At 36.1% G+C, this 288358-nt stretch overlaps 1 protein-coding gene across 2 annotated transcripts; it reads left to right on the top strand.

The window, feature by feature from the left end:
* The first annotated feature begins 69020 nt into the window (after nucleotides 1–69020).
* ALCAM (activated leukocyte cell adhesion molecule) lies at nucleotides 69021–262274 on the top strand. 2 transcript variants are annotated; one of them, XM_068546818.1, is made up of 16 exons: nucleotides 69022–69790; nucleotides 203073–203173; nucleotides 207036–207255; nucleotides 214430–214494; nucleotides 215714–215801; nucleotides 216258–216440; nucleotides 221355–221482; nucleotides 222972–223104; nucleotides 227016–227128; nucleotides 229229–229364; nucleotides 229472–229605; nucleotides 232094–232226; nucleotides 234108–234146; nucleotides 234801–234918; nucleotides 258168–258283; nucleotides 259832–262274. In XM_068546818.1, the coding sequence occupies exons 1-15, from the start codon at nucleotides 69718–69720 to the stop codon at nucleotides 258253–258255; spliced, it is 1752 nt and encodes a 583-aa protein (XP_068402919.1). In that variant the 5' UTR covers nucleotides 69022–69717; the 3' UTR covers nucleotides 258256–258283; nucleotides 259832–262274. The 2 variants fall into 2 exon arrangements, with proteins under 2 accessions (XP_068402920.1, XP_068402919.1); XM_068546819.1 differs by lacking the exon at nucleotides 234108–234146 and having other exon boundaries at nucleotides 69021–69790.
* The last annotated feature ends 26084 nt before the right edge of the window (nucleotides 262275–288358 follow it).

Here is a 288358-nt window from a genome sequence, read left to right as displayed (position 1 = left end):
CTAGTTGCAGCGAGCGGGGGCTATTCTTCATTGCAGTGCAGGAGCTTCTCACTGCAGTGGCTTCTCTTGTTGCAGAGCATGGGCTCTAGGCGCACGGGCTCAGTAGTTGTGGTGCATGGGCTTAGTTGCTCCACGGCATGTGGGATCTTCCCGGACCAGGGATCGAACCTGTGTCCCCTGCACTGGCAGGTGAATTCTTAACCACTGCACCATCAGGGAAGGCCTCTCATAATTTTTTTTCTTTTCTGATTTTTTTAATAAAGAGGGAAAACCTCATAAGTTGCTTAAGGGAATTTTCTGGAATATATTCCTGCTAGTGACCAAAAAAAAAAAAAAAGATTCCAACTTCTGGCACATACCTGTTTTATGAAAATAAAATTTCTAGAATTAAGATGTCCTGATTGATTCATTTTGGTAACTTTCATGGAATGGAGTTTTTTCTCTGCTATATTTGTATGTATTTTCTCATATTCAGCCACGTACTCGTGTGAAAATTTGAAGAATTTTTCTACTAAAATTTTTCTGCTTGTAGAGCCTGGAAACAAACATGACTGAAGTCACTGAAATTAGAGATACATTTTAGAGGGAGTCAATGAAATATATTGCTTGTGGGGAGAAAATTTATTAGTGTTTCGCCTTAACTCTTTCCAAAGAACCCGTAAAAATTTACAAGAAACAAATAAAAAGAGCAGTAAAAGGAGGAAACTGAGAAATAAGTTAACTTATTAAGTAAGTTAGTAAGTTATCTTGACTTCATAGCATACTTTATTTAGTCCTACGGCCATTTCAAAATGGAATATAAGAGGCATATGATAGCATTGAGACTAAATCACAATGATGTGATTGTGAATAAACATCAAGAATGGCTGAGCACTTCCTAGAAACATTGTTAATGACATTATACACACTTAGCCTTTCAGTCTCCAAGCATATAATAGAAAATGGAAAGCAACTGAGGAAATGTCTACACAGTGCCAAATATAATAACTAAAAAATTAATATCTGGATACTTTGAAATAACCAAATAGTAGCCAACATAGAGACAGAGACAAAATTCTGCACGCTTGACTTAATAAACATTTACAAAATTATACAATTGAGGAACATCATCTTGTTTATTTGTTTTATTGGAAATGACCTTATATTTACACAGAAATTCTGCATTTAAAGATGAGAAACGTGAGAGTCAGAGATGTTAGGTTAGCAACATATCTAGCTGTTATCTATCTACCTAGCCAGCTCCCTAAATGGGTTACAGGACTCACCATGTGCATGGGATCAAAACAAACCAATTACTCAGAAAAAGAATTTTTTTTTTTTGGTATTTGGACCAGTCAGGAAAATCTCCTAGGCATCTTCATCAAGTAAGAGGTAATACCAAGAAGCTTAGAGAGGGTAAGTGATTTGCCTAAGGTCACACAGCCAGTAAAAATGCTATGCCCAATGTTGTTCACTGTTGATAAAAAGTATGGGTAGAGCCTTCAAGAGTTTAACAAGATTAGAATATGAAATCTTTGGACTGTGTCAGTGAATAGGTGAAAATTACAATAGGTGAATCAAAGATTACTCTTTTTGTGAACTCTGAAGATAATTACAGATAACTACAAATAAAGCCTATATATTTAACGTGGCCCAGTGGCTTAAAAATTATTTTAAACAGTTTGAAGGGAAGTCTTATTTTATTCAGCTGAAAAAGTGTCCATAGACAAATATTAAAGTATAAGAAAAAACCTGAGAATTGAAACGTTTCCTCGCTTTATCCCATGGTGCTTCATACCTGCACCACAAAGGGATAATATTTTTCAACTAAACAGTCAAACTCCTCAACACATAACTTGGCTTTTGGGTTAAATTTCAATTGTGTATATAATAGAATTCTATGAATTCTATATAATTCCTCAAGGGTATTATGAATAACTTCTATGTGCCAAGTTTTGTGCTAGAGACGATCATATTGGGAGAAAATGTAAGCTATGATGGTACTGCTGTATATTTACCTGCTCTGGACCATTTTGAATGAATTTATCAGAATTCTGTGGCAAGAAATGAAAAAAACAAATCATAGCTGACAGGAGTAAAACATGTCTGAACTTTGATTGATTAGACTCACAGTCATACACAAGAGAGGCTTTCCTTCAATGTTCACTATGAGAACATTAATAAAAACATAACACAAGAATGGGCAGCTCTACACTGCTGCCAAAATATAAAGAGAACGTAGGAAATTCTTCTATAGGTATTGCCAACCATCGTTACTCATCTTTTCCTTCCAGAGCAAGCGTTACATTTACATCCACTTCTTGGTGTTTGGCAATATTCTTTGTAGTTTACATGTATTCTTTGAAAGACCTGGATTCATATTTGGTGGGACAAATCTTGCACGTACTATCTAAGTCCGGTGATTTAGACTTCTTGTGATTCTCTTCCTCCTCCACTGCATGCCTTCATTTTCTACCCAGTGCCTTCTAGGGCAGTGCTTATCAAACTTTAGTGTGCATCAGAATCCCCAGGAAAGTTTGTCGAGACAAAGACTTCAGAACCGTACTCAGAAATTCTGATTCATTAGGTCTGGGCGAAGGGTTAAGAATTTGCATTTTCTACAGGTGATATTGATGCTGTCCGTCACCCAAGGATACCTTGAGTGGTACAGACCAACAGCACCACCATCACCTCAAAGTTTGTTAGAAATGCAGACTCTTGGGCCCCACTACAGATCTATGGAATGCTTTCCTCAAACAACACCATGAGGTGAGTTTACACACCCATGCGGTGAAATCTGTCATTATTAGAGAGAGTCTTGGGTCCTTGTGGTAGTTCTCAAAATTAGTCATAATACTTGTAGTTCCTCCTCTAAGAGGTAGAGTTTATTTCCTCACTTCTTGATCTGAGCTGGACACATGATTGGCTTGAATCCATAGAATGTGCTAGAACTGGCACTGTGAAAATTACAAACCAAGGCCTCAAGAAGCCTTGCAACTTCCCTTGCTGTTCTAGGGACTTCTTCCATTGGTACCATGCAAAGAAGCTGAAGTCAAAGTCTGCAGGATGTTGTGGAACATGTGCCCCACTCTTGTCTCAATCAACTAAGAGTCAACTTGCAGAAGCAGAGCTAGTTGACTGGCAGCTGACTTCAGATACATGAGTGAATCCAGCCAAAAGCAACAGAAGAACCACCCAGCTGAATCTACCCTATAAAGCTAAGCCACAAAATATAAGCTAAATAAAGGGTTGTTGATTTTTCCAGTAAAATTTGAAGTGGTTTGTAGTAGAAAAAAAGATACTGATATATGCTTCTTTTTAGCAATGCCCATTGAGACCTATAAAAACTAATTAAAAGAGAATTACGATAGAAGAAGATCTGAGATTTCTCCTGTCTTTTAACTGCTTGGCTCTATCTTTTTCCACTAGACCAGAAATAATCATTGACAATAGATCAAAGACCAAATAGTAATTCTTCTAACAAATAAAACAAATAAATAGCAACCAAAAGAAACCTACTTCTTACTTCTATAGATCACATAAAGGAAAAATACTGATCTTTGAATATGTTCCTGAAGGATATAGAAGAATTAGTTTGGTTATTTCCAGAAATCCAAGTCAGTGACCCAGAGAGAACCTCAGGAATAGCCGACATACAAGCATTTACAGCCTCTATTTCCCTGGTTCTCTTCAGTACCAAAAGCTTGTGAGGTCTCATTCATATATTCAGATTGGTTTGGGAAATTTAGCTTCAGGGCTGGACATGTTTCTCCTATAAGATATTACTAAGTTTAAAAGATACCAATTTTTCTCAAATTCCTTATATTATCAAAATTATCACCACCATTCTAACATATTTTTTAAATTAGAAAAGCTAATGTTTGAGTTAATTTAATAATATAAACAAGTGGAAATAAATTAAAATTTTTTAAACAATATTAATGATCGAAAGTTAACCAAAGAAAATTTTACAAATGATCTAAAGCTACTAAAATTAAATCAATGTAAAACTTGCATAAGAATACACAGATTGATGATTAAAAAATAAGACTGAAACTAGACCTTATTTTATGAGAACTGAACATATGAAAAAGGATACATCATAAATCAGTAAATTCTATAACATGTTAAAAATATTATAAAGCTATACTTATAAGACGATGTAGTATTGATGCTTGAGTAGACAGAACAATGGAAAAAAAATATAGTTCAGAACAAGACCCAATTTAGTATATGTTAAATGAAGCTGATATTTTACATAGGTGAATAAAAGATGACTTGGTCATTAAGCAGTGTTTGGACAACTGGGTAGACATCTGAAAAAATTTAAGTTATTGTCTGTCCTGTCTTACACATCAAATATGTTCAGATGACCAAAGTTTAAATCTTAAAAGATAAAGGTTAAGTATATAAGAAAAAACTGGAATAATCCTTTTTTTATTGTTTAATTGGAAAAGATTATAAAGTATGACAATAAAATCAGAAACCATTTAATTAAAAATATATAATAAGCTGCACAAAAGAACACAAGATATCTGCTTAGCTAAACATAGCATAAATAAAATTCAAAGGGAAAAAGAACAACCCTTGAAATATATTAAAAAGAAATTTTCTTACAGAAAAAGAAATAAAATGGCTCTTAAATATATGTAAAGATGTTAAAATCTCATTCATAATAAAATAAATGAAACAAGATATTCATTTTGTCTTGTCAGGTAAGCAAAGATCTAAAAGTATTATTACTTAGTGGGTATAAGGAAACATGAGAAGGTAAACTGGTATAACCTCACAGATGGCAATTTGAAAATATCAAAACTACAATCCATACACTCTTTTACTCAAAGTTTCAATTTGTGTCCTGATTTTTTTTTTCCTGAGGACACAAATCGATAAATAGAAAATGAATACAAGTGGGCAATTCATTGAAAAAGGAAATCCAGTTGAGTAAATAATGTGTGAAAAATTCACCTGCATTTAAAACAAAAAAATGAAAATTAAGGCAGTAATATAATAGTTTATCCTATCAAATTAGCAAAGATTTTTAAAATGTGAGTTATCAATGTCAGTGGATTTGAAATCAGACTAACCCTAAAACACTGTTGTTACATATATTTTTAAAGAAAATGGTTAGGCAATGTATAATAACCTTTGAAAAATAAATTTCCCTTCTTGAAATCTCTACTCAGCAAATGAACTAATAGTTCAAAAAGGATTTTTACAAACAGATATTCACAGTAATTTTATTTATATTATCAAACAACTAGAAACAACCAAATAACTGTTAGATAAAACACATGCCTTTTCAGGTAGAGTGAGGATTTGAGGTTCATTAGGGAAGAATTAACTCAATTGTTCTCTATCAAATTGCTTTATTCCAAAAGCAGAGGATACGAAACTCAGAAACCCAAGTCCATTGCATGTAACCTTGGGTCAGAAAAATTTTAAAGAAGACTGGATGTAGCCCAACCGATTACCTCAATATTAAACAACTCCTAATTTTCAACAGTTTTTGTTGATAATTTTTTATCACTTCCTGACCTGGCCAAGAGTTCCTGACCTGTTTAAGAAGTTAGGAGTTAGTATCTCAATTATGAGATGTATGTTCACTGGAATATAGTGCAGACGCTACGCATTATGTTTTCAAAGAGGTAACAATATGGGAAAATGTGACATCAACAAAAGCAACTTCTAAAAAAAGAAAAACACTAAAAAAGAGATTAGCAATCGCTACCTGTGGGTGGCAAGGATTATAATTTACCATATAGATAACTTTTCAAAATGTATACATTATTTTTACAGTGAAATCTGTTTTATTTTCAAAGTTTACTGTGAAAGTTTTGAATAACAACAAAGGATTAGCCAATTAAAACAATGTCGGCAAGACTGTAAAAGAAGTAAGGAAAGTTGTTGATAATGGTTCTGCATTACAATCTTAGCTTTTCCTCTTGACTTTCCACCATTCTCCCTGTGCTTTAAAAGGACGCATTCTTCCACTCCTTTACTCCTTCCTCCCTTTGCCTTGCACATCATTCCCTCCACAACCCTCTACCATTGCCAGTTGGTTTCCATTGTTGATAAGTTAATTCTGTGGTTTTAGTTTCCCTTACTTTTTCCAAGTCATAACCAGCTATCAGTTTCTTGATTCTAATGTCAGTCAATCTTGCATTCATTTTCAAGAATATACTCTCAAGAAATATTTTCATGGATAGTAAACATTGTGAGTAATGGGATGTATTTTATTTATAAAAGTTTTATCCTTCCATACACTGTGTCTGATTGTGGAATTCTTATAAGGAGGATATCGGCCCTATAGTGTCACCCTCAATAGCACTTCACTTTTCTCTCATAGGCTCCATCTCTTAGGCACTTTCACCTATGGTATGGGAGATTTCTGGAGTTTAACTTCCAGATCATCACTTTGGCCATTAGCCCTAACCAGTCTATTGTTTCATCTGTTCATTAATTTACTTTTCATTTTAGTGCTCAGATTTTTTAAATTTTAAAGACCTCTGCATTATTTTCTGCTCCTTTTTCATAGTAGTCTTTTGTAGTTGTACTTGTGAAATATACTATAGTATTAGTTCTAATTCTTAAATCTCTCAAATTATTCTAAGTTTTCTCCTGCCTCCTCCAGAAATAGCTGTTTATCCTGAACACTCTTATTCATGCTATAACTATTCCTCAAGTGTTTGTTCATATTGCTGCATTAAGGACGATTAATGAACCTTGGAAATGACTGTTTACACCTCCAATGCTTTAGATTATTATGTTTCCTCAATTGTTTTCCACACTGGCTCTATTTTTTTGTCTTCCAAGATTCCCTCAAGATTTCTACTCTCCTCTGGCTTCCTTTCCTGTCTTTCAACAGTTTGGGTTTTATTCTTCTTCTTAATTTATATATTTCCTCCCATTTCAATGGGACTTTGAAGGGAGATGAAATACATGAATGTTCTCAATCTTGTATCTTTATAATTCTATGTACGTTTCTTAAGTTACTTACCATATTCTGTTCTGTACTGAGTTTATGCACGTGTGTGTGATTTAGCACATTGTAAGTTCCCTGACCCTTCTTACTCATTATACATTAATCACAACATCCAACATAATACTGATTAAAAAGTTTCTACTAACTAAACACTAATTGCCAGGTTCTCCATTCCATCTCTAAAATATTTCTATGTTTGATTCTTTCATCTTCATTACAATCTTCAAACTTTGATCACCTTTTTCTTAAAACATTTAAACAGCCTCCAGCTGGTCCTATCTTTTCTAATCTCTCCTGTCTCCAGTCCCTCTTATATACTGCTGCCAAGGTTAGTCTTCCTGAAACTCAGCCCTGATTATATTATTTCTCTCCAAAATCTCCATGGACTATGATATTAATTCTAAAAATTTAGCCTAACATCCAGTGTTCTCCATCATCTAAGTCAACAAAGTTTCCCAACTTAATTTGTTAAGATTGCCCTATAGCTTGCCTTGCTAACAAAGTACTTTCTTCTTATTAAACATCCCCCCAATCTGCCATGCCCATTTTCACATTCCAAATCCTGCCCAGCTTTCAAGTGGAATTCAAATGCCATCACCTCCACAAAACTTTTTCTCATCCCTCCAGTAATCTTTCCTTCCTCTAAACTTACACAACTCATCAGTATTACTGTTATAAAATTTTTTTCTTTATTCTTTAAATGTATATGTCTTATAGCTACTCCCAGAAAACATGCTTCTTATAAACAAAATCTGAGTCTGAGTCATTATTTGACCTATCATATCAACTAACACAAGAACTTGTATGGTTAAAAAATAATTTTTCATAAAAAATAACAACAAAGTATCAATTTCCCACATTAATAAAAGGAATAGCTCATCTACAAATTACTAAAATTCAGGTAATCCAAGCTTTATTAATCACTGGCCTCCAAATCATTCACTATTCACCTTTAATAAACTATGCATATTAGAAGCAAAAGGAGTAAAACCCTAGAAGGGAAATTAGAGAAGCTAATTTATGAAGTGATCTCCTTTTGAATAACAAAATAAAAAGCACCTCTGTTTACACATAGTAGACTCCTAGATGACACAGTCTCTCATTATTCACACCAGATATATCTCTGGTTATTTGTATGTGGGGTTTTTTTCTCCTCACAAATACAAGCAATCAAAATGTACAATATAAAATGAAATTTCAGTCATTGAAATTATCAAAGAAATATACTATGAAAGCTTCAGCAAAATCCCTAACACATACAACTCAATAATTGTTGACTATGAATAGAAATTCTTGGGTGGTTTTCTTCACTTTGAAAGAAAACAACATATTTTTAAAAACCCACATGTTTGCACCAATGATAAAGATTAATGTTATTAGATTCCACTAGCAATGGGTTCTTGTTGCCATCTGTCCAGGTCAGTATGGGGACACAGGAGACTTCTGGACTCACCTCCTCCCATGGATAAACTGAATCTACAGCTAGCCATGGGACAATTCCCTCAGAAAACAAATCTAGACACTAGCTGAGTGACTCCTCATTGTGTGAACAAGAAAATATCCACATCACTCACATCAAAATGGGTAGGAAAGGCTGAGATACACTATTACCATAAATCCACCCCTGGCACAGCACCAACTCTCAGCTTCTCCCTGAGGAGAAAAGAGTTTGAATCCTATATCCAGTGCCCCAACTTGTAAGACTCCTTCCTAAGGGACAGGTCCCCAAAACAACTAGCTCTAAAAGCCAGTGGTGCTTGCATCCATGAGAACCACAAGATTACATAGCAAACAAATAAACAGTTCTTAAAAGGCTCACAGGGACTTGCAGGGGCTAGTCTCCCACCCTCTTCCCCAGGGCTCAGTGCAGAGGAAGCAGACAGAAATACACATCTCCCAGGCTTTCCCTAAAAAATGTTTATTTTCATACTTAAAGTATGAAAGCTGCTGCCTGAGCATCAAGCTTCTAATATAGCACACGTCTAGGGATAGACTGTGATCCAATCCAGAAAACAGGGAAGCCTCTTCACACCTCCTCTGCCCTCTCGCTCTATCCTGCTCCAAGTCACCAGTATACCCCCCATGAAACAAGTTTTACGTAAGTCTAGGACCCCAGATTTTGTGACTGCTACCCAAGGGACAGACCCCTGGATCACCTGGCCTCATAGTCAAAAAGGGCTTGCATGCACAATTTCCACAGGTCTGTAACAAAAAAGAAGCTATTATTAATGGGTACAGAAGAATCCCTCCCTGCCCATGGCTATATAGTAGGCCCAGTGCAGAGAGCCAGGAAAAAAAATCTCACCTCCCAGTTTCTCCACTTACTTTAAATGTAAATGGACTGAATTCTCTAATCAAAAGACATACAGTGGCTCCATGGTTAATAAAACAAGATCCAGTTATGTGCTCCCTACAAGAGACTCACTTCAGCTTTAAGGACATGAAAGTGAAGGGATAAAAAATATATCCCATGCAAATGGGAACCAAAAGAAAGCAGAGGAAGTTATACTTATGTCAGATAAAATAGCCTTTAACCCTAAGGCTGTAAAAAGAAACAAAGAAAGTCATTACGTAATAATAAGGGGGTCAATCCAACAAGAGGATATACCATTTGCAAATATTTATATATCCATGTAGAAGCACTTAATACATAAAGCAAATATGAACAGACCTGAAGGTAGCCACAGACAGAAATATAATAATAGTAAGGGACTTCATTATCCTATTTTTAACAATAGATACATCATCCAGACAGAAAATCAACAGGGAAACACTGAACTTAAACTACACGTAAGACCAAATGGACTTAACAGACATTTCATTCAAAAGAAGCAGAATACACAGTCTTCTCAAGCACATATGGAACATTCTCCTGAATAGACCATATGTTAGGCCACAGGACAAGTCAATAAATTTAAGAAAATTTAAATTGTATCAAGCATCTTTTTTGAGCACAACAGTATGAAACTAGAAGTCAATTACAAGGATAAAATAAAAATTCACAAAAAGTGAGGATTAAACAATATGCCCCTGAATAACCAATCAGCCAAAGAAAAAAATCAAAAGAGAAATCAAAAATTATCTTGAGACAAATGAAAATGGAACTACAACATACCAAAAATTGTAGAATGCCACAAAAGTAGTTCTAAGAGGGAAGTTTATAGCAATAAATATCTACACTGAGAAAAAGAAAGATCTCAACTTGACAACCTAACTTCACATGTCAAGAAAATAGTGAAAGAAAAACAAACTTAGCCCAAAGTTAGTAAAGAAAGGAAATAACAAAAAGCAAAGTGAAAGTAAATGAAAAAGAAACTAAAAAGACAATAGAAAGTATCAAGAAAACTAAGAGTTGATTTTTAAAAGATAAATAAATAAACTTTTAGTTGACTCACCAAGAAAAAAAGAGGAGTCAAATAAATAAAATTAGAAATAAAAGAGATATTACAACTGATACCACAGAAATACAAAGGATCAAAAGAGATTACTATGAACATTTATATACCAACAAATTGTAAAACCTAAAAGAAATGGATACATTTCTAGGACATACAAGCTATTGATATCAAGACTGAATCATGAAGAAAGAGAAAATCAGAATGAACCAATTACTAACAAGGAGATTGAATCAGTAATCAAAAAATTCCAACAAAAAAAAAAATCCAGGACCAGATGGTTTCACTGGTGAATTATACCAAATATTTCAAAAAGATTTAACACCAATCCTTCCCAAGTCTTCCATAAATACAAGAAGAGGAATCACTTCAAAGCTCATTTTATGAGACCAGCATTACAATTATCTGATACCAAAACCAGACAAGGACACTACAAGAAAAGAAAATTACAGAGCAATATATCTGATGAGTGTATATGCAAAATCCTCAACAAAATATTAGCAAACTAAATTCGACATTAAAAGAATCATACACCATGATCAAGTAGAATTTACTCCTGGGATGTAAGGATGGTTCGATATCTAAAACAGCAATGTGATACATCACATTACCAAAATGAAGAATAAAAATATGATCATCTCAATAGATGCAGAAAAAACATGACAAAATGCAACATCCATTCATGATAAAAACTTGCAACAAACTGAGTATAGAGGGAATGTACCACAACATAATAAAGGTCTGTTATGACAAGCCCATGGCTAACATCATACGCCATGGTGAAAAACTGAAAGCTTTTCTTCTAAGATCAGGAACATAACAATGATGTCCACTCCCGCCACTTTTATTCAACACAGCACTGGAAGTCCCAGCCAGAGCAGTTAAGGCAAGAAAAAGAAATAAAAGCCATCAGAATCAGAAAAGAATAAGTAAAACTGTTTCTACTTGCAGTTGACATGATATTATATATAGGAAACCCTAAATACTAGTACTAAAAAAAAATTATGGTAAAGTTAAGGATACAAGATCAACATACAAAAATCAACTGCATTTCTATACTCTAACAATAACTATCAAAAAGAGAAATTAAGAAAACAATCCAATTTATAATAGCATTAAGAAGAATAGAAAACTGAAGAACAAATTTAACCAAGGAGGTAAAAGACCTATACACTAAAATTATAAGGCATTAATAAAAGAAACTGAAGAAAACACAAATAAATGGAAAGCTATTCCATTTGCTCATAGATTGGAAGAATTCATATTGTTAAAATGTCCATACAACCCAAAGTGATCTACAGATTGTATACAATCCTCCAATGGCATTTTTATAGAAATAGAAAAAATAATCCTAAAATTTGTATGGAACCACAAAAGACCCCAAATAGCTAAAACAAGCTTGATAAGGAAGAACAAACCTGGAGGCATTATACTTCCTAATTTCAAACTATATAAGAAAGCTATATATAACAAAGCTATATAACAAAACAGTATGACATTGTCATAAAAGCAGACACTTTAGTCAGTGGAACAGAATAGAGAGCCAAGAAATAAACCTATGCATATATGGTCAATTAATTTACAACAATGGAGCCAAAAATATACAATGGGGAAGCAATAGTCTCTTCAATAAATTGTGCTGGGAAAACTGGACAGTGACCCAAAATAATGAAACTGGACCTCTATCTGACACCATACATAAAAATTGACTCAAAATGGATCAAACACTTAAACTGAAGAACCTGAAACCATAAAACTTCTAGAAGAAAACATAGGGATAAGCTTCTTAACATCAGTCTTGGAAATGAGTTTTTGGATTAAACACCAAAAGCAAAAATAAGCAAGTGTGACTACATCAAACTAAAATCTTCTGCACAGCAAAGGAAACCATCAACAAAAGGAAAAGGAAGCCTGCTGAATGTGAGAAAATATTTACAAGGCATACATGTGATAAGGAGTTAATATCTAAAATATATGAAGTACTCACACAACTCAACAGCCAAAAAATGAACAATATGATTTAAAAATGGGCAGAGGACCTGAATAAACATTTTTCCAAAGCAGATATACAAATTGCCAACAGTTACATGAAAATATACTCAATATCACTAACCATCAGGGAAATGCAAATCAAAACCACAACGAGATATTAGTTCATACCTGTTAGAGTGTATCATCAAAAAGAAAAGAGATAACAAGTGGTGGTGAGGATGTGGAGAAAAGGGAAGCCTTGTACACTGTTGGTGTAAATGTAAGTGGGTACAGTTGCTCTGGAAAAACTGTATGAAGTTTCCTCAAAAAATTAAGAAGAGAACTACCATATGATCCAGCAATTCTACATTTGGGTATGTATCTGAAATAAAATCATTATCTTGAAAAGATATCTTCACTCCCACGTTCACTGCAGCTTTGTTTACAATAGTCATGCACGGAAACAACCTAAGTTATAGTGGACAGATGAATGGATGAAAAAAATGTGGTCTACACATATATGAAATGTTATTCAGCTATAAAAGAGAAGGAAATCCTGCCATTTGTGACAACATGGATGAACCTTGGGGGCATTACACTACGTGAAATAAGTTAAACAGAGAAAGACAAATACTGCATGATCTCACTTATATGTGGAATCTAAAAAAACTGAACTCATGGAAATAGATTGTTAGCTGCCAGCAGTGGGGTTGCATGGGGTGGGGGAAATGGGTGAAGGTCTTAAAGGATACAAACTTTCAGTTATAAGATGAAAAAGTTCTGGAGATGTAATGTGCAGCATGGTGACTATAGTTAACAATACTGAATGGTACACTTGAAAGTTGCTAAGAAAAGAGATCTTAAAGTTCTCACCACAAAGGAAAAAAGTTAAGTATGTGATGTGATGAATGTGTTAATCTTATTGTCATAATTATTTCACAATTATCAAATCATAACTTGTACATCTGAAAATTACACTATGTTATATGTCAATTACATCTTAATAAAGCTGGAGAAAAAAGACAATTTTAAGATAAAACACAGACTGAGAGAAAATGTAAGCAAAACCCATATCTAAAAAAAATTCTTTATATATTCTTCATATAAATCCTTTATCAGAAGAAAAATAAGTTAACAATGGGCAAAATACTTGAAAAGACATCATATCAAAGAACATATAGGTAGATGGCAAGTGGGTACATATAAAGAAGCCCAAAACCTTCAGTCGCTAGGAAAAGAAATATTAAAACTCCAGTGAGATAACACTACCCACCTACCAGAATGGATAAAATTTAAAAGACTGAAAATGCTAAGTGCTGGTGAAGATGTAAAGCAACAGGAACTCTCACATATTGTTGCCAGAATGCAACATGGTGCAGTCATTTTGGAAAAGTTTAACAGTTTCTTATGAAACTGTAAATACACTTACCACATGACCCAGCAATCAAACTGCTGGGTGTTCACCAAGATAAATAAAAACAGAGGTCCGGGGCTTCCCTGGTGGCGCAGTGGTTGAGAATCTGCCTGCCAATGCAGGGGACATGGGTTCGAGCCCTGGTCTGGGAAGATCCCATATGCCGCAGAGCAACTAGGCCCGTGAGCCACAATTACTGAGCCTGCGCGTCTGGAGCCTGTGCTCCGCAACAAGAGAGGCTACGATAGTGAAAGGCCCACGCACCGCGATGAAGAGTGGCCCCCACTTGCCGCAACTAGAGAAAGCCCTCGCACAGAAACGAAGACCCAACACAGCCATAAATAAATAAATAAATAAATAAATAAATAAGACAAAAAAAAAAGAGGTCCACACAAAGACCGTATGAGAATGTTTGTAGCACTATTTATAATAGCCAAAAGAAGAAACAACCCAACTGCTGAATGGATAAGCAAATTGCAGTACATCTGAACAATGGAATACTACTCAGCAATAAAAAGTTAACAAACTAACGATACACGCAATAACGTGAATGAATATCTAAAGCTTTATCTAAGTTAATAAGCCAAACTCTGAAGGCTACATACCATATGATTGCTTTTAAATGGCATTCTAGTCTGGAAAAGGCAAAACTGTGGAGAGAGTTATCAGACTAGAGATTACCAGCGGCTGAGAGTGGAGGGAAGGAGTGGATATGAAGGGACAGGAGAAGCTTTTGAGAGATTAATGAAAAGTTTCTATATCCTGACTGTTGTATTAGCAGGCTAGGGCTGCCATAAAAAATACCACAGACTGGGTAGCTTAAACAGCAGAAATTTATTTTCTCACAGATCTGGAGGCGGGAAGTCCAAAATCCAGATGCTGGCAGCGGTGGTGTCCTCTGAGGCCACTTTCCTTAGTTTACAAATGGCCACTCTCTTGCTGCCTCTTCACATGGTCTTTTCTCTGTGCAGGGACATCTTTGGTCTTCCTTTGTGTATCTAAATTTTGTCTTCTTATAAAAATACTAGTCATACTGGATTAGGGCCCACCCATATGACCTCATTTAACCTTAATTACCTCTTTAAACGCCCAATCTCCAAATACAGTCACCATTCTGAGGTCCTGGGGAATAGGGTTTCAACATATGAATTGTGGAGGCACACTTCACCCATAACAACTGTGGTGGAAGTTTTACAACTATACACTTGTTACAACTCATCAAATGTATATAATTGTGTAACTGCCATAACTATACAATACAGTTGTGCAAAATGATGTAATTTTTTTGTCTTTTATAGTTTATGCTATTTGACATGTTGTTTTTATTTTCATTTAGTTCAAAATATCTCCTAATCAACTGCATATCATTGTGTACACTTAAAGGATGAATTTTATTGTATATAAATACAATACTAACAACTCAATACTTAGCTTTTTAAAAAGAAGAGAAAATGGGTACTATATTTCTTGTAGTTTTTGTATTTATACAAATGTAAAAATAGCACATTGATGCAAATTTCTAAGGAAATTATAAAATGTAGTATTAACAATTTAAGATTTTCCTTTAGAAAATCTTGAGGAGGACTTTAGTAACTTTACATAATTAATGGCATTTTCCTAAGGTCATTTTATTTTATGAAAAGAAAATAGATAATGAATTGTAACCTATTGCCATGTGTTTACATTTATCTTTTAGCAGTACAGCTATTGAAAACGCAACTGTTGAAAAACCACTGGAAGCCTGTACAACTACATTATGTATTCCAAGGTCAGCTCATTCACCCAGAAGGTTGTTAAATATGAAAAATGCCAGTGATCATTAACCGATACCAGTTGTAATTTTTCAAATGCCTAATGATTATACCATCTTAGAAATGACCATGTTGAAAATATAAAAGTAACCTTCTACTAAAGTTTCTAGGAAAGAAATTCAATGCCTCTATTATTCTCCCATTTGTATTTGGGAAAGTTTTGGCAAATCTCTGCTAGGAACATCTGGGAGGACACAAAAGATGATATGGGTTTCTAAGAACAAGCTAGACCACCTGGCTTGTCAAATGTCAGCATATGAGGGTGGGGAGGACTGCTATTTTGATTTTTTGGAGGTCATGCTATGTGGGATTAGCAGTAGACACCTCTATCATACAACATCGCTGTATGTCTAAGTTTAAACTCATCCTCACAGTTGTACAAACAACTTAAAAGTGCAAATAAATGATGTAACTTCCCCACGTGGAAACTGTTGCTAAAAACTAGTATTGTCATTAAAGTACCAAACAACATAAAGCAGGACTAAACATCAGTTACAACATTTGCCAAGAGCCATTATTTTAGGATCTACAAATAAAATGATACCACTGGCAACTTCTTCAGAATGGATTTTCAATCATAGCATTTTATGATGATGAAAAAAACTTTTTTTTTTTCAATTTGACAGGTTGATGGTGGTGTTACCATCAGAAAACTGCTTTCACTGAGTAAGTATATGTCCGGATTGAACACTACTACTGACAGGAGAGATTTTCAACAGATGCTCATAGTTTCACAGTATATTTCCTGGGAAAATACATTCAAATTCTGGTCTACAAAAGGTATAGGAGAAATATCTAAGACATCCAGCTGTTTACCACCTTGTAGTGAACTGCTGGACTCCAGCCTACACTCAACAAACTAACTTGTGAAGTAGTTCATTATAGCCACACAATTTAGTAATGATCTAAGAAGGAAATATGTACTCTGAACACGTTGTATATATACAGGATTTGGGGGTGTCCTCACTGAATACTTAAAAAATGACAGCAGAAAAGAGAAAAACTTAATTGTTGAAAATACACATAAGAGATTCTCTCTCTTTTTTTTTTTTTGGCAACTGTAGTAATAAATGCTTTTTCCCCATGAAGTATTGACACCGAAAGAGAAATATCACTGCTTCCTGCAGGACCACCTCATGTCCTGGAATTTCTTAGAAGAGAGCAGTCATATGTCAAGCAAAATATACTGTCACCCTAGTGATTGAAATATTGTAAAAATGATTTCAAAACCAAGTGTACTGTATGTGGCCTAGAAAACTCCCACACACTACACATTCTTTCAGGAAATTCCAACCCTTGTCTTTCTATAGAATATTTGAATCCAATAAAAGAAAATGATATCGTTCTAGACATATTCCTTTAGTGCAGTGTATCTCAAACTTTACTGTGCATAGGAATCATATGGGAGTATTTCTAAAATGTGAATGCTGACTCAGTAGATTTAGGGTGGGGCCCAAGACTCTACATTTCTAACAAACTCTCAGATGATATTGATGCTGCTGGTCTGCAGGTGCACTCTGAAGAGCAAAGACTTTATAATATACTACACCCGTAACTGAACACTGTAAGATCTATAATCTATTTGGGCAGTAGATTCTATTAGTATTGGCGGGTTTTTGTTTTTAAGAAAAATAATATTTGAAAATACAGCCTATTTAGTTGAAGAGTATTTGCTTGGGAACTGAAAGTTGGGATAAGGAGCATGAACACTAAGGTTGAATCCCAGAGCCTAAATAGAACTGGTGGTAGAAGTTTTAGCTATGAATATTAAATAGTTACAGTGAGTAGCCCATCCTTCTTTTTCTTCCCAAACTGATTGATAATTTAATCTTGATCTCCAATACTTATGTACTGATGCTTGAAATTATTTTAATAGTCCATGTATTAGTTTTCTAGGGCTGCCATAACAAAGTACCACAGACTGGGTGGCTTAAACAAAAATTAATTTTCTCACAGTTCTGGAGGCTAGCAGTTTGAAATCAAGTTGTTGGCAAGGTTGGTTTCTTCTGAGACCACTCTCCTTGACTTGTAGATGGCTGTCTTCTCCCTATGTCTTCACATGGGCTTCCCTCCGTATGTGTCCTAATCTTCCTTTTTTTTGTTTTAATTTTATTTATTTATTTATTTTTGGCTGTGTTGGGTCTTCGTTTCTGTGCGAGGGCTTTCTCCAGTTGCGGCAAGCGGGGGCCACTCTTCATCGCGGTGCGCGGGCCTCTCACTATCGCGGCCTCTCTTGTTGCGGAGCACAGGCTCCAGACGCGCAGGCTCAGTAATTGTGGCTCACGGGCCTAGTTGCTCCGTGGCATGTGGGATCTTCCCAGACCAGGGCTCGAACCCGTGTCCCCTGAATTGGCAGGCAGATTCTCAACCGCTGCGCCACCAGGGAAGCCCTAATCTTCTCTTCTTAAGAGGACACCAGTCATATTGGATTAGTGCTCAATCTAATGACCTCATTTTAACTTAATTACCTCTTAAGGACCCTATTTCCAAAACCAACCACATTCTAGGTACTAGGGGTTAAGACCTAAACATATAATATGAATTTTTTAGGGAACACAATTTACCCCACTACACTCCATATAACCATAGATAGCTCTAAAGTTATATAATCGGTATGTAAGTATACACACACACTTCTTTAAATGGGTACACTGAGTTATACTGATCGAAACTAATTAAATTAACACTAAAATAAACTTAAAAAATGACATCAGAGTCTTCATGTTTCTCCTGGTCTTAGTGCCTAAAATGAGGAACTAGTAGGGTTTATCTCTGATATACAAATAAGTAGAAAATTGGAGGCTTTAGGTGAAATAGACAGTCTTCATCCATGTTCTTGTGAATCTCCATCCCAAATCTCTGAGTCCCAATTCCACATAATAGCTTATCAGCTCACTTAGGTTTCCAGCAATAAACATAGCAGTTAATAATTATACTAAGATATTATTTGCCTATTTCACTGTCTTAATATTTGCTCTGATTCTACAAAAGCAAAAGTGGGTGAAACTGCTGATGTCTAAGTAGAAAACAAAGCAATAACACCAAATAAAATTAATTGTCAACTGCTACACACTTGCAGTAAAAATGACAGTTTTACTTAGGAATGTCACTAATGAAGCAGTAAAGATTATTCATTTTATTTCATCCCAACCCTTGAGTGCATGATTTTTTAAATATCAGTCACTCTTGATGTACACTGATCTATGATGTTTGGATCAAGAAAAAGCTCTTGTGCCATTTTTGGAGTTGCAAGCTGAACTAGCTGCTTTTCTCATGGAGCACTAAGTTTACTTGAAAGAACTGTGGACAGATACACTATGGTTATTCAGACTTGGGCACTTGGCAGATATTTTCTCAAAAATGAACATAGGGAGCCTGACATCTCAAGGAAACAGTGACAGCATTTGTTGTCAAGGATAAAATTTGAGCTTTCAAGCAAAAACCAGAATTTGGGGAAATGTATATGTCTTTATGAGCTTGACACCTTCTCAATACAGAAAGACTTTTCTAATGAGATTAACAAATGTTACTATTTAATAATATATAATAAAATGTTTCAACATTTGGAAATCTACATAATTCAATGGACCAACATTTTCTAAATGACAAAGGCATGATGTTACAAGATCAAGCATGGTAGAACATGCAAAGATTATCTAATGATGTTAATGTCGTGGAGTTGAAAAGTTCATTGGTATGGTTTCAGTTTCCACATTGCAACTAACCTTTAAGAAATGACCACTTGTAAGTGGGATAGAGTGAAAAAGAATATCCAAAATTGTTTCAAAAAACCATTAAAATACTCCTTTCCAACTTCCTATCTTTGTAAATTTGGATTTACTTTGTTTACTGCAGCCAAAATAACACATCAAAACTGACTAATTGCAGACACAGATATGTGAATTCAGCTGTCTTCTATTAAATCAAATATTAGGTAAATTTGAAAAAAAAATGTAAAATAATGCCACTGTACTTTTTTTTGCTTTGGAAAAATATGCTTTTTTCATAAAAAATAGTTTTATATTAACACATAATGGGTTAAGTATTGCTGTTTATAAATGAGTTAATATTTAAATATTTTCAATATTAATTTCTAGTGTAGTAAATATCAATAACTATAATCCACATAAACAAAACTCTTTATCACCTTCAGTAATTTTTAAGTATAAGGGTCCTAAGGCCAAAAAGTTTGCAAACTACTGCTCCATGAAATATACACTTTTTTATTCTGGCTGGGAATTCTGCACAAATTCTTATGGGGTCACCCATCCTTATGATGTGAGTTAGACCAAGCATGAACTTCAAAGAGCCCCTTTTATATTTCTTTCTCCCAACACAAAATAGAGCTTGACCCTTAGTTTCCTCAAGATTAACCCAACCATGCTTGTCTCTGCAGAGCTGGCAAGAGGCTTTAAAACAAAAAGCCTATTCAGTCTAAATCTTATACTTCCAATTAGAGAAGGAAAACCACCAACACCTTTTATACTTCTCCGTGAAAAGATCATGCAGATTTATTCCTGAGGAAGCTTGCATTCTCCCTACCTGGGCGTATTCAGCTTGAGGGCAGGTGTTTCCTCAGCAGAAAGCTAATAATGAAGCACCATGATATGATGCAAAAAATATTGTGAAGAGAGAACTGTCCTCAGCTAGGTCTACCTTCACTGATGTTATCATCACTGTCGTAATTATCATCAACCTACCACCTACCACATCCATGTATACAACACCCATAGCTACTGAGTCTTGTACCTTATATGCCAGGCACTGTGCTAAGTACTTCAAATGAATTACCTCGTTTAATCCTCACCACAATCCTAGAAGGCAGATATTATAGTATTTCCACTCTATAGATGGGAAATTGAAAATGAAAGGTTAAGTAAATAGCCCAAGGCTTCAGCTAATAAGTGGGGTGATCTGGAATTTAATTAAACCAGGGTCTTAACCACTCAACAGAGAAGCTCCACTGTTTCCTATCAAGTTTATGTGCAGTGGGATTAATGAACATCATTCTGAGAGGCCTCACTTGCCATTTTGTTTTTGTCAAAAAGTCCCATTTCCTTCAAGGATGGGGTAGGAAAAGGGGTTGTGGTTAAAATCAATGTTTATAACATAGAGAAATTATTCTGAGACAATTTTTTTTAAGCTATGATAGGAGCTTTATTTTGAATGATTTCATGGAGTTTTGTTTATTTACATACCATAATTATAAATGAAATTTGTCTTATATAACTTTTACTTATTGATTAAAAGAAACATAAAAGTTTGTCTGGTAAGACATTTTTCCCCCAACACAAAATTTAAGGAGGTCCTTATCATGTGGAGTCTTATATGAGAGATTCTAGGTTACATAATGGACAATGTCTTCAACTACCATTTCCCAAGCAAATAAAGTGTTCAAATGGCCATTTCTTACATCAACCCTCTATAAAAGCTTAGAGCACAGCATTAAATAATATATCTAAGAAAGTATTTCTGAAAGGAGCCAAGCTAATCTCACTCAGGTTTGTTATCCTGGCTGATCTAACTTGATACAGAGACTCAGTTTAGAAAACCTAGAGAAATGAATAGTTAATATAGTCTTAGCCTCCGTTGTTATGTCTCAACAGAGAAGATGGAAAGTGTTGGCTCACAGTCAACTCTTTTTAAAAAAATTTTTTTTTTATTTATTTATTTATTTATTTTTGGCTGTGTTGGGTCTTCCTTGCTGCGGGTGGACTTTCTCTAGTTGCAGTGAGCAGGGGCTACTCTTCATTGCGGTGCTCGGGCTTCTCATTGAGGCTCTCATTGCAGAGCACGGGCTCTAGGCACGCGGACTTCAGTAGTTATGGCACAGGGGCTTAGTTGCTCCACAGCATGTGGGATCTTTCTGGACCAGGGCTTGAACCTGTGTCCCCTGCATTGGCAGGTGGATTCTTAACCGCTGAGCTACCAGGGAAGTCCCTCACAGTCAGCTCTTGATTAGACTTCATGACATTGCCTGAAGAAGTGAGGTTATGTTTGGTTTATTAGAAAGAAATCCTATGCCTTAGATGCCAAATGTTCAGGCAGCCGGCAAATCTGTGTTAATAATTTAGAAGTCTGTTGTATTCTCAGAAAGAGAAACATCCTAAACTATACCTAGGTTAAGTCTTAGGCATGCCTTGGCGTTTAGCTGCATTGTTTTTCTCTCAGAGGGACAGATATTGAATCTATCTATATTTCCCTATAGACAAGCAATAGCCCTGGATCTTGAGCCTAAATTTGGGTGAAACTGACCCCAAAGGGGCAGATTATAGAACTAAAGATGGTATGACAGACAATGCCCTAGAGTAAAACACAATCAAAGAACTACTGAGGTTTCCATCAGAGGGGCTCAGCAGAGAAGCAGAATGCTAGGAAAAGTCAGCAAGACAGCAGGCAAAGTTGCCAGAGTGGATAAAGGGATTCCGAACTATAAGTAGGAGATGCTGGGGCCAAGGCTTATTTTCAAATCTCCCCAGGCCTAGTGTATTTGGAGAAATGGATTTGGAGCTATGGCAAGCCTGCTTAAACAAAATCTGAAAGAAATATTCAGTTGAAACCACAGCCATCACCATCAACACCAAGTCCCCCACCGCCACATCCACCCCTGGGAAATATGGAAAAGTCATATTATTTCCAGAATAAAATCTTATTAGGACAGGTAAGAATTTTAAGCTTCAAATATCTTTTGAACATACTTAAAATTAACAGGAGAAAATTTTAAGGCTACTCAGAGTAGTGCCTGCTATACTAGTTTCCTATTGCTGCTCTAACAAATTACCACAAATTTAGTGAATTAAAACAATACAAATTTATTACCTTACAGTTTTGGAGGTCAAAAGTTCAAAATGAGCATCGCTGGACTACAGTCAAGGTTTTAGCAGGGCTGTATTCCCTCCTGGAGGCTCTGGAGGATATTCTATTTTCTTGTATTTTTTAGCTTCTAGAAGCTGCCCACTGACTTTCTTCTTCCTCATTTACTCACAAGGATGCTTGTGATTACATTGGGCCCACCTGGAGAATCCAGGAAGCTCTCCCCATCTCCAGGTTAATTGACGAGCCACGTTTATTCCATCTGCTACCTGAATTCTCCCTTGCCAGGTAACAAAATGTATTCACAGGTTTCAGGGATTAGGATGTGGCCATTGTAGGGAAGCCATTGTTCAACCTACCACACCAGCTAATAAAATTCATTTAATGCTACTTTTAAAAAAAGTACAATAAATTGAGACCACAGCCATAAGCCAATAGAGGGAATTAGAAGGTACACAAGAGCTTTTAACAATATATTTGTTTCTTGACTCTATTAAAACAAACCTTTCCATATGATAGGAAAGCTCTTTTCCCTTTGGCAAACAAACTAAAAAAATCCAAATTTATTTTAAGAAGATACAAACTAAGTATAGTGTTAACTGAAATGTTATAATTAACTCATGTCAAGATCACACGTATCAATCAGTAGTTAGTTCCTGGCTACATATTAATAAACATAAAAAAAAAACCTCTAAGCTGCTCTTACATTCCTGTTAACATAGTTCTATACATTTTCTTGTATTATAAAAAATTTCTGTATTTATTTATTCACAGTGTGTCAGTAGTCTATGGATTATACGCACATAGTCATTGTGAAAGATAATATATTAAAATTCAATCTTAAAATTTGTTGAGAAAGATTAGCATTGAAGTCTGTGAGAGTATTTGCAATAAAACAGCTTTCTAATTTGGGGTGGTGAAAGGACTTTTCATTAATATAAAGTATATTACAATTTGAGTCCATCCAGAGGAAATATGTCTAAATTTTATTAGTAACATCGATATGATCCAATCACTCAGTGTTGAGGCTGAGAAATTCTTTTGAAAAAAATTTTAAGTCCTTTTTAGCTTTAAATTTTTTAAATCAATGAGGTTGCTGGATCAAGCTTTAAGAAAATCCTGGAAGTTAGAAAATGCAAATGAATATGTCATAAAACTGTAAAACCTAGAGAAGTAATATGCCTGGTCTTCATTAGATGATTTCAGTCAGTCATTTATGTTACAGAAGTAATTACATGAGAAACAGCATTCCCTACTCTACCTTTATTATTGGATTGGAACTGATGTTTGCGCCCAGAGCTCCCATTGATTTAATTCAATTTTTTAAAGAATAAGTTACTTATAAAAGGATTTGAACCTAATACACTTATGTGTGACTTCATCTAAATTCCATTTGAGGTGTTGTCTCTCTAACTTTGCCAATTATTATTATTTTTTTTTTTATCTTTTTTCAACTTCCTAGAAGTCTAGATGAAGAAATGGGGGTTGGGAGGCACAGTTTAAGCTCAGGGCAGTCAAAATTAATTTATCGACAGTTCTTTCTAAAAAACAACCTAAAAGGATTTGTCATAATTCCTTGGACTCAGAATATTATTTGCAAAACTAAAGCAACCATTTCTCTATTCTAACCTTCTCATGTCTTTTGGTCAGATTCATGGACCACAATATGGAGGATGGATTAAGAGTGTGGGAACTGTAGTCATTTTCAATCTTGACTAAAATATCCATTTCTTGAATTGAACTGAACAAAAAAAGAATGATTATTATTAAGAAATAATATAAGACTTTTAGTTGGATATTGCCCTTTGCTTTATCCTGTAGACCATGTGTTGGAGAGATAAAATTTTCAGTACGTGCTGGTAATTCATCATCTAAGTCCCAACTCCTAACTCACCAACACCACCTTCCTCACTTCAGTGATCCAAATTCATTGAATTTCCACCTCCTACCATGCAGCCATGTGTTCAAGGAAGGTGACTTTATTGCTAGCCCCAATCCCTGCTTCCTTCATCGTGAGCAAGCCAAAAGCTATAACATGTATTCCATTTTAATTTTTCTCCCTGTGGTTTACAAAACCCTCAAAAGGAGTATAAACTGTGGAAGATCTAGAAAAGAATACAAGAATTGAGTCAGTATAATGAACAGTTTTCCACTTCTCTTTCACTGTCACTAATCCTTTAAACTACCTTCCTCCTTTTATATATCTGTGTGAAACATTGAGTCATAAACTCTTTTCTCAGCCTTGTAACAGGACTAGGGACACATAAGATGTTGAGCCACTTACTGTATTTCTCAAAATTAACTTTTATTAACTTTTATTTTAGGTTCATTAACTTCCAGCTCTTTCATTTCGAACCAGTCTTTTTCACAGACACAACCTAAACACTGCTGAAGCCACTGGGGACTCTCGTTCTTTCCAGGGCAAGGCTCTGCAGTTGTTCAGCTTGAAAACAAAGAGAAGTTGGCAACTTGGTTGACATACTGTTTTCACAGCATAGCAGAAAGGAAAAAAAAAAATCCTACTTAAGTGAAAAGATGATGGCAGACACTTTTGTTGAGGAAAAACACTTGATGAGCCATGGCGGGCCTTTCAAGATGAGAAACATGAGGGTGCCTAGACAACGAGAGCTGTAGTTCCCTGCGTAATAAAAGGAGGACAATACAAGAGAGGACATGTTCAGATGAGGGGATGAGAGAGAAAATGAAACAAGAGAAAAAGGAACCAAATCAGCAGTCTTCTTGCTACCTACCAAACCCTTCCAGCGCAACCATTGCTCAGTCCAGAAGAAAACTTTCAGGAATATGGAATATATATTCCCTCTCTTTGTTTGCTGTGATTTAAGTAAAAACATAAGAAAAAGAAAGAAAAATAGCAATAGCACCATGGCCTCAATTGCTAAAGTCAAAAGTCTAATATTCTAGGAAATGAATTCTAAGCATTAGTAAATAGAGAAAATAAGTTCATTACAGTGAACATATTGACTTGGATTAAACCAGAATAGAGAACATGAGATATAGCAGGAAAAACATGGACTGAAGAAATAAAATATATGAGGTGACAGAGCTGGACAGAAACACTACTAGATTCACCAAGTAAGTGGGAATGATTTTTTATGCAAATCAGTATAAAAAACTGAGCATAAGGTTGCCTTAAACCTGAAACAGGCGTAGGATCAAAATTTGATTCAGGCCAATCAGTGGTGTGATCTTTGGCAAAGTTCTTTTTGCCCTTGAACTTTAGTTACTCTATCTATAAAAAGTAATATTTGGAAAGGTCCTGGCACATATTAAGATGTTATTTCATCATTAAATATTTGTACTAATAACCAGACATCTCTAGATATACCTTATTTTTTATAAGTGTATTTATAATCTCTTTCATATATTTTTGCTTATGGTAACGCTCCAGTTTTATATAATTGATAAAAACCTTTTGTTGCCATTATACAATCCTGGGATAAAGAACAGCTTGAGCTCTTGCTAAGGAGAGATAGTTAACTGTGTTGGACTCAATCAACATCTCTTTACCCTGGCACCCTAACTTGGTAGACATATCCCCCCTTATATTTCATTTCACCACAGTGATCTGGACTTGCAGAAATGCACACTTGAAACATTCTGCATTTTCCTGACACGCAGTAAGTCTTTAAAAGTATGTCATCTTTATGCCACAGAAGACCCCTGAACAACATTTGTGTTGAAATTGAACATAACGTATACCAAAATATTTCATCCATTTACAAATCTGTTATCATATAGATTTTCACTGTGTGTCTCTTTAACACAGCTTTTACTGGCATCAGTTATCTGAAAACAAGCTCTGGCATACTCCTTACAATGTAGACTCATGAAATGAAACACAGAACATAAACTGTAGAGGTAGAGTTGAAATAAACTTATAAGAAACCATACTATTTCAAAACAGTTGCGTTTCTTAACCTACCGTGCCCTCAAGTATCCTTCACAACTCCCCCACCCTGCCTGCCAATATTAAGTTTATTAAATTTGACTGAAATCCTTTGATTTGCATTAAACAGTTTTTGTTTGTTTCTTTTGGCTTGAGATTATGTGATCATTGAAAAATGCTAATGCCATGTAGACCAGCCAAACACTTTTGCTCATAAATACTGGATGTGCTAGTATTTTGCATGTTTCATACTTCTTTTGAATTTTAACATTTAACTGAGCACAGTGTTATTTACTTTCATTACTCATTGAACTAGAAATAGAAATGTGAAAGTGATGATATAATAGTTGTGATCTTTTTAATATTAAATATCAGTAACTACGTGATAATAAAAAAGAAAAATATATACTTACTGTGCTTAAGGTAGGGAAAAATGTCTTGAATACAAAACATTACCTGCTGACATACAATTTGCCAAAAATTTCAATAAATTATTTTGCTAAGGACAATATTATTTATCTTCCACTCAATCATCATTCTCTTTTTTTTATATATAAATTTTAATTATTTTATTTATTTATTTTTGGCTGCGTTGGGTCTTTGTTGCTGCGTTCGGGCTTTTCTCTAGTTGCAGAGAGCGGAGGCTACTCTTCGTTGCAGTGCGCGGGCTTCTCACTGCAGTGGCTTCTCCCATTGTGGAGCATGGCATCTAGACATGCAGGCTTCAGTAGTTGTGGCACACAGGCTCAGTAGTTGTGGCGCACAGGCTCTAGAGCGCAGGATCAGTAGTTGCGGCACACGGGCTTAGTTTGTCCGCGGTATGTGGGATCTTCCCAGACCAGGGCTCAAACCCATGTCCCCTGCATTGGCAGGCAGATTCTTAACCACCGTGCCACCAGGGAAGCCCTCATCATTCTCTTAAATGATTTTTTTTTCATGTTTAGAAAATCCCTATTTTTGGTCAATAACTTGGCCTCATTCATTATCTAAAATGTCCCTGAATCAGTAACAGAGTAGCAAGTTGCATCCCAGAACTTTGTAACGTTCTTAAGATTCTATATGAAGCTTTGTAAATTCCAAGTAATTTATAATATTTTCTATTTCTTCCCAACATCCTAATATATTGTGCACATTTTAAAACAAAAGCCAATGGAAGGCTATATTCTTTTCAAAAGAATAGTAAATGGTAATAACTTACAACAAAGTAAAAATTTCACAAATGTAGTTTATGTTTTCAATTTGATTGTAACAAGTATGATCTATATATATAAATATATAAATAGGTACTCATTTCATCCATTTATCCAAAATGTTCTCAATCTGATTCTGGATGCACATGTTTTCCTGTGATTATCAACTCACTCTAGACTCAGAACACTGCAGAATAATAATGTCTTCAGATTCTTCCCAGAAGAAAACCTAGAAAAGTCTGATTGGCCACTCAAGACAAACACACTTGGAAAAAGAGACCTTGGAGCACTACCTGGGGTATACCTCCGGATGCAAGATGGCACTGTCATAGCACTGGAGCCAGCAGCCTCAGTGTACATGGGAAAGAGTATGCCCAAGCTTGTTTTCACTCTCTGCTCTTTCAAGCCCCATGGAGAGCTCAGGAAGATACACGTATTTTAATACCAAGTATTGACTGGGAGGCTGCATAATGAAGTAAACAAGAATATGAAGTGAAGGTACCTGCATATTGTTCTTGGTTCTGGCACTTGCTGTGTGTCCTTGGCCACTTATTTAACTTGTCTGAACTTCTGTTTCTTCCAATGGGTAAGTTGGAAAAACTACTATCTAATTAGGTTTTTCTGATGATTAAATAAGAAAATGTATGTACAGTATAGCTGATGGTGAAGTTTTAACAAGCACTAGTATTTATAGAGTCTACAATTACAATGACATTAGGGACATTCACATTAGTATAAGTCATGAACCCAGGCTTTAAGCTGCTTATCATCTATTTAGGAGTCTTAGACTTAAAACCTTAAAACTTTCATCCATTCATTCATTGTATCCATGTTCTTGGTACCCCCACTTAGTTAAGGATTTGATTAACTACTAATAAAATAATACAAGGCAAAATACTTCAGTATAGTATAGTGGAAAATTACACTTTTAAAGTCAAAGATTTTTGAATATTAGATCTGTCTCAACATGTGATTTGGGGAAATAGTTTAAAATTTTAAGCCTTAGTTTTCTATTATTTAGAATAGGAATAATAATAGGGATATTTTGAGGATTAAATGAGATGATGCATGAGATAATTTAGTATACTATAATAAGCATGAAATTGATATTATACAGTAGATGATAGATGGAAAGATAGAGGCAGACATGAAGAGAGAGAGAGAGCTACTAAATGTGTGGCACAAATTCTAGGATTTGAGAGAAACAGAGACCAAATAGGCCAGAATTAATGAGAAAAATATCATTAAAAGCTAATATTATTACTGGACTTTAAATCCAGAATAGAATTTGACACTAAGACAGGCCAACCTATAGAAGCAAATTATAATCTGAGATCAGATTGTGGACCACCTTTAATGACCCACTTGAGAAAGGTGGATTCAAAGAGAAATTACTGGAATATATAACAATTGAAAATAGCATGATTAATTCAGTATTTTCAGCTGGTCAGTTTTTACATTTAGATGTTATACAAATCCTATAATGTATGTAAGGTAGGAAAAAAAGAGAAACTAAAGGCAGGAAGAACAGGAAACTGTAGCAGTTAGTACCATGCTGAGGTGGTAAGTATCAGAGGAAGGTGATAGCAACATATCTGAGAGACATTTCAAAGGATTAGCTCAATGGGTTTGTTTGTTTGCTTGCTTGTTTTGCAAAATAATGTATATTAGAATAGAATAGAAGACTTCTTTAGAGCTGAGAATCTGATTGGAGGCAAGTGACTATGACAAAAATGAAGACGATGGTGACGGTGATGTTAGTTTTAAGCATGTTTATACTAAAGTAATAATAAAACACTCAAATGGAACTGGCCAATAGGATAAGAAGGTAGAGCCAATAATGTAATTTGGAAATACTTAGACATGTGTGAACCATGGTCAACACAAGGACATTAGTTTAAAGAAAGATCACTCTCCCACGAGAAACAAAACAAAGCACAAAAACATTAGCGTCACAGGGAGGTTGGATGAGAAGGAGCTAGAGGAAATAGGAAAGAAAGAGAGGAAGGAAGGGAGCTGGGAAGGAGAGAGAGAGAGAATGAAAGAGAGAGAGGGAGAGAGGGAGGGAGAGAGAGTGAGTGGAGGGAATCAGCTGTCTTGGAAATGTACAGAAAGAAAGAAGAAACCGGAAGTCTAAAAGTTGTGTCTTTGTTAATACCCCTAACTAGAGAATGAGGAATAATGAGCCACAAAAGGAGGGTAAGAATTGGCTCAAAGTTGTAGAAATAAAGCAAGAAAGCATTAGTGATACTAAAGGTAAAGGAGGAAGAGTTTCCATAAGAAACAATAATCTAAAGAGATCTCGAAGGGGTCAAGACAAAGAAAACAGAGGAAACGTTCTTAGGTTTGGCAAGAAGGAAACGACAACAAGTTTCAGTAGATTATGAGTGTGTTTCTAAGAGAAGTGACCTGTATAGAGGAGCTCTTTTGCAAATCTTTCATGAAAGCTCAGAACAGAAATTTAAGTACACCATTCAAACTATTCCTTGCTCATGGATAATTTATATATCTCTGTTCTTCCCAAGACTCTAACACTACTTCCTGCATCAATCCATACAATCTGTCCACAAGTTCCTGGCATCAAATACAACTTTGACCAGGCTGCAGTTACTGGAGAAGATATTAACTGGAGGTGATTTACTCAGGTTTACCCTCCACAGGTCACTAATCAGCCAGGGCTGCCTTTCAAACCTCTTGCTCTGAGTTGTTTTGACCCCACAGAATGGTGCAGCTTCTCATCCTTAGGGTGAAGAAAGTAAGGCAGATGACAATATTTCATCTCTTCTGGATGAAAAACTGTACAAGAGTTCAAGAGAGCAATACTTGGTAAGGAATAATATTTGAAAAAAACAGGCTGTCCGCATGAAAGAGAAAAATAATCCTATTCTCACAACTCAATCATTAAATTTTAGCTGCTTTCAGAGGAGATTTTGGTCATCCTTGGAAGACCTATCTTTTACTCTTTCATTTTCTCTTTATCCCTTCCTTTGGGAAACTACTTTTTCTAAACCTCTGTGGTGCAGGGTGTAATTAAGTGGTGGTCTCCCTGGCCCCAGGCTGGCTAATTAGAGTTCCTCTTCAACACTCAATACAGTTCAATACAGCAACTCATCCGACAGTGAGAACACAAACCCACTGGACTAGACAGATCATTCAGAGAGGCAGATAAGGATATTGTGTGTGACAGAAAGAATGGGCCTTTTCCTTCTTATCTGAGTGAGCTGTGAGAGCCATGTAAATCTTCTCACCAGTAAGAAAAGGGGAGTTCTGCCTCTATACCACCACCTCCACCTACACACACACAAGCAAAGCAATCTTCAACAAAATAGGGATGGGTGTTATTAACAGTCTTTACAAGCCTCTGTTTCAAATGTCATCCTCTGCTCTACCTGAGACTGGGGAAATTCCTGTATGTGAAACTGGTAACGTGACATGCCTTTTTTTTTTTTTTTTTTTGGTCTGTAATAATTGGGTCAATATTCTGCTTTTCAAAGGCAGTAATCCTTAGCTCTGCAGGTTATGCCAAACTCCATTATCTATTGCTTCCCTGAGCCACGTGAACTGAGCTTTCACTTCCAGGTCCTATCCAAGCACAGCGCAGTGATCATCTCTTATATCTGCAGTGCTAGTTTTTCTATTATGCTAGATTTTTCCCGTTTTTGAGTTTTGGAAATTACAATAAGATTCCAAGTGTCCAAGATAGTGTTTGTCACACTATTACTCCTGAGTAACCACAAAGCTGCTTCTAAGATTATGTCCCTGGGATGACTATTAATTTACTTTTTTATAAATTGCTTCTGGGTTGATGTTAATAGTTTTCAAAATTTATATTTTAAAAAGGAGTCCTTTGAAGCCATGGTAAGATACCTGGGATTTAAATGGAAATAACTGTAAAATATTCTCTAAAAGAAATTTTCAGACTCCTTAGCATTACTACACAGATACCAAGAAGCATGGATGGCATTTCATTTACAAGCTATCACTAATCTTGTGGGTGAGATGTACTATAGTGTGTACAGCAGGGACACAAACACATCAGTGGTATAATAATGCTAACTTCCAAGTGTTTTGCTGTAATGATGGTAGGGTGAAATTGAAATAACTCATAACAGTTAAAGGAAAAAATGTTCTACCTAACTTGTTTTTTAAATGAAGGCGACTAAAGAAATAATCATAATTAATGTTGTTTCCTAAACAGTTTAAATCCCTTAAAAAAATAAAATAACAATCATGGAATTTTTAGTCACGGTGATACATATTCTGAGTATTCCCCTTAACAATGTTTGCAATTAATACAAATATCCTGCTAATGAAGTAATATAGACTTATAGTCATTGCTACTTACTACAGTATGACTATCTTACATGCCCTTGTTTTATAATACACTAGACATAAATGCACTGAAAAATGAGAAATCCTCAAGAAGTCTGGAATTTTTACTAAATGTTACTGTCTTTAATAAATACCTAAAATAGTCCGTAAAAACTGGATGTATTTCTATAGAAAAATTGATGAGGCTTTACCTATCCACTAATTTGACTAGAGTCCTATTTTTAAAAGAGCAACTGAATGGAAGATTACTTAAAGGCTTATTTTGCGCCCTGATTCCTGTCAATATGAATATGAAAACAGGAGGTGATATATGTGAGCAAATTTAACTTCACTAATTTATTATGATTAATCAGGGTTGATTATCAACAATGTTCAAAGAATGTTAATAGTGTGAGAAAATATACAGGTAATTGTCATGCATTGTCTGGTTAGAATAAATAATAGTTTATAACACAAAGTGACTCATCAAAAGAAAATTAGAGGGACCTCCTTGGTGGTCCAGTGGTTAAGACTTTGCCTTCTGGGGCTTCCCTGGTGGCGCAGTGGTTAAGAATCTGCCTGCCAATGCAGGGGACACGGGTTCGAGCCCTGGTCTGGGACAATCCCACATGCCGCGGAGCAGCTAGGCCCGTGAGCCACAACTACTGAGCCTGCGCGTCTGGAGCCTGTGCTCCACAACAAGAGAGGCCACGACAGTGAGAAGCCCGCGCACCGCGATGAAGAGTGGCCCCTGCTCGCCGCAACCAGAGAAAGCCCTTGCACAGAAACGAAGACCCAACACAGCCAAAATAAATAAATAAATAAATAGCGTTCTCTTTAAAAAAAAAAAAAAAGACTTTGCCTTCCAATGCAGGGGGTGTGGGTTCCATCCCTGGTCACGAAGCTAAGATCCCACATGCCTTGCGGCCAAAAATGCCAAAACATAGAACAGAAGCAATCTTGTAACAAATTCAATATAGACTTTAAAAATGGTCCACATCAAAAAAATCTTTAAAAAAAAGAAAATTAGGAAACATGCAACATACTCAGGAGATACAGGTTATCAGCAACATCTCTTGCACATTTTTATCCTAGATTTCCTTAGGTCACAGTGTCTGTAACAGAGCGAACACTATTACTGCTACCTTTTTGCCATGGTCATAATCTATTTTCTAATTGTGTTCGTCATGTTGTGGGGATTTATACTCAATCTCCTATTTTAACACCTTAATATATTTCTCCTTCATAAGGCCAAAGTGGTAGGCCAGCTTGGAATGGATCCTTTTACTACCTTTTTTTCTAACGCCTCAATTTTTGTTTTATTGCCCTGAAAATAAAATAGGTAGAAAAAAGTTGCCTTTTGTGTCCTCTACATCATCAGCTACCCCAGTTTTGCAGGTTTATTTACTGGTCTTCAAAACCATAGGAGCCCGAGGCTTCAATTAACAAAAGGGGAAGCAGCTTGCTGTTGCAGGTATTCCTATTTATCTCATCACAATACCTTCTTGATATCGTCTTTGTTGTAAAAATTCAGTTATTTTTTTTCAGTTTTTTTTCCCCTCAACTCATTTAAAATTCCCAATGTTATCTAGCTCATCTTTCTGTATTTCTTATTACCATATGTTCTTAGTCACTCATTCAAGTCTGCATCTGCTCATTATCTAGTATAGCATGTCCTCGATATCAACTCCAAAACAGTTGGAGTTTTGTTTATGTAATTATGTGTTGCAGTAATGAATCAATTTCTGCTTCAAATTATTTCTTTTCCTTAGAGAGAATGACAGCAGTATACTTGGTATACTAGTGAGTTATATTAGTATATTAGTGCATAAGCAGTATACTAGTGAGTTTGGACATAGTGTTTCAACCTGGGAAGTTCAGCTACAAGGAAATTCATTACCATTCCCTTCTCTGAACTCTATACTAGTAGATCATTATCTCTCCTTGAAATATAAATATAACAGTATATAAATATATTTTTCCTGTTTTCTGTCATGTAACATAAGCAGTAAGAAAAAAGTGAAGGATTAAACAAATATCCAAACTCAACAAAATGTAAATTTTAATAGAAGTCATATATCAAGTATAAAGGAAAATTTAGAACGTCAGCACTCAAGATCCTGCAATAGTATATATACTTGAATATGAAGTTCCTGTCAACCAAAAAAATGTTTTTAATTGAAAGTTATTTGAGTATGTGCTTTTGAGTAGGGCATGCTTATAGACTTTGTTTTCAATGGTTTTCCATAAAACGCTAATTTTGATGTGAAAGCAAACAATGGAGCATGATGCATTTGTTCACCTTGAAAAGTACTGGATATGTCATATATTTTAATTACATAAGGCAAACAGACTAGTTATGTACCAATGCAAATTTCCAGAAAAATAATTAAAGGTTATCGCAATAGAAATTAAACTTTTAGATATGATAGTTTCAGTGTCATTTTCACAGCTGCCTGCTAACACCTTTACTGGCACGTAGAACCTTAATATTAATACATATTTGTTGAATTAATGAATTGATTGATTAATCGATGAAAGTGACTTAAGGTGTTTCTGGCTTTGTCTGGAGCCTGGGGAATCTTTGGGTTCCTGCATCTGTTGATTTGAAAATTGTCCACTTTAAACTAGTGCCGTGTTGAACAGCCTAGACCTGTGGGAATATATGTTTATGTAGAAGGTTTGGGACTAGGGTGAAGCAAAATTTAAGTGGTTGCAAAAAATTCAGTAATCAAGAAAAAGTACAGTTTAATGCAATATTTTTAAAAAATCAAATTAATGCAAAATCCACAATGAACAAAAAAATCAAAATGTTAAATGATGACTACTCCCACTACTTTGAAGATCAGGTGAAGTGCTGCCCTGTGGGTACCAGAGAACAATTCAGAAGTGCAGAGAGCGGTAACATCCAAGGGGTATAACTTTAACCAGTGAAAGACAAGAGACAGGAAGGAGGAAGTAGACAAACTCTCAATCCTTCTTCCTCCTACATGACTCTTCAAGGTGTAGTGTTTCCACATGGCCGCCCTGGAAGACATCCCATGTAGCTGAGCAACCAGCTGAATTGTCCTGTGAAGCTGTGACCAGCTCAGAACAATGGCCTTATGTTTTCTTTCCCCCCTTCGCTGTCACACTTCCCCTTTCACACATTCTTTCTGCTCTGAAATTGCATCTTTCTATAAAGTATAGCACATAACAGGTTCGGTTTTGCAGGGAACTGCAGCTAAGACTAAAGGTGAGTAAGCCGAGGTCCCTGCGCTCAGCAGTGTAACAGCCAAGTAAAAGCTGCCCCAGGTAAATTCAATAGATAATTCAGTGCGGGGCAGTAAGTACTCTGTCTGTGAGCCCTCATGAACGAGAACTAGGCCCAAGGCAAGATCAGTGAGATTTGAAGAACGAAAAAGAGTTTACAGACAAAGAACCAGCAGGTTAAGTATATTGCAAGCAAAGAAAATAGTGACGGTAAACAAAAGCATGGAAGTGTTGGCAGGAAACAGCACCTAGAAGAGCTTAGTATGTCCTCACATACTGCAAGGTGCTTGATTAAAATATCTTTCTATAGACCTCACTCTTGTTAGCTCTAAAATGAGGATCATAATAATGTCTACCCCATAGTATTATCTAGAATAAATGAGGGAATAGATGAAACAGCACTTAGAAAAGTGTCCGGCAAATAGTAAGACCTCCCTCAACTTCCTTGAGTGCCTTATACACTTTTAAAATCCTATTTTCAAAGAAATACACTGAGATCGCCATTCCATCGAACCTTTTCCATCTTCGGACAAATTGTGTTGCATGTTAATAATCTGCACTATTTTAATATGCATTTCCATTTAAAACTGACTAGTAAACATCTGTTGAACCACCTAGAAAATGGATTTTCGAAAATGAACAAGTGACTTAATTTAATAATATGCAGGAAGTCATCTAGCTATCAAATCTCAACCTTGACATAAATAATTTTTTTTGACATTTGTGTTTTTCCACTTTTACTTTTTTATTAAAAGAATCTATGGGGCTTCCCTGGTGGTGCAGTGGTTGAGAATCTGCCTGTCAATGCGGGGGACACGGGTTCGAGCCCCGGTCTGGGAAGATCCCACATGCCGCGGAGCGACTGGGCCCGCGAGCCACAACTACTGAGCCTGCGCGTCTGGAGCCTGTGCTCCGCAACGAGAGAGGCCGCGGTAGTGAGAGGCCCGCGCACCGCGATGAAGAGTGGTCCCCACTTGTTGCAACTAGAGAAAGCCCTCGCGCAGAAACGAAGACCCAACACAGCCAAAAAATAAAAAAAAAATAAAATAAATGTTAAAAAAAAAAAAAAGAATCTATATTTGTGCTTTATGGAACACTGAACAGAAATTACCAGTGCTGCAACTCTATGCTGTCTTCTTTTAATAATTAGTTTTCTGAAATTATTTTACCACGTACTGTTTTTTGTTTGCTTTGTAAGAGGTGGAAGTGCCAAAGAAGTGTTTTTGTTTTTTAATCTATAGTTTTTCTGGGTAAAAATATTTTAAATAAATTAACGTATGTACCTGTTCTTTTCTACTAAAGTGCATAACGTCAACACAAGTTCTAAAGAGGCTTTTTATTGGCTGAATAACTGGTGTTCTATTACTTCATTCAACAAATATTAATTGCTAGGCTCAGTGAAGTTTTTTTTTTAAAAGTATACATTCCGCTACATCAATTAACTTCTGATGACTGGAACTGTGGAAACCCATTTAGGGAATTTAAATAAAAAGCAGGATGTGACACAAATGAATGTTACAAATAAGCATGCTTTAAAAGTTTGGAGTAAGATACGACTATGGACTGAAGGGAAGGAAGATGATACATGAAGTGTGAATAGCATAAACACAGTTGAAAAGACATTCTAACTGCAAATTGGGAGTCCAAATAATATGTCACATGATTATAGGTCCTGAAACAGTAATAGGCTGATACTATTTTTTATAAATGTTCATGCTTTAATCTCAAACACACTGGGAATATGTATAAGTGAATTGGTAATAGTATTAAGCACATTCCTGTAAACTAAATATTTGTAAAACCTACAGTCTGTATATATTCTACCATTAGGTATCTGAGGTTATGGGAAACCAAGCAGCAGCCACTTAGGTTAATAAGATAGGAGAGTTGGTGGGAGAGAAATTAATTTTATAAGACATATCTTGTGGTTTTGAATTTATCTTTCTCCTCTTATTTCCCTACTCCTTTTGAATATTTTTTCATCACATTAATATAAGGAACACAGGAAAAATAAACAATATACAATAACATTAATTCATAGATCTTTTAGGCAAACTTTATGTAATCTGTACTTAGTTTCTCCATGCATGGTGAAACAGCAATAAATCTTGCAGCTGTTTTTTCTAATATCCCTATCTCTACCAGTAATTACAAGCAATACCTCAAAAACACAGTTGCCATGTTTACTCCCATGTTATAATATCAGGCTTCTGTAAACATAGCTTGGTAAAGTTAAGAAAGAATTCAAACAGGATTTTAATTCCTATGAAAGTTAAGTTCGAAATATTTCACCGTCGGTTCCCAAATTGGCCCTGTACACGGAGGGCACGGAAAGAGGGAAGAAAGAGGCAGCCCACTCCAGACTGGTAGGTGGCAGATTTAATAAGCAACGGAACTTACTTGAGAGGCTTGGCAGCAGCTGCTGCAAAAGATCCCCTCACCCACCTGCCCGCCAGAATCTGAAAAGTTTACACAGACACCTTACCGCGGTTCAGTCACGTATGCAGTCCCGATGGTTTCAACTACACCTTGCTCTCCCAAGGCTGCATCCTTGAAAATGGCTCCAGCTGTAGGAAGGGTAGGCAGAGGTACATTCCAAGGACAATGGAGAGGGAGAGGAGCCTCCAGTTGCCCGGGTCCGGCTCTGGGGTCAACCGGCAGTCATGTCCTCTCGATGACCTCCTCTAACACTCCACCCTCATGCCAGGCTCTTACAAGCTCACACGCCCTCCTCTTCCACAATGTGCCCTGAGGGGTCACTAGCATGGAGATGGCTCATTTGGCCACTATCTGGCTGCGCTGGACTCCCAGCAGCAAGAGAGGCACTCTCAGTCTGGTGTAGGGAGCAACAGGCCCTACTTGTCAATCATTTAAATATACGATAGCCTGAGACAGTACTTTAGTCCACCAGGCCGGGGGGTGGGGGTGGGGGTTTACCTGTTAGTAATTTAATCTGCTGTTTTAATATTCCATTCTTCCTTTCTATTAACTCTGCTGCTTACAGGTTACAGGAGAGATAAAACCTCCATTTAATGTTATGTTCTTTTGTCCAGTCTTGCACACCATGACCTTTGAAATGTGACCCATAATCACTGTCTATTCAGCAAAGGTATCTGTACCTGGTACTCAGCTTCTCTAATCCTCTAACGATGGCAGCCACGCTTGCCTGCTGACAAGCTTGGGTTAAGCCAGATGCAGTGTCCACGCAAACAAAGGCAAACTTAGAACCCTCACTCAGCGGGAGGGGCCCAATATAATCAGTTGGCCAATCCCTCACCAGTTGGGAACTCCAGGGAATGGCCTTTGGCATCCTTGGGAATTTGCCTTGGGCATTACTTAGAACACACAGGGCATGCTGGACTGTGTTAACCAAGTTACTGTATTTCTAGAACAATCTGTCATCCTTGGCAATACAGTTGCTAGGGCTTGTACCCGAGCTAGAGCATCAGCTTCCTGATTGCCGGGGGGGGGGGGGGCGTCAGGATCCTATGAGCTGGGACATGGAAGACAGTGAGGACTGCCTCAGGCTTTTGCAGAGGAACCCAAACGTCTTCCCACATACCCTGACCACACAATGGCTTATTCATGATCAGCCACCCCTTGGCTCCCCATTGTCTAAGCCATAAGGTTAATGCCTTTAGAACAGTCCAATTGCCAATGCAAAGAGTTAATGGCCAGGGGTCAAGAGTGATCTTTAGCCAAACCCCTCTAAGTTGAGCCCACTGGTTGCTGTGGTTTGTTCCTTTTTCCATCCAGATGGTGTCAGTGTTGGACTGAATGGCGACTAGTCCGTGTGAAAGTGTTGCCCCTACTAGAACCATCTGTATAGCAGGTGTTAGTGGGAATTTCTTCACTCCCTCTCTACAGGCTTCAGGGGCCTCTGCAGGAACAGGGGCAGGGGCATTTGGAGGATCCACATACTCCACAGGGTCTAATAGCACTCACAATTCTAGAGACAGTGGCTGGTGGGCAGGGTGCTTGTCTGCTGCAAGTAGGCCACTCAGTCAACCTGGGAGTGTGAGCCATGGCAGAGGTGGGTGGATGGAATGTATGCTCAACCCAGCCCTTCAGAGGAAAGGAAGTTCTTACCATGATACACTGTTCCTTCAGGAGAGGATCTGTCTGGAGAAGCGCTGTGTACACTGCTAGGAGCTGTTGCTCTATGGGGTATATGAGGTATCTGCCCCCTTCCAGAGGTGGGACCAAAATCCTAGGGGTGCTCTCTCCTTCTGTTGTCTCTGTCACAATGCCCAGCCCATCCCTTCCAGAGTCACAGACACATCTACCCAGATGGTATCCTGCTTGGGAGATGCCCAGAACTTTAGTCTGCTTCGTTAGTATTTTTGCCTTCTGGAAGGTGGCTTGATGCTCTGATCCTCAGCCCCTCACATGCCCTTTCTTAACCAGGTGGTGTAAGGGACGGAGGCACTGTGCCAGGTGAGGAATAAAAGTCTTCCAAAGCCCCAAAATCCCCACAGAGGCTTGCATCTCTTTCATGTTCTTAGGGGTTGGATAGGTTTACCTCTTATCATTTACATCTCCTGGAACAACAGGCATCTTACCCAACCAAATGACTCCAAAAAATTTTACAGCAGTGTCTGGGCCTTGATAATTCTATTAATTCACCTCCTTCCATTCTCTCCCTCAAAGATGTTCCAGCAAAATCTGCAGAGTGTTCTGCAGCAGAGCCAAGGCTTTAAGTGTTAACAGTTTATCATTAGCACAATGAGCCCATTTTACTAAGGTGGGGAAGGAGAACAGAGATACACCTCAGGCTACCATTCCATGACGTATGGTGGGGCTACGCGGGTAGCCTCAGGGAACACTTGAAAAGTCCATTGTTGTCCCTCCCATGTGAAGGCAAATTGATCTTGTGACTCAGTGGCAAGGGATATATTGAAAAAAAGCATTTGCTAAGTCCAGTACAGTAGGATACACTCCTAGGACCAGGGCCAACGCATCTAAGATGGTGGCAATGTTGAGCACAGCCACATGGATGGGGGCACTACCTTGTTCAGTTCTCTGTAGTTCATGGTCATCCGCCATGAGCCATCTGGCTTTTTTACCGGCTCCACTGAGCTCTTGAAAGCGCTATGGGCAGGATGTACAAAGCCCACCCAGTGCGGTTCTTGGATAGTTTCTCCTATTTCCTTATGGCCCCCAGGCAATTTATATTGTTTGACAGTTACCTTTCTTCATGGGAGTGGTACAATTACTGGTTCCCAGTTGGTGTTTCCCCTCAGTGCTGGTTTGATTACTCACCGGAGGCAGAATTCACTGACAGAGGTTTGCAGAGTTTGACCTTGCAGGATATCAACGCCCAGTATATTCTCTGGTATTGAAGAGATAAAAACCCAGTGTTCTCATCGGGGAGAACGCCCAATTTGCAGTGTCAAAAGGACCTTTCTGACTATAACTGTTTGCTGTTTGTAATTACTGATGGCACTGAGGGGGCCAGAAAACTTCTGGGGGTGACCAGGTATTAGAGTACATTCAGCTCCAGTATCAACACAGTCGTCACCTTTTGCTTATTTCTGGGGGACCAGTGACTAGTGGGCTCAACAGGAAGCCTTCAATCACCTCCAACAGCCTCCCTGGAGGCTATCTTGGCCTGCATCCTATTCCTGGACTGTGCAGGCACCCACCCCGAGTAGGACTGTATCCCTGAGGCCTCTGCTGGAGCACCTGCCCCTACCATCAGAAATGGTAGGGGCAGGTGGGGCAGCTCTGAACCATTGTTCAGGTTTTAAGGCTTTCCACAGCTAAATCAACACAAAGTCAAGACAGAGTGATGAACCTCACCATTCTAAGAATGATGCAGTTTTTTTGTGTTTTTTTTTTTTTTTCTGGTCATAAAATATTTATTAAGCTATGCTTTAGGGAATATAGTGAATATAAAATTTAGGATCACAATATGAGGCAATTTCAATCCTCTGAAAGGACTGGTCAAGGTCAACCAACATAGTGTTGGATTATCAGTTTACCTGTTCAGGTGGGGTCCTAGCAGCCTTGAAATCAAACCACATTTGCTTCCAGGTTATTTTTATTGAAACTTTCAGACCCTTTTGGGATAGCCTTTTGGTTTTTTGAGTTCCCACTCTGTCTAGGGCCTTTCCCACAACCCGTATCCATTCCCTAGATTTGTCAATTTCCCCCAAATCAGCAGTGGGTCGCCCAACCTCATAAATGTCTTATCCCACGACTGGGCTCAGCATGGATATCACCATCCCATGCTGAGTGCTGGGGGAGGACTAGAGTATCTTGGCTTTCATTCCTGCAGTGAATGTGACTGGATCAGAGCCTTCAAAGACAGGAGTGTATATGGCCTGTCTCATTCTCGAGTCCCTAAGAATTTGTTGTATCTCCTCTGTAGATTTCCAAGGCCTCACATGCCCAGGGAGATCCCCCTCATTGCATCAAGCCTCCCTGCAGCTAGAATAATCCAACCTATAAGGGAGTGAGTTCCTTGAACCGCCTGATCACCACGCAGGCACTGCCAGAGGGCAGGGAGTGTGGTGACTTTGCTCATTTTCTCTGCCTCCTGCCCAGTCGGGGAACTGCCATCACGCCCCATGTCCCATCACTGCACCAACTATGCCTAGATAATTTGCCTGGCCTGTCCCTGGAACTTGGCAGCTACATCAATAAGCTCAGTGGGAGCAAATCCTCTCATGGGGGGCTGCCCTGCTGGCTGGGGTTATGGTTACTGTACTTTGCCTTTTCTGTGTATTAGGAGTCAGATGGCAGGGGGTATTTTTTCCCTTTCACTGTCAATCATCGTAACCTCCTCCTCTTCACTCTCCTCACTTTCCCAGGGGTTCCGCCTCTTAGCATCCCAATCAGGCTTCTTCACAAGCGCTGTAGCCTTAATCTGTGGCAGTTTCCACCCTCCTAGCTTTGCAAAATGCACACTAAGTTCTCCAACTTCTTATCCTGCTCTCCCACCTTGTCTGCCAGCCCTGAGCTAGCAGAGCAGTGGACACTGCATGTCCTTCTCTAACCTCAGCTCTTCTTCCAACTTCCTAACTCGAGCTTCAGTGTCTAGTTGGGCATCGGAGGCTAGCACACCGTGGCAGCTGTTCGTTTCTCTTCTTTGCCACAGTGTACTATGTGCAGTTCCTCCCCCAAGTGCATTAAACCAGCCTGTGTCTTCAGAGCTTCTCCACACTCACACAGCAGTCCACAAGCACCTAACATAGGCGTCATCCCTCTCTACACAGAAGTCAATGGCCAACCCAGGATTTCCCCTCGGATGCTTCTTTCCAAAGACCCATCTCTTCAATTTCCTGGCTGGCTTGCCAATCGTTGCTTCACGATCTGGCCCCTGTACATGGAGGCCAAGGAGAGACCAAAGAAAGAAACAGACTACTTCAGATTGGTAGGTGGCACTTTTAATAACCAAGGGAACTTACACATGAGGTTTGTAGATCTCCTCACCTGCCTACCAGAATCTTAAGAATTTATGCAGAGACCGTACCTGAGTTCAGTCACATATTCAGTCCAGAGGGTCTCAACGACATCTTATCCTCTCAAGGATATGTCCTTGGAGCAGCTCCCACTGTGGGAACAGGGTGGGCAGAGCATACATTCTGAGGACAGAGGAGGAAGTGAAGCACCTCCGTTTGTGAAAGTCCAGACCTCTGGTCAACCAGTGGTCATGTCCTCTTGATGACCTCCTCTAACATCCGCAAATTACTATATTTGACTGATCTTTATTTATACATTTACTTGTTTGCTCTATTTTCCTTCTTTTCTTTTCTTTTGCTTTTTTACAAAAACCTAAAATCAACCCCCGTTTGTAGATTATCTAGAGATGAATCATTTTCTTATTAAAAGGCTCTTAATTACCTCTTTCTTACTGACAACTCATTTATTCAGGATTTGAATAGTGCAAGGATAATACAATTAGTGAAACCATATAATGCAGTTCTGAATTAAGCTGGCCTACTCTATCACTCATTAGCTGCGTGATCCCAAATTCATTAACCTCGCAGAGTCTCAGCTTCATCAGTAAAAAGGGGAAAATCAGATCTACCTCATAGAGTCATTGTGAGTGGAAGGAATGAGATTACACTCATTAAGTAGCATCGTGCCTCACACAAAGCACATTTAATACATTTTAAACATTGTCATTATTTTTTTCAAATATTATTTATGCCAATGCTCCTTTTTATTATAGTGGACTTTGAAAGTTTAGTACGATTCAACTCAAACAATAGAGAGAATACTTTTTTTTAAATAAAATGCAGTGAAATATCATAGTTAAGTAGCATGAATTTAAATCATTTCTTAGTATATTAATAGGAACTCAATGCATTTTAGGATTTTTGTTGTCATTATTTTTAAAATTATTTAAGCCACAGCCTCCTTTTTGTTAAGGTAGATGGTTAAGAGCTGAGTATAAGAAATCACTTTAGAGAAAGCAAATGGCTTATTATAATTGTTTCGATTGATTAACATGTACATGTGTATATACATGAATTTTTGGCATACTTCCAGATTAACAGCAAGTGAACACAATGATTTGTCTTCCAAATAATGTTATAAGAATTATCAATATACAAATATAAAACAGGACACCAATTCATCCATATTTCAAAAGCAGTAGTTAACTGTGAATTCTATCTCTGTACTCTACTTTCCCAGAATACCCAATAAAAAACAAAAAATCCAAACTTTTGATTAACATATTTCTCTCCTCTTTGTACTAAATCTTATTCTGCTGATTATTTCAGATCCTCACATTTGCAGCTATTACTCAGAGCAATCATACTTGCTAATTTGGGATATGGGCATCATTATAAAAAGGCTAGAAGATATTTTAGGCAGTACATTTCCAAGAATTTGAAAGTAAAGTCATTCTGCAACAAACTAGAAAATCAATATATAGTAACAAAGATTATATGTAAAACCACATTAAAGAGACCAAAAAACCTTGGTAAAATATAGTATACCTATATATTTATATATCTATAATATATAGCACATAGCTATTGAATACTATATAAGCCCCTAGCATCTAGCTATATATCTATAGTATTTATAGTATATATGCTATTATATAGTATACTATATATAGCTCTACTGTGTGTGTATATATACACAAATCTATATATACTGTCTAAACTATACATATATCTATTTACATACTATATATGTATAGTATACGTTTGACCCTTGAACAACACGAGTTTGAAATGCACGGTCCATTTATATACAGATTTTTTTTCAATACTAAATATTACATTACTACACGATCCACAGTTGGTTCCACATGGGTATGGAACCATGAATACAGAGGGCTAACTATAAGCCCTCTGTATTTTCAACTGTGCAGGGGATGGGAGCCCCTAATCGCCACATTGTTCAAGGGTCAACTGTAATATAGAGAGAATATATTACTATATATATACATATATATATATAGTATACTGTAGTATTATATCTATAGTACTATATCTGTATATATATCTATAGATATCATATCAGTTAACTTGACAAAAGATAATATATTTAAGAAAGAATGTATCAATATGAAAAGGAACTGATCACTTTTTAAACAAAAGGGAGGGGCTTCCCTGGTGACGCAGTGGTTGAGAATCTGCCTGCCAATGCAGGGGACACGGGTTCGAGCCCTGGTCTGGGAAGATCCCACATGCCGCGGAGCGACTGGGCCCGTGAGCCACAACTACTGAGCCTGCACCTCTGGAGCCTGTGCTCCGCAACAAGAGAGGCCACGATAGTGAGTGGCCCACGCTTGCCCCAACTAGAGAAAGCCCTCGCATAGAAACGAAGACCCAACACAGCCAAAAATAAATAAAATAAAAATTTTTTAAAAAAAGAAGAAAAAGAAAAGGGAAAAAAATAGAAATGTATGAATCAAACATTGCCTGTACCCTTCTCTGTGCTATCCTTGGGATGGAGATCCAAGAAAGCTAACCTGTGGTTCCACTCCGTTTGAGAGGTAGGTAACGACCTTTTGCACAAGCGGACAAGCAGATGCATCAAGTTTAAAAGTAATATGACCATGCATTCAAATCATGTCTCTCTCCTGCCTCTGTTCCTTGATTATTGTAGTAATTACTACTGTTGTTTACCAAATATTCCCAGCTCTCCTCCTTGGGGACACCTGGTAGAATTATGCTTCCCAACCCACTTTGAACTTGGGCTATGTCACTTCCAGATTGAAACTTGAACAGTGTGTGATTCACTGCATTGTTTTTCCCTGCCCTGGAAATCGTTGAAGCATGAAGCTGATCTACTGTGAAGCTAATTAAAAAAAACTTAAGTTTTAGGGCCCTGCATTTGCATGAGCCCACTTCAAAGCTCCGTATCTAATTCTGTATTTGTGATTTTGTATTATATTTCTTAAAAAGGGCACCCAAAACAGTATAGGCCTCAGACCACATATATCCTGGATCTGCCCTGGAAGCATGTGACACAGAGCCTGCATCAGCCTAGTTCCCTGATGCACTACAATGAGATCACCCTGCTGACAAAGGTTGGACAAGCGTGAGCACAGAATAAATCTTTGTTGTTTCAGAACACTGAAATTGTGAGGTTGTTACAGCAGCATAATCTAGATTATCACATCTGATACAATTAACTAATAACTCCCTACAGAGGGAGAATATGCCAATCAGATCAAAGGAAACACCTAATTGTTCTGGCAATTAAATTTCATATTATAAGTGAATTACCTAGAATTTTAATGTATAAATCCATTGGTCCTACACTTAAATAACTTGAGTGCAAGAATCAGGTGAAATCACGTTTGCAGCATGCAGACATTCTAGCTTAATGATTAAGAGAGGTTATCTAGTTTTGATAGAAATTCAGGCAAATTCTCATCTAATCTTTTATTTATTTTTATTAGTTAAATAGCTACAGTATTCCCATCTGTTTGTTTTGAGTGGCAGTGAATTGAAATGCTAACTCAATTATGTACTAGTTGTATAACATAGTATAACTTAGTTAATCACTCTAGGCCTCCATTTTCTCACCTAAAAATGGGAACAATAATATATCTCACTTACAGTTTGATGGCGTGAATTAAATGAGATAGTCTTAGTAGACAAAAAATTAATAAAAACTTTTAGAGAGATGGGGAACTGAGGATAGGATACAACCATTTCCTAGTCCTCCAGTGCACAGTATTTACATTTGAGTTTTTAGCATTTCTGGCTGCCTCCAAGATGATCCCCAAATTATGTTCTCTTTCTGGTATTCACACCCTTATGTAGTTCCCTCCCATGGTAATTAAGGCTGATCTGCTTGACAGAATATTGAAGTGACAATATGTGACTTCTCAGGCTAAGTTATAAGACATCACTGCTACCAACTCTCCTATCTCTCAGTGTGAGGAAAGCCAGCAGCCATGTCATGTGAACACTCAAGCAGCACTGAGGAGAGGCTAACGTGGGGAGGAACTGAGGCCTCTTCCTAACAACAAGCACCAACTTGCTAGCTATGTGAAAGAGTCATCCTGGAAGTGGATTCTCCAGGCCCAGTCAAGCCTTCACATGACGGTAGCCCCAGCCAACATTTTCACTTGGTCTCATGAGAAACTCTGATCCAGAATTGCTGAGCTGATCCACTCTCCAGTTATTGACCTGCAAAAACAGTGATAACAAATGTTTGCTTTTACTAAGTATTGGGGTAATTTGTTATATAGCAATAAATAACTAATACACCATTCTAGTTTGATTTTTTCCAAGTAATAAAACCATAGCCAACTATTAAAATAAACACTAAGTTTGTATCCTCAGAGAGGAGATGAACGAAATTATACAATGCTTCATAGCATATCAACACACTGCTGTGTTGAGAACCATTTACTCCCTAGACTTTGTCACTCTGTAACAAAGAACTCAAGGTATTATCCCCTTTGGCAATAAACATAAAATCATCTTCCAGTTTCCATTTTCCTCTTGTTTCATTAGCCTACTCTAGCTATTTCAAACACAGCACTATAGGAAAGTCAGTCTATTGGTCTCGAGTTGGACATCTTTATCATACTGTTTCACTCCATAGCTTGCAAAGTGGCTCATTTTTTCAAAATGAGAAAGCTTTTGACAACAGAGCCCAGAAACCTCCCACATACTATCTACCAGGAAGTTCTCTCAAGTTAAAAATTAACTGGGGGAGGGTCAAGGGCCTTGACTGCTCCAGACTCCACTCTTGGCTACCACAGGGCTGCAGCCAATAACTGATGAAAGTACTTAAGGCACTTGATTTCTATGCTTAGATAGTTCTCCATTCACTCACCATTGATTGAACACCTATGTGCCAGGCACTGTGTTGGGTGCTGGAGGTCCTGGCAATCTCCAGATTCTTTAGTTTTATTTTTCCTTGCTTTTTCTTTTTTCTCTTTCTTGTAAAATGCAAGGAACAGAAAAGGAAAGCAGACTTACTTTCAAATGTATATACAAGAAAGTATAAAAAAGGGATAAACTTTATATAACATATTTTATTTATTACATTTATAACACAGAGCTCACTTCATCATACAGTTTCTTTGGGATTAGTTGATGTAAACTGCAGCCACAGCAGTATGATCACATGAATGTATGATCACATGATGTCAATAGCTGGCAACTGCAATTAATGCCAAATTAAAACATAATAGAAAATTGCCAATAAGGTGGGGTTATTTATGACAAATATGAAAGAATCACCATTCTGTGACCAATAACAATATCAATGAGGTGAGTTCAACGAGGAACAACTGAAAATTGTGAAAATAAATGGACCATAAAAACCTAAATGGATTTTCAAAGATTTTTTTCCTACCATGTCTCCAGATTTGATTGATCTGTACTATTTGCTTTAAAAGCACCTAGGATTTTATTCTACTTATTTTTATCATACACAGGAATTCCACGGAATTATCACTGGCAGGATTAATTATGCCTTAACATCTGTAAGGGTGTTGGAATTAACCAGATCTATTTAGGATCTTTTTCTGTCTGTACTGCAAACAGCAATAAAGCATTTATTTGTTGAAGGTAAATATATCTGAAGTCTTAATCTGATGCCTGTAGCACTTTATTAAGGAAAGAATTTTCTGGGTGATCAGTTATTCCAAAGAAGAACTACTAATTTTCTGTTCTAGTCATCTCAGAAAGATATTGTTGTTGATGTTATACAAACTACCCAAGATTAACATCAAAATGAGCATTGCCAGGACCATGAAGTTGCTGGTCAGACAACATGACAAAGAGTAGTGACATTCAAAATAATTAGCAGAGTGAATGCCACAGGCATCAGCCAATCAGAATTTATACCGGTTGTAGTGCTTAAGCAGTATTTGAGACCCCTTGCTATATCATGAGTTAAACTAGTGTATGAGCAGTGGCAGCTAGGAAGTGGGGAGAACTGTATTCAAGGGAATTTAGGTCAGGGGCTATTAGTAGTAGGTACAGAATTATTTCAATGTTTTTAAAACTGATATGACTGTAGTATACATGGGTGAAGTCAATATGACTTGATGAGATGAATAGGAGTCAAAATTTATTCCAAAGATATTGTCATTGCCTAAGCCACGTGTGGAACTCCTTTTTGGAATGGCCTTCAGAGCCCATTTACAAACTTGTACAAATAAAAAAAATTCTCATTAATTTTATCACAACTCATTTTTGACCAAAAATGGTATTATACAACTTGTTCACTTTTATTATTCATGACAGTTGGCTCTGAGTGGCTCTGAGCTATTTTCAAAAATCAGACTCAAATTCCAAAGACAAAGATATATTAAGGATTTATTTTAGTGTTTTATACAGCATCTAAAGCAAGTCCAAGTGAGGAAAAGAAAATTCAAGCATATTAAGTTCCTATTATATACCATTACAGTTCTAGAAACTTACATATAGTTGTCCCATTTTACATTATTATATTTTACATCATTGACCCCTTGAGATTCTGACCTCCAGACACAAGCAAAAATTTTAAAACAAAAATTTTCAACACTTCAGAGAGGTTGTAGGATATTCTACGTCCTAATTACAGCTCGTGACTCTAATTAGTAGATTCATGGATAATAACACACTGAAAGAAACAGGACAAAGCTTCCAAATATCAAAAAAATGAAAGGAATCTAAGATTTATTGAGTACCCATTACATGCCAGGACTATCACATGTTAGAACTAGTTTTTGCACATACGTAACAAGTTGTAAAAGACTCTATACTTGGCCAGGCAGTGTGTTACATTTCTATATCCCTTGGTATTAACTAATTGCTAACTGAAAAAAATGTTTTTATCATTGTATTTTTTAACTTAACATTTTTAAGAACCTACTATATAATGAGCATGTGTAAAATTATTATTCATTATATTATTTAACCCCCAAAATTACCCTATAAAGTAGGTACTATTAAAGTTTCCATTTTATAGATGAAAAAACAGAGATCCTGTGATGTTAAGAAGATTGTCTATGGTTGCTGGGAAAAATCAGACTTTTAACCTAGACACTCTGATTCTAGAACCATGTTCTCATCACTATGTTGCATTGAAGGAGTTGATGAGAACACTGACATAGGCTTGTTACTTGCTAAAATCAGAACTGTGGTTAGTATGGAGTTTGTGTTCTGTTGTATGATTTGCATACAGGTGGGCACCAAACGGGTTGACCTCCAGAGGACAGAAGAGAGAAACATGGAGCCTGCATTATACTATAGAAGGAGCTCTCATTCCCCATCATCCCCACAGTATATTCCCCAAAGTCTGGTCCCAGATGGCTGAAATTCCCTTTACAAATCCATCCTCTGGGTAAAATGATAATTATGTCGTCTTGACACACGTGTTGCAAACTACATGTCGCAAATAATTAGTTACTTATATACTTAAAGTACAGAATTTAAAAAATTATTTACTTTTTAAATTTGCTTTTTCAGGGCAGGTTTTGTTGCTCAACATATACACACAGAAAAGGGGAAATTTTTGTAATCGCCACCTCGTTAAGAAATAGAACAGTGCCCGTACTGTTGAGTGCTTTTTCCCAAACTCATCAACTTCCTTTTGCACAAAAGACAGCTACTTATTATCCTGACTTTTGAGATTTCATTCTCTTATTTTTCATCAATTTACCACCCATGTTAGGTATCCCCAAACATTACATTTTTCAGTTTTTCCCTTTTTTTAACTTCATGCACATGGATCATCCTATGTATATTCTGTGACTTGCTTATGTTTTTAGCATTGCTTTGACATTCATCTATGTTGATGTGTAGCCTTAGTTTGTATTCCATTGTACACCTCACTTCATTTATTCTGTGTATTGTTGATGGATAGTCCAGATAGATAATCCAAAAAATCCAGAATTTTTGTCACTAAAACAGCATTGCTCTGAATATTCTTGTACAATGTCTCCTGGTGTGTATTTAGAAACAAATCTCTAGGTACATACTTAGGAGTAGAATTTCTGTGCCATAGGGTGTGGTGGAGATTATTCATTACTATCTACCCTATTCTTACTCCACAAAAATAGAGAACTAGAGAAGACATTTCCCAGCTTTCCTGCAGCCGTTTGTGGCTATGTGACTAAGTCCTTGCCAATGGAGTCTAAGTGAAACGAAAGTAAGATGCTTCCTAGTCTAGGCCTAAAAAATAGATGTGTACTTCTCTATGCTCTCATTCCCCTTCCCACACACACTCTGGGACTTTGATGTGCCTGCAATCCAGCTTACAGACCATGCAAACATGGATAGTGACCTAAGAAAGGATAAACTAATGAGATAGGAGAATCCTCAAAAGTCATTTGGGACTGTTATATGAGAGGCAAATAACACTGAGATTTTATTTTACAGCATCTTGACCTCTAACCTGTGTAATATATAACATATGCGCATACTTGATTTGACTAGGTTATGCCAAAATGTTTTTTCTAAACTGGTTGTATCAATTGGCACTTCCACCAGTAGAGCATGAGTTCTCATTACCGTAATTCCTCCCTCACATTTGGGATTGTCAATCATTTTAACTTTTACAACCCTAGCAGGAATCAAATGCTAGCTCACTGAGTTTTAAGTTATATTTCCCTGATTACTATTGCTAATTTTTTTCATATGATTTTTGTTCAATCAGGTATCTTCTGTGAAGTACATATTTAAGTCTTTTACCAATTTTTCTATTGATTGTCTTTTTTCTTAATAATTTGTCAGAATTCTTTATAATTGAAGGGAATATACTGGCCCTCTGTCAAATATATGTGTTGCAAATACTTTCATTCTGTTTATAGGGGTTGGTGATTTTTTGTTTGTTTGTTTGTTTTAATAAAACCAAATGTCTCAACTTCTTCCTTTATTATTTTTGCTTTCTTTCTTTACGACACTGTGTAAGAAATTCTTTTCTTTCCTAATATCGTGAAGATATTAACCAATGTAATCTTCCAAAAGCTTTAGGCTATTGTTTTTCACATTTAGTTCTTTGGTTTACTCATTCAAGTTCCAATATACTCTTTTGCACAGAAGAGTAAGGGTGGAGTTAAAACTGGCAGATGGAAATTTCAAATAATCATGGGTGTGCCCATGGGCATTTGTATTTCATATGAGCACCATCATTAATGTGTACTGAGAGGGAAAAAAAAAGGTTGGGAACAATAGGTTGAAGACATTGTTTCCAGAAGTTCTTTTAGTGTGACTTAATAGGAATAAATAATAAACTCTGCTGTTAGACACACTCCTAGATACTCAGGTACAGACCAGGCTAGATCTGCTTTATCAGTGTTTCATGTGGAAAAGACACGGAGTTCTTACTCTGTTTCTAACTTGTGTTTGGCAAGATAGACATGCCTCCAACTGTGTGACATGGTTGCCAAAGAACCTAATGAGATCTCGGCCATCATCAAGAATAGAATGTACAGACCACGTGAGATAATTATCTCCCCTGTAATTTGTATTAGTTAGACAATAATTAGGCTATTGCATATCTTTCTGGTGCAGCTCTTGAAGAGGTACATAGGTAAACTAGACGTCATCGTGAGCAGTCCATTGGTGATGGTGTGAGAAATCACTACAGATGAACAGCACTTGAAGGAATTGGAAAATCTTAGCTTAAAACAGAGAAGATGTAGCTAGGCTATAAAAACTGTCTTAGAAACTTTAAAAAAAAATTTATGAAAGAGAAGTCACATGTCTTATCTCAGGCTACTACAACAAAATACCGTAGATTGCGTGACTTAAACAACAGATGTTTATTTTTCACAATTCCAGAGGCTGGAAAGCCCAAGCCCAAGGTGCCAGTAGATTTGGTTCTTGGTGAGGGCTCTCTTCCTGGTTTGCAATGACTGCCATTTTCCTGTATGTTCACATGTCCTTTCCTCAGTGCATGCTCATGGAGAGAGAGCTCTCTTGTCTCTTGCTCTCCTTTTTAGGGCACTAATCCTTCATGAGAGAACCACTCTCCTGACCTCATCTACATTTAATTACCTCCCAAAAGCCTTATCTCCAAATACCATGACATTAAGGGTTAGGGCTTCAACATATGAATTCGGGGGAAGTGGGACACAAACATTCAGACCATAGCAGCACATTCCTACTCCATGTTTCTCCAAGTAAACACTGGGGACCAATGGGTGGAAGCTATTAGGGAGCAGGTTTGGGCTGATTAAAAAGGATCTTTACAGGAGGTGGACAGTGGATCTTCAAAAAGAACTGATTGACTCAAGAAAGTAGTGATCTCTTTCCCAACACTGTTGGCATTGAAATGGAATCTGGAAGGCCATTTATCAAGGACATTACTAGGAATAGCTAATATTTATTAGTGGTTACTACTGGCAAGGATTTATTCGATGCACTGTTCCACATATTCTATTTAATACAGTGGCCCTGGGAGAAGAAATCCATTTTGTCATCATTCTTAAATGAAGGGCCTGAAGCTTAGAGAGGTTAAGTAATTTGCCCAAAGTCACATAATTCATGAAAGGCAGAAAGCACATCTGTCTTGTGTCCAGAGACTGAGTTTTCACTCACACTGCTTCTCACATGTCAATACTGTAGAAAGATTTGGTTCACCGGAAGAGAAGCTGTACTATGTGGTCTTGAAATTCTACTACTTGATTCTAACAAAATAAAAATGTATTACCTACAAAGCATAAACCAGTATGGAAAGTAGACACCAGAGGGAATGGGAAAAAGGGTAGGTAAAACTTAATGAGGGAGGAAAAGGTCTGGAAAGATCTTAAGTAAAAGGCACTGGTCCAGGAAAAATATTTTCCTGGCTGAGTGTAGGCAAGGGGCATTTCCTGTGTGTTGTGCACATGTGAGAGAAAGGTGAAGGGAGAGTAGGACAGCAAAGACATAAGACATACAAAAAACTTTCCCAGCCATAGAAGAGGCATCATCTGGACATCAGAAGTGAGGTTCCAAACACCACATTTTGCTGATAGTCAGAAAGAACTAAGACAAACAAATAAGGGATATCATCTTCACATCAAGTGTCCAGAGACCTGCAGCGAGCTTCCTTTCATTATTCTTCTTGTAGATAATTAATTATCACCCCTCCCTTACAAAAAAGCAGTGGCAGATAGATGCTAGTTAGATTTACATGGACTATTTTCAAGCCTTCATTCATTCATGCATGTGAGCATTCATTTAACAGATATTTTTTGAGTGCCTCCTATTTGCTAGGCACTTTTCTTGGCCACTGAGGATCCAGCAGAAAAAGAGTAGTCACCATCTCACCCTGCAAAATAATTACCTGTCTCCACTGAGTGTATTGTCTGGAGCAGAAAACCACATGCAAAAAACAAGATGAATATGTAAATATAAGGTGTTAAAGAGTCAGAAGTGCTAAGGAGAAAAACAAAGCAAGGAAAAAGAATAGGAAGTGAGCACATATGGAGAACTGTTGAAGTTTTTGATCAGATTTTAACTGCTTATTCAAACTAAAAAGGAGAGAGGGAAAATGTTCAAGAAAAGAGGATGTGTTGAGGTCCAGTGTGGGTTTTAAGTTCATGCTTATGAATCACAAGTACTGTGAAAGATTTCATGGCAAAGTGAAAAGGTCATTGAGAAAATCATTTCCCTTCTTTTATCTTCATTTCCTCATCTTTAAAATGGGACTCCTAACATTAGCCATCTAGGCCACATGATGCAGGCATGTGTATGTCTCAAATGAACGTGGTCTTCAAAATGTAAAACAATATATTGTATGACTTTACTACAAAAAAGTTATTTATATTTTTGAGAATCCCCTCCTCATCTCTGAATGTATAGAGAGATAGATATACTGACACACACACACAAATACACACATGTACACACGTACACACAAATACACACAGAGAGAGGGAGGGGAGGGGGGAGAAGTTTTTGTAGAGAATGAGAAGGATACACACATACACACACACATGTTGTATCCAACCCATCTCATATTGCATGTAATTCATCTACTACAAATATTCAGACAAGGAATAAGCAAATCTGGGGGACTCTGAGGCTCCCAGGAACCTCTCAGCAGAACAAGAGCGGCACATTCCTCTTCCACTCAGTTCTCCTTGGATTACTGAACACTCTTTTCAGAGCTTTTTTAATCACCACCTGAAAAGCTGGTTTCCTTCCTCCATCCAAGATACTCAACAAAATGGAACTTGTCAACTGTGTTTATGGTAATAAATCTCCTTTCCAGCATTTCTCCTGACATTCTAATGCCTTCCTGAACATAATAGAAATGTCATTTTCCACCTGAATTCATCTTCTCCAAGCTACCTTATATTTCTGCAAATCCAAGTTTCAACAAGTTTGATTTCATTCCTTCTATAGTATTTTATTTGCTTTAACCAAGCTAAAAATCCCAACTGCAATCCCCCGCTCTCCTCTAATTGCTTGAGTGGGGATTATGTTTTATTGGCTGACTGTATAATGTAGATACATTTTGAAAGCTGAACTGTTCCTTTTTCTTGAGTGACAGAGAATTATATGCTCTTTCAGATATTGCCCAAGGATTTCTTATGATTTTTTTTCCTGCCTCAATTCAATAACTTCCTATGTGTCAATTATGCCCAGATCAGCATTCTCACCTAAATATAAAGCAGTCCCCCAAAACTCCTAAAACCTGAGCGGGGCTTTCACTTCCTGCAACCAACTCAGCTGTACTGTCAGCTGTTTCACAATCCTGTCTTGGGCTTCCAGAGGAGAATTCAAGTAGTAGCCTTCCAGAAGTCAAACATTCTTCCTTGGTAAGGAATTCCTTCCAGTAAAAGTAGTTGTATTTAATCTGAGTAGGGTCAGGTGTTGATTTAAGTGCAATCATCATTTCTAAACATTTTATGGAATATAGAGTCATTTAAAATGAAAGTTTATGGGGGAGTGGAGCTACTAAGATTTTACTTGGGAAAATCTTGGACTTCTTTTTGCCAGTGATAATGACAAGACAGAGGCACGCACTTGCTTATTTTGTTTAACATATTTGTGGCCTTTGTTCCTCTATGTATATCAGTCCATCCACTTCCCGGAAACGGTGGATTAGCGGCTTCTGACCCAGGAGGCAGGCTGCGGCCCTTCATCTCGAGGAACAGAATCCCCGGACGATTGCAGCGGACCACACCTTGACCGTGATCTCTTCTGTGCGAGGCTGGAACCACGCGATCCGACCCTGGCGAGTGGCGATGCCCCAGCCGGCTGGGGCAGCTGAGCACGAGCACGTCCGCGGCCAGGGCGCCGCCAGCCGGGCTCTCTCGAGTCCCGAGTCAGGAGCCAAGAACCACGCACGGTGTCTGTCCCGAGGGATGTAGACAGGACAGTCCTCGGCCATGGAAATCAGTTTCTGCTCAGAAAGACAGTGGTTTGCTAAAGAGGAAGAGCGGGGGTTCCCCTTGGGACCCTGCCAACTCTCCCGGAGTGTCAGCGGGCCCTCCTCCCAGCCGCGGGTTCGGGGACGTAGGCGTGGGGAGGGAGGGGAGCGGGTGACAGCCGAGCAGAGGAGCGGAGGGACCAGAGGGAAGCGGAGGGAAGAAGCGGGAGGGGAGGAGAGAAAACGAGAAGGAGGGAGAACTGGATCTGCTTCCTGGCCTGTGAGGTCTCAGGACCAAACCCAACTCGGGTCTGGAGAATGGAAACCACGGCCAGCTGCTGGGGGTCCGGCAGGACGCGGCGGTGGACAGCAAAGGCGAACCTTCGCGCGCGGGCTCTGAGCCTGAAGGAAGGACTCGGTCGGAAGAAGGGAAGAGGAGGAGAAGACGAAATCACGCCTCTTTGTTTCTGTTTTTATTTCTGTTTTTGCTTGTGTGTTTTCTCTACCGAGCGCAAAAGGGAATCAGCCGCTTCTCTGGTCTGGGGAGCATCGAACATTTGATGAAAACAAGAGCATTTTTTTCTTCTTTGAAATAAATTCAACAGCACTGCTTCTCTCTTCACCACCTCGGTTTTTCTTCTTCCCCAGTTTATTTTTCTGGTATACCATTCCCACAGCATCTCTGGTCTAATTACCAGGTGTCTTTGGGACTAATTGAACGAACTTGTCTCGGTTTCTACGTCCTGTGTATCAGAGTTTGTTTCGATTTTTGTTTTTGTTTTCATCTGTGTAAATGCCTCCAGAGCTTACTATTCCGCTAAGCTGGACTTCCACTCTCTATGTTCCAGTCCTTTCTAGTCCTGGGGTTTCATTATGAAGTGAGCTCTGTCCCTCCCTACCCGCTTCCTTGCAGGAACACATTTTCATTCTAAGCTCCTTGCATTCCAACCCCTCGCTGAGTTGCTGTTTTGCCCTCAGGCTCTCAGAGCACATCAAAGGAGTTTGCTTAGATTGCCCTTACCACCCAAGCGGTGCCTACTGGTGGGGCTGCTCCCTAGACTGGGAATCCTCACCATTTAACTCCTTAAAAAAAAAAAAAAAAAACTGTTTCAGTTCTTGACGATAACAGTAATAGAAATGCTTAGACAGGCTCTGAAAAGCTGTTCTCTGCATGCCCAACACAGTACTTCCTTTCTCCCTCTCTTACCATCCTTTTTCTCCACTCCTCTCCCTCTCTATCAGCACCTCAGTTGTTGGCATCTCAAAAATTAATTCAACATTGTGGACTTAGATATGAGAATAGAGCCGGTATCTGTCATTTTAGCTGCACTGTAAAGTAGCACAACCATTCATTCTACAAACACGCACTGAGTACTTACTAGATGCCAGACTCTGGGAACTGGTCCAGGGACTGAAAAGATAAATGACGTGTTTTTTTTCCATCACTTTCTCTCCCTCTCCTGCCGTCCTATCTCCTCTGTCATCTCCGTCAACGTTGAGAGTTACTGAGTTACTGAGCCCTTAATTTATGCCAGGCATATGGGTAGGAGCTCTACATGCATTTTTCTCTTTTAATTATTGTAAGGACCCTGATAATGGAACATTCTATTTTATAGGTGAGAAAACGGGCGATTAAAGAAGCTGAATAGCTTTCTCAAGCTCATTCATCTAGTATGTGTTGGTGCAGGGGTTTATAAACCAGACAGTCTGACTCCAGACTTGTGGCACATCACTAGTAAGTCACTGTTCCAGTGGAGGAGCCAGACTTGTAAACAGATAAATATAATTCAAAGAGGTAAGTGCTAGCACTGTGGAAATACAGAGACAGCATGACTAACACTGCCTAGGGGAATCAGGAAAGGCTTTTTAAAAGACAACTTGACATGTGATGTGGGTCTTGAAATATGAGTAGGAGTATCCCAGGAAAACAAAGGGATAGATGTAGTAGGTGCATTTCAGGCTGAGGGAAACATATATGTAATGACACAAGTTGAGAAAGACTGCCAGGGTATGTTTAGGAAACAGTGAGTTCAACCTGATTGAAGCATAGTATTCATGAGAGAGGGTTGTGAAATGAAACTAAGGTGGGCAAATATGAAACTGGGATGAGAATGTCAAGGACTTTAGAGAGCTTGCTAGGAAGATTAGCTTTCATTTGTAGGTAAAATGACTCCAGCAGAGATTTTAAAGAAAGGGAGTGACATAATCAAATTTCTGTGTATGTGTGTCTGTCTGTCTGTCTAAGATGATCACAGGGAAGTCTGGAGAAAGTAGCTTAGAGCCATCCAGGTGATGGGAGACTGGTTGGAAACTTGCTGTACAGGTGATGGGGACCTGGGCTAGAAGTATTGAGACTGGCAAGGAGAGATTTTGTTCACCAAAGAAAATTGGCATTAGGACTTTATCTGTTTCTAGAATAAAGGGCTTTAGGCACAAAGAATTTTATTCAAAATAAAAAAAGGCCTCTTGAGAGAGCACCAAATTAGCCCTCTTACTTTTATAGATACAGTTAAAGTCTATGAAGCTTTGGAAGATTAAACGACACAACCAACTAGTGGAAGAATGATAATGCCACTTTTTATTAAGAGAAGACTGTCCACACATTTAGCATCCTTTAATACAAGCAACCCTCCTAAACTATGAAGCTAAGTACAAAGCTACTCTTTTGTCCATTTAACAGATAAGGAAGCTGAGGTCAGTAACTTGATGAAGTCTGCACAAATAATTAGAGGCAGAACTGGGATTCAAAACTAGAGATATTTGATCCAGGATTTCTTACAGTTTTGTATGCTGCGTTCTGCCATTAGGCATCCTTACTCTTAATCTAGGGCTCTCAGGCATCATTGGCCACACATTTTCGACTATTTGATTGCCTTCTGTATGAATATGCACTGAAGTAGCATTTATTGTGGACTCACTATCCACCAAACATACGAGGCAAGATACTCTGATGATCCTTTTTAAAACTGGAGGTTTTATGGTAAAAGAAAGAGCAAATACAAATGACATCAGCATACAGCCAGAAACATAGCTAATCAAAACTATGAATGGAATACACATGAAGGATCAAGGGCTATTGAAAAAGTAGCTACTTTTATTCAGCACTTTCCTGTGCCAGGGGCTTCACATGTATTATTTTACTTAAGAAAACTGATGTAGACAGGTGAAATAACTTGCTCAGTGTCACATAAATACTAGATCAATGAGCCAGAACTCAAGCTCCAGTTTATCTGACACCAAACTCAGACCTGTAAACACTATTAGAGTGGTTAGTGAAGAATGAAGTCAGTTCCATGGACAGTATGGTATGCTAGTAGTTTAAGAACCAGGTCTCAAAAACAAAACCAAAAACAGTCTGGATTTGTACTGTTTGCCAATTTCCGATTCCCACAGTGTGCAAATAATTCCACAATGGCAACTTCAAGCTGCCAGCGTGACATCACTGAAGGCGGCATCTAGAAGCGATGGGCACAAGCAGCTCTGGAGAGCCTGCAGCCTACAACTGTACCACAGAGGAGGAGATGCTCGGGCAGTGTGTTAGAGGAGAAGTGAGAAAGATTTGGGGTAATTCTTGGAGAAAGAAGGAGTAATGCATGAAGGCTGGAATGGGGATTAGTTTAGTTACATCCAAAGAAGGTAGATAGATTGAGCTAATTGTAGTTGGATCAAGTAGAAAGTGTGATTGAGGATTGGCTGGGGACAGCTTCTTGCTTAAAAACACCATTCCTGAAGGGTGGCAATTTGCTTGAAAATAAAAGATCAAAATGTTGACTTATTTCATCCAAAACTTTCTACAGTCACTTGTCTTAATCACTGCTAAAATCACTGTGTACTTAAAAGACTGAAATTGGGGCTAGATGAATTAAAAAGATTGGCCAATATGAATTTCTGGCTATGTATCTACTTTTTCTCTTTCTTTATGTAAGGACAACAGCAGACTGATGAAGGTGATAAATTGATGGAAAATGAGCTTTAGCAAACATATGGACAATAAAGTTGAAAAGAGTTACTCAGTGCTCACTTTCAAAAGAATTCCTGAGGAAATACGTGCTTTTTTGGAAGACTCTCTGAATGTACCTTATATTGACCTGTATTCAGGGGAAATAAACATATTTGCAAATACTTTAGAATATTTATTTTGTCACTTTATTTCACATCCTTCTAAGCATAGAACAACACTAATGCTTCCTTCCTTCCCCACAGAATCAGAGAGTGCACAGGACAGTGAGGAGAATAAACATTAGCAAGTACCTGCAAATAATGCCTGTTTTCCCTTTGTGCCAATAGTCTAGCCCTTTAAAAGAAGCAAGGACGAAAATAAGATTAGATTTCCTATGTTGTTTTCCCCTCCATAATCAAAGCTCTTGTTGTACACAATCTGGACGGAAAGCATATTGGTCCTAAGAACCAATTAAAAAATAACATAAAGGAAATGAAATGGATGTCTACTGTTTTTGTCTGCTCCTTGGGGAATGGCACCCATCTCTGTGATTCTGAGGTACTGTCAAGCATGATGCCCACCTGCCCTCTGGCTGCAGGGGTGGACATATGACTCAGGCCTGGCCAGTCATGGTCCTGGATCTTTGTCCATCTCAAGAGATGGACAAAGCCAATCATACCTTTTCTAAGAGTGAGAGGCTATCTCTAGGATTTCAATCTCTGTGGATATAGGCTTAGGTCTGAAGGTATCTTTTTGGTCAAAGGTAGGTTTGAAGGTACCTTTTTGGTATGAAGGAAGTTGGGCTGCAGTAGAGAAACTGAGAAAACAGTCCAAGACAAGCAAAGGCATGTAGAGCTGGAATATGGAAAAAAGGACAAAGAGCCTTGACAACTTTGCTCAAATGCTTTGATTGTGATATGCCTAAAAACATACCTACTTTGGGGATTCCCAATCATTTAAACCAGTAAGTAAATCATTTAAACCCTCTTCTTTTCTTTTCTTTCTTTCTTTTTCTTTTTTTTTTTTTTTTTTGGTTAAACTCTTTGGACTGGGCTTTTGTCACTTTCAGCTGAAAGTATCCTGACCATTACAAAAACTTTAGTAAAAATTTCCTGACTTGATGACAAACTCCGGTCGGCTGACTGAGATTATGAAAATAATGTCTTTCTAGCTAAAAAAATAAAAACCCAGCAGAGTAACGGGGGTGGGGAAATACCAAGAACTAAATTCCCTTTTGGGCCTATATTCTAAGATATGCTTATTTAATTTTGTGTTTTCCTGACTTATGATTCATTTCTCTTTAAACGTCTCTTTCTTTCATTGGCACACAGGCCACAATACTTTCATTTCTCCTTTCATAAATTATCACGGCTTTATTATTTGACTCAAAATGCTGAGCTTTCACTGAATAGGCAAAAGACAAGGTACTAAGTTGAGAGGAAAAGAAAGGAGAAGGAAATGCTGATCATTTTAGAACTGGAAGGACAAATCAGCACTAGAAAAAAGGTCTTCACATCTTAAGTTTCATGGCAGGAATTTGAGTGGATGGTGAAAAATCACCTCAAGATAGAGTAAGTTGGGAGTTTTTCTTAGACTTTCTGAGAAGATCCCAGAAGATGAAGTGAGGATAGATGATGACTCAGTTGCTGGTGTGGAAGAAAGACCTGAGTAACCAAGGCTCACCTTCTCAGTCAGGCTAAATGAGTATGATTCCCCCTCTAGTCACACTTCTCAAGCTACCCTTTGACGTGTCTTTGCCTTTAAAGGTTGAATTCAGAGTTCATTTAATCCTGAACTCAAGATTTGTCTCAGCCCTGAAAAAAACCTGAGAAATAACCATGGACCTTGCCCTCTTTTGAAATGTCCTTGAGTCTAGGAAAAATAATCCAGAGTTATGCTCTTTGGGGATTCTCTTCTAACTTGATATGTTAACAACACATGGACAGTATGCTTCGCTCTATAACTTGGATGTCATTCTTTATAAAAAGACAAATCATTTTCCTTAAGAGATGTATCAATTAACTGGTTTTAACAGAATTTCAAAACTGGAAGCAATAGCCAAAAATAATTTAATCTACTTCCCTGCTGGCTCTAACACATCACAGATTCTGGTGATTTCAATGAAAGCATATACATGTTTATAAATCTTTTTGTGCACTGGATTTTATAGCTGTTTTTAAATGTATTGTGTTTTCTCATAAGTTTTTCACCTTGAGGTACAATTATTAAGTGAATTTCTTGCCCTTACAAAGAAAAGTAAACACATTAAACACCTCCATGTAATGTTAAAATGTTGGACATCAAATTAAATTAAATATTTGTCCTATAGCACTGTTAGCTGAATAGGTTATGAATCATCTATGTTTGTGGAGTACACTGCTTTGAATTATAATTTTGCCAAATCCACCAGAAAAGAACAAAGTATAAAGAACATTGAGGCTTAAAGTCCTGAATACTGAACCATCTCTGTAGACTTTGCAATATTGATACTGCATCCATAATCATGCCTTAGAGAAATATTATACAGAACACTATTCAGAATGTCTGTTCTGAAAAGAGTTTGGGCAAATATACTGTATTTAAAATTGTTTAATAATGTCTTATATGCATCCAAAATTTTTTATTATTCTGAGAATTTGACTAAAAATTTACAGTGTCTTGTGTATTTACTCTACCAGAAAGTGGTCCATTTTCATTTAAGCAAGAGTGGTACCCATACCTGTGTAAATTTTGATTAAGACTTCTGGATCCTGGGACCTCAATTACCTCATCTGTCATATGATACTGACCTGGTGGGTTTTCTAATTATGCTAAAATCTTTGAAGTGTCTAAAGGGGGAAGTGAAACTTCAGGCTATTTATCAAACTTCGGTCAAAGCAGCCCCACCTGTATCAGTTTATTAATTACCTTGCACTATAATTTATTATTCATCAAGTATTCATGAATTGATGAACTCATTGGTCAAGTAGTATTATGTGCCTACTAATGTGTCTGTCTATTCTAGGCATATAGCAGAGAGTAAAACAGACACACATTTCTGCCCTCATTGAGCTTTCAATCTATTATGCTATACGGGGATAGAATTGACAGAGAAAAAGATGAAACACAAAAGGGAGATAAGGAGTATTGGGGATGGGGGTTGAAAATTTAAATAGTTGTTCATGGAAAGCTTCAGTGAGAAGGTAATATTTGCGCAAGTACCTTGAAAGAGGTGATAGAGTAAGCTACACTAATAACTGGGTTAAAGAATTCTGAGGATTAGAAACAGCAAGTGCAAAGGCCCTGATGTGGGAATATGGTAGGTATATTTAGGAATAATGAGGAGACCAGTATGGTTTGAATGGGTCAAACAGGGGGAAATAGGAAATTTGACTTCAGAGTGAGCCTACATTAGAAGAAAAAGATTTGTATTTAAATAAAGATTGAAAACTCTTCATCTAAATTATTGTAAGGCCCTAAGAAACATTAAAATTATAAGATTCTGTCATATATTACATAATCAATGAGACTTCATTCAGTGTTATTCATCTTTTTTTTTGCTAATTAACATCACTCCTTAGGGATTATGCATTTACGTAAGAATTCCTTCTTAATACTTTCCTGTAAACTCTTGCAACTATCTTGCTTATTTTAAGGAAAACTAGTATAGATAACCTGGGCTTAGTTAATACTTCATTTTGGTTTTCCAGAAGTCCATTAAATCCATGGTGCTCTGTTTTAGGAAATCAAAAATACATTGTTTTCAACTTCTATAGTCATTACATGTCCACTTCAAATTCCTGAATGAAATTATCATAGATCAGAATGGCTAGCAGATATATGACAAAGCAGGTAGAGATAACTCTGGAGAACTTTTTGAGGGGTAATCAAGTTGAAACTTCTTTTGAGCTATCAAACATTTGAATAACTATGCTCTGAATCACTTTTACTTACCCAAAACTGAAAGAACCGTATATTTCAGTTAAAAGTTGAAAACATATAGAGAACTCTAAGGAGAAACTCTCAAGTTGTAGGAGGAACTTAGACTGTTATAATTTTTGAGTAAATTTTATGCACCTACCGAAAGCACTAATGAATTATAAGTGTTTAATACACTAAGAGTTTTGGGCATCTATTTTATAGTTATGGTGTATGTTTTACGGTCAAAGGGCTTAGCTAGATTTTTTGTCCATTCCTCATGTCTAAGACAGGAAGGAAAACGACTAAGTGGATTTCTACTTCGACTGAAATAGCTATGAATTTCTTTTTGTACCCAGACATTGAGCGAGCTACAGTCTGAAATAAGAACATAATGTTTACCATAGGCTTTGAAAGTTTTTGCTCTCCTGAGCTCCACTGATACAGCTTTATTAGCTGATGTTATTGAAGATGTGATTGCAAAATTTTATTCAAACCATGACTGATATTACTATTAATCAAAATTAAAAAATAAAGTTCAAGGGAATATTTCTTAGGAGGACAGATACCCATCTGTTCCCCAGGCCATATGTAGAGTCATTTTAGGAATCATTGACTTAAAAACCTTAGGGTCCAGAAATAAAACAGAGCTTTATCTTATACCTGTGTAATCCCTGTGCCTCTTTAAATAGTTATATCTTCTTAGACTTAATATAAATGCCACTTAGCCATCTATTTCAATTTTCTCATTAGTGCATTAGTCAAGGCCCTTGCCCATTCCCTTCCTGGTCACTCGAAACCTTTACTAGTCAGGTTTCTATTCTCCTGTGGCTCTGTTTTCTTCTCACTGACGGCAAATAGTTTTTTTTCACTCTCTTCTTCCTGTAGATTAGGTTTCCTCAGTTTATATTTCAAAGTTTTTCACTATGGTTACCAGGTCTTGACTCATTCTCTTTGCCTTCCCTAAACCTTAGTTCTGCCTAGTTGTGATATTGTATGTTACACTAAGAAATTTAATATTTGGTCTTGACTCCATCCCTGGCAAGAGCTCCTAAAACCCTTGGAATTTCCTAAGTGAGTAGAGTGGTAACATAACGGTACATTTTGCTGTGTTAATGAGGTGACTTTGGAAAGCCCCTAGGTCACCTAAGGATGGGGCCTGGTTGCCAGGAGATCCAATCTGACCCTGTAATTAGAGGGTGAAACTTTTAGTCCCACCTCTGGACCTCCTGGGAGAGGAGTGGGGCTGGAGATTGAGTTCAATCACCAATGACCTCGAATGTAATCAACAGTGCCTATGTAATGAAGCCTCCATGAAGACTTGAAAGGGCTGTGCTCCAAGAGCTTCCCGGTTGGTAAACACGTGGTTATTTGGGGAGAGTGACATGCTCAGAGAGCATGGATGCTCTGCTCTCCTTCCCACAGACCTTGCCCTAGGTATCTCTTCTATCTGATTGATGCTATAACCAGGCTGACACTGTGAGAATTGAGTTGAATTGTAGAACATCAACCTAGTGTCCAAGAATTGCTTTGGTGGTATGCAAAAAAAAAAACCCCACATGTTGGAACTGGTACCAGAATCATACTAGTCCAATCGTTGAAGGCTCAGTGGAAACAGCTTTCATCTCCTTATTTCATTCTCCCTGTTAAGTTTGTTTCAGGGTCTATGTTCTATACAAAACTTTCTCACTATTTATCATTCATACGTAAATACTTACAGAGTACCCAATGTATTTGCAAAGCATTGGCTAGAAATGTGTAATCATTGATGGAGAGGTGGGGTTGGGGAGAAAGTGAGTCAGATTTGTTGCATGCTCTTGAATTGCATACATGTTTTGTTCAAAAACTAGGAAGGCACACAAAACACTATGATAAATGTGGTAAGGAACAAATGTCACCAGCCTCCAAAGCTATCTTTGGGAAATTTCATCTCCAGTGGGAAATTGTTTACATTGATCAGAAGAAAAAAATCACCTCAACTCTTCAAATGCTCACATGCCCCACCTAGCTATGTTGCTACATACTGATGGAGTAGTACAGATGGGGCAAAGATTCCTGGCCTGAGCCTCTGGGATCCTGAGATCTGACCTCAACGGATTCTAAGCAGGAAATCTGCCTACTGTGCTGTCACTGCTTTGAGCATACTGTCCTGACTGATGATGAATTCTTTTATACTGGAGATGCAAAATGCTTCTCATGTTTCAGGTAACAAGAAATACGTATTCCTCTGGCTGAACATTATTCATTTTATTCCTTGCAATAAGCAGTCCCCATTATGATGCTCTAAGGCATGATTAAACTGGTAAATATCATTGGAATACTACGTTTTCTTGGTTGTAACAAAAGCAATTGTGGTCCAGATGCAGCTGGAAAAGCTCTTCCTGTTAAGAACTAGGTAAGGTGGATCCAACCCCCCATTCCCTAGATCTTGAAGGACAAATTCTCTCTACTACATTATTTTGTGGAGCTTACGTCTCAAGTTTATTTCCAATTCTGAGCTCTTACTTATGCTAAATTACTAGAAATGGTCTTGTCATCTCATATGCACTGTATCTGTCTCATGCAGATAGGGTGCACTGCCTTATTAATTTCCTCAAGGACAATGTATTTGAGAGTAGGAGGCTTTATTAAGGTTTTAGGAATTTATGTTTCAATCAAGCCCCCCTCAACCAAAAAGAAAGTCATAAATTTATTTTTGCACATATCTGATAAGTGAAGTGGATCTTGATGAGCAAGTAGATAGAAATGAAGCTCTAATATCAAAGTGCCTTTGGTAGAATGGTGGCATTACTATTACTATTACTATGAATCACGAATCACTGTGTGAACTTGGAAAAGTTACTTCATATCTCTGGGCTTCAGTTTCTTCATGAGTAAAATGAAGATAATATTAACCTCTCCCTCGCAGGATTTTTTTGGAGGGGGGATTATTCCACTAATTCATATAAATTGCTTAGAATAACCTAACAAATAGTAAGTGTTCAATAACTGTCATTAACTAATTATTTATAATGTATTTAAAGGTCTTCCACCATTTCAATTTATAATTGTATGGCTTAGTCTTTGTCCCTTCTTCTTTTCTCAGCATCCCTGTCTTCACTCCCCTGCCAAATTCTTATTTTTATTATTTTGTAATTCCTCATTTTATTTTTATTATGTTAGTTAATATAGAGTAGTTTCACCATCACTTTGTGACCTTAGCTATATAAGACTAATAGCTTTTGGAGTTACTGCTCCAAGCGGCTTGTTAAGGCATTTTCCTACACTAGGACAAATTCCTCTCTAAAAGGAATTCTGGACCAACTGACTGTACTACATACAATCATACTTGTCATAAATGTGGGTAAGTATAATATACTTAATTTATAGAATGTATTTTGATCTGACTTAGCTGCACACCTTTGAAGGTGGTACTCTGATGTGTCATCATACTTATCATACTTTGATTATAAGAGACTGACTTTTGCTCAAGGTCACTCGCTTGTGCAGAACAGGGGTTTTAACTAGACTCTGATTGCTCCCCAAAGCCCACACTCCTTCTACTGTATCTAGCCAGTTATTTGTGTGATCTCATTTAATCATCACAACAATCTCAAAAGGCTAGCACTATTGTTATCACTTTTTACAAGTAAGGAAACTGAGGCTTAGAGGGGTTGAGTTCACCAAGATCATGCCCCTGGGAATGTCAAAGCCCAAATCAGACAGTCTGCCTTTGCAGATCAACTTTTAAACAATTATGCTGTATTAACTCCCACCCCAAGATAAAGGCGGTCAGATAGACAGAGGGTGGGCTGGGAGGGATCCAGGTTAAATATATAGTTAGGATGATTTGTTCGAGTAAGAGCTACTTAGAGCTGCTGCTAAAGGGGAAACAATTCCCTAAAGGAATTCTACAGGATCCCATAGGAATGCTAGCAATTCAGCCATACTTAGCTCATGGAATACTGAATTAAAAGGCATTTGCCTCATAGCATTAGCCTTCTTGTAGGTTCATAAGATGCAAATGAAATGCTAATGTTAAAACCAAAAGGGAGAAACTACTTATTCTGAGAGGAAAAATATAAGAGCTCTACTCTAGAGTACTGTGAATGTAATGTAAAGAGAACCGGGAGGACAAGACTGGCACGCTTTCGATAAAAATCACAGCGGAAGATGGAGCTTAATAGTTTCGAGCAGGAAAAGAGGAAGAATTCAAAGGCGTGTGTGGGCGCGCGCGCGCGCTCCCGCTTGTTTTATTATTTCTCCTGCCACCAACTTCCCTCATCCCCATCTAGCTGGTGACTCAAGTCTTCTGATGAAAGCGAGGTATGTGACGATTACTAGTTGGCATTCTCTGCTGGAGCCTAGTCTCACACAGGGGTGTCCCTGTGATGCACGGAAGGCTATTTAATGCCCCGGCGAAGTGGTTCTGGGACCAAGATTTTATTATGCTTCGTGGATGAGACTTGTGATCCCACATCCCTGATTTAGAGCCACTTAGGGCTCCGACAGCTCCACCCCGGTGTTCTAGAGGGAAATATTCCTTCATGCTCTCTGCCAGATCTGAAAGCGACACAGTTTCCCGACGTTCCGCCTGGGAGGTAGTTCAATCTTTAGAAATTGCCAGAGAAGCCTGTCCATCTGCTGGGATGCCTGGCTTTCTGGAACGGACAAGGAGAAGCTTGGCTTTTAATCGGAGTAATTTGAGGATTTCTGTTTGTAACTTAAAATCGCCTCTTAATTCAAAATAAAAGAGACACTCGCTCTGGCTTTTGTAGACATTGGGAAAATCCGTGTAACGAAGTATGATCTAGAAATTCCTGATTTAATTTCCCCCGGGAAAGAGTGAATATTTTCTGTTTGCTAGTGGGCAGTCGACTCAAGTAATCTGCCTGCAAAACAAGGTGCGTGCGAGAAGGGCACGTGCCGGGAGTAGGGGGAAGGAATCAGCCTAGTGAGTTACCCCCTCCCGCAACACCCCCCGCCCCCGCCAACCAGTAGCTGTTCCTGTTAACTCCCAGGAGGCAAGTTCCCACCTTTGCCACCTCCTCCAGCCCCTTCCTCCCTCCTTCGCTCTCGCCCTTGGACCCGAAGTGCGAGTCCCCGGCGAGGTTCCGACCCCCACCTCCCTGCCCCACTACTCTCTTTATAGGAGAAGGAGGCTGCGATATCACGGCCGAAAAGTCCCTGAGGAGTGAGCCAGTGGATAGGCGTCTGGGGGCAAGAAAAGGGCAATTTGAACCGTGGCGAAGCTGCGTGGGCAGCGTGAAGTGAGAATCCGTAGGACGAGGGCAAAGATAACGCCACAGGGAAGTGGCAGTCCTGGGGGCCCACCCAGGAGCGCGCAGCTCTTGGGCGGGCTCCCTATTGGCGGGCGTGGCCCCGGGGCGGAGCCACTAGAAAGCCCCGCCCACTTGGTCTCCGGGACTCGGCGAGCTTGACAACCCAGTGGAGTTCCTGAGGCGGACTTGGTCTCGGACTCGGTCCTGCAGCGCCTCTAGGCTGCAGATCCAGCTCCTGCCACCTGTGCTTGGCTCCACGTCCCGAGAAGCTGGGAGGAGAGAGGAGAGAGGGAGGAGGCGAAGGGAGGAGGAAAGCGGCAGCTTACACACGCCTTCCAGTCCCTCCACTCAGAGCAGCCCAGAGACCGCTGCGGGCGCCGCTGCTATCGCTGCCACCGCCGCTACCACCTGAGGAGACCGCCTGGACCTGTCGCCCCACTGTTGCCCCTCCCGGCAATTCTTTCCTAGCACCAGGCTTTTTATGCGCACTGCCACTACCATTATTATTATTATTCCAAGAGAAGGAAAATAACAGACCAGCTAAAAAGAACCACGTATACCTTTCCGAATTACTCAAGTGTCTCCCGGGAAGAGAGGGTCGCCGGTCCCGGGAGGAGCAGCCGAAGGGGCCAAGGGCGGGTGTTGAAGGGGAGACAGGAGGAGTTGGGGCACTGCGTGGTGGAAAGTTGCGGGCGGCGGAGACCCGAAGGTGCAGCGCCACAGCCCAGGGGGCGGTGTGTCTGGGACAAGCCGCTGCCCGCTGCGTCCGGACCCGCGAGCGCGCGGGCAGCGCGGGGCCGGGGAGGACGCCCCCTCCTGCGGCGCGGACTCTGTCGGTGGTCCCCGAGGAGGAGGAGGAATATGGCATCGAAGGCGGCCTCCTCCTGCCGTCTGGTCTTCTGCCTCTTGATCTCCGCTGCTGTCCTTCGGCCAGGTAAGAGCAAGGGGCCTCAGAGCAGCCCCAGGCCGACCTGGGCCGGGGGGCAGTTTCCTAGGTCCCCGGCCCGGGGCCTCGCACCCCCGGGGAGGCGCGCCGGGGCGCGTGGGGGAGGTAAGGGGACGGCGGTGCGGACACAGAGCTGGCCCTGGGTACCCTCACCTGTGTCGCATATTTGGACTCGACCGGTTGGCTCAAGTTGGGGCAGCGACTGGGGGGACTGGATAAATCTCCAGGAAGTTTGGGTGCGGCCGGGGTCGGGGCTCCGCGGGGCCCACGGGCAAGATTCATCTGGCTCTCTCCCCTTCCCCCCCTGCGGCTCCAGCCTGGGCGGCGAGCTCTCGCCCTCTGACAACCCCTCCAGTCTCTGGATATCAAAGTCCACGTCACTGCGCTCTGGGCAGTTTTCCTTTCGCTTAGCTCTTGGAGGCAATAGCTCGCACTTTTTCGTGATAAATCCCCTGGTAACTTCCCGTGGTGAGAGGCGAGGCGGGGATGGGAGGGGGAGGGGTAGAGGAGGAAGGGAGGACTTCAATCACTCGCTTTTAAAAACCTCCTAAAGCTCCGACCGTGGTTTGGACGCCGTCTCCCCCATTGTCTGGGTGCGGGGTGAGAGTAGGGGTGATGGCGGGCAAAGAACGCAGCCTGGTCTGGAACTCGCAGCCAGGTTTGTGAGCCCTTCGTGAGGGGGTTGTGGATTGTTCAGGACCTGTGACCTAACCTCAGTTCTCAGTTCTGTATTGAGCCTCATAAGAAAACAAACAAAAAAAAAAGGCAAAAGCCCCAACAATTAATATATCTCGCCCGGGAATCTCTTGCCTTGCCCTTAGGGACGTCCCCTGGCACTGTCATCCTGAGACCCGCCGGGTGGCTGATGTGAGTTGACCCTCACAGGGCATTCTGCGTGCTCGCCGTCGCTTGACAGAGCAGCAGGTTAATTTTTCGCTAGACTTGAAGATTTGGGGGAAATTTTTTTTTCTCCCTTTGAAGTTTTGATCTCTAGCCCCTCGTAGACAATTGCAAATAAAACTCCTACTTCTTGTTATTTCGGCTTCTGTTTGTACTCTTGCCCCTTTCTTTAGTTTTTATCAAAGAAAAACTCACTTCCTTTTCGCGTCTTTAATTTCTGCACATCCCTTCAGTTGTTGGCATGCTGAGGTCAAAGAAGAGGTTTGAAAGCCTCTGGAGCTCTCCCAGAAAGAGGGGGGGGGGAGAGTGGGGCTCGGGGTTAGAGCCTGCAGATCCCTAGTGTTTGTGAACTGCCGCCGCGGTGTGTGTTAGTGGTGGTGTACGCGCGAGGTGCATGCCCCCTCCCGTTCTGATCTCATGTTTAAAGTTCCATTTCGAGTCGAGGTAATGAGCTCACCTGCTGTTTTGAGGCCAGAGCAAGAGGCGTCTGTGACAGATCAACGGCTCCGGGGCTGGGACTGTGAATCGAGAGTCGAACCGGATTTAAAGCAGGTGGGGGGGGGTGAGAACCCCCGGGGAGGTGGGAAGGAGAGACCCTCTTGGCTTTGGCACTGCACGTATTTCACTTTTTCCTGATCCCAGTGTCTGGTGTGGGAAGGAGGGGCACTCACTCTGGAGCCGAGGGGAGAGAGGAGGGAGGATGAGGGTTCCGTAGTTTGTTCAGTGCGAAGGTCCACATGCCCACAGTCCCACAGTTGGTTTTCGGTTTAACCCTCTCGCCACTTGGAGAGCGTAGTCTCACTTACACCACCACGCTCGGACCACAGGCGCACGCCCAGTTTCCTTTTCCGTGCCGGAATTTATTTTCAGTTGGGCCACCTCAGAGGACAGGTTTTTCCGCACATGTAACTGCTAAAAAGGGAGAGGTTCCTCTTTCAGATCTTCGCGGCGATTCTTTTGACGCAGCAAGCTCGCGCGTTTCTAGCCGGCACCCAGCTGCGCGCTTTCAGCCAGCGGGGCGGGCTCTCTCGCCGTCGCCCACCCGCTGCTGATCTGCGGGTCAGGAGACTCAGACCCTCAGATCAGCGGTTTCCTTGAAATTACCCGGCTGGCAAATGCGCCAGATTTTCGGTGCGGCGTCAGTGTGTTTTAAAAGAAAGAATTATGGCACTAAAAGCGCCACGTCCAGACTCAGGATTCAAGTCCTGGACGGCAAGTGCCTCTCCTTCAGAGGCTTCTGCACCGCTGAGCCCGGGCGTGGGGGGATGCAGCACCAATAGCTGGCTTAGGCAAAGGGACTAACTGGCCCGCCTGCAGCCCTTCATTTCCGGAGCGGTTTTGGTAGTGTGTCCAGACCTAGAGAACAAAAACTAGAGTTTGTGGAACTGCCTCTGCAAGTCTGTTGGTCTGTAGTCGCTACGTAGCCATGGATATATTTTAGGCATGGCATGTTACCTGTTTTGAAGGCAGGAGGAGAATTATCTATGAACCACGGAAACTGAATTCGGAGATGAAGGCAACGAAGTATGTGCTCAGCATCCGAGGGAGCAAGAATTTTATTATTCTCGTAGAAAGAGCGTCAGCCTGTGGTAACATTTTGTATTGCTTTAAAAAAAAGGCTTTCCTTGATTATTTACAAGGAGATGGGGGCCCTGAACTGTTTCTTCTCTTGGGTCATCTGTGTGCACCCCCTCTGGAATGTTTCTTAATTGCTCACCGATAAAAAGTTCATTCCAAGACGTAAACACACTTAAAGCTTTTTTTTCAGTGGGATATCATGTTTGGAATGTATCCGTTTATCTCAATAGGCCTTGGGAAGAGCATCAATTCAAATAATGTCCTTTCAGACTAACTGATGTGGGACTATTAAAATTTATAATTTCAAAACTGCAAACTGCTTAGTAGGGAGTAAAACTGCTTTTTCTTTGATGATTTATTTAATCCAATAGCAATTTATGATTTAATGGGGCACTATTTTCAGTAGACTGCTTTCCTAGGTTTGTTTTGGGACCACTTACCTTCAGGCACTTGAGCAAGTCATTTCACCATTTTGGGTTTCGGTATTCTCATGTGTAAGGAAAAGGGTGGACCAAGGCTCTGCTCTCTGAGAGCTCTGCCAGCTCAACCATTTGTTTCTAATGACCTGGGGTAAAAAACCCATTTAGGCAAGGCAGAGTCATTTTCCAACTGTATTTTTCTAATGCTTTCAGACAGCCTGGACAGACACGATTCATATAAGTTGTATTACTAGAAAAATGTCAGTGGCTCCCAATTGCTAGTTTTCCGTCTTTTTTCCTACTTTTATAAACTCGTATCTTGTGATTACTCCTCCAAGCCTGAATAAGGCTATTAAAAAAATGTATACTGGAGAGAATTAGTCTCCCATTCTCCTGGGAAAAGAGACCCCAACAGTCAGAAAGGGCTTTAGGTCGGAAAAAAAAAAAACAACCATTTATGCAACCCATCCCTTCTGGATGACTGGCTCTGTTTAAACTTCATATATAGTTCCTAGAATAAAATGTAAGTGATGGTTGATGCTAATATGTTTATGTGGCAAAGCCTTATATGTACACCCTAAAAAGGCTCCTAAACAAAGAAGTTGATTTGCTCCATGGTTGTAAGTACAGTGCAGAAGGAAATAGAAAATAATAACGCTTTCCCATTGTTTTCAAATCTATAGAAATCCAAAATATTTTCACGACTAGATTCCAAACTTTTTCTGACTTTTTAGAAAATTCAAACTAGCATATCTTTTTAAATAGAAATTTAGAAGAAAATGCTTGTCTACTGTGGACTTATTAAAAAGAAGAAAATCAGTAAAAACCTACTTTAAGACTCCTAAGTGTCAACAAAAAATTCTTTATAATGGAGTCAGTACTCATGTGTTCAGTTTTTAGCTGTGCTGCATAAGAATGTTGTAAACTTCGGGGAAGTTATTTTTCTACTCCTTTTTATTTCCCATCTGTAAAATTATCTCCCTATGTAGTACATTGTTCTGATTTTGGTGAGATTAGTGACTCCCTTGCTCAATATTTTGAATTTTTCAAGTAAAACATGCTATATTAAGACTTTTATTATATTCTTAATAGAATAACACTCTTTAATTTATTCCACTTAATTATCACTTTGACCATTTTATTAAAAGCAGGCAAAAATGTTTCTTTTCTTTTTTTCTCCCTCAAGTTTTCATGACACTAAATATAGGCCTTTGTAAAACTGAGCACTAAGTTGTCAGCATTACTGAGTGTAAGATGGCAGCTTTTTGTCATATAGTATTTTAAATGCTTTATAATCACCTTGTTTTATATTCCCAAACACACCTCTTTTTGTTCTGGCCATCTATTTCACATAAAACATCATCAAAGAGTTCTAGCTCTCTGATACATGCAACATGTTATCCCAAATACGCAGGAGAGCAACATAGGTACAGCTCTGATAAAAGAGTATCTCTGTGCCTGTGTGTATACATGGAAACTTAAATTTAGTTCTTCTTAGAGTGTTAATTTTATTCTTCACTGTTAGGTTTTCACAAAGGCCCATTTTATTTCTCACACATGAGTGTATGTGGCATATTAAGACTTGAGCTAACTCACTGGAATACTAAAGAAAATTTTCTTGGGAGTGCTGTGTGATGAATTAATATTTATTTGATTATTACTTTTGGATATCAGCTCCTTTTTATTTTCAATAAAATGTCCAGAAAAATGTCCATTTATATTTCTCATTACTTTTTTTTATTAGGGCAGAAGTTTCCTTTCCCTGTGGAGAACAAAGCCAAGACTGAAATATATCTTCTATATTCAAGAAGAGGATATTATAGGCTCTTTGATAAGGTTAAATCCTACAGTTATTACAAGTATCCCTATAGTGTACAAAATGTTATCATATATTTGGAGTTACTGATATTTTCATCCAGCTAATTTCTCTGTTTAAATAACAAAATTTATGTTCTTTCCCCCGAACCTTATTAGACAGAATACCATATATATTTCAGCTAGGACTAGTTCCAATTGTGCTATGGTATTCAGTAATTGTTTTATGGTAACCTATTATCATAGCCCATTATTGTAGTGTATGTTCCAAGACTGAAATTAGCTTTAACTGCTTCCTCTCTTATTTATCCAGTCAGTTCTCAATTATCCATTCCATTCAAGGGGCAATCAGAGTTGTGCAAAATCCAGAATAGTTTCTAATCAAAGGATTACATAATTCAACTTTGAGTTGAGGTACTTCAATGAACATGACTGTGTCTGATCTTCTAAGAATTCATAGCATTGCAATAAAATGAAACAAAATTGTGGGAGAATAGACTAATCAGAAATTACTCAGCTGTCCAGTTTCCCTGGCTTGCTTCCTTGCCTTTTTCCCCTAAAGCTCTGTTCTCTATCACTCCATGATCCATACATCCTGGTATATCCAAGACACTCCTGGTTTATGCCTGGTTTATTCGATTATTAATGGTACCCTTTTTACTCTCAAAAGTGCAGTTTGGATGGCAAATTAGATGCTGACAATAATTATTAATGACTTGACTGTCTATGTATCTGTCTTAGAATACTTAACTATAAGACATTCCTCATCCTGACAAACTGAATATTTCTAACCTTTTTTATTTAAGTATCAGCTATAGTGAAGTATCAATAAGGGGTTATATGCCTCTTTAATGTCAAGTATAAGAGAGATATACGGTTATGGCTGGAACCCCAAAATATTGTAGTAGGTGTGGAACATTAAGGATTCCATGGATTGGAGTGGAAACCGAATCAACCTGAGATGCCAAGAGAATAATGATGTTTGAAATTCACCTGGGAGCTGTACTTAGCCATGCAGTTATCTAGGGAAGGCCTGTTTCAATTTGATCCTGAAATCCTTTCTTAGCCAACTGCACAATTCCCATTCTGTTCTTCTGTGAGGTTTCTCAGTAGCTCCACTATCAATTTAGATCTAAAAATAAATTACCAAGGATGTCTATAAAATTGAAGGAGGGTCTCAAGTTTTTTTGTACATGTGAACTACAGTTGTATCAGTTAGATATGGTGACCTGACTTGGGACAGCCAACAATATAGCCAGAACAGTTGGTGCCAAGACTGACTATTCCTAATTGATCACCCACATGTTATTTGGTTCAAATATCTCTGAATGTCCCAGATATTCAGAAAACTCCAAAAGCAGATGGAGGTAGGAAAGGTGAGAGGGTACTCTCTAAGCACATGGGTAAAGGATGCCATAGATTTGTCCTTAATAAGACGGATTGAAGGGAGCGGGCATTGGACACTGTGGCTAAAACTCTTGTCAGCATATTCCCAAGTACTTTCCCTAATAGTTGGGAGGTTTCTGGCTATAAAATTTGCCTAGCTCCAAATCAAGCAAAAAACAGAAAAATAAGTCTTGCTACTCTTATTAAAATTTTGAACCACAGTGTATCAGTTAACTATGCCACATAATAAAGTACTCCAAAATATAGCGGTTTAAAACAGCAACTATTTTATGTAGTTCATTATTTTGCAGTTTGGCAATTTAAGCTGGACAGTTGGGTGCTTTTCTGATTTTAGGTCCATGCCATTCTACTGTAGTGTGTCTGTTGTTCAGGAAAAATTAATTCTTCTCCATGGTCTTTCATTTTCTAATAGGCTTCCCTAGGCTAGTTCTCTTGATGGAAGTCTACCTCTCATGATAGTAGTGAGGGGTGTGGCAACAGCAGGGATCCTTACTGCAGATCCTCAGCCCCATATTCACAGTCTACACCCTCTTCTTCCAGATTATTGGGCAAGAAATATTATAGAGGCTCATATATTATAGAGCAGTGTCCAATAAGAGTACTGTTTCCTACTGCTCAAACTTTTATCTTCCCCAGGAATAAAATTATGGAAAGTGTATATGTGTGTGTGTGTGTGGAGGGAGAGAGAGAGAGAGAGAGAGAGAGAGAGAAATTGAAGGGTTAAAGGCATGCAATTCATGATCAGAAGCTAAAATGTGGTAGAAGAGGGGTTATTGGAAAAATGAGAAGGTGCCTTAGATGTCTATCTTGTTCAGTTCTCTTATTTGACAGCTGAGATAGGTGAAGATACAGGTAAAGAGATTACCTAAAATTCAGTAGAAGATTAACCACCATTTTTAGAGACAACAGTGTTCTTAGTTTGATGTATGTTTAGACCCATAGGTTCAAGGTTTTGGAGCTATGAAGAACCTTAAAATTACTTAGCTACTTGCCTAAGGTCATATTGTTAACCAATCCAAAATTAAAACTCTTGTCAATTAACCATTCAACATATAATAATAGCATTCAATAAATATTTATTGTGCTCAATATGTGCAAAGCATTGGGCTTGGTGCTGGGGATACTGCCATGAACTAGTTACTAAATAGCCAAGGTCCACTGTCACTCCAAGAAATTATGTTCTCTCTGGGAAACAGACATCAGTCAACTAATTACATAATTATTTGCTAGAACTTTTGCTAAGTATGGCAAGGACACATAAAGAGCATTTTACATCAGTGTGGCCAAATTTGGTCTGGAGTTTAGGAAAAAATCAGAAAGGTTCTTTCAGGAAGTGATATCTGAAGTACGAGATGAGAAATAATCAAATAAAAGATATGGGCTGAGAGAATGGGATGAGTGAAGACACTAAGGAGGAGGAACATGGCTCTAACTCCTGGAGGTGACCAGGAATTCCTTGAAGTTGTTCAAATACTTTTTTTGTAATTTCCCTAATTTACTTACCAGTTATGGAGTTCAGAAGGGGATCTCTTTGATTTTATTCAAATGCTTATATACTAGCACATATTTGCATATAAACTTCCCACCCTTTAAACATATCTAGTGAGAAAATACTGTATCTTTCCTTTTTCACTTTGCAGCACATGTTGGAGATTAAGAGAATATCTAATATCAGCACACATAGCTTTACCTCATTTTTTAACATGGTGTATTGGAGTTTATTGTACACACCATAATTAACCATTTCCCCAGCTCTTGGAAATGTAGATCGTTTCTAATCTATTTGTTACAAACAATACGGCAGTGGACATCTTAATACTTGTTCTTGTCCATATGAGCAATTATGTTGGCAGGAAAATGTCTTAGAAGTGAAATTGCTGAGTCAAAGAATATGTGTATTTTTTGCTTAGAAAGAAATTCTAAAACTACGGTTCAAAGAGTATATACTATATTGTATATTTGAAAGTTGCTGAGGAAGTAGATCTTAAAAGTTCTCATCACAAGAAATGATTGTAACTATGTGTGGTGATGAATGTTAACTAAACTTATTGTGGTAATCATTTTTGCAATATATACATCTATCAAATCATTATACTGTACACCTAAAACAAATATATGTCAAATATATCTCTATTTAACAAAGAGTATCTTTAGTCCCAGATAAAGTATATGGGGATGCGCCTTCCCCATACTTCCTCCATAACTCTGTACTATTACTATAACTTCTTAAAAACCAGGATAATATGTTGGTTCTTATTTATTTAAAGTTTATGGAAAAAATGAAAATTATAGGAGTAAGGCACACACACTCATATGTAAGGCAAAAGCTATAGACAGATTTGTGCCTAAATTTTTATACATGAGATGGAGCCACAAATGCAGGAAAGAAGTGCATTTATTATGAATTATTATCATTGCTCTTTCCACATAAGATGGGTAACTTTTAGAACATAAACCATGTAATTGTAAGCCATATTTTCTTCCATTTTAGAAGATTCATACTCTGTGAGATGAGATTAACTGAAGCAGTGGATTAAGAGGCAACAAGATGTGAGCCTTAAGAGTAGTTGATAATGTTTTTCATTACACAGATGGTTTCCAAATATTCGTGTTTGTTCATTGTAGATGCAATATACGTCTAACTAATGCCATTTTGTAAACCCAGTTTAATAGGTTTTACTAAACAGATTTCAGTTATTTTTAAGTAAATCATATTTTGAACATTTCTTCCAACAAGTTTGTTTTAACAGGCTTGTCAGAATTGTTTATGAGCTGATAAAAATACCATCTTCTGTAAATTTATTTTAAAAATCAGTACTATTAAATGTTTCACCCTGTAATTTTTGGACCTATTGTGAAAAGGAGTAAAATATATTTTTATAGTTACTTTTATTTAAAAAAAACATAAAATGTGTACATGAAGAGTTTTCAACAAGCATATGCTGAAGATATATTTTTAAAACAAGGCAACAAACACTCATAATGGACTTAATATTAGTATGTACATACTGTAATTTTATGAAACTAAAGCAGTTTCTGCTTAGCATTTAGTTTTAAATGTCCAAACTTGTGGCATTTATACTTCATTCTGCAAGCATTTTCTCTATGTGGTGATAGGTATGACACTTCCCAAGAAAAGTGTTTATGTTGGTCATAAGGCATAAGTTTTATATTTTTGCAGAGATGAGCATGGCTCTAAATATGAATAATGCTTTTGATATCAGATCTAAGAGTAAAATGCAATACATATTTGGATTTACCCTGTTGGATTAATCCCCTACTCAACCCAACCCCAGTATATGGTAATTTAGTTCTCAAATAGAAATTTTCCTTTAGAAATGACTTATTAGCATATGATAAAATTGCTTTTCTTATCATACTAGAATGGCAAATAAGTATCTGTTTATTAAAACAAAACCTGCATCTGTTCAGCTTTTTTTCTCTTTGCTGATAAGAAGTATGTCTTCTTTCTAAAATAAATGATAAAGCATTAAAAAGAATAGAGTTTCCAGGTATAGTTTAGAGGTTATCATTTTTTAGAATTGATCCTAAATGTTCAGCTAGAAAGGATTTGAACTGCCTGAGTAGTGACTTTTTTGTGTACAGTGTGGCTATACCTCAGTGGTATTAAAAAATAATTGCTTAATTTTTATAGACTGTCAAGGCTTACAGATTTCACAGACTGTCAATACATAGCATATATTCCATTGCACAAGCGCTCAAGAGCTTGGGCTCTGGATCAGAGCATTAGTTTGATTACTGTCTCTTGTCCTTTTTTCTCTTCTGTAAAATGAGGATTACAGTACTATCATGTTCATTTGATATGAATATTCAAAAAGATAATGAGTGTATGGCGCATGTCTCAGTGCCTGGCACACAATGGACTCTCAACCAATAATAATCATTATGAATCACATTTTTAAGTAATCACAATATTATAATAAATGCCAGTTTATTCATATCATAAAAATATGTGAAATACCGCATTTTACTGGTTGGAAGATATATTTAGTTCCAATAAACTACATTTTTGAGTTTCCATAACAAAATTGGAATTCATATTCTTATTAGGATGTATCATAGTCCCAGTATCTGTCAAATAACTTTTTAGTTTTACCAACTCAAGGAAAACAAAAGAAAAACGCAAATTGAAAATTGCAGCCTTAAAATGTAATTTCCTGCAAACAAAAACCGTGAAAGAGAAAGAACACATTCTAAAATTATAGACATATGTAATTTACAATATTATTCTTAGAAATTGATATTGCATATGTGCTTCTATAATTTGAAAGGTACTAGAGCTTAGAAAGAGAAAAAATTTACAATTATTATAATAGAATTGTTTTGAAGATAAAATTATGATTTTAAATACAAGGCATATTTTCTCAGCCATAATTCAATAGAGGGAGCTCCACTACTTTTTTTTTTGTGAGCACTGGAGGGTGCTTCTATTAATTATGATTTTCTGGTGACCTCTAATTTAATAGTGAAATTATTAAAAATCTGTAATTTTAATATTAATGTTTTTTTGAAATTGAGTAATATCTTCCTCTTGTTAATGGAATTCAAAAAATGCTTCTACAAATAATTGTTTTAAAACCCTAGTTCTTAGTTCCCTATACCCTTTGGATAATAAATCACTAGAAGAAATTAAAGTGGGTATACTCTTGAGAAGCATACTTTAATATAGCAAAGCATCAAAGGAGAACAAAGTTTATTTCCAATAAAATAATGAATATTTTGATAATACTTTTGTGGTTTCTATTAAGTGAAAACAGTTATATATTAGAATAGGAGAAGAAAAATAGTATTTTTCTCATTCTGCCTAGATTTTTAATCAAGTGATTGTAGATTTCTATGTGGAAATGGCCTATACTCATATCTTTCCCTCTTTTTTATTTTCCCCAATATCCCCTTGATTTAGATAACTCCAATTATATTTTCAATCTAAGTTGATATCCATCACCTGTGTGACCCTGACAAATCATTTACCCTTTATGAGGTTCACTTTTGTCAAGGAAGTATTGTCTCATATGATTTCTAAGATCTTTGCAGCTTAAAAATTCTAAGGTTCAAAATTATACATTGATTTAGAAAATTTTATATAGGTTTGAATCAATGGTAAGCAATAATTTTTACTGGAGGTCCAATTAAGGAAAAAAAGGTTTTAAATGACGATCCCCATTTACTCTTTATCCAAAATGGAAATTATTTTTTTGAGTTCTGCAGAAAATTGCATAATCTCACAGATAGACCTCCTAATTTATTTCGAAAATGCCATCAGTTAAAGAAACGGCCCAGTTCTCTGGTACATATAAGAATCTCCAAAACAGAGACAGATTTTAAACATTTCATATTAAAATTAGATATGTGCTCTTGTGGCGGTGCTAGTAGGGCTGCCTGGGATTGAGGCCTGTAGTTTATGCATTATGGTTTTAAGCGTTCTTTAAAGTAAGTGCTGGTTTTATTTAGTTTTCTTTCTGTGATAGATTAGAGTTTGAGAATGTGGCTTCTGGAGCCAGACTGTGTGGTTCTGAGACCTGTATCTCCACCCTCCACCCTCCCAGCCGGGTGACACTGGGCAGATTGCTTAACCTGTCTTCTGTCTTAATTTGTGCAGTAGGGACAAACTCATTCAGTAGTATGACTGTCAAATAATACGCTCTCAATAAATTGTTAGTATTATTGAAATATTTAATTTCAGTTAATCTTTCCACCTTCCCGCAAATACAAATATAAACCCAGCTTACTCCGATAAGTACATAAAGAAGAGAGGTCTCAGGTTGTTCAAAATTATAAAATTGACAGCTGTAGCTCCTCCCCACTCCACCTTTTGTTCCTACTCAAGAAGTGGAATATTAATGAGAGTGATGTCATATTATTTATTGGGCATAACCTTGAATCTATTCACTATATAAAATAAATAAATCATTCACAAATGCCTAGACTTTATTCATTAATTATTAGTATCATATTCATGATGACACAATTCTTATCTGATAATGAAACATCATTGCATTGTGATCCTGTGGTTGAAATCTAAACTTAGAGGTAAAATTAAGGCTAAAAAAGAGACACCTTGCAGATTGTAGTTCACAATGCCTGAGAGCATATTGCTGTTGTAGGTCGTTTCTGTAAGTTGGCCAGAGGTAACTTAGGAGTAAGAAGATGTGTGTGTGCTTATAACAGATTTATGTAGACTCTAGATTCTGAGTAAAATAGAGTAGTGATCATAAGCAGTTTTAAGGAAGTGAACAAAATAAACAGGCTAAAGTTTTCCCAAACTTCAGTCTAGCGCCCCTCCAATCTCTTCTCCCCTATGCCATTAAAATGAGTAAGATATGAATAGAATCTTGTAACTGCTCTGCTTAAAATACTTCAATGGCTCCCTGTTACAGTAAGGATAAACTGCAAACTTCTTAGCATAGCATTTAAGGTCCTTCATGCATTTCTCAACACAGTCTTTCCTGGAAGTCCATGCTCCAGCCATACTTCTAATTGTGCCATGGCCTTCTTGTTTCCTGTGTTGTTATTCATGTCACTGTCTTCTTCCAGCACTCTCTCTGCACCCTCCCCCATCACCCTCCCTTTGCCTGAAAAATAGCTAGCATCTCCACCCTTCGGAACACAGTTTAGATTCCATCTTCTCCAGAAATTCTTCGTTGATCGCCCTAAAGTGTCCGTTCAGTGTAGTTCCAGAGCTAATTTTACTTATTGCCTATTGCCTGTTTATTCGTTTCTCTCTACTTTAGAAGATTTTTGTGTTCTAGAGGCAGGGGCTATGTCTTAATCTTTATTCTGCTCAGTGTCTACTGATATACAGTATATCCCCAGTACATATATGATGATTGAATAAACACATTAGTCAAAATTAGAAATATCGATTATTAATAAAGCCTACATATATTCACATATGAATTAGAAATATCTGTATTGAGACAATTTTTCAATTGCTTTTAAAAATTTAATTAGAGAATGACTAATCTCCTGAATTATGGTTCTTTTAAAAAAAAACAAAACAGTATTTGCCGTATTCTACCCAAGCTACACAGTGGAGTATAAAAAGAAATGAAATAAAGTTAGACTAATTTTTCCTCCAGGTGTCAATCCAGATTAACATAAAATAAAAACCTTAATAACTGTCTTCTTTGAGTTTTCATAGACATTGAACATTAAATGTAAGATCATCCAGAGAAATACAAAAATTTATTTAAATTGATTTATTTTTTAAACTAAGTTTTTCTAGGATAATTGTAGGAACACATTCTCAATAGGCAGTAAACGACTGGTAATATTTTTATTTCTCCTGGTTTTAATTCTTAGATTAAACCTTTGGATCAGGGCATTTTCCTGAATATGGCAAAAATAGTATAGAAAAGATTTCATGAGAAGTTGATCAATCACACAGGCAATATTGAATATATTTGTACCACAGAAAATATGTGTGTGTTGCGGACCATGCCTTGAATGCTGTTAACAGTAAAATATCGAGATAATTCGGAGAAAATCTAGTGTGACTTTTGCAGAAGGATTTTTTTATTGACGAATTAAAAGAATTCAGACACAAACCTAAGAAAAAATTGAAAGATTTTGTTTTTACTGAAAAATAAACCTTGTGCTCTTGAAACTGACATCTTTTCTCTGGGCAAAATAATCTAAATCCTTATAATCTTTTAAATTAAAGTCTTTTTTTTTTTTAATAAGCCTTTATTTATTTATTTATTTTTTACTTTACTTTGGATCCTTCCCAGTTGTTCTGAATTTTAACTTCCCTATGGTTTTATTCCTCATGGAAAACGTTGTTAGTAAATTTTTACTTCTGTGGTCTGATAGTCAAGTCCTGAATTCCCACAGAGAAATTCTAATATTTTTCTAATATGTTATAAAAGTTACTTGTCCATATAAACCAATATAAATGCAACATGTTGTCACTGATAGCTCCCATGTATTGTATACCTGCTGTGCTCCATGCATAGTAGTACTTTACAAAAGAATGACCAATATATTTGCATAATCAATTTTAAATGTAAAAGCTGTACTTTTTATTTTATTTTTTGAATTACAAAATACTCTCACTTTCAGCCTTTACAATATAAGACTTTGAATGCAGTATAGCATATGTATCAAAAAGTAATCAGAGCAAAGGTATTATCAAATAAAGCCAAGTAAATGAGACTTTCTTTTTCTTTAAATATATAAAACTGGTTGGGCCATACCAATGACCTGTTAAGAGTCTGGATTAATCAAGTAGTCTACATGAAAATTATTATTTTTTATCTCTTCTACTTGAAAAAATGTTACCCATTTCTATGACAAATATTGCATGGATTCTTGGGTTCTAATATAGATTTCACATTAATGATATTGTGATCCAACAAAATAATCTTCCCACAGACATGTCAGACAATATAAAAATAATAGAGCTTTCACTTTTCCATGGAAGCAGAATCTAAGGTTAATACAATGAAATAATTTTCCTCATCAACGAGCCTTATTTTATTCTATGTGAATAGGTTTAAAAAATTAAATTTTACTATAAAGGGTGTTAATTACAGGAAACGTTGAGTGTTCTGTATATGCTGTAGAGGACATGTGATACTTAAAGGGGCAGCTTGAGGAAGGTACAGGAGAGAATGAGTGGACCTCTCTACAGAGAGAAAAGAGAGACAAAACCTGAATGCTAGCATGAAAGAGAAATTGCTGTTTAAAAAGAGATAACCACAGATTGCTTACGTGGACCAGTAACATCATACTATAAAATAATTTTTCTTTTAAGCGCTGCATGTAGTTGATAATACACTCTAATAATTCCAAATTTGAATCTCTTTTCTCAATAACTAAAAATCACTTAATTTTTTATCTTGGAGAAGGGAGAACAATGGCTGGAAAGAAACTTCTTACAGAGAAATTTTGATGTAAAGCTCTATTGAAGTCCAGATACTTATTGACCAAATTTAGCAGTGCTTATCAAATTCTACAATAGCAGAATGTGAATTCATGGTTCCTTATCAAAGTTGAGTAATTCTGAACAGTCTAGGGCATATCATTTAATAGTGAACTTAGATAAATATACAATACATCTGTCAGTTTCCAACTGAGCATATTTGTTTATACTCAGATCTTTGGTGAGTGCTAAATAAAGGCTTATCTATACAGATTCAGTTCCCTGAACCAGTGAGAATCTAGTAAGACAGTGTTTTTGAAACTACTCCCCCGAGAGATGGATGGAACATATACTATTAATATAGTATTGAATGATCTGCTCTAAACCTAGAGATCAGTGGGCCTGAGATAAGACTTGAGCATTGGGATTTTATTTCAAAGAGTGGGGCTGGGCTGGAATAAAGAGTTTACTTCCCAAGTGTGCAGAGGAAGTTAAAATTAGAGAAATGAGTATAACAGAGAGATGAGTGGGTGACTAGTCAATTTCTGCACAGGGAAGTCTGATGGGTGAACAAATCTGAAGGAAGAAGAAATGGATATTAGAAAACCAGAGTTAGGAAGACAAAACTGAACCAGTGAAATGTGTTTGGTTAGAACAGGTGCCTCTACATCTGTTTGGAATCAACTACGCAATGGTTCATGCATGGGCCAACTGAATAGAAATATTCAAGGCCATAATAAACTGCAGATTTGTTTCTACTTACAGCTTCCCTCTCTTGGTTTATTCATAAAGAGAGAGCCCAAACAAATCCATTCTCATTGGCTAGGGACATTATTACCCATGCTTAGATTTTGCACGGCTTTTCCCTACATCCTACCTTCCTACCCCTTTTCCCTGTGACCTTTACCGCTAGACATCAGACCCCGCTTCCTGAGAGCCTAGACTTGGTCTATCATCGTGTTAAAGTAAATATATATGTTTAGTTGCTTTCTTAGTGAGTTGTGGATTTTTTTAAATTAAAATTATGTGGAAGGTGTTTATTATTTCCTATCGAGTTAGGCATATTTATGAGAAGCATACCTGTTGGGACACAAAGCCCAATTCAGGAACTACCAAATAACTGGTATCACTGTATGCCTTTTTCAAGCACGGTCTCCAATGTTTAGAATGCTATCCTTCTGAGCTTAATCCTTTAACATGAAAACAAATATCAAACGTAGTATGAAGAAGTTATCTAATAAACATTATTTTCCCAATAGTTTTAATCTCACTCTGGTTAATATGATATTAAGTGTTAATGATACTTCAAATTGATAAGTTTTGAGTTTTATCTTCTCTTTTCACCTCAGATTATTTTCTAGATAGAAATTTAGAGATTTCTCCATAAGAGAAATAGAATAGCTGAGGAGTAATTACATTTTCCACAGCAGTATTTAGTAGTCAGACAGGCTGAGCTTCCAAATGAGTTTGCTATAGGAATGGCAGGAGGAAATAAAAATAATAAACGATCCTCCCCGCCCCCCGCAAAAAACCCCAAGAAACCGTCAAAGCCCAGAAACACTTCAAACATAAGATCATCCTTTACTTTTTTGTTGGTTATTTACTTTGCCTTCTGGAAATATTGCATAACCTGTTAGCTTTTTCTCTTTAGATGTTTGCAGGATACGGAATGTACTACTAAGTTTAAAAAAAATGACATTGATTCTCACAGCAGAACCAGTGTGTACTTGTTAACCACATAAGTACACTGTTAAACATAGTTGCTTCACAAATAATAAAATAAAATGAAAAAGAAGTTAAGAAAACAGGCCCCATGCAAACAGTTCATACACTCCACTAACTTTATTATTTAGTAATTAAACTAGAAAACATTTAATAGTGAGTGTTGGTTTATCATTGTTGAATCACTAACAGTAACCAGGATCATTGTGGCGTTAGTAACAGTGACCAGGAGCTTTCCTACTCTGTGAGGCTTGACTGCCAATGATCAATGGCAGAGTGATGTAGAAGACTGGAGAGGGAATATGAGCCCCAAGTTTCGGTTCTGCCTTTGTCAGCAGCCCTGGGATTTTGGTTAGTCACTTCATATATTTGTTCTTTGTTTCTTTGCTTGTTCAATGATGATATTAGGCCAGAACTGGGTGGATTTCCTTCCATGTGATTATGTGTTGTGTGATTTAATTCCATTGCCAAATAAAAAGGATCTTTGCATTGTATGTATTATTTGTTCTTCTTTTGGTCTGACCAGCATGCTCAATTAAGGGCTAGCCATGTAACATTTTGCAGATTGAGATTCCCAGTCACAGTGGACCATAAATAAAATAATAAGTCATAGAAATAAAGAATACAGTATAGACAAGCATTAACAGTGTGTGACATTATGATAGACAAGGAGGGATACAACTTCTCCCCTGTTCAACACTGAACATAACTTCATGAGAATACACTATTACATTTCATTTTGGTCTCAATATTTCAAATAAAGCTGTAGAGAAATTGGATTTGGTTCAGAGAAAAACAATAAACTTGATTAAACCTTATACAATACAGGTTCTGTGAGGAAGAGTTAACGTCTGGAGAAGGAAGGGGTAAACTGTGAATTAAAAGCTGTTGTGAAAACACTGATCCATGATTCCCTGTCTTCACAGACAGCTGTTCCACACCAATAATCACAAAACAGGATTCAGCAGCTGAAAGAAGAAGCTAGTTCCTTGACTTTGAATTTGCTGCTTTTGAGAATGACTGAGAGACCGCTATCGCTGATAGTGTTACAAAATGTTATAGCCAGTTGTCTGTCTGGGATGTTTTATATGTATTCCATACTCAAGGCAGAGGTTTCTGATATCTCTTTCAATGTAGAGATCACTGTGAAAGGATAATAAATTTGGTGATAAATACTTCATTTTTCTTATCTGTAAAGTGATAGAAACTGTAATTGAAGATCCCTTCTGGTTCAAATTGTCTATGATTTTTGAGTGTTGGGATGTTGGATCTACACCTTAGCTTAATATTTGATTGTAGAAATATCCTTCTAGGAAACTTAGTTTAAGAGGTCAGACTTTTCTTTCTTTTTCTTTTAAAAGATAAAATGGGTAGTTTTTTTTACTTTTTTAAATTTTATTTATTTATTTATTTATTTATGGCTGTGTTGGGTCCTCTTTTCTGTGTGAGGGCTTTCTCTAGTTGCGGCAAGCGGGGGCCACTCTTCATCGCGGTGCGCGGGCCTCTCACTATCGCGGCCCCTCCCGTTGCGGAGCACAGGCTCCAGATGCGCAGGCTCAGCAGTCGTGGCTCACGGGCGCAGTTGCTCCGCGGCATGTGGGATCTCCCCAGACCAGGGCTCGAACCCGTGTCCCCTGCATGGGCAGGCAGACTCTCAACCACTGCGCCACCAGGGAAGCCCAAAATGGGTAGATTTTGAACTTAATAATTATTGCAATAGATTCCAAATGAGTCTAACCACACCCTGTGGATCTTTTAGCTCTTGCAGGCTCAAAGTCCTGAGACTTTACAATCAAGATATAAAGACTATAAATTGAATGGTTATATTAAGGATTTTGTGAAAGAAAAGAGAAGGAATGAATAACTGAAACAAGCTACTTAAGTGGGCAAGTTATGTAATGTCTCTAGGTCAGTTTCCTTATCTGTAAAGTGAAAGGAATAATAACAATTATATCAGAGTTTTGTTGAAAGAACTAAATGAGATAATCTTTAGAATTAGCAAATTGAATGGCAAGGAGTACAGGCTTCAGAAATGTTAGCTATTACTGTTAATACTGCCATTATTATCAACATCTTAAATAATGCTTTAATATACCATACCTTCCATGAAAAAGTTTAAATATGACACATATTCAAATATAATAGATAAGAGGAAAAAATTTTCATGTAAAGTAGAAAATTATCCCACTATAATTTTCTTTATCCTTTTTTATTAAAAATATAAGGATAGTAAGAAAAATGTGGTGATAGAACAATGTATATGATATGCTTGTTTGCATGAAAGTGGAATGTATCTTTAAACAGACAAAAATTTAACATGCCTGTATACACATAGCTATTTTTTTCTGAAAAATATACAAGAACATTTAGTAATGGCTGTCTCTGAAAGAGAGGGCTGGGGATATGAGATAGAAGGGAAGCCCTTTTTTTTTTAAGTGCATATTCTTTTATGTGATTTGAATATTTATAATTTGTGTATTATTTTTAAATAAACTACTAGCACAAAGATCATTATAACAATAGTGCTACTACCAAAACCGTAGAAGAGATACATCTACTCAAGTAGTAATGTATTTATTTTGAATTGAGAAATTAGAACATTTCATTGCATATAGTGCTATCCATGATTATAAAATTTTAGAATAACAGTTATACTCATTTTTGCATGTTTCTTGCTTCTCTTTCTCTTCTTTAGGTGCATGAAAGTTTTCTGATTTATTACAGTAAAACTACAAATATATTGGAATTAAAATAACCCTTCATTTTTATTAACATTTTACAAAATAGTAGTCCACATTTAAGTTTAAATCAATTTAAGACAAGACTGCAGGGTTTGCTTGTTGACTGGCGTTTTGAAGTGATTTGCAAATACAAATGTAAGCCTAAGTGATGCCTACTAAAAGATTGTTCAGACATATAGTTAACGAATTCACACCTGTGTAGACAAGAAAGTAAGCATGAGAAGAAAACATACAAGAAGAATTTAAATTTTGTATCAGTAATAATTTTCTGACACCAAAGTTGTTGAACCATGTTTTATGAAATGGATAACTTTAGAAGCTTGTGGCATCGTAGTCCTGGAGAAATGTTTCTCAGACTCTTGTGATGCCAATAATTAGGCCATGATCAAATTCATTTGTGAAATGGTGCACATTTATACGCACTCTTAAAAGTCAGAATATAAATAAACTTTGCTAATGCCTGATGTAAAGAAATTTGTTTAACATTGTTTAATCTGGTATGTGACTTTACACTTGGAGAACCAGTGCTTAGGAAACATCTTTAATCACATTTACAAATAAAATATATTACATTAAATATATTATGCAAATGAAACATATTTTCCAAATTTAGGATTATTTGATTTCTGGTATCATCTAGAACTATATTTCTGCATTAAAAATAAAAATACAACAACAGAAGAGCAAAACAGCCTGCAAAAGAAGCCTACAGTTCATTTCTTTGAAGCTGCATATAAGATTTCTTCATAATTTGGAATTTATATCATCCAGTTTTTAATTTTAAGCTTACTTAAATTATGACTAATTTTAAATTTGGGGAAGCCAATTATAATTGTATTTTTTTATTATGTTTTGCCTGGTATGCTGAATACTTAGCATCTCATAAATGGAAGCTAGAGGCCTCAGGGATTATCAAAGATATAACCTTACTACACAGAATAGAGAAAAATTGCATTGCCAAACTTTTTATCAATCGCAGAAAATTTCGAAGCATAAATATCTGCAAGTAAAACATTTTTGTTATTCTAATTTAAGGACTGCTTAGAGGAATGGAAGAATATTAAATCTTATCTCTTCATTGGAGGAATTTAGCAGGGCTAAATTCTGTGAGGCAGAGTTAACCCTCCTAGCAATCTTTGCAACAATAAAGGATGATTCTTTTCAAGTATAGATTAATACAAAACACGTTTATAACTCACCTGAATCAAAGAGACACCACTTGGCCACAATCTCCTTATAGCCGTTATCTCTGGCATTTTTCAGAAACATCACTCATAAAATGATTCTTTTCCATACTGGCAGTCTAATGGTGTTTTACTTTTAGATTGTATTCTGGCATTTAGAAGTCCAGATTGGTCTGATTTCTAGGCCCTCCTTTGTATCTGACATTTAGTTCACAGCTAGTCAAGAGCTAATTCAAAAGAGATTAGACTTTAAAACACATGCAAACGTGTTTTAAAAGAAACAACTGAAAGAATAAGATACTAAAATTAAGACAGGTAGTAAAAGGTTCTTGGTTTTCTTATTGAAAATATAATGAACACCTGCCTGTAGGTAATCAACAATTCCAGACTATTATAACTGACCTCACTTGTCAAGTATTGAAGCCAGGCTGATTTAAGTAAAAGCGCTTTCAATTTATGAGCTGGGATGAATAGTATATGAAAGGCATTATGAATCCCCTCAAATTGCCATAGTAATCCCATAGCTACAGGAGCAAACAAAAAGGCTTTGTGTGTTTTTAAAATATAGTTCTAGTCCATTTCCTCAAGAATGCCACATCAGTAGCCAGAGTCCTACAGCACTTTGACTGAGTATGGTAACAGCATGTAAAACACCTAAAGCTGAAAGAATTAAAATTAATTCTTACATCACTAAACCCACTAAGAAAGTACAGAATAGTTTGGGGCAGTGGATTGAGTGTATTTAGTTCCTCTTTTCCTTTTCTGTGTAGTCCAACACCTGACTCACTGCCTGTGTGCATCTGTCTGAGATGACAGTACCTAAATTGGACATATGAGCAAGGAGGGAAGCACAGGCATCTTGAGACATTTCCAGTTGGCTGCTGTAGACACACACAGGCCTGGCCAGCCAGCTACCACCCTCACTCCCGGATGCCTGGGCTTTTGCATCTTGAAGAGGCACATGGCCTCTCGATCAACATTTCTTTGCTTCGTTGCTACCATTTACATTTACTAAGGCCTCAAAGGTTTCCTTTAACTCCTTCAACCTAGGCTGACTTTGTAAAACAGACCTTTGTCCCAGAGGATTTTTACTAAGTTATCACTGTTTTTAAGAAAATGCAAGATATGAAACGTATTACACAAAGTACTCCAGAAAATTATTATTTTCCTTATTTCAGAGTTACACTGTGTACACTTAGAACTACGCAGCTCTATGGCCTATGGGTCTCATGCATTTATTGTCATGAGCAAACTTATTTAGTCTGGAAAATGATTTTTTTTTTCAAGATTAACTGCAGCCATACAGAAAGTGTGGCAGGCCAATAACTATATTTTGGAAAATTATTTAATAATTCAGTAGCTTACAGAGATTGCCTTTACTTTTTCTGAATCCATCATAGTGGCCTTATAAGGTTTTGCTTTATGTTGTTATCCTTTCCATTAATGTGAAAAGTAGGAGTAGTTTTATAATTGGTGAAACAAACACAGGGTAGGTAATAATAACCAGGTTCATATAGAGTTTTTCATAAGGTTATAAACTGAAAGTGTGGTAAATAAAGCATGCATCTCATGCCACAGAATTGCACCTAAAGCTTATCATAAGTTAACAATCAGCATCTGTGATTTAAATTTTAATCAAGTGACCTTCCTGCCAACTTACTGACAAGGGATTTGTGCTATTGAAATTTTTCAACAATTACTTTGGACTTTTTTATAGCTCTCCATTAAAAAAAAAATATTTAGTGACCACAACAGAGTACCCTTTTACGTTTTATGTTGAATCATATTCAATGGAACTTTTTCATAGTGATGTTCCACATATTGTCACCTTCATCCTGTATAGTAAAGTGGATATCTAGAGCTTTTTGTCCTTGGAGAAAATACAGAAATGTAGAAATCCAAAACAACAAATAGACTCCTACTTCTCACATGTAGATGTTTTTTCTTACTTTCTTACTCTGTATACTCATGTTATATATTTGTTCTATATGATTTCAAGTGACTTTTCCACATTGGATTTCTATTTTAGATTATTTACCCTGAAAATATGCCTTCTCTTATTAAGTCAAAAGTAATTAACTAAATATGACCCATGATTCTGGTACCTGTGTTGCTTAGGAGCTTTTATGGCAGTGACAGTGGTCTACTTGATCTAGCTTAAGCAAAAAAGGGGATTTATAATGAGGGTACAAAAAAAAAAAAAACCTCTATAACAAAGGGAGATGATACAACTAGGACTTAGAACTTGGGAACTAAATAGAATCAAGGGCATGAACGCTGTCAGTTCTTGGTCTTCATTTCTCAGTTCTTGTTTGTCTTTGTGTGCCTTCTCTCTTTCTACAGACTATCCTATTTTGATTCTAACGCTGAAGGTTAGTCTATCTCCTGGATTTTGTTCTCCTCCACTCAATAAACTAACCGTCATGATTTGCCTAGTTTCAGTTCCAAATTAGCATGGAAAGGATTCTTTTGGGCTCAGCTTGGATCAGATACTGACTTTGGACCAGTCAACTAAGATTGAAGGAGGGGAAGTTGACAGGTTTCTGTGCAGTTTCGTGAAAACTGGGCATGTGGTAACAGAAGGGACTGAGCAGGCAAAATAATACTTGCTTACTACAGCACTTTTAATTTAATTTAACTAACCTAGTGTTTATTGGACATCCATTATGAGCATGCCATTGCATATAGCTATTGTGTTGGATAAAGATGAATAAGATACAGTTTCTGTATCAAAAGGTGTAACAGGACAGAGCAGCTACACAAATCATTGGAGTACAATGCAGACAGAGAATGGAGAGAAATAGGAGGTCAAGGAGATAAGACGTTTGATCCTCTTGAGAATATTTGGAAAAGAAGAGATCTAAATATGTATGTGGGTCAACAGAAAAGAAGGAGCAAGCCAAAGGGGCAGAACTAAACTGGGAAGCAAATGGGGATTGATTGAGCAAACTGTTAAAGTTGGAGGAGGAGAAGCCAAGAAATGGGAGAAGAGTGCTTAGGAACTTGGGCTTCTTTCTCAAAGGTGAAAACAAAATATGGATAAAGGCGTTAATACCAGTTGAATTTTAAGAGTAGATCTGTAGTGGACTTAATAAAGTTTTTGACATTCTATGGTGATATCTACTCCCTAGGAGTTAAAATATGATAGAACCATCGCTTTCTTCACTGCCTGGTCCTCTGTTTCTTTTGTTCTTTTCCCCTGTCCTGGATGCTCCTGTTGTCCGCAGTTATTGGCATAGCTAAACCAGCAGAAGACATTCAGGAGAAGAGATTGTTCCCTTACAGGTTATCATTCCTTTCCAAAGGTCATGGCCTCTGGATTCATTTCGTAGCAGTTTTATAGGTCTTTTGTTATACACCAGCATGTGAAATAGTAATTTTTATAAAAAGGGAATGTATATCTTTAGGCATTAAATTGTTTGTTGATTTTCTATTTGTTGGCTTTCAGCCAGTTTTCAGATCATGGTGACAGGTTTCCTATTGCAGATGAATTGAATTAATTTTTTGAAGTAACATTTTTGTGAGGCTATATCAAATGGTGTGCTAGAGTTAAAATGTATTACTTTGCCCAATTTCCCGTTTTCTAGTAAAGTTTATAATTCAAACAAAAATACAATAAAAACGTCTCCTAAAATTGTACTTTGTGAAATGATGATGGCCATTATTCTGCCCCTTGAGGCTCATAAATTATCCTCTTGGTATCTGTTCCCTTATTTAACTGGCAACGTAAGTTTAGAGTTTACAGATGCAAACCTTACTATTATTTTCAAGTTTTTATTTTTGTTCATTCTCTGTAAACACTGATTTGAAAAATAAGGGATTTTTTTGCAAATTTTACACATGTATATATGAATTGAACCTATCCAAAGTGCTAGAGTTATTTTGTGACACAAAATTTAATGAATATATTGTTATGTTGAGTAACAAGAAGTGATAGCTAAAAGTTTAAATGGATGACTAAATTTAAAAAATAATTTTTGCCAGTTATGGAGAATAATAGGTAATAGATTTTATTTTTCAAGACCAATCCCTCCTCAAATAATCCTCCCCCCAACAACACCAACAAAAAACCAACTAACTACCCATTCACAAATTCAAAACTATGTATGTAATGATTGTCACAATAACTTTTTAAAGAACATTTTGTCTTCCAACTACTATTGACTAATTTGAATAAGAACGTATCCATTTTAATGAAGCTTTTAAAAAAGCTTAACTTCTGTTCTATAAATGAAATTATGTATTTGCTAGCACTAGAAATACCTAAAATGATAGCTTGGGGTATCTTTTAAAATCTACTTTCTTTCAGAAAAAAGGTTTCTATTTTTAACGAATTCAATCAACAAACATTTGAGTGCCGGCCGAGGGCTAGCCATTGTGCTAGGTTGGGCCGTGGGGATACAGCAGCAAACACAATATGGTCCCATGGAGCTTTCATTTCATTGGAACTGTGGTTCTCAAACTTGGACATGCGTCAGAGTGACCTGGTTAGCTTGCTAAAACATAGATTGTTGGGTCCAGTGCCTAGAGTTTCCAATTCAGCTCTTCTGATGTGGGGTCCAGAATTTGCATTTCTAAGTTCCCTAATGTTGTTGATGCTGCTGGTCCTGGAACCACATTTTGAGAACAACTGTGCCAGAGGAAGGCAATGTTGTCTATCTACCCAGTCTCCAATTAGCCTACCTCCTGCTGACCCACGCCCACTGCAGGACCCCCTTTGTAGTTATTTTCGGTAGTAAATATGCTTTCTGTAAATGCAATCTGGTGTTTGGATAGCCCACAGTTTGTATAGTTGCTTATCAGATAATCAAGAAATTTACAAGGTCAGATAGATACAGTTTTCAAAGACAAAGCTACCTTGTTTATCCCAATAAAAATGTATCATCAGCATTATGGCTTGATTTCCAATTTAATCATCACTTTATTTTAACATAAAGCTTTTCTTTCTGATCTTTTGGTAAGCCTCCAGATTTCCATAGTCTTTTAAAAGTGATGGCCAGTGGTTCATTTATTGCAATAATTAAGATGGATAGCAGCATGCCAGCTGGAATGACTACACTTGTGTTTGTTGTATAAATTATTTTCCTAGTATGAAAGCCTCTTTTATGGCTTTTGCTTTGGTCATATCTTTTGTATCCTAAACCATTAAATATATAGCACGTTTAAGAGAGATATTTATAAAGAAGCTGGTAGTATTTACCAATTTTTAATCACCATTAATTCATGTCTGCATTTTTCTTAGCACTGAAGATTGCCTTTCACTTTGTTCCTTCTGCCAAGAGCAGCAAAAGAAAAGGGCCTCTAGCCCTCATAAGCCTTTTTTTTTTGATTACCTTTACACTTCCTTTATTTTGTTCTGAGTCTCAGCCCTTTCCCTTGGGAATCTTAAGTGATTTGGGGCAGTTTACCCAAAGTACATAGAAGCACAGCCCCAAATGTGAATTTCTTATAAGGTATGTTTGAAACTACCTTAAAATACAGATAGCAACAAACTTTTATCATATTTTTAAAATGCTACTTGAATTTGGTGGTCTTTTCCATTTCTAAAATAAATGCACCTCAGATTTTATAGGAATTATTCAGATAAAGTTTGGATACTGGTCGCCTTATTTCTGTATCCATTATAGTGCCTAATACATTTTAGTAAATATTTGCTGACCTGACTATTTTTGTTCTATACATTTTAACTTCAGAGGAAATTGCATGTCTGTTATTTTTCTGAGGCTTAGGATAGTCGTCACTACATTTACAAGACTCATCTTTCCTTTTAAATTTTATAAATTTGAAAAGATAAATAATACATAACACTGTGTAAGAATATTAATTTCGTTTTTATCCATGTGCCAAATAACTAGTTAAAACAATTCAGAATATCTAACAAGAAATATTTAGCTGTATTTTAAATATTTAGCTCAATAAACATAGTATTGCACATATATACACATATTAGACTTAAGTAAAATTATTGTCTGCAACTCTTTAGATTTCCTTATCAAATTTCAATATAACGAAAAACAGTGAATGAAATAAGCAGAAGGTTATACCTAGTTATTGTTAATGTTAATGTCTCTATCTCATAATTGTTTAAGGTTCTATCTATCACGATAGTTTTGTGTTTTTCGGTCCAGTCTTGCAGGTTGGAATTTTCTGACCACCCAAACTGTGAAAACCTGCCCTCCCTGGAAAATCCAAAAGAGCTGGTCAGTTCACACAAAGACAACAAGGGTCACTCTGTTTGGAAAACTTTGGCTCTCTTTCAGCAGAGTTGCCATTGGCCTGAGAATACAGAGTATTCTTACCCGCTGGCTAAAATTAACTTGTTTAGTAGACAGCCTGCATGTCTTTGTATAAAAACTGTTCTTAAAAAGTAGCAAACATTGTTTTAAATTCCCTTACTGCATCCCTCACTACCATCACCTACTTTCTGTCTCTGACTTATTAACAAACACCTTAATTCTTATAGACAAATTTTATATGTTGTCACTACTTCTGTTTTCAAATAATTGAAGTTAAAAGCATAATAGCTTTCTCCCTGGAATTTATATCTTGTATTTGATGGAGCACCATTGAGACATATAAACCCTGCTGCGTTCTATATACAGCTACTTGAGAAGCTTCTTAAGGGACTGTGATGCAGGAGCAACACAGTAGAGGAGCTAGACAGAATCTTCCAGAGATCATATTCAGAGAATTTTGTCATAAGAAGTATGTTTTTCTTCCCAATAAATTCATGGTTCTATCAGTATGGTTGCTTGTTCATTCATTTATCCAGTAAGTTTTTATCAAGTGTTTATTATGTTATTAATAAGGAACTACACCTGCAAATACAGTAGTAGCCAAGATATAGTCCCTGCTTTCATAGAACTTAAAGTGTGTCTAAAAAACTAATAATTTCAGTTCTTTCACAGGGTACTCTTTGTACTATGTAGAAGAAATTATGTGAAGTTGCCACTCCCATACTATAATCCTTTCAGTGACCCCTGCCTTTAATCATTATTAGATAATGTTTCGATGCTCTGAAACAAAGTAAATGCACCAAGATCGGTGGTTTTCAACCCTGATTGCACAATAAGATCACCTTGGGAGTTTTAAAAAAATACCAATAACTGAGTCTCACCGCAGGCAATTAAGTAAGAAAACTTTGGAGTTGATTCTAATGTGCAGCCATGATCGAGAACCACTGCTTGAGAGAGAAAAACAGAGAAGAGAAACAGCAACGACTATGTAAGTTTGGGATAATGAATAATGACAAACACCAAGGAAAGAGAATAATAAAAATAATATTTCTGAAGTACTTCAGTAATACTTCGAGTATATGGCTTATACAGAAAACAAGTGAAACAATTTACTCTTAGATAATCTAGTGGTTTCATTTATACTCAATGGAAATTTCTGTCAAGAAATGTGCCAATTCTAGACACTTTGTCATAGTATTAGGAATTTCTTGTCCCCAAAATAAATGGTTTACTGTGCTATACCTTGCCAACAGGAGCTATATGATTACAATGAATATAGGCCAGATTGGTCTATATTTAAGATAATAACACCTACATGAATTTGAATTTGCTACTTGTAACTTTAAACTACTGGCTTTATTTTATCCTCACAGTCACCTTTGATGATATAACAGGGCCATCTGAACAGCCATCCATTTGCAGTTTCAGTCTCCAAGATCACCAATCTGGGTCACCCAGAATTAGCACAATGGGAAAGTCAGGTTGGACAGGCTGCGTTAGAACTCACAAAGACAAGTTGTCTTACGTTGGAGGGAAGGAGGTAGTATCTGCTGTGATGGTTTCCTTAAATCTATCAGAGAATTAGAGTGGGTTCAAAGCAAATCAGGGCAGAGGAGTTAATGTCCATTTCTTCTTTGTGTGTGCACGTGTGTGTCTGTGTGTTTGTTTATGGTGTGTATGTGTTTGTGTACCCCAATCTTATTTTTAGCTCCATAATAAGAAATAGGCTTTATTTACTTGGTTGATGATCTATGTTGGTTTACTTGCAAATCTAAATGCTAACTCATTTATTCTGTTACCTTTCTGAGGCAGGCTGTGCTTCAATAGACTTAACAGCATGCTAGCAACTCAGAGATTGTGAAATCTAATCACATTTTGACCCATCCTTAAATGGCTTCATATCCACAGTTTAGACTCTTCATCTGTGAAAAAAATGTTTGATGATGCCATACTCCCACATGGGGAGTTGTTTGAGGAATGAACATTAAAAATGATTGTGTGGCATTTTGAAAATACAAATTGTTTTGAAAAAATTATTTTTAATTATTTTCAAAACTCCCTTTGACATCAACTTATGAGAAAAAGTGTAATATTTCCCATTATAGATCTTTTTAAGAAATTTAATTTTTGGTTTATCCTTATAATTTTCTACATACTCGTGTACAAAACGTCATAACCCATTAATGGAGTTGATAAACATCATACAATATTGAAAGATATTTCTGTTAGGCAAACTTTCAGTTATTCATGTTAATAGAAGAACATTAATGCAGATCTTACAAAATGACAGACTTTCAGAAAGCTCTCAGGAAGGATGAAGGACCAGAAAACCTAGAGGCCCTGATCTGTATAAATTTGCTGTAGTGTCTTTGTCACCTGTGGATAATAATTGTGTTAGAGGCCATGTGATCAGGGAGAGCCCAGCTCAACTGTACAATTAAGAGGAGCTGGGAGTTGGGAGGAGGTGATGTCTAGCCTCCTAAAGCTCACTCTGGATGCCCCCATGGTAGAAGAAAGTGCATCTGTCAGGGTATAATAGCAGTAGAAGCAGTATCAAAGAAGTAATAGTAGTAGCAATAGTAGTAGTAGTAAAAGAGTAATAGTAATAATAGTAGCGGTAGCAGTAGTAGTAGTAGTAGCAACAGCAGCAATAGTAAGTAATAGGAGTAATTAAAATAGTATCAATGGCATCAGGAGCAACAACTGACATTTATTAACTATGTGCCAAGCACTGTTCTAGGCTCTTTATGTGTTTTAACTCATTTAATTCTCAAAATAGCCCTTAAAACATGAGCTATTCCCATTTTACAGGATATTATCTATGAGAACATTATTCATCAAGATCAGCAAAGGGACTAAGGGCAAATTGGTATGCAGTGTTCAAAGCTTAGAGATGCTGGTTATCATCTGAACAGAGCTGAACAGGGACTTCTTAGCAATGCTGCCTTTAAAGCAACAGAAGTCCTCAGGTGACTACTGACATGGACAGCTTCTGATAGAGCAGAAAAAGCTTCTGATAGACGGAGCAGAATATATAGAAAGCTCTACAGTCCTATGTGCTTGGGGTCTCAGAACCTAGGAGCGAAATATAACTTAAAGTGAAGCAGCAGAATGTGTTTATCCTAAAGATGAAAAGTATAAGAAATGATTTAATCACATATAAAAAACTATATTGTAAATTGGAAAAAGGGAAAAAAATCTCATAGTGGTTAGGGCATTTTATGAACTGAGACAAATTGCTGAAGGAGGAAATGAAATCTTTTCCCTTGGAGATATTTAATGTCAGGACTAATAGCATAACTGTAGAATGACATGAATAAAACCTGAGAAAGAAGGGGTAAACCTCTAGAGTCCTTTTCAGACCTCTGATTTTATAAAGTAATTCTTAAATTTTTAGTATCTCACGATAGTACTCATAAGGGGAGAAAGAGATCAGTGTGTCCAAATAATTAGGACATCAGTTGTCTTCAGCATTTCCACTTTAACAACCTTGAAGAATGTGGTTAAAAAAAAAAAGGTCAAAAAGCATTAGAAACAAGTATGCTTTATTCTCATTGTTAACTGAAATGGTAGATGATGTTTAAATTGTATAATTATAATTAATTTGTAATGTGGTACTCAAAATTTAAACAAATACATCCCTCTCACAGTAACACTGTTAGAGGTAAAACAAAGTAGAGTGATTTTGTACTTAAAAACAGTAAAATTAGTGATCCATAGACACTTCTTTTCATGCAAGTTATTAATCTTGTATTGCACTTTTGTGTTTGGGAAATGCTCAGATTTTAATTCAGAATCATATTTTTTTTAATTGCCATATTGTTTCTTTTACACATGAGATGATTTACAATCTAAGTGCTATGTTCTTCAGAAGAAAAATGACGTAGATATAGCGCCACAAGTCAACATGAGCAGAAAACAAATGATGGTTTTGTCTAGTTTAAGAAAAAATTTCCCTAGCCTACTAATTTTGGAAAATACTACAAGAACATGTGAATAAAAATATGAAATATAAATTAATGTTGATCCACTGTTTGATATTTTATATTCAATAAGAACCAAAGGGTGTATTGACTAGGATATTAATTAGAATTTCTCCAAGGAAACATTTTGAAGTAAATGATCATAAATCTCATGCATGTAAACTCCTTATCATATGATAAACAATAATGAAAAGTTTATCTAAATTTAACATTTTCAGAGGCTTAAGTTTTGCCTGGATTATATAAACTTGTGCATATAATTAGGAAATACATCTTGCTATTCCAGCAGGTCTGGTTCTAAATCAATGTCCTACCACTAGCTAGCATTGTGACCTTGGATAGATTAATACCATCTCCGAGTTTCTGTTTCTTCATCTGTAAGATGTGTATAATGAATGATAGTATTTACCTTAGTGTTCTTGTGAAGATTAAATTAATTAGTGAATTAAATGCATGGCACAGTAACTGGTATTTAATATGTCCGTGAAGATTATATTTTTAAATGATCATATGATTTAAAATATATCTGATAATAACACCATATATTTTAGGTTAAGTATTACAGGTTGGACATTTAGAGAAAAGGTGTATTTGCTTAGTAGTTCTTTCTGGTGTTGAATTTCTGTATAAATTTGCTGTACAAACCAGGATGAAAAATAGTTTCTCCATCTCCACTATACATGTTTGCACATCATTTCAATCTTGTAGACCTGGGAATTTGTACTGTAGCCTGGAACATGTCTAGACTCTATAGTAAAATATACCTGACTTCTATTTCCTGCTCTGGAACCTAATGGCTAGGCACAGGATAAGTCACCTATTCCATCTCTGACCTTCTCATCTGTAAAATGAGAGGACTGATATAAGTTGTTTGGAATTATTGATATAACAATGTCAAGAATCTATCTTTTATATATAGCAGGCTTAATACTGGATGAGTAATGTGTCCACAGCTCCTTTTTATTGCAACATGTGTTTGATCATTGTAGGCTTCCTTTTAGTTACAATCTCTTTTTATTAAAGAAACACAAATGAAAAGTAATTAGAAATAGAATGTGAAATATTTTGAATGAAGTTTTGCACTCACTGAATGGAAGAAAATGGTTTAGAACATAGTTTTCTTTACTTAGGCCTAAAATGGACATGTGCTATGATGTCATTTATCAAACATAATTCGGTTCAGTTTAGCAAATGCAATGCCCACTATATGTAAAACATCATGCCCAATGCTGATGGGGGGGGAATACATGTAAGTAGGTAGATAAAGCTCTGCTATTTAGTGATTTAAAATCCAGTGATGCACAAAAATGCAGAGTTTAAGATAAGCAGTGAAAGTGTTTGAAGAGATGCACATTCAAAGTACTATGAATTTGGAAGAGAAATATAGATTTGTTCAAACTGGGATGAACTGGGTAGCTTCTTTATGTAGCTGACCTGTGAAGGGGGGGAAGGCTGCTATGAAGTTTGAGTCTTTTGAAAAGAGCTTGAGCAAAGAAACTCAAATTTGAGGAAGCTCAGAGCATGTTGAGGGAATATAGGGTGAGCGTGTGTGTGTGTGTGTGTGTGTGTGTGTGTGGTTGTGTTTATTTGTAAGACATGGACTAAGAGTCAGAGTGTAATGGGAGATAAAGTTCAAAAACTAAAGTTGTAATTAAACTGAAGAAGGATTTGAATTCTAAGCTAAGGGGTGTGGAGCTTATTTTGTAAACACATTAAAAGCTTTTTTGACTGGGGGAATGAAAAGACCCAATTTGTATTTGAGAAAGGCAAGTCTGATGATAGTATTGAAGATATGTTTGCAGAGAGAGAGAGTTTGGAAAGAGGGAGAGCGTTTAGGAAGCTGTGATGCAGGTAAGAGCAAGAGACAAACTTGATCTGATCCACAGAAGTAAGAGCCGAACTGGTAGAGCTGACTCAAGAGGTATATTAGAAAAAGCACGAGCAAGATCCGTGCCAGCTTAGAAAGTTTTGGCTTCTCTGTAGAGTACTATTTTGCATGCATTGTCAGGCTAGTAGCCTGAAAATGTTGCAGAGTCCTCTTTAGAGAGTATGTCGGAATAGTTGATGGATGCCCATTTACTCTGGGCAAGATGCCTGAATTTGCTATTTCTCAGTAAACATGAACTACTTGCCTTCATCACTTTGGTCTCACAGAGGTTTTTAAGGACTGATTAGTTGAGATAAAGTTCTTTAGAAAGAAGGCCTATGGAACATATGGTTTTCCCGAAACAAATAAATCTTATAGGTGTCTCTAGTTCTATGCTTTCGAAGTACATTTTTAAAAGGCAGAAATTTTGTAAAGTGAAAGATTAGTAGAGATCTCCGAATAAGCGATCACCCAAGGACCAGCTTTTGCAAGGAAGTGAACATTTCTGCCCACTGACGTATGACAGTTTATAGATAGTCCCTTCAGAAAACAACCTGCCGATCAGCCCCACGGCCACATAAATGCCAACCATGGAAACGTTTATTGGTTCTCTTCTGGAAACCACATGAATGAGCGAGTATGTTGAATCAAAGTGGCCATATATAAATTACTTTTACTTGAATGTCAAACCTTTTAGTTATTACTGATAGAGTTATGTGTTGTATTTTTTCCACCAAGATTTTTGTCTTTGCACTCTTTCTTCTTAAATCATCCCTACAATTTTATGTCAAAAGATATAGCTTCATTATACTTTTACCAATGGCTTTTCCTTGATGCCACCATAAATGAACATCAGAGAACATTCATTCCATAGGTTTTACCATTTTTCGGTAGGTTGTATAGTTAGAATATAGTGAAAATAACTCAGATTTGGGGGACTAAAGTAAGTATATGTTTTATTTTGTTTTTAGTATATTTTCCTATTGATATTCTTTATTGCACCTCTGTGACAACCAGACACTCTCATGCACTATCTTCCTGCCAACAGACAAGGCAGACGTGCTGGGTAAATGCTATTTGGGGTAGTCTCCCAACAATCCTGCTTGTTTCCAAATTTGGCCCTTTCTATTAGCTTCTGTGTGGCTCCTGATTCTTTGCTCCATCTGTCATTCTCAACTTGACCTTGCTCTCTCTCTTTCAAGCATGTAGTATAGACTTTTCTGACCAATGATTTCCATTGGAGACTAAATTCATTAGGACATCCCCTTAGGACATTTAGACCACTAAGAGGAGACTTCAACAATGTCTTAAGCTATCTTTTTCCAAATGTAGCATTTAATCCCTCTTTAACGCTTTTTTTCTTACACCCTATCCAGTTGACATTGTTGCATACTAGCTGGGTAAGTTACCAAACTTTTTAGTTCTTAATTTTTTCACTTATAAAATTGAGATAATAAGAATAACAACTTCAGGGGCATAGTTGGAGAAAATAGAAAATACATATAAAGCACTTAGCACAGTTTCTGCTGCGCAGTTAAAAGTTCAACGGTTGGTTATCATCATTCCTATGATTGATAATAGTAACAATGTTATTTTTATGAAATTGCCCCTTATTGCCCCTTGTTCTGTGTTCCCAGTCTTGATAAGCGGCACCACCATTCAACCAATTTTTAGACCGGTATTCTGAATTATCCTTGACACCTCTCCATCCGTCATATGCCACAATCAACAAATTCTGTTGATTTTACTTCTAGATATCTGTCTCAATAAATTTTCTCCACTTCTATAAGAAAGAAATTTTTTATTCGTAGTTCATTTCTTCCTTGAGCTACTGCAATAGCTTTCTAACTAATTTCCCCACATTCCTTTTGTAAACTCTACAGTCTATTCTCATATTATAGCTGGAGAGAATTTTAGAAAATCCAAATCTGATCGTGTCATCCGCACTTAAAATATTTCAGTGGCATCTTATAACCTCTTATAAAAGATCCAAAATCCTTGATATGGGAAAAGTACAACACAATGGGCTAGTGACATTCATCTCCTCTGTCCCCAAGCTTCAGCTTTACTGAACTTCTTTTATTCCCCAACAGTACCCCTGCCTTACTCCCACCCAAGGCCTTTACACACACCACTTCCTCTGCATCTAAAGCTCCTGCTTCTCCTGGTTAAAACTTACCCTTTAGTTCTAGGAACTTCTCCCCAAAGCTTTCCTGATGTCTCCCTCTCTCCCCACTCCACCCCCTGCTGATCTATTATTAAATCCTCTAGATTTTACACTACATTCATTGCATTGTGTTTACTCATTCCAGGCAAGGTGTTCTCCAACTGATTCTTAAGCTCCTCAAGGACAATGACAATTCCATTTTTTCACCATTTTGGCTCAAGTACGTAACATAGATGAATAGATATTTAGTGAATATTTGTTGAATGAAATGAACTATAGTGAGAAGATAATAGTCTTTTGCTAACCATTCAGACTTGGACTCAAATCCCAGCTTGACCACTTGCTGACTCTATTACCTTGAACAACTTGTTTAGTCTCAGGTTTTTGTGGGGTTTTTTGTTTGTTTTAAATCAGGAAGTTGGGAGATAATTATACTCTCCTCATGATGATTAGGAAAGTTAAATAAGGTAACATATGTAAAGCACTTAACATAGTGTATTTTCTATAAATGTTACTTCTTTTTTTCCATTTATATTTAGAGGTTTTTCTTTTTCTTGTTTTTTTTTTTGAAGTAGTAGCAGTAATTTTGATTAGTGCATTCATGCCCTTTTATTGTATATTCTCCTAGGACATGCAGAACAAAATTCATTCCTTCTTTTTGTCAATATTCTTTAAATGATTGATGATGAGCCATTTTTGTGTCTTTGGGAATGGAGGAATTATTATTTCCCCCTATTTTTCTTCAGGAGTGAGTATTATTTTCTTTGCTATAAGTTGAGGACATGATGTTACAGTTAGAACTACCAGAAGAAAAGGAATTGTCCTTTTGCTGATTGATTTGAGGGGTCTGATTATGTGGTGCATTGATGCTGACTCACCCTGAGTGAAGAAATGTATTTCATTTTCATTTCCTCCTATGATATATGGCTGGGCTCATTCTTTCTTACAGAGGTCTTTAAATTCTTCAAGTATAAGCTTTAATGCAAATCTTGTGTGTTTTGAAAATGTCTCTTACTCGGTTTTTAATGGTAAAACAGAATAAAGGGGTTGAAGAAGTGACTCCTTCAGTTTTAAGAATATTAAAATACAATCTTCACCAGCTGTCCATTTAGAAATTAGATTTCCTTTTCTCACATGGGGCACTGTGTGCGTTGGTTAGCTTTAGAGCCAGAATTTAAATGCTCAAAAAGCTTTGAAGCTAATTCTCCACTAAGAAACAGCTGAGAGGTTGAGTATGACACCGTTTCTCCTTGATTCTGCAGTCAAGCAAATGTGCTTCATTCAATCAATCTGCACTACGATGAGATTTTAAAAAGTAATGACAGTTCAAATTCACTTCATAGAGTAAACTTTTCTAAAACCATGGATTGTGATGGTTGAGAACTGGGTTTTTTTTTCTTGTGACGTATGTGGGGGTTTTTTTGTTTGTTTGGTTGGTTGGTATGGTCTGGTTTTGCTACTAAGTTAATTTGATGTATTAAGGTTCATCTGCCTCAGAATTTGTAGGGTTTTAGCATTAAAAAGCTATAACCAAAATACAAACAAGGAGTGCAGTGTTATAAAAAGTGCATTTAAGACAATAGCTAGCGTTTGATATTTTAGGTATTCGATTATATCTTTAGTTTCTTGAGTCTCCTAAATATTCACTCCAGAAAAAAAGTGCAACTTGTTACAAATGGAATTTTTCCTGAGTTCTGTTTTTTTATACCAAATCCTAAAACATTTCCATTCCTTTCTTATGTATTATCGTCTACCTCCTCTTCATTAAAGCATCTTCTTGCCTGCTTACAAATAAAATTCCTTATCAATTTCCATTTCTGTGTTTCCTTGAACAGTTGATACATTCTGCTTTATTTTAAGATCAATTCTCTTTCCCCCCAATTCCAGTACATCTGCAGGACCTCTGATTTTTATAGTCCTCTAAAAGAGGATGCTATAAGGTAGAAAATCATTATATACTTCTTATACATACAGAATAGTAAATTTATCCTCCTTTTTCTCAAAACTGTAAAAGAATTCATTTCATTACAAAATCACATTTTGAATTGTCATTTACTTCCTTAAAGGATACAGTGAGGCCAAAGAAACTTAATTTAGGGAAGAAATCTGGAAAGTGTTTAAGTTCAGGAGGCAACTTGATTTCTGAGTCACATTCAGATTGGTACCACTTCTTTTTTTTTTTTAATTAATTAATTTATTTTTATTTTTGGCTGCCTTGGATCTTCGTTGCTGCACGCGGGCTTCTCTAGTTGCGGCGAGCGGGGGCTACTCTTCCATGCGGTGTGTGGGCTTCTCATTGCGGTGGCTTCTCGTTGTGGAGCACGGGCTTTAGGTGCACGGGCTTCAGTAGTTGTGGCATGCAGGCTCAGTAGTTGTGGCATGCAGGCTCAGTAGTTGTGGCTCATGGGCTTTGTTGCTCCGAGGCATGTGGGATCTTCCTGGGCCAGGGCTTGCACCCGTGTCCCCTGCATTGGCAGGCAGATTCTTAACCACTGTGCCACCAGGGAAGCCCGGTACCACTTCTTTTCATTGCTGCATTTGAGAAAGTAGTGTCAAACAGTTAAGTTTGGACTATAAAAGACAAAACTAATAAAAATGAAAACAAAAAACAGGAGTCAGGGAAAACACTAATGGTTCTAGAGCACTAATGGAAAAATGAGGTAATAAGTCAAGAGAGCTATATTACATTTGCTTTGAGAAATGATAAAAGTGATGCCCCAAACCATGTCACAGTGAATGCAGTAACTCTGTGATGTTTTAAAGGTCATTTTGACAGGGAGAGTCCAGAGATAAAGAAGGAAAATGAATATAAAGTGCCAAATTTTGTTAGGCCTTAAAGTAGATGGTAATAAAATTTCCTATAGGGAATGTTTTAAAATGTAGCATACTAGAAATTATGAGTGGTCCCAAAGGAGTCTTATTTTTCCAGTTGAAGTATCTGCTACTGATCTGAGATTTAACAGTATGTGGTGGTCAAAATAAACAGGTGGTTATGAAAAATTTAATTTCCCTGGCGAATGAATAAATAACAATGACATGCAAGTAAGTGTAGTATCACATAGTTCACATTGTGTTGAAGGTCACATAGTGAAGGTAGAATTCAACTTTATTTCCCAAAATGAGCATTTGTTGCATGCCTACTGTGTGCCTGGCACACCTATAGGTTTACTGTTTTAGCCATCTGAATACGTATATGGAAGGTGGATGGGGCTTATATATATAAGCACAAATACAAAACTTTTTTTGGAATTTTTGAAGAATCACAAATATTACTTCATATTTTAAAGTGAGAAAGATTAGCAAATATTAAATACTTTAAAAAATTCCCTAAAGTGTATGTGCTCCAATTTCACCATAAACAGTTGACTTACCTAACATCGTAGAGTCACTGTTAGATGTTCTCCTCTCTTTGTTCTTCTTCATACACACACACACACACACACACGATCTTCAAGTGGTCATTTTTATATTGGTTCTCAATAATAAAAGTTTAGAACAATTCATTGACATGTAACTCAATTTAAGTCATGCTTGTGGACACCTAAACTGATATGATGCATACATGTTGTTTTGGTGATATGACAACATAAGTACAGAGGTTCTTGATGTGGATTCCACAGACAGGCTGCAGTATCTGCTCACTTGCATTCTTCTGAGGAGAATTTTCATTGCTTTTCTTGATTTCTTAAAAAGGCCTTTACCTCTGAAAGGATGAAAACCAGTATAATAGAGAGAAAGCCTAAAAAGCCAAGAGAAAGCGAGAGTTCACACATCTCTGTGGTAGCCTCTCCCAAATTTCAGACATCTGAATTGTACTTTAGGAAGAACTGGATAGGAGTCGATTCAGGGTTGTGCTTGCTAAGAGTTCCTGAAGTTCCTTCATTCCACAAGTAGCACACAGCCTAGAAAATAGTTACAAGGAGTGAAGATACTCAGGACCCGAATGTGAAAAATGAGAAGCTTGCCCTTTTTTTGCTCGAGAAGGAGCAGCTTTCTCCTTTCCAACTTGCCATGTATAGAACACTTGCAGCAGCTTAGACAAAACTTGCTTTTCTTAAAAAAAAAAAAGGTGCTCCAAAAGTGTTCAGTGCCTAGACATGTGATGCCCTTTACTATATTCTCAGAGTTCTATATTGCAAAACATTGAGAAGACCATTTTAACTTAGCGAAATTCAAGGACAGTTTCCACACACTGCTATCCACTATAAGAGAATCCAAATTTGGCTCTAAGAATGTTTACTTTGAAGAAATATTGCATCTAAACATCAGCCAAAATCAACTAACTAGAGACTGAACTCTCAGGGAGCTGAATGAATTGATTTGATAGATGAGAGTATTTGGAACTATATATTTGAATTTTAAAAATCATGTGTCCCATCAAATAATAATTTTTAGTACTATCTTCCTTAGCTCATAGAGTATTTATTTCTTAATGCCACTCCTGGGCCATTCAGTTCAGCGATCATGTTCCAGCAGGTACCAGGTACTTTCCCTAGATGTACTCACAGTGCAGCCAAAATGACAAACATATTCACAACTAGCTATAATGCACTGGGATGGGGACTGTAATGGGGATATTGCTATGGGAACATAAATGAGTGAGCAATATATTTTGGTGGAGGTGTGGAAGGTATTTGTGCAGAAGAGAGGAAGGAAAAAGGACAGAGATTTGTCATCTCTGTGGGAGTATGGAGTAAAAGATTCAGGGGTTTCATACACAATTTGGTTGCATTTTAAGCTAGGAAATGAATGATGAATTAGTAGTAATCTGGAGCAATTTTTTCAGGATTGGCAACCTGTGAGCAAATGATTTAGTAAACCTTTGTTTATAATCCTCAGACTCAATTTAAAACATATTTTTAGATAAGAGGTGTTTTGCTTATAGTATCTCCCTTAATAGTAGCAATAACCCTCTGAGGTGAGTTGTTAGCTTTATTTCAGAGAGGAAGAAATAGCTCCAGAGAGAGTGAGCAAATGGCTCTGGTTACACAGTTACGAATCACTGCTAACGTTCTAGCTGATTGAATTAAATGTAAGAGGAGAATCTATGATGAGGAAACAAATTATGGTATTGATAGAAAAAAAGAATAATATCTGTGCTATGTTTCTTTTGAGGTCCATAAAAATTAAGTCTCTGTGTTGAGTATAACATTGAAAATATCAGATCTCAATAATAAACTTTTATTATAAGAAGCTAATCAAATTGGTAACTTGAAGAATTACTTCTCACTATTTTTAAAATAGAAAAACAAATAGATCACTTTTAATAGTATCTGTTCTTTTCCTTAGCCTCCTCTATCCTAATGAAGGATCAAGAAGGAGATGGTTTCTGACAGAAAAGTGCCACCCTAAAACGTGGATTAAGACTTGTCATCGATAGAAATCCTAGGTTCACAACTTTGCCCAATCCGTGGCAATTAATTAGAGCTCCAAAGAAGTGATCTAGTTGAAAAAATGCCTAGGAGATCTTTGTTCACTCTTGAGTCAAAACCTTCATGAAGTTAAAAACATTTTACTCCACTTCTACTTAGTTTTGAATAATTTTGGCCTCTCCAAGGTGACAGTACTTTAAGACAACTAGTAATTCCGTGATTTTTTCAGTGGTACTGGTAATACACTCTGGCAGAAAATTTGTTGACTTTCCTCCTTTCATTTGAATCAGTGCACTTTATGGACACCAATTAATGAATTAATGTTTCTAAAATTTTGCATTGCCTCTGAGATATTTTCTAGCGTTGGGCAAAACATGTGCTCTTCCAGACCACAAGTTATAAGTGGAGAAAATAGTGCCTTTTTTCCCAGTATTGTTGCACACTGCGGCAGTCACTTAATGTGTGTAACATGCTGAGTGTTATCATCATGGTACAGTATTGGATTTCTTTGGTATATTATAGAGCAGAATATTAAACAATAATAAGATAGAACAGCTTTGCAAACAACCGGTGTTTCAGTCATTGATAATTATGAAATTATGCCAGATAAACTTTTTTTTTTCCTCTAGCCACTTCCTAAAGTGTCAGTGGGAAACAAAATGCTCAAGTGAGGAAAGCACTAATAGAAAGAGCAAGTGTAGTCATGACTCTAGGGAATGACATAGTTCAACAGCTGAACATACTTTTCAGAAATTATTAGACTCATAACTAACAGTTGTACTAGTTTTGTTTGAAAATATGGTAGCCACCCCATTTTAGAACATAGGATATAAGTAAGTCATATAGTTTTACTGTAATCTTCCAATGTAAGTTTGTACTGTTAGCAATGAAACAACTGGCCACTAGTGCATCTTTGATAAAGCTAGATAAAATGGAAATTTTGTACAAGATCTTCATTTCTGTATTATAGACAGTGAATCAGAAAGTCTTTAGAGCAACAACTTTATTGCAATAATTTATTACAAACATTGTAATATCCTCAGTTCTTTAATATCCTTGGTTCTTTACTAAATCTACCCCCTCCCCACTATGCAATAAAAATATGTGATGTACTTTCTCCAGGGCCTATAAAAAAATAAATATTGCAACAAGTAACTGTTAGCATTGTTTGTGGAGTCTCACTTCTTTCAGGGGAGGACAAACAGGACTAAAGATAAGACATTAAGCTGAATCAGTTATCCTAGAATTTCAATATTGAATTATTTTTGTAGGTGTGGGTGATACTTAATCACATTTGCTGGGCATTTTTTTACATCTTTTCTTTCAGAAGAAAAAAAAAACCCAGCAACATACAATCAGGTATTCGTAAGTTCTGTACTAATTCTAATGCTTTCCAGGACTAGGCTTGTTTCTCTAATGACTAAGATTTGTATTAGTTCCGTATTAGCCAAATTAGTTGGTAACAGTATTTTCACACATTTAACTAGAAAATTATATACACACATGTCATTTTATTCTATAAATTAATACTGTTCTAATTGTATAATATAAAGAAAAAGTCTCTTAGTATTTAAGTCTAAAGCAATCAACACTTTAATAAACCTTGATCCTGTAGGTAAGAGTTCATGCACTTTTCATAGAGGAAAAATAGAGCTTATAAGGGTCTAATTATATATACAGTAACTTTGATTCAAGGCAACTATTTTATCTGGAGTCAAATAAGCTACCCTTATTTGAATAGTTTGGGGGAAATACAGCTAGTATTTTTCAAAGAAATACGTTTTTATTAAAATTTTGGATTATTCATTTACTAACATTTTTGGTGCATATACCAGGTACACTACTACTCTGGATACACATGTTTTTTAGAAGTTAAGCATGCCAGCTCAGAAGCCACACACTCTTTACTAGAAAATTGCTTTAGTTTTCCATGCCACAATTTCCTTATGTATGAGAAATAGTGTCTTATCTACTTCATAGGGTTATTGCAAGTATCAAATGCATAAATACATGTAAAAGGTATAGAATGGGGCATGAGCCACAGTATGATCTCAATAAATTATATCTATTATTAGCTATTATTATCTCATTTAATCCTCACGAAAACCTATTGAGTACTTATTCCCATTTTACAAGGAGCCAGGCTACCCTAAATTATACATCTAGTCAAGTATCAGAATTCACATTAACACTTAGAATTTTTTGAATCCAAAAATCATGTTATTTTTACTATGCTGAGGATGAGAGGGAATTTCAGAGCAAAAGCATGTTGGTATAGGAATGAGAATTTTTATGATTATGCTGAAGAATTAACTTTGCTTATTTTAGAGTTATGGGTAAATAATATTAAATAGTTGTAAGGCCAGTTTAGAGAATATCTTAAATGAGAGGCATTGTAATTTGGGATTTTTTAAAGGCAGGTATTTAAAGGCACTGAGAACATTTAGAAATGTGTGTTTGAAAGAAAGAAAAAATAAATGTCTATAGGTGACAGAAAAGACAAATTTCTTTGGAAAAGGACAAGATTAGCAAGAGAAGTGAGGATGACCTTACAGGAATCTTGATGTGAAGTCCCAGCCAGACTAAAATGACATCAAAACAATGAACTCATGTTCAGAACACTATAGTTGTTTCAAAGAAACAAATGCTTTGTGATAGACTGACCATGATATGTGAAGAAGAGGAAAAAGCAGCTTACTTTCTAACCTGGGAGTCTGGCTTCATTCACTTAGGATGAACAAATCAAAACTGAGCACCTGCTATGTATCTTCCATGGTGTTAAGTACCATGAAGTAAAGTGGAAGAACTAGAACTTGAACTCGGATGTTTCACATGGTCTTTACTCTTAATTTCACTGTATTGCCTCCAACCTGTGGGTGGCAGCATGTTCAGCTATTTTGAGTCTCATTCTAGAGATAGGGAGAATGGGGCTCAAAGATACCCCAAGTTATTTTAACCATAAGAGAAGAATGAGTGCTAAAATTCAGAACCTTTGCAGTCTTGTTCTGTGCTTCATGATTATTAAATACTTCTATAATTTTTTCAGTGTAAGTACTAATCTCTCTGGGAAGATTACTGTCTGCTTGAGTAAAGGCTGTGCTGTATGTTTGGTGACACAATGGTTCCATTTGCTTTGCCTTTTTTGTTTTTTTTCCCCTGGTGTACAATTATCTAGCTAGGCTTGAGGAATTTTCTCTTCTTCCAGAGGGGACCCTCTCAAGTTATCAAAGGAGGAGCCTCCATTAGAGGAATCTTGTTCTTTTAGGGCTTCTGCTGAACACTTTTGGTTCTAGAGAACTGATCTTTGTTCCCCAGAAATGATTTAAAGAATAATTTATCATAAAAATTAAATAGATTACACTGTAAAAATCACGAATTATTCCTGTAAAACTATAGATGAAAGCAAGCACAGAAAATTATAGTGTAAAGTTTTTAATTAGCTTCTGATTAGCTGTAAGCTTATGTTTTAAATGTACCATTCAGTACCTTAGAATAACTAGGCGTAAATTAAATAGCCACTGGTATGTACATGGTAAAAAGATTAATACTGCAACTAGTAGGCATTTTTGCTGGCATAGTTTTTATACTTTTTACTGTAAAGGGGGGTGGATTCTGTAGAGTGGGAGTATCCATCACATGATTATTGGAGTGGCAAAATATTCTTTCAGAACATGAGCAGTAGACTTTACCTAGTTGCTATGTGGTTGCCCATTTGTTCATTTCTTAGAAAATGAGAAGTCTCTCTTTCAAAAATGAGATCCTTGGAAGATTTCACTTATTTATTTTCATAGGAGACCTATTCCTCCAGTAGAAGGGAATGTTGGCCTTAGGATCATAGCAAAACTAAACTCTACTTTGCTACTTTTGTAGGAGCTTTCTTGCTCATTTTAGGTTACACACTTGTTCCTCATTTTAGGGTTGGTGTCAAATCAAAATAATATTTCTATATCCATTCTATTTTTGAAGGTTCTTGGCACCTAAGTTCTTTCAATATCATCTTAGAAGTCAAAAATACTTAAAAGTATTTTTTAAAAAGCAACCCCTCAGTATTCTGACATGAAGAAAAAGGTTCAGTTGCTTTCCAGTTATGCAGATTGTTAACTGCTTAAGCAACTAGGATTCTTCTGAATTAGACTTTGGATCTCATTGGGCAAAATACCATAAAATTCTTAAGCCTACCCAGAATTCAGTAAGACTTAGATTCAATCCCCAGACATCTCTACTGGGATGATGATGATTACTTTCATCCTTTTGGTTACTTTTAGGATTAACACAAAATGGAGGAAAGACTATAACAAAGTTATAGTTTGGCAAACAAAGTTTAAGAGTGTATAACATTGTCTGTTTTTGAAAAGGGTTTCCCTCAATAATATAACTGACCTTGGATATGTTAAAGGAGGTCTAGCCAATGTAGAATTACTACTTGCTTCGAATGCAAAATGTAAATTCACATATAAATGTATTCTTCCTGGATATTATAAATATGGCTAGAATTTACAACAAAAAAGAATCACTAGAAAGACTTTTGTAAACTTATTTTTTTAATGTTTCCATTATTGATTTAAACAAATCAAAATTTAGCAATATGGGTAGTTTTGTATTTATATACTATTGAGATATTTCTCTTACATTTGAACAGTCATTCCTTCTGGAGAGACATGGAGATTCTGCTGCCTTCCTCAATGCCAGGTGGGATTGTCCTGTCTTAGAAGAAAGCCTTAAGGAGTGGGAAAGGAAGGAGAAAAAAAGGAAATCATTCTCTTTCCTTCACCACTGCCCATACTTTCCAAAGTAGTTCTTAGTAGTTCCTTATACAGTACGGAAATGGAGAGAAAGCAAACACAGGAGGGATAGAATATGTGGAGACAGGGGAGCCAAGGTAACTAGGAGAGCAGAATGGCTGGCCAAGGTAATCTTTCTCACTCCTTTACCAGAGGACTCCCATTGGCTATGCTTCTCCTTTTCCTGATAAACTTCCGCTGTCCTTGTTGTTATTGTGTCTTTCTTTCATCTGTAATAAAGACCTAGAGGAGAAGGGAGAGGAAGAGCTGGGAGGCAGAGAAAAAAAAGAGGGTGTGCGGGGAGAAGGGCAAATTCAAATTTAGATTGCCTTAAAACTTCCATTGCTGCCACTTCTTGCCCTCTGTCCCTACTGTTTCATCATCGTAGGCTGAAGATTGCCTTTGAGTGGTGAAGGAAAGAAAGAGGAACCTGGAGATAGGAAAACTCTAGTCTCCCTCAGTATCTACCATTCTTCTTCTATTTCCCTGCCTTGTCTGACACCTTACTTAGAGCAAAGGCTCTTAAACCCTAAGCTTCTGGGAGGGGGGGTTCTTAAATGAGCTTCACAATGTTCTTTACTCCATGAAATTATTAGTTTGGGGTGTCTTTGAGGGTTTGGACAGAGAGAGTGCATAGAATTGACTAGATTCTTAGATATAGCCTGGACTTCAATTTGGTTCAGTGTAACCTAACTCACATGTGCTTTTTAACTCTTTTCCTTGGCTTCTCTCCAGCTCTTCATCAACCCTTATTTTGCTTCTGTGGGTTCTCCTGAAAATTTAACCACCATGTGTACAAAGTTCTTTCCTTTGGAAAATGTCTACAAATGATAAACAAAGGAAGTTTCCAGACAAAGAATTTTAAGATTAGAGACAACCTATAATATTTATTAAAATAAAATGACAGACAAATCAAAGGCTGGATTGAGGTAAGATATATTTTATCCCCCTGCCCCATACACAACAGAATTTTGTAAAAGAAAGAAAAATATTTTTAAATCCTTCATTTGTAATCTTGAAGCATCTGAACTAAATATTTGAATGCCTAGAAAGGCCATGAGTTGCTATGTGCTCTTGGGATCACTCTACTCATATCCTTTGTAAACTCCCCATGACTGTATAAATATTATCAGACAACCTTAGAATTAGATGCTTAACTTTTTTGACCAAAAGATTTTCCAGGGCTAAAAGGCCCTTTTCACACAATGTTTCTCTTAAGGTTTAATGAACCTGGAAACAATAACTCTAAAAAGAAAACCAGGGAAATCAGAGAGTATTTTTCTATCAATTTTTCACCCTTATATTCTTGAGCCACTTTCTTTTCTTGATTTGAAAGGAAAAAAATTTTCTAAAGGTTCTTCTTTCCAAAATATTGTGATATTCATGTTTTCTGGCACTGGAAGAGATTAACTGAGTACTCTACACATAATTTTTGGAATACTACATACAATGCATGTATTATAAATACTAGGAATATATATACAAACACCATTTAAAATTTTCTGCTAATCTCATTAATGATGGAATTGGATATTGAGCAAATTACAAGGAGTAGATATTACAGTCCTGACTTTTAATAAATATTTCAGAATTGCTACTTTTAAAAGGTAATTCATGAAACACTGCATTTATATATCTCTTAATAATTCCACTATTTATCTCTCCTGTGGAGACATGGTAGTTGTTGTGTGGACCATTATACAAAGCAAAGGTAGATTAATACTATTAGTTTCTGAAACAGTTAACCAAAAGTATTTATTAAAACTAGAAAGTGTGTTTGTGAGGGCATGCAAAAAAACAAGCCAGTGCCAGAGTGTGCTGGAGTTGGCCTCCAGAAGGGAATTGACATGACCAGACCCTTAAGAAAGGAAGAAATGAATCTTTAATCTTTATGACTTGGTGACTTACATTTCTCCATTTATCCTCAATATAACCTTCACACTGGACAAAAATGAAACATTCACAATGAATTTATGTTGATGTTCTTAGTTACAGAAAAAAATCAAACGTAATATGATTGCATTCTAACCTTTGGTTGGAATCTGAATCTATGCTTCCATTTCATGCCCAACTTCAGATAATAAACATTAAACCAACATCTTGGGACTTCCCTGGCGGTCCAGTGGTTAAGACTCCTTGCTTCCAATGCAGGGAGCATGAGTTCTATCCCTGGTTAGGGAACTAAGGTACCCCATGTGGCACAGCCAAAAACACCAAAAAAAAACAAAAAAACACCAACATCTTAAATTGTTACACACTATAATCCTGTCTGCAAAAAGTCTATTTTGCTCTTTAAAACTTAATATTATGTGTCAACCATTCTTCCCACCATCCTTCTCTTGGTTGCCATGTCAGTAGATGAAAAGAACAAAAGCATCTGCCTGAAGCAAATACACTGCAGTTCACTGTCAAACAGAGACTCCCAAGAAACCAAACAGAAAAGGAATAAAAATGAGAGGCATGTTTTATTAAATGTCTTCTACACTTGCTTCCTTTATCTTTTAGACCTGTTTACCAAAGCCCATTGGATATCCTTCATTTCTTTAAAGCCACCAAAGATATGAGCTAGTCGTTATTTTTGTCACTGCACTGGACATTTGTCTCATACCATTAAATTATTAAGGATAATGGCCTAGCATTAAAAAATAATAATGTTCCATATATGTAGGGGATCTCCATGAAAGTTCTTCAGCTGAAAAAAAGGTTATAGTTGCTAAGCAGATTGGTTACTTATTAAGCTAGCATTGTAAATAAAAAGAATATTTAAACAACTGGTATCTCTGTGATCCTACCATTAATCTTCTCCAGAAAGACTGTGACAAGAAGCTATATTTGACAATAATTTTAGAAAATGATAGTGAAAATTAATTGATTATGCAATTTACATTTAACTTTCAAAATTATGTTAAAAGAGTGTGCAATCTGTTCATTTAAATTCATTTTGGAATTAAAATTATTTTAACTTACAAAATTTATCTTTCAGAATGAGATACTATTTGTTTACTAATAATTTATAGTAAATTAGCAATCTGTTAAAATTTATATCTCTATAGCACTGTTTGGGAAATTACAATTTTTCCGATTTTTTAAAGAAACTATGCCTGAAATTTCGACAGAACCTAACTAGGTAATAAAAGAGAAAACAAACAAATCAGTAATACATAAGTAAAAACGTTGTATATAATCAATCAAAACTTTCAGTCTGTACAGTAGAGCAGTGAATGATTCATTAAAAATAAAAAACATACTAATTGTTACATGTTTTCAGGGACAGTATAGTTTTAATAAAAGTTTAATTTCAGACTATTTTGGATTTATAGAAAAGTTGTGAAAATAGCACAGAGTTCCCATATACTCCATACCCAGTTTCCCGTATTCTTAACATCTTAACAATAGTATGGTACATTTGTCACAATTAAACCAATAATAATTAAATAATTATCAATTAAAATTCATACTTTATCCAGTATTTCTTAGTTTTTACCTAATATTATTAGAATACCACCCTCCATTCAGTCATCATGCCTCTTTAAGGTCTTCTAGACTATGACAGTTGCTCAAATCCCACCCCCTCCTTTTGATTCATCTTGACAGTTTTGAGGAGTACTGGTCAGGTATTTAGTAGAATATTCCTTATTGGGATTTGTCTGATGTTTTTCTTATGATAATTTTGGGATTGGAGTATTAGGCTCTGAGGAGGGAAACCACAGAGGCAAAATGCAATTCTCATCCCATCATATCAGAGGTCCATACTATCAACGTGATTAACAACTGCTGTCGTTAATCTTGAACACCTGGCTGAGTTGGTGTTTGTCAGGTTTCTGCCCAGTAAAGTTACTCTTTTTCCCTCTTTCTATACCATTGCTTTTGGAAGGAAGTCACTATGTGCAGGCCTCACTTAAGGAGTGGGTATTTATGCTCTGCCTCCTTAAGGGTGAAGTATCTACCTAAATAACTTGGAATTATTCTGCATGGGATATTTATCTATTCTCCCTTATTTATTTATTTAATCATTTATATCAGTATGTGCTCATGGATATTTATTTTATGCTTTCAATTATACTCCTTTACTACTTTGCTTATTTTGTTGCTCTAACAGTTCCAGACATATCTTTTGAACTATTTATTTATATTTGGAGTTCTTAGCACAGTGCCAGAAACATAGGAGATACTCAATGAATGGTAATTTAATGCAAACCTAAATGTAGAAATATGCTCATGGGCTATTTCCTGATTAAGAAATAGAAAATGTACCTTATTAAGGTAAACCTAATCCTTAATTGCAGATCCCCACTTATACCCTTAGAAAGAAAAAAAAATGAGAGGAGACATAGTATATAATTTAGATATTGCTGCAGTAATGTGGCATTATAAACAACTACCAAAACTTAGCAGCAAACAATAAACATTTATATAGCTTGTGAGTCTGTGAGGTTCAGCCTATCTGGGCTGAGTTTGGCTGATTTTGGCTGGGCTCGCTTTTACACGTATTTGTAGGTGTCAGAGGGTGGGAGAGTGGTCAGGGGGAATCAGCTGGAGCTAGTTATGCCTCAGGTAGCCTAACTGGGGCAAATTAGCTCCAGTCCAAGATCGTCTCTCTTCACGAAGGAGGCCAGCCTGGGCATGTTCTGGGCAAGAGTGAGCAGAAATGTGTAAGTACTTTTCTGAAGACTCTGCTTGCATCACATTTGCTATCATTATGGTGGCCAAAGCGAGACACAAGGTGACCCCAAATTTAAGAAGAGGGGAAAGAGGTTGTGCTTCCTTAGCAAGAGGAACTAAATGGTCACGTGGCAAATGTGGCATATACAGGAAGGGGTAAAGAATAGGGCCATTAAAGCAATCAATCTACCATGCTTAACTATGTAAAGGAAAGTGTCTAAGCTCTCCCAGCTGTGTGTTGATGGTTTTTGAAATAAGTTTCCACCCTTTCCATTTTTGTTATGAATTATGACAGTAAATGGAAGTGCAGCATTATCATGAACTGTCATATTTCAAAAGCTGTTCTTTCCAAACTGAGGACCAAATCATTTAAAAGTATAAGATAGTAATTTACTTTTCAATTCTGCACACATCTTGGATTATAATAAAATCTTACTGAACAAAAGCTTTTTAATAGGGGTGTATTTTCAATATGAATGAGAAGTTCATGCAGCAAAATTTGAAGTGTAATAATGAACAGGTCTGCAAAATGAAAGAATTAGCTAAGCCTATAAATCTCCTCCATATACATTTATGCCAGAATTAGACATATGAATAATCTATTCTTAGTGAATATTCAGGAAAGGATAAACTCATACTTCTAAAGAGGTCTCCATGGAAATGCTCTTTCAAGTAGAGTTATTGACAACTGCAAAATATATAACTTGAATATTTGTTGTTTTAGGGTTTGTTTGAAATAAAATACGCCTTTAAGAATTCATGCATATCAAATCCTATTTTTTTCTGTAGGAAAATTGAAACAAACTGAAATAAGTATCTTTTTTCTCAGAACATGTGAAAATAATGTGTGAAATGTAATTAAACATAAACTTTTATGTTTACATCTTATATGCTAAAGACAATCCTAAAAGAAGCAGTTTCTATTACACTTCCCTTAGAAAGCTACTTATGTTTGAGGTAGCACTTTGTAGTGAAAAAGATAAAAGTTTCAGATCCAAGGAGATCTGCGTTGAAATCTTGATTTTTTGTTTTGAAAAATTGGTTTAGCTGGCGTTTTTACCTCTGCGAGCCTCAGTTTCCTTATTTGTAAAAAGGAAGTATAGTGTCTATTTCATATGTTTTTTAATGAGAATTTAATGATATATAAAATGTCAAACTTAGTACAGTGCTTTACACATAAGATCATTAGTAATATTTGGATATCACTGGTATACACTCTTACATTTATTTAATACCTTACTTCCCAATACTACCTTTAAAAAAATTTTTCAGTCACTTGCCAGGGTACATGCATTTACTATTCTCAGGTTTAGGTTATCTGCCATATACCAAAACTTTGGTTCAAATGTAAGCATTGGAAAATGCATGCTAGAAAGAAAATCCTCCTGCAGAGTCTGAGCAAAATAAATGAATGGTATAAACCAGTATGTTACAAGGATTTATATATACACTCTCATTCTAATCACATTCTCTGAAACTTAACAGGAACATGTGCATTAACCAGTTTAATGTAACCAATTTGTCCCACTAATACACACACACACACATAAATTAAACTGGAGAACTTTGTTCAGAATACTTTGAGCTTTGAGAAATGGCCATATAGGAAAGTAAACAGGATTGTAAATATTAAACTTCAGTTTAAGTATCACTTTTTCCTCCTTCCAGAGACAATGAAATCTCTTGCTTATAGCTATAATAATCAGGCTAGTATTTTAGATACATTTCTAAGAACTGTTCTTAGTTTGATTCTTCTGCTATTGCCAGATGCTTGTCACAGGATATCCTAGTTGATGCCAGGTCCTCAATGCCAGTGTCAGTGAAGGATACAGGCTCAGTCGATAAATAGATGTTCAATGTGCAGTTTTCAAATCAGAGCTTCCCCTGGTTCAATGAAACATTCTGATATTCCAGCAAAGCAGTTTTTCACTACAAGATCCTGAATATTGTTTTGCATAGAATCCGTGAATACGTTATGTCTAAGCTACCAAATTCCTCCTCTACCTTCTTTGGAGGGTGCTGAGGAGGTTTCCAAACAGAGCTTATTACTTCCATCACAGTAAGAAATATATGCACATTCTCAGACAAGCTGACACCCTGTAACTGGATTACAGACAGTGTCTTTAAGTTTTGTGATAGACATATGATGAGATGGTCAGAGTGAATCTACCAATTAGTCCTTATCCCACTGCAGAAAAGTGCTCCTGGGTCTGCTGCCAGGAAGAAGACTGGGTGATTAATTAAGAGCAATAGAGGTGTTTCTTTGTACTCATATTTCCTTCCCCCAAAGTCACTTACTTCATTGTCCCACCAACGGTGATATATGGAAGGGTCTTAATTATAAGACTAACTGATCTTAAAATATAAGACTAAGGTGCCGTTGATATTAAGAATTCCTTATGATTCATAGCAACTTCAAAATCTATTTTCCCTGTGAAATGACTTTCTCTTTTAAATTCTTTGGTATTTATGGGATTAATAATGTGTTGCATTAACACAAAGCCTTTCATCCAGGAACTTCAAAGCACTTTTTATTTGTCACATACTATGGTTAATTTTATGTGACTACAAATTGCTTTCATGATTGATATTGAAGTGAGAAAACGTTAAGAAAAACAGTACAATTTTGGGAAAAATTTCAAATGCATAAGATTTTATCTTAACCAGTTGTCTTTGTTTTCTATAGTTCATGGTAAATGAGACTGAAATGTGGAAAGTTAGATTTGTTAATAACTTTTTATTTTATTTGTTTATTTTTTTTAAATTTTATATTGGAGTATAGTTAACAATGTTGTGTTAGTTTCAAGTGTACAGCAAAGTGATTCAATTGCACATATACATGTATCTATTCTTTTTCAAATTCTTTTCCCATTTAGGATGTTACATAAAGGATCTATTTATTTTAAATTGGATTTTAATTTTAAATGGTTTGTCCTTATTTTGAAAATATAACATGGAGAATATTTTGTCTCAGATTTTGAGTTTTTTTCACGAAAAAATTTCATATCTTAATATATGTAAACGTACTCTACGTTGGCCTTTTGATCCTCTTGGGCAATTACTAAAGTAATTCATAGACCTGTTCTTATTGGTAAGTAGAGATAAATTTATCAGGACACTAAAGTAGCATTAGGTAAATTAAGATCCATTGACCTATAAGATAGCTAATTCTCTAGAAATGAAGCTGTTTATTTCTTAACTCATATAAGTTTATATTGGAATTTTGACAGTGCTAATGAATTTACTGTTTAATGAGCTCTTATTTAGTAGTGCACGGTATGAAATTCTGCCCAATGATAATACACGTATGTAGAAATTGTGAACCAATTTTCTACATGTGAATAGAATTCTAAGCCTAACTAAATATTTTAAACTCTTTATGTTTGTGATTTAAAAGCAAGTCTCTGGAAATAAATTACAGTATGAAAATAAGTAAAATCCTAGTATGGTTTGCTGTGTTATAGTCTTTGCCTCTGCTACAAGGCAATGATATGACATTAGGCAAACCCCTTAACTTTCTTCAACTGTGAAATTAGGGCATGTATGTTGATTCCTCAAGCCATTTTAGGCCTCTATATGATTTAGTAAATTGTAACTCCTAAAATATGGATTGTTCTTTCTCTGTTTTTAAACCATGCTTATGGTTGTGTGCTATCAACAACAACAAAAAAATAATAATGATTAATTATCTTACTTCAGTTCTGTAGTCAGCAGAGCTGAAGCAACCAGTGGCAAGTCACACAAGGAAAAACACACCATCTAGAGCTGTTGATGGAAAAATAAATGCTATTCTTTCTCCTTCGGAAATTTAACATTAGTAAATTAAAAAGAGAACACAAGCACTGCTAGACATTTCTAAGAATACACCATATGACTGTCACTATTTTCCTCCCATGGTTATTATATGATCTAGCATCAGCATGGTGCTGTTCATTTCTTCCATGTATAAAGCTTTAAGTAATTAATACAATGGTATTGGAGGTTATGGCTCTTTCAGTAGCAAGTAGGAATCTGTCTCAAACTACATTTATAAAAATGAAATTTACTGGGTCACATAACTTCAAAATAGTGGGATAGTACTGGCTTCAGACCTAGAATCCAGAGCTTGTATGATGCCAACATACACATCTTACCATCTCTTGGCTTGGTTTTCTTGTCTTGACTTCATTTGAACAACTTCTTGCCATGGTGTGTGTGGTTAGGATGGCCAGTATCACAATTCTTCTACTCAGCAACTTCACTTTAAAAAGCTTCTCTTCCTTAATTGTCCCAGTAAAAGTTCTTCACCTGAATTACCTTGGCCTGAGTCACCACCTAAAGGTCACATGCCATCTGAACCATACATTTGGCTCAATGGGATGGACTCTTCCTATTGTCCAAATTAAGTGTGTTCTCATACCTGGAACCTGCCAGGGGTGGAGGTGGGAACAATGTCAACCTGCCTGAATTGCATAGGCTAGGATTTGGGGAGGAGTGATGATGTAATGACAATCAGGGTGCTGTTCTCAAAAGAGAGAATGACTGCTGGGCAGGCTCAAGCAATAGATAGCCACTCCAATAAGGAATCAAAAAGGAAGAAAAGTCAGAAAGTAAAGTACCACTCTTTCAACAACTATATTTTGAGTCTTGCTACGTGTCCCATATACTTAGAACACAGAAATGGACAAAACAAACAAAAATCCTTATTCTTATGTTATTTACTCTGGCGGGAGAGACAGAATATGTGTTGACCTCTAGCAAAATATTGTGTTTTGGTCTGTTCCGGCTCCTATAACAGAATAACATAGGCTGGGTGGCTTAAAAACAATAGAAATATATTACTCATAGTTCTGGAGACTGGGAAGTCCTAGATCAAGGCACCAGCAGGTTTAGTGTCAGATGAGAGCCCACTTCCTGGTTTATAAATGGTCATTTTCTCAGGTCCTCACATGGAAGGGACAAGGGAACTCTCTGGGGTTTCTTTTATAAGGACACTAATCTCATTCATGAGTGCTCTACCCTCATGACCTAATCACCTCCCAAAGGCCCCACCTCCTAATACCATCATATTGGGGTTAGGACTTCAACATGTAAATTCAGGGGAACATAAACATTCAGTCCATAGTAACTGGTGAAATATACTTCATGATATGGGAACTATTTGGATTCAAGTTGGTTCAAGACGGGGTTTGTATGATTAATTCATTTCTCACTTCCACCCACTGTAACTTTGAGGACAAATGCTAAGGACTTTGTTTTATTCTCCTTACAGTTGATTATTTCCTATAATAGTAACAAACCTCTGAAAACTTAACAGAATTTTTAAACCTGCAATATGTCATACATTATAGTAATCTTTGCTTAATTTCATTAGTAAAAAGATTATTTTTCATATACCTTTTGGGGAGCTCATTAGCTGTCCTTTAGAAAGCTTTTCGCAATTTCTGGACCATGATAATATATGACTTCATGGCAAAGATAAAATTAGTTTTTATTTTCCTATCCCTTCTACCTCTCAGCCTCCCCAGACATCTTGAGGCAAGGAAAATTTTTAAAGACTATTCCTTAGCATTCTTGATATTACCTGGAAGGATTCTTTTTTTTTTTTTTCTTTTCTTTTCTAAAGGAATAAAAACAAAATGATTTTTAAAAATCCTAGGTGTTTTGTGAAAGAAGTGCTAGATTGTTCTTATGTGTTAAAATATTAGAACACTTCATCCACAACAGTTAATAAGAAAGAAAAGTTTAATGCATAAGGACATTTAAATTAATTCAACTCTATTACATAAACCTTTGGTATGTATCTGGTAGGGAACTCTAGTTAACTATAATATTAAAGGAACTACTGTCCTAATAGTAAACCATCTTCCTGGGATAAGAGGCTCTTCCTGAATCTGACTTAACACTTTTTTTCCTCCGAAAGAGGAAAAAGGATGTAAGTTAACGTGAAAAGTTTTCCTTTTAAAATCTACCCCAAAATGCATTACAATGTTATGAATTCCTTTTCAAATTACAAATGAATACAAAATACCATACTTAAACCATTGTATATAAATCGGAAGCAGCCTATTTTTACAGCCATGCATATGAAGAGATTCCTAAGCTCTCAGAGCAGGAAAATTTATATTTTTATCAATTTAAAATTTAGGCCACATTTCAATTTTAAAAGAAAAGTTGTAGCCTAAACTCAAACCCTGTTTGTGAGTACATGATTCTGCACAACTATATAACACAAAGTCATCTTTAAGGCATGAATTTGGCCTCTGTTGCCCATTCCTAACATGTTTTCTAAATATTTACTCTGTCATATTCTTTAAAGAGAATGTGATCCTCCTTATGGTATGAAGCTTGATATTCCAGTTAATGGTCTTTTGCTCTTGGGCCTGATAGAGAACCCCTAATTTTTCAGAGACTATATACTAGTTTAGGATTAATTTATCATGCTTGCTTTTTACATAACTCTTCTTTATTTTTGACGTAGTGTGTTTATTCAACATTATGACTCTTTGGCATTTTATTTTTTTATTTTTATATGTGATGGACACACATAATTTTAAAATGTTAATCAAATTTTGAATTTCTTAAAAAAACATGAAAAAATCTATAATTCAATAACATTTATTCAGTGTATACTAGGGAGAATTTAATATGTAAACATTAAAAAATATTTCATTGTGGAATAGATACCAAAATTATATGATGATAAATTTTAATTATTACATAAACATTTCATTAAATATAATAGGCATTATTATTTTCTTGAAATTCTCAGTACTTGGATGTTCCATCAATCCTTAACTATCTGGCAAGTGTAGATTAATGAGAAAAATGTCAAATTGCTGTTCCTACAATGAACCATTCATGTTGTTAAAGATACTGTACAGAAAAATATATAGAAATAATGTTATACTCCTGACCAAGGTATGTGGGATTGGGATGTTATATGACAATTACAAAATAGGTGAAAGTGTTTGCTCTTCAGGCAAGGGTGAGATGAATGGAGGGTCTTAGACAGTGAGTAACCAAAGATTGAAAGCAGAAACTATGTCTCTGTGGTTGTTAGTACCTAGGGTAACAAGTAAGGGAATTAGGCTAAAAGGTAGAGGATTATACTAAGAGTCAGAAGTCAAAGAATTTTAGAATCATTAGCTCAGAGTAAATAGGTCTCAGAGATTTTATTTAATTATTTAAATTATAAACATGTACTGAATGCAAAGTCCTGTAATGGTGATGATGCAGACTGGAATGGAATCCTAGATCAGTCATTTAGATTATCTGAGTGTCTTATGCAATTGACATGTGCCTCAGTTTCATTATCAATAAAAATGGCAAGACAAAACACAGTTTACCCTTGGATAATGCAGTGGTTAATCTGCCTGTAATTTATAGTCTGCTCTCCATATCTGAGGTTCCTCAGCATCCTTGGATTCAACCAACCACAGACCATGTAGTACGGTAGTATTTATTATTGAAAAATATCTGTGTGTAAGTGGATCCATTCAGTTCAAACCCATGTTGTGCAAGGGTCAACTGTAAAATGAAACTAAATAAAAACACCTTATATGTTTGGGATTTTTTTTTTTTTTTTTTGGTATATATATAGAAAATCATGGAATTCACCTTCCACATGGTAAGCACTCAACAAATTACACTTACTATGATCTGGGTAAAGAAACAGTCTCTTTCTAAAATGAGCTTGTGATTCTGTTGGAAAGAAAGCCGTAAAATAAGTAACACAAATGAATAGGAATTGGGGATGTGAAGAATCTGGGTTCAGTGAGGAATCTGAGCTTGTTGTATTTTAAAATGGAAAGTTGGAGCATGTGTTGATCTAGAATCTAAAAGGTCAGGTGCAGTAAGATCAGGACACAAGTATTCAGAGCACAGAATGAATCCAAATCCCAAGTCTGAGTGAGTAATTTCTGTGGTCTATTTTATATTTCCTGAAGGAGTCTTCCAGGCTGAAGGTCAAAGTAATAAGTAAAGTTGCTTCATAGAGAGCAGAATCCCTGTGGCTGCAAAACTTGCCATTTTGTTGTTGTCTTTGTTGTTATTGGCTATAACATAGGAGGAAAAGTGTGGTTAAAGGAATATTTTTACAGTTCAGTTCTGGTCTGTGAATATCATCAAAAATAAAGTTTAAAGTGTTAATAAATAATTATTCTAGTATTATAACTTTATTTTATCTTAAATCATAGGTACTGTTTTTGTGCATGACAGTAATTCTCCTTCTTGATTTTGAATTTGTCTTTAAATAAAATTAGGCATGTGAAAGTCCCTAGCTGAATTTGTAGAACATTTCCACTCTCTTTTTGTTTGTATTCTTTACTTTTCCTTGCTCTGCTATATCATCATAAGAAAAATGCATATTAATTATTACTGTCTAAAAAGTAAATAAGAAATGTAAGGTTTCCAGGATTAAATGATGATGAAAGTAATATAAATAAAAGAAAAACTAGATTAAGTTATATAGATAATATCTTTTTTTTCTAATTCTTTTTTTTAAATGATGGAAAGAAATAAATGAATAAAAGTGAATTTCATTTTACTTTTTAACATTAACATTCAAGGCTTTTTTGGAAAACTTAAAAATAAATTTTTATGTGACACTATTCTGTATTCTAAAAAAGAAAATTATTTTATTTCAGCATCTTTGCAGTTTTGTTTTCAAAACTGTACATTATATTGAATAATTTCTGAATGTGCATGCTATTTCTCTTCTCTCACTTCATTACTTATTTAGTTCAGGGCATAAATCAATATTTTGAATGAAAGCCCTCAACTTATAGCACTGTTAATCATAAAGATGGTAGTTACTTCCCCTGTTTAGCTTTAAAAGTTCAAAATACCAAGTGAGACAAACTGTAATTTTCTTTTACCTTATGATTTATGACTATAAATAATTTATAAGTCATTTCTTAATAATTGGCCATTGGCACTGTAAACAATTTAAAATCATTCTAGCAATATTTAATCTTAATAGGAGACATTTTTTAAATGAATTCTGTCAGAAAATACTGTCATGGTTGATTGAAGTGCTGTCCTTCAGTTTCATTTGTAAATTTTTTTTTTAAAAAACAGGTAAGAATGACAAAATTTAGAAGATGTACTTTTCCTCTGGTGGTGCCTTTGTGAAGATAATATCAAATGTTAATGCCTCAGAGTCAATTTTCATCAGTTTGCTGAGTCAAAGTTTCAGTAAAACTTGAATAATTTTCTTTCACTAATGGTTATTTTAAATTCTTCTTACTTCCATCTTAATACAAATTAAGACAATTTCTTTGTTAGACTGCAGCATTTGACTTATTATCTTACATCTAAAAGAATATGAAGTTATGGTCTCACATTGGGTGAACTTTTCATTCTAAAGATGATTTAGATACACAGTATTATTTCTTTCCTATGGGAAAAATATTAGTTGTATATCATTCATTCAAAATACGTAAAGGCCATTTAGTGTTTGCAAGGAACTCTACTTATGGATGCAGATTAAAGTGATCAAGGAGAAAACAAATTCAGAATGAGAGAAAACACCTTGGAGTAGTTTAGCTGTGGATGCATAAGGAATAGCACCTAAATCAACTCCTAAGTCAACCTTGGGGCAGGAGAGTCAAGAGAACAGGAAACAGGAAAAGGAAACTCCTTCTAAGAGGTAGCACTTTTGATAGGAAAAATAAATGAACCATTTGTTGAACAATTCTAAAACTAAAAAGCAAAATATTTATTGATTATCCTGCTGCCCATTCTGGAGTAGCACAGAGTCTTTTCATACCTATTTTATTTTGCTTAATTTTTTGTGATTGTGATGGAATGAGAGGAGGGGAGATGGTGCTGGGAGACAACCTCCTCAAGTTAGAACTTCTCAAGGTCGGGGACTGGAGTGTCTCATTTATGTCCTTGCTTTCAGTACTTCGTTCAGAGGCCATCAAATAAGAGACTTTCAACTAAAATAAAATTTGGTGCTGTCTTTAAAGGGTTGCCAAGTTACTGACCTCTTATCTCCAACATGCCCTAGGGAAGACTTTAGCAAAGAGCACTGAGCCTACCACCTCCTGTCAGTAATCAAGATTCATTTATGTTAATAATCCCTTTTTTAAAAGCAAGTCAGGCAGGAAATTTAAGTCGATTCACACTTCTACATAAATTACCTCCATCAGATAACCAAACAAATTGCTTTTCTGTTTATGCTATCTCAGATCTTCTGCCCCAGGATATTATTTCAGGCAGTAGAGGAGAGGTGTGAGTTTCTAATCTGCTTGGCGGAATAGAATGAGGGCATGGAAAAGAAACTTGCTCTTTTTAAAATTTTTACTTAGGGTCTTTGTATGAGTTAGAAAATCCTTTCAAGAGCATTTGTTCTAAGCTGCTGAGGCCTGAGCTCGTGTAAAATAATAAGACCTGAATTTATGACTTGGTTCTGTACATCAACCATAATCACTGGATTATGAATAGAAGCCCAAATATCATTTGACCATTTGCCAATGGTGACCCAATGTACTTTGTGACCGAACAAAGAAAATATAAGTTCTAAATATCTGACTTTTCTTGTGGGCTCACCATTTTTTAGCCCAGAACCAGATAATTGGTTTTGTTTTTCATGTTTACACATATTGTTTAATTATGGTAACTAATAGTAGCTACAGTGGCCAAAGTTCACAGATCAACCTCTATGGCAATGCATAGAATCAGGTTTCTGTTCCCATTTTTATAAAAAAGATTGACTAGAAGAGAACATTGCCACCTTATTCATTATGTATAGCTCATTAGTTCCCCTGTCAACTTTCCTTTGCTTTTAATCAATTGAAAGAGAAAACCTTCACAGATTTTCAGTAGGAAACATATGGAGTTGTAGCTCATCAGTTAATGTGTGAACTTATATATAAATGTGCAGCTGACCTTGAATATGCATCCTTCCCGAGTTGCCTCTTCTAAATCCTGTGATCAATAAATGAAATAGTATTCCAGCCCCTTCACAACTCACCTTCAAATATCTGTTTTTCCTACACATTATCTAAGCTTCTGTAAAACTTTTTTTCCCCTGTAACAGGCTCCAATCCTTATTATATTGTAAGTTTCATAAAAGAAGGGCTTAGCATTTCTTCTCAATTTTGAGGTATGACTATAAAATAATGAGTTAACAAGATTGGTATTTAAAGAAATCCAGCTCTACTTAAATATCTAAATGAATACTGCATACTTCTAAGGAGTCACCCTGAGTGGCAATACTTTCATTCCAAGGGTGTTGCCATTACATGTAGGTTATTGCTGTTGTTCTTTTGGGATGGCATTTAGAACCTATTCAGTATTTTCAAGCTTCGATACTTCATAGTCAAGCCTCAATTTTCATTATTTACTACAGGTGAAGATTTTTCATTATCCATTTTTAAAAATAACCAAGGGGATTTAATATACACCAATGTATTGTCTTTTTCTCTGTATATATTTGTGAAAGTATTGGGAAGAATAGAAGATTGGAAATGGGTCGATGCTAGATTTGAGACTGAATGAGATTTTATATTGTTAATTAGGACTAGATTATGACCAGAACCAACCTATCTTTGGCCTTTATACCTCCTTTTGTCTCCTGGGTTTAAGGTACAGGGTACACATAGGGCCATCCTAACTCTCAGAGACACCATGAGCTTAATGATATTTATTGGTTTCAAAGTGTGTTAAAACATTGAATGATGTGAGCCAAGTAACTTTTAAAATTTATTTTAAATTGAAACTTATTTCCACTGCAAGAGAATAATGAAAATATCTTTTCACTTTGCTCCTTAGGATAAATAAGAAAAGTATCAAATGTTTGAAGGGGAAAAAAGATTTTTTTTTAAAGAAAGAGATACTTTTGTGAAAATGAGTAAATTCCAAGTTCTCAGATGGAAGAAGCATTTAATATATCAAAACATTATTAAAAGAAGTAGAATACTTCTTTTTCATAAAAAGAGTTATTTCAACTTAAAGATTTTATTCTTATTTCTCTTTTGAATGCACCCTTTCTAAGATATCAAATATACTATTAAAATGTTAGTATGTATTATTTGGAAAATGAAGTCAAAAGATTATTCATTTAATCATTAATTTTTGTATGAGGACAAGCATAATTTCATGGGGTTTAAATCATGATCCTTAGAGATATTTTTTTCAAACTGCATCCCTACCTCCCCAGCTTTCTCTAGATTTGAAATGCCTCCTCCCTTTTTCCCCCATTTCTACTGTGTTGAAAAGCATACTGTCGACGTGCAGTCTTTCTGGGTAAAGGATGTTGTGCAAATGAGCTTCCTAAAAGCTGAAAAAATGTTGAGAACCATTAATTAAATCATGGCTATCTAAAAGACATTGAATAATAGTAAGAGGTATACAATAAAATTCAATAATTCATTAATTAAAACCATAGCTGAGGTTTTTCAAAAATAATAAGCTTTTAAACTAGAAAATATATGATATATCCAATTTAAAATGATTTGTCTTGAAACTATAATAAATATATATATATATATGGAGGCTTGGATCTTAAACACTGGACAAATGTAGAATGAAACATCTTTGTTATTAAAATAGGCTTAGACAAGTTTCAAACGGCTCTGCATATAAACTTGCTGACATACATAATTTCAAATCAGGCCAGTTATAGCTTTCATACTTTGAACTGAATTCAAAACTCCTACTTTCACAGTATTAGAAAGATAAATCAAATGTTTCTTTAATGCCTACTTTCATTAAATCTATACCCAGTTTTGGAGGACTGCTGTCATGATCCCAAAAACATAGACTGAACTTTTAATAAAGTTCCCAATATGATAAAAAGAATCTGGGGTAATTGTATAGTACAGTCTAAGTGCTGAACTAATTTTATCCCTTTTAAATAAAATGAAACCACTACTCGTTTCTTAAAGGGCCTTTTAAGAAAATGATTGTAAGAACAGCATGATTTGTTCATCACAGAGCAAGAAATGCTGCTTTTTATAATGCATTCAAAATAAAAGGTAGTTATATTTACTTTTACAATGTTATTGCAATTTATTTTAATTGAAGTATAGTTGACATACATTGTATTAGTTTCAGGTGTAGAACATAGTGATTCAACATTTATATACATTATTAATTGATCACTACAAGTCTAGTAACCATCTGTCACCATACAAGTTATTGCAGTACTATTTACTATATTCCCAATACTGTACATTACATCCTCATGACTTATTTATTTTATAACTAGAAATTTGTTCCTCAATTCCTCATCACCTATTTCACCCAACTCCCCACCTCCCTCCCCTCTGGCGAACACCAGTTTGTTCTTTGTATCTATGAGTCTGCTTATGTTTTGTTTCGTTTTGTTTGTTAGATTCCACATATAAGTAAAATTATACAGTATTTGTCTTTCTCTGTCTGACATATATCACTCAGTGTAATATATTCTAGGTCCATCCATGTTGTTGCAGATGGTAAGATTTCATTCTTTTTTATGGCTGAGTAATATTCCATTTTGTTTTCATATCTTGGGTATTGTAAATAATGCTGTAGTGAAACTAGCGATGCAGATACCTTTTTGAATTAGTGGGGTTTTTTCCTTTGGGAAAATATCCAGAAGTGGAATTGCTGGATCATATGGTAGTGTTATTTTTTATTTTTTGAGGAACCTCCATGCTGTTTTCCATAATGGGTATACCAATATTCAATCCTACCCACAACACATATCCTAGCCAACACTTGATTTTTGTTTTTTTGGTAATAGCCATTCTGACAGGTGTGAGGTGATATCTCACTGTGGTATTGATTTGCATTTCCCTGATGATTACTGATGTTGAGCATCTTTTCATGTGTCTGTTGGCTATTGTTATGTCTTCCTTAGAAAAATGTCTATTCAGGTCTTCTGTCCATTTTTTATTTGGATTGTTTGTTTTTTTGATATTGAGCTGTGTGAGTTCTTGTATATTTTGGACATTAACCCCTTATCAGATATATGATTTGAAACATCTTCTCCCATTCAGTAGGTTGCCTTTTCATTTTGTTGATGGTTTCCTTTGCTGTGCAAAAGCTTTTTAATTTGATGTGGTCCCATTTGTTTATTTTTGCTTTTGTTGCCCTTGCCTTAGGAGGCAGATCCAAAAAAATATTGGTAATGCCAGTGTCAAAGAGTCACTGTCTATGTCTTTTTGGAGGAGTTTTATGGTTTCAGGTCTTACATTTAAGTCTTTAATCCATTTTGAGTTTATTTTTACATATTTTATATGTGAGAAAGTGGTCCAATTTCATTCTTTTGCATGTAGCTGTCCAGTTTTCCCAATATCATTGATTGAAGAGACTCTCTCTTCCTGATGGTATATTCTTTGCACCTTTGTCATAAATTAATTGACTACATAAGTGTAGGTTTATTTCTGGGCTCTCTATTCTGTTACATTGATCTATGTGTCTGTTTTTATGCCAGTACCATACAGTTTGGGTTACTGTAGCTTTGTAGTATACTTTGAAATCAGGGAGCATAATACATCCAGCGTTGTTCTTCTTTCTTAAGATTGCTTTGGCTCTTAGGGATCTTGGAGTTTCATACAATTTTATGATTATTTGTTCTAGTTCTATGAAAAAATGTCATGAGTATTTTGATAGGGACTAAATTGAATCTGTAGATTTCTTTGGGTAGTATGGACATTTTAATGATATTAATTCTTCTGATACATAAGCATGGTATATCTTTCCATTTATTTGTGTCATCTTCAATTTTTTCCACAATGTCTTATATTTTTCAGAGTGCAGGTCTTTCACCTCCTTGGTTAAATTTATTCATGGGTACTTTTTTTTTTATGCAATTGTTTTCTTAACTTCTCTGTCTGATAGTTCATTATTAATGTGGAGGAATGCAGCATATTCCTGTATATTGATTTTTTATCCTGCAACTTTACTGAATTCATTGATTAGCTCTAATAGGTTTTTGGTAAAGTCTTTAGGGTTTTCTAAATATAGCATAATGTCGTCTGCAAATACTGACAGTTTTGTTCTTTCTTTCCAATTTGGATGGCTTTTATCTCTTTATTTTTCTTTTTTCTTTCTTTTTTTCTCTCTTTTGTGTGTGTGTGTGTGTGTGTGTGTGTTTGATTGCTGTGGCTAGGATTTCCAGTACTATCTTGATTAAAACTGGTGATAGTGGACATTCTTGTCTTGTTCCTCATCTTAGAGGGTTCATCATACATGGTCTTTATTATGTTGGTGTATGTCCAACATAATAAAGTGGTGTATGTCACACTATGTTGAGTTTTTATCATAAATGGATGTTGAATTTTCTCAAATGCTTTGTCTTCACTTATTGAGATGATCATATGATTTTTAATCCTTCATTTTGTTAATGTGGTGTATCATGTGATTGATTTGCAAATATTGAACCATCCCTGGAATAAATCCCACTTGATAATGGTATATAATCCTTTTAATGTATTGTTGAATTCGGTTGGCTAATATTTTGTTGAGGATTTTTACATGTATGTTCATCAGGGACATTGGACTGTAATTTTCTTTTTTTGTAGCGTCTTTATCTGGTTATGGTATCAGGGTAACGCTGCCCTCATAGAATGAGTTTGGAAGCATTCCTTCCTCTTCATTTTTTTGGGAATAGTTTGAGAAGGATAGGTATTATTTCTTCTTTAAATGTTTGGTAGAATTCACCTGTGAAGCCATCTTGTTCTGGACTTTTGTTTGGTGGGAGTTTATTGATTACTGATTCAATTTCATTACTAGTGATTGGTCTGTTCAGATTTCAATTTCTTCCCTTAATAGTTATGTTAGATTGTTTATTTGGGATTTTCTTTAAGTAAACAAAAATATTGACCAAATATAATAAAGTAAATTCAAAAAGCCACAAAACACATCTTAAAATTTGTTCTGAAGATGAAAAAATAATTTAAAATGCCATGACTATATAAATCAGGTCCCTCTAGTGTGCAAGGTATTCATCTTCATAATTAGAACCAAAATGCTTAGTAATATTATTTTTGTTTACACATACTTTTAAAAAGTATTCATCATGCTTTTTATCTTTCTGCTCTTTTATCATTTTTTTTTTTTGTAAAGACAAGTAGTCAGGTAAGTAATCACTGATGCAGATCTTAACAAATATGAACAATGACCTTTCCTTTGAGAATATTGAAAGCTACCCTAGAAAGAAGTTTTTATATATATATATATGTATGTATACATATACACATATATATAACTCATACATTGCAAGTACATCTAGGAAACAACTAACAGTTTATTTGATGTATGATATATGAAACAAATTATTTTTGCGACCGTCATTCATCTTAGTCTGTAAGACAATAATAATATTTATAATGAACTTAAAGAGCAACAACAACAATAATAATTGGAGAAATTAACACTGAAGATATGTATAAATTAAGTCACTCATCACACAGTTGCCACATATTCAAATACGATAAATGTTAAGTAATACATGAACAGGTAATTTTTTTTTATCTTTAAAATTTGGAAGGATTAATGCTTATTCAGCTAAGTTATTGAATAAAATATTTTTCATCCTTAAAAAAATTAAAAAATAAATTTGGAAGGATTAGCTAAGAGGGAAAGATGTAAAAGGGCTGCAATTTCAGTGCAGGAGTGAATTTCAGAATTTAAAGAGATTGAATATATTTTTAAAGGTAAATCACCACCTGTCTTATTAAAAGGAAGACAAGTTCATGTTTATAATTTTAAAACATATAATCCTCCAAGCTCTAGCATGTTTTCGACAAGTGTTCTGCTTTTGTTATCAAATAATGCTGGTGTTTGGCAGTGGAATGGGGTTCAGTCTTCCTTCATAGCATTGTTACCAATAAACGCATGAATAGAATGAAAAGATGTACTTCTTTTTCTCTTTATAATGTTCTAAGGAGAAGACCAAAAACATGAGAAAGATGTTTGATCGTCCTGATTATTATTTTTCATATAGATTTCTAGATTTCTGCAATTGGAAGTGTTTTACATGAACTCTTGATATAGAGACACCACTAGCACTAACAAAAAGCCATTGTGATTGTGAAGTTCTAATGGTATAGGAGACACTTTTTATTTTTAGAGGAGAGGTTAGTTATTTAAAGGTCATCTGAAGCTGAACTGTAAGTATTTCAGTAACTTCCTGAAAGCATTTCAGTTCCAATTTAGAGACTTTCTTTTTCTGATCAATTCAAAATAATTATCATATATATGAAGTATATTTTACATATTATTTCTTTCTGTTTACAGAACTTTCAACTTTAGGATTTTATAAACAGTAGAAATGTGGTAAATAAATAATAAAAAATATATAGAGAGGAAGTGAGACATACACAGAGAGAGATCTGCTCTTTCTGACCAATTTTAAGCAATCTTCATCTGTACATACATACATAAAATACATATATATGCATAAAATATTAGGCAGTATAAGATTATTCACCACTGATACGATGAAATTCTTTTAAGCTAAAAGAAAACTGTCACTTGTAGTTCTTTAGTTTCCATTAAAATAAACAATTCCAGTAATCTTCTGAATCCCTTTTCAGCCAACAGCTCTGTGACATCTTGCCTCTACACGTGATACTGCCTTCTTAGCCAATTCCAACTCAGAGAGATGAGTAACCATGGCTCCATCCAATTTTCCACATGACATCTGTGGCAGCAGAGGCATTCACAGGACCTCTCTCCTGGAGAGCTCTCCCTTGGGTGGAGCTTGAATTTCTGTTAGAAAATCATTGACACAGGAATTCAAACAGGACTTTGCTTTAGGACTAGATGCTGCCAGGGCTCAGACGCTGACAAGGCCATGTTTCTTATCTCTGGGATTTTCTACCCTTCCCCCACGAAGCTCGGTTCCTCCAGGCTGGCAGGGAACTCGCCTCTGGACTAGAGGGTGACAGACCCCCTTTGATGATGAGCATCCACAAGCACAGGGAGCAGACTCTTGCTATTCATTGAGCTGCACAGCTGTGACGACTGGATCCTGCCCGGGTGTCAAAAATAGGGGGCAGGGCTTCAGTATAAGCAAAAGGGAAGACAGTTTAAATACAAATGAACTGCTTTATGCTCTGTGAATTTATCTTTCCCCAGTTGCCCTGATTTAAGATCCATGCTTTATTTTACTGAAACTTCATAGCTGTAAAGTGACCATCTTTTCCATAGGTGCATATGAAAAAAATAATAACCTTGTTTTCACACCTCAAAAGATATATTTTCACATATAAATGTCTTGGTGGATCTTTGGCTTTAATGTTTTCACAACTATATGTTCTCCCTTTCTTATTAAACACTGGGTTCAGCATAAAATAGGTTCTTACTGACTCATCTTCAATACTATTGTATGCTTCGTCTGACTGCAGGTTGTGTGGAATAATAATAATGACTCAGTGGATTTTTTTACCTTTTTTTGTGAACAGAAAGCCTGAATATTTAATGAATAAACTGCTCAAATCTTTAAGGAATACAGGCATGTTCACCAGGCGTTTTTAGAGTAACCTGAAAGAGAATCTGTATCAGGTGGCTATTTCCAGCTAAGCAAAGCTTAAAAAGCGCAGAAAGAGTTAATTCAACTCTATAAATGAATATGATAATCAGGGCATAATTTATCTCTGAAGAAACATATTTATTGTATCTGCTATTTGATTAGATGGTTTCAGTGTTCAATTAATCAGTTACGTCTCAATATCATTCCTGAGAGCTGCTTAATTAATCTGTTGCACTGCAACCCTATTCATTCTACTAGCTATCCCTCGCCCCATTTCAAATGACAAAACCCAGGAACTGTGCCATGTAAAGACTTTATGTCAATGTCAGGTGAAGGTTGATAAGTGGCTGACTTTTTTCTTTATTAGGTTAATCAAGCCAATCAGGCTTATAAGATTTACATTTGTCAAAAATTTTAATGGGATGAAACTAATGAGAAATAGAGGAAGAAAATCACCAAAAGAATGATGGCATTGTTGGTATACCTCGATGGAAGTATACTACTTTTATCAAAGGAATTGTTTTCTCATTTTTTTTTCCAAACGATGAATTTAAAAATGCTGCTGGTTGAACCCAAACTAGTCTATTATGCTACACTACCACATCTGTAATTAACAAATAAAGCATGATAGGTCCTTGTGTTTTTGAGGAAGTGTTCCACATGTTTACTGCCTTCTGGGCACTAGTTATCGCTTCCCAAATGCTACTAATAGTTCCAATTACAGTACCATGAATATTTACAACAAATTTACTAGTTTGAAGGTGCTTCACATACAACGTAGAGTAGCCACTCCAAGTAATGGTTGAGATACTCCACCAATTAAATCACAGGGTCACAGTATTTTCCTCTCCTTATCTGTTTTCCATGCTTGGAATCTCTTTTCTCTTTCATTCTTTTCTTCCTGATATTGACTGAGACTCCATATTATCCCTCAGCGTCATTCCTTTTTGCCCTGCAGAAGCAGAGTCATTTTGGTAGAAGTTCTACCAAAATTGGTATGCAGATTTCATATCATTCTTCTTTATCTTCTCAATGCCCAGGGCCAACTGTCATCTCCCAATACCACCTCACATAGACCCACTTAGCATTACAAAAAGGATTTAAAATACTTTGAATCATGGTTATCCCACATAACTTCTAAAATAAAATAGTCATGAAAGTATACGGTAGTGATTCTTTAATTGTGTGGGTGCCATAAGCCCCTTTGAGGAGATTAATAGTAATAATAATATTTGTATTATACTTCAGTACTTTTCATTTGTCGGGTACAATTTTAATTTTTATATAAAACGTGTATTATTTCATTTAATCTTATCTTCAAATCATTCCTATGTGCTATTATCTTACCCATTATACACATGAGAAAACTGAGGCACTGGAAGATTAAATGACTTGCTCAAGAGCACACACCTGCCCTATTGAAAGGGAGATAACATATTTATAATATTTTTAATGTAATTCTGAAAATTCTAGCAGGATCAAGACAAGTGTCTTGCTTTTATCAACTAATTCTATAATCAAATAATATGTTTCTTAACTTATTCATATTCATAGAGACTAATCACAGAATTATCCAAGAGATTATCTATTAGCTAGGTTTCATTTAGTGGCAACTAACAGTAAACAAACTATTTTAAGCTAAAAAGAGAATTTATTGGCTTGGAGTACTAGGAAGTACAGGGTACAGATGACCTTAGGTCTGGCTGGATCCAGTTACTAAAACATGTCATAGGATATTGTCTCTCCCTATCTCTCTACATGCTTTCCTCTGTGTTAACTTCATTTTTTAACATGGGAAGCTGAGTATCCCAAAGGCTTAGAAGGTGGACCATGAGTCAGCTTGTATTTCCATCCTGGCTCCTTCATTTATTAACTAGTAATTTCCAGTGATATCCCATTAGAAAGGGAAATTCTGAATACACTCTTCCTCATTGTTTACTGCTAGATAGCACTTGGAATGGTGCTGGCACACAGTAGGTGCTCATTAAAATTTGTTGAATGAATAACATCATGTGATAACAAACACTTGTTCAGTTACTGTAAGAGGTTAAGGCAGACCCCTGTTTTTTAAGATATTTAAGCTAAAATATTCATAAGCTTTGTTAGCTGTACAGTGCTATTTTACCCAAGTTTTGATTTCTGTAAAAAAAATGTATTAGAGATGATAAGTTCAAAATATAGAAAAGGCACTGTAGATATGATACACATAAATAACAAACATGAAAGTGTAAATTGAATGACTTAAAAAGTTATAAATTGCCAATGGCAAAATGCAAATAGATACTGGTAAGTTATTCACTAAATTGAGCCCTTACAATTTCAGTGTTATATTAGGTACAAAGCATCATTACCTGCTGTCTTTCTATGCATTTTCAGCAAAAGCATCTTCATAGTTTGTGTAATAAGTGTTTATCCAAGCTTGAATGAGACTTATAAAGCAACTAAATGGGTTTTCCCTGGACTCCTGTTTGTATTTTACGTGTGGATATATAGTCAGCTCAAACTCATTCAAGTACAGAAAGGTGATATGTTTCTTCTTAAACGAGTACAGCAGAGTCCATAGGGAGATTTTTAGCTACATTATATTAAAAGTGTTTCTAAGTCAAACATATGAAAGCTTCTGCTTATTATAGACTTCAGGGAAAAACAATTCCAGTTAGGCATGTTTTCTCTCTAAATCTAAAGGTTTGTAAGTTTGTAAGTTTACAAATCTAAAGGTTTGTAAGTGGATTCACACAAATATTTACTCATATTCACACAAATATGTAAAATTAACCATTTTAAAATGATCTGAGTATTCGAAACTAATGTGCCTTATTATATAGAACATATAAAGTTTAAACTTTTCTTAATGATTTAGGGGTGAGCATCATGAATATCAGTTACACACTGATGCACTCAGGTGTTTGGGATTATTTGCCTTTGTTCTAAATGACGTTGCTATTATCATGACCCCCGTTAGAGTTATTTATTTATCTATACCCCATCTTATGCTAAAGGGCTTAATGTTCCTTACAAAATAATACATTTTTAAGGACTTAAATAATTTTAAGAAAACGAGGCAATCAAGACACAAATGAATTAAGTAAAACCAATAAAATGAGGCTGGGGATGATATTAGTACAAAGTGCGTGTTAGGAAGTGCTGTGCATTTGTTAGAGGAAGGCACAAGTGAGTAGCAGCCAACAAAAACAGGGAGATGTCACGTGTACTGCAAGTTCTCATGTTCAGATGTGCAAAAGAATCAGAACTGTTTCTGGTACTGAGAAAAATTTTCTGGTGTTTCCATGTGTTCCCATATGCTCTCTAATTCTACCTGGCATGTCCTACAACTCCTCACTGACTTACTCAAAACACTGCTCAGAAATCCCTGATGCTCAGAAATCCCTAGAATGGCATTCTTAGGTGCCCCTCCTCTGTAGTACTGTCATTTGAGACATATCATTGCGCTTAAAACAGTGTATTATAATTACTTGTTTAATCATCTTTCTCCACCATGGTTTTGAAAGCTTCTTAATAGCAGTGGCTCTGTGTTATTCATTATATTTTATCTACAAAACCTAGCAGTGTCTGGAAAATTACAGATAATCAATAAATATATCTTGAATGAATGAAAGGGTACTGGTATTGTACTAAAGAACTTCCTAAACAATATACTCATTATAAAGATAAAAAGCTAGTTTCTTAGAGCTATTTCTTTTAATCTTCCTTATTGTACATGCAGTTCAGAAAAACAACAACTTTATAGCTGAACCAACACATCTGCAACTAGGGGACTCAACTCAGAGATAAATTTTAGAGGAATGGTTGGATTAAGAATCATTATACAATCTTAAGGAGTTATTTCACCCAAATGCTTGATATACAGTAGTCCCTCAGTGGATGCCTGAAACCGCCAATATACAGCACCCTGTATATACTATGTTTTTTCCTATACATACATGCATATGATAGTTTAATGTATAAATTAGGCATAGTAAGAGATTAACAACAATAATAAAATAGAACAATTATAACCATTTACTGTAATAAAAGTTATGTGAATGTGGTCTCTCTCTCTCTCTCTCTCTCTGAAAATATCTTATTGTACAGATTGAATGCTTTTTCCATCTTAACTAAGCACGTATCCTGCGCTGTGACTGTAACTTTTACAGGCTGAGGTACTACAGCAAAACTAGCACGCATTTCTCTTTCATTCTTCACGATTTCACAGATAGAAGATTCCTTCTTATCATAGATCTTAGCAACCACAGCATACAATTTTTTTCTTTCCTATCAATTCACCTTTTTGCTTAAAGGAAGCACTTCATGGCTTCTCTTTGGCATATCTGAATTGCCAGCATTACTACTGTTATACTTCGGGGCTATTATTAGGTAAAATAAGGGTTACTTGAACACAAGCACTGTGATAGCTCAGCAGTTGATCTGATAACTCAGATGGCTACTAAAGGACCAACTACTAAGTGACTAACAGGCTGGGTACACTGGACAACGAGATGATTCACGTCCCCCTTGGGATGGAGCCGACGGCACGAGATTTCATCATGCTACTCAGAACAGCCAGCAATTTTAAAAATGTATGAATTATTTCTGGAATTTTCCATTTAATATTTTTGGACTGCAGTTGACCAAGAGTAACTGAAACCAAGGAAATCAAAACTGAAGATAAGGCAGGACTACTATGTATTAAGCAGTATTAAGTTCAAGGTTACTTTCCCTGGAAAGTACCTTGAAAACAGTGGTCCTATGCTGCTCCTTTAAATGAGGAGCTGTGGGCTTCACCAGTTAGTGAAACTGGGTGTACCATTGTCTTTTGTACAGAAACCCAGGCATGTGTGGGCCAAGGCAGAATTCTACTTCAGCATGTAGAGAAATGTTAAATGTCATTAAGCATGCCAGAAATAAAGACTGCTGTAGTTGGTGTGGTTTTTTGTTTGTTTGTTTGTTTTTAAGGTTTTTTGTTTTTTTGTCTCTTTCTCTAATTAAGCTATTGGCTATCACTTCTTACCGCTCTTTGAAACCTACCTACTCAAAAATTTCAGTTTCTAGCTTAAGATGAATTGGTAAACTAGATATGTAGGCTTAATTTTTTTTTTTTTTTTTTTGGCTGCGCCATGCGGCATACAGGACCTTCCCTGACCAGGGGTTGACAGGGATTGAGCCCGTGCCCCCCTGCAGTGGAAGAGGGGAGTCTTAACCACTGGACCACCAGGGAAGTCCCTAGGCTTATTTTTAACTTATCTAAATAAAAATAACTTCAAATAGGTACCTGAGGAATTTCCACTGAGCATGTGGTAGCTTAAGTGGATACTAAACCTGCTTTTCTTTCAGATTCCCTATCTATATGAAGGGCACCAAAGGCTATTCAATTATCCAAACTACAAATGTGTAAAACATTTTCATGTTTGAGCTCTCTCTTACCTCTTCATATCCAGTTATTCCACAAGCTATGCCATTTAACTTCTGAAATAGCTCTGCTCCAGTTTGTCAACTCTCCCTTTATTGGGGGCTCATATCATCTTAGAAGGATGACTGCAGGAATGTCCTGTCTGGTCTCTGTACCTTTCATCTTAGCCCCTCCATTCCAACCATCACATTCACCTTTTGGAGACTTTTCCCAAATGCAAACCCTTCTATACATATGCAACATCCTTAGGATAAAAGTCAAACTCCTTATTCACTTATTCATTTACACAAAATTTTGACACACTATGCACTGTACTGGGTGCTTTACACATAAAAGCTTTCCAGGATCGTATTTCTTCCTTGATTCATCTCCTAGCACCCCCTGGTCAGGTCCTGTGAGTACACTCACCATTCAGAACTATGAACTCTTCTAGAATGCAGAATGTTCTCTCACACTTCCAAGCCTCTGCACATCCTGGTGCTTCAGTGTGAAGTTCCTTTCTCTCTTCACCCTTCAAGACACATCTCCTTCTCTGTGAAAACCTTCTTGGCACTCCTGCCCATTACTGGGCAGAGATAGAAACTTTCTCTTTGGTGCCCATATAGCCATGTTTTTCTACATAGCACTTAAGTGAACATTTTAATCTTGATGTTTGTAACTATTTCCTTGCATTACTTTCCTAATAGACTGTAAAGATGGGGTATTATCTTGTTCATCTTGGTATTCCCAGAGCTTTACAGGGCATCTAACAAATAGTGAATGTTTGGTTAATGTCTACTGAAGAAATTACTGAATGGCCACCTCCCTGCTTTAGATGGACAATACATTGATGGTGCTACTGTGATGCAAGCCCTGTTGTATGTCTTGGTTATTTGTAAAATTATCTTCTACTTTCCCTTCCAGTTAGACAGTAAGGCCCTGTAGGGCAGCGAGTTCTTTCTCCCATGTACCTAGTAAAAGCCTTTGCACACAGTAAGTACTCAATCCATAATTGTTGAATTGAACTTTGAAAGCACTCCAGCATATTTCTCTGTAGTCTGTTTGAACTTCCAAAATGATGACTTCATTGCTGTATGCTCATTAAAGGGGTATAAAGAAGGAATTGGAGAACTTCCTAGGGAAATTATTTCTCCTCTGAGTTCCTATTCTCTTCTGGCTTGCTACCACTCTGATTGACTAAGCATTAGGCTTGGGCAGAGAAGGGCCAGGAAACTGTGGGAGGAAAAGCTGTATCATGCAATAGAGACTCCATCAAAATAAAAAGAAAATTGGATTTTTTGATGACAGAAACAGATTGAAGAAAATTATTGGAAATATTAATTCAAGGAGCATCTTGGGTGAGAGGGGGCAGAATCAGAAAACAGTGTGGGGGGAGGGAAGCAGTTAAAGTGAGGCAGTTTGACAGTCTGTGGTGGATACTCTCTCTGGTATGACTAATTGAGAATTGATTGTGCATGCAGAAAGGGTATGTTTTATTAAGGGAAATGTTTTTCCCTTTTGTCTTTATGAAATCTGCTCTTCTGCAGATGTTATTCCCTTCCCATACTAAACCTTCATTAATTTATAATTCACTGCATTGCTTTAAAAGTGCTGTGCAGATTTCCTGTTTCTCTCACATACAGTGCTTCTAATAAAGTCAAGTAGGATATAGGTTGAAATGCCACTTGTCTTGAGAGCTGCATGCCAGACTTGCTGGTGCCAAAACATTTCACCAATCGTCTCTTAGATCATTGTAAATGTTTCGAAATGCCATTTTGCAAGCTCCATGAAAGTAAATTTGGGCTCTAAAAGAACTTTTTTACTATTGACTATAAATTGACTTTGGTTTCTGGAATCTGAAATCAAAGCTAAATGGAGTCTCTTAGTGCGGCTCTGTTAAGTTTAAGGACAGGTACGCTCACAGAGCGAGGCGCACCATTTCACTAAATGCAGACTCTGAGGGCAGAGGCAATAGGAGTGGAGAGAAGAAAATGAGTCTCCCTCCACCACCCTAACTGCTCTCTCTGCCAGTAAATCTGACAGAACTTGGGAAATCACTGGATAACGAAATGTAGAAGTCAAAATGGCTTTTCGATTTCTAGTTGGTCAACGTGCCGTTAGTGAAGATGGGAAATAAGAAGTAGGTTTAACACCATTTTTTAATTGAATTTTGCTGTATGGATACATAGAAAACAGGAAGGTAACTTGACAATTTAGATAATTTTTAAAAATTTAAACATTTTGAATGTGAAATGCCTAAGAGATACCTAGGTAGAGACCTTGGGTCATTTTAGAGACTTCAAGTAAGTTTGGAATTTGGTGGGGGGAGCTGTTTGGGGGGGTGCTGGAGTGGGTACATTAGGATGAAGTATCATCAGAGGTTAAAATCTCATACATCCCACAGGTTCAAGCTACGTGGGGATTAATGGAAATATGTGCCTGGACTTAATGGGCAATAGCTATTCAGCTCTGGTTGGCCACTGCCAAACGAGAAAGCAGGCCCAGTGGGACCATACTTTGTATATTTCCAAGAGAAACTAGAAAACCATTTTTTTGTCACGCATTCGCAAATGAATATCTGCAACTAGCTAAACATTGAAATTTTGTGACAGTCAAATAAAACACATATTTGGGACAATTGAGCTACAAGTTTGAGACCTCTGGATTTGAGTCTTACTGGGGAAGTAAGACTCACAACGTGTTAAGAAATTCAAAAGAAGTATAAGCCACTACATAATTAGATGGTAAATTAAATAAAATGAGGTGTCAGTTGACAAATTTATAAGTGTAGAAGGGGAGAGCTCAATGTTGGCTGTGGTTAAACCAGAATTATGTGAAGGAGTGTGATGTTATCTGAAACTTAAAGAATGAGTGGCTATTTGTCACAGTAAGCAGGGGAGGCAAGCATTCCAAGCAAAAGTAGTATGAAGCCTAGAGATGATAATTTGGGAAGACAGTGAATAGCTTATACTAAGTGAGAACAAAGAAAAGACTAAAACCATTTCTTCTAACCCCTAGTCCATTGTTTTCTCCTCCATGCTCTGTCACCTCCTATCTTGACTTAGGATGAAATAGAGATATTCATTAAGTAACTAAATATTTATTGAATACCTGCTCTGTGCCAAGCACTAGTTCAGGCTCTAGATGACAGTTCCTGTTAATACATGCTCTCCCATATGTATGGACACAGGTCAAACCAACCTTATTACAAATTGATTACATGGACAGTCACACTAGATACACTTTAATTATTCTAGAAGAAAGTGGAATTATTTGAGAATTTCCATAATCCTGTGAAAATATAATCAAAAATAATATTTTGAATATGAGATTCTATAGTATGTCAAATATACTCGTGTCAAATATTTCTAGAAGCAAATGGGTATAAAACAATCTCCTGTTCATCAAAAGTTTATAAAAAATTAGATGTGGATAGTCAAACTAAAACAACAGTTTGGTCAGTTAATGAATAAATTCCATTCAACAGCCATCAAAATGAATACTTATCATCAGGACAAATATTAAAATCAGTATAAGTAGTATTTTTATACTTTGCTTCCTTACCTCTCATGCACTTTGAGAAGGTGCCACATAGATTTGCAGAGAGATAGGTAGAGAGCCTAAAAGAGAAAGAACAACTATTTTGGGGGGTGGGAGCAATACTGGTATGTCCCCCCAAAAATCTTTCATTATATATAACATTTCATTTTATGAAAAAACAATATACATGTATAAATATAAAAATACTTGGCTTTCTAGCTTCAGCAAATACCTTTGTACTTTCTAAAATATAGATTGACATATATATTAATTTTATAGATTGACATATATATCAAAAGACCCATGTTTAACAGTGTAAAATGTAATGTGTTTAAAGAGTAATTACATTGTTAATCAATGAATATGAGTAAGTACTGGGGGGGAAAAGCTTTATTCAATTGTTCATTGCCCACAGCAAAATAAATTGCAGAACATAAAGCTAACAAAAGTCTATGTTGATGTTTCAAACTCAGTATTACTCTTAAAACACGATCAAACAGTTGGAAACCATTCCAAAAGCATGGAAGTCTAGGTAGTTTAATATAAAATATGTACTTACAAAGCTTGTATTGCATAGTGACATTCAGTTCAAAAATGCTATATTGCTGGCCTAGCCTCTCCATCCGTTTCTCACAGTCTTCTTATCCTGGCACTCTTCCAAGACACACAGAATATTAGCTGTGCACTCTCTAAATTTAACTTGAAAATTGAGAGAGATCAGATCCATATGTACAAGAAAAATAAAGTGTCGGCATGGCCATCTTAAATCTGTATCTTGGATATTATTTTTAAAAGCTACTCCTTCATAGCTGACATACTACATGCAATTTAACCTTATTTTGTTGCATACCTTTCAGAAAACCATATTTCAATCATGAAAAGGGATACAAATCAATATCGCTTAATAATTTTGATTAAAAACTATATACCCGGGCTTCCCTGGTGGCGCAGCGGTTGAGAATCTGCCTGCCAATGCAGGGGACACGGGTTCGAGCCCTGGTCTGGGAAGATCCCACATGCCGCGGAGCAGCTGGGCCCGTGAGCCACAATTGCTGAGCCTGCGCGTCTGGAGCCTGTGCTCCACAGCAAGAGAGGCCGCGATAGTGAGAGGCCCGCGCACCGCGATGAAGAGAGGCCCCCGCTTGCCGCAACTGGAGAAAGCCCTTGCACAGAAACGAAGACCCAACACAGCAAAAATAAATAAATAAATAAAATTAAGACGTGTTAAAAAAAAATATATATATATATATATATACACATTTAAAAAACAAAACAAAACAAATAAAAAGATACTGTATTTAAAAAAAAAAAAACAAAAAAAAAAACTATATACCCAAAAGGAACATCCCAGCATTTGAATTTCAGTAATATTTCACCTTCCTCAGTCCTGTTTCTACCGTGTCAGCACAACATTATCTCGGGCAGCAGCTATTAGGGTGGTTGTGTCTTTAATGGTGGCTCTCTTGTGTACCTTTTACTGCCCGCTCTGATGGAATTTTTATCTTCACAGATATATTTCCTAATTTGTCTATTTCTGTGTCCAGTAAATCTATATGCTGAGAAGGTAAAGGTGCAGCAAACTTTAAGTGACATAACTTTAAAAACAGAATTTTCTAACAATGAACAACTTGACACACTTTCTTAAGGCATTTTGATAAAAAAATTAAAATCTCTTGTTAAGTTTTTTGATTTGCTATTTACAAGAATTGGGAGTTTGGAGGGTTTTGAGAAGAAGAGGATTACTCAATGAGTACCACCTGCATCACAAAGCTAAATTAATTCTCTTGAAAAGTTTAAAATTTGCAATTATTCTAAAAAAATCCTTTGTTGACTACATTTTTCATAGTGAATGTGTTATATAACTGTGGAATATTGAGGCCATGGATTCAGAGATGTGATGAAGCTATTTAGGAATTGGGGAGATTTTGTTCTGTTACTGAAGTATTTTCCCTGAAGTCACTTAGTCAATAGAAGGAATAGCAATTTCCCAGGGACTGCAGATTACTGTATCTGGATGATTGGCAATTTATAAAATTTTCATCCTTCCTAAGGAAGGGTTTGTATAATACACAGATATTTGTTCACCACAAGCAAGATTAAAATAAGCTAACAAAATGTGCATTTTCTTTTGCCATAGTTAGTGCCTGTAAAATATCTGCTGCTCTCAAAGAGCCAATCTGTCAACCTTCATGTCAGTGCAAGGTAATGCATAGAACAGAGACAGTCATGTTTTAGACAGTTAAGTATGTTTATTTTCTTGTCCGAGTGCATTATAGAGTGTTGGTAAATTCAGATTTTTTTCACCAAAATTTTCACTGAAGGCTTCTACTTAGAGGAATATTTGACTCATGAAATGCAACGTAATAGAACAATAATTGAAAATAATTAGTAAGTTTGCATTGTTTATATTATGCATAATCCTGGTTCCCAAACATAAAGTTTCTGTATACAGAGTTTTCAGTTAGTAAAAAAAAAGTAGTGAGCATTTTAGAAAGGAAATTTTTCTAAATTTGTGTTACTTTTGGTTATTCAAGACAGGCAAATCTCCGTCTACAAACAGATTTCAAGGGTCTTCAAGTGAGGTGCCTAGTTTTTTCTTTATATTTTCTCCTTCTTAACTGTAAGCACACTGGGACAAATAATAAATTTTATTGCATTGGATGCCTGTGGAATAATGTAGTATATTTTCTATTTTATAGGAAAATGTATTTTATCATCAAAAGAAAGAAAATAGTCTTATCAAGAAATAATCCTTCCCAGAATAGGTGACTACATTTGCTGATTAATGGGGTTTTAATATGAGGACTGACTGTGGTTGTCATTGGAAAAGTAGCTACAAAATGATATTGTGGTAGAAATAGCTAATAAGAGATGAAAGTATGTGACTAGTTTGGTGGAGGAGATATGATAATACATGCTACACTTTCTGAATATGTTTTTGAGATGTAATTTGAATTTAGATCTTAATTGTACAGTTCAATGAGTTTTGACAATGCATTCAGCTAACCTAACCAAATAGAACATCTCTGTTACCCCAGCTAATTGCCTCATGTCCCTTTCCAGTCAATCTCCCCTACCCCTGCCCAGAGACAATCAGTTACAATTTCTATCATCATAGATTAGTTTTGTCTGTTCTTGAGTTTCTTATAAATGAAATTATATGATATATACTTAGAAATTTTGATAATGAAAAAAATGAGAAAAAAATAGTAACACCTAGTAGTTAGAAGAGGCAAGGAAGGTTTTGTCAAGATAGAAGAGACTTGTTTGCATTGTTCATGGGCTCAGGGAAAGAACTTGTGTAGAGAAAGAGCTAGAGGATTCAAGAGAGAGGGCATAAGTAATGATGTGATTTTGAAAGAGTAGAAACATATCTTTTCTGAACTGGAGGTAACAAGATGTGTAAACATAAATTCATAATGATGTCAGTCAACACTGTTACATGACTTTTTCCAGCAAATTCTGAGCTGGAGTAGGTTCAGGGGAATCAGAAGACATAATTTAGCCAAGATTGATTATGGGCAAGATGGATTCAGCAGATGATCAAAAGTGTAATGATAATTAGAGGGTAGTAAAAAATACATAGAGAAAAAAATTGGTGAAAAAAAAGAAAATCAAGGGAATGCAGTTATTATGAGTAAGACATTTACACCCGCTGGTTATCTGTGGTTTGAAGAGCTTGTGACCACTTTTAGCATAATATCTGAAAGTAACTATCTCCAGTTTATACCTGATTTCTTTTTCCAGCTTTAAAGAGGCAACGTGTTTATTTAAACACAACATGGTTGATACTCCTTTAGCAAATTTAGGAGATTTTTCATTTTGTTATTATAGATAAGCATTAAAACGCATTTGTGAATGAAATCCTTCCTCCAGACATGGAATTTTTGTAGCTTTTAATCTTTCATAAAAAATCTGTGTCTCAGGTTAAACCGGACTAGAGAATTAGACCAGTGCCTATTACCAAAGAGGTAAATAGGTTTTGACTTTAAACACCAGGAAAAATACCGCAAGAAGAAGGACGGTTGTTCTTCAACCCCCAGCTCTACAATGGTTTCACTAACAATCAAAGCAATGCCACAATATTAATTTTGCATTCATCCTTTATTGAAAACAGTCAAATAGTCCCTAATATCTACTTTTTAAAAATTTCTTCCACCATTTATTTTTTGGTCCTTGATGTCTAACTCAAAGAATGTGACGATAGCTGTTTTATTATCCCTGCTTTATTTATTTATTTATTTTAAAAAAAATTTTTGGCCACCCCACACGGCTTTTGGGATTTAGTCCCCAGACCAGAGATTGAACCCAGGCCCCCTGCAGTGGAAGCACAGAGTCCTAACCACTGAACTGCCAGGGAATTCCCTTATCCATGCTTTATGATTATACTTTCTTAACTCTTCCATATTTGGCAGGGAGCTCATGCCCTTGTAGGTCCAGATTCCCATAATTTCCAGTGCTCTCTACACCTAATAAGTGCCTTTCTGGTCACCTTGAATGTTCTCCAAGAAAGCATGGATGAGTAGGCCAGGGTGATTATGCTCTTAAGTGCAAATCACAGCCATTTCAGCAATCAGGGGCCAGAGATCAGGCAAAAGCATTCTTTAACATTGTGCCATCTTCACCTTTCTATTTAATGGTTATTCATTTATTTTTATTTATTTTTTAAACATTTTTATTGGAGTATAATTGCTTTACAATGGTGTGCTAGTTTCTGCTTTATAACAAAGTGAATCAGCTATACATATACATATATCCCCATATCTCCTCCCTCTTGCATCTCCTTCCCACCCTCCCTATCCCACCCCTCTAGGTGGTCACAGAACACGGAGCTGATCTCCTTGTGCTATGCGCTGCTTCCCACTAGCTATCTGTCTTACATTTGGTAGTGTATATATGTCAATGTTACTCTCTCACTTCGGCCCAGCTTACCCTTCCCCCTCCCCGTGTCCTCAAGTCCATTCTCTACATCTGCATCATTATTCCTGTCCTGCCCCTAGGTTCTTCAGAGCCTTTTTTTTTGTTTTTAGGTTCCATATATATGTGTTAGAATACAGTATTTGTTTTTCTCTTTCTGACTTACTTCACTCTCTATGACAGCCTCTAGGTCCATCCACCTCACTGCAAATAACTCAATTTTGTTTCCTTTTATGGCTGAGTAATATTCTATTCTGTATGTGTGCCATATCTTCTTTATCCATTCATCTGTCGATGGACACTTAGTTTGCTTCCATGTCCTGGCTATTGTAAATAGAGCTGCAATGAACATTGTGGTACATGACTCTTTTTGAATTATGGTTTCCGCAGGGTATATACCCACTAGTGGGATTGCTGGGTCTTATGGTAGTTCTATTTTTAGTTTTTTTTTTTTAAAGTCAGTATTTTTTTTTCTTTTAATAATTTTTTTTTATTAATTAATTTATTTATGGCTGTGTTGGGTCTTCGTTTCTGTGCGAGGGCTTTCTCTAGTTGTGGCAAGCGGGGGCCACTCTTCATCGCGGTGCGCGGGCCTCTCACTATCGCGGCCTCTCTTGTTGCGGAGCACAGGCTCCAGACGTGCAGGCTCAGTAGTTGTGGCTCGCGGGCCCAGTCGCTCCGCGGCATGTGGGATCTTCCCAGACCAGGGCTCGAACCCGTGTCCCCTGCATTGGCAGGCAGATTCTCAACCACTGCACCACCAGGGAAGCCCTATTTTTAGTTTTTTAAGGAACCTCCATACTGTTCTCCATAGTGGCTGTATCAATTTACATTCCCACCAACAGTGCAAGAGGGTTCCCTTTTCTCCACACCCTCTCCAGCATTTATTGTTTGCAGATTTTTTGGTGATGGCCGTTCTGACTGGTGTGAGGTGATACCTCATTGTAGTTTTGATTTGCATTTCTCTAATGATTAGTGATGTTGAGCATTCTTTCATGTGTTTGTTGGCAATCTGTATATCTTCTTTGGAGAAATGTCTATTTAGGTCTTCTGCCCATTTTTGGATTGGGTTGTTTGTTTTTTTGATATTGAGCTGCATGAGCTGCTTGTAAATTTTGGAGATTAGTCCTTTGTCAGTTGTTTCATTTGCAAATAGTTTCTCCCATTCTGAGGGTTGTCTTTTCGTCTTGTGTATGGTTTGGTTACTCATTTATTAAGGCTGCATGTGTTCTGAAGATTCTGCTCCTGTATAAGAAGGTTTAAGTGCTCTTCTTATATCCATGTTTTCTTTTTATATTTAAAAAAATCCTTCTCTTCCCAGCTTCATTAGTTATCAAAGCCATTCTTTTTCTTTTCATGTGCCAGGATGTAGCTCAAAGGTTAACTTGTCCATCCAGCTTAATCAAGAGGTGACTGTACTCTGGTATCTCTGAGACATGCAGAATGGAAAGGTTATAAACTCTGAATGTTTAGAACATTGTTTCAGCACACATTAATTAGTGACAAATGAACTGAATTGATTCTGTCTAGATCCAGGTCAAATGAGCAAGCAGGTATTTGACTTCTAGCCTCAGATGCTACAAACCTGGCTGTTGGATTTTTCCACCAGGAGACCCAGGGTCTAGTCTCAACTGTTTAAATGAGTTAGACTTTTTTTTTTTGTATTTTTTTTAACATCTTTATTAGAGTATAATTGCTTTACAATCGTGTGTTACTTTCTGCTTTATAACAAAGTGAATCAGTTATACTTATACATATGTCCCCATATCTCTTCCCTCTTGCATCTCCCTCCCTCCCACCCTCCCTATCCCACCCCTCTAGGTGGTCACAAAGCACTGAGCTGATCTCCCGCTGCTATGTGGCTGCTTCCCACTAGCTATCTATTTTACGTTTGGTAGTGTATATATGTCCAAGCCACTCTCTCACTTTGTCCCAGCTTACCCTTCCCCCTCCCCATATCCTCAAGTCCATTCTCTAGTAGGTCTGCATCTTTATTCCCGTCTTGCCCCTAGGTTTTTCTGACCATTTTTTTTTTCTTCTTCTTTCTTTCTTTTTTTTTTTTAGATTCCATATATATGTGTTAGCATATGGTATTTGTTTTTCTCTTTCTGACTTACTTCATTCTGTATAACAGTCTCTATGTCCATCCGCCTCACTACAAATAACTCAGTTTCTTTCCTTTTTATGGCTGAGTAATATTCCACTGTATATATGACTTTTGATTTTATCAGTCCCGCATAGGGTAAGTGAGTAGGCTGTGCAGAAGTGATTTGCACTAAGCAAGCTCATCGGAAACTGATTTATGGAGCAAAATGGCATTTTATCAATTTACAGTGGAAAAGAAAGAGCATGGACTTTGGAACAATGTATACTGGGGTTTAATTCTCAACCTCACCATTTAACAGCTGTGTAACTTTGGATATATAATTTAATCCCTCTGAATTTAATTTTCCTATTTGTAAAATGAATATAATACTTATTCAGGGCTCTGCTGAGAATTACATAGGCTATACATGAAAAGTGTGTAGGAACTTCTCTGGAATGTATTATGGGCTAAGTAAATATTGCTTTATTTTTCTTCATTCCTGTTGAGCAAAGAAATGTTTATCTAATGAAAGTTTGGTGCACTAGTAGGTAGATTCCTTCAGAAAGTCAATCTACAGATTAAATAGCTATTTCATAAACATAGAATTTATACAGAGAGTGATATTTTCATCTAGTACAGGCTTAATGAATTGATCTTCTTCAACCTAGGAATATTTCTGGGTAGATAACTAATATTGGACTTTAGCCTTAAAAAACCTCTTCCGTAGAGAATGTAAGAGACATACAGAAAACATTTTACTGTATACCTCTCATTCTTCAATATTCCTTATTATTTGCATACTTCCGATAGTATGGTCTTTCCTAGAAGATGACTTTCTTAGCTAATTTAACTCCTAATCTTTTATGATGCATTTTTGATTAGGAAAATACTTCAGGATCTTTAGTGAGGTTTGGAGATAACTTAAATTTATCAGGAGTGATTAGGTTGTTATTTCTACAGATTTATGTTGGTTCTTATTAGCTTAAATATCAGATGATTTTCAAACCCTGAGTTTGAAGTGAGAAAACTTATTTGGTGCCTGCAGTGGACCCAGTAAAAATTACACTTATGAACAATAAAAATGAGGGATCTCATTTTGCAAAATAGCACTGTGCTTCGTGTAATCTTATACATCTGTCCACCACTGCCTCAGACAACTTGTAAAACTTCTTTTATCATTTTTTCATCTCTCACTTTAAATCTTTCAGTTTTGTTGAGGTCTGGAAGTAGGAATCAAGTTTTTGTGACCCTTTCCATGTGGTTGCCTATTGCCACATGAGAAAGTAGCAGTAATCTATACCCTCTCTCACGAAGTTTGAGTATGATGAAGATGTAGGCAAGAAAAGGACAATTAAAATAAATAGGGCTAATTTCATCATTGAGCCATGTATATGGTGTAATAGGAGAACAAATTGTGGTTTTAGGAGAAGGAGAGTGTCTGGTTCAAACTGAACATGTATCTGAAGTTTGTCCAAGGAATAGTAAGACAGCCTTTTACTAAACTCTTGGCTTTACTGCTCTCTTTCTCTGACACTGCTACAGACTAGGATAACTATAAAATATGTAATAAAACTACCTTGCTAATTTCCACTTAATAAAAACAAGTTAGTAAGAAGTTTTGTTGATCAACTGTTGGTTGGTTAGATAGTAATGCTAAGAGATCTAATGACATAGCTTTGACTACTCTATACCCTTCCTAAGCAATATCATATAGTGAACTCTTTATTTTTTACAGACTGTATCTGTAAACTTGACCAGAAACCATTTCTTTATGTTATTTTTTATAGAGTAATAGAAAATATGAATGTTTTTTGCATCCTGTCAGCATTGCAGGAAAATCAACCCATGAACAGGCATATCCATTGGAAGAAGGCTGTGGTTCCATGTCTGTGGTGGGCAATGCCTGTGACAGGTTGCTGATATAATTTACTCTGCCATCTCTATTCCTTTTCTGAAAAAGAATTTCTTACTAACAGGGCTGAACAGAGCCATAGACAGTGACCTAGAGCACATAAAATAATATTCAGTTCAGTTTTATTGTGAGTTCATACTTAAAATGTGAAGCTGGCATGTCTGAAAACATTGGTATTTATCTAAATGAATGCTATATGTCCACTCCAACCTCTTATTTCAGATATTGCATTTTTCAGTTCTAAAACTTTATTTGGTTTCTTTTTATTTCTTGGTGTCATTTCCTATTTGTTTACTGATTTTTTTTTTTTTTTTTAGTAAATGTCTTTGAGTGTATTTATAATAGCTGCTTTAAAGTCCTTGCATGCTAATTTGAGCATCTGGGTCACACAATGGCCAGTTCTCTTTGACTGTCATTTCAGTACATGTGAATCACATTATCCTATTTCTTTATATGCGTGATAATTCTGGATTGTGTACTGGACTTGTGAATAATATGTTGTGGAGACTCTGGGTTCTGTTATATTCTCCCAAAGAGTGATTTTTGTTTGATTGTTTGTTTGTTTGTTTTGTGAGGCAATTAATTCCAAGTTTTGTCTCCACAGCTTGGGGAAGTAGTTGACATTTTTTTCAGATCTTTTAGCCTTAATTGGGTTTCTTAGACTCTTCACTGCTCATATGTAGTTCAGGACTCTGCTAGATATTAGGCAGGGTTTATCTACAGTATTTTTCCCCTGCCTCTCTCCAGCTCTTTCTTTTCCAAGATTTCCCCCCTCACTCTTCAGATGCTGTTAGCTCCAAACTCTGGTTTTGTTAAGCCAGTGAGACTATGGGTCTTACTGTTATTTATATAACTTGAAGACACTGAAGAGAGACCAAAAGTAAGCAGAAAGCAGAGAGGAGTTGACAGTTGAACTTAGAAATAGAGAATGGCACTGGGTAAATTCAGATAAGTTACCTGGTTTTATAGGATTTTGCCTGCGGACCAAATAAACAAATAAGGTGTGTGCAGAAAATATATACCATTAGTGTTCCAGCTGACAGTGTGATTTCCATCTCATATTGAAACATAAACTCATAAACTCTCTGGCTTACTTAACCTCACTGAGCGTAGGTTTTTACATCTATAAACACAGAAATAATAACTCTTACCCCCTAGGGACACTATGATATGTTGTATGTGTGTGGTTTTGTGTTATATATATGTATATTATACTATGTATAACATTATATATACATATATATATAGTATTTTAATGTGGCTGACACTTTAGTGTGGTAAGTACTCAGCAAATTATAGGTTTAATTTCTGCCTACAATTTTTACCCAAGTTGAAAGTCATCCTTTTTTCAATTGTTCTCTAAAGTCTTATAAGGTGGGAACTAGGTAGCAAAATTCAAGGGTGCTTTTTACATAGTAGGTTCATAATATTATTTAATAAATAGATAAACTGAAAATTGTTCTTAAAAAAACCTGGATTACTATGCAGTTTCCTGTCCTCTCCTTTGGATTAACATTCTATCTTCTGTGCACTCCAGATTAAGAAGGTATATAATCTCTCCCACCCTAAAAGTTCTTCATATCTTTACCAGAATGAGAAAGAACTTACACAATTAATTTATAACTAAAAAGAACCATTATTCCAGGTTCTTCTTTGCCACAGTAAATAATGAATGTATTTGTGTCAAAAAATTAGTTAATCAACCATGTCAGTGGAAGTTAGAAAGCAAGTGCATAGGAGCTAAAATATAATTAAAATAATTCATATTTTGACAATTGAAAATTATTTGTACATATAAAGTTAAAGTTTTTATAAATAAGGTTAACTATAGTTCTCACTTTAGCAGAATTTTATAACACTCAGATTTGAAAGAGAAAAGAGAAAAAAGAGAAAGTGATAAACAGGATTTATTCAGAAGAGAACCTTCTATGGCATTTCTTGAAGATTATGTATAATCAGTCCAAACTCCTACATCATCCCAGAAATATACAATGAGAATTATTATTCATAATGATGATTCTCATTCATACAATCTAACTCATCAAATATGTTCATTCTCCTCCATAGATTATACTTAATAAGCCAAGAAGGGGATTAAATCACTTTCAAAAGGTTTTAAAGAAGGATTGAAATTTAAAAAAACTGTTTTTCCTCCCTAGTTTACTTTAAGTTCATGAGAAAATCTAATTAGTCAGAACGTCCCATTTTCCGAGCTTTGTACTGTTAGCGTATAAGGAATATTTCAAATCTCCAAGCTGCTCTGTGAAATGCTACATTTACCTTTATACTAATTTCCTGTCTCTCTTCTCAATATCACCTCCCCAAAAAGAATGAGGCTGGGGAAAGGAGAAGGAAGAAAATAGGAGAAATAGGAGGCCCATTGATTCTTATATATGTAGGTTAATTTATTGGTTTATCTTCATTTAATTTGAATATTGCTTGGAAGATTTTATTAGTGTGGAAGAGATTAAATTTGATAGCATGGGGAATAAGATTCTTTATTGTTTGATGATTAAATCATTCTCTTTTGGAAGCCAGAATTTAAATTTACTCTGGCCAAACTGTTGAGAAAAGGAAAAAAGTTACATGAAAAAGAAGCTTACGGGAAGAAACAATGTCATTTTCTAAGAACATCTTGGCTGTAAAAAGCTTGATTATTGTCTTGTTAAAAGGTCAACAGATTTCTTTCTTATATGCTTACATTTTCTCACCAAAAAGCATTATGACTAAGGAATATACGTATATTACTCCTACCCACAGTTTCATGGCACATTCCATCTCCTACCCCATCCTCTCCCTCTGAAGTCCTGGAGAGTTATTTAGGTTAATAAAGCCACTAGCCAATGTGGGCTCCTGATAACAATGGGGAACAAGACAATTTTTCTTTAAAAAGTGGAAGTGGTTGTCTTCAAATGTCTATTATACTCAGTTATTCAAAAAGTTACATTCAAGGTTGAAACCATGCTTTTAAGGGTCAATGACTACTTAACTATCAGCTCCATCGCTGTGGTTAATGTACCTGTGATTCTATCAGTACCACAGGTAGTGGTTAGAGTTTGTAGCATTCTGTTTCACTGTCAGAGTTAGAAGAGTATCCTTTGAGGTTTTAGCAATTACCCAAAACGTATGCTATTTTTCCAACAATGTCAAATAGATTATGTAGACCTTGTTACAAAATTTTGATGCTGTTCTGTTGCTTGCCCTCCCATGTTTTTGAATTAAAGATGTAATTAGACACTAAATAAAACTGTTGGAATGCAATCTGCATGTCAGCTTCTCTCTGTGATGTTTGTGAAATAGCTTCATGTGTTTATGTATGTGCTCCAGTTTGTTCCATGCTGCAATTCTTAGACTAGATTGAAGTATTATATGGAAAATTTTATGACAGTGTATTTTCTCTTGTTCTGTGAGAGGGTGTTCAGTTTGTTAAGTTGTCCCAAAACATAAGATTAATACCTAAGAGATTTATAGCAACCATATGTACCTTCATTCATAATTGGTCTAATTTTATAGGTAGCTCTACTTTCAATGACAAATGAAAAATATTCAGATTTAAACCTCTCCTTATTTTAAAAAAAGGGATAAAAGGAGCTTTATCATTTATATTCAAAAGTTAGTCACTTTCTCTTCATATCTGGGAGTAAGTGATACCGATCTGCTACCTTGACAATGAAGAACATCGATATCATTGGCAGTAGACATACTATAATTTTAAATTATAAACTATAATGTTTCACTTATCATTATAATATATTTATAAGAATTATTGTTTTTCAGTCTCCTTTGGCTTCCCAGTTCTTTTTATTTGTGTCACATATAAAATGCTTTACAGGTTCCAGCCAGTGCATTGATTCAACTGGCCCATTGAAGATCATCCCCATAGCAGCTCAATTAGAACAAATAATATCTGATTATCTAACAACTGCCATGTTCTTGTAGATACAGCCAAACTCACCTACTTATCCCCCTGCTGTGGCTAAAAATCTGGCAGTGCACTTTCTAACCTATTTTCTCTTGATGGTGTTTGCTTACATTGTCAGTAGGCAGAGGGCATTTGTTTTGAAGCCTGGATTTTGAATTTAAACCATCAAGCGAAGTCTATTAACGCAGAAGGTTTTAAGTTTATAATTTCCTCAATGAATACATTTTAAAATGGTACAGATAACTATATAACATCTTTCATGTGAGGTTGGCTTGTATGCTAGCAAAATTTAAAATGAGAGTTTAAAAACACTCAGATTGCTCTGAGGGGAAATCACTCAGGTAAATCTACAGAAATAAAACACTAAATTGCAGTATGTGTTCTGTTCATCTGTTTCAGTAGTGTACTTTCCTGAAACTAATTTGCTGTTTAAGTTAGCATTTCCCTTTAAAATAGTCTTTACTGAGTAGATAAGACATATCTATAAGTTTTCATTAACTGGGGCATAAGTTTTAAATAAAGAAGACTTAATCACACACATAATTTGGCAGTAAAGTTTCTCAGCATCAAATATAACTATGTTATAAATTTTATGCTCAGTAAAATATCAGATTATTTGAATAAGTCTAAGAGAAAACTCTTCTAAAATGTTGTCTCTGATTATTGGACTAACTCTGAAAACTTAACTCATATTTGTCATAGCTTCTCCCAGTTTCTCAGGAACTTCACGCTCTCTTTTGTCTATACTCTCTCCCTCTGAACTGGATCCTTGCCATCATTACCATGCTCAAAATTTTGCCATCTTAAAAAATGTATTTCTATATACCCCGTTTTCTTCACTCTTCAAACCACCACCTTCTTCCTCTTTCTTCTTTTTTAACAACCAAACTTCCTTTTTAACAACGCATGCCTTTCTCCTGAGGGTCTAATTTTCCTTCAAGCTTCAGCCTTCTAACAAAAAAGTGATTCCTTGTAAGATCAACAGTGGCCCATGTTGCTAAAGTGATGGGATTTTTGATTCTTTATTTTATATGGCTTCTCTGGTATACCACAAGCTAATCATGATTCCTTCCTCCAGACACTTTTTTCTTGCCCTTCACCGCACTACACAACACTCGTTCTTTCCTTTGCTCGCTCATTCTCATCTACCTAACCTTTAAATGGTGGAGTTCCTTGAGCCTCAGATGGCATATTTCTATAGCAATTCTCTTCTTTCTCTAAATGTTCTCATTTACAATCATAGCATTCATTGTCATCTGTGTGCTAATGATCCTCAAATTTACATCTCTAAACCAAAACACTTCTCTGATGTCCATTCTATATTGAGCTGTATACGTAAATTCTTCCTCTGAATGTCTTACAGCACCTCCACTAAAATTCAGTATGTCCCAACAAGTACTCTATAATTCTTCCACAGATTTCTACCTTTTCTGTCTTTCCCATCTCAGCAAGTGGCATCACCATCTGCTTAGTTGCTTAGGCTAGAAACCTAAGAACTGTTGTTTACTATTCTCTTTGACTCTCCAAATCCAGAATATCTGCTATTCCTTTCCATTTTAAATCCCCTGTCTAAAGTGCTTTAAATGGCTGTCCATTGCAACTTGAGAAAAAAGTAATTTACTTGGTCTACCAGGCTCAGCTAACCTTGCCCGCCTTACCTGGAGACCATGTTCCTTTCTCTCAGTGCTTCACTAACAGGCTTTTCCTAGGGTCCTTCAAACACATTTTCCCCTTTCTGATTCAAGCCTCACTTATTCCTCTCTCTGTCTGAAACTCTCTCCATTGATTAATTAACCTCCGTTCATTCTTCAAAGCTCAGTTCCATTTTCTGTCACTTGAGGACATCTGCTACATGCTTTGATATCACTATTTGCTTTAATTTCATAGCACAGTTATAATTAAATAGTTAGCTATTTTTGTATTCTTATTTGCTTTCTAACTTCCCCACTAGAATATAAAGTTTGTTAGAACAGAGAATATGATTACATCCCTAACTTTTGGCATGATGCCTCACATGTACATAGAGGGTATTTTTAAAATAATTATCAAGTTAATAAATACATAATGAGTGAAAATTTTCTTCTCTAATTAGATTTGAAAAGGTAAGTGCTTTAAAAACTAAAAAAGAATACAAAATAAATGTTTGATTATATAAGTCAAATAAAAATAAATGTTTAGAGCTTTATTAAGATTTTTTAAAATTTTCTGTCATTCACACTTAAAGAATTGAATTAAAACTTTTGTTGTTGTTTGTTCAGGTTGCAGATTGTTCCATTACTGTATTTTAAATTGCGGAATCAATATTTTACATACATTTTCTTCTTTTATTGTACAACATATTATACACATTTAGCAGAGGTTTCTTTTCCAGGTTAATTGTATAATAACAAATAGATTTACAAATAGGTACAATCAGTGAAAAGTACTGAATACAGAAGACTGATTAATGAGTTTTGCAAAATTAAAGTGTTTTTGGAAGTGTAGCAAAAATAAATACCCAATTTCATAATTATTTTTTACATTCATATTCCTTCCTTTTAAGGTCTTAAACAAAAACACGTAAGTTCTGAAAAACTTTCACTAACTAGCTCACTGACAACATATATCTAAATATTTTGAAGACATTTAGAAGTAAGACCCCAGACTTTTGCTTACCTCTGAGTGCTTTTTCAGCTCTTCAGTTCTATGAACAATTGAGTATACTAGAGTGATACATCATATCTATTGTTTTGGAAGGTTATTGTCTTCATAATTATATTTCATAAGTAACAAAAGCTTGGCACTTCAAGTAACAAATATTTTTTTCTAGATATTTTGTTGTTGATTCTAATTTAATTCCATAATGATCAGAGAAAACATTTTTTATGATTTTAATCCTTTCATATTTGAGAGAGTTGTTTTATGGCCCAACATATGTCTATCTTGGATACATACTATGTGTACTTGAAAAGATCGTGTACTTTGCATTTACTGGTTTATATTATATAAATATCAACAGGTTAAAGGTGCTTGATCATGTTGTTTAGATTATCCACATTTGTACTGTGTTTTTGTGACTACTTGTTCTATCAGTTGCTGAGAGGATGTTAAAAATCTCCAACTATGATTGTAGAATTATTTATTTTCCCCTTTAATTCTATATATTTTTGCTTTCATGTACTTCTGTTATTAGGTTCATATACATTTATGATGGCAGTATCTTCCTAATTCTTTTATCATTCTGAAACGCTTCTTTATATTAGTAATACTCTTTGTTTGGGTCTATTTTATCTGATATAAAATATCCATGTTATATGTTTCTTATGTTTACTGTTAGCATGGTCAATCTTTTTTTACATATATCTGTTTTGAAACTATTTCTTTGTACTTGAATTAAGTAGCCATTCTTTATGAATTTAGATAGTATGAATCAGTCCCATAAAATGTAATTACACCTAATGTCTGTATCTGCAAAGTTTTGAACAGATCATGTACTATGGAGATTCCACTCAGTTGTGGCTAATCTACTCCTACCCCATACCAGGCACAATCTGGAATGTAGCATCTCTGTATTCCTTACTACCCATCCTAACAATATGAAATACACATTTTGGCATAATCCATCAGCAAACAAAGATATCTGGGAAAAACAGTGGAAGTGAGAATAATTTAAAAGTTTATTCATTCATTGGCCTCCAATTTCTGGTCTAGCTAGTGTTTTTTAAACCGTGTGTGTGTGAGTGTGTGTGTGTGTGTGTGTGTGAACACTGTGAAGTTTTTGAAATAGTTCCTAAGAGGTAGTTTGAGAACGGAGCAGAACTCAGAGCCATTGACTTAACAGAAAATCATAGAGCTCAGATCCAAATCCCTCCAAAGCATGGCTTCAGCATGACCAGACATCTGAGGTTTTTGAAGAGGCATGCTAGACTAACATGCAGCAAAAAAGGTTCTTGTTAGGATGAGAACTTTTCTCCGTACATAGAATAAAGCTTGACTTCAGATTTTTTAAACTTTTATGTGCTATTACTTTGAGCTTCTTGTGTTTATGAAATAAAATTTCAGATACAATGTATTTTCTGAGAACAATTTATTCATGTTAGAAACTGCTTACTCGAGATACAAGCACTGTCATTTGTTCCCCTAGTCTTACACAGTAATTCAACAGAATTGCTTGCTTGGGGATTCTTTCCTTTGCTTCCGCTCTAGTGAAAAGAAGGCACCAGAGAGTGAAATCCTGTTCTCTGATTGATGAGATTTTGTTCAGCCTGTGACAGTGCATAACTTCTCTCACTGCCCTATCTGTTGACCCCCAGAGAGGCTGAAAGTAGCACAACCTTGGGAGATAAGAAGTTTTGATTTTTTTTCTAACACTGTTTATAAGAATAGAACCATCAGCAGTCATGATAGTGGAAAGCAGAATGTATTTTTTAGCCAGAAAGCTAAGAGAAAATTGGTGAGCTCAGGTTGCTTAATGGGGCTAATAAAGCAAATGCCATCAGACTTGGCACTTATGTAAGACATATAAAAATATTTTGTTTTCTCAAACCAAAAACTGAGTACATAACTGTAGTCCATAATCCACCTTTTCAATGTTACTCAGTGACTGCAAGGGGAACCAGGGCAGACTTACATTATGCATAGCTCAGTACTATTCATCTTCCCATACTGGGAAACAACTTGAATTTCATTTTTTACTGATGAAAGTGATGCCTTTACTTTCTAAAAGCCAGAACATTCATAGCACAGGTTATATAAGTCACTAAGTTAAAATGTAATGTTTGGCATTAAAAGAAAGAAAAAGTGAGGGAAATGATGGTAAAATGTGGTGTGTAATTCTGCATCAGTAGTTTTTTCTTATCTTTTTCAAGAACTAATTCTACAAGTAGTCCAGACTAAATACAGATTTTATTTTATTTTATTATTTTTCCCTTTTCAGTTGACTTAATGTAAAATGCTTTGGTCTTCTCTTGAGTTATGGTTGACATGCAATATTAATTAGTTTCAGGTGTACAGCATAGTAATTCAACATTTGTATACATTGTGAAATGGTCACCACAATAAGTCTAGTAACCATATGTCACCTTACAAAATTAACACAATATTATTGACTATATTTCCCATGCTGTACATTATATGCCCATGACTTACTTATTTTATAGCTGGAAGTTTGTACTTCTTAATACCCTTCACCTATTTTGCCTCCTCCACCCCTTTCCCCTCTGGCAACCACCAATCTGTTCTCTGTATCTATGAGTCTGTTTCTGTTTTGTTGTGTTTGTTTGTTTTGTTTTTTAGATTCCACATATTAGTGAAATCATACAGTATTTGTCTTTCTCTGACTTGTTTCGTCTAGCATAATACCCTCAAGGTCCTTCCGTGTTGTCACAGATGGCAAGATTTCATTCTTCTTTATGGCTAGTATTCCATTGAATGTATACACATCTTTTTTATCCATTCATCTATACATAGACATTTAGGTTGCTTCCATATCTTGCCTACTGTAAATAATGCTGCAATGAACATATGGGGATGCTATATCTTTTCCAATTGTTTTTTTTTTGTTTTCTTTGGAAAAATACCCAGAAGTGGAATTGCTGGATCGTATGGTAGTTCTATTTTTAATTGTTTGAGGAACCACCATACTGTTTTCCATAGTTACTGCACCAATTTACAATCCCACCAACAGTGTATAAGGGCTCCCTTTTCTCTACATTGTTGCCACCACTTGTTATATCTTGTCTTTTTGATAATAGCCATTCTGACAGGTGTGAGGTGATATCTCACTGTGGTTTTGATTTGCGTTTCCCTGACGATGAGTGATGTTTTTCATACACCTCTTGGTCATCTGTATGTCTTCTTTGGAAAAATGTCTCTTCAGATCCTCTACTCATTTTTAATTGGATTATTTGGGGTTTTTTTTTGTTATTGAGTTGTATGAGTTCTATATATGTTTTAGATATTAACCCCTTATCAGATTATGATTTGCAAACATCTTCTCCCATTCAGTAGGCTCTCCTTTTCATTTTGTTGATGGTTTCCCTCACCATGCAGAAGTTTTTTGGTTTGAGGTAGTCCCATTTGTTTATTTTTGTTTTTGTTTCCCTTGCCTTTTGGAGTTGGATCCCAAAAAACATTGCTAAGACTGACGTCAAAGAGCTTACCACCTTTGTTTTCTTCTAGGAGTTTTATGGTTTCAGGCCTTCATTTAAGTCTTTAATCCATTTTGAGTTAATTTTTGTATATGGTATAAGATAGTGGTCCAGTTTTATTTTTTGCATGTATCTTTCTAGTTTTCCCAACATCATTTATTGAAGAGACTGTCCTTTCCCCATTATATGTTCTTGCCTCCTTTGTTGTAAATTAATTGAATATATATGTGTGAGTTTATTTATGGGCTCTTTATTTTGTTCCATTAATCTATGTGTCTGTTTTTATATTAATACTATACTGTTTTGATTACTATAATTTTGTATTTTACAGTTTTAAATCAGGGAGCATGATAACCTCCAGTGCTGTTCTTTCTGAAGATTCTTTTGGCTATGTGGCATTAAATACAGGTTTTAAATGGTGCCTTTACCAAAAGGAACCACATAGGGGAATATTTTGTTTGTTAAATTTCTCCACATATTTCATAAAGTGAATTAAGACATAGACTTGCACAAATTTAGGAATGAGAGGTTTTCTTGATGGAAAAAAATAAAAGAAAGCTATGTTTTCCCTTTGTTGTTTAGGTATTCTTAATCTTTTCTTTATAAAATTGTAAAGGTGTTCTTTGAGCTGCTTGACCAATTCACTGAAGATAATTTGTATGTTTAAATTCAAAATGAGAATTAAATCTGTTGGCCTCTTCACTATTTACTGCATCATGTCTGGTAATTAGAGAGTAAACAAGGCTATTATTTGATAAGTTTCATAACTGTACACTAGTTAACCCTGAAAAGAAAATTTAATGGAAAACAAATTTTAAAGTAGAGCCAGGAAATACTGCTTGAAACTTGATCATTTACTACTAATATTAATTCACATTATATGGGAAGAAATTTTCTAAATTTTCAAGGATAATTTTTTCTAGAGAATATGTTAGGAAAATTTGAATTATTACTATTATTATTATTAATACATAGTTTGTCCACTTCAGAGCAAATAAATCTAGTAAAGAGCACTAGAAATACCTGTTCATTTTGAGTGTCACCACGTAGCTGAGACCAACCCATGGAGCTCACCTCACAAGAAGGTTGAGACTGAATCTTATCCTATAGCTTTATCAGTATATTTATTTAACCTATACTTTATATTGAAACATAAGAATTCATTTGAATTCATTTAAGTTTATAGAACAATATAATCTGCTAGTTAATCAAAGCCTCATGTTTCATGATTTGTGACTAAAATCAGGGGCCAAGTCTTTCTCTGTGAGTCATTAATTTTGTAAAACAGAGATAGGAGGTCTTTCAGGAAAAATTGTACCCAAGAACATCTAAGCAGTCATGGCTACCTGGGGAGTAGAAAAGCCAAACTGGTCTTTATGGAAACCACTGAATTTCCCTTTGTCACCATCCAAATTTCTCCTGCTACTCAATCTGAAGAGATTAGTGGAAAACTAAGTAGATTATAAATGAGTAAATAAATTTATTCATTACCTAGGTTTTCATTCTTCAGAAAGACTTCCTCGAGCCCCAGCTTAGGTAAAGTACCTCTTATGTATGACTTTTCTTGGAACATAGCGTGCATCACATACATGTCTCTTTGTTTCTCTCCATTTGCTAGACAGTGAGCTAAATGAGGGTAGAAACTATGTCTTAGTCATCATTCATTTGCTCATTCTTGTTCTATTCATTCATCCATAAAAATTTATAGAGCACCTACTATGTGTTAGGCCTTACAATGAATTGTGGTAGAATGGGGAGAGTGAGGAGGAGACAGATGACAGATATCCATGTAAGATGTTAGGGGGACTTTGTGTTTGATTAGGTGTGGGGAACTCAGGGTGGTAGAGAAATCTAGAGTGACACCCACCTGCCCAATTTGATTGCCTGTATAGATTGTTGAATTAGTGACCAAGTAGAAAATACAGGAGAAAAATTTCTTGCCTTTGGATGATAGAGTGAGGAGAGTAAGAAAATAATTGGCTCCGTTTAAGCCATATTAAGTTTAATAAGATGTAAAACATTCAGGTGAAGAAGACTTGTGAGCAATTGCAAAGATGGGTCTGGAGATCACAGAAGCATGGTCAGGGCTGAATATACAAACCGAGAGATCCCGGCAACTGGATACAGTTGATATAACTTAAACAGCCAGGCAGGCAGAGAAAGAAGAATTACTCAGAGAGGATAGAAGAGTAGCAGGAGAGCAAGATACCATGGACGCCAAACAAGGAATATGTATTATAGGACACACGTGACCACGAGTTACATTGGGGTGAAAGGGAGTGAAACGAATAATTTTTATCAGATTTATAGTTTGCTTTATTCTGAACATCAGCGCTTAGGCTGTCTGGGGTTTTACAAAACCCAATTAAGTTACAAGTGCTTTTTAACAAGCTGAAGGTTTTTAAACAAGTCTCAATGTGTCTATATCTTTTTCCTTTATTTGTAAAATTTAGAAACTCAATAAAATGATCCTTCTGGAGCCAATATTTTACATCCAGTATTGGAAATAAGCAAGTAAGTATTCTTGACCAGAAGCTATTTCCCAGGGGATAAAAGTAGACAAATAGAGCCATCATATGTCAAGTTCATATCATATATCAGAAAATCAACGATGGAAGAAAATGTTGAAGTCGTACAAATAGGAAAGTTCAAGAGCAACTTTTGCTGTTTGCTCTACTGGATGAATTACTTTCATTATATAACAATTGGGAGACCAAATCAAGAATATCAATAATCAGGGCATTGGCAATGTTTTCCCTCACAAGTTTAATCCAAATGACATCTTATAGGATTGTCACACCCAGGTCTCAAGGAAAAAATTGTTAAATCTAAATGATTCCAGATGAACAAAGATCAGTGAGTCACATTATTATTACCAAGTCAATATTAATACATACCTCCATGGGGAAAAAAAGAAAGATCTATTTGTTGAGTTATACACAGTTAACTGAAGAATTTTTACCAAAACTCAAGCTTTCTTAACCAAAGTCAATGTGGATGACTTTTAGGGTGTTATCAGTACCACAAAGACCCAAAGATATTAGTACCTAATAACATCAGGTTTCAGACAATAGAAAGAGGGGAGAAGAGGAATCATTAACATCCAAAGACATTTGTACCTGATGCTAATTACCCCCAGGTGCTCAGATTAATATGCTTTCAATATAAACATGTGGGATAAACAGCTGTCATGGAAATATGCCACCAAAATGAAAACTTCACTCAACTAGAGGAACAGTTTGGAAGCTAGTGACCCAGTACATGCTCATACTTAAGGAAAGCAAATACTTTTCACTAAGCCCATAAACAAACTTAAAATCAGGAAGGATTTCTTTGGAAAATAGTAGAAATCTCAGAAGCATTCTCAATATTTACCAAATGTCCCATAAACATTTGCTCAAAAATTAAAATGAATAACAATATTTTATTCATTGTCCAATGTTTAATGATCAAATGTTGAGTTACAAAAATAAACTCTGCTTTACATATGAAGACAAAAATAAAAGTAGATATTCTTGCAAAATCAAATATTGCATCTCTAATGCAGTATGAAAAGAAGCCTGTGGATGGTCCATCCAAATTGCTGGCATCAATGCTGACACATTTTTTGACTGCTTCTGGTCAAAAAATGCCCTTGTGTTTTGCCTTGAGTACTTCACTGATTTATATTTGAAAGAAATCTTGCAATTACAGTCCTGAAAGGAATCCTAGTAGATAGTCTAGGATTGTTTTGGAGATGCCAGACTGCAGGACTACAGTGTGCGTGTGTGCATGTGTGCGTGTGTGTGTGTGTGTGTGTGTGTGTGTGTGTGTGTTTGAGAGAGAGAGAGAGGGAGGTAGGGAAGGAGAGGGAGAAGAAAGAGAAGAAGAGAAGAGAGAGGTAGAGGTAAGAGCATTGCCTATAACAAAAAAATATAGAAGAAATTCACCTGCTTCTATGCTTCCTGGAATGCAGAAGACCCATTAAATCAATATGGTTTAACCCAGAAAGTTGGATTTAAGTATTAGGTCTATAAGAGGACTGATAGATGAAGGAGTTATGTCAACTATTCACTATTTATTTGCTCATTCAATAAATATGTAGTACAGACCAACCATCTGGGTTATTGAATAATAATCATGGTATTAATGAAATTATATATCTACCAACCTTGGTTTTAGGTTAAACAATATGCAGTTACCTACCTGTGGTCATTTTTAACCTCAAAAAGGACTAATTCATATTTTTGAACCTAGTATTTGATTTATCACTGAGTACTCTAATGGTAAATGTTAATTAACAACTTGTAAAGACAATTTAAGAAAAGCACAAATTTATATGAATCCAAATAATGACATGCAAATTTAAGCTTTGACTCTGTTAGATTAGCGCAAATTATACCAGTTTACTAAAAAGAATAATTCTTACAATCTGTGTCAAGCGAGGCCTTGTTCCTCTTGATGTTTTACCAGCTACCAAAATAGCAAGATCAGATTTCTCGTTAGAAAGTTACTGCTTACAAAACTTTTTGCATTAAACAGTTGTTTCAATAACCTTTGACTAAAGCATTAAAAGAGTTAATCTATTTGTAGCAACTTTGAACCTTTCTAAATTTAATGTTTTTAGATTAAAGCATTGATCTTCCTATGCATTAGAAAACAGCATCCTGCTGGGCAGTGTCATTACAACGATAGTCCTACTAGGAGAGACACCAGTCCAATTTATTGAATGAAGATCTTAATACTGTGATAGATACTTCTAAAGCTCAGCTTGATTCTTTAAAAATGCTTTCATGCATAGAGGATGCTTACTGTACTCAAGTTATCTGAGATGTTGTGGCACTTACTGAATTTTCACATAAAGTGCAATTTTATGAGTAAGACTATTATATCAGTTAATAATAGTCTGTTATTAAATGTTCCAAGTAGGCATTCAACAAACTTCAATTGTGTCTTTATATTATACTTAACTGTAACTGAGTAATTCTTCTTTAAGGGAGAGGCCAGTAGAAAGAGAGCAAATTGCATGACAAAGTCCATATTATGGGGAATTAGCATTTGTTTTTAATAAGGAGAGAATGTGTTCTACATCATTTTGAATTCTCATCTTATGCATCTTAGTGAGTATGCACCTGTTATAATTACAGTGGTTGTTTACTAGTAATTTACCACAAAACAGGATGCATATACAGACTGTTAAATTAATTTGCTAGATATGGGGCATTTAGGAAGGTCAGCTTCTGAGAGTTAACCAATCCAAAGGCATTCCTAAAAATATAGATGAAAAATACTTTAGGAAATAGCTTCATTTATCTTTCAACATTAATTTTCAAATTGGTTAGCATGAGGTCTAACTTTAAAATGGATGAATTATATTTTGAAAATAAACACCTGCATTAAAAATTAGGTTATTTTTAACAGTCAATTATTCTTATGCTATCTCTCTGAGCAGAGTACAAACATATTTATTTATTTAGTTGCTGTACTAGGCTCAGATTCAAAATAGGTTACCAATGAAGGAAGAGGATTTTTGCCTAGTTTTGCAAGAGTTTTATCTATAAGCCCTATTAAAAAGGAAAGCGTTCATTTGGGGAAATCAGCTAAGATTCAAGAGCATACATTTTAGAGGTAGAATAACTATTTTTTAAAAAATCTAACTATACAAAATTGTCTGGGGCCCATTGACATTTTTAATCAGAAGGTCTCCTCCCATTCTTTTCTTCCCCTTGCATCCATCTCCCAGACCCTCATGGAGATTTATGTGTGAGGGGAGATTCTAGGTAAATTATATCTTTTTATTACCAATTAGGGTTTAAACTTAAAGCCATATGTAATCTGTGCTCTCGGCTAGCTGGGCTGAACTTCTACCTAATGGAGTGTATATCTAAGTAAGGCCTAGACTAAAATCTAATTTTAAGGTCAACTCCTCTTCCCTTTTTTCTGGTTTATGTCATAGGCTTGTGAGAAGAAAATGAAGTGTTCCTGTCCCATGTTCCCCTATTAGCTACACAGAAAGAATAAGAGAAAAATAACACAAGGAGGACAAGTAATCCAAGAGCTATAACAGATCCCAAGAAAGGGAGGCTGGAAATAAAAGAGCTCTTAATTGTTTCTTTCACCAGAGATCATAATCTCCTACAATCATGCCTTTGCCGTGACTAACATTAGTACTTATTGTTAAGAGTTATGAGGTCAGAGAGGGAGGTGGAGTTGAGTTTTTTATCCTAACCCCAGACTAAAGACTTTACAGGGTAGAGAGCAAGACTAGCTCCTGAGAACTGATGATGTTGTAGGGGAAGATTAAATTACTCCTTTAAGAAGAGTTCCTAGGCTGAGCCAGCAAAATTTAAGGAGCTTGCAGAGAGTGCCACCAACCGGAATGCAAAGGTCAATCCAGGCAGAAATGGAGACCAGGAGAACTCCAGCAGAAAATGAATAAAGCTTTAATTTAGACACAGGCCCAGTAGCAATAATTGAACTAAGTGTGCAGCATAAATAAATGGGACTCCTACTATAAGTCTTGATAAAGATATGTAGAGAGGAATCTAAGGGAGGATAAACCCATTAAACAGCTTTGACACTGATGTGTGGAAAAAGAGTGAGTACATGAATTTCAACAGAAAGCAAATTTAAAAAACAAACAAAAGGGAATTGAGTGGACATAATTGAATGAGTGGATCTGTGATTAAGATAGAGTAAAAAGCATGTTAATACTTGATAACATGTTAAACCAACTCTCTCCATCTCTCTGGACTTCAGTTTTCTTTTGTGCAAATTAAGGGGATTAGATTGAACCTGGTGTAATTTATAATGTTCCTCAAGGATTTAAAAATCTAAGATTCATGTCTCTAAATGAATTGAATAATGTATCTATTTATCTGCAACAAATTTATTTAAACTCAGATTTTTTTTTCTTGAAGATAACATTTTGCTAAGGGTATGTTAGATAATGAAAATACTTCATGAAGGTGGACTGAAGAGTATTAAAGGGAAAAATTGAGTTCTAAGAACAGAAAAATCCTGATTTCTCAGGTGGTAGTAATGAAACTCCATCATTGGAGAGCCTATTGTTGGAGAGTATTATGTTCTAAATCAGTGCTTCTCAGATTTAATGTGCATAAAGATCTCATGGGGATATTGTCAAAATTCTGAATCAGTAGATCTTGAAGGTGGGGATGATGCTGAGCTTCTTATTCCAGCGAACTCCCATGTGATATCAGTAAGTAGCACATTTTTTTTCGTATCCCAGTACATGTTATATTCTGATGGTTTGAGGTGAAAGAAAGCAAATCCATGTATACCATATTTATTCATATGTCATATTTTTGGCCATTATTACAATAATATTCATCTAGAACTAGCTCTGTATCTATCCTGATGCAAGAAGAAGAAATTGCTGCCAGGACTTAGCTAATGAAAAAAACTAAGAGTCAACTGTGTAGGTTCTTGTGTGAATATTTAAGACTGCTGGATTTTATGTCTCAGTTGTCTGATTCCCTTTTATGATTTAGTTCATTCTAGTGGAAGATAGTTTAGAAGAAGCAAGGAAAGGAAGGGAAGATCCTTAAACTAGACACACTAAAGAATTGATGGTTGACAGTGATGAAGGAGATTGAAGAATCAGAATCTAGAAAAACACAGCAATCCAGAAGGCATTTAGTTGATGGTCCAACACACTCAGACTACATGGTACCTCCCAGGGAATTCATTCTCTTGCTAGGACAATAGTTTTGATCCTCATATTATCTAAAATAGGATATGTTATGCTCAGCCTGTTACCAAGTTTGATGGATAAATCAGTGGAGTGTTCAGTGCATTTTAGAGAAATTGCCACCCAAAATGTCAAAGCCTGTTTTGTTAATATAATTTTATAATTGAATGGGTAAATTTTAGTTATCTTGAAAATTTTCTCATCCAGAACATTTTATTCTCCAGGGAGAGATATATAAAAGAGGTGTCACTGTAATTAGAAATGAAAAAATTTGTTGTCTTCTTGAGGTGTTAATTTTTTCCGCTGAACAAACAGCATATTCATTCAGAACTATGGGAACAAAAAGGGGAAAGGAAAGAAAGATACAAGAAAAAACAAACAAGGAAAAGGAGAGACTTCGAGACAGACTATATGTGCTCTAAAAAGTCACTTTTTCCAAATCTAAATTCTAACCTGACTTCAGTGAAATTTAGCAAGTATAAGCATTCTCCCTAATATTTCTTAAGAGCATTCTATGAAAAGTAGAATAATTATTGTTTTGATTTATGTTCTTGGTTATGCAAATTAAGAGTTTAGTTTGACATTTTTGACATTTTATTCTATGCAAATAAGCTTCAAATTAGGCATAAATATTAGGTGTACATTTTAGATTACTGTTCTCAGCCGGGTAATATGGGGGAAGCACTATGTTGAGTCAGGAACTATGAACTGAGAAAAATCAGCATCAACTGGCTGGATGGCCTTGGGTAAATCATTTCCTGTCTCTTGGTCTCTAATTCTTCAACTGAGAAATGAGTGGTGTGGTTGTGTGTGGGAGGTCAGGGTCACTCATGATACCTAAGTTATGAGGATCTATAGGCGTATGACCATGCTAATGCCAATAAAATAGTAATGATAATGATAAAAATAACAAACTAATTACATTTATGGAGCACATTCTGAGGTACCAGGCTGTGGTAAGCAGGATAATGACCTGACCCCAACCAAACATGTCCACCTTCTGTTCCCTGGAAGCCATGAATATATTTCTTTACATGGCAGAAGGGACACTGCTGATGTAATTAATGTTAAGAACACTGAGATGAGGAGGAGATATTATCCTGGATTGTCCAGGTAACCCAGCCTAATTACATGAGTTCTTAAAAGCAGAAAAGCTTTGCTGCTGCAGTGAGAAAAACATGCAATTTTGCTGGCTTTGAGGATGGAGGAATGGGGCTATAAGACGAGGAACGTACTGCACACGGCTTCTACAAGGCAGCAGAAGGCAAGAAAATGGATGCTCCCACAGAGGCTCCAGAAAGGAACACAATCCTGCTGACACCTTGATTTTAGCCCAGTGAGACCCAGGTCAGACTTCTGACCTCCAGAAACTGTAAGATAATAAATTCTTATTTTTTAGCCACTATGTTTGTGATGATATGTTACAGCAGCAATAAAAAAAAAAATTCTGATGTATCAGGCTCTCTGCTACAGTAATTTAAATTAATTCATTCTGGCCTCACAACCCTAAGAAATAAAGACTATCATTAGCCTCAGTTTATACTTGAGGAAATTGAGGTTTAAGGTGTTTGAATAACTTCTCAAGCTTAAAGCTTATAAATGATGAAGCCAGCATTTGACCCCAGGACTGTTTTGTTCAACTAAAGATGATGTATTTAAAATGCCTTTATATATAAAACCAAGTAATAGTTTCCTGTTTTATTTCTCCTACTATAGAATGAAACCAGTTTTTCTTTACCAGTTGCCTGCTGGAAAGATGGGCCAATGAGGATACCTCTGTGAGGATTCGGGGTCCTTTAGAAAAAAATCACGTGTTCATTGTGTATAATTAGTTTTATTCCTCTTTCTAAAGTCATTAACTTTACTTTTCTTGTAATCAGAATGATTTTGATAGTATTTTATAAGGGAAGAATAAAGCATATCATCACTAGTCTGGCATATTCTAGAATGTAGCAAAGGATCTTTTATTTGATGATGGAGCTTCCTTCCTCCTTCCTCCCTCCCTTCCTTCCTTCCTTCCCTTTTCCTTTCTTCATTCCTTCTTTCTTTTTTCCTTTTCAGCCTAAGCAGCTAAACTTATTTATCTGAGAAGAAGGAAAAAAGGTTAGGTCTGTATTTTAAAAAATATATTCAATGTCAATTTGCCAGGAAGCAACGCTTTCTCTTTACTTTTTACTTTTATGTAAAGTAAATTAAAGTAAATCTCTTTTACTTTCTTTTTACTTTTATGATGCCCCCCCATCTATTTATCTTCTCTTTTATTCTTATTGCTACTCCCAGATGCCTCTGTTCTCTTTGATGCATTAATGCTTCTTTCCCCCTTCTTTCAAAAGCTTTCCAAACTCCCTCCTTACTCATTCAAGTTGGGAGAGATTTTTTTGCCTGGGAGCTTTGAACATTCTATATGTTCTTCACCAAAATACCACTTCTTCTGTGTCTGAGTGACATCTGATGTGATGAGCTCAAGCTCCTGAGAGGTATGAGGTGTCTTTGGCACTGCACCTGACACTGCATTCCACATCGGGAAGCTGGAGAACCAAAGGTATCTTAGCCCTTTGGTTTCTTCTTTGGTTCTGCAAGCCCTTGAGGCCACTTAAGGGTTGGCAGTATCTCAGACTCTCTGTAAGAAGAATTCTTTGATATGAACTGCAGTACAAGAAGGAAATTTTGCTGTGAAGAGGGGAAGAATGAAACTTGTTTTGTTTTACAAAGGAAAAGAAAAACATGATGATGGGTGTAGACAGAAAGAGAATCTGTGAAAGATAGAGTCCTGGTTAAAAAAAAAAAAAAAAAAATGACAGACTCAAACTTCGGCGATGGAAGAGTGAGGTGCCAAACTTGTAAAAAGGAAAAAAGCATGAATAATAATTTGTTTTTGTAGAACCTGAGGTTGTAGTCAAAGTATGCAAGCAGAGTGGGATACATTTTACACAGTGCAGCAAGAGCTTAGAATCAGTTTATGTCTAAAATTAGCAAACAAGATCAAAGTGCCATTGACTATCTTTGACAGCAAATAAATGATTAGCTGAGAATAGGGTGATGATTCTACCTAAAGATAAAGAAACTGTTAAGGGCATGGAAGATCATAGATTTACGGAGTACATTTTATGAGCAATGCATATAAACTTTTTACAAATGAGAACTAAACTATTTCTGCTTTCTTGCTCTTGCTGTTTCTTAACTTTCAACAACTGGCTGTTCTCAAAGCCTAAATACTTCCATTCGTGGTAGGTTTAAAATGCTTATTAGAAACGGCAATATATTTCTTTTTTTTTTTAATTTTTGAATTTTATTTTATTTATTTTTTAAAACAGCAGGTTCTTATTAGTCATCCATTTTATACACATCAGTGTATACATGTCAATCCCAATCTCCCAATTCATCCCACCACCACCTCCACCCCCTGCCACTTTCCCCCCTTGGTGTCCATACATTTGTTCTCTACATCTGTGTCTCAATTTCTGCCCTGCAAACTGGTTCATCTGTACCATTTTTCTAGGTTCCACATATATGCGTTAATATTCGATATTTGTTTTTCTCTTTCTGACTTTCTTCACTCTGTATGACAGTCTCTAGATCCATCCACGTCTCTACAAATGACCTAATTTCGTTCCTTTTTATGGCTGGGTAATATTCCATTGTATATATGTACCACTTCTTCTTTATCTATTCGTCTGTCAATGGGCATATAGGTTGCTTCTATGACCTGGCTATTGTAAATAGTGCTGCAATGAACATTGGGGTACATGTGTCTTTTTGAATTATGGTTTTCTCTGGGTATATGCCCAGTAGTGGGATTGCTGGGTCATATGGTAGTTCTATTTTTAGTTTTTAAAGGAACCTCCATACTGTTCTCCATAGTGGCTGTATCAATTTACATTCCCACCAACAGTGCAAGAGGGTTCCCTTTTCTCCACACCCTCTCCAGCATTTGTTGTTTGTAGATTTTCTGATGATGCCCATTCTAACTGGTGTGAGGTGGTACCTCATTGTAGTTTTGATTTGCATTTCTCTAATAATTAGTGATGTTGAGCATCTTTTCATGTGCTTCTTGGCCATCTCTATGTCTTCTTTGGAGAAATGTCTATTTAGGCCTTCTGCCCATTTTTGGATTGGGTGGTTTGTTTTTTTAATATTGAGCTGCATGAGCTGTTTATATATTTTGGAGGTTAATCCTTTGTCCGTTGATTTGTTTGCAAATATTTTCTCCTATTCTGAGGGTTGTCTTTTCGTATTGTTTATGGTTTCCTTTGCTGTGCAAAAACTTTTAAGTTTCATTGGGTCCCATTTGTTTATTTTTGTTTTTTATTTCCATTACTCTAGGAGGTGGATCAAAAAAGATCTTGCTGTGATTTATGTCAAAGAGTGTTCTTCCTATGTTTTCCTCGAAGAGTTTTATAGTGTCCAGTCTTACATTTAGGTCTGTAATCCATTTTGAGTTTACTTTTGTGTATGTTAGGGAGTGTTCTAATTTCATTCTTTTACATGTAGCTGTCCAGTTTTCCCAGCACCACTTATTGAAGAGACTGTCTTTTCTCCATTGTATATCCTTGCCTCCTTTGTCATAGATTAGTTGACCATAGGTGTGTGGCTTTATCTCTGGGCTTTCTATCTTGTTCCATTGATCTATGTTTCTGTTTTTGTGCCAGTACCATATTGTCTTGATTACTGTAGCTTTATAGTGTAGTCTGAAGTCAGGGAGTCTGATTCCTCCAGCTCCATTTTTTTCCCTCAAGACTGCTTTGGCTTTTCGGGCTCTTTTGTGTCTCCATACAAATTTTAAGATTTTTTGTTCTAGTTCCGTAAAAAATGAGAAATTGCAATATCTTTCTTTAAAATATGTGGATTTTGAAATTACCCAATTATTTTTTCTGTCAGAAAAACTTGGGACTTCCCTGGTGGCGCAGTGGTTAAGAATCCGCCTGCCAGTGCAGGGGACACGGGTTCAATCCCTGGTCCGGGAAGACCCCGCATGCCGCGGTGCAACTAAGCCCGTGTGCCACAACTACTGAGCCTGCGCTGTAGAGTCCACAAGCCATAACTACTGAGCCTACGTACCACAACTCCTGAAGCCCACGCACCTAGAGCTCGTGCTCTGCAACAAGAGAAGCCACCACAATGAGAAGCCTGTGCACCACAACGAAGAGTAGCCCCCTGCTCGTGGCAGCTAGAGAAAGCCTGTGTGCAGCAATGAAGACCCAATGCAGCCAAAAAATTAATTAATTAACTAATTAATTAATTAATTAATTTTTAAAACAAAAAAGAAAAACTTATGGGACCTATGAAAAGAGAAATATGATCAGAAAAGTTTTTCTACATGTGAAACATTGCACATCATGACAACAAATTGCAACAATACATTGCATTTTTTAACATTAAATGATGTTTGTCACGTAGAGGAATATATCTAGACTTTGCAAATCAGGTGAATGATTTCTTAGCCAATTCTTTTAGTTTAGATAGAGGCGTGACGCTGTTAGTATATCTTCATTACCTAACAACATTTCATATTATTGTCTTAATGTCATTCAATATGGATTGATAGCCTTTAAGAAAAAGTCAATTCTGTTCCAAGAATTTACAAAGAGCTTTGCTTCTTATTTTGTGTGTGCAAAGAAAGCGGGAAATATGGGCTAAGGATGGAGGGAAAGGAGATGAAAAATTAATGTTTTACACGCTATCATCCAAACAGAGTTTTTAATAAAGCTTTCTGTCCTCCTCAGTTACTGAAGAGGAAATATATATTTTCTAGCTCCCTCATTGTCTTCAGTTTTGTTAGACTTTGCAAACATCATTCCGCATGCCCCCTCATTCTCCATTTTTTGCAAGGTCTTTTGACATTCTTGGTGTTAAGCACATTAACAGAACAGGGTGATTGAGGTAGATAAGACAATCTTAGGTAAAGCTGTGGGGTAATTTGTTATTATTACAAGAGGTTGTTTCTGAAGAGATTACTTTTCACCGTACTCAGTGAGGTTAGATATTCTGTTTGTTCATTTTTTTTTAAATGTGTGTGTGTGAAAGAAAATATTTTAAAACATTCTTTATTTAAATATTTCATGACAAATTAGATCTGAATGACTGTATCACCAACATGATAATGTATATCTAAAAGTAATAATTGGCGTTATACTTATGAGATTCTAGAATCACTGTAATTAAATCAGGTCAAAACCAGTTACTCTTGTAATCAGTCTTCTATTTTTTTTTTTAGTTTTTACTGGAGTGTAGTTGCTTTACAATGTTGTGTTAGTTTCTACTGTACAGCAAAGTGAATCAGCTCTATGTATACATATATCCCCTCTTTTTTGGATTTCCTTCCCATTTAGGTCACCGCAGAGCATTGAGTAGAGCTCTACTGTACAGCAAAGTTAGTTTCTACTGTACAGCAAAGTGAATCAGCTACTGTACAGCAAAGTGAATCAGCTCTTGTATACATATATCCCCTCTTTTTTGGATTTCCTTCCCATTTAGGCCACCGCAGAGCATTGAGTAGAGCTCCCTGTGCTTTGCAGTAGGTTCTCATTAGTTATCTATTTTATACATGTATCAATAGTGTATATATGTCATCTCCCAATTCATTCCACCCCTCCTTCCCCCTTGGTATCCATACGTTTGTTCTCTATGTCTGTGTCTCTATATCTGCTTTGCAAATAAGATCATCTATACCATTTTTTTTAGATTCCACATATATGTGTTAATATATGATATTTGTTTTTCTCTTTCTGACTTACTTCACTCTGTATGGCAGTCTCTAGGTCCATCCACATCTCTACAAATGTCCCAAGTTCATTCCTTTTTATGGCTGAGTAATACTCCATTGTATATATGTACCACATCTTCTTTATCCATTCATCTGTCGATGGACATTTAGATTGTCTCCATGACCTGGCTATTGTAAATAGTGCTGCAATGAACATTAAGGTGCATGTGTTTTTTGAACTATGGTTTCCTCTGGGTATATGCCTACTAGTGGGATTGCTGGGTCATATGGTATGTAATCTAAATGAAAGAACATTGGCTTTTGGAGTTGACCAACTTTGTTCTAATTCTGTATCTGCCACTTACTAGATTGTTGAGCTGAGCAAATCTCATTATTTTTCTGAACTTCAGTTTTCTCATCTGCAGATAAAAATGGGAATAATAGTTCTCAGAATTCTTGTGAAAACTACATGAGGTAATATATATAATTAGCTCATATGTGCTTCATAAATAGTAGCTATTTTTAAATATATATGTAATTTATTATATGAATTTATTTTGTTGCTTTTAACAGTGCTGCATGGACCATCATTGTACAAACATTTTACAAGCTTGTCATATTTTTTCCTTAAGATAAATTTTCTGTTGTGGAATTGCTTGGTTAAGGAAATGTGCTCATTTTGGTGTTTTGAAAATACTATATTTAAAAATGCCTTTCAGAAAAGATCTGAGAATGCTATTTCCCTATACCAAGTCCAATTCTGTATATATTTTTCATTTCTGCCTATCTTATAAGCGAAAAATAGTATTTTGTTTTAATTTATGTTCTTTGTTATATGTTGAATGACTTTGGATTTATTTTTTTGTAAATTTCCTAGTCTTTCCCTTGTCTTTTCCTTATTAATTTGTAAGAGCTTCTTACATATTAAAATATTTAATTCTTTGCTATATAAATTGAAAATAAAGTTTTCTGGCTTGTTTGCCATGTAGTTTTATTTTAAAAAAATGTGTGCGTGTGTTTATTGCAGAAGTGTAAGGAAGAGACAAGAGGGAGCAGTGAAGAAGTGCAGTAAAGACTAGCCCTCAAATATGAAATGAATAGACCTTTTACATCTCCTCTTTCACCCTACTACCTCCTTCTAACTATTCTTAGTAGCTAAAGAAAAAAAGTCTTCTACTCTATTTTTGAATTGAATCAATGAAGAAAAGAAAGTTTTATGGTATCCTTTAAGGAAAAAATTCAAATAAAGTGTACTTCCCACCTAAACCCAGAAAACCATGAGAATGTTTTCTTTTTATTTATCTTTAAACAACACTGATTCATTCTCACTAGGAAAGGGGGACTTTTAAAAGGTCACAGAATGTATTGAAGATAAGAAGTGATTTCTCTCTAGACACTAAATAGCAAGAGGAGGTAGAGAAGGAAGAAAGGTATTCCCCAGCCATCCTAAATGATAAGGAACTTCCTTTAAGTTCTCTTTGTCTTTGTATTTGAACCTATATGTAATATATCAGGATTGGACACCACTACAATTTATAATAACATGAAAAGTATAATGCAGGTATCTTTTCAGAGATAATGACTTTTGGGGTGTTGTGCTCTAGTAAGTCTCCTTTCTTTTTAAAGTGAAAACACCAAAGCTTGTTAAATAAAATTCCTTTAAAAATGAATGTTCTTGGATGCTCTCCTGATGGCTACATTTCTCATAGCATGATAAATGCCCATCAAGGTTTTGCAGTGACATTTCTAGTTTCAAATATTCTGTCCTGCTGTCACCAAAAATGCATTCATCCTTGGCAGACTGTGTCTCAATTTTTCATTTGGAAGATGTGGTCACTGAACTCATATATTGCCAAATAGGATTTCCTTGGCTCTTACTGCTTGAAAGTGAAAATTGGGCTCTCCTTTGTGAAGCACCCACCATGTCTGGAGTGATTGATGTCTTACATTCATTATCTACTTAATGCTGGAAGACAGGTACAATTATTCCCATTTTACAGTTTGTGAAGTAGAGAGGCATAGAGGATAAACAATATATTCAAGACTATACATCTAGGAAGTCATGGTGCTAGGGTTCAAACCAGAACATTTCAATAGCAAACCTCTGGGCTTTTGCCCCATGCTCTGTAATATTCTGCTTCACTATTCTGTACTTTCTGGCCAGGCAAACTAAATGTGAAACATCAGCATTACTGAGAAGTTTTCTAAATATTAAATGTGTGAATAGTGTGCTCTGGACTTAGGTCTCCATACTAAATAGAGAAGAAGAATCACAATGCAGTTTGTCTTAAGTTTGGTAACCTTTTACCAGCATGTTATGTTTGTCAGCCTGCTCTGTGTGTGTGTGTGCGTGTGTGTGTGTGGTGCCTTAACTATCTATCTGTTTATTAGTATAATATATAATATGTGTTTATCTGTCTTGCTGTCATCTGGTCAATGTGACATTAGATGGTAACTTTGGTCCATTAGTGAAGATGTGGTTCATCACAAACTGCTCTAAAATAAAGTGAAACAATTTCTTCAATATGTTATATAAATACTAATGTTTTTTGGAGTTTTTTAAATTGTACTGATATATGTTCAAAATAATGTATATGTTTAGCAACAGGAAGGACACAGCCTATCTCACCTTTTCAAAAGCAAACGAATGACAATAAATTACAACAGTATATTGTCACAAAATTATTTCTGAGTTCATGAAAGTGGTTAAAATGTACCAGCTGAATAATAATGATGTTTAAATCACTGTAAAAATCCAAGCAAAGTAGAATTTTCACAGCCATTTAGAGTGGAGATCTCATATGTTCAATATCTAAGAGCTAGAAAATAATTTAAAATGTGCTTGTATTTCATACCTTCTAAGAGTAAAAGACCTTACATAAGAGGAAACCAAAAATTGATAAGTGAGTTACCAGTTAAGACAAAAGATCAGACTAGAATGTTAAATTATAGCTAAAAAAAGAATGTAGAAGTTATGCAGTTTTTTCTTCATACTATAATATTACCAGTTTAGTCAATAGGCCCAGTGATAAGATATGTTTTATTAATTCTTTCCCAAATTCCCAGCCAAAAAAACTCATATAACATTAACATGGTTTTGATTTCCAACCATGCATAGAAAAGCCCTTTTATCCTATCTTTCTAGAGAAAAGAAATATTTTTTTCCTTAAATATGTATTCTATAAATTAGTTCATGTCTATCCTTCTACATACCAATTAATTTCTATTCATTGTTTAAAATCTGCTGGGAGTGGAGAGGTGGTTTTTTGATGTAATTAGCCTATCGTGTTTAAACACATGATTTTTTTTTTTTTGCAATGCACCTTTTTTTTATATATATATACAGCAGGTTCTTATTAGTTATCTGTTTTATACATATTAGTGTATACATGTCAATCCCAATTTCCCAATTCATCCCACCACAACCCCCTGCCCCTGCTTTCCCCCCTTGGTGTCCATATGTTTCTTCTCTACATCTGTAAACACATGATTAAATAGGGTAAACTTTGGCAGGGATGGCAGGCAGAAGCAAACACATATCCTCAGGATCCTCTGTTGGAAAGCTGATGTGATTTCTAGAGAGAACAGCTTACCCAAATCATCTTAGTTCAAATATGGCTACATTCTTCACTGCTGCATCTCCACCTAACTCTAGGAATCCCCAGGAGAGCTGCTTTTTAAAATAGAAATTTTAGAATTGCTGTACTGATGAATACTGGTTCTTTAAATTAATATGGTATCTCCTGTTTTTTATTTCAAATTACATTACCTAACAACCACTTTGTTTTCAGAGCCTCTTTGAAGAAGGTCAGGGTGCTGTGGATTGGCTTCACTCACACAGTCTACTCAGGGTCCTCATTATAGGTTTTGTTTAGGGCACATATCGACCAATTAAAATCCTCCAATTTATTTCTTAGATGTTATACTTGATTTACCAGCACAGTTTCCACGTTAATTGATAGTAGAATTTCTTCCCTAGAACTCTACTCCCAAAGCTAAATATGTGAATCATCATAAATTTGTCATGAGAATAAACCTGCAAATATTCAAAACCAATTTCTCCTAACTAAGGGAAAAAGTGTACTTCATTTTTTGTTGTCATTAAGTATAAACATGGTGCAAAGTTGTTAGGTAATAAAAACCTAAAAATCTAGCTTTTCTACAGTGAGATATATAGACTACTTTTATTTCATTATGCATTTTTTTATTGAGATGAAATACTATAATCTTAAAAGTCCTTGCTCCATTTTTCTTCTATTCCAGTGTGGTCATTTGACAAACAAGAGAATGAACTAGATTATATTAGGCAACTGTTTTCTTCCTACTCTCAACCCCTAAGAAGAATTACATATCGAGTCAAAGCTGTCACTCACTTGAACACCAAAATGTTTGGTATTAATTGTGTTGGTTAGTTGAAAGTGAAGAATTTAGGGGGAAGAGTAATAAGTTTTTTCACACACCATCACTTAGAAGTGACCAATTTAGCCCTGCTGCCAGAAAGGTAATTGAAATACCTATGCTGATATAACCACAAACTAATTATAGTTTATATTAGGATAGGAGAAAATTATTGAAACACAAAAATTGCTAAGCTTCCTTAATATTAATATGCAAAGAATGATTTAATTTCCCCCAGCTCTCTTCCTTCCTTTCCTCCTTCCTTCCTCCTTTCCTTCTTTCTTTTTTCCTTCCTTCCCTCTCTCCCTCCTTTTTTTTTTTTTTTCCTTTTAGGATTTTGTATTTTCAAGATACAGGGTTTGTATGTTGGGGGGGGTAGTCAGATAACATTTTTTAAAAATCAGTGTCTCCTTTAAAATGTTTTCTCTTCAACTTTTGAAACTATGGAGAAAATACTGATAAAATATTTACAGTTTAATAGCGGGAAAGGCAGTCGTTCTATTACATGCTTCAGTGCATGTCACAGTACATACACTTGAAAATATATTATCTTCATCATATCACTTGAGCCAAACTTCCAAAAACTCAGTATCTTAAAAATAACCAAGGTCATTTAGAACAAATGCATGGTGTCGTGTTAATAGAGAGGACATTTATTGAGAGTCAGAAGAGTTGTTTCCTTAAGTCAGTTCTGCCTTTAGCACTAAAAAGTCTCTGGTCTTCAACCTCCTTAGTTATATGATGAGTAACCTGCAGTGAATAATCTCTAAGGTTATTTCTCATTCCAATATGCAACGTCTTTAAATCACTAGACAATTCATTGTAAAGTGCAATAACAGAAATATTTCGTAGAGCCAGAGGCTTCTTATCCGCCAACCTCAACCATTCAGAGCCCAGCCAAGATCTGTGGGAAACACATAGGTTCTGAGCAGCCAGAATAAATGTTGTTGTCCATGATCTAAACCTTATTTTTTAGGAAACTCCTTGGGGCCCTCACTCAGAGGTTGTTTACTCTTTAAATAGAATCTCTTTTTAAGTCTGATTATCTTGTTTTCAAAGGCCTGGCACTTTGGTGGCAAATTGGAAAGGGACTAGGAGGCAATCACAGAATGGAGCAATGTATGGGAAAGTGCTTTGTAGGCTCTCAAGTACCGTGCAAATGTGAGCTGTTATCATTAGCAAGAGTGACAACTGACAGGAATAGTGAGAGAAAAGATAAATCATTTCAGACGAACATAGTGATGTCCAAATCCTGTTGGGCTGTGCTCTTTAGTATACTGGCAGATAGGTTTAGTCATTTCAGTAGTTCCCAAGATCCTCTCTGAATTATAGCACAGTATATGCTTGTAGAAATAACTGAATTATCACAAGAAAGTTCATTTATATTCTGAATGATACTTGGTTTAAGAGATGATGTCCTTGGAAAGTGCATTTTTAAGCACTGTATAAATGTTAGGTATTATATAATTTGATTTGAAGTCAAGACAATATGCAGTGTGGTACAAATGTTTTCCATCTAAAAGAATTAAAATTTTAAAAGCTATATGGTACATAAGGGGTTAGATTTCAATTACCTAGAAAGTTATATGTAAATAATACTGAATCTATGAAGTACTACTCTAATTTTGAAAGGCAGTTAATTTTTTTATTATCCATAATGGAAGTAATTAAGATAAAATAATATTAATTCATTTCGCTCCATATTTAAACAAAATTATTCTATGCTTGGTTCAGAATTTTCTGAAACACTGTTTCTAACCTCATGAGCTTATTATGATAGTACTATTAGAGAGATACAAAACATGGTATATGTCAATACTTAAAACATATTACATGCTGAGGCAATGTAATAAAAGTTTTTAATAATTCTTAAGTGATAGTGGTAACCAATCTAAAACAAACTCAAGCTACATCTAAAAACACCCATCAGTTCATACAGAGTTAGAAACCAAAACCAAACTTTGTTCAGTGTCAAGTTTCCAAAATATTCATTGGAAACTCCAACAGCAAATTAAGTTATACAGTGAAAATAAGAAATCTGACATGTTCTCTTTTTTCTTTAAGATTTTGCCAGTCCAGACACAAAAGTAATATGGCTTCAAATCCCAGCTAAAAATTAACTGTATGCTTTTCCCATATAGGGGAATGTTAATCCTAGAATATTTAAGCCTTGTTTTATATCATATTATACATGAATAAATGGAGGCCCAGGAAAGCAAGTTCTCAATGATTTCGAGGTAAGTATGAGACAAGAACTCACATTCCTAGACTCCTACGCCAGAGTTCTTTCAACTATGAGTTGCAGAACTGATATTTTATACTGAATTTTTAATAAAGTTTTCTTATCATCTACTACATAACATCAATGGCAGACATTTTAAGAATGAAAAACTAGATGGGCTTGACAGTCCATGATCCTGGGGGCTTGAGGCCATAATTTTGGAAATCATTTCCTAAAGTCAGGGCATTTAAGGAGAGCACAAAAAAGCAACTGAATCGTGAATAGGAGAAAGGATATTAGCCAGGTGCATGTGCAGGTTAGTTGGATGGATTGACTTCCCGGCAGACCAGAGCACAGATTGCTCAATTACCCTTTTGTACAGCAGGGAAAGAAAGACAAGAACAGCAGAGGCTGCTAATTTCCAGCTACCAGCGACTTTGGAAAGAGCTATTTGAAAGATATATAAGTAATATTTTCCACCCTTTCCCTTTGTGGGAGGGACAATGTACATCAAGTCAAGACTGAAATTTACTGTTAACTAAAGTTAGCAGGAATAGTCTTTGGTAACCATCTTTGGTCACACTATCACTTGAATTGGAATGTTTAAACGATAATAGTACAATGGCTTTGTACTTCATATCAGAGCTTTATGAGGTCCTTGATCCACTCATCTGTGCTTGCAGAAACACTTCTGGAGTCCCAAATGAATTCAGAAACTGCTCTAAAAGAGAAAAATTAGTGGTGTCTAAAAAGCACAATAGTGTAGGTCTTTTTCTTTTACATTCCATTTTTGTGCTTTTTTCATCAAAGTGCTAATTGGTAAGCACAAAGTCTTAAAAAAAACAGCAAGATTTCTTTAGGACTATTTAAGTTCCAGCACCTTGAGCTTTTTTCTTTCTGTATTTTGCAGTGATAACCAAAAAGGGCTTGCATGTGTTAAAACCAAAATGCATGTTACATTAATAATTTGCATTTGGAAATCCAGGCACCTAACACCACCAGAGTTAATATTTGCTTTGGACTGTTCTGCTTATTTAGTCTCAAGTTTTTTCCAAAGAGCTAACACTAAAAGGTGGCTTTCCTATTTGCCTAGTGAGTGTGTGATCTCACACACAGTGCATGATGTGCTTCTACAGAGACGAAGTATTAGCTGTTCTTCCCGTGAGCAGTGTACTCAGCTAGGTTGGGAAATGTGAACTTTGTAGTCTCATGATGTGTCACACTTACTGAAGCTCACGTAGATTCCACTTTGGAAATGTCTCCTCTTCACTGTGCTTTCTCTTCTTCATTCCCTGGACCTATTTCACTATGATTACATGACCTTCTAACATTTTAACTTTCTAACAAGGTTATTCTCCCCTAGTCCCTTATCCAGTTGGTCATCCTCCACACTACTGCTAAAGATAATTTTCAACAGCAGAAATCTGACCACTTCACTGCCATCCTTCAAATACACCAAAAACCTTTTATTGCTTCCACATTCCTTACAGGATAAAATCCAAATTCTTCAAGCTGTTATTTAAGGGCTTTCCAAGTACCACTCCCAAAGCTACCTTCCCAGCTGTGTTTCCTTCCATTGCTTCTCACATGCCCTAAGTCTCAGCCACACTGGCTGAACGAGATCATGCCTGTTGCTCCCAGCCTTTCATCTGTGTGGACTTTCCTTCATTCTCCTTTTCACTTGAAGAAATCCCTGTCTGTGAAGGTCATTATGAATGTCCTTTTGGGGTAAAGCCTTCTTCAGTCTATCCATTAATCTCTCCTCTGCTCCTACAACATTTGGCACATAATCTCTTTAATTCCACTAAATAAAAGACAGAGATATAATAGCTAACATTTTTTGAGTTTTACTGAGATACTATTGACAGATAAAAATTGTGTATATTCAAAGTGTGCAATGTGATGCTTTGATATGCATATGCATTGTGATGACCACATTCAAGATAATCAGTGTATCCATCACTTCACATAGTTTCCCTTTGTGTGTTGGTGAGGGGGATGAGGAGAACTTTGAGATCTACTCTTTGAGCAAATTTCAGGTGTACAATACATTACTATTAATTATAATCACCTGTACATTAGGTCGCCAGAACTTACTCATCTTATAACTGAGAGTTTGTACCCTTTGACCAATATCTCCCCATTTCCCCTTCCCCAAGCCCTGGCAACCAAATTCTATTCTCCATTTCTATGTGTTGGGCTTTTTAACTATATATATATATATATATATATATATATATATGTATTCCACATGTAAATGAGATTATGCATCTGTCATTTCACTCAGCGTAATGTCTAGGTTCGTCCATGTTGTCACAAATGGCAGAATTTCCTTATTTTCTTCTTTTTTAAGGTTGCATAACATTCCATTATGTGTGTGTGTGTATGTTCCATTATGTGTGTGTGTGTATGTGTGTGTGTGTGTGTGTTCATGTGCCTATATCACATTTTCTTTGTGGATGGACATTTAAGTTGTTTGCATATCTTGGCTACTGTGAATAATGCTGCAGTGACCATGAGAGTGTAATATAACTTAGATATAGTGATTTTGTTTCCTTGGATATATACACAGAAATGAGATTGCTGGATCATATGGTAGTTCTGTTTTTATCTGTACTGTATCATGATGGCTGTACCAATTTATATTCCCCTCAACAGTGTAGAAGGAAGGACTCACTTTTCTCCACATCCTCACCAACACTTACCTTTTGACTGTTTTAGTAGGAGCCATCCTAACAGGCGTGAGGTGATATCTTGTGGTTTTGATTTGTATTTCCCTAATGATTAATGATGTTGAGCATCTTTTCATAATAGCTAACATTTATTGAGCATTTGTTGTATGAAAAGTATTCTTTTAAGCAGCTTATACATATTAATGTATTTAATATTCACAATAACCCTTTGAGGGTGATACTATTGTTATCTTCCATTTAATGGTTGGGAAACATGAGCATGTAAAGGTCAAGTAACTCTGGAGGTCACTTACCTTATTAGTAGCAGGGCTGGAATCATACCCATGCAGTCTTGTCTGTTGCCTCTTTTTCTAGATTTTAATCTCCTTTGGGTAGATAACTTATTTATGTTTGTGTGCCAAACAGGAATATAGTATCTGACATACTGTAGCCAACTGATTGCTTTATGGTACAATGTATTTAAATTAATATGAAATAGAATCTTTTGGGTTAAGGGAAATTTTATTTTCAAAAGCTTATAGAAAAAACTCTTAGAAAAATTAAGGAAAATACAGCACAGATCAGTAATTAAAAACTTATACTGAGATGCATCCTATGGCTCTTGGAGTTTAGCATATATCTTTTACAGTTTCTCAATTACATCAACAATATTGGATAAATGTTTAACCCATATTTACTATAGACTATTCTTCAGGCACGTGCAATTTTACATTTTCAGGAGATTGCACTGGCTTTCCCATGTACATCATTATAAATTGTCTTAGCTATAAAGGTTTTAGAATAAATAGCACACTTCCAGGTGACTGTTAGGTAAGATGTTGGGTTGGAAATTTACTTTGTAGTATAGCTTCCAGTTTTTAAAATTAGAAGTTTAAGAATCAATGGATTTCTGAATAACACACTCTAAAATCATACTGATTACCTGGAAAGTATTTAATATATACAGAGAGATTGAACATGCACCAATAATCATATTTGTATGTTGAGGCTGCTGGAAATTCAAAAATGATAAAGAAGAAAACATTTTAAAGTTGATTCCAGAGACTTCTTTATCATCTATTCTATATACACAGAGTGATAGAATTGTGGCTGAAGAATGCACACTTACAGCATGTTTTGGTAGAACTCTTAAGGGGGAATTAACTTGAAAATTGCCATTGGATTTTCAGACAGGGACACAGTCTAAGCATCTCAATCTTTTCTCTTCGGTTTGTTTGTTTTTTAAGTAATTTCTTCCTGTGGGGGGAAGCTTTAGGAGTTTTTTCAGTTATAGAACTCAAATGAGATTCATAAACAAAAGACATAATACAATCTGAAGCCTTGCTAACCCTCTTATAGCTCATCTCTGTAACCTGGAATTCTTTTAATGTGTAGGAATGGTGAACTTTTTTTAACCTTAATGGCACTATTGTCTTTAAAAGCTGTTAAAAATAGCAGAGCCAAAGAGGTAATAATATGCAGTGTAGGGAAATTTTGAGTGTCATTATCTTCCTGAGCAGTAACCATGAACAAATTGTCAAAGACATTGTCTCTTTTAAATGGAAAGATGAACCAATGTATTAGCACCTCAGTAGGATTGGGAATATGTGGGAAACATAATCATAAAACAGCAATTGCTGGGCTGCAGCACGGCCACCCAGGACACTGTTCAGCAGAGGTCTTGGAATTGTCAGCACCTGCAGAGATCTGCCTGGGGAGATTACCTTTGCTGGTAGATGCAAAGCTTTGCCCTTGAAGATTTTATGTCCTTCCTTCCATCTTAACCAAGGGAACTTAGATTTGATTGTCTAAATAGAGAATGCATTCCACAGGCTGAAGAAACTATGCACATCAGTTTTTTTAATTAATAGAATATTTTTTATCTGTTTTAGGCTTATAAGAAAGTTGAATAGAAAGTAGAGAGTTCCCATATACTCCTTCAACACTCACCATCCCCGTTTCCCTATTATTAACATCTTGCATAAGTGTTACACATTTGTTACAATTGAGGAGTCAATATTGCTACATTATTAAGTAAAATCTATAAGTTCTATAGGTTTTCCTCTTTGTGTTATATATTTTATGGGTTTTGACAAATGTATAATGATTTGTATCCACCATTATAGTATCAGAATAATTTCACTGCCCAAAACATTCTCTGTGCTCTGCCTATCTGTCCCATCCTACCTCCCATCAAACCCCTGGCAACCCCTCTTTTGACTGTCTCCAGAGTTTTGCTTTTTCTATAATATCCTATAGTTGGAGTCATACAGATTGATACAGAATATTAATCAGATTGGCTTCTTTCTCTTAGCAATGTGCATTTAAGTTTCCTTTGTCTTTTCCTTTGTCTTTCCTAGCTCATTTCTTGTTATTGCTGAATGTTCCATTGTATGGCTGTACCACAGTTGGTTTATCCATTCACATACTGAAGGACATCTTGGTTGCTTCCAAATTTTGACAATTATGAAGAAAGCTACTATAAACATTCATGTTCAGGTTTTTTTGCAAACTTACATTTTCAACTCACTTAAAAATTGTAATTGTGAAAAGTATTTTTGATGGAGAGGAAAGGTATAGGTTTTGAAGTTAGAAAGACTTGATTTGAATCCTAACCTTCATTTTATTCATCCAATAAATTTTTCTTGGTAGTCTATTATCTCTACAGTGCTGGGTGTTTGAAATGCATAAAGTGCTACTCTGCCTGTCAACTGTGTGCCTTGTCTATATTAAAGAGCCTTATTATACCTCTGATTCCTTATCTGAAAGATGCCTACCTCCTCAGCTATTTGCAGTTTTCTATTGTGTTTTGAGAATCAGATGAGCTATCATGGACAGGACTTTGTATATTTCTTGGCGATAAATGCTCAGTTGCTACATTACATCCCATTGAGAAAGAGGTGATCAAACTTAATAGTTTATTTTCTTTCTAGTCCTTCTGATCTATAGGTTTTTTAATGTTAAATATGGAAATTTTATTTAATACTAAATATGGAAAACATTTTAATACTTTTCAAACAATATTCCTAACTTAACCACAATTTAAAATGAAATAAGAACATGTCATCATTTTGATGAGTATTGGACTTGAGTTGAGAATTAATTTTGAGCTCTGGCTCCACTGCGTACTGGCTTGGTGATGTTTGTTTAGTCTCTTGGCTTTGCAGGCCGAACAGTGTCCTATCAGTCAAAGGAAGCATCATAATACCTGTTCACTGCACACATTTATTTGCTCATCATACAGGGCTTTTGTGAGACTCAAATGCAAAAATGTACAAGGTACATAAAAGAGTATTGCAAACTATAAGCACCATAAAATGTCCATTATTATTACTATTATTGTTCTAGTGTATTTTTTACTTTTAATTTGGCTAACCCCTTACTAAATCAAGCTGTAGGGTTTTTCTTTTTTTTCACTACATATCTATTGCGGCCTGAATTTTCTGGAATCCAATAGTCTACTAATGCTGGAGTGTCAATATAGTTATATTCTAATTTCAATCATGTGTTAGGATCTTCTGAGAAGCAGATATTATACCAGAATGGATTAACATGCCAGGATTGTATTAGGGGAAACATCAATGTGAGAAAACAATGAGGGAGGAGCTAATGGGCTGGAAGAAATGTCAGATGGCATTATAAATCTTTTCAAAGGAAAAGAGGGACTTCCCTGGCGGTCCAATGTTTAAGACTCTGCTCTTCCACTGCAGGGGGCGCGGGTTCGATCCCTGGTCAAGGGACTAAGATCCTGCATATTGCATGGTGCAGCCCCCCCAAAAAAATGGTCAGAGGAAAAGAGAAAGGGATGGAAGGTTGGATGGACACGTCCTAGACTGTCCTGCAGCCTAAAGAAGGTTTGGCAGGGAGTCCTTGAGCCATAGCCAGCCCTCAGGGAAGAACCTTGTCTGCCTTAGTATCCCTGCTGTGCTCAGTCCTGAGCTGGGAACAACTCCTGGAAAGTGTGGCCTCAAAACAAACTTGGTGATGGATTAGAGTGCAGCAGTTGGGGTCCTTGGTAAGTTATATTCCCAGCATTTGGGGGGTCTGTGAGGTACATTTTAATGTCCATCACGCTTCACAAACATTTTTTCGCTTGAATAATAAAGAGAAAGCTTTATTTAGTTGATGCTTATATAAGAATATGAAGATGTGAAACAGGCAGGTGAGATATGATGCAAACCTTAACAAGCACAGAAAACCAACTGAATGCAGAAGAGCCATTTTCCTACTGTAAGAACTTGTTCTCCCTTTCTAGATGGTTTTTTTGTTGTTGTTGCTTTTTGGTTTTTATTTTTTGCCACTTTGTCCATGATGGCTAGTCTTCCAGAAGTTCTGCAGATTATTAAACCATTTCCTAAATCAGAGCAAAGATATGGCACATTTTAAAGTTACGATGGGCCTCTGGGGCTGTAAGAAAAAGTGTTCAGCAAGTTAAAATCTTTTGGAGTAAAGGAGAGTTTCAAAGCTAGAGGCATATTCAGGTCCAGATTTTAAAAGATCTTTAAAAGCATTCGTCCATTCTGACATCCTTAGAAATGGTAAAACTACCTTTCAATACAGCTTCCTATATTTCTTATTCTTACTCATTGCCTTCCTAAATTATCTTGTTCTCCTTCCCACTTTTCCTCCCACTCATCAATTAAAATTAATGACTGCCAGGGAAAGTGGCATATATGAAAAGTTAATATTAATAGATGACAGTATTGTCTAAGTTCATGCATTTCAGAGCAACACCATTGAGTTCCCACTGTGGACAAGCTACAATGGGTACCGGTTTCTATGCTTACCTGGTCCTTGAGACAACACAGAATCTCTTAAGGCTGGAAGATTATTTCATTTTCATATAAGACATTATTCTGTTTCCTGTTATGCAACTATTTGTTTTACTTTTAAATTTTTTAAAGAAAATTTTATCTTTCCTGTGTTCTTAATCTCTTTCAAAAATTATATTGGACAAATGTTTCTATTTCTCCTTCCCCCTCAGAACTAGAAAACTAGATTTCATAGTAAGCTGAGTTTAGTTCTTAATAAAGGGAAAATGCCATAGAAAGCCATCATTTTCTTCCTATGACCTTAACTTATATTACAACCCCTGTGGGAAGTTGTCAATTAAAAGCCCGGAATTTCACAAATCTAAGTCTTGGAAATCAGCCAGCAATCTGCACCAAATATGTGGGAAAACCTACTAAATAGCTTTTTAACCTTTATTACTTACTATGTTTTATTGTACAAATCTATATCCTCAGGAGACATAGGCAATGCTAATTGGGATTCATGTGAAGAAAAGAGCAAAAAGCTATTTCAACCCATGTAAACATTTTTTGGTACCTAGTTAAATACTTAACAGGGAATATTCCGGAAGCAGGCATACTGGACAAGATCACTCAACCAATTCAGAAGCAAGAGTTTACTACTCTGCTCATTGAGGAGCCCTGACAATTTGCTATCCCCAGTAATTCACTACCTCAATTATAAGATAAAATTCTCTAATGCTGTTGATTACTTTAAATGCTAAAGCAATACAATTAGCACAAGCTGTTATTAACAGAAGCTCTCTGTGAAAACAATGATGATCTTATTGGCTAAAAATCTTTGTGATATATTTTTTCTAAGGCATTTTGAGGAATATCAAAGCTATTAGGAATTTGTTGTTTGGGGGTTGGGGAGTGTTTTCAAGGACAGCTTTGATTATCTCAAATCAAGAGGTCTTTTCGTTGTCATGGCATCAAATTATTTGCAGAAAACAAATTTAATAATGTCACAATAACTATGAACTCTTTCTGAAGACAGGCTCCAGTCTAAATTCCAAAAAGTTTCCATCAGTTCAGATGATGCAGTTAAAAGTCATTTGTGACGCGTTGTGCCTGCTTTCCTGTTGATAGTGTTTTCATGAATACAGTACAGCTATTGTCTTTGCTAAAATAATTAAATCATATTCACAATTTCAGTACAACTTCTGTGGCAAAATGCAGAGGAAAATGTAATTTTTCACCATTCAAATAGAACTGATACTCTTAATTAAACCTGGAGCATAAATGTATTCATCTTTCCTTTGCATTATTTTAACCTGGGGGAGTATTCAAATATGGGTTTCTTCTACCTACCTCGTTAGTTAAGCTGGTTCCAAATGATCCAGGTTCCTCAGATCTGGATAGAGACAATGCAAGAACTAATCAAGAAATTGAATTGGGGGAGAGAAACAAAAGGAAAATAATATTATACTGATTCTTTTCATTGTATCAATTGTCTGAGTGGACTCTCCTTAAAGACACAGCATCAAGTCCTAGATAATTAGGAGAGAAGCATGATAGTAGAAAATAGTCAACTTTATGCACTTCAACTTACATAAATTATTAATACATAAATGTTTTTAATTTTTATAATGAGTAAACTGTAGAATATAAAGGAAAATATGTTTAAACATTCTCTTGTTTAGTCTCCTTCACTATGAAAATCTATTTTAAAATAAAATGTAGAATATTGTTCTTTTCATATACAAATTTGAAATTTCTGGTTCAGTGTAGTCTCCCTGCCCCGCCCCCTGCCGCCCACACACACAGAGCATGAAGTGTTTTTATTTGAGTTTATCCCTAAGAAAGGACCAGTGTCTTGGCTTGTTGACAGAGACCCCATAGCCCAGTCAAAAACTCATCACTGAGGAATGAGGACTTGGTGACACAGAGCTCCCCTGTGGGACAAATTTTTGGAAATCCCAGTCTCATCCTCAGAACAAAGAATGTGAGGGGCGTTGCCAAAGAAACCCTAAATCCTGATGCTTGTAGTGACATTTCAAATGTAAATCTAGGTCAGTGCACTATTTTGCATTTATGTTATATTCCATTAAAAATATTTTTAAAGCAAAAATAGCTTTTTGGCAGGGAACAATGTTAAGGTATTGATTTTTAATCTCCACAGTGCCCCCCATCCCCACCATCCTGGATTCCCTAGAATTTCAAAGAATAGTATATGGTTTTCTGGAATGTTAAATGCAGACTAAAGGATATGGGCTGTGAGAATATGATCAGATAGAGTTCCTTTCAGTGTACTACAGTGGGACTTTATTTTACGCATTATTATTGAGCACCTGCAACCTTCATGGTGCTGCAGTGAATTTCAAAATGAGCGAAATGCAGGCTTTTCCTTCAAATAGGTTGCAGCATAGTGGATAAATTAAACTGATAATTTCCCTCTTTTTGGAAAGAAATTAAACTTTAAAATACATGAATAAATATATATGTCTAGAATTTAAGCTCCATGAGAGCAGGGTTTTTTCCTTTTATCGATTTGGATAGCCCACCCTAGAACAGCACTTGGCACAAAGTGGGCACTCTGTAGCCAATGAATGAATGATAAAAAATTATAAATACTGAAATATATACAGAAAAAAGGAAACAATGTATTTGGCTCTCATTTCTTTTCAGTGGGTTCGTGTAGAGCATTGTGTGGATACACACTCTAGTTTATATTTTTGTATTTATGAACATTTAGGTTCCTCCAGTTTTTTAGTATTCAAAATACTGCCATTATCTTTATATACAGTCGTGCACTTGTGCAGAAACTTATTGTAGGATAGAGTCTCAGTGGTAGAATTACTGGATCAAAGGATATTAGCATTTTAAAATTTGATAGATACCATCAAATTGTACTTCCACAACTTCTCTTCAATTTAGAATGAAACTTAAACATTTTATTTTTTAATTCAAGGTTACCTTTGACAACCTGATGAAAGCTTTGAATTCTCTTTCTTTAAAAACAGATGTTTCAAAACTCTCACGTGAACAACTCAACTGCAGCTCAACAATTAATTTAATAATGTGGTCCAAAAATACCCAGATCAAACAAAATACATTTAATCAAAATAATTTCCTTTACTCGGACTTCTTCTCTTTTTAAATTAAAGCTTTCGTCTACCCCCTTTCACACCCTCACCTTCCTTCCCCTTTAACTCCCAACCCGGAAAGAAGGTTTCAAAATGTACATTGGTGCTATAAATATAAATTCTATCTGTGAAGCATTACACAAAGCTTTACACATTACACATAAGCCCCATCTGGACCGCATTGTGAACTACTTGCCAGTTGTACTTTATGGAGCTTATTTTATGATTTAAAAGACTGTACTGTACATAGGAGGTATGTTACCTTCTCCTTATTTGTATGTTTACCATATACTTTGATATTTGAAATGTTATGTACTGGAAAGGCCACTTATATTTCTAGAACAGATTGGATTTTATGCAACCTTTTTTCCTTGAATTAACAGCAATAAAAAAGTGAAAAACGGCTTAAGAAAAAAAAAAACAAAAAAAACAGATGTTTCAGTGTACCACAATATGGGAGTTTTTAAAATAACTTAAGAGGGTTCATAGATGCCCTAATGTCCATTCATGGATCCTAAGTTAAGAAATTCTAACAAGCACAGTAAAATCTGTACATTTGCTGATTTAAAATTCACGAGGTGTGTTAGTTTCTGCTTTACAGTGGTGTTTTTTTTTTTTTTTTAAAGACCATTTATTTATTGATCTTAAATATTTACAACTCATGGGTTAAAATATCCATTTATTACCAATGGGCTATTTTTTGGGATTTTTGTTAGGAAGGGGTTTCACCTGTTATCTTTACCACTTTTATTTCTGAGGGAAGAGAATTCCAGGTTATCTTTCTAACTCTATATTCTGCTTTCTAGTTGTTTTAAACCAGTCACCTGGCTATTTTAGTAAATCTCAACGACAGCCTCATTAACAGGCTAGAAATAGTTTCCCATCTCTGAAAAGAAGGTCCCACTGACTTAGCCACTGCCACATATCAGCTCCTAAACAACCTATTGTGCAAAGCATATTCAATACATATAATGACACTTTTGAGTGACCGTAAATGTACACTGATAGCATTCCGATGGAAAACCAGAAGTGGAATTTCTTCAAGAAACATAATAACACACCATTGTAAAGCAATTATACTTCAATAAAGATGTTTAAAAAATAAATAAATAAAATAAAATAAAATAAAATTCACGAGGCATTTCTCAAAAAATAAAAATAAGTGTCCACAAATTAAATAATTTCTGTTACTTTTAAATCATTTCTAAATAAAGTTTTTGCTTATAATTTAAAAGTGACCCCAAATTGAATCCAATGCTAGTGTTGATGATGAAAGTAAGGAAAAAGTAAAAAGGTGTTACAGTTTATTGCATTTTATTAGGAAAATTTTATGTGCATTTATGAATTTGGGAAAACTGCCAGTCTTAGGACATGTTCCTTATGAATATCAGAGATCTAATCTGTAGAAATTACTATAATAAAAAATGGAAAACTACCAATGGCATTTTTCACAGAACTAGAACAAAAAAATTCACAATTTATATGGAAACACAAAAGACCCCGAATAGCCACAGCAATCTTGAGAAAGAAAAGCGGAGCTGGAGGAATCAGGCTCCCGGACTTCAGACTATACTACAAAGCTAAAGTAATCAAGACAGTATGGGACTGGCACAAAGACAGAAATATAGATCAGTGAAACAGGATAGAAAGCCCAGAGATAAACCCATGCACATATGGTCACCTTATTTTTGATAAAGGTAGCAAGAATATACAACAGAAAAAACACAGCCTCTTCAATAAGTGGTGCTGGGAAAACTGGACAGGTACATATAAAAGTATGAAATTAGAACACTCCCTAACACCATACACAAAAATAAACTCAAAATGGATCAAAGACCTAAATGTAAGGCCAGACACTATCAAACTCTTAGAGGAAAACATAGGCAGAACACTCTATGACATAAATCACAGCAAGATCCTTTTTGACCCAGCTCCTAGAGAAATGGAAATAAAAACACAAATAAACAAATGGGACCTAATGAAACTTAAAAGCTTTTGCACAGCAAAGGAAACCATAAACAAGGCGAAAAGACAAACCTCAGAATGGGAGAAAATATTTGCAAATGAAGCAACTGACAAAGGATTAATCTCCAAAATTTACAAGCAGCTCAATATCAAAAAAACAAACAACGCAATCCAAAAATGGGCAGAAGACCTAAATAGGCATTTCTCCAAAGAAGATATACAGATTGCCAACAAACACATGAAAGAATGCTCAACATCACTAATCATTAGAGAAATGAAAATCAAAACTACAGTGAGGTATCACCTCACACCAGTCAGAACGGCCATCATCAAAAATTCTACAAACAATAAATGCTGGAGAGGGTGTGGAGAAAAGGGAACCCTCTTGCACTGTTGGTGGGAATGTAAATTGATACAGCCACTATGGAGAACAGTATGGAGGTTCTTCGAAAAACTAAAAATGGAACTACCATACGACCCAGCCATCCCACTACCGGGCATATACCCTGAGGAAACCATAATTCAAAAAGAGTCATGTACCACAATGTTCATTGCAGCTCTATTTACAATAGCCCTGACATGGAAACAACCTAAGTGTCCATCTGCAGATGAATGGATAAAGAAGATGTGGCACATATATACAATGGAATATTACTCAGCCATAAAAAGAAACGAAATTGAGTTATTTGTAGTGAAGTGGATGGACCTAGAGTCTGTCATACAGAGTGAAGTAAGTCAGAAAGAGAAAAACAAATACCGTATGCTAACACATATATATGGAATCTAAGAAAAAAAAATGGTCATGAAGAACCTAGGGGCAAGACGGGAATAAAGACACAGACCTACTAGAGAATGGACTTGAGGATATGGAGAGGGGGAAGGGTAAGCTGTGACAAAGTGAGAGAGTGGCATGGACATATATACACTACCAAACGTAAAATAGATAGCTAGTGGGAAGCAGCCGCATAGCACAGGGAGATCAGCTCGGTGCTTTGTGACCACCTAGAGGGGTGGGATAGGGAGGGTGGGAGGGAGGGAGACGCTAGAGGGAAGAGATATGGGAACATATGTATATTTATAACTGATTCACTTTGTTATAAAGCAGAAACTAACACACCATTGTAAAGCAATTATACTCCAATAAAGATGTTAAAAAAAAATATATATATATATATATATATATATATATATGGTCCTCTTCCTGCTGTGATTGTGCTTTCATCATGCTAATACATTATGTACTTGAAATTCATACAGCTTTAAAATCAATTATAAAAATTATAAAATTTTTAAATTTTTAAATCAATTATAAAATATAGAATTATAAAATTTGGTGTATATTAAAGTTCTATAGAGAAGAGGAAAGAAAAATGGTCTGTACGAAAGAGCAAAGCATTAAATTTCTTGGAAAAGGAATTTGTTTCCCTGTACCTAACAAGGGATTCACCTCATTGGTACCTAAGCTGTGTAAACTGTTTTCACTCCTTGACCAACCATGGGAGCACTGGCAGTTGTCAAAAGAAGGTGTGTTTTTATAATTAAAGGAGATAATTAGAGGTGCGTGTCTTGCCATAATTTAAGGAAGAGATTCACATTATCTTAGAGTCATTACATATTCAAGTGTCTTGCTATATATTGATGAAAAAACCAAAATATTAAAGCACAAAATGGTTTCCATGGTTTGGCAAACCTGCATGAACAGATTCTAAAATACATGATACAAGTTCCATATTTAATATCCAATGTAGAAAACAAGTACTCTATTGTGAAATAAAGCAATTTCTTAACTGTCATCACTTTGCCTGTCTGCCACCACATATCTAAATCCTAACAATTTTTTATTTTAACAAGGCTGAAGAGACCTTATAGTCTAATGCTCTTCAATGATTTATAGTAAAAAGGAAGTATGGTTGACACTAAACAATTAAAAATTTGGAAAATTGTAATTTTTTTTTAACATCTTTATTGGAGTATAATTGCTTTACAATGGTGTGTTAGTTTCTGCTTTATAACAAAGTGAATCAGTTATACATATACACCTATCCCCATATCTCTTCCCTCTTGCGTCTCCCTCCCTCCCACCCGGTAATTTTTCATTATAAAACAGAATGTAATAAAAATTTTAGTAAAATTTTGTCTCTAATAGCAAGTTAAAAACACATTCTCATGGCTTATACTTTGTATTCTTTATTTTAACAATGTTAAAAATGCTGGAAAGTAGTTGTGCAGTATATTTACATGAAATTTGTGTTCTTTGTAATGCTTTTGTTCACTGGAGAAAATTGCTTTAAAGGAAAGTAGCTTCCTCAGTTGAGAGAATTTTAAAATAGGAATTTTATTACCTTTTCTTTCTTTACTAAGGTGAATGATTTTTATCCCTATATGAAATTTTTATATGTTGTGATTGATGGGTAACAGAGAAAGATAGTATCCACCCTGTCTTGTTTCTTCAGAAAGTCATAAGATGGTCTTATTCATGTGTTGTAAATTGCCTTAGCTTTGCACTTTAGCACCACCTGGTGGACAAAATATCATTTCTTTTTCTTTTCAGTTTAAAATAAAGTTAGCCCTGTCACACTCTGTATCCAATTATGACATATCTTAATAGGTATTTAATTGCAAATGTATCTAACTTTAAAGATAGTTGTAAACAAAATAAGGTAAAAAGGTCTGATATATTTCCTAAGTACTATACAATTGCCAAGTTAAATGCCTATGTTTCTTTAAACTTATAAATATATACAGATTTGAATAGTATGTTACATACGTATGCAAAAATGTGGGTATTGTTGATAATTTAATTATTGAGCATCACATTCTTTTCAATAAAGAATTAAATAAGACCAGGAAGTTTTCTGTACCTTAGTAGCAAACTATTGCTTAAATTAGATTGTCTACCCAAAAAGCAGTGTAATCACTTCATGAAGAAATCTCATACTACAAATACTTTTTTTTTTTGGCTGCCACGCAGTTTGCAGGTTCTTAGTTCCCCAACCAAGGATTGAACCCGCGCCCTCAGTAGTGAAAGCGTGGAGTCCTAACCACTGGAGCGCCAGGGAATTCCTTACAAATTCTTTTCCTGTTAATATTTTATGTATAATTGAAATGAAAACTAGTATTTTAACCATTGCTACTGTAAAGCAGGCCATTTTCATGCTCATTTTGCCACTTATATTTAAAATTCAGTTGTGGTCTTATATGTATTAGTTCTTAGTTTTTAATAGTTTTTAAAATTTTTTGAATTTAAACTTAACAATATTTTCAAATGAAAAACACAAACATATTTAAAGCTAGTTTTGAGAATTTTAAGCATGATAATCTCTTTGTATAGTGCCACATTTCTATGAAATATAGTGAAGTTTTTTCTTATGAAATACAGTGAAGGTGAAAAGAAACCCTCAGATTCCACACTGTTCCTTTGGCATATACTACTTATCTATTCCTCGCTAAAACTGAGAGGTTTATAGATTTGAACTGTGTGACATTTGAAGGCTTAGTAGCTAAATAAGAGCTGTTGATATTTATAGGAAATATGTTCTAACTACATACTTTGTTGTATGTCATTTAAGATAAAATTATAATACATAACCTTCATTAAGACATGCATCTTGAACTGAAGTTATTTACTTTATTTCAAGAAAACATTTAAACCCTTCTCTCTCGTGTTCCTTTTTTTCTAAAGGTCTTGGATGGTATACTGTAAACTCAGCATATGGAGATACCATTGTCATGCCTTGCCGACTCAGTGTACCTCAGAATCTCATGTTTGGCAAATGGAAATATGTAAGTGTGACCTACCTTGGACTTGGTTAATTGCCTCTAGTTTTTGAAAGAAAATTCCTTCTGTGAGTAAATGTGACTTGCAAATTAACGTAATGGCAATATTCAGCTGTGGGTATAAATGTAAAAGGATGAAATTAATGAGTCGAATATGTCAAAAGAATAATTCCTAAGTCTTACATAACAAATGCTATTTTAAAATAAAGCCAATAAACAGGTAATTCTTAGCTCAAATTAGTCTGAAAGATTCACCCTGAAGTGTCTGAGGCAGAAGAAAAGGCAGAGTTCCAGGGTAAAATCAGTGGAGTATAGGACAGAGCTTAGTGGAAGATGGCAGCCTTTTTCTACACACTCATGTTTTGTTTGGTGTGGTTACTGCAAAGGCAAGATGCACCAGAAGCCAGAGCATTCAAAATGTTCACTGAAAATTAGTCATCCGTATTAGAAGCCTGTTACTGGTAGTTGGTCTTAGAACTCAGTCGAAGTGGTAGGTCCTTTTATGCTGATTTTATTCATTTTTTGCAGATAGCAAAATCATATTTTCTCAGGTATCAAGGTACCGATGGGTCTGGAAATGAAGGGTAGATATCCTGGTAGGTGATGTGGAAAGGCTAGGTAACTTTGATAAAATATCTCAATTTCATTACCAAGACGAACAAAAGGTGTCTGTGTGGCACAATTTCCCATTGCTAAATCACAGAGACTCACAATGGTTTGCAAGCTTAAAAAGAGGACATATGTTTCATTGAACACAACTGGCAAATTTTCCCTAGGTCCGTGAAATGTTAAAAGGTATTTGAATAGGAAAAGGATTTGATGGTCCAATAATTTTTTTTGACTTTGGGCATAGATTTTTATTATGTATTATTCTTACACATGTAAAAAAAGCAGAATTAATTGGTTGATATATTCGTGAAAGCATCTTACACTTCTAAATTGCTTCAAATCCAATCACACTTCTATATTACTTTAATTCTTGTGATGATCCAATAATTTTTGAAAAGTTTTTTTACTGCAGTACTTCTCGGAGCCTTTCCTATATTAAGATACATGATGAATTGTCTGAGTTCATTCATTTCTTAAGTTTATTGAACCACACAACTTTTCCTCTCAGATATCTGCAAGAACAAATGTTCTGCAGAATAGAAATGTACATAAGTTGCACCCCAGGGGTAGTATAACACAATCTTTTAAAATATGGTTCTGAAGTCAGACTGACGTTCTACCGTGCATTGGCTGTGGGATTCTGGATGAGTGAATTAATCCCCATTTTCTCATAGAAAAATATGAGATAATAATAATCTTCCTTACAATGTTGTGAAGGTTACATGAAGTAACTCATACCAGAATACTTACCTAGTACTTGGCACATGGTAATTGCATGAAGAGTGTAAGCTGTTATGAGTGTGGGGCTACTAAGCTCTAAACGCACTGTGTGAAGGGCAGGTGAAGACAAAAGAAGGAGGTGAGGCAGCATAGCACTTCCCTGATCCCTCCTCCTGTTATCCAGCTCACACTGGGTAATTTTTAACTATTTCTGGCTCCCTATAAAAATGGAAATATGAAGTTAAGGCCTATGAGGACAAAGTCTATTAGCACCCCTAAAATTCTAAGGGTCTGGGAGACTACCACCTAATTCACCATTGAGTCAAACTTAATGTTAAAATAAATGGCATACAGTGGTGAAAAACTTCTGTGATTATAGACATTTCTGATGCCGAGGAAATAATTTTCACCTAAATGGAACTGGCACAATGGCAGTGAAAACAAATAATAATGGCAATTTTCAAATTGTTAATGAAACAAAAACCTTCAGCAATAAACTGAGGAGATACATTTGAAGTACCATACGCTCTAAAAGCAGTCCTGATTCGCAGACATACTATACAACCTCTAATTTAATGTAATCTGAAAGACAAAGAGCAGATTTGGAAAGAGTGAAAGGGAGCAAACACAGAGGAAAGATGAATTAGTTTCTCTCTTACTGCACGGTTATCTCCCTGTGAATGGAGATCATAGCTCCCTGTGCACCCCGCCCTACCTCACTCCCACCACCTCTTCACCAACATCTGCCTCTGTGCCTGGTACAGAAGAGGCATCTAATGGCTGTCGAGAATGATATAGTGTAGTTATAATGGAGCCAGGCTGTGGAGCTCCAGTCTTGGCCCTGCTGAGATACACTGGCTGGGGCAATGGACCAGTTATTTAACCAATCTCTGTCTCCATTGTCTAAAAATGAAGCCAATATTATGTGTAATTTACAGGGTTGTTATGAATATTAAATCCATTAGTGCATGGAAAGCCCAAAGAAAGTACCCTGGCATACAGTTAAGTGCTCGAAATTTAATAACTATTATTTCTTGCATAAGTGAACAAATATATTATAGAAATTTAAGATACTGGTCTAACTGGTCTAACATATTTTTCTTAATGAAGAAATGATTTAGTACAAGGATTTGCATTGTAAACCTGTGGCAAAATTAAAAGATTTAAGGAGAATATTACTGATGTATTCAGATATTCAACCAGCTAAACCTTTTGGACTCCAAGATTAGCTTAGTAATTGTCTTAGTCAGCTTGGGCTGTTATAACAAAATACCACAGACTGGATAGTTTAAACAACAGACATTTATTTCTCACAGTTCTGGAGGCTGGGCAGTCCAAAATCAAGGTGCCAGCCGATTCACCTCTTGCGGAGGGCCCTCTTCCTTATTTGCTGACAGCTGCCACTTGCTATGTGCTCACAAAACCTCTTCTTTGTGTTCTCATTGAGAGAGAGAGCTCTCGCGTTTCTTCCTCTTCTTATAAGGGCACTAATCCCATCATGAGGGTACCAACCCCATGACCTCATCTAAACTTCAACACCTCTCAGGGGCCCACCTCCACTAATCCCACACTGGAGGTTAGGGCTTAGGCATATAAATTTAGTCCATAACATTAGTAAATATTAATAATTTTTAAAATGTTACTCCTCATAACACCTTGAAATTTGTCACGCATTTTTGAATGTTTTATCATATTTTATTTTCTCAAAGGCCTTGTGAGGTAAGTAGAAGAGGGATTGGCCCTTATTTTAGATTATTGTTAGTAGGTAAGAGAATGTTTGTGGGAGCAGAGGAAGAAATGAATTATGTCTCAGTGCTCTTGGCATAATTGTATATGCCAGATTTTATATGAAAGCCCTTCGAGCTAAGTTTTAAGATTCAGATAGCAAAACTATGGCTTTTAGTGATTAATCTAATTCTATTGCTTAATGGACATGATCATTTCACAGGGGCAAATACTGTTCCTCCATGAAGACTCATTAAGCTATGTTATGTGTAAAGGTCAATTGTGTCAGTCTGGCTGAAACTGAAAAGTGTGGACACATAAAGTATGTGGATTAAAGTAATGAACATGCTAAAGATAATTGCCCAGGATTTCTAAATGAGTGTTTGCAGCTCAAGTGTATGCTTACTCTGATAGTTAGCTGAAAATCCTTTTGTAACATAACACTTATATGTTTGTTTTCATCTATTTTTTTTCTTTTACATTAGACATAAGGCCAACCCTTGTCATTTTCAAAACAGTTACTAATTCTGTCTTCCAGATGCAAGAAAAGCTTGGATTCCTAAAGCTCTGTCCTTTCATTTTTGTATATTTAAATTGATACCTGTAAAAGAACTTACAGCTTCTCTTCTTATGAAGCGTAATTTTCTATAACCAAAGATTTATATGAGGCACATATCTAAAATTATTCTTCTTGGACCAAACTACAAATTTTGGTGGAATAATACGGCCAAGAAAATTTTGTTATTCTGGCTGTAATCCTGAAACATCTAAAAATGCCTGTCTTTTAAAAATGTATTGTTATTTCAATTTTTAGGAAAAGCCTGATGGCTCCCCAGTATTTATTGCCTTCAGGTCCTCTACAAAGAAAAGTGTGCAGTACGACGATGTACCAGAATACAAAGGCAGACTGAACCTCTCAGAAAACTACACTCTCTCTATCAGTAATGCAAAGATCAGTGATGAAAAGAGATTTGTGTGCATGCTCGTAACTGAGGACAACGTGTTTGAGGCACCTACAGTAGTCAAGGTGTTCAGTAAGTAGTCTGCAGTGTAATGCTAAGTGGGATTGATGGCTGGTACTAGAAAATGTTCTTTAGAAAGACGACTGAACTCTCTGTAGTGTCTCCACAGTAGGCATCTATGTAAGAGGACTTCTAGAGATCTTCATTCTGCTCATGCATGCTGTCAGTGAGGAAAACAAAAAACCTGAAATGCAAATAGGAGCTTTGCAATGAGGAACTAAAAGAATATTCTGTTGTTTTGTTGGGTAAAATTTCCTGTGATATGAAATAGTGCTAAATGAAAACTGGCATGTGATCCTTTACTTTCACTGACGTACAAATAAATGTTCTGTGATACATATTGATACATAGATATATAATACATGCACATATTCATGCATATCATGCTTACATATATATGAATTAGGCTAAACCATATAAAAGTTGCCATTTGATATTGTAAAAACAATAAAATACTGGGCTTCCCTGGTGGCGCAGTAGTTGGGAATCTGCCTGCCAATGCAGGGGACACGGTTTCAAGCCCTGGTCTGGGAAGATCCCACATGCCGCGGAGCAACTAGGCCCGTGAGCCACAACTACTGAGCCTGCGCGTCTGGAGCCTGTGCTCCGCAACAAGAGAGGCCGCGATAGTGAAAGGCCCGCGCACCGCGATGAAGAGTGGCCCCCACTTGCCGCAACTAGAGAAAGCCCTCACACAGAAACGAAGACCCAACACAGCCAAAAATAAATAAATAAATAAATAAAATTTAAAAAAAAAAAACAATAAAATACAAACAAGAGACCTAAGTTTTCTATATATGTATATACGTGTGTGTGTATGTGTGTGTACACACACACATTTTGACCTTTAATGCTTAATGCTTGTTGATTTACTTCTTGAGACTGTTCAAGCGGTTTAGAAAATTGCCCTAAAATAAAGAAGTTCACCACACTCTAAATGTGTACATGGAATCCACCAAGGGGAAAAAGTAGAGGAGGGTTGGAACAAGAAAATGTTGTAGAAGAAACTTGTAATAATTACTGGAGGTTACTTTGCCTCATGATAATATATAGTTAATGTGCGTGTACAAATAGCTACGCAAATGAATGACTTGAGAAGTTCTAATTAAAACTTTTTATCTTTTAATATTCTAATAAAATATCCCACCTTCATTACATCCTAATATCTTAGAAATTACAGGGAGAAAAATAGGTCTCGAAAGTTTCAGAATGCTAGTCTTTTTTAATTAGGGAAGAAGGTCTCACTTTTCAGTTTTTTCCTCTGCTTTCTGATAACTTGACAGCACCTAGAAATTATTAAAATAAACAGGGAAGAAAGAAACCCAGCGGGCCTTGCTACTACAGCAATTAACCGTGGATTTTTCCTGTTTCTCTTATAATGCCTATACAACTAAGTAGGACTGTCCCTTAAGCATTTATATGGACTTCAGTGCTCCTATGGACTCATAACAAGGATTCAGTGCTTATACTATCAAGGAGACCTTTGTTCTCCCGAAGAACCTTGTAAAAGCATAGTACACGTTTCAGTTGATTACCTTTCAGCTTAGAAGGTACTTTCCAGAAACCATCCACTCAACTCAATCATTTTATGGATCAAACCAAGTACCAAGCGTTTCCCAGTTATGCCCCCTTCCATGAAACACCCCGGATAATCTCCATCCTGTATTTGCCAAAGTCCCATGTATTTTTTTCTTTCTTGTCTTTTATTTCACTTTGATGTTATTAGGAAGATGGATGGTGTGCTGCTAAAAACACTTTTTCTAAAGTGAGCAACCAAAGTCTTTTAATTAGGCCATGAGGTCGTAAATATAAGTACACAAAAATGTACTGCAGTAGGTACAGAGATTAAGTCACAGCATTCTAAAGTTATGTGTATTGATTTGTCATTGTCATGTTTCTTTGTTATTATGTTAAAATTACCAAATATCAAGACAGTCTACAAGAAAGTTGAGAAAATTCAGGTTGTTCCATTTCGAAGAAACATTTGTGACAATTTTCAGAATATAATTTTTTAAATGCCAAAAAAGTTCATTTGGCCTAATTTGATAAAATTTGTAAGCTGTTTCGGAATACAGAGGATTTCTATGGTTATAAAAACACACTCACACCCTGCATACCATCAGCTCCCCCTACCCCCTTCTCTTTTGAATGTTGTTGAAAACAAAGTGATTCTCAGAAACAGAATTTGCATTCCAGGCTCTGGGCCAGAGAGAATTTAAATAGACAAGTTACACACTTTTGAAAATGGGGTTTTATACTAGAAACTGTGGGACCCTCCAAGTCCAATTAAATAAACAGCACAGCTCATGATGAAGAAAGAGTTTGCAAGAGCATATAAGGGCTTTGCTTCTTTAAAAATAATGAATTGACTTTGGATCGTTATTTGTGAAGCAAATGGCAGCTGTGACATGGAGGCTTTCATTCTACACATGTATATATTGCAGTCACTTAAGAGTTACTAGGCTCATCAATCAGTCCTCTGTTTCCTTCTGTCGAGTCACCTAGCACCTAGCAACATGCACTGTGTACCACAGAATGAGTGTGGTTAACGTGAGCTAATCCCAGATCAGTTTGCTGCAGTGTCCTCCTGACGAGCACAAACTGTTTTTATTCAAACTAGAGGTCATGACTGATGACTTTATTACTTCTGATGTAGGTTTGTTTATTCAGTTTTAAGCTATATCTCAGATGCAAGAAATCATGCCCATAAAGCAGACCAGGTCCAAGTAATCCCATGCTTTGTCACCACTAATGAGGCATTTTTGTTTGGTTGGTTGGTTAGTCGTTGAATGGCATCATAGTCAAACAGTTTGCATTTAACGCACATTTGAAGTTAATAAAACCATCCCTTAGCAAGAGTAGATCTTAGAGGTTGAATGCTTGCCCAGAGAGCCAAATGGCTGTCAGTGATATAATGGAAAAATCACTGAACTGGTCATCAGGAGATCTGGCTTTGTTAGATCTGCTGCTAATTTCTGACCTTGGGCAAGTGACTTCACCAGTCAGGGCAGGGGCTTCAATTCCCTCCTCATCAGTAAATGAGTACTTTGGATTAGGCAGTGGTTTTCCCACTCTGTTCCTAGGATCCTCTTGACGTGCTAATGAATAGGGCTGAGGAGGGTGAGGAGCTAGCTGCTTCTACTTGATTAGCTATAATTCACCCACTCAATATTTTGAAGCTTTTTCATGATATTTTGTTCAGGGGGAAAAAAGGGAGAAGGGCTTGAGTACTAAAAAGCATTTGAAAACCACAATCCAGCCTAATCTTCTGCACTGGTGTGTGTGGTATTAAAAGGAAGACTGTTCCCGTGACTTCCACCTGGACCAACCAGCTCTCCTAGTGATGGTTGGACATCACAGTGTTATTTGAGCTTTCATTGGGACACTGTTCTCAATATTTTATCAAAACTGAGCATCCCTCCTCCCACCCTCCCTGTGAAAGTTATTCAACTTTCAACTGCAAGTCATTTTTATTTTTTCAGAATGAAGGAAGCAGAAAATACCTTTTTAACAAATGAGATCTACACTGTATATTTCATTTTGATTCTTTAAATATAAAAAATACCTTTTCCCATCTCATAAGGAAAATAAACGATTTCATGCTCACAGTGATCTACTTAAAGTATATCAAGAGTTGATTGCTGACAAAGTACTGAGAGAAGCACCCTTGACTCAATGTAACCAGTGCACCTGCCTTCTCTTGCTCTCCTCCCATATCAAACTGAGCCATCCTCTGTGTGAGGATTTTGAGAATAACACTCATGCATTTGGGTGATATAGAGCAGTTTTGCATTCATCACTCCATCCTCACCTGGCTGTGAAACTCTTGACAAAATTATTTTACTAATGCAAATAAATTTGTGGTATGACTTTTCCTTTCAATTCTATACTTAGTTATGAATCCTTGAATCATATTAAGACATAATTCACATAAAGTTTTTTTAAAACACTTTGGAATCAATATGCAATTTTGCTAAAATAGTACACATCCTCTTTTATGGTCTTCTAATACTCATCGATTGTTACAAGCTAATATAAGAGAAAGTTACATACAAAATATGTATTTGATATAGAGGGTTTGAAACAAAAGTTTGAGAAAATAACTCAGAGAAATGCAATAGGTATTACCATTACTTTCTCAATACCCGCTGTGACTCTCTCTTCTAAATGGAAAAGTGAATAATAGTACAAAGAGGACTAAATTTTAAGCATACTTTCATCAGGTTTTCCTGGGTTTGCTGCAGTTTTATTTTATTGAAATAAGAATAAATTTTAGAAAGTGTTTATGGAAACAAAGCACACATGGCCATGTGGAAAAGACCAACAATTGTAACACATCGGTATTTATGGTTATATGGGGTTTATAAGTCAAAGTAGAGGAATATATTTGACATTAGAGGAAGTATGTTCCAACTGAATTGGTATCTGATTTTGGTGAACTAGAAATTAGTACAACTTAACAAAACTGCCCATCCTCATTTTCTATTAAGAGCCTAATTTTTTGGAGGATTTTTCAAATCTCTCTATATATTCCAGGCATAGATAGTACTGAGGAAACAAAAAACTATTTGCTCTTCTTTTCTTGTTAACCTTGACACTTGATCAACCACAAAAATTAATTTAATATCTTACCTCTCTTGAGCTTTCAGAGAGGTGTCACTGAGTAACTGATTTTAGTTCCCAGAGAACTTACACTTACTCAAGCTCCAAGATTTTTGTTCTGTTTAAATATTTTGGATGCAGCCCTCTCTCAAAGGTATTAGACGTTTGCCATAAAACATTGAATTCTGAACATAATTTAAGGTTTTATCAATAACTCAGAGTTGTAATTATGAACATTAATGATGTTACATTAAAATAGTGGTAAAACCAAGACTTACTGATTTGTATTGGAGAAGGCTTTAATCCCCTACCACATGTTTCCCAGGAATTGCTATTTATGTTGTTTTGATTTTTATAATTTATTTTTTCTAATTGAAAAAATTTTTTAAATTGAAGTATACTTGATTTACAATATTATATTAGTTTCAGGTGTACAACAGTGATTCAATATTTTTATAGATTATACTCCATTTAAAGTTATTACAAAATAATGGCTATATTTCCCTGTGTTTCACAATATATCCCTGTTACTTATTAATTTTTGTACATGGTGATTTTTACCTCTTAACCCCCTGCACATATCTTGTCCCTACCCCTTTTCCTTTCCCCACTGGTAACCACTAGTTTGTTCTATATATCAGTGAATGTATTTCTGTTTTGTTATATTCATTCATTTGTTTTATTTTTTATATTCCACATATTAGTGATAACATACAGTATTTGTCTTTTTCTGTCAGACTTCTTTCACTAAGCATAAATACCCTCCAGGTCCATTCATGTTGTTGCAAATGGCAAAATTTCAGTCTTTTATATGGCTGACTAGTATTCCATTAGGGGTGTGTGTGTGTGTGTGTGTGCATGTGTGTATACACACATGTAACATCTTTATGTGTGATGGACACTTAGGTTTCTTCCGTATCTTGTGTATTGTAAATAATGCTGCTAAAAACATAGGGGTACATGAATCTTTATGAATTAGAGTTTTTCTTTTCTTTGAATATATGCCAGGAGTGAAATTGCTGGATCAGTTTTTTTATATTTTGTCAGTTTTTTATATTTTTGGTCACATTCCTAACAATCAGGTAGCCAGGTGTCACTTCTTCTTTGTGTTAATGTAATTGTCTGTTATGCTTTTCTATTTTTCTATGTTTCTTTTTTCCATTTTTTTAAATCTTTCTTATATTTTCTTTCCAATCTGTGCATTTAGAATATAGATAATCACTCTTGAGAAAATTGTATCAAGAGAATTATACTTCTAGAATTAATAGTAAATAGGCCTCTTATAATTAAAGTGTAAGCTCAACAGATAGGCAGATTCACTATTATTATTAATTATTCTAATTTCTAATATAAAACAATTGCAAAGGGAAAATTAACTCAGGATATTAACCTGAAGAAGCTTACGTTATTTTTGCATACAATCTTGGTGATACCCATCTTGCTGTTCCAAAGACTTTTTGTCTTCATCCTTGTTTTCTATAATGGTCTGGGTAGGTAACATGTCTGATAACTGAATTCCAAATTGAGTAATAATTATACAAAAGCAATTTAGTTTAGTTTGGTAATCAAAATTAAAAGTGTAGAGATGGTAGACAATAAGACTATGGATGAGAGAATAGCTGGTTGTTTTTATTTGTCTATTTATTTGAAAATAGAATAGTTCTCCATGAGACTCACAAAAATCAATGACAATGAGGAAATATCCATTTTCTATAGACTAATTGTTAGAGCTAATTAAAAAGTTTAAAAATCCATCAATGATAGATAACTAATAGCTAAGAATAAAATAAGTTTAAATGATATCTTCTTGCTGCAATTTGTAATCAATTTTTCCCGAAACCTCTATTAGAATTTATGCTTACCGAACTTCCTATATTTAAAACGCTTCTGTCCATTATCTCATGTTCCAAATTTGAAAGATTTTCTCACATTTATAGTTTCATAATATAACTTCATTTAAAAGATAAGGTGTGAGATACACAGGAAACTTGGACTTCTACATCCCTTAGCCACTTTGCATTTCCCATGATTTTAGAGCAGTGATTCTTAAACTCCACTGTGCCCAAGAATCCCCAATGGAACTTGTTTAAAAAGTAGGTTTATAGGATTTTCCCCAGATATGCTGATTTAGTTGGCCAGGTAGAGCTCAGAAATCTGCATTTTAAATAAGCACCCCTGTGATTCAGATTCATATGGACTCAGGTTTTCCTCTAAGGAGATGGAAATTATTAAGTAGAAAGTGCACATAGTAATCAATTGCAGATAACATATCCTCTTTAGTATATTAACCTCTGTTTACAATCTAAACCGTACTCACTGTTTATAAAGCATCCTGAAAACATTAGCAATATTTTATTCACAGGAATAATAAGCACTTAAAATAATATTTAACATAATAAAGCAAATATTTGGAAGGGGTAAACTAACCAGATTTCTTAATTACAGATTATATGGGAAATCTATTTTTTATTTTGTTGCTTATTTTTCTACTTTGAGTAAATGAATTATTTTTCTATAAACCGAATCACAAATGTTCATTTCCTTCTCCCACATGCACTTAAAATCTTTCTCTACTTAACTTTAGAGCAACCATCTAAACCCGAAATTGTAAGCAAAGCCCCGTTTCTTGAAACAGAGCAGCTTAAAAAGGTAAGAACTTGTTTTTGATTAATTGCCTTTCCTAAGCCTAGCATTGAATGCCTTCTCCTGGCCTCAGATGCCAGAACAAATAAGATAGACTTTGCTCTGTGGAGCTGACAGTGTTCCAGGTGCCAGTCAGAAAGTCTGCACAAGGTAGAGAGGAGGCGCAGAGGAAGGCGTGGTCATTTCTGAAGGGAGGAGAGGGAGATGAGAGTAAAAAAAGGCATAAGTCTTTCTTGTTTGAACGAAATGGATGTTTAATGAAGTAATGACACATGAGTAGATTTTCTCCAGACCAAAGGTAAAAAGGGCTTTCCAACAATATGAAATAATACCATGTTAAAGAAAATGGCATGTTTGGGAAACACATTATTTGCGTTGCTGGAATTTTGGGTGCTCAGCCAGTGGGCAAGAGAGTGCAGTAAGAGATAAATCTCGAGAGTTAAAGAGAAGCTGGATTATGACAAGCCTTCTGTCATGTATAGTGTTTGGTCTCTATCTTATTGACAAATTAAACTATTGAAAAGTTGAAGTTAAGGGATAAGATCAGATTTAAACAATCACAGTAGCAGAGGTTTGAAGGAAGTCTGTATTGAAGGAGGGACAAAACTGGGGTTCCATATATGAGCACATCACTTGATTCATAATCTCATTTTCACTAACTAAAATAGCCAAATTTTCCTTGGCTGGGGGAAGAAGCAAGTTCAGAATTCTTTGAATCAGATTGAATTTGACTGCATAGTACAACACTAAATATTAAGAACACATGTGAAGTAAAGTGGTGGGGATTATAGATCGTGGTAAGTATATGTCATCTGAAATAAACGTAGCATGAAGCTGGAGAGGCAGCCTTATTTTAACACCATTAATGATTCTTGAATACACAGATCTATGAACCATGGTAATAGCCAATGTTAATATAGTTATGTTATTTAGTTAATGTTAAAACTGAATACTGTCGAAATGAATCGGGTAATGCTTTTAAATGAATGTGATTTTATTAATGGTGGCAGCATCTATTGCACATTTTAAAATGGGCAAGACCATAATTTTAAGCACAAAACATTGTTTTTATACAAGAGTGCATTCATTCAGTCCTTAGTCAAGGCTTGGAAAATGAATGGGTCAGGAAATCGGAGTAACTCTGCATCCCTTGAGGAGTCTGGGGCTTTCAAATGGACAACCACTGATGTAACCAAGGTTGTGATATTTCCTCTTTATTTTGCAGTTGGGTGAGTGCATTTCAAAAGACAGTTATCCGGATGGCAACATCACGTGGTATAGGAATGGAAAAGTTCTGCAACCCCTTGAAGGAGGTGGGTAAGAAGTGGGCAATAAATTCAGATGACATGTTTTGCCTTTCTCTTGTCTAAGCATTCCTTAGACTATCCTGAGTCTAAATGCATTGCCCTCTTTTGATCTGTGACTCTATACGTTGTTACTTTAAGTATCCATTAAATCAGAAGGGATTTTTAAAACATCATTTTAGACCTTGTGCAGAAGAATCAAGAGCAGAGAAAATTATTTCTCTATATGGCATGTTCTAAAAGTTAATTAAAGTGAGTGGGAGATAGAATTCCAGGATTCTATTTCTGTCCATGTCTCTGATTCATGTTTTTGAAAAGACATCTACCTCACTACATGTCAATTTTCCCTCCTGTTAAATACAGTAAGAAGGACAAAACCACTTCTCAAAGTTGCTGTGACAGTTAATTAAGGACTGTGATTTTCCGATGAAAGATCCTACCATTAGTGTTCTTTATTTTCTTCAGCGGTGGTCATAATTTTTAAAAAGCAAATGGACCCAGTGACTCAGCTCTATATCATGACTTCATCCCTGGAGTACAAGACAACCAAGGCTGACATTCAAATGCCATTCACCTGCTCTGTGACATATTATGGACCATCCGGCCAGAAAACAGTTTACTCTGAACAAGCAGTCTTTGATATTTACTGTAAGTAACTCAATAAATAATTATGCAATTTTTATGTATTAGAAAAAATATTCCAATGCTATTTTAAGTCCCAATCCAAAAGCTCTTTGGAATTTACTTCCAAACCCCCATCCCCATTCCATGGTACCCAAATAATCTCTTCCTCTTTGCAAGACCTATAGAGTAAATGCTTACCCATCTATGATATCTTTCACTCTCTACTTTGTTATTTATAATCATCTCTTCTGTATTCCGCTAGACACTAAGTTCCTTAAACACAAGATCTCTGACTTAGTCTGATTTCTTCTGGTAGTCCTCAGCCCTGACGCACAGCCCTGGATTTTGTAGGCGTTCAGAATGCCATCTGATGGTTTTCTGAATGAATGACAGATGAATAGAAGGTTATGACTGATTGGTTTTCTAGATATGGAATTTCCATTTTAATAAAGAAATTTATTTTAATAATGAGATCAATTGCATAAAAGTTAAATAGGATTTTGAATTCCAACATGTTTTGGTTAACTCAATAGATTTGAATATTAGACTACAAAGGAACTTTCCTGATCATCTGATCTAAGTCCATTATTTTAACTAGCAGTAAAGTGAGACCTAGAGACTTGCCCTAACTTAGCTGTGGCAAGTGGATTAGAATCCTTTTCTCCAATGCTGTGCTCTTTCCTGTAAGACAGGAGCCAAGATAATATGATTAAGAGCAAAGATGCTGGCAGTCCAGTCCCAGTGCTGTTATTTTGTATTTCTAGAAAAGAAGCTTAACTACTCTAGGTCTCAGTTTTCCTATTTTGAAATAGGAAAAATATTAATGTAATACTTAACTCATGGTGTTATTATGGAGATTAAGTAAAATCAAAAATCTAAAATAGCACAATATGTATAGCACATTAAATGCTCGTTATTAAGTACTATCATCATTATTACTATATAATCATTATTACTTCATAAGCATAGACTAGAGATATATTTTGGGGAAAGATGCAAGAAAACTTTATTATTACTCTTTAGTGAATCAGAAATTCTCATAATACTGCCTTATGTTGTAGAATAACCCAGTACTTCTACGTCTATTTGAGAGAAAGGGTAGAAATGCCCACTGAACCTTCAAAGAGTTTTATCTCAGCTACATTTTTATTTTGGCTCCATGAAGTGCAGAACCTTATAGAAGAACAGAACTGAAGTTCCACATGCCCTAACCATAATGGGTTGTTTTGCCTTAAACTTTGTAAATAAATTTCAACTTGATTTAAAAGCAAGAATTGAGAGGATTTCATCATATACAGCTTATCTAAAATCAAACTATTATTTCTGTATATGGAAGCAGAACTCTGTCTGTTCAAAGATATTCAGTTGGAAATAAACTATCTTGGTGTAAGTACAGGAGTACAAGATAGGAAAGAACATCAAGATGAGTGAAAAGGATTGGGAAATTGGCTTAAGAAAGAACGGAAATGTATGTGAGTGTCAGGCATGGGCAGATAGATGGGCAGAAAAGTCCTTGGATGAGGAAGAAGGAAATGATTTTACTGTGGTTGGCTGTGTGGAAAGCATTGGGCACAGCTTTTGAGAAGGCACAATGTATGCAGTGCTGGGCTTCATGGCAAAGACCCGAAAGTGTTTAATATATAGTCCTGACATTCAAGGGGTTTACTATTCCAATAGGTAAGTAAGACATGTACATCAGAAGGAAATTGTCAATGCAAAGTTGCAAGTGGTAATTGCCACAGGGACTTAGTGGACAGTCCTGAAAGCTCAGGTTCCCAAGGACAGTGATTCCCAAACTTCAGGATATGCATCAGAATCACGTGGAGGACTTGTTAGTAAACCAGTTACAGGACCTGGCTCTATAGCTTCTTATCCAGTAGTTGTGGGGAGGGGCCCAATACTTTGCATTTCTAACAAGTTCCTTGGTGATGCTAATGCTAATCATCTGAGGACCACATCTGGAGAGCCACTGCTCTAGGATGACTTTAGAGAAGGAGGAGCTAAATGGAAAGTACAGAAGAGTACATTCAAGAAAAAGAAATTTGATCAATTCACCTTGAGGAAGCCTGAGAAAGACGCACTGGTCCACTCCTTTACCCTATCCAGTCAGTAATGAAGTTTTATAGAATCTAGCTCTTTCATCTTTGTATGTGTCTGATTCTGCCTTCTGACACTGCCTAAGATTATGCCACCATTCCTCATTGCTGGTATTTTTGTAACAACTTCCAAAATAGTATTCCTGTCTGTTCACGCCAAACTGCCCTGCAAGCTGCTGCCAGAAATATCTTTCTAAAACACAAATGTGAACATGTCACTACTGTGATGAAAACTCTTCAGCGACTCCCCAGATCTCTCAGGTTAATCTTTAAACTCCCAATTTCAAAATGCCTTGAGTCCCCTGTAGCCATGGTCCTGACCTGTCTCAACCTTCATCATTTAACTACTTTCTGTAGTCTGTTCTATTTTCCAGATTCCTCCTGTAGAATACTATGTACATTCCTATCCATATGCTGTCACTATCTTACCTTTATTATCCAGCAAACACCTCCTTATTCTTCAAAACCCAGCTCCAGGGTCAATTCCTACAGGAAGCTTCCCAGTCTGGCGGATCTGTAAGCTACTAGTGATTACTATGCTTATGCATCTTAGGCAGTTTTTGTGCTGTCACAGTCTTAATTGATAAGTTTGGTGTCATCATAAATAAACTGAAAGTTCATTGAGGACAGGGAATTGCTGTTTTTGACTTTGTAACTCTTGCACTTAGTGCCTGCACAAAACAAATATTAGCCAAATGAGTGAATAAATGAGTGGACAGAGGATAAATGGAGAGAAGGGAGAAAGAAATTTGAGTAGACTCTTTTGATTATTATGTAGGGGTATTTATGGAGTAGTGAGATATGAGTCTTACCTGAACTAAGTTCAGGGCAATTGTGGATACCAGGTTAAGAAATTTTTATTTCAATTTTTACATATTGGGAATGTGTGGAGAATTTTAAATATCATTGTAATATTCAAAGCACTACTTCAAAAACTTATTTAGAGAATATATATATATATATATATATATATATATATATATATATATATATATATATATATATATATATATATAAAGATGTAGAAAAGAGAAAGGCTCACGGTGAAGGACCAAATGAAGTTTGAAGGCAGTGTTTCAGGTGTAGATTAATACAGCCTGTGCTAGAGAAGTGTTGGTGGGAATAGAAGGGGAGAATCAGATGCAAAATATAAGGATTAATCATTAAGACTGGGTGATTGAGTGGATAAGAGAGGGCAAAGGAGAAAGCCAGAGTAACTGGCAGACTGATGATTTACTAATAGAGTCAAACTGAAAGTCAAAAGGAGAGCAAGAGATCATTAATTTTGTTGGACGCACATTAGTGGGCAACCAGAAGGCTACTGTTAAAACTCAAATGTGTTACGTTAACCCTCTGATCTCAGTGTAGTTCTTCAACTCCCTAGTACAGAGCAGAGCCTATTGAAAAGGGGACACAGAGAAGGGGGGTTTTAAAATAAAGCAAGAAGTCAGATCGATTATGATTCCTAGCTGTTCTGGCATCAGCTTTGGTCAGAGATGTGCTGCAGTGACGTGCTACAGACCAAGCTAGGCAGAGAAGGGCCATGCAAACGAGTGAGGGAGGCCTAGAAATGGAAGGCCAGTGCGGGACAAACTTTATTTACTTTCTGACTTAACTGAGAACTGCTGGTCAGGGAACTACCTCAGGCAAATTCAGAAAAATGAACAAGTATATTAAACCAATCTTTGTTTAGCCTCAGAACATTCTGGGCAAATATTCAGAGATGCCCAAGCATGGGAAAAAGTCAGAGAAGCAATCTATAACAATCCTTCAGGTTGTTTTCCCTGCACTTTAATCTTAGAAAGGTAAGTAAATGACTGCAAGAGATGGAAAAAAGCCTCAAAATCTACCACTTATTCGTCTCACTTTATTAGCTAATAGCAAAATAAGTCTTCATAGATAATTTTTAGTGCTGCCGGTTTGGAAATATAGATACATGCTTCAGTAGTTATTAAGCCTTGTGGAAGAGGTTCTCTAAAATAAACCTTTGCATTATATGATTTCAAAATTCATTGTTCATTGTATCATCAGCTACATAACAAGTGGATACATTAGAAAGTGGGTCATTTATAACTGCCAACACCACCTCCTTTTCTTTCCTGTTAGCTGGGTATGGTCCACTGTGTATTCAGCTTTTAATTTCTTTAGCATTCTACTGTTGAGCAGTAGCCTCAACTAAAGAATACCCTTTAGCCCTATTTTCACCATAAAAATGACCGAAATGGAATGAAAGTTGCATCTTGGCTCCAATGAACAGAAAAAAACTACAATACATTCACAGTTCTGTTGATTGTGTTAAGGGTCTCCCTCAGTTCATGGATTTATCTTTTTGAAAGCAGATCTACTCTCCAGCATGCCAAAAATCTTGCTGGTATTGTTTGGCTCATGTACCTTTTTATTTAATATAAGGTATTATTGTGTAATAAGACTGGGGGCGGGGCTAATAGTTTTAGCTCCTTTGCTAGCTGCTCCAGTCTTTCCAAACTGTAAGATACAGATAATATAGTTAAATGTCCTTATAATGAGATTATACAGTGAGATTGTTCCTACTGGTCTTTTACACATAAAATAATTATGGTCTTCCTACCTCAGGTAAAGACATTTTGCTAAGAAGAAATTGATTTTTATGTAACAGGGTCTCTTTGTAGTTTGCTCTAACCAAGATTAGTACTTGTTATAGCAAGTAGCTATTAACTTCAATCCTTCTATAAAAAGATACATTTAAGCAATTACCATTACTAGCTTCTTGAGAAAATTGTGTATAATTTAGTCATTTTCATTGTATGTACTGAGTAATTTGGTACTTGATGAAATGGTTAACTTGTGTCTGTGACTCTTGCAGATCCTACAGAGCAGGTGACAATACAAGTGCTGCCATCAAAAAATGCCATCAAAGAAGGGGACAACATCACTCTTAAATGCTTGGGAAATGGTAACCCTCCTCCTGAGGAGTTTTTGTTTTACTTACCAGTAAGTGCTTCAGGATTATTACTTGAGCGAGACCACTATCATTCTGTCCTGTTGTTTGGCAGCTGGCTGAAATTAAGAATTGTATATTCTTGGGCAGCTTAAGTGAGGAAAGGATGTTATTCTTGGAGTCAAGGGACACCTGTGGAATGTCCTTTAAAAGTTTTTTTGGCATCTGCCAGTGCTCTTGCCTTTTTTTAATTCAGTGTTAAGGGAAATCAGGGACAAAGAGTAAAAAATCTGATCATAGGAAACCGTAATGGTAGAAACTCAAGGTCTCATTATCCAAATAAACTATAAGAATCTGCTCTTCAGAAGCAAACAAATATAAAATGAAGGATGATGACAGCAAATGGTCTGATGTGGATTCTAAATCTATACACAGTGCATTCCTGAACACGTCCCTGAATTTCTGATATAGGGACACTTCTGTTGCACATTATATTTAGCTTGATAGAATAAAGCAACGGGCTGTATCTTGCCATTGTATGTGGTCTTAAACAACCATTTTCTCAACTTTTATCAGTATCACAGCTGAAAGAAATGATGTCTAGAGGATAATTTGGATGTGTTCTAGACACTATGGAGCCAGACTAAGAGAGAGCTCTGTCTGAAGACGCTTGCTCTCCCACAGCCTTCCCAGGTTTGCGTTTGACATAACCTTCCATTGGGAGAAGCCATATACAACTCTGTACTGCATTTACTGCAGGGATCTGTTCACAAATGTCACCCACTGCATTGTTCAGTAATGTTTAAGAGTGTCATCCACTACATTACTCAGAAGACAAGTATAAGTGATTTCCTTTCTACTTAAATGTTGACAGAAAATTCTGTTTATCTTAATAAACTGACATATTGTTTTTGTCTAAAACACAAATGAAAACTTGAAACTAATTATGTTTCTACCTTGATTTTCAGGGATGACAGCCAAATTTGTGTCTTAGTTTCAACAACAATTATCTTTTTTGTTACTATATACTCCTAATTCATCTATATAATTTTTAAATTCTTAGTTATTAATTCTTTTCTTTTTCTTTTCTCTTTTTAAAATTTCTTTTCCCCTCTCTTTCTTTCTTCCTCCCTCCCTTCTTCCTTCCTCCCTCCCTCCCTTCCTTCCTTCCTAATTTGGATTATATGTTATGTTTTCTTTTAAGCTGCCTCAAATCTTTTTGTCAGATTAAGCAAGGGATAAATGTAAAAATAAAATATTAAACATTTTTTTAAATCTGCCTTAACAAACACAAGCCATGCTGTCAATAAAATAGATGTCATCAATACAATGTAAATTAGCTTCTCAATTTCCTTAGAACCAAATTACCAATTATTTTTCCAGGATTCAGATAATACAAACTCTACTCTCATTTGTCCAATCGAAGAAATACATTTCCTTTTTTTTTCTTATCTGAGAAAATGTCATTTTAATCAAGAAATATAACTGTTCTTATTGTAGCTACCAAGTGTAATCATCTTGACATTTTGCCTCTATCAAAAGGGACAGCCTGAAGGAATACGAAGTTCAAATACTTACACATTGGCAGATGTGAGGCGCAATGCAACAGGAGACTATAAATGCTCCCTGATAGACAAAAAAAGCATGATTGCTTCAACAGCCATCACAATTCACTGTAAGTCACCTTATTCTTCATTACCAGCTTCACTTTAAAGGCCTCTCGTAGTCTAACTTTGCTATCTCTTCAAATAAATTGCAGCTATATTTTTCTTAAATAATGTGGTTTCAACAGACTTACTAAAGAGCATTAGCGTGAACCCAACTTTGGTCCAGATTTGCCCTACAATACTGAAATCTTGAATGGATCTAATAATTGCAACTTTTGGCAGTGATAAACCTCCATCTTCTTTCTAAATGTCTTCAGTTTGTGGTATTAATAAAATATTCACATGCATCTTAAAGAAATAAATTATTTTATATTTTAAGAAAATATTTGGATATTCTCGAAGTTTACAAGGTTTGCATTTGGCCAAGAAAAGTGTAGATTAAGTATCTTTTTTAAATTACAGAGTACTCTTAACACCCAAGCCCAAGCAACAGACATTTTCTAGAAACAGAACCACTTCGAAATCACCCAGAACTTTTAACCCACTTTTATACTCCAGTAGATAGAAAAAAATAAATATACATAGAAAACAGACACTTCACTTGAGTTCTTCATTTTGTAGTTCCTGACAGTCTGTATTATTGATGTACCCTATGCATTGTAGAAATGAACTAATTTGAACTGCTCCCTGGTGACACTAGAATACACAGAGTGCTTTGGGCAAATGTCAGTCTTGCTTGGAAGTATAAGCCAAATTGTCTAATAAGTCCTTTGCACCCAACAACACCTCTAGACATGATCCATTACAGTAAGGTTTCTCTAGACATGATCCACAATCCCATTGAATATGAGTGTTTCTTTGTTTCAGAATTGAAAGAGATGTTAGCAACTGTTCTGAGGAAATGGTTCTAAATCTATTACTCTACCCATAACGCTTGGAAAACACGTAGGATAGGAGCTAGAATTTTGAAGGAGGTACATCGGGGAATAGAGTAACCAGATGGTTGCTTTTGAGTGTCTGATGTTGGGATCACACCCTGGGGAGCCCTATGGTTACAGTGGACTGTTAAGAAATATTCACAGCTAAGCTACTTCTCTGTTTGCTCTATTTTCATGTTGAACATATCTGAGTGCGTCTGCCATCAGGGGCTAGTTAGAGAGAAAGCAGTGACCTCTCAGGATAACAACTGTGCTACTTTTTCTCTGAGGACATTTATCCAGTTTGTTCCATAGGGGAAAAGAAGTGAAGTGAGGGAATATAGCCAGCAGATAAAATTGCCTGTGGAATAACTTTCTGATATCATTGTTCATGAAATCTTTGGGCCAATAACCAATAATCTCCAGTGCTTAGTGGTGATACAATCTGCTTATGTTTAAGAGATGCTAGCTACTCAGGACGCTAAAGAAAGAGAACTCTCATTTATATCACCTGTATATCAGGCAGAGAAGGATAGATGGCAGAAGGATTAGGCAAAAGGCTGTGCTGCAGCTACGTAATACCTCAATGATCAGCTGCGATTAAAAAGAAATTAAACAAAAGCATGTAACAGTTTAATTGAATTTCAGTGCATTTAATTGGATTTAAATACATTTTGGTTTTAGAAGGTAGGCTTTAACACTGGGCTTTAAGGCCTGTGTTGCTCTGAAAAGCTAAAATACTGTATGCTAACATATATATATGGAAGCTAAAAAACAAAAAAAATGGTACTGATGAACCTAGTGGCAGGGCCGGAATAAAGACGTAGACATAGAAAATGGACTTGAGGACACGGAATGTAGGGGGGCGTAGGACATGGGATGCTGGGGCGAAGTGAGAGTAGCATCAACATATATACACTACCAAATGTAAAATAGTTAGCTAGTGGGAAGCAGCAGCATAGCACAGGGAGATCAGCTCGGTGTTTTGCTACGACCTAGAGGGGTGGGATAAGGAGGGTGGGAGGGATACGCAAGAGGGAGGGGATATGGGAATATATGTATGCATATGGCTGATTCACGTTGTTGTACAGCAGAAACTAACACAGTATCGTGAAGCAATTATACTCCAATAAAATCTATTAAAAAGAAAAAGCTAAAATAGCATTGCAAGTAAATCAAGATTTTACTCGAAATTACATGAAAACATAAAAATCTTATTTTTGCCCATTTATTCTAAATTGTTTGCTTTCAGAAAAGATTTGTTTCCTTTCCATAGATGACTAAAGGGAGTAGATAGAGAAGCACCAACCAGTACTTGCACATATTAGCGGAACAGACCTCTCCTCAGGCTTTTAGCCCACAGATCTCTAGTTGCTGATGAAGCATCTACTAGTCCTCTGCCAATTCATGCACATATACATTCTTCATCCAAGCTTTCAAAGTCCATCATCATCCTTTAAAATCACTTCTTTTATCTTCTCGCTGGCAAGTTAACTGTCCAGCTAAGAAAAGCTTTAACTTGCCCTGAATTGAATTTTCTTCTAAATATAATTCAACCAAATATGCTGAGGAAACTCCACTTTTCTATGTGATAATGCCTATTTTAATATTAATGAGAAACACGCTTCTTCCCTTCATTCATTCAACAATAGTTTTTGAGGGCCTACAATGTGGCAGACACTGTGGATACACAGTGGCAACTCAAGTCATGGTCCCTACCCCAAATATGCTGACAGCCTAGCAGGCGAAACAAGTATTAAAAACAATGCTGTAAACAGTCAACAAATTACAATTATAACATGTAAAACCAAGGAGAAGCACAGGATGCAATAGCAAATCCCCACTGCCATAGGATAAAGTCCCAACTCTTAGTATGGCAAGCACAGTCCTTAGTTTGGCCTTAATTACTTGTATAGGTTTACCTTCCATGTGTTATAACCATTCATACCAGTTTACTCACCACTGTGAAACCTGCCAAGCTCTCTCACCTCTTTGCCGTTGCTTATGTGACAGAAGTTTTCCCAACATCTCTGCTTATCAAAGCCCTTCTCAACCATCAGGGGCCACAAATAGATACTGCCTCCATGCAAAGCCTTTATTACTGCTTTGAAAGCCAAGTTGGTTCTATTCTCCATACTCCCATAAGTCTTCTCTTGTACCTCTGTCTGTAGCCCTTACTCTAGTTTTTCAGCAAATATTTCTTGAGCTTCTAATCTATCGCACATTTGCCACTAGGTGCTGGTTTCATGCTGCCGGGTAGTGTCATCACATAGTTGAGTGCATATTACCTCTACCTCAAATTGTAAATTGTAAGCTCATTGTTCATCTCAGTATCTCCTGTCAGTGCTTGGAACATAGTAGTTGTACAATAAATGTTTTATTGAACTGGATTTTCCTCATTCAGATCATACTATGACAGTAAGATTTTTATAGAAATTACTTTCCATCTGGAAGATTTTACTTCCTTAGATGTATTTATACTCTGTTTTAAAAAAATGATATCTGCTGACAGTGTACCTAATAATAAATCTTATTTAAAATTTCAACTGCATGAGAAACGGGATAGCATTTTTGAAAAATATCTAACCATTATAGTCAATTCACTCTGAAGAAACACTTAGACACCTAATGGTATTTTGGTTTATCACCTGCTGTCTAAATATACTTGATTTTCCCATGGTGTGCCTTATCAACTCTTTTTATAATATTTACCTAGTCATCATCTTTCTTTATTTTCTTCCAGAAGTGATTTAAGAATTTTTTTCTTAAGGTGATAGACCCCAGGTGAACACTTACATGCAGTCAAAACATCAATCATGTTAACTGCAAATAAATGCATAATCAATTAGATTGACCGTTCGCTTGTCCAAACTGATCTCAAAGCTGGCTTGAAAAGCTAGACTGATTATGCTACAGTTCAGTTATTTCAGTCACATAAATCACTTCTGAATTTCAAGTGCAGTTAGAGGATTTTTTTTTCTTTCATCCATTTTTTTCTCAAAAAATATTTTGACTATCTTACTTTCTGGAGTTGCATTTCAAGCATATTTTCTGCTTCACAGATTTGGATTTGTCCTTAAACCCAAGTGGGGAAGTGACCAAGCAGATTGGTGATGCTCTGCCTGTGTCATGCACAATATCTGCTAGTAGGAACGCAACTGTGGTATGGATGAAAGTAAGTAATATTCCTTGGTAATATTCCACTGTTTGAACTGATTCCTTTTTAGGCTTCTCTTATATATTCATGGGTAATATGTTTATACACCCACACTCATACTCATGTTTCTCTCTATATAATACAAATCATACCACAGTAAACTTTTAGAGGTACTCAGCATCACTATGGCATCCATAATTGATGCTCTGAAACTTAGTTTGGGGCATTAATTTAGTTATGTGTATCTACTGAGTAATTATACACATACACACATGCACATGGATACACACACATATACAGTTATATACTTTAGGGATTAACAACTTTCAATGTGTTTTAATCCACAACATTATAAACTGTGTGTTTACAACAACCATGTGAAATATGTAGGGAAATGATTATTTCCCCACATTATTCAAAAGAAGTTGAGGCAAGAGAAATCAGAGAGCCACAGGTGACAGAGTGGAGACTTGAGCTCAGGCCTTACCCAGCATAAATACTGCACTCTAGTCACCTAACCTTCTGCCTTTCTGCTGAAACTGACCTTAAGTGTCTGAATGTGGGTTCCATGAATTAGTAGCTCCTTTCACCCCTGAGATCTCTTTTCACAGAGATCTCTTTTCACCCCTGAGCCATAGTAGAACACCTGGAACATACTAGGAGCTTTGTCTGTATTTCCTGAGTGCTTATATTCTTGTAATTGTCTGAAATGTAGGCCATTACCTGGGGACCCAAACATTGCTATTATCTTTTTAGAGTGAGAAAGTAGAATTGGTAATTGGTGATTTGAGACAAGGTTATCACCAAAGGGAAATGTTGTAACTATGTTCCCTCCACTCAAATCCTTGGCTAGTGTATCTGAACACCCAACCCATTTATTACCAGAACATGGCATATAACAGAAGCACTTAACCAGTGATGTGTTGACAAAACACATACAAACCACTTAAAATAGGGGTTGGCAAGAATTATCTTCGTAAAAAAATTGTGGGAAATTTATTGCTAGAGTTTCTTCTTGATGAAAATGTTAATTATTTTCTATTGCTTTCTTATCTCTTTTCATGCCGGATCCTCTGTTACTTGTTATCTTACTCTTAAAGCTCAGTTTCTTATTTCACTTTCTTTTAAACACAACCTCATCACAACTTCTTATTTACTCAGATAGTTAAAATGCATATTTAACATGAGCTATTTGTAGTAGTTAATTGTCAAAGGGCTAGACAAGTTCTAGGCATATGAACACTCATAGTGTGTTTTACTACAGGACTGGAGAAACTAAGTTTACTTGGCTAAACCAGTTTCCACATCAGCTGCAGTCACTGCTGTTGATTAAATACCTCATGTCGGTAGTGCTGATCAATATTACCTGGCCATTGGTTAGTTGATGGAAATGGAAAAAAATTCATAGTTGAACAAATACCACATAATCTTAAGATTGTGTTTAGTTGTCTTCTTAGGAGCATTTCAATTTCTGGTAAATAGCATTATTTTCTGTATATAAAATGATTTTCAAAATTAAATGTTGCATTTCCTTTGTTCATAGGAATTAGGATAGTAATCTGTTATTAAAGGTTTCTTTAAAAATCATTTTTGTCATAATTGCCATGGCTGTGTAATGGATCCCCTGTCTTGAAAACTGTCTCCTATAAAATGACTTTCAGGTATTTATATCCATCATTGATTATGTAGCACAAGTCTCCAATATCTGTCAATTCAAATTCATCTACATTTACTGTAAGGAGTAGCTACTATCAACCGAGAATTCTCCTTAATGTAAACACATTATATTATTCATATAATTAAGTCCTCATAACAATTCAATATGGTAAGATTACTACTCCATTTTACAAATAAGGAAACCAAGTCTCAGAAGTTTATGAATTTGTTCCAAATTATAAATTCAGTAAATGGAAGAGTCTGAAGTAAAACTCTGATATGTCTAACTCTAAAAGTACAGAGGAAAAAGGAAATCTATTTTTGAAAGAATTTGAAGTTAAAAAAAGAAGCTTTCATTTTCATTAGACCCAGAAGTATAATTTTGGGCTTCATTATTATGTAATAAATACATGGAGAGTTATAATTGTGCCATGTGACGTAATTAACTTTTTATTTAATCAGGATAACATCAGGCTTCGATCTAGCCCATCATTTTCTAGTCTCCATTATCAAGATGCTGGAAACTATGTCTGTGAGACTGCTCTGCAAGAGGTTGAAGGACTAAAGAAAAGAGAGTCATTGACCCTGATTGTAGAAGGTAATAAAATACGTGAGCACCAATTTAAATTTTTCTTTGAGAATTTAATATCTCTTTCTTTTATGATCTCAGTTCAACATCTTATTTTAAGTGTAATGACATTTTAGGAAAACCTCAGATCAAAATGACAAAGAAAACTGATCCCAGTGGACTGTCTAAAACAATAATCTGCCACGTGGAAGGTTTTCCAAAGCCAGCTATACAGTGGACAATTACTGGCAGCGGAAGCGTCATAAACCAAGCAAGTATTTGTCTTCTTGTTATGTGCTGAACTTGGTCCAATGTGGGGTTTTATTTAGGTACCTAAACTGTAGGCTAGCTTGTTATCAACATGAAATTTGCAGTATATTTTCAGAAGAAGCTTTTGCTAACTTCTTAATTTTCCCAAAGGAAGACCATAACTCAAAGAGAAATTTAAAATCATAGGGCCATGGAGAATGGAAGAATCATTTTGTTGTGGTCAATATCTGTTTTTAAAAGGAAATAAATTAAGTGTTGTTCCATGGTCATTAATTCCTGAAACTTGGGTGATTAAAGCACTAAGGTATATGCTTTCCTGCACCATGAACTTCCACATCTGAGTATAAGTGGCCTCACTTTTACTTTGCTTACTTATGCACATTGAAGGTTATTTCTTCTTGAAACTGGGCCCTGGGTTGTGGTGAAGAACATAGTATACTGTGAACATATGGTCTGATTTGTGTGTGCCAGGGCCAGAGTAAGGCTAGCTAAATATATAGTGTCTAGGTTGGTTCCTGCTGAACAAAAGTATTCATAAAGTATTCATAAAATAAACAGTAATATTTGTACCTTTGTCACACCATTTTAGTTTGTAGTAGTAAAGGGCTAAGAACTTATGAACACTACCATTAATTTTCTTTGACACACACACACACAAAAAAAGATGAGAATATGGTCTATCACTAACAGTTCAGAGCTGTAATTCCATTAAATTGCCAGTCAGCTTGAGTTACTGACATACTTGTTAATTCCATTTTCTCTAAGACAGTCCCTCTTCTCAGTGCAGCCACCTAAAGACTCTTCAGGAATACCCAGATGTGCCATTTGATTGTTTGAATCTTCTGTGCTGCCTTCTTCCCAGCTTCAGACCCAGCTGAAATCTGAGAAGGCATGCATAAACCAGAGTTTCAATATAAAGTTAAAATGTCCATTCTTTCTCTGTCTGGGGAAGTTGGGCTGCTGGTCCAGCTTATGCAATGTAGTTTTGCAGAGCAAGGTGAATTTTGGCTCTTTCACCTATGGATGATGGATATAAATTTGCATAACTCAAGCATGGAAGGTCCCCAAAGGAGTGGACACAAGCAAATACCTCCTGATTTGGTTAAGTGTGATGCGGACACACAAGCAAGAGAACATGCCTGAGGAGGACAAAAAGGCTCTTGATTTCAGAAAAAAGACCTGAATTGCTGACAATGTACACATCTATTTTTTGGCATAAAAAAACGACTGTTTCTCTTCTATTCTTTTTTGCTCTCTAGTTCAATTTAGTAATAATTACAGCAAAAATAACTTTTGGTACTGGGTAATGCAAACAAAGAAAATAGAAAAATAAGCATCTGGTAAATATTTGATGAATAAAAAGATACAAAGATTTAAAAGGCCATCCTAGAAATAAGCAAATGTATTGTAGAGATAAACATAATAAAAACAAAGACTCAGTGAGAAAGTTATGTGAAAAATACTAGTGGGAAGCAGAAAAAAAGCAGGTGCACTTACTCTGAGGATAAAAATAATGCCATTCTTCACTGTCAAGGAGAAGGACTGATTCTGGCCCACTAGGTGATATGTTATTTTTCTTGTCCTAGGTTTGTGCTGATCTATCCATAATTCTTTATTTGTTCCCTCCTCAATCACATGGTGAATCTATTATTTTACAACTACTGTTACTTGTGCCCCAGGGGCTCCATGATGTCTCTAAGCATGAAGCTCTCTCCTGTTCTCAAGTCCTTTACGATGTAGTTGAGGAGAAAACACATAGAGAACAATACAGGATGTGGTGTGTATAATATGTCTCAGAAAAGAATACAAGTACATGCTTGCTTTAGTGCAGTTGGACTTAGGAGTCATGTCCTGGGGAAGAGATTAAAGTGAATTTTCTCTTATGTTTGAAGGAATTAAATGGCAGTGATGATCCTCATTAATACCTCACAAAAACCAAATGAACTTACCAGTCACTGAAAAAATAACCTATCCTCTGTATTTAACTCAAGAAAATTGAGGAAAAAATAGTCTTTTTTCCCATGAGAAAATCATGCATACATATGCACTTAAGATATCATGGCTTAAGATAAAGGGATTCAACCCTGTAGTGAAGAACAATGACATAGTTTACAAATAGAATTAAATTCATGTTTATTAGGAGAAAATTGGTGATGAGTTAATCTCTAACTAATTATTTTGAGACAGGTACTATCATGTCAAAATATTGACTAACCTGAGCATCTATTGAAAAAGAAGAGTTTAATTGATTTAATTATTAGAATTAATAATAGAAGCATAAACAGAAACCCAGGTATGGATTTGCTACTCTTTTTCCTCCATGCTGTGGTTATAAACCTGAACTGGTCTCATCTATGACCTTACATGTACCCTTGAACGCCAGATAACACGACAGAACACCACACCTATCCCATTTCATTCAACATTACTCTTTCCCATGTTTTTAATTCATTTCCATTTCTAAATCCATTTTCCTTTTCTTTTTCCAGACAGAGGAATCTCCTTATATCAATGGCAGGTATTATAGTAAAATTATCATTTCCCCTGAAGAGAATGTTACATTAACTTGCACAGCAGAAAACCAGCTGGAGAGAACAGTAAACTCCTTGAATGTCTCTGCTAGTGAGTATTTCATTTCTGGCATTAAAAATGTAAGAAAATTTGAAGTTATTCTTCATTAGTTTAAAATCTTCAATTCCATCTTCCTGTGCTACATTATGGTAAGTTTTATTTATTTATTTTGCATTTAGTATCATCATCATAAGGTTCTTTTTTTTTTTTTTCTGGTGTCCATTCTTGTACAATCCTTGTCTTGACAGTTAAATCATTTCATGTTTTACGGGTCAGAGACTTTATCTTGTACAGGAATATTTCCAAGATCAACAGAGGATAAGGACTAAGTTGCTCTTACTTAATCCATGTTTTGTGTTCAGAGTACAGATAATTCAAAGATTATCTGAAAACATTTCTGTAACAATTTTAATTTTGGTAAATTTTTAATTCCCCTTAATCTATTATTTTGCACTTCAATTCTTTGTAGTATTTATCCTATTCTTATTTTGCACAGGGATGCCACATGCTTAAAGTCATTCAGCAAGTTGGTAGTAAAACTGATATCAGAATTCCTGAAATCTAGTTTCAAAAATTGATGCTTTTGAATATCATAGTTGAATCATAGGTTACAAAAACAAACAAATGAGATTATCTCAGAGAAAGTGAAAAAAAGATCTGTCAATGCTAAAATCAAGGTAATGGATACATACCTGTAGCAGCTTCTTTATTTAATTTGAAATTATCTCTCATCTTCAACTCTGTAATTCTTTTTTTTGCCATGTCAGTCTTAAATCAGGGCTGGCTTAGAATGAGGCTCAGTTCTGTACAAGATGCTAACTGACCCTCCAAACCTTCATTCTTCAGTCAGTTGGAATCCTGTATGTGACATTAGCAGGATAGAGATATACTGGCTAGGAATTAGCTGGAGCTAGGAGAAAATAATTATCTAAAGATAATGGTCCTTAACAGAATATGACTGGAATTTAAAAGCCTTTTGGATTGACAGGAGAAAAGAACCAAACGAATATAACTCTTAAAATAGGAGCACTGACTTCTCTGAATTCAATTCAGTGAGTATTGATTTGTCCTACCTAAAAAGAGAACTTATCCTTTCTTCCTGAACACAAGTCTCTCTTTTTATTCTAACCCATTGAATAGTGGTTTTCTAGACCTTGCAGTGGTTTGATCAACATCTAATACCGTCATTTTCAAATTCAATGAGCACCTCCTGAAATTCCAATATAGTATGTATGAGGAGGGGTCTAGGAATCTGCATTTTAACAAACATCACTGGAAGTTCTGATGCAAGCCCATGTGCATAGAAGAATATTTATTTAGTCTAATATTAGATGATAATCCACCACAGTGACAATCCTTAAAATGGGCCAGGAGCACAGCACTATCAGAGTCATTTGGAGGGCTTTTACAAGCATCACATATATTGCCCCTTCACCTCTGAGACATCCCAGTTTTAACCTCCACCCCTACCACTTTGAGAATGTCTCTAGTGGCAAATCCCTGACGCTAGAGGATGAAAATGAATTCTCCTCCATTGAGGCCAGAAAATTGGAAAAAAGTTGAGAAACACTACATTGAAGATTTCATATACTGCAACTTGTTTCTCTTAAAAAAGAAGTCCTATTAAAAGGTGGTAGATAGTGGGGAAATTAACATGGATTTCAGATCAGTACTATAGCTTGTCAGTTGTGAAGTTATCTATGGTAGATTAATACCTTAGCAGCTGTTTTAACTACTCTACTTTCTTTAAAACAAGATGAATTTCTTTGTAGGGAAGTTCACACTCTATTAAATGTAAACTTTTTTCTACCCTTAGCTGTAGAATAGATATTTTATCTTTGAGTATTTTTACATCATACTATAATGGTAAAGGTGACTTTCATATATCAACAAATTTTGTTTTTAATTTCATATTAACATTTTTCATTTCAGTAAGTATTCCAGAACACGATGAGGCAGACGAGATAAGTGGTAGGTACTATGCTGCCGACTCTTCTTCCTTGACTATCCGCTCAAGATTTATGAAGTGTCATTGTCTAAGTAATATTCTTAGCTGTCACAATTTTGACTTGAATTAAAATAGCAAATGAGACAAGAGAGTAAGAATGCTAAAATTTTAATCCTTTAAAAGCACAAGTTTGCATGTTACTCTTAGTAGTGAGCCTCAGTCATTTTTAATAAGAAATAATAACTTGGGGCTTCCCTGGTGGCGCAGTGGTTGAGAATCTGCCTGCTAATGCAGGGAACACGGGTTCGAGCCCTGGTCTGGGAGGATCCCACATGCCGCGGAGCAACTAGGCCCGTGAGCCACAACTACTGAGCCTGCGCGTCTGGAGCCTGTGCTCCGCAACAAGAGAGGCCGCGATAGTGAGAGGCCCACGCACCGCGATGAAGAGTGGCCCCCGCTTGCCACAACTAGAGAAAGCCCTCGCACAGAAACGAAGACCCAACACAGCCAAAAATAAATAAATAAATAAATAAAAATTAAAAAAAAAAACAAAAAACCAGTGCCTCTGGAAACTGAGTGACTAAAAAAAAAAAAAAAGAAATAATAACTAGATTGACTTATTTTCACAAATGCTTGGCATTGTCTGTAATTGCATGGGCTTTTCTTTTTTGTTGTAGATGAAAACAAAGAAAAGGTGAATGACCAGGCAAAACTAATTGTGGGAATCGTTGTTGGTCTCCTCCTCGCTGCCCTAGTTGCTGGCGTCGTCTATTGGCTGTACATGAAGAAATCAAAGTAAGTTGCAGAAAAAAGATCTTCATTGTTCACTGACTTTCACTGGGAGAAAATACAGTGTGTTCATTATGCTCATTTCAGCTGGGCATGTAATTTCTATAATAGGAAAGACATATCCCTGAAATCAGGCTGATCATGTTTTGTCTTCAGCTCACTGTGACTATATTACCAAGACTGGGGACATGGCTTGGAGTGATTTCACCTGCGTCCCCTTATTTTTCTCAGTCAGTAGTCTGAATTCAATTATTTGATTTTTTTTCAATGGTTAGGTAGATTTTTAAAAGGCACGTAGTGCCTAAATGTCAGCCATTCTAAACAGTTTGGCTGAGATTGCTGGAGATTAAGTAAAAGCAGTTAGTACATCCTGCAGGGACAGCCGGGTGTCTTTGCAATGACAGGTCTGGCCAGCAGTGCAAGTGTTGGTAGGGAAAGCCATCTTGTTGTCACTACTTCTCTATTCTAGTTAGGTCACTTTGTTCCATAGAAGAATCTAATTCAGGGAAAAAGTCATCATTATGTTGTCTTGAGTTTTAAAACAATGATTAGACAAAGTACCAAGATTACTTTAAAAATGATTTAGATGATGTTTAAAGATTATTAGATTCATGAAATAATACATATGGTATCAACCTCACAAATCATCTAACAGTGGTTTATAATGAAAATCCAGTTGACCAATGAAGATTCTTAACATACACACATGCCTAGTACTCCTCATTGCCCCAGCTCTGACCCTAGGTTCAGATGCAACTGGTCAGAGATGCAATTCTAGCATTGCATTTTTTAAAAGCTCCATTGGTAAAAAAAAAAAAAAAAGCTCCATTGGTGATTATGTGGTGTACCCCTGGTTTCAAACATGGGTTTCAAACTCCTGTATCTAATAAATGAGGAAATTGAATTTTGCAAGGGGATATGTATAGCTAGTGGCAACTTTAGACTTTATTTTATATTTTCTTGATGTCTTGATATAACCCCTTTCAACAACTCAGGTAAGTTAACTTAAAAGAAAATCAAAAGAAAAAACAGACTCAATCAGATCCATGATCTCACCCTGTAAAGATACAAATATCAGTGAAGTAATATTTGAATGGAGCTGCCATCAAAGGGAGGCAGTGGCTCAGAATTTTTAAGGTCACGTAATGTGAGCATGTACTGAGTTCTATTTCGTTCTCACAATCCATCTCTGAAGTAGGTACTCTCATTAAACATATTTTACATTGGAAAAAACTAAGGCAAAGAATGGTTAAATGACTTGCTTGAGATTACACAGTTGTAAGGGACAGAATTATATTTGATTTAAGGCAGTGATGTTTTAGAATCTTTGTGCTTAATTACTAGTTCTTATTTTCTCTCGTTATGCCTTACTTTTTCTCTTTTTCAGTCACATAAGGCAGAAACACATTGCTGTTGTGTGTTGTAGTTGATATACATGTCCACTCACACTAGGGCACAGTCAGTTCTAATCTTGGCACTACAGTCCTCAATCTTGAACAGCCTGAACTATCACTTGATAACAAATGTGGGTTTTTTCTCAGCGAAAATTTTACCTACAAACACTTCATGTTGCTTTGTGCCCATGATTTCCATAGAAAATTTAGAAGATTGCCTGTACCACATAAAAGAAAGGAAGTGCAAACAGTTGCCCAGAAGTGGTATCTATCTTATAGAAATTCTCCTTCTGTGTGTGTGTTTCCTGACTATCAAAATCTTATCTTACCTTTATAATCCACAGTGAGGTGCTCACAAATCTAACAGCTCGGCCTCTAGGGTATTTTGGTTTTATTTATTTAGGGTTTCTGACGCACTCCAAAGTAATTTTATTTCTTAAAAGAATGAAAGTAAAATTTCTCTGTATCCTGGAATTGAGCTGAAAAATAAACAGCAGTCCTCTACATTCTGTTCAAATGAATGTTAAATTCTTGGAGCTCCCCCAGCGTCCTTAATCATCCTATTCTGATTGCCAATGTCTCATCATACCCTGTTTGTCCTTCTATGAATAGAAAAAGATTGTGTGTGTGTATGGTTTTTTGTTTTTTTAGTTATGTCATTTGTTATTACCATACGGTAACCCAAAATTAAAATCATGGGTAAAAAAATGCTGGACATTTAGCTTCATAGTGTCTTTAGGTTAAGGGTTAAGACTTCAAGCATTTCCTTTAAAGTACTTCATTAAATTAAGTGCTTATTTTACCATCTGACATGAGCATTTGTCTAAATAACTGTTATTTAATTGAAAAGTGCACTAACTTTTCTAGTGTCAGTATTATTGGTAATCAAAATAATAAATTGCAATTCTTACCCCAAGCATCAAAGTGTTTTTATTAAGAATTTGCAGAACTTTTCAGATTTGCTAAGTGCTTCACATTCCTAACTAGTTATTCTTTCTACTGCCCTCTGAGATAAGCAAGAATTTTTGCTATATGAGTTATTGTTAACACCTGTGTCCAGAATAAGTGCAGATTCATAATAAGAGCTTTCGGGTTAAGAATTGCTAAGTCTATTTTTGGGTCTACTATACTCTCTTTCTTTTCTTCTAGATAACTTCACCTTTACAAATCAATATGAGAGTTTCATTTCTGTGTTAGCTTAATTCATCACCATTTTACATGGATATGAGAGATTTTTAATAAAGATATGGTCCATACTTTTTCCGCAGATACCTAAAGAAATATACCCTTGTGTTTACCATCCTGCAAAATAATACCATCAACAATCTTCGTGAGTCACCCATTATTGCAAACAACTTTGGGCCGCAATTATATTAGTTCTTTGCACTGGCAATTTAAAAAGTCAGTGGAGAGAGAAATGAGGGAAACAATCTTTTATGCCCAAGTAGAATTTAAGAATACATTTGTTAACATACCTAGTGGCTACTCAAATAACATACACTCCCCATTCCATTAATATGAGATACATATTTTTATATCTATTTTAAATATGGAAAGGATATGCTTAGCAGTTGTGCTTGACACTGTGATATGGTATATTCATTACAGAATAAGGGCTCATGATTCCTCTGCTGTTTTGATTCATATAACTTCTCACTGGAGTTTTTTTTTTTTAATTTGAGATATTTTGATAGTGAGAATGGATGACTCCAATCATTTCCTGTGTATGTAGAGTATTAACTGACAGTTGCAGGCAAAAGGTATTAATTGACTAAACCCAGTTCGTATCTAGTTGTTTAACAGATAGGAAACATTAAAGACCTAGAGATAATTCAATGACTTTTTAAATTATTTACTCCCTTTCTCTCCATCCTGTTCTCTGAACATTGTTTTTATATCTGCAGGAAGTTGAGTGTTACTATTTGAGTTCGAAATTCTCTCCTGCATATCTTATATTACAAGAACTAATGAAAAAAGAGTCAAAGATAAAGGAAAAATGTAAGGTAGCATGATGTAGCCACAAACTTATTCAGAACTGTATTAAAACCATAATTTCCAGGTTGGTTGCATTTAAGAGACCCTTGACCACCATACTTCTTATCACTAAACTGGAAGTAAGCATTAACCAGACATTTGTAGTCTCAAAATACACATTGTGTGAATACTGGAAGTTGTGAATACTGGAAGTTTACCAAGAGATTTATCTTTCGCAACTGTGGAACTCATGACTATTTTCATGAAGTTTTTGTACAATATGTAGGCAATATGGAAGTCTAAAAATCACAAATATCCTTTATCAGTTTTGCCTTTTATAATGCTTTACTATTCTACTACTGTCTTAGGAAAAAAAAAAAAAAAAAAGACGGTCCTAAATTGGCAAAAGACTAAAGAAGACTGCCTATAACCCCCAAACTTCAAGAAATACTGTTAAATTAAGGCTTTCTAAAACCCTTATTTGTATCTCTTAATATATGGAACAGGATCTTGCAAGAAAGTTGATTTTAACTGAATTCTATTTCCAATCAATACTCTGTCTAAAATCAAATATACGTTCCCATGAGGGAACTTATTCAGACTCCCTGCTGAATAAGTTGAAAATATAGTGCTGAAGGACCATTTATAGCACATTTTGAGTGACTTTCCTCATTTATTACTATGTAAGCATCTTTTGCTCTTTTTGTACTTTTACTCAAATCCTCAAAATATAATGAGGTAAATTTAATGAGGTAACCATATTTCATAGTATCTAAGGCTCAGTGAGTGTAATCTGGCTAAGATAACACATGCAATATCTTATTCCATATCCCATATAAACTTTCAAATATATTTTGCTGCCTCACCAGGACTTCTTTGGAATTAAAACTTCGTCTCTGACTTTGATTGCCTGCTGGCATTTAATATAGTGCTAGGGGTGGAAGGGTGTGCTCTCAAGTGCAGGGCTGATGTGGCCTCTCACCTTGTATTAGACGTCAAGCTAATCCAAGTTTTTGTTTCTTTTTCCTTCCCTACCCATAGCCTGGCAGGCAGCCAAAAGAAGAAAGAAAAGAAAATGCCCCGTTATTCTATCAAAGCATAAATAACAGGGGAGACTAGAGGGGAAATAAGATAATGTGGAAATGCTGGAGTCCCCCTTTAGTCAATCACAAGGTCATTGGCCACTCAAAGGGCAGAAGCATTTATGGCCCCGCCCTCTCCTACTACATGTAAACTGAAACATTTCCAGAGGAAAGAGATAGCATCAAAACATAATGTTTTCCATTTTTATCTCTTCTAGCTGTCTGTATGTATGCATTTCACTTTATTTTTTTTTAATTTCATGTGTTTGGTTTAATTATTGTTTCAAAGGTGAAGGGAAATCCTGTTCCTCAAGCATCTGCCTCTGCCCAGGCTGTGTTAGCACATTACCCACCTAAAGGAAACAGTTTGAACGATGGTGCTGAATACATGCCAGTGGCATCCTGCTTTCATGCATATTCAATACTGTTACATTTATTTTGATCTACTGATATTTTACATAATGGTGGTTCCCATATTTACTATTGCCCAAGTGAAAGGCCATTTTCTATTTTTCACTGAGGACATTAGGAAATCCATTTTAATGGAGAGTTTCTTTGGAGAGTCTTAGAAATGCTAAGGATATCAAATTGAAACTTGTAATAAGTCCAACTATTTATTCTTCTTTGTTTCCTTCTTCAAACCCAGAAATTGCTGACAACTGTCTTTCTAAGATGCAGTGGTTAGAGCTCTCCTCTCCTCCTCTAGCTCTTTATTAAGCTTGGCCCAGGAGGAAACTTACTTTGCTGAGAGCTGTGACCAGGGAAGAAAGAAAAATAACTATTCTCATGGGTATGACCCTAATTACCTGCACAGGTATCAACGGCCGGTTTGCTGAAAGTGGCAATTCCACACCGCCAGGGTCCCAGTCTTAAATACCCACAGTCCTGGTGCCCTTCTGTGCTGTGTCCCAGGCATGCTATAAATTAGAAATCACAGAAAATGCCCCTCTAAACGAGGAAGTGATAATAAGTCCTCATGTTACCTCTGAGTTTTCAAATTTGTTATACATATGCCTACATTTGGGAAACCTAAAATCTTATGAACTCTTTCATGTGTGAATTATTTTACATGGGTATTGTTTTTATTTTCCAAATATACATTTCTGTTATAACACTTTATGTATCTTTTCAAATGACACCACATCCCAAGATTGTGATGTACTGGTTATGTCTGCAACTCCTATCCTCCTTCAGTTTTCCTATCTCCTTCATCCCTCTCTAACCTATTTGTTAGTTGAGATATAATTGACGTATAACAATGTATAAATCTAAGGTGTACCACATGTTGATTTGATACATTTATATATTGCAATATGATTTCTACTGTAGCATTAGTAACACCTCCATCCAGTCTCTTAGCAACTCTGAAGCATTAAAATAAAGGCACACTTAGAAGACACCACTAGATTAGTTCCCTACTTCCTTTCAAGGAGATCTAGAAACAAGTTTATGGTACTGAGGAAAATCTCACAGAAAAGTTTAAGAATCTTCTAAAAAGTTATTTAAAAGCAACTTGAACCCTTAATAGCCCTGCACTTACAGAAATAACACAGAAGGGGTGTTGAGAGTGAGGACTGAACTCCCTCTGGCCACTCAGTAGCTATGTGGCCTGGGCAGCTCTCCATTACTCACCATCAGTTTTGTGAGTCCCTGTCACCTGCTGGGGGCTTTCACATACACTATACATTTATCCTCACACCAGCCCTGTGAGTAGATCCTATTGTCCCCTATTTACAGAAGAGCAAGCATCTTAAGAGGAGGGACTTGTCCAGGGACTTGCAGCTAAGACTTGACACATGAGGATGAGAACCCAGACTCACTGACCCCAAGGTCAAGACTCTTCTCTCTGCCTCACTAATTAGAGAGTCTTCCAATATTAATTTATTGTGATTCTGTTATTTAAATTTTATCTCATTTTAAAGTTATAAAAAAGCTGACTGATTGAGAACATTTAAGACAAATAACTGTAACAATTTTTATTTTAACCCAAGTGCTCGTTCTTTATAAATGCCTTAACCTCATCCCTCAAATCAGTTGACTGAAAAAAAAATATTGACTGAAAATATTGCTAAAGGGAATGGTTTAAATAAATTTTTGTACTCTTCCAGTAGTAGATGGAAATCTAACCTGCTTTCAAATCTCTGAAATCTCCCCAAATAAAAAGGACACTTCCATAAAATTATATTTATTTTTACCACATCAGTCTCAAAACTGAGCCCAAAAGTAATCAGAATAATTTTTAGAGGCTTTTCCCTGCAAGAGAGAGTAGACTCTCAGTAACAAAAATGGAGAAATTCATTAAAAATTCCAAGTAAATCTTATATACATAGACTCAGTGAATACCCCTTCCCCCGGCAGCAACACTATTTTTATTTCTATTTAGTACATTTCACAGTGGTTAACACTTAGCTTATTTGTATAACTGTGTAACTTGGCACACGGCTGGGGAGCCAGACTGCTGGAGCTTGAATCCTTGTTTTGCTACTTGCTAGCTCTATGACCACAAGCAAGTTTATTAGTCTCAATGTAAAACAGAGGTATCCTAAGGCTAAAATAATTTAATACCTATGCAGCACTTAGAACAGTGCCTGGCACATTAAGGCATTATAAGAGTGTTAGCAGTTATGATTTTGGAGAGTGAGATTAAGAAAAGAAGGGAGATTTTTTTCCTTTTGTTTTGTAACTTTAAAATAAGAAAACTATCAGTTTGAAATTACTCAGCTCTTATTCCACAAATATATTCTACAAATATGTTTCATGTTGCCCTTAACAAACCTTTTTTTGTAATGCCAAACTGAGAGCAGTGATTCTTAGCCTGATTTTACCTGACAGATATGCTGAAAGATATTATGATTTGCCCTGAATACCACAACTTCCTTCAAGGAAATTCTAGTCACTCCCTTCCTCTGAATACCTCCTTCTTTTATTTGATAGAATTTGGTAAAATCACAAAAACTACTTTTCATCCCTAGACAAATACTAAATCCACATAGAAAGTAAATAGTATTGGAAATGGAAAAGGTATCCAGATTCTCATTGTACTTTTTGCCTGGTTCTTTCAATCCCTGGCCATAAGGATCATGCTTTAGCTTTTCACTGTATAATGTTTTTATATTAAGGTAAAACTTGCTTACATTAAATATGCAATTAAATCTGTTTTGATAAATTTATGCACCTTTGTAACCATTACTCCAACCATGATATAGAGCATCCCATCACCTCAGAAAGTTCCCTTGGAATTCCTTCCTGTCCAGCCCTGCCATCCTTTTTCCCTTAGGCAACCGCTATGCTGATTGTTATCACCAGAGATTACGTTTTCTTAATCTGGAACCTCATATAAGTGGAACTATACAGAATGTACTCGTATCTGGCTTCTTTCCTTTAACACAGTGTTTCTGAGATATCAATACATGTATTAATGATTTAATTGTTTAGAATTGCTGAGTAGTGGTCCGTTGTTAAAATATATCACATTATTTTAATCCATTCTCTTACCTGTGGACACTTGGATAGTTTCCAGCCAGTATGGGCTGTCATGAATAATATGGCTAAAACCAACTTTCTATACAAGCATTTTTCGTGGGCATATGTTTTCATTCTCTTGGGCAAATACCTAGAAATGGAACTGCTAGGTTGTAGGGTAGATACTTGTTCATGAGAAATTGCCAAACAGCTTTCTCAAAGTAGTTGTCCTATTTGCAGCCCCACCAGCAATATATAAAGTTTCAGTTCTTTTACATCTTTGCATAAATTTGGTGGTGTTGTTCTGTTTAATTTTAGCCATTCTAGGAGGTGTGAAATGATATCTAATTTTGGTGTTAACTTGCATTTCCCTGAGACCTAGTGATTTTAAGCTCCATGTACTTATTGGTTAGCTTCTTTTGTACAGCGACTATTCAAATCTTTTGCCTATGATTTCATTGTTATTTGCCTTATGTAATTGCTCTGTAAGGGTTCTTTACATATTCTATATCAAAAACCTTTGTTATATATTGTAAATATGTTGTTGAAGTCTGTGGCTTGATTATTTCTTTTCTTAATGCTGTCTTTTGACGAGCAGAAGTTTTTAATTTTGATGAATAACAACTTACCAATTTTTTCCTATTATATTTACTGCTTTTTGTGTCCACTCTACAAAATCTTTGTTTATTCCCAAGTGGCAAAGATATTTTTCTATGTCTTTTTCTAGAAATTGTATAGTTTTACATTTGAGTATATATCTGCTATTTTGTGTGTGGTGCAAGATAAAGTTAGTTTATTCGCTTGTTTTATGCTATATATATATATATATATATATATAGCATATACATATCAAGCCATTCTAGCACCATTGGTTAAAAAGACTTCCTTTTGGCCTTGGCACATTTGTCATCCTCATCTTCCTCATCATCATCATAATAGTCCTTCAACTTTGATGTTTTGCTTGTGTTAGTAATTTTATATCTTTGTGTTTCCATATAAACTTGAGCAACTTGTTACTTTCTACACCCCCCCCCAATTTTTAAAGCTTTGTGGGACTATGGTTGCTTTGAATTTCTAGATAAGTTTGGGTATATTTAACATCTTAAAAATATTTAGTCTTCCAAACCATGACCATCCTATATATCTCCATTTACTTAAATATTTTCCATTTTTTCTTAGCAATATTTTATAAATTTTAATGTAGACATTTGATATGTCTTATAAAGTTCATTCTTACGTTTTATGTACTTTGCAGCTATTATAAATGCAATTATTCTGTGAGTTTTATTTTCCATTTTTATATTAGTATATAGAAATATAATTAATTTTTGCTGTTGAAATGCATACAACCATCTTCCTAAATTCACTTGTTCTGTTAGTTGTTCTGTGATTAAGATTTCTATGTAAACAATCATTTTATCTGCAAATAGAAATAATGTTACTTCTCTTCTTCCATTTCATATGCTTTTTATTTATTTATTTTTTTGCCCTCATAGAGACTTTCAATACAATGTTGAATAGAAATGTGGAGAGCAGACATCTTTACATATTCTCAATCTTAGAGATTGAGAATTGTCTCAATCTTAGAATTGTTCAATATTTGCCATTATGTATGATATTAGCTGTACGTTTTTCATATTTGCCTACTGAGAGTTAGTTAAGGGTAGTGTCCTCCAGACTGCCATGTCTGCCCAAGACTTCTGACTCCAGCTGCAAGGAGTTAGGGTCCAAATACATAGTTAGAGAGAAGAGTTTACATAAGGCTAACCTCATTTCTGCTATCAACTCAAGTTTGGGGTTTTGCAAAACCACCCTCAGGTTTGATAATTTGCTAGAATACTCACAGAACTCATGGTTGTATTCATTACAAGTAAAGGATACATTAAAATTGGCTAAGAGAAGAGAAGTGCAGGGCAGAGTCTGGGAGGATTCTAAATGTGAAGTGTCCTTTGTCCTAGGGACCTGTTACTCTTCTGGCCTCAATGAGTGGCAAAAGCATGGAGTACTGCTGATCTGAGAAGCTCACCTGAACTTTGGTGTCCACAGTTTTTGTTGAGACTTCATTACGTAGGCATGATTGATTGATTAATTATCCATGTGGTGGAACTCAATCTCCAGCCTCTCCCTTCCCCAGATGTCAGGCTGATACCAAATGGCCCAAAGCCCCCACCCTAAACCGTATGATTGTTCTTTCAGGTGTAGCCAGTCTCCACCCCAAGATGATTGGGTGTTGATGGCCCTGCCCTGAGACATCTCCTCAGCATAAACTATCAGGTGTGATCCAAGAAACCCACCACAAATAAGAAAGCCACTCCTATCACTCAGAAAATTCTAACTATTTAGAGATTATCTCCCAGGAACTGAGCACGAAGGCCAGACCTCTCTTTGGGCAAGGCCAAATTCCCTCCTACACAATGTCCTTTAACAGGTTGAAGGAATTTTTTAATATTCTTAGATTACTAAGAGTTTCTATCGCAAATCATTGTTGAATTTTCTCAAATGCCATTTCTACATCTACATCTATATTATATTCTATCTATAGCTACATTATTTCTAAAAATAATCATATTGTTTTCTCATATTTTTTATTCTGATACAATGGTAAGTTACACTGATTGATGATTGAATGTTAAGCCAATCTTGCATTCCTGGAAAAATCCCACTCTATTATGATGTATCATAATTTATATATATATATTGATGGATACTATTTGCCAATGTTTCATTAAGGATTTTTTTGTCTACATTCATGAGGAATATTGTTCTGTAATTTTCTTAGTTTACGTTTTGTTCCTTTATCATACATCGTGTTCAGTCTTTTTAGGGAGCTTTCAATTTTCTTGATGATTTCAAATAACTAACTTTTTGCTTTGTTTTTGTTTCTATTGCTTATTTTCAATTTAAATTTTTTTTGCTCTTGTCATTACTATTTTCTTTCTTCTAGTTATTTAGAGTTTGACTTGCTCTTCTTTCTCTAATTTCATGAAGTAAATTAAAAATTTAGATCACTGATGTTAGCATTTCTTCTTTTATAACTTAAGCTTTTAAACTTTTAATCTCCCTCTCAGCAATGGGTTAGCTGCAATCCACAAATTTCAGTATGTTGTATTGTCATATTTATTCAGTTCAAAATATTTTTATATTCCTCTTGTGGTTTCTACTTTGGAGCTATGTAACTAGAACTCCATGAACTTGCAAACATTTCTCATCTAATTCCGTTTTGTTAAGACAGCCTAGTCTGTATGCTTTTAGTCTTGAATGCATTGAGATTTTTTTTTTTTTTTTTTTTTTTTTTTGGCCTAGCATGCAGGCATGCAGTATTTCCAGGTGAATGCTACTCAACACTTGAAAAAACTTATATGGTGGCTGATGGGTAGAGTGTTCTGTAGTATATTATGTTAAAGTAGATAATAGTTTATTTAAATCTTCTTATTCTTACAGATTTTTTTCAAATTATATGAAATCACTTCACATATAATGCATTGATAAGAAGGTTACAAGCATACACTTCCAGTACTAGAGTTAGCCCAGTACTAGTTACTTCATTATGGTCATGCTTACTGAATTTTAGTCCATTTACCCTATCAGCTACTGAGAAAGATCTGTTAAATTCTCTAAGATTGTATATTTGGCTATTTCTCCCTTTAGTTCTGTCACTTTTTGCTTTAGGCTTTCATTAGGAACATACACGAACAATTGTTGTGACCTGCTTATGTATTGAACCTGTTATAATTATTAAATGTCTCTCATTGTGGTTGTAATATTCCTTGTGTTGAATTTTACATTGCCAGATATTAATATAGCCATACTGTTTTCATATGCTTATGGTGTACATGTGTATCTTTTTTTATCCTTTTATTTTCAGTTATCTCTTTATATTTAAAGTGCATCTCATGTACAGAGAGACTGATCAAACTATGACTCCCAGGCTGCTGCTTAATTTTGTAAATAAAGTTTTATGGTAGCATAGCCGTGCCCATTTCTTTACATGTTACCTGTGTTGTTTTATGCTGCAAAGCCAGAAGAGTTGAAACAAATCCATGTGGCCTGCAAGACTAAGATATTTACTATCTGGAACTTTCAGAAAAAATCTTAACCCCTTGTATAGAGCATGTAGCTGAGTCTTGATTATTATAGTCTGACAATTTTTACTTTATAATTGGAGGATTTAGCCAAGTCACATTTTACTTAATTATTGATATATTTACATTTAAGACCACCAGCTTCCTATTTGTTTTCTAGTTGTCCTCTGTTTCTCTTTTCCTGGCTTCTTTTGAGACACTCCAATAAGTTTTAGTATTACATTTTAATTTATCTACTGGCCTTTTAACTATATGTCTTTGTATTCTTTTATTGTGGTTGCTCTAGGAATTTCAATAAGAACTCAGTTTATAACTGTCAACTCATGTAATAATCTAAAACCCCAAAACATTATAACTTCATTTATCCTCCTCCATATAATTGTAGTGTGAGGTTTATAATATATGCAGTTGTAATGGATATGACAACTAGAGCAAAAAAGTTGGAAGAGGTTAAATGAAAATACAATTTTTCAAGGGTCTTATATATAATGCTATATATATAGCATTAAATAGTCAGTTGTCTTTGTAAAAAAATTTTAATAGTATTTTATATCTTAGCACATATACAATCTGTATTCATTCTTTCTTATATATCTGAGTTTCCATCTAGTATCATTTTCCTTCAACCAAAGAACTTTCTTCAATACTTCTTTTAGCACAGGTCTGCTAGTGATAATTTTTCCCAGTTTTCTTTTATTCAATTTAACATGTCTTTATTTTGCTTTTGATTAAAATATATTTTTACTAGATATAAAGTTCTAGTTTGAGAGGTTTTTTCCAGCATTTTAAAGATGTTGAATTAACTTTGTTATGCATTGTTTTCTTGATGAGACATCAGCTGCTTTTCATGTCATTGTTCCCCTGAACAAATTTTCTACGGCTACTTTCAAATCATTGTCTTTATATTTGCTTTCAATTACTTTGAGTATGATGTACTTAGATGTGTTTTTCTTTTTATCATTCCTCCTTGGGAGCTGCTGACCATTTTGGATGCAAGTTAATGGACATCAACAAATCGAGGAATATTTTTCGTTGTTTCTTCAAATATATTTTATGCCCCAATTCTCTTTTGCTTCTCCTACTGGGACTCCAATTACACATTTGTTAGATTGCTCACTATTGTCCCACAGGTCACTGAGGATCTGCTTCTTTTATTTCTATTATTTTTCTCTCAATTTTTTAGAATATATAATTTATATTTTTTGTCCTTATGTTCACCGAGGCTTTATTCTGCACCTCCAATCTGGTGATAAGATAATTTAGTGAATGTTAATTTCCAATATTGTAGTTTTAAGTTGTAGAATTACTTTTGTTTACATTTTTAGTACTGAGATTTCTATCTGTTCTCTCATTGTTACCATACTTTTCTTTAAGTCATTGAACATGTTATGTAATACTGATTTAAAGTTCTTAACTGTTATTTACAAAGTCTCTATTATCCAAGGACATTCTCTGCACTTTGTGTTACATTATTTTACTCTTCATTTTTATGTGTGGTAACTTCTTATTCATAACTACTCTTTGTTTGGTGATATGTTGTAGAGATCCTAGGTTCTACAGTATAGGCTAAAGGATATGGATTGTTTTTACTGGCAGAGAATTAGATTACTGGCTGATTTCCTTGATCATGTCACGGTTAATTTTACATTTTATATTTCACATCTGTCTTAGGGTGAATGCTGAATCTTGACACATAGTCTTTACTAAGTTTTTCTGGGATTCCAATAGAAAGATTGACATGATTGCCAATAACTCCTGGCTTGGTGAGGTTCAACTACAAACTCTGTCTCCTCTGTGTGGGTAACAGCTAAAATCTATTTCAGGTTTTTAAGCTTTCCAGGTGTTGCTTTCTTCTGGGCTACATGAAATTTCTTCCACACGTGCAGTTTAGAGATCATTTGTGCAGTTTACACACAAATCTGGGCTCCTCACCACTCTTTGGCTCTCTCCTCTTTTGAGATTTTATTACCCTTGATTTCAAGGTTTAGTTCTAGTTAGCCTATGCCTCTGCAAATGGGAGATGCCCTCAGATGAAGACTTATGCAAAAGTAGAGCTCACCCAGTATAGGGGTCAACTTTCCTTCAGTTTCTAATTTCTTTTTGTTACTCTCAAGTACAGCCATATAGCTTATTCTGTATTTTCCTGAGAGTTTATAATGTTATAAATGTAAGGATTAACACTATACAAGTGGGTTTTTTAATCATTACTATTACAAGAGCTTCTTATAGTCCATGCTTTATTTTATTTTATTTATTTATTTATTTATTTTTAATTTTTGAATTTTATTTTATTTATTTTTATACAGCAGGTTCTTATTAGTCATCAATTTTATACACATCATTGTATACATGTCACTCCCAATCACCCAATTCATCACGCCCCCACCCCCACCCCCACGCCACTTTCCCCCCTTGGTATCCATACATTTGTTCTCTACATCTGTGTCTCAATTTCTGCCCTGCACACCGGTTCATCTGTACCATTTTTCTAGGTTCCACATGTATGCATTAATATACGGTATTTGTTTTTCTCTTTCTGACTTACTTCACTCTGTATGACAGTCTCTAGATCCATCCACGTCTCAACAAATGACTCAATTTCATTCCTTTTTATGGCTGAGTAATATTCCATTGTATGTATCACATTTTCTTTATCCATTCGTCTGTAGATGGGCATTTAGGTTGCTTCCATGACCTGGCTATGGTAAATACTGCTGCAGTGAACATTGGGGTGCATGTGTCTTTTTGAATTATGGTTTTCTCTGGGTATATGCCCAGTAGTGGGATTGCTGGATCATATGGTAATTCTATTTTTAGTTTTTTAAGGAACCTCCATACTGTTCTCCATAGTGGCTGTATCAATTTACATTCCCACCAACAGTGCAAGAGGGTTCCCTTTTCTCCACACCCTCTCCAGCATTTGTTGTTTGTAGATTTTCTGATGATGCCCATTCTAACTGGTGTGAGGTGATACCTCATTGTAGTTTTGATTTGCAATTCTCTAATAATTAGTGATGTTGAGCAGCTTTTCATGTGCTTCTTGGCCATCTGTATGTCTTCTTTGGAGAAATATCTATTTAGGTCTTCTGCCCATTTTTGGATTGGGTTGTTTGTTTTTTAATATTGAGCTGCATGAGCTGTTTATATATTTTGGAGATTAATCCTTTGTCCGATGATTCATTTGCAAATATTTTCTCCCATTCTGAGGGTTGTCTTTTCCTCCTGTTTATGGTTTCCTTTGCTGTGCAAAAGCTTTGAAGATTCATTAGGTCGATTTGTTTTTTGTTTTTTTTTTATTTCCATTACATAGGGAGGTGGATCAAAAATAATCTTGCCATGATTTATGTCAAAGAGTGTTCTTCCTATGTTTTCCTCTAAGAGTTTTACAGTGTCCCGTCTTACATTTAGGTGTCTAATACATTTTGAGTTTCTTTTTGTGTATGGTGTTAGGGAGTGTTCTAATTTCATTCTCTTACATGTAGCTGTCCAGTTTTCCCAGCACCACTTATTGAAGAGACTGTCTTTTCTCCATTGTATATCCTTGCCTCCTTTGTCATAGATTAGTTGACCATAGGTGTGTGGGTTTATCTCTGGGCTTTCTATCTTGTTCCATTGATCTATGTTTCTGTTTTTGTGCCAGTACCATATTCTCTTGATTACTGTAGCTTTGTAGTATAGTCTGAAGTCAGGGAGTCTGATTCCTCCAGCTCCGTTTTTTTCCCTCAAGACTGCTTTGGCTCTTCGGGGTCTTTTGTGTCTCCATACAAATTTTAAGATTATTTTTTCTAGTTCCATAAAAAAATGCCATTTGTAATTTGATAGGGATTGCATTGAATCTGTAGATTGCTTTGGGTAGTATAGTCATTTTCACAGTATTGATTCTTCCAATCCAATAACATGGTATATCTCTCCATCTGTTGATATCATCTTTAATTTCTTTCATCAGTGTCTTACAGTTTTCTGCATACAGGTCTTTGTCTCCCTAGGTAGGTTTATTCCTAGGTATTTTACTCTTTTTGTTGCAGTGGTAAATGGGAGTGTTTCCTTAATTTCTCTTTCAGATTTTTCATCATTAGTGTATGGGAATGCAAGAGATTTCTGTGCATTAATTTTGTATCCTGCAACTTTACCAAATTCATTGATTAGCTCTAGTAGTTTTCTGATGGCATCTTTAGGATTCTCTATGTATAGTATCATGTCATGTGCAAACAGTGACAGTTTTACTTCTTCTTTTCCAATTTCTATTCCTTTTATTTTTTTTTTCTTCTCTGATTGCTGTGGCTAGGACTTCCAAAGCTATGTTGAATAATAGTGGTGAGAGTGGACATCCTTGTCTTGTTCCTGGTCTTAGAGGAAATGCTTTCAATTTTTCACCATTGAGAATGATGTTTGCTGTGGGTTTGTCATATACGGCCTTTATTATGTTGAGGTAGGTTCCCTCTGTGCCCACTTTCTGGAGAGTTTTTATCATAAATAGGTGTTGAATTTTGTCAAAAGCTTTTCCTGCATCTATTGAGGTGATCATATGGTTTTTATTCTTCAATTTGTTAATATGGTGTATCACATTGATTGATTTGCATATATTGAAGAATCCTTGCATCCGTGGGATACATCCCACTTGATCATGGTGTATGATCCTTTTAATGTGTTGTTGGATTCTGTTTGCTAGTATTTTGTTGAGGATTTTTGCATCTATATTCATCAGTGATATTGGTCTGTAATTTTCTTTTTTTGTAGTACCTTTGTCTGGTTTTGGTATAAGGGTGATGGTGGCCTCATAAAATGAGTTTGGGAGTTTTCCTTCCTCTGCAGATTTTTGGAAGAGTTTGAGAATGATGGGTGTTAGCTCTTCTCTAAATGTTTGATAGAATTCACCTGTGAAGCCATCTGGTCCTGGACTTCTGTTTGTTGGAAGATTTTTAATCACAGTGTCAATTTCATTACTTCTGATTGTTCTGTTCATATTTTCTATTTCTTCCTGGTTCAGTCTTGGAAGGTTGCACCTTTCTAAGAATTTGTCCATTTCTTCCAGGTTGTCCATTTTATTGGCAAAGAGTTCCTTGTAGTAGTCTCTTAGGATGCTTTCTATTTATGCGGTGTCTGTTGTAACTTCTCCTTTTTCATTTCTAATTTTATTGATTTGAGTCCTCTCCCTCGTTTTCTTGATGCATCTGGCTAATGGTTAATCAATTTTGTTTATCTTCTCAAAGAAGCAGCTTTTAGTTTTATTGATCTTTCCTATTGCTTTCTTTGTTTCTATTTCATTTCTTTCAGCTCTGATCTTTATGATTTCTTTCCTTCTGCTAACTTTGGGTTTTGTTTGTTCTTCTTTCTCTAGTTCCTTTACGTGTAAAGTTAGATATTTTATTTGAGATTTTTCTTGTTTCTTGAGGTACACTTGTATACCTATGAACTTCCCTCTTAGAACTGCTTTTGCTGCATCCCATAGGTTTTGGATTGTCATGTTTTCATTGTCATTTTTCTCTAGGTGTTTTTTGATTTTCTCTTTGATTTCCTCAGTGATCTCTTGGTTATTTAGTAACGTATTGTTTAGCCTCCAAGTGTTTGTGTTTTTTACGTTTTTTTTCCCTGTAATTCATTTCTAATCTCATAGCATTGTGGTCAGAAAATATGCTTGATATGATTTTAATTTTCTTTAATTTACTGAGGCTTGATTTGTGACCCAAGATGTGATCTATCCTGGAGAATGTTCCATGCACACTTGAGAAGGAAGTGTAATCTGCTGTTTTTGGATGGAATGTCCTATAAATATCAATTAAATCTATCTGGTCTCTTGTGTCATTTAAACCTTCTGTTTCCTTATTTATTTTCATTTTGGATGATCTGTTCATTGGTGTAAGTGAGGTGTTAAAGTCCCCCACTATGATTGTGTTACTGTCGATTTCCTCTTTTATAGCTCTTAGCAGTTGCCTTATGTATTAAGGTGCTCCTGTGTTGGGTGCATATATATTTATAATTGTTATATCTTTTTGTTGGATTGATCCCTTGATCATTATGTAGTGTCCTTCCTTGTCTCTTATAACATTCTTTTTTTAAAGTCTATTTTATCTGATATGAGTATTGCTACTCCAGCTTTCTTTTGATTTCCATTTGCATGGAATATCTTTTTCCATCCCCTCACTTTCAGTCTGTATGTGTCCCTAAGTCTGAAGTGGGTCTCTTGTAGACAGCATATATATGGGTCTTGTTTTTGTATCCATGCAGCAAGCCTGTGTCTTTTGGTTGGAGCATTTAATCCATTCACGTTTAAGGTAATTATCGATATGTACGTTCCTATGACCATTTTCTTAATTGTTTTGGGTTTGTTTTCGTAGGTTCTTTTCTTCTCTTGTGTTTCCCACTTAGAGAAGTTCCTTTAGCATTTGTTGTAGAGCTGCTTTGGTGGTACTGAATTCTCTTAGCTTTTGCTTGTCCATAAAGCTTTTGATTTCTCCATCGAATCTGAATGAGATCCTTGCTGGGTAGAGTAATCTTGGTTGTAGGTTCTTCCCTTTCATCACTTTAAGTATATCACGCCACTCCCTTCTGGCTTGTAGAGTTTCTGCTGAGAAATCAGCTGTTAACCTTATGGGAGTTCCATTGTATATTATTTGTCGTTTGTCCCTTGCTGCTTTCAATAATTTTTCTTTGTCTTTAATTTTTGCCAATTTGATTACTATGTGTCTCGGCGTGTTTCTCCTTGGGTTTATCCTTTATGGGACTCTCTGCGCTTCCTGGACTTGGGTGGCTATTTCCTTTCCCATGATAGGGAAGTTTGTTACTATAATCTATTCAAATATTTTATCTGGTCCTTTCTCTCTCTCTTCTCCTTCTGGGACCCCTATAATGTAAATGTTGTTGCATTTAATGTTGTGTCAGAGTTCTCTTAGGCTGTCTTTTTTTCTTTTCATTCTGTTTTCTTTATTCTGTTCCACAGCAGTGAATTCCACAATTCTGTCTTCCAGGTTACTTACCCGTTCTTCTGCCTCAGTTATTCTCCTATTGATTCCTTCTAGTGTAGTTTTCATTTCAGTTATTGTATTGTTCATCTCTGTTTGTTTGTTCTTTCATTCTTCTCGGCTTTTGTTAAGCATTTCTTGCATCTTCTCGATCTTTGCCTCCATTCTTTTTCCGAGGTCCTGTATCATCTTCACTATCATTATTCTGAATTCTTTTTCTGGAAGGTTGCCTATCTCCACTTCATGTAGTTGTTTTTCTGGGGTTTTATCTTGTTCTTTCGTCTGGTACATAGCCCTCTGCCTTTTCATCGTGTCTATCTTTCTGTGAATGTTGTTTTTGTTCCACAGGCTGCAGGATTGTAGTTCTTGCTTCTGCTGTCTTCCCTCTGGTGGATGAGGCTATCTAAGAGGCTTGTGCACGTTTCCTGATGGGAGGGATTGGTCCATGCTTTATTTTTAAGTTGTGAAAATATTATGTCCTCAAACTTATTATAACTTCCTTCTTCCCATACTGGTCAAAGTAGGTTGAAAAAAAAACACAATTGCAAAATTGATTTATTACATTGCTAAATTTATTTTATTTTATTTTATTTTATTTTATTTTTATACTTATACAACATTGACTCTTTTATCTGTCACTCTCTCTACTGGCTCCCTGAAAGCTGGAATTTTTACTTTGGAGGAAAGAATAGTATTTAATGAAGTGAGTTTGAAAGAATAAAAGAGAAAGAGAGGGAGTGAAAAGAAAAGTAGAGAGAAAAGGAATGAAGGAAAAGTCAGGGAGGTGAGAGGAGGCAAGGAGAATAAAAGAAAAAGGTTTTGAGAATCATGTAGTTTTTCTTGATTGCCACAAAATCTTACTGATTTATAGAAATTATAGTTATTAGTATATATTAGAATATATAGTAAGGTGCTTTTAGAATAATCAAGGTACATATTTATGCATATAATTTTGTGCAGTTTTACCTGAAAACATTGGAGTAAGACGTCACTCAAGTTCTATCATTTCAATGTAGATTTTCTCTATTTTACCTATCGGTAAAAAAGCAGCTGGGTCTGTATTGACTTCATATTGCTGAACACTAATATCATAAGGAACAGTAAAAAGGAATAGATATAAACTGTAATAAAGTCAGTTAGTTCAATGCAGTAAAAGAAATATCTTTTGGATGCCTACCATATTCAGACAGTAAGATATAATAAAACATGGTCCTTATTATCAAGGAGCTTACACTCAACTCAAGGAGACTAAAGAGATTGGCCACATTTGAAGTGTCATGGGACAGATGGCTGGATATCTGGGTAGAGACTCACTGAAGGGAAGAGCTGGATCTCTCTGTGTTTAAGGTCTGAAGAAAGCAAAACATGCCAGAGTCTCAGTCAGAAACTTGAGAGGGCCATGACTTAGGAGTAGGGACAAACCAGATGTAGACTGAGTCTTACTAAAACTGCAACTGAGCTTCAGACCCTATCTGCTCACCTATCTGCAGTAAAGGGGGGACCTTATGTGATGGAAAATAACATCATATGTAGTCTCTGCTGTTATTTTATATATGGTGTCATGCAAAATAAAAAGGACTAGTTATGTGAAGAGTCAAGAAAATATAATCAATAATCAAGAGGAAAAATAGACAAGCAGATCTATGCATTGTTTTATTGTAGTTAACAGGCAAGGATATTAAAATAACTATAAATAAGATATTGAAAGTGGAAGAAAAGATGGCCAAAGGAGATGAATGGAATAGAAAATAGAAATGTACTTTAAAATATTTAAAAATCAAATTGACATTTTAGACCTGGAAAAGATAATATTAAAAAGTAGGTCTTTGGGGACTTCCCTGGTGACACAGTGGTTAGGAATCTGCCTGCCAATGCAGGGGAGCCAGGTTTGAGCCCTGGTCTGGGAGGATCCCACATGCCACGGAGCAACTGGGCCCATGAGCCGCAGCTGCTGAGCCTGCATTCTAGAGCCCACGAGCCACAACTACTGAGCCTGCGTGCCACAGCTGCTGAGGCCCACACGCCTAGAGCCCATGCACTGCAGTGAAGAGTGGCCCCTGCTCGCCACAGCTAGAGGAAGCCCGCACACAGCAACGAAGACCCAACGCAGCCATAAATAAATATATAAATAAAAGACTTGACCTTTTAAAAAAAAATCTTAAAAACGAAAAATAGGCCTTTGGTGGATAAATTTAAAAGCAGACTGGCCACAGCAGAGCACAAGAGAAGTAAACTGGAATACAGATCAATAGAAAACATCCAAGTTGAAGCACACAGAGGAAAAAGAATAGATAAGACACACAAGAGCATGAGAGACATGTGGGACACACACAAAAGATCTAATCTATGTATAAGTGAAATCCCAGAAAGAATAAAGAGCAAGAATGTCCGTCAGCAGTAAAATAGATAAATAAGCCCAATAACAAGCTATACAGCAATGAAAATAAACAACCTACAATTACATGCAACATTATATATGAATGTCACAAACATAAAGTTGAGTTTAAATAAAAGGCAGACAGAAATGAATACATGTGGTATGATTCCATTTATAACAAATTATAAAACCAGGTAAAACCATTCTGTGAGATAACAGGACTATAGTAACCTTTGGGGAGGTAGAAGTGACTGGAAGGGAGTATAATGGAGGATTTCTTCATCTGCAACTATTTTGTTTCTTGAACTAGGTACTAGTTACATTCATGCACCCAGTTTTTGAAAATTCATTGAACTGTACTCTTATGATAGGTACATTACCTTGTACCTTGTATGGATATTACTGAGGTTACTAAGATTTTATTCGTTACTAGTTAAGTAACTTATTAGCAAAAGAGACTAGACCTCAAATGATCTGTGATATATATATAACATGGTATATATAATGTAGATGGCATATATACCTTTATTTTATACATGTAAATTCATATATATATATATATATATATATATACTGTCACATATTATAGGACTCAATCATGTTGGCAGGGTTTGAGGTTGCTCTCCTGCTTATGAATCAATTTAGAAGGCTGTAGTTTAAGCTAAATTAAGAATTTTTAAATCACAAATTAAATTAAATTTAGGCTAAATATAATGAATGTCTCAGTATGAATGAGCCATATGTCTTTATCTCACTTGGACATAAATCATACACAGTTACACACTATTAACACTATGACACTGTTAACACTATCACACTGTTAAGTTGTGATTCTTAGCAAATGAGTTAAGGAGTTCTATTTAAAGCAAAGAAATACTCTTCGGGAAAAATGGAGTTTTCTACCCTAGCTTCCTTAACCAAGAGACACATCTGGTACTATATAATTTTTATATAAAATTAGAAGTATTACTAGGAATTATATAGCAATAATAATTTGAAGTACCATATCACTGTGATTTCCCTGATGTGCTTGTAACATGGAGAGAGTTAGGGAATAAAGGAGGAATGGAAGGAAGGAAGAGAGAGGGGAGGGAGGGAGGAAGGAGGGAAGGAAATAGTTCACTCTTGGAAATACAGTTATGATTTCTCTCAAGTGGTCACAAAACCAATGAATTTAGCTGTGTGTTTAAGAAAACCTGATTTCAGCTCTTAAAAGAGAGAATCTAGTAGTCGTGTGTAACCCTGGAAGCCACTGGGGCAGTGGTTCTCAAACTTTACATGCAGCAGGACCACTAGGAGGTCTTGTTTATCATAAATTGCAGGCCCTATCCCCAGAGTTTCTTTTACATGCTTCTATGGTGGGGCCTCAGAATTTTCACTTCTGTCACGTTCCCAGGGGGTGCTGATACTGCTGGTCTGGGGCCACAATTTGAGAACCACCACATTAGAGCTGCCTTAGCTTCTGCTAAGATACAGGACATTGGTTCAACATGGATGCATAATAGGGAATGCAGAAACTGAAAGCCCCTAATGAAACTTCTTCAGAAAATTTTTGCAGGATGTATTTGCCCAGAATGAAAATTTTGACTATCAAATGATAATAATTACTTCCGGGAAAGTAGAAAGAAAATCAACCCAGCCAAAAACATGATGCAACTAAGTATGTGTAGTCTGTGTTCAAAATAACTGACTTCTTTTTCTCTTAGCATATATTTAATGCAACCCTACGACCAAGGTAATTTCAGTGGAATGTGTCCTGTTACCAATCAAGGCTCACAGATGTGGAATTGTTCGTCCTAGGGGCTTACCTGTATTAGATGTAAAACATTTGCTTTTCAAAGATACATTAATCTGAACCCTAAAATTAAAAATAAGAAAGGTTAAATATGTGTGTGTCAATGTGATAATGTTTAATTCTCTCATAGGACTGCATCAAAACATGTAAACAAGGATCTTGGTAATCTGGAAGAAAACAAAAAGTTAGAAGAAAACAATCACAAAACAGAAGCCTAAGAGAGAAACTGTTCCACTTGTTGTCCAGGTGGGTAGGCTGTTTGAGGTTTATAGAAATAATTCCCAGGAAAGTATGAAACATCCTAGAGATGAAAGGGAAAGCCTTGACATTGAGACCTTATAATTACAGCTTTCAAACAGGAAGAGAGTTTTTCAAAAGGAAACTTTGGTTACTCAGAAAGCTATTCTCAGAAGTATGGAATCTCAACGGACTCCCCATCCTCTGAATAAAAATCATTATCCTCAGAATAATTGAAATCAATTTTGAGATTTTAACATTCAATGAGCATTTTTTATTCTAATGCCAAAAATTTTGCTGAGTGCAAAAATCTTAATTTTATAAATTGATATTTTGATTAGATGAGAAGCAATTCTCATACTTTATTTTAAAAAGCAATTATGAGAATAATTTTAAAATATAAAAATTTTAATCCAAGGATTTAATATACTTAAAAGTGTCAGCGTATTTATACAGCCATCTCTCAAATCATTCTAATGAAAAGACTAACAAATTTGTGTGTGTGTACACACACACACTTTTCCAAATAGTGTATATATTATATATGTGTGTATGTATCTATATGTGCATATATATATATGTGTGTGTGTATTACGTATATATCAATATAATATATATACATGCATATATATTGCATACGTCAATATATCATAGCTATATGAGTGTGATTTTTAAGATAATCTCCAAAAGAGGTATGTTTCCATGGTATTGCCACTTTCAATTTGAACTTTTTATTTTTATTTATGTTCTCTTGAGCCAGTCAAACAGAGAAGCCATTTGGACAAATTATTTTTTGTGTCCTTGAGAATAGTGTTACTACAGTTTACTTAAATATATAAAAATCCCCAACAGCCATAGTAAAACTTTGGTTCATTATAAATAAACCGCAAGTTATCATTCGAGTGAGTCACCTAAATTAATCCCATAGAGGAGATAGGGAGCAAGGGAAAGAATTGCAATTAGAAGAATGCACACAGGAAAGAAAAATAAGAATGATTGAAATAAGACATTTTCATAATCTGGAAACCAGAATCTCAAAATGATTGGGTGAAAAGAGTAAGATCTGAATTCCTTCCCTTATCCTGCCTTCCACTGGAGACCAAGTACGCAACATTCCCACCTGATTCTTATTTCTGCTTCTCTAGGATTCGTTCCTCAATCCTCTGTAAATGTAGAGTTTACCTTCTTTTTTCTTCAAAATCAGAGTAAATTCTCAAAGGAAAATTGAGCTTGAGGACAAAGCCCACAAAATGGAGTGTGATTTGAAGGGATAAGTGAGTTTGTTAACCTGAAGAGAAACAGAATGAAATATTTTCCTGAAAAACCTTATAATTTTCATAAGAACTAAGCAATTTTCACAAAAATACTTTCAACAATTCAAAAACATTATTAGTTGAAGAGCTGCAGCAATACCTGGGATTACAGTTAGGTTCAGGGACAGTGGAGCTTTATAAAAAGCTCTTATGAAGTATCACTTTCAGTACAAAGCATATGTTGATTGTGAAAAGTGATTGCTATGGTAACTTATCTGAATTGTGGTTTTTTTCATCATTTCAGAGAAAAGAAAACTATATAGACCAATTGAAGCATGAACGTGGATTGTATTTAAGACATATACAAAGACATTGACGGCAATTCATGGTTCAAGTGTTAAGCAGTTCATTCTACCAAGCTGTCACAGGATTTTAGAGAATTCTCTCAAATAAAACAATGAAATGAAATTACAAACAATAACAACAATTTTTGGCAGCCATGATAATAGGTCATATGTTGTGTTGGTTTGATTTTCTTTTCTGTAAATGTCTGCACTGAGAATTCCTTTTTGGTTTGCCTTTTATGTAAATTTTTTACGTAGCTATTTTTATACACTGTAAGCTTTGTTCTGGGAGTTGCTGTTAATCTGATGTATAATGTGATGCTTTTATTTCAATTGTTTATATGGATAATCTGAGCAGGTACATTTCTGATTCTGATTGCTATCAGTAATGCCCCCAGACTTTCTCACAAGCACCTAAATCCCAAAGGTGGCAGCTTGTGAAGATTGGGGACACACATTGCCCTAATCAAAAAGTGATTTTTATCACTAGGGAGGAGGAGGCAAAGAGTGAGGTTGATTAGCACCAGATGAACTACTTCTGTGTATATGCCACCAGCTGACTGTCAAGGAAATCACACGCACATGTGCACACACACATAATAATGGTGCTCCCAAACTGACAATTTTGCCTATTCTGAAAAAAACATCACATAGAATTTGGGTAGCATTTACCTTTAGAGACACCTGCTAGTAAGTTATTTTCTGTCAAAATAAGAAAACAAATCAATGAATGAGAGACAGTTTGGAAAAATCATGGATAACATTCCCATTTTCATAGGTCACTATGTAAATCACTGTAATTGAAAATTGGAGTTAAATCCTTTGGGTTATCCACTGCCTTAAAATTATACCTATTTCCTTTAAAAAAAAAAGATATCAGTCAGAATTGGAGATTTTTAACAGTGATCATTATCAAAGCTGTGTTATTTTCCACAGAAGATAGAATATATATTTTTTTCGTGTGTTTTTGTTAACTACGCTACAGATATTGAATGCACCTTGAGATCATTTAGTGTTTTTAACTGGTACATAATTTATCAAGCAGTACATCAAAAAGTGTAATAATAAAATGTCTATATACCTTTAGTTACATTCAAATTTGTAACTTTATAAACATGTTTTATGCTGGAGGAAATTTATAGGGTGGTAGTGTAAATGGAAACTTTTTGAAGTAGGCTGGATATGGGCCAATAGCTACTTGGGACTAGACTTTTAAACTTTGCTCTTTCAAGCAGAAGCCTGGTTTCTGGGAGAACACGGCATGGCCATTTTTGTCATGGATTTACATAACTTTATTGAAGAAAAATGAACATCAGATTTCCAGGTATAGAACCGTGTTCTTTGGGAGGAAAGGAAAACTGGTGTTTGTTTTCTAGATTGATGGAATAAAAAATTAGGAAGGCAATAAAAAATAAATTGAAGATTAAAGTCAGATGAAGATTAGGAATAAATACTTTGCCACTTCTGCATTATTTAGAAACACACATTGTTGTACATTTGTAAACCGTTTGCTGTCTGAGCAATAGTGACTCAGTTTAATAAAAGCTTCCTATAGTGTATTGGTATGAATTAAATACATAAAATATCCTATTAGACTTGATGCTGTATAAAATATTATGAGAAAAAAGAAAATATGTTATTTTGCCTCTAAACTTTGATTTATTGAAGTTTTATTTGGCAGGAAAAAATTGAATCTTGGTCAATATTTAAACCAAAGTGAAAGGGGAAAAACCAAAGTTATTTGTTTTGCATGGCTACGCCATTCTGTTATCTCTGTAAATACTGTGATTTTTTTTCTTTTATCTTTAGAATTTTGTTAAAAAAATTCTAAAATTTTTAAACACCTGCTTTCCACAATAAACCATGAACACTAAAATGAACTTATTTCCATATAAATATTTTTTCTTTTTATCTTTTGGTGTGAGAGATCAAAGGTTCAAAGTTTAACTCCTAAGAGACATTTGCATAAAGAAGCAATGTGACAATAGAAAGAGAGGTTTTTACTGCAATTATTTCTTGGCTTCTATGGTTAACTAAGTCCAAAAACAGCTGTCAGAACCTAGAGAGCAGAACATGGGAAACTGAGCTATGGACTGAAAGCAGAAAGTTTGCCTGGGGGAAAAAGGGACAACATTGTTACCAGTGAATCAATGCCTGGATAAAAAGGAAAGCTTATGTGTGCAACAGCGGCCATAAGCACAGCAAGGCTGGGAAGGAAGATAATGCACGATCCTCAACCTTTGAGGTTTTGTCTTTCCAAACTTAACTCTTTGGCAACAGGAGACAGGTTTTGCCAGTTCAAGGTTCACTCCCTATGTGTGATTACAGGACTTGTATGTGGAAATGGATTAACATACCCATCTATGCCTAAAAGATAATAAAACTGAAATATGTCTTCACATATCTCTCACAGCTGTCTGCCTCTTGTCTAAACTAGGATGTTCATGCGTAGAAAGTAGTTGTCTTTATTAAAGAGTGGAAAACTCACTGTGACTCCCCATCTCCCTGGAGAAGTAATTCAGCAAAATAAAATCGTCCATGCCCTCCTATGATGTCAGGTAAGCCACTTCAGCTAGTCCCCGATTTCACAAGGGGTGATTTCTATAATGCGCGTATCTCCCTTTTCAGCCATAGAGTCACACTTATTGTGGGCCTCCCACGTGGCTGTCCTGGGAACTGACTTAAGAGGACCCTTGCCTGTTCAGCGTACCATCTGGAATTACCTAGGCATGAACCTAGAAATGCTTCCCCTTCCAAGTAAGGTAAAGCCAGCTATGTGCGTCAGAGAAAGTAATTAATATTTATTGAGCTCATACTGTGTGCTTGGGCCATCTATACGTTATCTTTTTTAATCCTGAACGGTTATAAATAGTATTAAATAACCCCCGTTTCACAGCAGAAAATGAAGGTTTAGAGAGATTCCATAACTCCCAAGTACGTTTAGCTTCTAAGTAGATAAGTCAGGTATCAAACCGATCTGATTCTAAAGGCCATGCTCACCCCAGTCTACTATAGTTCCCACACTTCTTTAATAAAGAAATCTTCCTTTTTAGAATATGTAAAATTGAAAAACATTAATTGATACGTGAACTGGTTATACCATCTATAAAGGATTATTCCAAGATATTCAAATCACTTAATAGGCAAATATTATAATATTTTAACTGTATTTGGAGTATTAGACATTATATATATGATTATATATGGGTGTATTTAAAACACTTCTGTATTTTAAAATGTGATGTGACATATATATATATCAATCACATCACACTTAAATACCGCCCCCACATGTATTTATATATATATATATATATAAATCACACACACACACTATATATATATATATATATATATATATATATATATATATATATATATATATATATACATATATATATATATATACACCACATTACATTTTAAACACACATACTGCTCTCAGATACTAGTTACCTATCATGAGACCTGGACTATATTGGTGTTTTATTTACACTGCTTCATTTGAATCCACCCACCATTCTGCTACAGGAGGTGCTGTCCCTATCTTACACATGAAGACAATGTAAATAAGTTTGTCTACAATCACAGAAACCACGAGTGGCTGACCTAGGACCCATGCTCAAGAAGACCAAGTCTAAGTTCTATTCACTGCATTGTTTATCATCCCTGTTGTATTGAGTATACATCTAATCTATGCTTGGGGAGAGTGCCAAAAGATAGATTTGCATTGAATAACCTACTTGTTCCCTCTAGTAACTAATGCCATTCATATTCAGAGTAATATGATAAGAAATATGTGAAAACTGCTTTGAAAACAATAAATTATTATATAAATGTTAGTTTTTTATTACATGTCTAAGGAATTAAATGGAACTAACTCTACTATTTTAAAAAATGCAGTAGATTTGGCTTTACAAATATCATACTTTAACAATAAAAATTACTTCAGTCAAACGTAGAATGTATATTTCTTATCTAAGCTTCTGAATAAAAAGTATTTTAAAAACACTAGAAACTTGAAGTCAGAATACTGGAGTTCATTTTTCCCCCTCTTTACCTGTTCCAATCCAATTTCTTTTTCTTCCGCAAATGTCCATCTCTCATTTTTTCTTATAAATGCTCCTTCAATGCACAAATATTCATTGGAAAATGAACACACAAGCATAGACTGCAAAGGCAGATGGCATTCTCAAGTTATCTGTCTTGTCTCTTTTTATTAGCTAGCTCAGGAAAAGGTTTTACCTTGTGATGGCCAAGCAGCTGAGTGAATTCAAAGATATTCAATTACATTTATAGGTGTTTACACGTGCGCATGCATACACATGCACACACACGCACACAAACACACACACACACACACATTATGGGCTACTTTACCCCATAATCCTGTAAGGGAGGATATAGGATTTGCTTATCAGAAATGGAATTGTTTGAAGAACTACAAAATATTTGTCAAATAGGAAGCAGCTACGGGGTAAAAATATTCATGGTACTTTGATGGGAGGCATTCATAATTGTAACAAAAGGTATAATAGCACATGTTAGACTCAATAGTTGCAATGAAATTTGTATGAGTAAACCTAATTGCATAAACTCTTTACTACCAAGAAATAAATGAGGTCCTCAACATCTAGAGGCTCAATATAAATTATTAGATTCTTTAAGAAAACGTGTATTATCAGAGAGCACAGGCTATGGTCTCCAGAAGGTATAGCATTTGACAAAACATGCCTTCAGAAGCTGACAGCAGCTCAATTTGGACTATTTGTGAGATAAATAATCAAAATGTCATCTCAACTTTTTCTATACATATTTTCTTTCTGATTATGTTTTTCCAGCTAGGCCAGCATAAATTGAGCTTCAATTAGAAGTTTAAATTGATGGCTCGATTCACGTACCAAGATGTTCACTTACACAGAAATAATAGTTGAAATTTGGGCAACCCTGAATAATTCTTCGAATTCTGATCAGTGAAAAAACCACATTATTAGTGAAATGAGATGTAGTTACTGCTTGAAAATTGATTCATGGGACTCTCCCTGGGATGGCTTATTAAGGAAATGGAATGGTTCTGTTAAGAAAAGTTTTATGTTTAAGCATGAGAGTCGTTCCTTACATGCTAAACTTACTAAAAACCCAATTTACCCAGAAATTCTGGGCTTCTACATTGTTGGCAGTAACAACTAAGTTCCTTTTCCTTATCTTGATTAGAATGTCCACCAAAAGCTTTAAGATAGTATTTGCATTGACGGACAAATAGACATTACCTATTGTTCAGTCTGATTCCAAAAGGAAAGATTATTTTTTCAAACATTTGCAGGTTCATTTACAGGAATAATCGTCTGTGACTTTTCTTAATTTAGAGAGCTTTGTTCTTCATATATAATAGTTGCATATTAAGCTATTTGAAAGATGATGGGTTTTTGTCACACTGGCAACACCACAAAAACAACAAATAGACCTTCCTCCATATTCCTAACGGATAATCTGTTTTCAGAGAAATGCAATTTAAAAGTTGTGTGTAGTGATTACTCTTTCATTCTTTAATTTTTCTTGAATGTAATAAAATAAAGTCATTAAAATATCAAATACATACTTTATAGTTATCACCACAGGACTCACTATATTTTTTGTTGTCCTGATGACAATAGCAATATATGGAATTAATGTTCAATTCAAAGGGTTGTACAGATTTAAAAATAGTAATGCTGTAGTTTTTATGGTGTTTCTGCAACATCAGTGAAGTGAAATTTGCATTGATCCCCTCAGCATTGTTGCCCCGTGACTCTTGCATTGCACCAAAGAGAAACTGGCAGTAGACAGTTCTTGTTGGGTCAGCTCCATTATTCCCCACTCTTACTAGTGGAAGTAGGATATAGGCTGGGGTGGAACTTCTCAATTCAATTCAACTTCTCAATTTCTTCTTTAAAATGATTTTTCCGGACATTTGGTCCAATGGGGAAACCATGTGGTTGGGAGCAAAGTCAAATGGGCTTTACCAAAATAATTTATATTCCAATTTAGAAATGGAAGAGCAGAACAGAGCAGCAGACGTTTGGAAACTTGGATGAGCACAGAGAGCTGTTCAATTATGATTTGGTTTTCCAAATCAGCTCGAGTTTCCAGAGTTAAAGCATTTGTATTTATAATTGCAGTTAACTGATCTTTTGCTAAAAGATGACTTTGTGTGATGAAGCAGTTTGTACAGCCTTTGATCTTGTCCTTGGCTCATATATTCTTCTTAGAAGAAGCAACTACAGCTATACGATAGGATAAGTCCTTTCCTTCCATTCCCCTCTTTGTATGTTTCAGAAGACGTTTCCTAAAATTAAATGCTTTTGCAAAAAGCATCCTGTTTCTGTTTCTTTTATGGTCCATCTGTTGCATTAGTTATCCTGATTATTTACCCTTACCTGTCTTCATACCCTTTGCATGTGACTTTGTAGCTCTTCCCAGAAACGGGTCAGAGCATATTTTCCCACCCCTTGACACTAGACTCAGCCCTATGGTTTGCTTTGGCCCATAAGATTGTGTAGAAGTGACCAGTGACCATTTTCTAGCTCTGAGTCTAGCTCTCAAGTGGCCTACCATGTTTCTTCTTGCCCTCCTGTCATCACCATGAGAAGGATGAGCCAGGGCAAGCCTGTTAATGCCAGGAGGAGGTTGAGGACCCGTGGAGCAGATCTGCACCAGGTAAGGTGCCTCAGACAAGCCCAGGCCAGGGCAGAGCTCCTACCCAGCCCACAGTCTCACGAGCAAACCCAGCCAAGATCACCTGAGCACAGCCCACATCAGCTGTGACTCACAGACACAAGCGTTACAGTAATAAATGAGGGTTGTTTTAAGCCACTGAGCTTTGAGATTGTTGTTATGTGACAGTAACGAACTGGTACACCTCTTCAGAGGCAACTCTGAGTTCCTGGATGGCTTATTAGGTCAGGATAATATCAAGAAGATTCCTTCCTCAAAAAATCAGAAACATTTTATTAAAACCCCAATGATTAGATTTTTGTGCTTCTGAAATGCTTCCCTCTCCTCTGACCTTTCTGGGACCAACATTCACCCCTCCCCCAGGACCTCGAATCCCTCTGTATGGTATTAAATACTCTTTGGCATCAACACATAAGAATTATTTGTAGTAATGCCAGGTAGCTATTTAGAGGTCTTAAGTGTATAAATTTTAAGCGTGTATACAAGTTTCTGGGCAGACTGGGCACATTATGTGTTCTGTCTGTCTCTGGCCCACATTTGTCCCTTTTCATTGTTCCAAAGTTCAGCACTCAAGACAGGTTCATATAATTGCTCTCTCTATATGCTCACATAATTACATGCCAATACTTTTCCCCAAATTAGAAATTATATTCAGGCTAGATATTCTGCTGACACCACATTTCTCACCAAACGTCAGAGTCTCTTAAAAAATATTCTTAGCTCAAAAGGCCTAATTAGGTTTTCAGTAATTCATGTCATTGGTCATTTGGACAATCATACTAATCAGCAAGCACTCAGGTATCCAGGCAGTAAATCGGAATATAAATCTAAAAGATCACAGGCAACATCCTGAAAGATATCCGAAAAGTTTTCTCACTGCTTTCATTAACCTTTTCCTTGTGTTTTCACATTTCAGGCACAAGTTCTGAAGACATAAAACTGCTCAGCAGGAAGGTTCAATGTAAGGAGAGGAAAATATGGATAGGACTATATAAGTAACAAATAATTGGGAGGGCGTTATTAAACAGACCTACATATACATATACCCTCACCAAATCCTTCACAGATCCAGCAGACCTGACTATCCACCACATCCTAGATGAAGTCATGGTATCGATGGTGTGAAGGGAGAGATGGTTACTTTGCTTTTTGTGTTCCCCAAATGGCACAGGGCATTCTTGAGGGACAGATGGACTTATTGGCTTAATGGAAAAATTATAGTCTTTAAAAACAAGCAGACCCTGAATGGACTCCTAAATGAATGTGGATCTGTAACTTATTAGCAGTAAGGCCTGGAGCACAACACCAAACCCCTGAGCCTCAGTTACCTCCTTTGTAAAATGGCAGGAATACTAATTACATTGGAGCCTGTTGTCCTTTAAAGAATAAAATGCACATGTTAAGAAGAAAATGACTCCGTGTGGACTATTGAGTGCAAACTGGAGATTTCTGCAGGGCAGGGAAGCCCAGTTCAATGGAGTGTAGGTTACAAAGATGGAGGCAGTAAGCAAAGAAATAGATATGTTTTTAAAATATGAAACCAACGAGCAGCATCTTTTCCCACATTGGGAAAACAAAGTCTCTGAGAACTGCTGACTTGCTGGTGGTATCTGGTCCAATAGATTAGCTCTTGGGCAAATGCTGCCCTACCTGTTTGTAGTTATTCTTGGAAATGGTCTCCACACATACAGAACTATCCTCATTCTAGCTTAAAGTCAGGTCTGTGCCACTGTCAGCAGGCTCAATGGCAATGTCAAGGTTTGACATAGGCAAAAGGACCGCAGCACCTGCTCTATAGGAGATATTGGCTGTATGTGCGCTCATCTTACTTTGTCCTTGTCTACTGCAGTTTACAGCAATATGGACTTAGGTGACCCAGTATAGCTAAGGTTGATGGAGTGAAGTTTGGGGTGACATCAAGTCTTCCAATTCAATCAGGTTAGTTACTTGCTTCCTTTGTTTCTTAGTCTGTTGCAACTGTGACCCACTATGCTATGTTGGAGGGAAAAAAATTAAATAATCAGAAGAGACAGGTTTAAATATCCTCCAAGGCCAGAGACCTTGAAGCCTACCTCCCTAAGCCTTTTCCCGCCTCCTTTCCCATACTCCAAGTCCAGAGTCGAAGCTACAGATACAAAGCAAGGGTGTGGTGAGAATGGGGAAAAAAGCATTCACACTGCACTTCTGTGCTCAAGCTTTAGTTAGAGCAAAATGGAAAATGAAAGCCTTACTTCACAATGAAGATTGCATTGTTGATTAATACCTTGGAGTGGACACTTGCTTGCTGAATTGAGACTATGTTTTGTGATTTCAAGTAATTACAAAACTGTCTATTATCTCTCAGTGAACCAAAAAGCCATGAGTCCTGCCCAAGTTTCCAACGAGGGGTAAGGAACTCAAAAAGAAAACTCTTTTCTGCTGGGGTGTCTTGTTCTTTAGACTGAAAGTCATTGAATGGACGCTACAGCAACCAAACAATTGCTAATCTTGCCCCATTATTACTTGTATACCTAGGCTTAACAGAGGAAAAATGGTCATCTGCACTGTGCAGTCCAAAAGTGGCAGCGGTTAGGCTGCCGAAAGAAATTAGGCAATTGATAAGAACCACATTAGTGGTCATTTTTTTCTTATTCTTCCTTCCTCTTTCTCCTCTTTCGCAAGTCTACGCATACACCAAAAACACGATGCCACGAATGATCTGATCACCACTGCAACTAAAGAGATGAGCTTTCTAGTGCACACAATTACAAATTCGAATTTGTAAACAAATCCATCTTTTGTTGTGTCCAGATAGGTAACTTGTAAACAGCCTTACAGAAGCCTCCCAAGTACTGCCAGTGATAGTGGATTTAAAGGATTAGAGGTCATTGATTCTAAATTAGTGCATGGTCTGATTAGAGAGCCCATTGCAATGCAATTCATCCTTTAAAGGAACTTTTCCTAAATTAAGATAACATGTGGTTAGAGTATCATTTCCTTGAACTTCCTCTGCATCTCAGGCAGCTAATAATTAACATGCAAGGACAATCATTCCAAGTGCAACATTTAATACCACTGACATGTCCCTCCCTTAGAAGCTAGCAATTTTAATTCCTTTATTACTAATTTAATTAATGCAAACTACTATATGTGGCTATGAAGGAACAGAGGCAAATCAAAGTTAGCCCATTGATTCATTTAAATTTAGATTGCTGAAGATGATATGCTCTTTAGCCTGTGATGTCAAGCAAAGGAAAAAATATTTCCTGTACAAAATAGTAGATTTGTTCCTATGTGAAGAGTCCAAGGAAATATTTCAAATTCAAAATGACTGTGTGCATTTGGGATGATATATATTCTCCATGGATTTAAGGGAGGAAAAATAAAATTCCTAACACACATGAACAACAGTAAAGTAACTCCAAAGGTAACTTAGTTAACCAAGAACTCATGTGCTAAATGAGAGGGTCATCTGGGCTGCAGACAACGCCGTAGAGAAATATAACCAAGATAATTTTATAAACCTCATTTATGTTTCATTTTCCATGCTGTTACCTTTTTTGCACTTCACTGATCATCATTTTAGGCAGAAGTTTTTCTTCTTCACCTTGAAGAATACATGACATTCTGTAGAAGTATCTCCATCTGTATTTTGATTTTAAAGAGTAACACACACATACAAATATGCACACATACACAATTTATTCACATAATATGCAAATAAAGAATTTGAAGATCAGAAAAGTAATTTCTGAAGAGTCTAAATTGATAGTAGGAAAAAACACGTTTTTATTTTGACTTTGTTGACTTACTTGTGATTGTCCACATCTAAAATGTTTTTCTTAAGACTTCTCTTCCTTAAGACTAAAATCAAAATGGATAAGGGTGTCATCCTTATTTTATTTTCTAATGACTTCCAAGCACCTATACTAATGTCTAGTTCATGACAGATGTTCAATAAATACGAGCAAGAAAGAAGGAAGGGAAGACGGGGAGAAGGTAGGGAGAGAGGGAGACTGCCCCTGAACCCATAGGCAGTAAGAAACTGAAGAAGAGAATTTAAACCCAGGCAGTCTCCCAGCTAGCTACTCTAATTCTGTCTCCACATCGCATAATGTTTAAGCAAATATGTTATTTTTAACTACTATATTTAGCAATCCTAAGGCCTGCATTTTTCTTTGTCACATTTTAACACCTCTGTAATCAAGATACAAGTTATGCCCAATGACGCCTTATTTTGCCTGGCACCAATCATGACATAGTTGTCATTTTTTAAGAAAATATGAAAATTTCAGCCTCAAAACTTGCAAAATTAAATTTCAGTACATTGGAGGAAAACCAGAAGCACTCTTTTAACCCGTAGGATATAAACAATTGCAGGAGGAGGTGGGAAGGACATGAAAAAAATGGGTTAAGTTCCAAATGGAACTCAAAAGTAGACTACCTCTATATCATGGCAAAACTGACTTAAGAGCCCAACACCAGTGGACTTTGACTATATCTTGGCTCTTGATGGCACAAAGGAAAATATGTGGAAGAACAGAGACCTTGCTGACTGAATTGAAAAGCAATGTGAAAAAGTCATGAATGGTAAGAAGTTTTAGGAATTCTTACCCAACATAGTTTGCTAATATTGTTGATTTTATGTATGATAAAAGTGATATATGATTCAAAATAAATGTCTAAATAATACCATAGGGATTCCTTCAATAGGTAGCAAATAAAAATTCTAAATGATAAAACACGGTGTTTTATTTTAATTGACGGCATTTTTCTTGGTACATGAAATAATTGTGAGTCTTGCAATTGATGGCATTTTGAATCAATGAAATATAGTATGTGACAAATAAGTAAGCCAAGGACAAATCACAAAGAGTGATTTGCATTAGCTAGAGAGGTATAAGCAATACTTTCTTCAATGAATTTTCTATTCTACAGTCAAGAAAGCGATGATGTTGAACCTTTGAACCCTTCTTTGTTTGTAAGTGTCGAGTGTCCTTGGGCAAGTTATTTAACCTTTCATAAGCCCCAGGTTCTTCATTTGTAAAACAATGAAAATAATGCCTCTCATAAAAGATTGTGGTGAGAAATAAATGAGCACAAGAAGCCCAGTGTCTGGTCCCTAGAAAGCATTCACAAGTGACTGCCATTATTTTTATTTGTTTTTGTCTTCTCACTTCTCAGTCAAGACATTCAAGGTCTTCAGAAAGCAGCTCAATGCCTGTTATTTCCCACAGGAACTGCTTGCTGCTCCTTTGTTCCTGTGGTTTGATCCCTGCTTTTAATGCCTTCCTCTCAGCCCTCCCTCCTCCTGTCAAACTTCAAAGTTCTGTTTACCATTCCAAATTCAACTCACTTGTCACTCTGTACTCCCTGTAAGCAGGTGGTTAAATGTGGATGCTTGAGTAGATTTAGTTGCAATTATCTAGGCAAACATCTCTTATAGGTTGTAATATGTAGTTCCTTTTGTATCACATCAGGATGCACGTGCCTGGTAGTCTCACTTTTTAAAAAAATTGTGGTAAATATACATAACATAAAATGTACCAGCACAACCATTATTAAGTGTACAGTTCAGTAGTATTTATTCATTCACATTGTTATGCAACCATCAACACTATCCATCCCTACAACATTTTTCATCTCGTGAAACTAAAACTTCAAAACTATTAAAATATAACTCCCCACTCTCCCTTCCCCCAGGCCCTGGCTACCACCATTATACTTTCTGTCTTTATGATTTTGACTATCCTAAGTACAAGAGGAATCATACAATATTTGTCTTTTTGTGACTGGATTATTTCACTTAGCATTATATCCTCAAGTTTTATCCATCTTGTAGCAGAATTCCTTCCTTTTTAAGTATGAATAGTATTCCATTGTGTGTATATACTGCAATTTGCTCATCCATTCATCCTTCAGTGGACACTTAAGTTGCTTCCACATTTTAGCTATTGTGAATAATGCTGCTATGAACACGGGTGTACAGATATCTCTTCAAGACCCTGATTTCAATTTTTGGGGGGTTTATATCCAGAAGTGGGATTGCTGCATCATATGGTAATTTTATTTTTAAATTTTTGAGGAGCTGCCACACTGTTTTCCACAACAGTTGTATCATTTTACATGCCAACCAATAGTGCACAAGGGTAGCAACTTTTCCACATCATCACCAACACTTAAGTGTTAGTCTCACTTTAATGATGATTAGATTTGGGGATGCAGGGTACTTCTTATGAAGTTCCCTATTAACCTTTAACAAATGGTTGAATATCCATTAATGATCTTTTCCCAGTTCCATTGGTAACCTAGAGGTTGCAAATAATGATTTTCTAATTCTATCATTCTTTCAGCATGTATTAGAAAAGATTCTTCTATAAAGAACTTCACACATGAATTACTTAGTTACCCTAAAATAAAGTGTGTACAGGAAAAGAAGAACAGATGTCAGTTTTTAGAGAAATGACATTGGGTCTTATGAACTCCAGATGGTAACCAAGGAATATTTTTTTCTTAAGACTATTAATGAGCTAATGGGTTTTTATATATTGTGTGTGTTTCAATCTATGGTTGGCATTATTATTTTTTTTTTTTTTCTGATGCTCACATTATCTTATTTTAGACCATTGGGGAGAGTCCTTTCCATTTGGTTTCTGTTTTCTCTTGATATGAGTACATTGGTCTAGATAAATTCCTTATTTCCTGTTTCAATAAGATGTCTCAGGTTCATCTTCCCATTATCTGCCCCAGGTCTGGCTATAAACAGTTGTTTCACGAAGAGTCCTAGAATATTTTAGTGGAAAATTATTTACAAACCACACAACTTCTCATTGCTACTAGGCCTTTTCTGTGGACAGAGTCAGGAAATGTAGGGGTTTTTTTAAGAGAAAAAAAATGTTTCCAATTCAAATTTAAGACTGTAGGTTTATATTTAACTTGTTTTACTTTATATGTGTATCTTTTCTCCATTTTCTCATGATGAAAACTCCTCCCTTAACTACCTTAATGTAATTACCTAGTTTTATCTTAAACACACCTTTTGTAGTTTTAAAATAACAATGTATTTACTACTAAAAGTAATCACTTGAAGTTATTTTTTTAACCTGAAGTAACTTTCATCTCTGTGTGGTTACATAATCAACAATTGAGTTCATTTGTTTTTTAATAAGAAATTAAAGTATTTGATTTTTTTGTCATTCTGATATGTAAGGTAGATATTTTAACTTACTGTTAATGTGATGTCCCTAATTTTGAGCAACATTAAGTATCTTTTGTATTTCTTTTTATCTGAAACAGTCACAGAACACTTTTTGTTTTTTTTTTTGAGAAGGCTGTTCCTTTATTGGCTGTCAGGCTACTTGAGGGGGAAGAAGCACGGGAAGTGGGTGGTCCTGATGCCGGGCCCACCGTACTTCACAGGCCTGTAGGTGGTGGAGAACTCGCTCAGGTAGGGGCCCATCATCTCAGGCTTGATTTCCACCTGGCTGAAGCTCTTGCAGTTGTAGACGCCCCTCCCATGCTACGCACCATCTCAGGCAGGACGATTATGACCCTCAGGTGCAGCTCTACCACGTCGGGCTTCTCGTGGGCGGCGCCTCGGTCTCGGTCTTGCGCAGACGCTTTAGCGGGGAGTAGGCTTCTTCCGCAGGCTGGTTCCGCAGCCCCGCAGCCCCGCAGCCCCGCAGCCCCGCAGCCCCGCAGCCCCGCAGCCCCGCAGCCCCGCAGCCCCGCAGCCCCGCAGCCCCGCAGCCCGAGCTGCTGGTAGGACTTGGCCAAGCAGGTGGTCGAGCTTCACGCCAAGGTAGGTGAACTTGCGGAAGGTCTGCTGCTTCTGCTCATTTTATTCTTGGATTGTTGGCTTTTTCTTCTAAATTTTAGATACCCTTTATATTTTAGGGATATTGTATTAGCCAAGAGTCTCGAGAAGCAAAACCAATAGGAGAGAGAGAGAAAGAGAGAGACTCTGCCTTAGTTTAAGGAATTGGTTCGCATGATTGTGGGGACTTGCAAGTCTGAAATCTGTAGAGCAGGCTGGAAATTCCAGGCAGCGCTGTTGTTACAGTGTTCAGTCCAAAGTCTGCAGTCTGGAAGTCTGCTGGCTGGAAACTTAGGCAAGGTTTTTATGCTGCGGTCTTGAGGCCAAATTGCCACTTTGAGAAACCTGTCTTTGCTTTTAAGGCCTTCAGCTGATTAGTCTCCACGCACAGTATGGAAACTGACCTGCTTTACTCGTCTACTGATTTCAGTGTTCATCACATCTAAAAATACCTTCACAGCAACGTCAAGACTGGCGTTTGATAAACAATTGGACACCATAGCCTAGCCAAGTTGACACGTAAAATTAATCATCACAGATACTAAGGATGTTTTCCTCAAGTGGTCAACTCTCCTTTAACATTATCTAAGCTCAAATCTTATGCATAATAAGTATTCAAATATTTGTTGAGTTAAATTGATAGCTAGTTACAGATATTAGCCATTTTTATGGAACCTAAGATGCCCAGTGAGAATTATTAAACTTAATTGGAGCCTTCTGTGCACTTCAATTGGAATATTAATTTATGTGAAGGTTATGAATAAATAACTTTGCGTTAATTTTTTAATCATAGGACTGCAGTTAAGTGAAAACGTTTTACATATTCACAGAAACATTGGGTTTCTTTAAGAAATATCTGCCACAAGATACTTCCACAAAAGGAAACAACCTCTTAATTCTCAAATCTGCAGATATGTGGTTCTTCTATGGTGAATGAAAACATTTGAAAATCTGATAAAGAATTCCCACAAAATAGTACATTTATGTGAATTTTGTCTCCCTGGAGCCACACTCAAGCCCCTTTTTCTCCTAGGAAATTTTTTTTTTTTCCTACTCTTTCATGCAAGTGGTCCCCACTAGCATTTTAAATTCCCTGCCTCCTGGCCACAGTGATGTTCTGATCAAGACAGAATGATCAGTGTCCTTTCCTGAGACTTCTTAACTTGGGAAGAGAGAGAACCAGTTCCTCTCTAGTATGGGTGATGTAATCGTCTGAATCCATGCCCCTCAATGTGTTTTCAAGAAGCTGGTCACCTGTGTAAAAGTGAATATGTTAAACAGAAACTAGGTTCACCTCTTGGTGGGTGTTGAGGCGAAAGACAAAACCAAGCCAAAGATCGGGAGAAGGAAGGATTTATCATTACCTGCAGCAAGTAAGGAGAACACCAGGGGTCTTTCCCAAAGCAGTGTCTCCCCGAACTGCAAAATTGGGGAAGTTCTAAGCTAAGGGAACATGCATACTCATGAAGGGGCTTGAGCAGAGAAGAATTCACCATAGCACTGGGGCAAAGGTGGCCAGCGTCCAGGCTTTAGTTGATTGAAGTCAGGAGGGTCAACGTCATCATTCCATCCTCCAGCTGGGTGGGGGGCTTAGTTCCTGCAGAACTCAGACTTGTATCAGATTGTTAGGTAGATCCCTTATGGAGGAACTAGGACTCTGTTTTATTGCTGAACTATTGTTTCTTGACTGCTTTTACTTCTTTCGTTCCTGCATTCCCTTACTTCCCTTAAGAACATTAGTTACTGAGACCTGTTCTAGGGCAAGCATAATGGCCAGGCTTAGATCACAAAACAGTTTAGGCCAAAATGGCTTATGTCAAGAAAGTCATGCCTGGTTGTCTTTCTCCAGGATCCCTCACCCTATCTGCTTACAGATAATGCCCATCTGAAGAAGAAACAGAACCTCTAGGTGGAGCACCTTGGCTGTATTCCAAGCCCTGATTCCACCTGTTCCCAAGCTACCCAGGCTTCTACCAGTACTTTCTTGATAGAATAAGCTGGTATGGGTTCAGTTTCTGTCACAACCCAGAGAGTCCTAACATACACAGATGCCCAGAAGTTTTGCACATTGTTTTCAGGGTATTCATGGGCTTCCTGAAGAAGCCCACCTTTGAACCTTTATCCATGATCCTCAAATATGAACCTCTGTTCAAAGCTATTCTTCAGTTCTATGAACATTACTCTCTATGATATTTACCCAGGAAAACACTAATTATCAAACTCTTTCACCTGGTAGCTTTCATGCACTTAATTAATCACATTCAACTCTCATAACCACAATTCAGTCAAGTAGACATCTTCATCCTTGTTTTATACCTAAAGACACTGAGGCTGGAAAGGTTAAATAACATTTTCTAAAGTGGTACAGCTAAACTAAATGTAGTGTTTTGTCTCAAATCTGGAGTTTTTCTCCTATACTAAAGTTGCTTTTAAGCATTATTGACTTTGATTGTTTTAAATTGTTTTAAGTTACAACTTTGAAATTTGTCTTGAAAAATATATATATAACTGAATTGGAACAGCAAAATAAGCACTCTTGGCAATATAAAAATGTTAATAATGGAAAGATGTATAAAATATGATTTTAAAAGAAAGTTTTAGATTGCTTATTTCCATATTCACCTCACCTCAATTTTTAAATAAATAAGCTGTGATGAATAACTCTAGCCTTCTAAAGCATGCTGAAATCACAAAGTCCTTAGGAGAAAAGAGCCATCGTAATAAAAGTGTCATTATAAATAATTAGAAATGTCTATCACACATCTACCTTCAAAGGTTTGTAGAAAACAACTGGCATGTAACCAACCTGGATTAATCTTGCACTTCAGTTTAGTTTCTACGAGAATCTAGTTATCCCCGGGAGAGTGAAACTCGCAGAAGAAAACTGTGTGAACAAAGCCCACGACTATGTGGGAGGGCTTGGGTTTTCTCCTAAACGCAAACACATGAATCCGCCCTTGCAAGTTTGAATTTCAGAAATAATTGAGACGGCGGGGCAATTATGCTCCCCTTTGTCTCGGGGTGGAACAGCCTGCTCTTCCGAAGGAGGGACGGATCCACCATAGAGATAAACAAGCCCCTGCCTGGCCTCTGCGCACCTCCCCTGCCATTCCCAGCCCTTCTCTGGTCAAACGAGATTTTCCTTTTGATCAGGCAGTATCCACGAAAGACAAATCAGAAAATTGAAGAAGGACTGAGTAAAAAGAGACACCAGGAGGACTGTGGCTTAGCTGTGGCTTTACTGTAGCTGCTGTCCTAGATTTTGTCCTCTCTGCGAAGCAATCCCACAGCATCTACCTTCCCTTGGTTTACAAAAGGCTTCTGTGCTCCTTTGTGACTGGAATACATAGTCTCAGTGTTCTCAGCAGAGTTTTGAGGTTGTTCAGCATGTCTGTGATTCACAAGGCCTCCTGAGTGCCCCGGATCTGGTTAACTCCCAGTTCCCTTACTCCAGGAATGAATATTTTCTGTGCTAACAGAATACTTGCCAGCTCAAAATGAGCTCTCCTTGAGTAGAGGGCTCTGTGGTGTGACATCTTCCAGCTAACCTTGACTCCCAGGCTCCTCTCAGGCTTCTAAGCAGTTGGTGGAGGGAGCAGCCAGGAAGGAGGCCCATCTTCTCCTTCCTTTGTCATCCCTCACTGAACCTAATCAGGTGCTTTGAGCCCAGTGGGAGCCCAGGAAATGTTCTTATCTGTCAGGCTGCCTGTGGTCTCACAGAAGGTAGAACCACAGTGTCACTTCTTCCTAGGAAGGCACCATCCTTCCCAAGCCATCACCAAGCACTGAAGCTTTGGGATTATACAGCTGGAGGCATTGCTGCAGCTACTTGCTCACAGATTGCTTCTCTCAAGTTGTGACAGGGCTGAGTTGAAATGGGCAAGAGGTTCGGAGTAAGTTTTTAACAAGGGGGATTAAGAAGATAGACTGTGGGGCTTCCCTGGTGGTGCAGTGGTTGAGAATCTGCCTGCCAATGCAGGGGACACGGGTTCGAGCCCTGGTCTGGGAAGATCCCACATGCTGCGGAGCAACTGGGCCCGTGAGCCACAATTACTGAGCCTGGGCGTCTGGAGCCTGTGCTCCGCAACAAGAGAGGCTGTGATAGTGAGAAGCCCGCGCACCGCGATGAAGAGTGGCCCCCGCTTGCCACAACCAGAGAAAGCCCTCGCACAGAAACGAAGACCCAACACAGCCATAAATAAAAAATAAATAAATAAATTTAAATAGCACTTGGCAAAAAAAAAAAAAAAAAGTAGACTGAGCAAATATGTATGAAAAAGAAAGACCCATTAAAAAGTTGAGTATCAACTACGTGCTAGGCATTTTCCTTTCATGCATTCACTTCAGCATCAACCATTCTTTACCAGAATGCATTCTCTCCATTTCACAATTGAGAGAATCGAGGCTTAATTAATATAGGTCCCATACAGGGAGATAATAAGGACTGCATCATACTGTAAAGCCCTTGCCTCCAAGATTACTCTGCCTCTTTGCAGAAGGGCTAGTACAGGAGTCACATTAGTATTCACTTCGAATCTCATGGCTAACTTCTAGGTGCCAAATAGAACGGGAAAGGATTCTGGAAGGAGATAAAGAAGTCATACAACAGCTTAACTCTAGAGAATGGCTAGAAATTTCCTGGGAGAAAAGTTGCAAAACAAACTTAGGAATATAATTGGCTTTCAAGATAAACATATAAACTGGGGCATTGTAGGTGGGCAATTATAATGAATGGGCTTTTCAGTGCTTTGTAAGCATGCAAAGTTGCTGGAAATGGGATAGTTAAGGATGTGATCACTCTTGTATCCATCCGGGACCAAATTCTGAATAGTTTGGCCACACTGGTTCACACACTGTATTAGGGATTTTCGCTCCTCCAGAGAAATGGTCAGCTGACCATGGTCAATAAAGCATCACTATCTGCTAACAGCATGTTCCAGGGGGCACTTGTGTGGCAGTCAACAGCAGCTGCTGCTCAGAAAGAGATAACAGGTTTCCATCAATCACTCAGTGTTGGAAGGAATATCGGGTGTACAACCCACTTCTTCCCGTGCTGCATCCTCATGTCTGGAGTGGAGACTCTCACAAGAAATGTTTAGGAGGAAATCTCAGAAGATGTTGACATATATCAATCACCACCTACTTCCTAGTTATTATACATTAATTCCTTACAACAATCCTGAGGTAAATGTTACTGCTCCATTTTACAGAGGAAGAAGTGGAGATTCAGGGAAGTTGAGTAAAGAAGCCAAACTCTCGGTTGTTAGTGTTTTCAAACCCAGGCTGATGTGATTCCAAGATCAGCTCTTTACATTATATCCCAACTGACTCATTATGCATAATTGTTAATACCTAGATTATGTGTTGTCTCAGAGCCAGACAGTAGCAGCAGCAGTAGTAGTAACAGCAGTAGCAATTTTTATGAGATTCCCATGTGCAAGGCATTTTATAAACTTTGGCTCATTTAATAATCAAAACAACCAAATGAGTTAAATATTTTTTATTATGATTTGATAAATGAACTTTGTCATTCCTCCCCTTTGAGTTTGAAGTGGGGTGTGTGTGTGTGTGTGTGTGTGTGTGTGTGTGTGTTGGAAGGGGGAGGGATAGAGATGACTGCTTGGGCTAGTGTTCACAGCAGTGGAATGGATCTGATGAACTCTAGGCGCCATCACTGAAAACTAAACAACAGGAGGCTATCTTTTTAATCAAAATTTGGGGTGTCAGTGAATCTGTGGAGCTTTTCCAACTAGGCGTGTCTTGCTTGTCGTGTAGGATATTGATAGTCAGTTGGGTTTATGCATATCATGGTCTTGCTCATTATTTCCCCTACATTCTGGGCTACATGCATTAACTTAAGATTCTTTCTGACTACTACAGATTATTCCTTCTGGTGTTATCTTAGTCCTACATATACACTTTAGAATACATACATTTCTGAGCACCATTTTCTAAATAAACAGTACTCACTAAGCACATCCATACAAGCATTTGTATTGATAAGTGTATATTACAAAACCTAGGGAATTATGTGAAGCCATTATCTAGTTTTGGAGAAGATAGACTTTCCCATCAATGGAGATTCTCCCTCCTTGGTTCCTATCCCAGCCCCACTTGCCCCTCATAGCGGCAGCGGTAGAGCCCGTGTATAGTTCGGGTCATGGCCTTGTTTCCCTTCCAGGTGTGTAACACTGAGTAAGTATTGCTCACTTGTTTTTCTCAGCTAATGTAGCATTAGATTAGCTCTCACTTACGGCAGTTGTTACCAGTTTAAAACTTCTCCATAGGTTGTGTACTAAACCTACACATATCTTTCACTTGTGCCCTAATTCTAGCAGCTGTCTTCTGCTCAGAGATGGGAACTTTCCTGAAGGGAAAGAGCCAGTACCCCTCTGAGACTCGTCCACAAAATCAATTTTTACTTCCATTCTCAACTTGCCCTCGAAACACAGATGCTGTGCTTAAAAGACTAATTGATCATTTTATTTCAATTGCGCAGAAATGATGTTGAAAAAATGAACAGACCTTGGGCCATTAGAGCTCAATAGTTGGCAAAAGGCAATCTGCTTATCAATTAAAATCAGCAACTCAAATTCCTGTTGTTTCCGATTGTCAAAGTAATAAAGAAAAATGTACCCCCAAATGGTACAGTATTGAATACCAAATTCATCCTTGTGAAACTCTATGTCTGTGTTTATAATGTTAGCATTGCCAATTACAGTAGGAATCTACTGGCTGTAATAGCTAATAATTTATATGTATTTTCCTTCACCACAGCCCATAAGTTAAATGTGATATTCTTTATATGTAATAGATCCAATTTCCCTTTCCACCACATACTTTACATGAAATCATTTGCTATTATTATCATTTGTGTAATTTAATAACTTTCTCTCCATACCATTCTTTATATTTTACAAATAAAATGGCATTTGGGTCATTAGCAGTGAAAGAGGACCAGGAAATCCAGACTACTTGGAAAAAAGCCAAGAAAACAGGACCTTCATGACTAAATTATCACATCTCTTCTACGTTTAATTACAGTTTCCAGTCAACATTCACTCCGTTCCCGTTATGTGCCTTGCACTGTGTTTAGCATTATAGTTGAATCAAAGAAAATTAAGACAAGGAACTGGCCTTCAAGGAAAACAGATTGAAAACAGATATAATAACAGCATAATAGAAGGCCAACCAGGATCAGTAATAAGGTACTTGCAGGATGTTGCTGGAATGCAAAGGAAGAAAGGATTCTTTTTGACTAAAGGATACTGACAAGATTCATGGAGAAAGTAAGAGAGTCTGGTTAAGAAATGAACAGAACTTTAACACACAGAGAGAAGGAGTTCAGAGCCCCCCAGCTAAGGGAAGAACATCAGAAAATGCACCTGGGTGTAGAAATGCAGTTGTATCAGGGACTGGGTTGGGGGTTGGTAGGTCATTGGACCAGGAGGCTGGGTAGACGAATTAGGAAGTGAATCTGGAGGGTAAGGTTTGGCAGATGGTCTTTGATGCTGTGGTCGATTGCAAAAGCAGTCACAAATTCTTCTCATCCCTTTATGCATTCTTCCCTTTTTAAAAAAGAGACTAAGAAAAAAAAAAAAAAAGAGACTATTTGTTAGAGAATTTTGAATTTACAGAAAAACTGTGCAGAAAGAACAGATTCCCCATATACTCCCTTTCTCCCACCCGCCTCTCTCTCCCTCTCTATCTCGCATGCACACACACTCCTATTATTAACATCTTGCATTAGTGTGGTACATTACAATTGATGAACCAATATCAACACATTATTATTACCTGAAGTCCATAGTTCACATTAGGGTTCATTCTGTTGTACATTCTGTGGGTTTTGATAAATGCATAATACCATGTGTTCACCATTTCAGTATCATACAGAATGGTTTCACTGCCCTAAAAGTCCCGTGTTCCACTCCTTCATCCCTCCTTCCTCACAGACCCCTGTTATCTATCCACTGATCTTTTACTGTCTCTGTAGTTTTACCTTCTCAAGAACGTCATATATTGAAGTCACACATTGGATAGCCTTTTCAGACTGGCTACTTAGCTATATGCATGTAAGTTTCTTCCATGTATTTTCATGGTTTGATAGCTCATTTTTTTTTTTTTTTTTTTTTTTTTTAACCACGGGGTCACTGGATCAAATATTGGGTCTGAGAGAGTAGCTTAATCCTAAATCCCACACTGCCTGGCATGTCCTTCCCCTGGGTGTGCACGTCGGCACTCCGCTTCAATTAAGCAACCACTCAGATATCACCTGTCACAGACTTTCTCTGGCTATAAATTCTAAAATGTCCCCCCACTCCCCACAGGCAAACCCCTTATCCCATACCCTGTTCTATTTTTCTTTGCACTTAGCACTTCTGGTCTATATATTTTTGCATAATTTGTTGTCTCTTGTCACATTGTCCCCGGAAGAGTGCTCTTGGTTAATTATTTACTGGAGGTTGGAGACGGAGAGAGAATTCAGCTTGAAATCAGGTACTGAACGGGCTGAGATTGCCATCGTCCTATACAATATCCGTTCTTCCCCTTCTCCTTGGTGACAGATCCCTGAGTTCTACCTTGAGTTCATTGCCTCTCAGAACTAAAGACTGTATCCCCCAGATCTCCCAGCCACCCTTAGAGTGAGATGTGGTCATATGCTAAGCTCTGACCAATGACACATAGATGGAAGTTTTGTGGGGGACTTCAGAGAACATCGCTTACAAAGAGCTGACTCGGTTGGGAAGCGCTCAGGTTTAGCACTATCTGCAATTCTCTGCGTAACCCTCAACAGGGAGGTGATGGCTGGAAACCCTGGAAACCAACTGTCCTCTTGGAACATAAACTGATACTGAGGGTGGCAGCCATATGCTAGGCGGTGAGGAAGAAAGACTGAAGCCTGGTCCCTGACGTTTCCATAGGGTCACCACAGCGGCTCTAGTCTGCCCACCTCCACATAGAGGCAAAAGGAAAAGAACTTCTGTCTCGTTCTGTTGTTGTTGGTATGCGCAGCCAAACCTGATCCTAACTAATACATCTGGCTTCAAGAGTTATAATAGACTATTAATGGAAAAAAAACTGGATTTATATTCAGAAAATATGAGTTCCTGTTGCAGATTTCCCTGACGACTAAGTTGTCACTTAAAACTGGCAAAGTCATTTAATCTTTCTGAGAACGTGTTCCTCCACTTTCAAATTTGGGAAGATAATGGATACTTGTAAAATTGTTGTGAGAATTAAGTGTAAAATTGTATGTGAAAGCGGATTATGTAGAGTATTAACAGGAGTTATAATCAATAAGGGGTCTTTGCAGAAAGAAAAGTGGTCCTTGCTTCTACTGGCCTGTTTAAACATTCCTAAGCAGGAATCAGGGTCTTACTGTACAATATAAGTAACAATTTGGAACCACCTACTATGTGCACATCAGTATTGGATGTTCTGATGAAAAAGAATAAATTATGATACCAGCCACCAATCACCTCCAATCTAAATAGGAGAAAATTTTAAGAATCACTTATAACCCAGTCGTGAATTACTGCTGCCCCCTCACATATAGACTAAAATGATGCAAGTGACAAAAATTAATTTTGGTTTCCATCCACCACAAATCTATGGCTAGCTTTTATCATTTCTTGGGATAATTGAAGAGACTGAGAATCTGCTGATTATTTTCTGACAGTTCTCACGCAGGAAAGATTTCAAACCACATTTTAGAGTGAATTTGGCAAAATTCCACATTTCATCCTCCGGGTCCTCTATAGCATGGACAAAATATTTTGTTGAGAATACTTAGAAAAAGGAAAGTAAAGATTAAAAAGAGAAAAAGGAGGCAATACGGATGGCAGAGTAGAATGAGCTGTTTTTGCAAGAAATAAAATAAGTGGGCAGGGCACAAATAGTGTCAAAACCTTAGAACTATACCTCTGCATTTGTGGGGTAGAAAAATGAGAGGTGGGCTGAGATGTTATTAACACAGTGTGGTAATCGTTAGTGACGACTGCAATTATTTCTGGCTTCCCACCTTCTGGGTGTATAGAATAATGTGCTTTTCGGCTCCTTTGTGGATGGGCGATGAGTTATAAGAAATAGATCCCGTCTTAGCCTATGCATTCAATTATTGCTGCGAGACCATCCCCCCCACCCCACCACCTGCCCCCCAGAGCTCTCTTTCCCTCTGTCACTGTGACCAGCAATGTCTGAGATGATGTTTGCTTCATCAGACTAGGTTCTGGAGTGTGGTGGAAAAGCACAATAGGTAAATAGAAAGAGCAAGACATATATTTAGATTTTTTTTTTCCTGTCACCGAGATTTTGGATTTCTTTGTTACTACAACTTAATCTAGCCTTTCCGGTCTAGCCTATACAATATTAGAAAGTTTGCCATAATATGCCATGGAGAGGCCCTAGGTAGAGGTAGGGCTAGGAACTATAGAATTAATGAAGGAGATAGGAAAAATATATAACTGGTTGTCAGGGGGGATTTACTCCACCAGTTATCTGAAGCTAAGTGAGTTAGAAATATGAAAGAAAAAATGACAGAAAAATAATCAGCTATTTACTGACTTCTCAGAGGAATGGAGTGTGGGGAGATTGTATTCTTTGCTGAGCAAATGGTGAGGCTGGGAATGCTGTTCAATTGCTCCGTACCTTGGGGAAGAAGTAAGGGAAGGATTATAGCAAGACCTGAGGATAGGAGTGGTGGGGAAAACCGAAGCGAAGAGAGCTGCGAACGTTGGGTTCTGGAAGGGTGAAAGGGAAAGGACATGACTGTAAATGCATTAGAACTTTGGAGATAGCTCCCAGATGTCTGAGGGAATTATATTGAGCATTTTTAATGGTGGGAATTTTTATTTTATTTTATTTTTTATTTATTTATTTTTGGCTGGGTTGGGTCTTCGTTTCTGTGCAAGGGCTTTCTCTAGTTGCGGTGAGCGGGGGCCACTCTTCATCGCGGTGCGCGGGCCTCTCACTCTCGCGGCCTCTCTTGTTGCGGAGCACAGGCTCCAGACGCGCAGGCTCAGTAATTGTGGCTCACGGGCCCGGTTGCTCCGCGGCATGTGGGATCTTCCCAGACCAGGGCTCGAACCCGTGTCCCCTGCATTGGCAGGCAGATTCTCAACCACTGAGCCACCAGCGAAGCCCTATATTGAGTATTTTTGTGTGGCATGCGAATACAACGCTCTCCTCCTTTTTTCTACAAAATCTTTATTGAATCCCCCAAAGCAAATTTAATTTCACAAAGCCTTAGAAACTACTATAGGTTTTACTGAAATGTTAATTCCCGCTTCAAGGTAGGTGTAGGATAAGACTGTTAAGTCCCCATGGGGCCCAGACACAATTGGTAAACAAATATTTTATCACTATTTAAAGCATTTACATTACTCTGTGCTTCTAGAATCACACAGAGACTTGTTTGAGACTGCAAAAAAATGGGACTTATATAAATGTAAAAGTTGTCAAAGATATAGGAGAAGAATTTATAGCTACCATTTTTATAACTTTCAAATACATTTTGGGGGAAAACTTAGGTTGTCTTCCATTTTAATTCATTGCTGTTTTTTAAAAAATGCAGCAGTGATTTTGTTCTCAGTAAAAACTTGCATAAACACTGAGGGTTTTTAAACCAGTGGCAGCTTAACGGTAGGAAGGAGACCAAGGCAAGGGAACTGTCAGCTTGCAGCATGTCTCCCATCCAATCAGAGTGTCTTTGCTTTTATATATTTTAAATATTAGAATTCCAAATAAGAATTCCTAGTTTTTAAAGAAAATGTTTAAATGCTCGGTTCTTTTGTGAAGGTTTAAATACTTAGTGTGTGTATTCTCTTTACTAGATAAAACATAGTCAATAACATCCAACCTAACCCCAAATTTCAAATACTTGTCTGCCTGGTCTCTTCTGAAAAAACTCCCTGATAGGTTCTTTCCATATATCCCCCTCCCTTCCCCAATTAACTCTACCTACTTTACTTGTCATAAAGCTCCCTTTATTGTACCCTCAGGACAACTACAAATCTGCTCTGCTGACCTTGTGTGTTAGAACATCTGTGACACTTATCTTGACTTCTGCATCCTTCTCTATTTTCTATTAATGATTTTCATTTCACATTTTGATTTTAGACTTTTATTTTTAGCTTGGTATTCTCCCATGTGGCTCTGACTCCTTCAGCCTTGAGAGTTGCCTGTGAATTTGTCAAATCCCAGCACCACCACTTCAGCTGTCCCATCTTTGATTAAAGAAATAAACAAAATTAAAATATCTTTAGAGCAGAAATTAATTACCAGTCAGTTAATACGCATGTTTTATGGCTCAAATTAGAGCTCTAGGGAGGGTGGGAGGGAGACGCAAGAGGGAGGAGATATGGGGATATATGTATATGTATAGCTGATTCAATTTGTTATAAAGCAGAAGCTAATACACCATTGTAAAGCAATTATACGCCAATAAAGATGTTAAAAAAAAAAATACAGGTTTAAAAAAAAAAAAAAAAAAGAAGGGATTCTGCTGTATTTAAAACATAAACAACTCACATGCCAGGACAATTTTCCCGCCAGGGGAAATCACAATAAAGGGACAAATCTTCCAGATCTTTTAAGAGAACATCAGTAAATCAGGTGCCATTTTATTCTTCAGTCAACCTGTCATAGGGAACTTTCTCATGAAACCAAAAATGTGGGTTGAGGGAGAGAAATCAGTGCATTAGGTTGAAGTGTGCTGTGAGTATCAATCACCTGCTTATGCAAATTTCTTGGGCCATTAGGAGCTGCTCAAGCCCAGTCTCATATCTGCCCCTTCCAGTGGATAGCGGAGTGCTGCTGCACATGCCCAGATGTGGCTGAGGGGAGTGGATGACGCTCAGTATAAGAGTAGTTCAAGCTCCTGGTTACTGGCTCTATGGTGACTGACTTCTTCAGCCTGTACTAGGACCCACAACAATCCAGAGCTGTGTCTCAAATGGAGCGTAGTTGCTGAAGGGAGAATTTTATTGCTCAGAACTCTGAAACACTCACAGGGAGGTTTGTGGCAGGCTCCCTTTAGCATTCAACTAGCCCACAGGAAATTTAAGCACCATTAGAAATTCAGCTGGGTGTGAAGGCTCAGGTGATAGAGCTCTTGTAACTCAACCTCGGACAGCTGGGGAGCCTTCTCTAGGTTATATTTAAAAGTGTACGGGTTACTTGGTAAGTGGTCAGAGCAGCACATCCAAATATGATTTATGTTGCATCCAAAAATCAAAGAGGCTCACTAAATGTTTAACTTTTTCTCTGTGGTTCGTAGCACAAAGTGCAGCAATTGTCATTCCTTTAAGGCTGTAACATGCCTGAAAAAGGGACATCCAGCCATTTCCCTGAACTGGCATGTCCTTGAATTTTCTTGGGGTTTATTGCCCATTACCTTGCATGCATTTTTCTTCCTGAGATATTATGTGAATTATGCTCATCAGGTCCAGTAGACATGATGTCTTTAATGCAGTGGACAGGTAATGTTCTGTGGGAATGTGAGATGATGAAAATCCCTGTGGACCTAGATACGATAGAGAATTAGAAAGGTAACACAGAGATGAACTAAGATTGTAAAAAATACTGTTGGCTCCGCCAAGTGAAAGAAAATTGATTCTGATAGACTTGGTTTATTATTATTCAAAAAAATCTGCCTTCTCAATAACTTCATACCAATTACTAGAGGCTTTGTTGATTTTCTTCAGTCAAGGCATATCTGATTAGTCAGCTCTGATTGAGGTTACCACCTGGTCTGTTAAGATATTGCAATGTCATTCTTCGAGACCCATCTAACTTTTTCAGTGATGAAACGGAAGTTAAATGAAGATGGGAAACAGGTAACATCTATATGAGTTTCCTAGGGCTGCTGTAACAAAGTACCATAAACTGCGTGTCTAAAAACAACAGAAAATTTATTGTCTCACAGTCTTGGTGGCTAGGAGTCCAAAATCAAGTTGTTGGAGGACAGTGCTTCCTC

The sequence above is a fragment of the Eschrichtius robustus genome, chromosome 6 (genome assembly GCF_028021215.1).
Source record: "Eschrichtius robustus isolate mEscRob2 chromosome 6, mEscRob2.pri, whole genome shotgun sequence".
In the NCBI taxonomy this organism is placed as follows: domain Eukaryota; kingdom Metazoa; phylum Chordata; class Mammalia; order Artiodactyla; family Eschrichtiidae; genus Eschrichtius; species Eschrichtius robustus.
The sequence above is the reverse complement of the archived record's forward strand: the minus strand, read 5'-3'. Positions and strand labels throughout refer to the sequence as shown.

Bases quoted from the DNA above. Each gene is read 5' to 3' on its own strand.
- ALCAM (XM_068546818.1), top strand. From the start codon at position 69,718: ATGGCATCGAAGGCGGCCTCCTCCTGCCGTCTGGTCTTCTGCCTCTTG. The intron at 221,483-222,971 runs GTAAGTGCTTCA...CTCTATCAAAAG, and splicing joins AGTTTTTGTTTTACTTACCA to GGACAGCCTGAAGGAATACG. The intron at 234,147-234,800 runs GTAGGTACTATG...TTTTTGTTGTAG, and splicing joins TGAGGCAGACGAGATAAGTG to ATGAAAACAAAGAAAAGGTG.